Source organism: Cryptomeria japonica, chromosome 4 (genome assembly GCF_030272615.1).
Source record: "Cryptomeria japonica chromosome 4, Sugi_1.0, whole genome shotgun sequence".
Classification (NCBI taxonomy): domain Eukaryota; kingdom Viridiplantae; phylum Streptophyta; class Pinopsida; order Cupressales; family Cupressaceae; genus Cryptomeria; species Cryptomeria japonica.
The window spans coordinates 488,475,139-488,763,496 of record NC_081408.1 but is presented as its reverse complement, the minus strand read 5'-3'; the positions used below and the strand labels follow the sequence as shown (position 1 = coordinate 488,763,496).

Sequence of the window (288,358 nt, the reverse complement as noted above, 5' to 3'; positions counted from 1 at the left end):
TTTTTAGGCCTACTAAGGACACAATGTGTGTTTTGTGTTTTAGCCACCTTGTATGGATTGGTGGAGGCTCCTCCTTCACACCAATGGTGCTTCACACACTCCTCTACACCTCCTCCAAAGGTTTCACTCTCCTCTCACCAACCTTGCTCTCCAAAACCTCTGCAACTTGACCCTTCCTAGTCGGGCACTGTCCAGTCTCGCCTAGGAGTGGGTATTTGTTTGGCCTCCTTGCATTTTCAAGGGCCCTTATTGAATTTAACTATAGTACAAGTTCTACACTCTCATTCCCCATAGTTTCATGGTGGTTCCACAATGGGGAATGGAGTTATGTAGCCATTTACACAAACTAGTCCAAAACTGGACAGTAAGGAGCAAATTCACAAAATAATTACAAATACACCTCCCTTACAAATAAAAACCAAATATAAATGCTCAAAATTTTAGTAAGTACACCATACAAGACACTCCACATAGTTTTTCATGCAAATCAATCCATTAATGATCTTTCTTTACTCCTTTTGTGCCGACTGGCAACAAAATTGCAGTCACAGTCAAGTCAGTTTGCTTGGGTCGTACAATGTCTGACATCCAACCTATTAACTTAGGGTTTGGAAATACTTATACTAACCTCTCCTCAGTCTGTGCACCCATATTAGGGTTTTCCATGCTACATTAAGGATTTTGACCTCATGGTGGAAAAGTTGCTTGACAACTTTTAAAAGTTGCTTAACAACTTTTAAAAGTTTGCAACTTTTGCAACTTTTGAGCAACTTTCCTAATGTTGCTTTTCTTGACTCCTAGACCCACATTGGGAATACCTAAGGACACCACCATGCTATGAGGTACCCCTAAAAACCTCAAATGCACACATACCCCCTATTTCCAAGAAATCCTTAATTTTGACTCCCGACCCTAAGACCTCAACTACGACCCTAACTAGGACCAATGAGCACATGGCTCTTTATTTTATATACAATGGCCTCAAAAGAAGCATAACACCAACAAAACAAAGAAGGACGAAGAGCTTGGAAGGGTGCTCCTACACCACTCATCCACCTTTACATTTGCACTCTCAACCATCTTCTTCAGTCTCTTGTAGAATCGGTAGGCCTTACTCTTGGTAGAATATCCCAAGAATATTCTTTCATCACATCTTGCATCAAACTTTCCTATATCCTCATCTCTCTTGACATAAAATTTACTCCCAAATATTTTGAAATATCTAACTATAGGAACATGGAAAAAACATACCTCATAAGGAGTCTTACCAGAATCACCTTTAATGTGTATGCGGGAAAAGCGGGTTGATAGAACTTGAAATGTGAAAAATGGAGTTCTAGGGAGCCTTGCTCACACACCCACAGGACTTCTTGGTGCAAGCTATGGAGTCATGAAGTATGGATCAACTTTTGAAGGTTGGTTACATGGTTCTCTATCTCACAAGGTCCCTCAAACCAATGTCTTTGATCTCAGTTCACTGAGCAAAGTGGTTTAGGGATGACAAATGCAAGAACGACGGATGATTTGGTTGATTTTAAGATGAAATGCATCCTAAGTTATACATGATCCTATAAATGCAATAAACTAGTTATAAGATGACAAGATTAATAAACAAGACTATCGTAGCATGCTATATTAGTCTATGATTAAGCTAAATGATAAGGAATAGACTCTAAACATGCATATTTAGATTAATTCCTATTTAAAAGAGAGGCTAAATGATGAGCATAAATGATATATGAAAGTTTGAATGGATTTTAGTATAAGTGTGATGCTAAAGATTTGGATGATGAAAATGGAGGAATGGGAGCTCTATTTATAGCAAAAATAGGGCAATGGATGCTCAGGATTGAAAGAGGCAATCAAGGGTTGAGTTTGAAAGTTGGGAATCCATGTTTGCAATTGGCACCAATGAAATGGTGACAATTGTCAACATAAGGTTGGTTGAGAGGAGATGTAAGAAGCATTAAATGCTTGAGAAGACCTCACGGTTACCCTAGGGGTTAAGGGTTAAGGTTAAGTTAAGATTACCCATTGGATAAAGCTTTTATCCAAAGGATAAATTCTTGTGCAAAGGATTAAGGATAACCATGGTCAAAGTGATAAATGCTTGATGAGACCCTTGGGTTACATGGAGGTTGAGTTTAGGGAAATTATTTAACCATACTAGAGGGTTGAGTTAACCATTAATGGTTATGAAGACTTTGGGGACAAATTTGTAAGAGTCCTTCCAAATTTGAAGGTATTCAAAAAGTTAGCTTGTTGAATGGATAAAGGCTTTAATGATTTTTAGAAGACTTTACTCCAAATTTGAGAAGTGACCTCCTCAAATTTAGGGAAAAGGGATAATGGATGGGTTTGGGTTAATTGATTAGGATTAGATGGATTCTAGAAGAAATTAGGAAGAGGGTTAGGATGCAAGTGGGAGGTGTAGGATTTTGCAAGTGGATGAAGGGATAATGGGTTTTAATTGAATTTAATTCAATTTGGTTGCAATTAAATAAATTAGATTTATTTAATTTAGGATAACTATTTTAATTAATTTTGAATTTAATTAAAAAGTGGATAGGAGCTTTAATTGAATAAAATGAATTTATTCTATTAGAAGGTAAAAGAGGTATAGTGAATTTAATTGAGTAATTTACTTAATTAAATAGAGGAATACGGGTAATTTAATTAAATTGGATTTAATTAAATAGAGAAATGAACATAAAATATTCATTTAGGAATATGGTCATTTTTATACGTCTACATTTTGCCCCTCTTTGATGTGACGTATGTGCACATGTTATTTCAAAGAAAATGGCGTGTCGTTGCGATTTTATGATCAACGTTGTTTTTATGGATTTTCATGTCGTGCCCCAGATTTGATGTGTGATGCCCCAGATTTGATGATCCTAAGTTATACATGACCCTATAAATGAAATAAACTAGTTATAAGATGACAAGATTAGTAAACAAGACTATCCTAGCATGCTATATTAGTCTATGATTAAGCTAAATGATAAGGAACAAACTCTAAACATGCATATTTAGATTAATTCCTATTTAAAAGAGAGGCTAAATGATGAGCATAAATGATATATGAAAGTTTGAATGGATTTTAGTATAAGTGTGATGCTAAAGACTTGGCTGGTGAAAATGGAGGAATGGGAGCTCTATTTATAGCAAAAATAGGGCAATGGATGGTCAGGATTGAAAGAGGCAATCAAGGGTTGAGTTTGAAAGTTGGGAATCCATGTTTGCGATTGGCACCAATGAAATGGTGACAATTGTCAACATAAGGTTGGTTGAGAGGAGATGTAAGAAGCATTAAATGCTTGAGAAGACCTCATGGTTACCCTAGGGGTTAAGGGTTAAGGTTAAGTTAAGATTACCCATTGGATAAAGCTTTTATCCAAAGGATAAATTCTTGTGCAAAGGATTAAGGATAACCATGGTCAAAGCGATAAATGCTTGACGAGACCCTTGGGTTACATGGAGGTTGAGTTTAGGGAAATTCTTTAACCATGCTAGAGGGTTGAGTTAACCATTAATGGTTATGAAGACTTTGGGGACAAATTTGTAAGAGACCTTCCAAATTTGGGGGTATTCAACAAGTTAGCTTGTTGAATGGATAAAGGCTTTAATGATTTTTAGAAGACTTTACTCCAAATTTGAGAAGTGACCTCCTCAAATTTAGGGAAAAGGGATAATGGATGGGTTTGGGTTAATTGATTGGGATTAGATGGATTCTAGAAGAAATTAGGAAGAGGGTTAGGATGCAAGTGGGAGGTGTAGGATTTTGCAAGTGGATGAAGGGATAATGGGTTTTAATTGAATTTAATTCAATTTGGTTGCAATTAAATAAATTAGATTTATTTAATTTAGGATAACTATTTTAATTAAATTTGAATTTAATTAAAAATTGGATAGGGGCTTTAATTGAATAAAATGAATTTATTCTATTAAATGGTAAAAGAGGTATAGTGAATTTAATTGAGTAATTTACTTAATTAAATAAAGGAATACGGGTAATTTAATTAAATAGAGAAATGAACATAAAATATTCATTTAGGAATATGGGCATTTTTATACGTCTACTTTTTGCCCCTCTTTGAAGTGACGTGTGTGCACATGTTATTTCAAAGAAAATGATGTGTCGTTGTGATTTTATGATCAATGTTGTTTTTATAGATTTTCATGTCGTGCCCCAGATTTGATGTGTGATACCCCAGATTTGATGTGTGATGGTGATAATGCCCCCTCGGGAGATGAATCAAAATTTTAGAAAATTTGATTTGATTTGATAATTGTGTTTGCTGTGCAAAATTTTGGCTAGGTGGAATGTTTAAATTGATTCATCTCCCGATAATTGATGTGTGCGAGGGTATGAGGGAGACCGTGAGAAAATTACATGCTCATTTCTCTAACCCTAATTTTATTTTACCCTATAAAAGGGAAAAAGTGCACTGTTTTGTCTCATTTGTGCTTGTTGACTTTGGAGAAAGAAACTTTTGGAGAGAAGACAAAATATCTATTCCCTATTCTACACATCGATTCAAGCGCATTCAAAGGTATCGGAGGCCTGCCGCGTATGGACCACCGGTAAGTCAACCCTTTTGACCCCTTTTTTATTTTTAATTTGATCATTTTTTTGTCAGTTTTTTATTTTGGAAATGCGGTTTTTACATTTTGGCGCATATGAGTCTTAGTTTAGCACATACAAAAAATTCTGTAGTGCATAGGTTTGCAATTTAGGGTAGCGTCTGAAAATTTATAGGTTAGTGCATGAATTTTTTAGGTTAGCGCATGATGGACATAGGGTAGCACTTAAGGTCCAAAGGGTGGCGCATCGGGTAAACCTAGCGCATAGGGTCCACAGGGGGTCGCATGGGCAAGGGGATGTAGCGTGTAGGTTAGACCTAGCGCATAGGGTTAAATAGGTAGTGCAAGCATGGGATAGGTTAGTGCATGGGTCGGGTTTAGTGCATAAGGTAGATTGGTTGGCGCATGCAGAAAAAAGGGTAGTACGTAGAGTTAGTCTAGCGCATAGGGTAGATAGGATAGCACGTGGAGAAAACAGGGTAGCACATGGATTTAGTCTAGTGCATAGCCAAACCTAATTAGCGCATGTAGTAGGTTTTACAAAGATGGGATGATTTTTGAATGTAGAAAATTACATAGGATAAGGTCAGTTTTGCCTGGGGAGGTGGGTTTTTGCCATTTGTTGTGTTGGATGTCATGGTTTTGATTGTTCGTCCAATATGAGTACTGATATAACTTGGTTTTATTTGTGGGTATTCAAGTTATTGATGTAGATATTAATGTGTTTTGGTGATCTAAACTTGATTTGATTTGCATTGCTTCAAGTTAATAAATGTGGAGCGTGATTTGTGTTACAAGCTAATATGATTGTGGAACTTGAGTTGTGTTACAAGTTGATATGGGTTGGAAACTTGAGTTGTTTTACAAGCTGATATGGGTGGGAAACTTGAATTGTTTTACAAGTTTATGTGATGTGGATACTTGAGTTGTTTTACAAGTTTTGATATGGTTTTTGAAAACTTGAGTTGTGTTACAAGTTGATATGGAATGATATGATGTGGAACTTGATTAGATTTGCAAATTGTTTCATGTTTTTTTATGTGATTTTGATTTTGATATCTTTGTTTTGATGTGGAAATTGATATTGGACTTGTTTTTTTTTTTGATAGGAGCGATTGGGAGTGGTTCAGTCGCGTGAGCATTTTCCCAAACCATGGGCATTGATACCATGGTTGGCACAGGCTGACTTAGATGTTATTGAGAGATGTGGCTTGTCATATTTATTAGATATGCCTCGGTTCACTGTGAACCGGGGTTTACTTACAGTGCTTGCTGAGAGATGGCATAGTGATATGAACACCTTCCACTTTGCCACAGGTGAGATGACGGTTACTCCTAAGGACTGTTACAGGATATTGCAGATTTTCATAGCAGGTGCATTATTATTGTATGAGCAGACCGAGGAGGGTGGGACAGAGGCACTACAACGCATATTTCATGATGAGACAGTGTGTAGGTATGAGATCCCTTGGTAGGAGTTCTTGGATCTGGGCTATGCGCCTCTTCCGTCAATACTAGCAGGTTTTATAGGTGGATTCCCATGTCCCGACCGTAGGTTGAAGGGATTTTCTATAGGTTGGGGATTGGTTCTTGAGGAGATGGTGACACAGGGCCACAGGTTTGCATGGGGATCGGCCATGTTAGCTCATTTATACAAGGATTTACATGAGGTGGTATATCTAGGTTACGGCAATTTGTCAGTTGGCGTGACACTCCTATAGATATGGTGTTGGGAGCACATTCCAGCACTTAGGCCACTGGTGGATAGAGATAGACCTACTGGGCAGGCATATGCATATGGTTACAGGGGGCTAGTTGTCTAGCATAAGTTGGGCAAACTAGAGCATTGGAGGAGGGTGTTGGATGACAATGATACGATCGTCTGGTGACAGTGTACAAATTGCAAGGTTTGGGCCGAGGATGGGCTGGAGATGCCTTATGTTTTTATGAGTTAGTTTTTGATAGGGCAGACGCCCTTTGTGATTGAGAGATTTTAGGTTGGCAAAGTTTTGCGGCAATATGGTTGGTAGCAAGGGATACCACAGGGGACCTACTTGTATGCGCGCCAGAGGTAGGATATACCGGATTGGGGCCCTACTATTGATAGTGGAGCAGCTATAGAGGAGTTCTCCAGTTTAGCGAGCTAGATATGGGACTATGCTCGCGAGATACTAGATGCTAGGATGACACATGAGTTCACTAGGTTATTTGCAGCTCATGTTGTGGCCAGGATATCAGATCCTGAGGAGATGCAGCCTGCCTTTGATGATGACAAGGATGAGGTAGGGGAGATGGTGATGAGGGAGATGATGGAGGTGGAGGAGGATGACAAGGGAGAGGATATTGAGGGAGGAGAGGAGACAGAGGTAGAGATGGGGGAGTGCGGGTGGAGAGAGCAGTTCAACGAGCTGTGATGGACAGAGGGAGAGGAGGGTTGGTGATTGGAGTAGGGGAGGAGGGGAGAGTGGGAGAGGTGATAGCAGCGGTGGGAGGGATTGATGAGTGGAGATGGCCAGCGCAGAGGAGGAGGACTGATGAGTTACCTCCACCAGCACCGAGGACAGGCAGAGGGATAGGGGGTACCCCTTCACAGGTGCCCCTACGGGTTCGGATCTTGACACATGTGGAGGACGCCCAGATCAGGACCATATAGTTAATAGTACAGTAATTGTAGGCACAGCTATTGATGCAGCAACGTCAAATTACCCATCTAACCCTAGAGTGCGATACAGAGATAGAGTGGTGAGGTTGAGTGGAGGAGCTGGTAGGGAGTGTGCAGAGAGTAGTAGTAGGTGATCCAATGAGGGACATTATGAGAGAGTTTTCCTTGAGAGTGAGGAAGGTAGAGTACTATCGATGCCACTATGAGGATGTGGTGCCCAGGGAGCGCAAAGTGCAGAGTTTCATGCAGTCGAGATCGAGTCGATCTTGAGAGACTGGGTCAAAGTCAGAGAGCAGAGGCGTGACTGGGCCTTCGAGAAAAGATCCTCCTGGAGATCCAGGAGCTGGGACATCATTGGTGAGACCATCCCCCTTAGGAGATAGTCATACTTGAGAGATGATGTCTCTATTATATTTTTAGATCATTGTTTTGTACGGGGCACAGACAAGACAGATTTTGTATACTTTGATCATTTTTTGATATATATATGACACCATTTTCTTTGATCATGTGATGTTTTATGGATGCATGTTCTATATGTTTTTACTTTACTTTATGATGATGCAATGCTTAGATAGATGATATGATGCATGATGTAAATGTATGATGTGAGATGTATCTTGAAAATGAGATGTATGATTTGATATGTTGTGAGATGTATCTTGAAAATGAGATGTATGATTTGATATGCTGTGAGATGTATCTTGAAAATGAGATGTATGATTTGATATGCAACTAATTGTTTTTGAGCATCCTCATTCTGCATTTGTCATCCTGATATAACCATATGTTATTTTTCTTTCGATATAGGTGTTGTTCACCAAAAGTGATAACCCAGGAACACCTACAATCCTTCTATGAAATGGCCAATTTCAATCTACAAAACACATCAGGGCTTGGACAACATAACATAGGACCCTAATTGATCCTCCTGCACTTCAGGCTCTACTAGACCTAGGGGGACACCCTTTGATGCTTTGAATACAATGATTACAAACACACAACTACATCAACATTTAAGCAGATAGATCATTTCACAAGCTCAACAGGTTAGGGAACACTATAGATTGGCTAGATCTGTACAAACAATAAGATGGAATAGAGCTTTGAAAGAATGGAACACACCCCTAAACATAAAGGGAAATAGATTTATCTTTTAAATTGTTTGATCTGAAAACATCCCCAAACTTGCAAGACCAGTGCCTTATCCAAGGGCAACAGAGTCATATATCAAACTATAAATGAAAGCATGTACTGCAAATCCACCTTCATCGTTAAATATCCCTACATTAATGCCTTACAAAATTGCATTACTCAGCTCACTATATATCCCATTATCTATGATCTATTACAGAATTTAAATTCTTCCTTGAAGAATGCCTGCAAACAACCACAACAATTTCCTTGAAATTGACAAACTTTAGCCTCCTTGAGGCTTTAATTTATAACAAAGAGATATACATTCAGAGACAAATTTTGTGTGAATTTGTGCATGCCTTACATACACAAGAACCTACAGCAAGAATCAAACTCTATTTTCTGGAAAAGGACATTGCCCTGTACAATTTTGAAAAGAACTCAAAATTGGAAGCCATCAAATCTGGAGCATTTTTCCAAATTTCTAGAACCCCTACAAAATGAGAAGAATTGGGAATAAGAAGGAGAGGGAACCAAATCAAATCTGCAATAGAATTTGCCAAATATCTCCTCTATAATTGAAATTCATTCCCTTGGAAACTACTTCCAAAATATTCCACATTTGTCAGAATTAACTACCTAACTGGATTCCTCATTCCGAGAGCTTTCCGGCGATATATAACACTTCATATTTTGGCCAAAAATGAGACCCTGGGCGAATTAATCCTCAACATGTGCACATCATTTAAATTTTTTGAATTTTAATATAGTTTAAACTATATCATTTACTGATTTTAATTTTAATTTTTCACTCCTTTTGGGCCTGATGCCTTGCCACATGGCGGCCTTTGATTGGTCGATGGGGTCCACTGGATGCCACCTGGGATGACACCTCGTCACTCTGCCATGTGTCCACTTGCTTGTCATCCACGTCATCACCACCTCTGCACCACGTCATTGCCACCTCACCGGGACCCGCCTGCTAGACCACTGATTGGACCTGCCACTTGTGCGCCACCTGGCTTTTGCCATTTCGCAGGGCTTTATCCCGCGTGCATCTTCACTCCACGAAACCACACAGGCCGTCGATCTGCTCCAACCTTGCTCACACTTTAACATACTACATTTTCACCATTTTGCATTTCGTTGTTTTGCAAGGCTTAACTGGTGAGCAACTTTCCTTCACGAAACCACGCGGACCGTCCGATCTAACGAAACATGCACGATCTTTAACTCTTTCGCCATTTCGCAGGATGTAACTCATTTGCATCTTCGGCCCACAAAATCACGTGCCTCATCAGATCCTCTGCAACCTGCTCATCGATTAAGCTGACCTTTCTCTACAAAATTTGTCTGTTTGCCTCGGGAAGCATGCATGCATGGGGTCCACCTGGTCGCCGCTCAGTCACCTCCTCCGTCGCCTCAGGATATGCACCCGCGCATGGGGTCCACCTTGGGTGCCCATAGGCACCGTCCATCAAAAGCCCAGGGGCTTTGACATATTACATTAGTCTGTTCTTGCATATAAATATCAAAAAACACTAATGTCCAAGCAATGTGGGATAATTCATTTTGCCTGGGACTGTGCATTTTAAGCTTTCCTGAGAACTTTAATGGCATTTTTTGCAATTGCTTGGAAATCGATGGTATTTTTTTGAACACGCCATGCTGCAAGGGAAGATGCTGGTGGTTTCATGCTCAGGTAGAAGCCTAGGGTCTTTTGTGGCTCCTGTTTGTGCAAGCAAATAGCCCTCTTTTAGGGCTAAATACATATCACCACCAAGATTAAAATCTACAATGAAATCCATTAAAATATTCATTCACACTCCTAAAGCTAATACTCCACAAGGCTCTACAGAAGATCCATCTTTAATACAAACTAGTCAAAGGAATAATAGTTCCTTAGATTGACCAAATGCCAAAACCCCAAATAGCAAATCCACTATTACTGTGGAGAGCATCTCTAAACCACGCTGAGCTCCAAGAAGAAAATGCACCTGTTGGAACTGCTTCCCCCATTTGTAGCCCTGTAGTAGCAAGTTCTATCATACTGTAGTAGAATCCATTTTATTGTTCTAAAAGTTATTCCATCACTTTTGTCAGCTTCTTCTACTCTTAACTATTGAACCATTGACACTCTTCTTTCTTCTTGTCATTTCAATGATTTGGCTATCTTTTTACATAAAACCCAATGATTTGGCTACCATACACGGAAAGAAGGCTCGATCAGTGAGAGAAAATGCAACTACTGAGGATGCTTCAACAGTTGCGGGACCCTCTAATTGGTGGATTGGGAACGGGCTACTATGGTTGTTGAACAGGAAGGTGCGCCTATGGACCAGCATCTATACCACATATCGTTGACTATAAGATGTGGGATTTCCCGTGCGTGTCATACTGAGATCTGTGTAAGTTCTGATTCTCCAATGTTGAAAATAGAGACAAGTTGCCTTTAATCAAAGACGATTCCCACACTTGAGCTAAAATGAATTGTAGATTCACAATTTCCTTTGAAGACTGATGTAGTACAGGCTTCATCATGTGCAAGCAACTCACCACGAAGCGCATTAGACACAATAGAAACTGAATGCTGCGTGTTTTGATGCAAAGGAACCTGTTATAATTGTCATTGTTGTGCCAACCATGACAAGTAAATACTAAGGAAATGCCACTGGAATTTTCATAGATTGGTGGCTTCCACACACCACGCAAAGGGGGAAATTGGCCTTTATGCCTATTGTAATGCCACATCATTGGCCAATCGCAGAGGATGGACTGCCAGCCTGCTCATGTAGAATTTTAAACTTTATTCAAATGCTCTCAAAATATTTGGCACACTCAATTTGATCCATTATATAAGAGAGCATTTCATGCTTGGTGCAAAACTAGTAATTTCATTCACCCAATTTGAGAGAGAGATGGCTTTTCACTAACCACTTGCACTGCTCCATGTTTCAAAAAACTTTGGTTCCGAAATATTTCTCCATTTCCTTCTAACCTCTCCAAAAGAGATTTTGTATACTTATACATATCTATCCCTGGGAGATTTCATGCCATTGCAATAAGAACAGTTCGCCACAAGAATTAATGCATAAGCATGAGCCACGTCGGGCCCCAAAGTGGGTCCTACTAAAAAAAATTCCATTTTCAAGCATCTGGCCTTCAAAATGCTTCAGACACCTTAAACACACCTCTGGAAATGATCGGCATTGCTTTCGAATCATCAGACTAAATTTTGCAACCTTCAAGCAACTACGCCGCATTTTCTGATTTAATTGCATAGACGTAATTTTCAAACATGTTAAAACACCTTTCTAGATCTCGTCGTCTGACAGGTGTGTACTCTGATATGCAAGCATGAAATCTACCAAACGGTTTCTCAATATGAGTCCCGAGCGAAGAGATATTAATTGGCGAAAATGGCAAACTGGCTTTGTCGACACTGCGGCCTGACGAAGTCAATGTCCTGGCAACACATGATGCCCTTCTCAAAAATATCAAACGACCTCCATAGGCCCCCAAATTTGGAACACGGGTACCTTGAAGTACATATTAAAACTTAGAATTCTTAGTTCAATCACCAGACTGACAGGATGCAAATGGCGCGCTCATGAAAATGGCTACATTAACTGATACAACACTGAGAGTACGGATAACTGAAAACGATGGCTAAATGAACCCTTTTGAAAACCAATCAAATGGATTAATTGTGGCTTGAAATTTGAAACGTAACTCATCATTTATATCAGAATTAACTTGGAAGAAACATTTTGGCATGACACCCACTTAGGCAACTTTTACACTTGTGTGAAACAGGGCTCCGACTAGCTATCGAAATAGGGACTAGCCAAAACACACAAACTGCAAACGGATTTATCTTCAAAAACTGAGCAAATGGATTCATTAGGACTTAAAATTTTGCAGGATAACTCACATTTATGCATACAATTGAGTCTATTTTGAAATTCTCCATGACGATCAACAGGGCAAAAGATATAATCGCTCAAAGTAGGCTACTCAATAAAATTTGCATTTGTGCCTAAAATGCACTTTCAGCTCACCCCTCGAAATGGGTACCTAGTAAACTTATCCAAATTGAATTATGAAAGTTGCACATCATTAAATAGGCCAAATTAAAGGTGTAGGACATGAATCCTGAGCCTTATCCCTTGAAAATCAACTGGCTCCATTTAACCCTCTCTCTGACTAGGCCATTCAAACTGACTCATTTGGAAGTGCAAAGCAAAAATTCGAATTGGGCCTCTAAACTTGACTCAATTTTAATAAGTCCCAATAGTGGCTCTAATTGGGGATGGTTGATTGCAAGATCAACATAAGAACATAGAATCAATGGTTAAGCAAACCACCCAAAAACGGATCATTTCTTCTAAAAAATAGGGCTTCCTTATTCTACCCAAACAGCAGGGCACTTTATTGAAAACCACACAATTGAAGCAAATCAACTATACAATAGATACAAACATGCTTAAAACTGAATATAAGCTGCTCAAACAATCTTAACATTTACCTCTGTCAAAAATCTGATTTTCATCACTTGATACTATGATCCAAACAAAGGCACCTTTCAATAACAACTGAGCATAATTCTTATAATCAACCTCTGTTGTCTCATTACTGTAACAGCTGGTGTGCATACCTCTGGTCTGATTTTGAACTTTGTAATCACACGCTACTTCAACAAAACTAAAACCATGAGACAACTCACTATAGAGGCCTTCCCACAAGCTGCAATACACTTCACTATCCCAATCAATTTCATCCTTTGCAAGGGCATCATCATGCTGAACTTCAAAAATAAAGCATTCAATTTCAACACTGCAATTCCTATCAGCACTCCCCTTGTTATCATTTAAATCAATAGAATGAGAGACACTACTAACCAGCTGATGCAAACAAGAAGCATAAATGTTACAACCCGGATGTGATACTTCACTATGTTGATCACACTCTATACTCTCCTTGTTTATCAAACTCAAAACTTCCGTATTCTCAATATCCCATTCATGGAAAAGAATGCATACCTCTGGCTGAAGCAAATCCTCAGCTAAGTCTTTCTCTTTCAGGCTTACATCCACTTGAAACACTTCCATTTGTGGTCTAAAAAAGTCATCACATAACCCATGCATCTTGTCTTCATCATGAAGTAAATTTTTACAAACCATGTTAATGTTGTTTGGAAATTTATCAGCATTACAAATTTGTTCCGCACACAGGGAAACTTTATCATTCTCATCAATGAAATCAGCACCATCGATATTTGTATCAAAAGCAAAGAACTCCAAATCCGGTTCAAGCTTATTATCAACATTCACATCCTCATCATGGTACTTGAAATTCTGAAAGCATTTAAATGTGGGTTCATTTAAATCTGAAAATTGAACATTATCAGCATTGTTACATACATTCTTATCTTCCAAAATACTTTCATTTTTAGATTCATAACTAAGGTACATAACTTGGTCTTCTATTTTATCATCTTCACAAGATGAATAATAAGAATTCTCATAACCACTTTCAACTGCATAATTGGCATTCATTTGCTGATCAAAAGAAAGTGAAATACTTGTGCCAAGATCGTTCTCATTCTGAAAGTGATCTTCATTGTTCATTTGCATACCTTCAAGGTGCTGGGAATAGAACTCATTGTCCTCATAATCAGCAACACCACTCCATTCTGAAACACATTCATCACTGGGTATACTTGCACTGAACTCATTATCAACATCATTCACAATTTCACTTTCAGATTTATTAGACTTAACCAAAATCTGATTTTCATCATATTGCACAACTTCACTTACATAATCAACAACATTTGGTGATCCTTCAATATATGGTATTTGAACATCAAATACATCAGCAACATTTAAAGATCAATGGTCACCATTACCATAATTTTCATTATTGTTAACCTTAGGAGATGCATGATTAACTTGGTAATTTGTAGTCACATAGTCAGCATAACTGGCATACAAATCAAATGGTACATATCTCTTGTATATATCAATCTCCGTATCAGCATTATCACAACATTGCACACTAATCATTCCATCATTACTGTGAGAGGAGACCGGCATTAACAACAGAGGTTCTTGACTCTCATTCAAATCTAAAACACATGCATCAACAAAACCATTCAGAACTGCAAAGCTTGATGCACCTAGACACGGAATGATTTGCTCAACTTCACATGGTATTCCATCATTGAAGGTACTTTGACAAGAAACTACAGCAGACACAAACCTCTTAGCTATCCCAAATTTCAAATTATTTTCGATGTCCCTAGCTATGTTAAAAGCTTCACACAAAGTTTTGGGTTCTTTGTTTCTCAATAGGAAACCCATCTTCTTACCAAAAGCACTCATATAAATATCTAGACATACCGTATCATCAAACCTGTACTTTCTAGAAATTTTAGTCAATTCTTGTGAAAATCTAATGTTAAATGTTGGTACCAATTCATCTTCCCTGATTTGTATATAAGTGAATTCTTTCAACAAGTCATAATCACTCACCTTCTCATCGAATTGATCCATGAAATCTGAAATCAATTCTTCCCATGAGGTAATAGAATTCACTGGCAAAAAAGAAAACCAATCTCTTGCATCTTCTTTCAATGACTGAACAAACAATTTCATGCATATATCTTCCTGACAAATTTCAAATTCTCCTATCAAATTTAAAACTCTTTTCACGTGTTGACATGCTAATTCTGATTTCTTCCCATTGAATATGAGCAAATGCTTTCTGATTTTTGTGGGTATGGGATTTGGGTAACCCGGAATACCTTCAAAGTTTAGAGTAGCATAATACTTCATACTGAAACTCTTTCTATTATACAGTTGTTCTATTTCACTAGACATGGTCATATGTGGATAAGATTGAGGCTGAAAAATCTCACTACACATTTCTTCCTTACTTCCACAAATGATTATGCAACCGTGTGTTGAATGATAAAACACTTCAAGCACATATCATCATACTGAAATTATTCATAACATTGCTTAACACAAAGCTTTTCCAAATTTGCATACTATAACAGAAGAACATACACTCTGGACATTTCAGCAGAATAGATATGCAAATGGACTTTGGAATCCTCTTTTTCCCTCTTTACTAGTGTTGTTCACTAAATGGGAAAACTATTTTACTAATTCAAATTTTCAGAAAAATTTGTTTCACATTTGAAACCTCTGAATAATACCTGAAAATTTGCAGCTGTAAAACTTGTATATCTGAAGATTTACTTCACGTTTCTAGCACTGTCTTTTACCTCAGAGTCGCCACCTCTTGCACAGAGGATATTTTGAATAGCAGAATGACATTCAATCACAAATTTAATTCTCTTTACTCCTTCAATCTTGCTGCAATAAACACTCTTCCAGGTTGTTCAATACTGGTATGAACCACAGAGTCGCCAACCAATAAGGAATTGGGGAAAAATTCACACATAGCTGTAAGAACTTCTTACAACTCTCAACAATATAAATTCACTGTTACTCCTTCATAAAATATGACATGACACACATATCATTCTATAGATCCAGAACAAGGAGCATTTTCTAACTCATAAATTCACTTTCACACTCTGTGCATAGACAATGGATAGACTAACTGGATGAATTTTAGCAATTTCCATTCTCAGATCCCCAGCAGAGTCGCCATTTTTGTTGTTCACCAAAAGTGATAACCCAAGAACACCTGCAATCCTTCTATGAAATAGCCAATTTCAATGTACAAAACACATCAGGGTTTGGACAACATAACATAGGACCCTAATTGATCCTCCTGCACTTCAGGTTCTGCTAGACCTAGGGGGGACACCCTTTGATGCTTTGAATACAACAATTACAAACACACAACTACATCAACATTTAAGTAGATAGATCATTTCACAAGCTCAACAAGTTAGGAAACACTACAGATTGGCTAGATCTGTACAAACAATAAGATGGAATAGAGCTTTGAAAGAATGGAACACACCCCTAAACATAAAGGGAAATAGATTTATCTTTTAAATTGTTTGATCTGAAAACATCCCCAAACTTGCAAGACCAGTGCCTTATCCAAGGGCAACAGAGTCATATATCAAACTGTAAATGAAAGCATGTACTACAAATCCACCTTCATCATTAAATATCCCTACATTAATGCCTTACAAAATTGCATTACTCAGCTCACTCACAAAATCATCAGATCCGAAAATCTATATATCCCATTATCTATGATCTATTACAAAATTTAAATTCTTCCTTGAATACTGCCTGCAAACAACCACAACAATTTCCTTGAAATTGACAAACTTCAGCCTCCTTGAGGCTTCAATTTATAACAAAGAGATATACATTTAGAGACAAATTCTATGTGAATTTGTGCATGCCTTACATACACAAGAACCTACAGCAAGAATCAAACTCTATTTTTTGGAAAAGGACATTGCCCTGTACAATTTTGAAAAGAACTCAAAACTAGAAGCCATCAAATCTGGAGCATTTTTCCAAATTTCTGGAACCCCTACAAAATGAGAAGAATTGGGAATAAGAAGGAGAGGGAACCAAATCAAATCTGCAACAGAATTTGCCAAGTATCTCCTCTCTAACTGAAATTCATTCCCATGGAAACTACTTCCAAAATATCCCACATTTGTCAAAATTAACTGCTTGATTGGATTCCTCATTCCGAGAGCTTTCCGGCGATATATAACACTTCTTATTTTGGCCAAAAATGAGACCTTGGGTGAATTAATACTCAACATGTGCACATCATTTAAATTTTTTGAATTTTAATATAGTTTAAACTATGTCATTTACTGATTTTAATTTTAATTTTTTGCTCCTTCTAGGCCTGATGCTTTTCCATGTGGCAGCCTCTGATTGGTCAATGGGGTCCACTAGGCACCACTTGGGATGACACCTCGTCACTCTGCCACGTGTCCACTTGCTTGTCGTCCACGTCATCGCCGCCTCTACACCACGTCATCGCCACCTCACCGGGACTCGCCTACTAGACCACTGATTGGACCTGTGACTTGTGCACCACCTTGCTTTTGCCATTTCGCAGGGCTTTATCCGGCATGCATCTTCACTCCACGAAACCGCGCAGGCCGTCGATCTGCTCCAAACTTGCTCACTCTTTAACCTGCTTCATTTTCACCATTTCGCATTTCGTTGTTTCAGAGGGCTTAACTGGCGAGCAACTTTCCTTCGCGAAACCACATGGACCGTCTGATCTCCCAGAACATGCACGATCTTTACCTCTTTCACCATTTCACAGGGTGTAACTCACATGCATCTTCAGCCCACGAAATCACGCGCTTCGTCAGATCCTCTACAACCTGCTCACCAGTTAAGCCGACCTTTCTCTGCAAAATTTGCCTATTTGCCTCGATAAGCATGCTTGTGTGGGGTCCACCTGGTCACTGCTCAGTCACCTCCTCCATCGCCTCGAGATCTACACCTGTGCATGGGGTCCACCTTGGGCGCCCATAGGCACCATCCGTCAAAAGCCCAGAGGCTTTGACATATTACATTAGTGTGTTCTTGCATATAAATATCAAAAAACACTAATGTCCAGGCAATGTGGGATAATTCATTTTGCCTGGGACTGTGCATTTTAAGCTTTCTTGAGAACTTTAATGGCATTTTTTGCAATTGCTTGGAAATCGATGGTATTTTTTTGAACACGCCACGCTACAAGGGAAGATGTTGGAGGTTTCATGCTCATGTAGAAGCCTGGGGTCTTCTGCGGCTCCTATTTGTGCAAGCAAATAGCCATCTTTTGTGGCTAAATACATATCACCACCAAGATTAAAATCTGCAATGAAATCCATTAAAATATTCATTCACACTCCTAAAGCTAATACTCGACAAGGCTCTACAGAAGATGCATCTTTAATAGAAACTAGTGAAAGGAATAATAGTTCCTTAGATTGACCAAATACCAAAACCCCAAATAGCAAATCCATTATTACTGTGGAGAGCATCTCTGAACCACGCTGAGCTCCAAGAAGAAAATGTGCCTTTTGGAACTGCTTCCCCCATTAGTAGCCCTGTAGTAGCAATTTCTATCATACTATAGTAGAATCCATTTCAATGTTCTAAAAGTTATTCCATCACTTTTGTCAGCTTCTTCTACTCTTAACTATTGAGCCATTGACACTCTTCTTTCTTCTTGTCATTTCAATGATTTGGCTATCATTTTACATAAAACCCAATGATTTGGCTACCATACATGGAAAGAAGGCTCGATCAGTGAGAGAAAATGCAACTACTGAGGATGATTCAACAGTTGTGGGACCCTCTAACTGGTGGATTGGGAATGGGCTACTATGGCTGTTGAACAGGAAGGTGCGCCTATGGACCAGCATCTATACCACATATCGTTGACTATAAGATGTGGGATTTCCCGTGCGTGTCATACTGAGATTTGTGTAAGTTCTGATTCTCCATTGTTGAAAATAGAGACAAGTTGCCTTTAATCAAAGATGATTCCCACACTTGAGCTAAAATGAATTGTAGATTCACAATTTCCTTTGAAGACTGATGTAGTACAGGCTTCATCATGTGTAAGCAACTCACCACGAAGCGCATTAGACACAATAGAAACTGAATGCTGCGTGTTTTGATGCAAAGGAACCTGTTATAATTGTCATTGTTGTGCCAACCGTGACAAGTAAATACTAAGGAAATGCCACTGGAATTGTCATAGATTGGTGGCTTCCACACACCACGCAAAGGGGGAAATTGGCCTTTATGCCTATTGCAATGCCACATCATTGGCCAATCGCAGAGGACGGAGTGCTAGCCTGCTCATGTAGAATTTTAAACTTTATTCAAATGCTCTCAAAATATCTGGCACACTTGATTTGATCCATTATATAAGAGAGCATTTCATGCTTGGTGCAAAACTAGTAATTGCATTCACCCAATTTGAGAGAGAGATGGCTTTTCACTAACCACTTGCACTGCTCCATGTTTCAAAAAGCTTTGGTTCTGAAATATTTCTCCATTTCCTTCTAACCTCTCCAAAAGAGATTTTGTATACTTATACATATCTGTCCCTGGGAGATTTCATGCCATTGCAATAAGAACAGTTCGCCACAAGAATTAATGCATAAGCATGAGCCAGGTCGGGCCCCAAAGTGGGTCCGACCAAAAAAAAAATCTTTTTCAAGCGACTGGCCTTCGAAATGCTTCAAACACCTTAAACACACCTCTAGAAATGATCGGCATTGCTTTCGAATCATCAGACTGAATTTTGCAACCTTCAAGCAACTACGCCGCATTTTTGCATTTAATCGCGAAGACGTAATTTTCAAACCTGTTAAAACACCTTTCTGGATCTGGTCGTCTGACAGGCGTGTACTCTGATATGCAAGCATGAAATCTACTAAACAGTTTCTCAAGATGAGTCCCGAGCGAAGAGATATTAATCGGCAAACATGGCAAATTGGCTTTGTTGACACGGCGGGCCTGACGAAGTCAATGTCCTGGCAACACATGATGCCCTTCTCAAAAATATCAAACGACCTCTGTAGGCCCCCAAATTTGGAACACAAGTACGTTGAAGTACATATTAAAACTTAGAATTCTCATTTTGATCACCAGATTGACAGGATGCAAATGGCGTGCTCATGAAAATGGCTACATTAACTAATACAACACTGAGAGTACGAATAACTGAAAACAATGGCTAAATAAACCCTTTTGAAAACCGATCAAATGGATTGACTGAGGCTTGAAATTTGAAACGTAACTCATCATTTATATCAGAATTAACTTGGAAGAAATATTTTGGCATGACACCCACTGAGGCAACTTTTACACTTGTGCGAAACAGGGCTCCAACTAGCTGTCGAAATAGGGACTAGCCAAAACACACAAACTACAAACGGATTTATCTTCAAAAACTGAGCAAATGGATTCGTTAGGATTTGAATTTTTTTAGGATAACTCACATTTATGCATACAATTGAATCTATTTTGAAATTATCCATGATGATCAACAAGGCAAAAGATATAATCGCTCAAATTAGGCTACTCAATAAAATCTGCATTTGTGCCTAGAATGCACTTTCAGCTCACCCCTCGAAATGGGTACCTAGTAAACTTATCCAAATTGAATTATGAAAGTTGTACATCATTAAATAGTCCAAATGAAAGGTGTAGGACATGAATCCTGAGCCTTATCCCTTGAAAATCAACTGGCTCCATTTAACCCTCTCTCTGACTAGGCCATTCAAACTGACTCATTCTGAAATGCAAAGCAAAAATTCGAATTGGGCCTCTAAACTTGACTCAATTTTAATGAGTCCCAACAATAGGTATCATCATTGAGCATTGATTTGTTTGGGATATGTTGAAAATTTATACAAGCATAATGGTATAATTGAACCATAATGACCTGAGAAAAATTTTCATGATGTTTGATTTTGCAAGATAGCACAAGTGTCAAGGTATAATGGAACTAGGATGACCTGAGTGTGGATTGCGTATAAACAGACAAGATTAAACCATTTGTATGTGTAAAGTGGAATCATGTCTTCAGTGATATTCATTGTATCATGTCTTGAGTGATATTCATTGTATCATGTCTTGAGACAAGTATTTACACAGTACAAGTGATCGCCTCACAGACAGAAGACTAAGAAAATATTGGAGTTTCCCGATGATCTCTAGCTTGGAAGCATTTGTAGAGAATCCAATAATTCAAAAGGTTCAAATGCAAAAATAGTCAAGACTTTATGAAATAATGCAACATTTAGTACTTCAGAAAATCATCCATCGTAGTGTTTTTGTGATTCCTGTTTTAGGGATTCAATGTTTTGTTCTATGATGGAGTAAGTTTTTGGTTGTTGGATGTGGTGTTTCTAAGTTTTGCAAATAGTCTTGATGTTTTGAACATACTGCAAGTTTTGAGGATTATTGCTCCTAGCTAAGTGTGTCTCATGATGTGGATATGCACAGTGATTACCAAGCCATGGTGAGATGTGGCGAGAGGATACATGGATAAACCAGGATAGTGACTACGCTAAGTATGTCCTGAATGGATGTTTGCTGAGTGTCGGGCGATGGTCGATAGTGCTCTACTGTAGGGATATAGATATAGATAAAGGAGTTGTCCTCTCACAATGGCGCCTATTACCAAGTTTTCACCAATTGCTTTTATTGTACCTTTTTATTTGCTTTTTCTTCATTTTTTGATTTTTTTTGTTTTTGACTTTTTCCGTGCATTAGACTACTCAAGTGTAGTATTTCTTCAGATGAATGTTGTTAGTTGGTTCATCGAGCACATCTCCTTCTGAAGTTGTAAGCTAATAAGCACCTGATCCATAGACTAATATGATGACATAGGGACCTAACCAATTAGGTTCAAATTTCCCTTTCTTTTCTCGATCTTGTTGATTTCTTGGATTTTCTTTGAGGACTAGGTCACCAATTTTGAAGTTGCGAGGGATGACCTTGTGATTGTAGCTTCTGCACATGCATTACTAATATGCTTTGAGATGAGTGTAAGCATGCTGATGTCTTTCATCTAATAGTTCCAGTTCTTGCAGTCGGTTGACTCGATATTCTTCATCTAGAATTAAGCCTTTTAGAGAGACTCTGAGAGATGGAATTTCTACCTCTAGTGGTAAAATAGCTTTTGATCCACAGACTAATGAGAAAGGTGTTGCTCCTGTAGGTGTACAGATGCTAGTTCTATATGCCCAAAGTGTTGGATTGATTTATACATGCCAATTTTTGCCTGCATCATTTACTGTTTTCTTGAGGATTTTCAGTATTGTTTTGTTGGATGCTTCTACTTGACCATTCCCTTGGGGGTAGTATGGTGTAGAGAACCGATGTTATATTTTGAATTGTTCACATAGTTCTCAGACATCTTGGTTTTTGAACAATCATCCATTATCAGTGATGATGGAACTTGGAATACCATATCTGCAGATTAGATAGTTCAGGATAAAAGAAGCAATTTTTTTTCCGGTCACTGTGGTCATGGGGACTGCTTCTATCCACTTGGTAAAGTATTATGTTGCAGTTATAATGAACTTGTGTCCATTTGAAGATGAAGGATGAATTTTGCCGACCAAGTCTAGTCCCCACTGACAAAAGGGCTAGGAATCTCGTGTAAAGCGGAATCAGATTCATTACAATCAAGGCAATGAAGAAGAGTACCATCTAGACCCCGACGGTACAAAGTATCAGTGGTAAGGGTATATCGAGTGGCTTGTCGGATAAAATTACATTTTTGGTTACGAGATTGGTCAATGGGTAGGATGTTGTTCTTTAGATAATCATATATGGGTCCATATAAAGGGGAATCTGAACCAATTAAGGCATAGACAACATGGGATTCAAAGTGGTCATAGGCTGGGGAGAACAGCTGCTCTACAAGAAACTCGTAATGACTCTGTTGCTCTGGAATTTGTAGTAGTGAAGCGATAGTAGCCATGACATTGGTTGCTATGTTGTTCAACCTTGGTATTTGCTCGAAGGTGATGTGTACAAAATATTGTTTGAAGTCATCCACCATTCGCTTGTAGGGTAGTAGCTTGTCATCCTTTATCTGATAGTCATTGTTGATTTGATTGACGACTAGTTGTGAATCTCCATAGACCATTAACTCTGTGATTTTCCATTCTACGGCCATTTTGATGCCTATAACCAATGCCTCATATTCAGCCACATTATTTGTGCATGGGAACATAAGCCGATATGATCTTGGTATAGTGTTTCCTTCAGGAGTGATGAAGAGAATACCAACACCTGAACCATGTTGGGTGTAGGATCCATCAAATTATAGGGTCCATTGTGTGGTAGAAATAGCAAGAACGTCCCTGTCCGGAAATTCAATCTCCATAGTTTGTTTTCCTAGTAGTGGTGCTTCAGCTAGATGATCTGCAATTGCTTGTCCTTTGATAGCTCTTCGATTTGTGTAGTGGATGTCAAATTCACTAATAATCATGACCCATTTAGCCAACCGGCTGGTAAGAGTTTCCTTGCTGAGTAGATATTTGAGAGGATCAGTTTTTGCCACTAGCTTAATTGTGTGTGCTAGCATATAATGTTGGAACTTTTGAGATGCGAAGACTACCGTTAGGCAAGCCTTTTCAATGAATGTATAGTTGAGTTCATAGCCATTCAATATCCTATTGATGTAGTATATGGCTCGTTCCTTTCCTTGTTGATCTTCTTGTGTCAATAGTGCCCCCAGTGATATGTCTATTGTTGAAATGTATAGAATAAGGGGCTTTCCTGCTACTAGTGATACTAGAACTGGTGGGTTCATCAGATACTGTTTGATTTGATAAAAATATTCTGCACACTTGGCTTCCCATCTGAAAGGTACATTCTTATGGAGCAAATGATTGAATGGTAGACTTTTATTACCTAGTTGAGCAATGAATTGTCTGATTGATTGGAGTCGTCCTTGTAGAGATCTGAGCTGATTGATATTCTTTGGTGGTGGCATCTCCATAATGGCTTGTACCTTTGCTGGATCCACTTCAATACCTTTAGCTGAGATGATGTAGCCCAGTAACTTGCCTGATGTAACCCCGAAGACACACTTCTTAGGGTTGAGCCTGAGTTGGAATTTCTCCAATCGATCAAAGATCTTTGTTAGGATGTTGAGGTGTTCTATTTTGGTGAAGGATTTAGCTAGTAAATCATCCACATAGTCTTCCATGAAGGTATGCATCATGTCATCGAAGATTGTTGTCATTGCTCATTGATAAGTAGCCCCTACATTCTTTAAGCCAAATGGCATAACATTCCAACAGTACGTTCCCCAAGGACAAGTAAATGTTGTTTTATCTTGATCCTCTGGGGCTATTTTTATTTGATTATATCCTTAAAAACCATCCATTAGTGAGAGCATTGCATACCCCGCTATGAGGTCTACAATTATGTTGATACTGGGCAGAGGAAAGTCGTCCTTTGGACAGGCTTTGTTGACATCTCTAAAATCAGTGCAGATCCTGATACTGCCGTCTGGTTTTGATACTGGTACTATGTTGGAAATCCATTTTGCATAGTCTATGGGTCGAATGAATCCGACATCTAATAGTTTTTCTAGTTCAGCCTTGACCATGAGTGCCACATGTGAATTCATCTTTCGTAGTTTTTGCTTGACTGGCTTAACTCCTGGAGAGATGGACAAGTGATGCATGATCAAGTTTGGATCAATTCCGGGCATATCTGCATATGACCAAGCAAAGTTAATTTGCTTTTCTTTAAAAAGATGAGAAATGCTAATCTTTCCTCCCCTGTCAGAGATTCTACCAGGTGTATGTTTTTGGCTGCTTCTATGGTACCAATGTTGATTGATTGAGTGGGCTCAATAAATATGGGTGATCGCTCATGAAAATGTTTCGGAAGAGTGTCAAGTCTCCCATCCTTAGGTGCCTTAAAAAGGTTTTCACCCTCAGATGCATCCTTTATTTTTACTTTTTTGTGATCGAGAGCTGCCATTGATTGGTTTTCAGCATCAGATCTTTTATTTGGTTCATTTTTGTGACTGAGAGACTTGGCACTCCCTGGTTTGCAAACATCGTTACTTCGTTCACTGGTAGAGCCTGTTTCTGGGTTAACGGTACATAGGTAGTGGATAATAGATTCATCCTCTGGGAAAATTGGTATATCATGTATTTCGGGTTCGTCCCAGTCAATGAGGTCGGGAAAGACAAGCGGTAAGGAATCGTTTGGTGGATCAAGTTCTGCTACTGTAAGTGTTAAGGCAGAGTTTTCATCGTGATTGGTCTTGGTTTCAAAGAAGTCAAGGATTTTGTCGAGGTCTTCGATGGTATCATCTTCGGTATAGACTTGTTCATAATGTTTCTGTTCGCTTTCCTTGGCATCATAGATATTTTGCGGTCCAAATTTAGGTAGTCTATCTCCTGCATTATGCTCTTCTTGAGAAAGGGATATGGATCCAGTATTGTCAGTGATATCTCCAGTAGTGTTTGAGCAGCCACCCCATTCATATTCATTGGAATCAGTCTCTGAGTTATCATCCCAGATTTTATCAGTGTTGTAAATAGGTATGTTGTATGGTGAAAATAGATCTTTGATGATGGATACCAGTTTGATAGTTTTGTTGATTCTGTGTCAGATCCTGCTTCTACTTTTTGTATTTGTTCATAGACTGTGCCTCCTTGGGGAGGAATAACGGTATTAGGAGATGATTCTATTTGTTTTTGAGATATTGGTGTTTGAATATGAGCTACTGCTGCAAATATGGCCTTCGTATGAATGAGGAGCTTTTCCTGATGTTGCTTCTATTCTTGACATTCACATGCCTTGCAGATTGTTTCTGCTGACTCAAACAGTGCTTCCTGCCAGGATTCTTCTTTGTACTTCTTCTTTGCTTTCCATTGAGGTTTTGGAGTTATGCATGGTATCTTTCTTAATAGGAAAGTGAGTTTATAGGCCAATCCTGTTTTGTCCCTACTGAGCTATGAAGGAAGGTCTATGGGTTCAGTGACTCCTTCTTTGCGTTTTCCAATAGATCCTTTACCATCATATCCCATTTGTTGCATGATTAAGTAGCCCTTTCCATATAGGTGTGTTGGTAGAACTATGTCCAGAGTAGCTGCTCTATTATCTTCTTCCTCATCTTTGTATAACCAGCTAAGAATGTCCTTTTCTTTTGATTCATGTGCTAGAGTGCCTAGTTGGATGAAGGTACCATCAAATTTGGTGATGGGTTGAGTTATTTGATGTGTTGATGTTGTGGGTAATCCATGAGATCTGGGTGATGTTGGTAAGTTGGCGTTCTCTGATTTGCATTTTCTACTTGAAATCTCCATGTAACGATTCGGGCTTTGCCTTCTGTAGATCTGTTGTTGAGGATTTCTGTTTTTCCCTATTATGGGAAACCAAATTGTCCTGGGCTTCTCCCATTGCATTACAATGTTGAAATGGATTGTGATCAGCAGATATAGAGACCTCTTGTTCGTTATAGGGAAATTTGACACACTGGTGATATGTAGAAGGCACTACTTGCATTTCATGTATCCAAGGCTAACCTAATAAAATATTGTAGGTGAGGTCTATGTCTAAGACCTGACACATAGTATCCTTTTGCACTCGTCCAACTTGTATGGGTAACATCACGGTTCCTTTAGATGACCTTTCCTCATCATCATATGCCTTTATGGTAATCTTTTTACGTGGATCAATAGACTCCTCTGAGAAGCCTAATGCACGGATAAGTTTTAAGGTACATATATTAAGTCCACCTCCTCCATCTATCAATACTCTTTTTACTCGGTGTTTATAAATGATGACTTCAATATGGAGGGGAGTGTTATGCGGATGACTTAAGGAAGTATTATCATGCTCTGAGAAGGTGAGATTATGAGGCCCTATCATATGAGTGACCATGGCTTGAAATTTGTCTGCATCCAAATCTTGAGGTACATTGGTTTCCAATAGCACTTGTTCCAATATGTCTTTGTGTTTTGGCGACAGTTTCAACAATTTTAGTATAGATATTTGAGCAGGAGTTTTGCGTAGTTGGCTGACTAAATCATATTGGATTTTTGGTGTAGTGGTTATAGGCGATGTATGTCCCTTCAAGACATATTTCTAAGCTCTGGTTGTTATATTGACAGATTCATGATCATGCTGGTCTCGGATTGTGATGACATTCACATGATGGTCTTCAGCTGATATGTGATTGATGGTGTTATTGTAGATGTGGTTGATACGAGATCCACGTGTATCGTTTGAGGTTGAAGCTCCATCTTTGTTGTAGTTTGGAAGAGGATTTTTAAAGGCTCTGTGGTCACCATTTGTTTTGATACCATCCACCATTAAATCACCTCGATCAATCATGTCTTGAACAATGTTTTTCAATCTCGTGCAATCGTTCATTTGATGACCTTTGTTGCGATGAAAATCACAAAAGTGTGAGTCATTCCACCAAGGTGGTTTGATTTGGGGTTCATAGTTGTTGATTACAGGCAAAGAGATAATCTTGTTTGCCAGGAGTTCTCTGAATGCTGACTCTAGTGATTGTCCCAATGGTGTGAAGACACGTTTTTGGAAATTGTTGGTGCCATCGCGCGAATTGTTATTAGGTCCTTGATTTGTGGTTTTGTTTTGAGTATCGTTGGTGTTGTTTGTGTTGGGTTGACCTTGATTGGTATTTGGTGTGTATGTATTAGCATCTGGGTTAGCACCTTTAGGAATTTTCGTAGCTTGAGGATTTCTAGATAATGTGAGCACTAGTTGCTTAGATTTTGGATCATGTGATTCATTGCTGCCTTCGTTTTTGTTTCGAGTCCAGAATCTAGACTTGTCTAAATTGTTGTTGTTTTGGTTATTGTAGTTTGATGAATTTGTTCCTTTTTTGAAGAATTTGAGCGTTCCCTTTTTGACACATGCCTCTTCTACTTGAATGCCATTTTCAATCAATTTAGTGAAAGATGGTATGCATTGGAGTTTGAGCCTATAACTCATCTCACCATTCAAGTTGTCGATGAAAATTTCCATTTTCTCCTTTTCAGGAATGTCTCTAGGATATCGTGAAACCATACGTCGCCAACGTTGAAGAAATATCATAAATGTTTCATTGTTTTTCTGTTTGGTGTTGCAGATGTCTAGCATGGTTATAGCATGTTGAATGTTATAGGAATATTGTGTTATGAACTTGTTGACCAATTCATCAAATAATCCGACAGGAGGTGTAATTTTGGATAACCATTCCATTGTTTGTCCTCCCAAGCTTCTTGGGAATAACCTCATCAGATAGGTGTCATCATGAGAAAATTCAAGACTCATGGTACAGAATTCTCTGACATGATCACGGGGATCACTTTTTCCATCGTACTTGTCAAATTTAGGTACGTCTGAGTTTGGAGGAAAAGGGATCATGTGCAATCCTCTGTCAAAGGGATAAGGACAGATTTCGTTTAATGAGTACCGCACTGTCGTCCCTTGTTGCATGTCTTGCATTTGTCTTTGTAATATTTGCATTTGTTGAGTAAGGGCAGCCAAAGGCGTATTGTTTTGGCGAGGGAAGAGTTCTTCCCTTGCATTGATCCTGGGTTGAAACAGTGTATGGAACGGTATGTTTTGCTTGGGGATGTTTTGTCTTGGTGTATGTTGTTCTGGTATGTTTTGCTCGGGGATATCTTGTTTAGGGTCACGTGCTTCCCCTTCTCATTGTCGTTCTTGATATTCATAATGTTGAGGCCTTGTTCTAAACACATCTGCATCAAAGTCTTCAGGGAGTTTGATGCCTTTGCTTGTGAGCATGAGCAAGTATTTTTCCTTGTCATTTTCCATGAGTCTTTCTACAAGTTTTTGGAATGAAGCACTTTCTTGACATTCTTGAAGAAGTTCTTTAGAAATTTCAGTATCCTCTAGGTGTGGACCTTCAAAAGGATTTGATAACCTTCGATTCATACTGGATTCTTCTTGTGCTTCGCCTTGTTTGTTTTGTTGAGAGCGACTAACAGGCATTTTAGTAGAAACTTTATGTGATGAAGGGGACAAAATCCTCTTTGATATGTTGTTCGGGAGTTGGTGGTTCAAGCCAAGGTGTGTTGTAAGTGATGCACTCGTTGGGCAAGAATGCCAAATTGATCTTTCCTCCACGGTTTATGATTTGATTAAATGCGGATTTTTGACAATATGCCCTAGTCTTTAAAGGCTCTTTATCAAATTCGTTGGATTTGTTTTGGATATAAAGTTTGACATGATGAAGGAATGTTCGATGAGATTTGAAGAGTTGATGATTGATGTATAAAAATTTGTTTCTTTTGATAAATTTGGAAAAACTTGGTTGTTGTTTCTTCAACGTGGTGTTACGATAAATATTCTTTCTTCTCAGAATATGGGGATTAGTCATGCATAAGTGATCAATGGTTTCCTTTGAATTGTTTTGGATTCAGTTGATCTTGCTTTGAAAACTCAAGTTTTACTTTATCAAAGTGAAGGTTTAGATGCCCCTTCATGACAAAGTGTGTCAAATGATATGGATAAAGTCTCCTGATATGGAAACTTGATTTGACAACCTGAGGTTTTAAACAAGTGTTTTTGAGATAAAATCTGTGAGATGATAAAGGACCCTTTTGTCACTTGTGATGATGTTTCCTGATTTTGATAGGATAGATATGTTTTATCACGTAACCAATTTTGGATTTTTACAACTTTTGTTTGACACAAATTTCGCTCAAGAAATAGTTTTTAAAGCTCTGTTGTTGATACTCTGTTTTGACGAAAAATGATGCTAATGAAAAGAGGTTTCCAAAAATGTTTTCTAAGTTTTCAAAATTCTTCATTGTTTTGCCCCCTTATTTTCTGAGTTTGGTCACACGCTAAAACAAAGACAGGATGCGCTACCGAAATTCTTCACATGCTAAATAAAAGACCACACGCGCTAAGCTGCCCCTAGCCACGCGCTAAATGTTTGGACTGCTAAAATTTGTTTTCTGTCTAGCTTGAAAAGGTTATGCGCTAATATGGGTCTGTTATGTGCTAACTTTTAAACTTTATGCGCTATTGTTTGACTCCTACGCGCTAAGTTGATGCTCCAACGTGCTAGGCTATTTTCCGGACGTGCTGACTATTTTAATGTTGTTTTGAAATTTTGGTAGAATGCTATTGTTTCAACTGGAAGCACTAACTGGATGCTCTGATGCGCTAACAAATGTACCACATGCGCTAAAAAGTTGCTCTCACGCGCTAGACTGTCCTGATATTTTCCTTTGGTTGGTTTTTGCAATTTTTGGATTTTTGTTGTGAGTTTTTCAGTTGTGATGGATGATTTTCTGAAGTAGTAAATGCAAGCATAGCACCAAAGAGACAACCATTTTTCTTAATCTAACAAAAAGCGTATGTTCTACGAGGATGTGTTTGAATCCCCAATGTTTTAACAGGTTTGGATACAAATAATACACTTCAAGAAGACTCTTTATTCAAAGGTCATAACTAACATCATAGCCCACTAGTCTCGATACTCCGTCCGCTCAAACAGTCGTGTCACCCACTAGAGGGTGCCCATTTTTTTGTCTTTTGCCAAAAATTAACTTAAAGTGAATTGCTTCATAATTGAGTAGTTATCTTGGGAGATATATGGTGAGCGATCTTGGCGGCGGATTCTTCCCCACCCTTGCACTATGATATTACAAATGTCTAGTTACTGACTCGGTTCAAGGTTTCTATTTCTATGGTTCATAGTCAGGCTTCCTATTCGGCCGTCAGTGATAAACTCCCTCAGGAGGCTTCCCAACCTTTAGAACAAAGGCTTTACGTATCTCAAGGATACTGGGGGAAGGCTAATCGCTATGTGCAGCCATTGAAAAGGACTTTCATCACTTTCCACTTTTGATTATAGTGGGTTGGAACACTTGGCGTCAAAGTCATTTCCCACTTAGGTCGTTCCCTTCACACCAGGCATAAATGGCTTTAAGAGTTGATTTCAACTCCTCGGGAAGGCAGGCTTGCTAAAGGATTGTAAAATGCTTGAAATGATTGAAAGCGTAAGAGTAGTCTATATTTTTTATCACCCAGTTAAGGGGAGAGCATATACCTTCTACTTTGGAGACAAGGCAATCAGGTTGTTCTTTTTAATCTTTTAAAGTAATGATTTGTTAATCCTATAGGGAGATGTTGCTCCACGAAAACATGGTGTTCTTTTTAACTTTTCAAGGCAATGATTCCTTTGATTTATTGAAAATAAGTGGTCAACAAAGTAAATCTGATGTTTCATCAACAAAGTAAATCGCTTTGAAAGGGGAAGATTTTCCCTCTTTAAATTTGCAAATGACCTTTGGACTTTGTGTGATTCTTTACTTTGCCAAAATTAAAGATGGATCCTTTTATGCACCAAAGGATGGTGAAATTCCTTTTAAGCCTTTTGATTTGCAAATTTGTTCTCCTAGAAAAGCAAAAATGGTGGTTTTTGTTGTTCCTTTTAAAGCCCCAAAACAAAGTGAGTTCAATTTTATCTCTTAAACAAGAAATTAAAAGAATTCAAACTTTTAACTAACTTAGCTAAGTTAGTGAAAAAAAAAAATTCAAACTATTTTAAGTCCTAATTAAAAAAAAAATGATCTCCCAAACCTGCAAGAAACTGTCAGTAATCCTGCAAAAACGATAAGTAAAGTCGTTAGAGAAACACTGGCTTTATGGACTTCTACAAGTCTAAATTTGATTTATGTTACAAAGTAAATTTTGTTCTCTTTCTATGATGCGCTACAGGACAAACTGTACGCACTACAGAATGGGAGAAATGCGCTATCAAACAGACTCGATGTGCTAAGCTGTTTTCCAAAAGCACTAAACTAGTTTCCGGATGCGTCACGCTGTTTTTCTCCTGCACCGAGACCTACAAGAAAATGTTAGAAATATAATGCGCCAAGGAAAATAATTCACGTGCTATATGATGGACTCAACGTGCTGAACAATAAGCAAGATGCGCTAGGCTGTTAACCAGATGCGCTAGGGAATGTTTCCCACGCGCTGATTCTTGTTTCCCGCGGACCTGCAAAAGTGATTAAATTCAAAAACTGGTTTGATATATGGGGTGATGCCCCACGGTGGGTGCCAGAAATGTACATGGGAAAAGCGGGTCGATAGAACTTGAAATGTGAAAAATGGAGTTCTAGGGAGCCTTGCTCACACACCCACAAGACTTCTTGGTGCAAGCTATGGAGTCATGGAGTATGGCTCAGCTTCCGAAGGTTGGTTCCATGGTTCTCTATCTCACAAGGTCCTTCAAACCAATGTCTTTTCTCTCAGATCACTGAGCAAAGTGGTTTAGGGATGACAAATGCAAGAACGAGGGATGCTTTGGTTGATTTTAAGATGAAATGCATCCTAAGTTATACATGATCCTATAAATGCAATAAACTAGTTATAAGATGACAAGATTAGTAAACAAGACTATCTTAGCATGCTATATTAGTCTATGATTAAGCTAAATGATAAGGAACAGACTCTAAACATGCATATTTAGATTAATTCCTATTTAAAAGAGAGGCTAAATGATGAGCATAAATGACATATGAAAGTTTGAATGGATTTTAGTATAAGTGTGATGCTAAAGACTTGGATGATGAAAATGGGGGAATGGGAGCTCTATTTATAGCAAAAATAGGGCAATGGATGGTCAGGATTGAAAGAGGCAATCAAGGGTTGAGTTTGAAAGTTGGGAATCCATGTTTGCAATTGGCACCGATGAAATGGTGACAATTGTCAACATAAGGTTGGTTGATAGGAGATGTAAGAAGCATTAAATGCTTGAGAAGACCTCACGGTAACCCTAGGGGTTAAGGGTTAAGGTTAAGTTAAGATTACCCATTGGATAAAGATTTTATCCAAAGGATAAATTCTTGTGCAAAGGATTAAGGATAACCATGGTCAAAGTGATAAATGCTTGATGAGACCCTTGGGTTACATGGAGGTTGAGTTTAGGGAAATTCTTTAACCATGCTAGAGGGTTGAGTTAACCATTAATGGTTATGAAGACTTTGGGGACAAATTTGTAAGAGTCCTTCCAAATTTGGGGGTATTCAACAAGTTAGCTTGTTGAATGGATAAAGGCTTTGATGATTTTTAGAAGACTTTACTCCAAATTTGAGAAGTGACCTCCTCAAATTTAGGGAAAAGGGATAATGGATGGGTTTGGGTTAATTGATTAGGATTAGATGGATTCTAGAAGAAATTAGGAAGAGGGTTAGGATGCAAGTGGGAGGTGTAGGATTTTGCAAGTGGATGAAGGGATAATGGGTTAAATTAATTGAATTTAATTCAATTTGGTTGCAATTAATAAATTAGATTTATTTAATTTAGGATAACTATTTTAATTAAATTTGAATTTAATTAAAAAGTGGATAGGGGCTTTAATTGAATAAAATGATTTTATTCTATTAAATGGTAAAAGAGGTATAGTGAATTTAATTGAGTAATTTACTTGATTAAATAAAGGAATACGGGTAATTTAATTAAATTGGATTTAATTAAATAGAGAAATGAACATAAAATATTCATTTAGGAATATGGTCATTTTTATACGTCTACAATATGCACCCGGTTCAATGTGTAAACAATAGTACTAACAACTTCTCTCCAAAATATTTGTGCAACATTTCCTGCAATAAAACATCTAAGATAGTTATGTTCTTCCTTTCAACAACTCCATTCTGCTGAGGGGTTCTAGAAGTAGATAATTGTCTTCTAACTCCATTCCTCTGATAGAGTGTATCAAACTCTCCTGATGTAAATTATCCTCCTCTATCAGATCTCTGGCATTTCATCTTCAATCTTGTCTCAGTCTCCACTCTGGCTTTGAATATATTGAAATTCTCCAATGCTTCTGATTTCTCCCTTAAGAAGGTAACCCACATCATCCTTGAATAGTCATCAATTACCAACATAAAATATCTCTCTCTGCATGCTTCACACTCTACTAGGACCACATAAGTCAGTATCAACCAAATCTAGCAATCCATTAGATGAATACAGCTTACTCTTAAATGAATTTTTTGTTTGCTTTCTTATCTGACATTCCTTACATACCGGATTAGCAGGATTCACAATCTTAGGCAAATCTCTAACAGATTGAGTAGAGCTTCTCTTTACCATGTAGTCAAAATCAACATGACATGTTCTCCTAAGCCACAACCAAATTTCATCAATATGAGCAATCAAACAAATTTTCTCACCAGCATTCAAGTGAAAGATATTACCTTTAGTTTTAGTACCTGATGCAATCTCTATACCAAAGGCATTTAAGATCTTACATTTACCATTCTTGAATTGCAAATCATATCCCCTGTCAACCATCTATCCAACACTCAAAATATTATTCTTTATACCTTCAACATACAAGACATCATCAGTATTATGCTTACCATTGAAAGATATAGAACCTCTACCACGAATCACACAAGCTTTGTCATCTCCAAATCTCATTATTCCACCATCATACCTTTCCTTACTCACAAATTTTATTTTATCACCTGTCATATGATGAGAACAACCACTGTCAATCACCCACTCATCTTTATCTTCAATTCTAGCATCCAAATCTTTCTCCTCAACAATTCAACTTGTAGGATTCACTGATATAGGATCATCTTCCTTAATAGCAAGAAATACAAACTCATCTTCTAAATTCCAATATTTTGATCCCTCATTTGTTACACCTTCATCAGCAGCATAGTAGCATCTCTTCTGATTTTTGTACTTTCGATAGAGTTTATAGAGCTTATCATACTTATCATGCTTCTCATATCTATCATTCTTCTCAGATCTATCATGCCTTTCACACATATAATATCTAGACATTCTCTCAAGGCACGTAGAAGCAAAATTTCCTATCTTATTACAACAGAAACATTTCAAAGGTAAATTTCCATCATACTTATCGGCTCATTTAGGCAATCTTTGAGCAATAAGAGCATCAATTTCATCCAATTTTCTTTCTTGCTCTTCAATCTCTCTCTTCTCTCTTTCAAATCTAGATACCCAACAAGAACTTTCTCCTGCATCATACTTCTGCTTACTGGATATAGAGGCTCTGAATGCAGGCTTAGTTTTTCCATGTGATTCTCCAAATTTTCTCAACTCAAATGCAGTAAGCTTTCCAACCAACATGTCTCTAGTCATAGTAGTCACACTCTAGATCTGATCAATAGCAACTACCTTATGTTTGTAAGCAGGAAGCAAGCATCTCAACACCTTAGCAACAATCTCATCTTCTTCAAGGGTTCCACCGACACATCTAATATTAATGACAAGATCATTCACCTTAGCCATAAAGGTGGATATATTTTCATCTTCTACCATCCTCAATGCTTCATACTTCCCTTTCAATCTCTACAACTTAGCAAGCTTAAATTGCACATCTCCTTCATACAAAGTCTCTAGATTCTTCCAAATCTCATGTGCAGTCTGCAAACCCATCACATTAGTCATCTCTGAATCAGTCAAGGCACTTAGAAATGCTTCCTTAACTCTTATGTTATGTTCAGCATCCTTGATCTCAACATTAGTAACCGGTTCATTTTGAGAAACATTATAAACATTCTTTGTGATCTTCCAATACTCTTCTCCAAATAATTTCAAGTGAACATTCATCCGGACCTTCCAAACATTATAATTGCTTCCATCAAATCTATGACTCTCCTTCTTGAACACATAAGCTGACATATCAGATCTCCTCAAGTGGTCAAGCTTCTTTTTGAGGATCTAGTTCTGATACCAATTGTTAGCAGCAACCAAGAAGGAAAACTGAGAGGGGGGGTGAATCAATTTTCACCGGATTAGAAGAATTAAAGAACAATATCAGATCCAAGCAACAACAATAGGAATAAAGATAAGAACAATGAAACCACAATACATAGCACCAAGATTTTGACGTGGAAAACTCAATTAAGGGAAAAACCACGAAGGGAACCTACCCACAATAAAATGATACTCTAGAATAGTATGTGAAAATATTACAATGGGGAATGCACATGCATTTAGGCTAACCGCCTAGAGCTCACTGCTCAAAATAAGAAGACCCAAAAGGCTACAATCCTTAGAGAAGGCTCACTACCTTACAATAAGATTCAGACTACAATATGGATTACATGAACTGTAAATATAGCATCTCCTTATGCTTGATGACAGTTCCAGTTAAGCACATTTATCTGCTATGCAACAATCTTTGCTCAATACACCACACTGAAGGATAAATTTGCTTATGCACCACATACACCACTCTCTAATAATGCAGACACAACACCACGCCAATACCAATTTACATGACTAAACCACCTATATATACAGTTCATCACCCTTGACTACAAGGTCGACCAAATCCTCAAACCTCAATTATAAAATTACATCACACGATACATAAATAAATCACTAGACCAATATAATGATAGACATGACATAACATGGACCTAAACAAAATCTCCAAATATGCATCACCACCAGAAATCATGCCAAGATCAACCGCAACACGCTAAACCACCAAGAATACTGCATAACGCGAAGAATATCACCAGATTAGCAAAATCACCAAGAGCATGCACAAGAATTAATACAGACCACCAAGACAAATAGGACACGATTAGGAAATGCCAACAAGTACAATAGAACCATCTGCAATAGCTAAACCAACACCAACACCACTTATTCAAATCTTCATTGATCAACACGCTAACTCACAAGAATAGTCAACAATGACAATTTAGACTAGAAAGATAGCTTGTGAATCACCAAATCACGAACCATCAAAACTGAAGATACACATGAACATCCAAACATTCTCCCAAAATAGTAGCCAAAGATATGATCATATCGGATCTCACCGAAGCAAATACCAAACTCTGCCAACCATTGCACAGAAAGACTGAACTACAAACCGAACCAAATAATATGATCGAGCAAACTTTTGGATCACTGAAACAAATAAGGAATAAAGTATTCCAGCATCCCAAATAGATAAACCATCCATATCAGCTCAATGCAATCATGGGAACACCAAACAAATCTCAACAACACTGCAATATGTTGACATCAATGACAACAACATATCCTAGCAGCACCAATATCCAATAGGATGATCCTTTCTAATGTAGATATGGAGAAGTTTCCAACATTAATTATATCATTGTAAAAAAATTATGTGACATCTTCAAAAATATTTTATATAACATAGTTGCATGTAATGGATGCACCTACAATGAAAGAATTCTTATTTGTGCTTTGCATGGTGAAATGTAGTATAATATAGAAATCTTTAGGAAGCTCTCTAAGAAAACTAGATTGCAAATATGAAGGAAAATTCCTCTTAGTTGAGTTGTTCAAATTATTGTCTTGCATCCAATTGATTATTCCAGTACTAGATTCTCGATGCCATGAAGTAAATCCAAGCTATCATTTACATAGAAATGGAAGATGAGGTGGAGTCCATTCTCAATGTAGCTAATAATATTTCAGAAGAGTCTGAGATGAGGCTAATAAGATTTGAGAAGAATTTGATGAGGACAATAAAGACCCAAGAGTTCGATCCAACTTCCATCCATGGGATAACACCATTTTCTAATCTGATAAAGAAGATTTTTGAATCTTGTTACATAGGTTTGTTGAATGTTCCCCACAATTTTATGAATGGTTTTTTTGTGCCTAAGATTTTGCTTGTGGATTATTTTCTTGCTAATTTTGATTGGAGAGACCTTCTTTGATATGCCAAATGTTAAGTAAAACTATAGAAATTATGTGTATCTTATGAAATCTCTTCTTAATTTTTCTCTTTTAATGGGATTGTTAAGCTGATAATGCCAATTGGATAAGATTTTATTTCCATTGGCGACCTAATTTTCTTAGTGAGTGTTGCTAAGAAAATTTTGGATTTTTTATCAATGAGTTAGTATCATGATTTTTTTCTTTTCAACAATAGATACAAAGAAATTACAATAGAAATTGCCAATAAACATGTTTTCTTCAAAATTTACGGACTGTAATTCAAAAAATAAATGATTGTTTTCATTGGTCCCATAAGAAAAAATATATTCATAGTAAAATCCACCAAACAAATAAATGATCTTGTTTTAGGACACTTGCATCAAAAATATAAAAAATCTTATTCCTTGTAACTTCAATGCCATATTATTTTGTAGCTTACAAATTTGAAGGAAAACATTTTTTTCTAATAAATTCAATGGCATAATGCTTTGCTCTTGAATTTCCTTATTGTTATTAATAAAACCAAAATGTGACCTATATGCAATTATTATCTACAAACTTAATGGTCAAGCAATATATAGATTTGGTGTGCACCTTTCAAATATTGTTTGCTTATGCAAGATGTTCTATATTTTCATATTATCACTCAAAGGTTTTACTATCATGTATATGAATTTTTGCATTTGGTTTTGTTATACTTATACTGTGTGTTTTATGTCTGAAGATTTCCATTTGAACTCCATGCCTCACTAGTGCCATAGGATAGATGATATTAGTTTAGTGTTACAAAATGTGTGAGAATTACAAGTTCTAATTTTGTTCTTTTAACTATTTTAGCTTTGAGGCCAAAGGATTCAGAATGTACAAATTTTCTAGTTGCCTTTTTATTAGAGCAAAAACTTCAACTAGACATAAGAGAACAATCATATTATTTAATGTTTAATTTTATCACTAAGAATTTCCAATGCCCAAAAGTGGATTTATGCATTTTTCTATATGCCTAATCTCTATATTTAATTCTATAAGATTTGATTTTGATCCCGGATGATTAGAAACACAAAAAAATTACAACAACAAAGTCCATTACATTTTAAACATTGAATTGACCTTACAATATCTCTTACAAATCATTCTATAAAATGTGTTTGAAGGTTTGCTTTTTGTCTTGTGTTGGAAGTCTTCTTTAGAGATCTAATGACTAAGAAAGGAATAGTTTTGGTATGTTCTTTTCATTTAGGCTTAACAATACCTATCAATTGTACCTATGCTTCACATTTTGATTTTATGCTAGAAGTTTTGCATTTATATTTGTCCCTTGCTCACTTAAAAGAACTATAAAAATTCCAATACATGGTAGTCATCTGTTAAAATTTTATGTCAAGCTATCTAGATTCTAGCCCTAGGGTTCATATGCTCAACATAGAAACAAAAAAATTCATTGCATGTTAAGCATTAGAACTGAATGCTAAAGGCTGCCAATGTTAATCATCCATCTATAGTATCCAAGAGTTTATTATCCTATACAATAGGTCTAGAAACTTTTCAATTTGAAGTTTTGAGGTTAGACTATTTTTTTTGTTTTCTCCCCACTGGTGATAACGAATGCTATATTGGTTGTACTTCATTCTATTTGTTTCTATGAGTAATGTAAATGTCTATTGACTATGCATATTTAGGAAGAGCTTATGTTTTTCATCAGATAAATGAGACTTTGCAATGCTTATCTATGGACTTATGCACTTGGTTATGCTAAGCCAACTCTTGGCAAATTTATGCCAGAAGATTTGTAGTGCATTGACATGTTGCGTATGGGAGTCCAAATGTTTTCATTAAAATCTCTTAGATTTTCCAATGCCTGTGTGTGTGCATTTTTTATATCATACCCTTTTTTAATTGCACATTGATGTAAGAACTTTGTGCATTTGAGCCATGAGCCTCAACAACACAAAGTTAAAAAAGAAAAAAGCAAATACATTGCATGTTAGATGCTAGAAATGGCTCCACAATGCTAATATTAATCCTTTATCTATGGTATTCAAAATATATTATCCTATGTGATATTGGAAATTTTAAATGTTTCCACAAAATGGTTTACCATTATGCTTTGCTGGATATCCATATGCTCTTCCAACACTCCATTTTGGCACAAAATGGGTAGGACTCTAGAAATCTTGTGGCTTTCAGTTTTACATCTACAAACTGCATTTTCTTGAAAGCTTCTAAAGATTTTTGAATTTCTCAAAAAAAACACTCTCTGCAAACCTTGCTCATGGCATGCCTTGAAACCATGTTTCTTTGAGGCATTTTGTCAAACAATTCATTCACCTTGTGTATGTTTCTGGACCATTTTGTCAAACAATTCACGAGCCATGTCTATGTTCTTATTTTCCACTGTCTAATATTTCCAAGTTTTAAATTAGGAGAGAGGCTCAAGAAGTTGAGTACTCTAAATTCCCACTTTTCAAAATCTTACATAAAATTTTCAAATCAAATGAATTAAGTGTCAAAGGAAAAGAAGATTCTTAGTACCAAAAGAAAAGAAAAAATTCTTGTATGAAAAACCTCAAACTATTTCTCGATTCCCATAAAAAGTGGGAGGTTCTCATATGGGAAACCTCACTACTTGATTCCCATAAAAAGTGTTAGACAAAGTCATTTGAAAGATCATTTGAAAGTGTTGTCAAGATTTGGGGATTTAAGAACTATTAGGTAGGTAAAAAAAAATTAAAGATTTTAATACAATTTTTTAATTATATATAATATGTAATATTATAATGTTATATATTTATATCTTGTATTATTCTATATATAATATTAAATTATTATATATAATACAAATATATTATATTTTAATATATACTATAAATATATAATATTATTATTTTATATAATAATAATTTATAACAGAATATTATAATATAAAATTTTAATGTGAAAACAAAATCGAGTAAAGAAACAAATGTTAAGAGGGTGGCATCTCTATGAAAGTCATCCATGAGCATATTGAAGGGTTACAATTATCAAGTCATTTTTTGCCATTTTTTTAATTATCAAGTTTTCAAATCGACAACTATTAATTTATGTCCAAGTTTTATGGCATTGGCTAGTTTGTATAGTTTGTATGCAATGCCTAGGATAATTTTAATGCAATTCATAAGTCTTTAATGGTTCAAAATTTCTTAGTCAATCGGATTAGTAATAATTAAATTTTTAAACAGATCTTGTTGAAGACAAGTAAAAGGAGGTGAATCAGAACTAACGACTCTATGATGCTTCATTTTTTATCTGTATGTTATTAGTTTCTCCATTTTATTTAATAGGGCCCTTGTCGGTGTTGTTTTGGATTAAATGTTCTTTTGGGCCTCTCTTGGTTACGTATATGATGTTTTATTGCTTTGGATCAGATGTTATTTGGGGCCTCTTTTGGTTATGTATACAATGTTTTTTTGGCTCTCCCTTGACTTTGTGTATGATCTGGGGTTGAGCAACACTTTCATGGTGTAGTCATATAGTCTTCTAGCTCTTCTTTGTATATATTTTGGTGGAGAAAGTCTCTTTCATCTTTCATAAGTTGAGGTTTTTCTCTATTTTGCAGGTTGACCTCTCTTGCTTGTCTTAGGTTGAAGTTTTTTTGAGCCAACCAAAAGGTTGATCAAGGTTCCTATGTTGCAGTCATATAATTTGTTGTCTCTATTATGTACTCTTTGCGGTTGATCAAAGTTCCCATGTCTTTGATACTTTCTTAGTTGTGTCCATTGGTAATTTTTGCTCTATTTTACAGGGTGTGTTTTTGCTCCATATTTTAGGTCTAAGTTTTTTGCAACTCTCTTATATCTTTTATATATATGTAATCTCCTTTATTATTAATATAATTATATGCTCATGTGATTTACCAAAAAAAATATTAATTTTTAAAATATTTTTATTAAAAAATTATATGTTAACATTTAAAAACATAAGATTAATTTTTTTTAACAATCAAACTATTAAAAAACTCGCAATCAAACTCTTAAATAAAGAGATGAAAAAAATAAAAAATAAAAAATAAAAAGATGAGAATTATTCAACAATCCTAAACATTTGTTTGAATCTTTCGTAGAGAATCCTCTATATTTAGAATGAATTTTATTTATAATTCTTTCAACTTTAATCAATATTAAAAAAATATATATCTTAATTTTAAAAGGTCAAAACTCACACTTAACAATATTAAAATCTTTATTAAATTTTGATTTTAATTGAAAAATTAAATAAATAAATAAATATTTACATCCACGTAGTTCATTTAATGACTACTTAATAAGACCAAAATAAATGGATTGGTCGTGTAAATGAAGATACCATTGAAGGCCCACCAAGGCCCTTATTCCACGTTTTGTAGTAATTATAAATATATATATAATTTAATATTGAGAGAGTCAGTTAAAGAAAGCTTGGAAACAAATTAATACAATGAAATCTTTTTCCTTCTAATAAGGCACATTTTATTTTCTTGACCAAGCTTAAAGAATAATTTAGTTGACCAAGTTTGCATATGCCTTCCCTAAAACAACTCATTTCATATTTTATTGTAAAGCCTATCTTCACCTATAAATTAGTTGGTTTAAAGTTGAAACCTTCAAATATTAAGACAAAGACAATAAGTCTAAACATAGAGGGGGATGGTTACTTTGTATGTAAGTGTTGTTCTTAGATAGAAGATTTTCTTTTTCAATTCAAAGACAATAAGTCTAAACATAGAGGGGATGGTTACTTTGTATGTAAGTGTTGTTCTTAGATAGAAGATTTTCTTTTTCAATTCAAAGTCAATTTTATTTTAATATTATCATAAGGGTTATGGGTTATATATATTATTATATGTATGGATATTTTAAGTATATATTAATATGTTGTATTGTATTTTGTATAGATGTTCTAAGTATATTATTTTGGTACAAATCAATGTTCTCGCCAATCTCAAATTAAATTTGATATTTAGAAAGAAAATCAAACCTCTTTTCAAACAATCCCCACATTCCAAAATATCAATTCCTCTACTAGCTTCAACATTGTAGGTGCAACCTTGACCTAGTTCAAGGTCACTCATGCCATTTTGACCTATTTTTTCAAATCTCAAAATCAATTATGATATTTGTCAAACTTAGTACCAACTAGTTTTTATTTGTTGACTCTTATACCAAATGGTTCAAATTATGTATCTAAGGCAAGTATAAAAGGACATCACCCCTAGGTCATTATCTACCAACTAGGATCATCACAGCTAGACTAAAATCACTCAATACTTCGAATTACCTGTATCCCTATCATTGCATTGTTCTACATATACCATTTTAATCAAATTAGCATTTTTATCAATAAGTATCAAAATCTGTGTTCTTGCATCAGAGCACCATATCATTCATTATACTTATTTTTTAGTCTCAAAACCCTCATTCATGTTTAACCACATCCTTGTCAGTTGCATCTGTTATTTTGTATTTTTTCTCATCTTTATCAAAATAATTGCATCAATCAACAATATTTTTTTAGGTACATGGAGGGAACAAGTCAATTTCTCATTCCTAACATAAGAAGTCTAATCATGTTCTTCAACATCGCCAATTTTCTAATTGTACATGTAGGTATGTGTGAATATTTATTTAGGAATTGAAGATTCATGGGTTTTGAATTAAGGTTTACACAAGAAATTCAAAGATGACATCATTTGATCAAAATTCAAGTGGGGGACCTAGGCCATAGATGTAGAATTGATCTAGGTTCACATGCACTTCTAGATATGATAGAGTACAATCATCATAATTTTTTCATATCAAGTTCATTTTTTAAATTTCAATTTTTAATATTTTGCAATTGTCTTTGTAGAGTAGGAAAAGTGAACCACAAATGATGGGTAGTCAAACCCTTCAAGGAATCACTAACCTCTTCTCCACTAAGAGTAAACCTTTGAAGTCATCTAACCTCAAAGTCTACTTGCTAGGATAAAAATGAAAGCATGAAATTGATTAATACCAACAAATAAATGCATTTTGATCGTAGAATCTAAAAGCACTAACCATAGATACCATTTGATACTTTGCAAGCAATCTGTCCAGGATGCATGCATAGGTCAAGGATGACAACATGGCACGTAAGCATCTCATACAAATGAGACACAAAGATCATACCACAAAGTAAAAAAATGGCCAAACACAGCTTTTGAGTATTTAATGTGACAAAATACAAACAAAGGACTAAATCTAACTAAAGCTTAAAAATGGAAAGACGTTGATATGATAAATAACTTCATAAAGATTTCAGCAAATGAAGCCTTCAATTAATGCTTCATTTGCTGAAAGGTTGTTCTACGTTGGAAGTAGTGCTTTAGAATTGCTTATAACTATAGGGTGCACAACATCCAAGGAATTTGTATAACTCCACTGATTTTTCCCTTAAAAGGGTGGTCTATTATGTTGATAGTTATGATTTTGTGCTTGGTAAAGCCTGCTATTCTGAGAGTGTTGTCTCTTTATTGTAACTACCTCATTGCCAAAACCCTAGGTCATAGCTTTGAGCTCATCCATCTATGTTGGTGATGGGATAGGTGTGGGAGTGAGTTGTCGACTCATAGATGCTACTAAGAGAGGTGCCAAAATGGGTCGTTGTGTAGAAGCCTTTGGGAATAGGGGCATTTGGGGCCTAAGATCTATCTTTCCTGCCTGTATTAGAAATTTTTTTGCCCTTATGGCTATATCATATGCATCAGATAGGTTCCCTTCTCCCATTGATTGTATGAGAGCCCTTAGAAAATACAAGAAGGCATTCTTGGAAGATGGTGTGACCAAAGCAGGGATTCTATCCCAAGTCTTTTGGAATCTATAATTGAAATCTCCCTTAAATTCATGAGGTGCCCTCTTAATAGTGATCAAATGCTTTACCAGAGATAAATGATTACTCTTGTCTTCAAAGTGTTTGCATAATTTTTCTCCTAACTCATCCCAATTGTGAATGGAGTTAGAGGGTAACCCTCTATACCATTGTAGCGTTTTGCCCTTAAATGATGATGCAAGAAGTACGATTGCTACATTATCTTCAGTTACATCAAACACAACACAAATGCTAGCAAGATCTTGGATATATTAAACCGAGGCAATAGAGGTTTCACTAATAAATGAAGGTATGGCTTTTAGAGAAGCTACTGGTATATTATCTTTTTGGGCTAAAATTAGAGGACTACCTCCATTAAAGGTAACAAAAGCTTGATTTCTAAAACAATCCATATGAAATAATGGTCTATTGATATGGGGAGTGGGAGTTTTAGACTATAATGGTCTTATATTTGGAGGGGTAGAATGAGACCTAGGTCATGGAGTGCCTACCACATCAACACCCCTCATAGGAGACAATGAAGATCTACCTCTCTGTTTTCTAGTACTTGAAATTTAAATCTCTGAGAATTGGAAATTACCTCTAGAAGATGCTCTTGTGTGAATTATTGGCATTAAATCAGCAATAGTTCATGAAAAAGAGACTAGATCCTCCATTGGAGTTTCCAAGTGCTTGAATTATAAGTACCTCCAAAGGATAAGATACTACGAACAACATTGAATCCTTAGCATGTAATTTAAAAATCTTGTCTCACTGGGTGTGCAAAAAACTATTACATCACAAAAGTTTGCACCCGGGTTGAACACTAATGTCCAACAACTTTGTGAAACATGGAAACAACCTCCAAGTATGGGACCTTGAGCATGTGAGTTTGAATCTCTAGAGAAGGTTGACTTCCTTTTCAATCAAGAAGCGGCGTTGGACCAATCCAACACTTGCAAAACATATTCTATTGAATTGTAGAGAAAAAGGGAGAAAGAGATACAGAAAAGGAAATGAAAAGGTGATCCACCAAGATTGAAATATATTTATTTTCCCTACCTATGACTACACAAGATATCAACAAAGAAACCCTAAGCATACACAAGTTCCTATCCTTAATTAGTCCCTAAGACATATATGAGATCATAACTAAAAGGAGTACTTGGAGGAACTGAAATATCCACAGACAATTCTCATAAGCAAAGTTGATACAAAATATAGATCAAACAAAATAGATTAAGAACATATTCATAACAGAGGCAAGATAATTTGCACAAGGTAAATAAACTTAGAAAGAGGTAAAATAGCTAACTTTATTTATGCAAAGGCAAGGTATGATTACAAATGCACAAAAACAAGTTCTATATCAGAATGAAGGGAGAAGAACCCTGAAAAATATGTCACAAGATTGTATTTATAGGTTAGGCATAACTCGAATAGAACATTGGATTTGGAAATCCTAACTGACTAGGATTAGGCTACAGATGGAAAAAATTGAATTGGATCTGATTGTGGTGTGTCTAAAAGTGTCCCGCGGATCTAGAGAGAAGCCCTGAGACGTGACTGCGTCTGGGAAAGAAAGTTATCTTCAAAAAAAAATCAAGGGAGCCCTGCATTTGGATGGCATCGAATGTCCACAATGTTACGCAAAAATTCATCAATGTGCCATAGTGAGTATGGGTGGACCTAAGAAACATCTATAGAGTCTAGCAACAGTAATGTCGATCACCCTGCATTGGCTAGTAGTAGTTGGAGTGCAATTTGATTTAGATATGGATCACCGTCGAGGTCAAAAATAAATTTTCGACTGTCAAGTCAACAAATACCCCACCAACTGTCGAAATTTGAATTTATCTATCTGAAGTTTGAATTTGTGCAATTGATCTTGCCCATAAGATACGCCTAAAAAAAGTGCTCATAATGGCTAGTATAAACACTGTCGTCAATTTCCCCCTTAGTGAAATCGGATGGCCATCGTTGTCTAGACTTTTGTCAACTCCACCACTGGAGGTTGAACTCATCGAAGAGATATCGCTCTTCGAAGAGACAAGAAAAAAGTGCCTTTGATCCACCACCTGAAGTTTATCGAAGAGATATTGGTCTTCGAAGAGACAAAAATAAAGTCTCTTTGACCAATAAGGTTCTGCAAGCTAGTCCCACCACCCGAGCTCATCAAGAAGACATTGCACTTTGAGTCAAAAGAGCCCCTTGGTCATCGGTAGCGGGAAAGATGGGTCGATGAAAGAATGCATAAGTCCCACTCCAACTGGTTGAATTAAGTGGAATGACTGCCTGGGCAAATCAACAACATAGTAGAACAAGGAAAAAATGGCTAAGGCAAAAATCCTTTAGGGGTTTAAGGGTTTAAGGGCCTTGGAAGGTTTAAATCATTGGAGGTATCTCAGATCGACTATAACTGATGGCTTCAAGGGTGACATAAAAATATCAACAATTATTATTATGTGGTGAGCATAGCAAATAAAAATATGGTCCTTTGTATGTAATGGCTACATTAAATCGAGGAGTTTTAAACAAATATATTTCTACATTAAATCGAGGAGTTTTAAACAAATATATAGACCATGGAGATTAATTTTGAAGTGAGTGGTAAGAAGATTTTACTTAGAGGAATGTAAAATGGTGGGCGATGAGTAGTCTTATTTAAAATAATGGAGACTTATCATACATGATCAGGTGGAGTGGGTAGTGAAATGCATTATTATGTCTACAATTATAAAGTAATAGAAGAGGAATTATTATCCAGATGTGGAAGTTGTGTGGTCTAAGAACACAAACTTTTTCAATGGTATACCTCTTGGGAGGCCTCTGGATTGAGGCATTGAGCATGTAATAGAGTTTGAGGAGGGTCTAAAACTAGTTATCACCACCCTTTATAATCATCCAAAGAGGCACACATAAGATATTTAAAAGGCCATCAAGGATTTTCTTGACATGGGACACATCAGGCCAAGTAAGAGTCCCTTTCCATCTATGGTGGTGTTAGTGAAGAAAAAGCATGAGATAATGTGAATATGCATTGATTACAAGGACCTAAATAAGAATACCATTAAGAATAGATATCCGATTTCATAGATAGATGGGGTCATAGATGATTTGTGTAATGCCTCATCTAAAGCACCAATCGTATATATGGTATTGTAGTTTGTTGTTTCAAAAAAAATGTTTTGTCAAGTTTTTCCTTGGTCCTTCAGACGAGGCATTAGAAGTTGCATATTTCTTTTTACCTCTCCAAGATTCCTTTGAGATTTGGATATCACTGGATCATATCCCATGAGGAGGATGTGGAGAATACTATCTTTGTTTTTCACTTTGGACACTATGAGTTTCTAGCTATGCCCTTTTTCTTAACCAATGGACAAACTACTCTCAAGTCTTGAATGAATAGGGTGTTTAAAAATTAGCTCTGTAAGTTTGTTCTAATATTATTTTATGATACTCTAGTATTTTTCAAGTTGTAGGAATATCACATGAGGTACTTAGAATAAGTGTTAGGCATCCTTAAGTGAGTCCTTATTTGCCAAGGAATCAAAGTGTGAGTACATGTTAATAGAACTTCTATATCTTGGTCACACAATCAACATCAAGGGTGTTTATGTAAATCTAAATAAAATTAGAGAAATTGTTGATTGGTCTCTACCCACTAATATTTCACAACTTAAGGTTTTTTAAGCTTGTGCGGGTTCTATTGGAGAATCGTGAATGGAGTCTCACAGGTGTCTTTCCCGCTTGTCGATTTGACCAAAAAGGGGGTCTTTGTTTGGTCTAATGTATCACATTATTGCTTTGACTAGTTTAAGTAGATCATGACTTCATGCCTAGTTTTGGCTATTCCCAAATTTTCCAAGCCTTTTGAGCTTGAGTGTGATGCTTTGCGAGAGGGAATAGGTGTATATTTTGATGTAGGATAAGTTACATCCTATCAGATTTAAGAGGAGGAAGTTGAGGGGTGCTGAAAGGATTTATTTTGTATATGATAAAGAGATGTTATAAATTATACATGCATTGGAAAAGTTCAAACCATACCTTCTGGGATGTAAGTGAACTATCAAAACTAATCATACCAACCTCAAGTACTCCTTGAATTGGCAAGACTTGAATGATAAATAGCATAAACGAGTGAGAAAACTCCAAGCTAATGAATTTGAAATTGTTTATGTTAAAGGGAAGAAGAACATAGTAGTTGATGCTTTATCTAGGAGACCATATTTATGCTCTTTAGTGGAAGTTACAACATATTGGAATTGTGATGTGGGTAAAAGTGAATGATGGAGAGATCAAGAGGAAATCTTTTCTTCCCTTCGAGGAGAGATGAAATTTTCACTGCGGATTTCCCTTCAAACACTTTATCCACATTACATTAAAAGAGGGGGGGGGATTCACTAGATACAATATCTTAGGGAAGAGATTGAATACTAAATGAATTTATAATGGTGTTAAAATGACAAGCTAACCCTCTTTTAGAATGGAAGATGGTTGAATTGTGTGTTTTGAGACTAAGTGCAAAAGTAGCAAAGAACTGATTATAACTTGAAATAGAAGCATGAGATGAATTTGTGCACTTGGATCTAGCTATAATATGTCGAGATGAATTTGCCCTGCTAATTTGAGGAAAAGTTGTCGGGACTGTGCTGAAAGTGCACATGGTCCTCTGAAAAATCCAAGAAACGAAAAGGGTTTTTTTCGCCTCTGCAAATGGAGTCTGAATTTGAAAACACGGTTGCGCACCTGCAACCTACACACAGAAAAGAGAGGAAATGGGCTTGGGATTGGGGGTTTCCCTTCAAGTCCAACCCCAATTTTGGAATTAACCAAATGATGAAAGAAATTACTTGCAAGTAAATGTAAATGAAAGACTAAAATGTAATTCACCTCAAGGTAGGTTGTAGATAGAATTGCTTGTGTGAAATTGAATGTTGAAAAGGATCTCCTCTTCAATGGTTGAATCCTTGACTTGAATGCAACACCTAGCCTTGAAGGGAGATTTTGGATTGCTCAATGTTGGAAAGGAATGCTTGAATGCTTGAATGCTCTTGAATGCTTGATTGCTTGAACTCATGCCCACTCTTCGCTTATCCAACTTATGTAAATGAGAGGGCAAATGTAGCTTATATATTCATCAATTAGGGTTAATTGATTGATTTTTCATCATAGGCCCACACAGGGAAATGTTTCCCGCTTTATGCAAAGTCCAATGCAAATATAGCACAAAGGGGGCCCCAAAATAGGGTAGGGACAAGGGCACCATGCCCCTATCCAACCCTTGTCTTAGGACAAGAAGCAGGTTCAAGTAGTGTGGAGGGCAGAAAAAGTGTAGTTTCTGGCGATGAGCAACTCTCGGGTCTCCGATCAGGCTTGGGGATTCAAATCGCCAACATGAAGACCCTAATGTGGTCACAAATTGCAGGGGTCACAATTTTATGATACTACAAGAATGAGCTAAATTCAGTAGAGTATGCTAGCGACTCTTAGGCTTGTAGTATCATTGAGGGTACTACAAAGGACAACAAGTATGTTATAATTAATGAGCTTATTACTTACAAATGTAAAATTTATTTGGTACCCACTTCATATTATAAGATGACGATTATGAGATATTTTCATGATACTCCTATGGCTGGTCACCCAAGTTTTTCCAAAGCATATAGGTAGATCCGAGAGGGTGTTACATTAAAAGGACTTAAGGATGATGTCCTTAAGTATGTTCAAGGGTGTCTCATTTGTCAACAAAATAGGCATGAACATATTTATCATGTTGCTTCATTACAACTCTTGTCAATTCCCATTCAAAATGGGAAAGCATTTCAATGGACTTTATCATAGGGTTACCCAAGGTCCAAGGGAAGTATTGTATCTATGTTATGATGGATAGGTTAACCAACTTTTCCCATTTGTTCATTATTTTGGTAATGTATACAACAACACAGGTTGTAGATTTTTTTTTAGAGATATTTTCAAGCTACCCAAGAACACAATTAGTTATAGGGACAACAAGTTCTTGAGCTTGTTTTGGTAGGAACTTTCCATTTGAGAGGGAAAATATTCACTCATAATGCCAATTATCACCCATAGATAGATGGATATACTAATATTGTTAAGAAGTGGGTGGAAGGGTATCTCTGAAACACCTCTAAAATTACATTTTATGGTAGTGAAAGGCATGGGTAAAATGGATACATCTTGGTGAGTTCTACTACAATTTTGCATACTACATGTTGATTAAGATGTCATCATTCATCTCTCTTTATGATTATGAACCCCCTAGTTTCGTGAAATTGTAAATAAAGATAGTATGGTGTCGAATCCTAGGGATTTAGTACAACAGAGTTCAAGTGTAATGAAATACTTGAAAGAAAATTATAGCAAACCCAAAATTAGTAGAAATTATATGTAGATCAACATTGTATTAAGAGAAAATTTGAGGTTGGTGACATGGTTTATCTAAAACTATAAACCTACCAATAGTCCACTCTCAAGAATCTAGTGGATCAAAAAGGTTGAAGCCACTATTTTAAGGCCCATTCAGTATCTCCAAGAAGATTTAAGTTGCTTATGTTGGAGCTGCCCAATATTTTTCATGTATTTTGCCTTAATAAAGTGTTGGGACATAATGTAGTTCCCTCTTTCAAGTTGCCACCATTGGATGAGGAAGAGAAACTTATTCTTATTCCTAAGGCTATCCCTAATATTAAGGAGCATACTCTAAGGAGGACGACTATCAAAGAGTACTTAGTGAAGTGGAAGAACTTGTTGATTGAGTATACTACCTAGCAAAGTGAGTAGATATTACAATATCTAGAGTTGGAATTTCTTAAGAAAAAGTAATTCAAGGGAGAGAGGACTATAATGTCCCCTCTCTAAGTGTAGATAATTGGTGATCATTAACCTATACCTTGGGTTTTGGTAGGATAATGTGGTTGGTTAAGGAACTCCTTAGTTCTTGGAGTCACTGTAGTTTTGTTCTTTTGACATTTTTATGGTTGGCTTTGAGATCAAATTTTCAGTGTGTTCTATAGTGACACTTTCAGAAGTAAGTCACCATTTCAATCTTAGTCATTTCTCTTTATCTTTAGCGACATCCCAACACATTGAGTTTTGACATATGATGCTTTGTTGGTGATTTCAAATTTAAAGGGGATGATTTTAATTAAATGTTATAATATTGATTATTGAGTCCACTTTAGCATTTGATTATTTAATAAAGTACCCATTGTCTTGGAATGTGTGTCCATGCTTTAAAAATGATATAATATTTTAATTTAATCAACTTTTGGTGTCTGGACGTGGATTTTTGGGAGACATAAGGAAACTTAATAAATTAATATTTTATTCTCCATATTGGTGCAGGATTTTGTGCTCATTTCCTATATGCATGAAAATTTAAAGAAGGATATGCTACTAGTTTTATATCAAAACTTTATGAGGATGAAACCCTTCATGGAGAATATAATTTATGTAGGTGAAATTTCCTTCTTTGGTAGTTGTTGATAGTCTAACACAGAGGCTATGCTAGTGCTTAGAATGTGGTGATTCATTTTTGGTTTTAGAGTTAGTTTTCAAAGAAAAATGAAGATTTATATAGTATAATAAAGAAGGTTGGAGATTTTGGTAATAGATTTTGTGTGTCATTCACAATATTTTTTATTTGGTACTAGTTTATGGTTTGCATGGTTTTTCCTAACCTAGCCATCCTTACTTCTTGTGTTGGTGTCCCTCTTTTCTAGAGATGGAGACTAGGATTTGACTGCATTATTTTAATCCCTTCCTATGGTCTAAGCAATCCTTTTGCAAGTGTCTTGAAAAAAATTTATTCAGTATAGGATTTATGTAGAAAATCTCCCCTTATCAGCTAGTGCCCAATTCAAGAAATGCACAACTTGCATACAACTCAATTAAAGGTTGCTTTAGTGTTGGTTATTATTCCTAAAAGATTAGTCTAGACTTTTTATGGTTGTTTGAAGGTGTTTTGGACAATTGGGAGGATAAAAAGAGTTCTTGAATAAGTATTGGATCCTATCACCCAAATGCTTAATTGCATTGTTTTTTACAACATCATTTGGAGTGAGTTTATATGTCACTTGAATGTATTTGCGACCATTTCTTGACTTAAAATTTAGTTTGGATTGAAATATAGAAGTTTATTGTGCTCAAAAGACATTGGGAGTGTCTATCACTGCCTCTAGAAGGAGAATTTCATGGTTAAAGAGTCACCTTATCTGTTGCTAATTAACTGTCATTGTCGGAGACTTGCTATAGGTTTGTAATCTTTCAAAATCATTCCTCATTTGAGGTATTTAATGTCATTTAATTAGTTGATTGAATGTAGAGTCGTTTATGTTAATGTTTACAAGTTTGGAAAATGTTAATATTCCAAATGCATTGTCAAAAGTGTGTATGTAAAATTCATCATTATTCAATCATAATCAATGGGAAATCATCAATCCCTATCTAGCCAAAGAATTCTAAATAAACCAATGAAATAATGCAAAACAAAGTAATAGGAATATAAAATGTTCAATTAAAACTCCCTATTCCATGATCGAATATGGCTTCCATTGTTCTTCTCTTCTCTGTGGTATGATGGCTCTCAAATATTGTGCTGGTAACCTGCAAGTGACACAAAGATTCAAACTTCGTGATTGTTAAAAATGGAGATTGAATGCTCAATTTATAGATTATTGGAGAGGATTGAATGAGAGGTGGAATAGATTGATCAAGAGGAGGAACTCAGGTGAGCTCACATGATGATTGATAGTTGAACTGTTGATTTGGAGGTGGAACATAATAGATTGAATTGTTAATTGAGATAACTGATTGAGAAAAAAGTTGATTGAAAGATAGAAAAAGAATGATTGGAGGAGAATTGATTGATGACAAAGAAATATTTATTTAGAAAAAACTAACTAGAATATAAAAAAAGAATGATTGGAGAGAATTAAAGAAAATATGTAATTAATCAATTAGTTGAAATGATCAATTAAAATAGATCAAATAGTTAACCGAGATGACTGATTGAATGTTTTCCGGAAAAAAGCAAAGTGGAAGATGGAAATAGAGATTGAAAAGATAATGATTTAATTAATTAATTAATTGAATTAATTAATTTAGCATGTGCTTGCACTTTGACTTTGATTTTCAATTTAATCTTTGCATGAGATTTAATTCAAATATTAAATTTTTTTTTAATTCAATTTGTTATTTGAATATATTTAGAACTTGACTTTGATTTTTGAAATCATGCACATGTATTTAAAATTATAAGAAATTAATTAGCTAATTAAATAATTTAAAGGAACAAATTAATTAATTAAAAATTGAATATTTATACAAACAACAAGAGGTCCCTCCCTGAACAGCGATTGGAAGAATGTATGGCAATTTTTGGCGAAATTTTTGTAATAGCAGTGACTTGTATTTGAGCATAAAGGTACGAGTCATGTTCTTGCAGTTATATATGTATGTCTATAAGTGTTCCCAAAGATCTATTGAACTTCCCCAAGCAGTCTTCCGATCATAATTTTAGGGACAGATTTAAAGGCAGATCCTAATGGGGGTATCTTAGGGTTCAAACTCTACTGGGCAATGTCTAGGGCACGGTAAGACATAATGATCTCAATAATATTTTGCTCAATCTATCAGTACACGAGCGAGTGAACCAGAACCCTACACTGGAAATGGCTAGGGCATGATAAAGGACACCATTATTTGCTGACGGTAAAGGCTAGGGAACATTCATAATGCTTCATGGAGTAAAGATGTTGATCTATGGAGCAGCAATGAATTTTGGTTATCGATTAGGTGGAAACATTAGTTCATGAAGAGTTGCAGGTGGTGAGACTGAGGCCACAAAGACTCTGAGTAGGGAAAAGGTGAAAACTTCAAGCCTTAAATGGGCAGATATCCCTTTTGATGATCTAGATTTTGCAAACTCGGTGTATGAAAATCACATTCCGCAGTGGGTTCTCAAGCAAGGGTAGTGGAGGGATTTAGCATTTCACAAGAAACCCACTTCGGCTTACTTCCAAAAATTTTCCTTTCGTCAATAGCATGATAGAGGTCATTGGGCTCTAGGAAGGGCTCCTATCTATGAAGGTTTTCTAGGTCCTCCCCTAGTCAAGAAGAAACAAGGGTTTTCAGATATCAAGTAGCACTTTTTTCCACCCGTTCGAGGCCGTCGTCACTTAAATTGTGCCCCTCAACCCCCATTTGATATTTGTGAGGGGTCTTCTTCAATTCCATTGGTTGATGATCATGGTGGTGCCTCTGAGAATCTTGGGGTTCCCTTCATTCCAAATGGCTCTCAGGATGGCCATGGCTCAGATATACCAAAAACCCCCTTCATTCTAAAAGGGCTTCGACAGGTTCTTCCCCTTTGTAATCACACTTGCGGTCATGTCTCACAAGGGCTAGGTATGGCTAGGTTTGATAAAGTTATTTTCCTTGAGGATATGATTCAGCTTATGATTAATTTTTTGCGGATTAATGCCCTAATTGGTGAGCTTTTTTTACTTGTCTCTTTTTCATTTTTTTAGATTGGGCAAAACAGTCATGGTGTGGTTTAAAAGATGTATTTTTTGTTGAGAAAGACTCTCTCTTCTTTATTGCCATCTTTCAATCAGCAATTGAAAGGAATAATGTGCATAGACTCAAAGAATGGTTCTATAAAGGAATTGCAATTTCTACTTTGGCTTGGGTTCCTCACTTTGACTCAAGATCGACTCCTGTTTTGTTTATGCTGCAATAGACTTCCCTATCAGGGTTACCATTGGAATATAGGAACCTGGATATTATTGATATTTTAGCCAATAAATTGGGCATTTTTATTCGCCATGATCTTGTTCCACTCGAGCTTGTCCATTTACCTGTTAGGGTTTGTCTACTAGTAAACTTGTCAAAGCCTCTTCCCAGAAATATTTTAATTTGTTCTAAATATGGTAGTTGGGTTCAGCTTGTTCATATCCTCAATCCAAAGACAATTCATCTCCACTCTAATCTATTAGGGCATTCCAATTTTCAATGTAGAGGGTCTTCTATTGCATCAACTAAAGTATGTCTAAATCGATCTTCAGACTTTCGTAATTGCCTTTTTTTCTGTAAGTCTTCGATGGTTGTTCCTTCTCCTTCTTTTGCAGCGGCTAAAGTGCTGGCTCTAGTGGTATTTCTTCTGATTTGGGGTATGTTCGGAGCCCTAATATACAAGTATCTTCATCTTTAGTACCTTCACAATATAATTTTCAGTCTTACCATTCTCAGGGCAGTAAGGATCATTTTAAGAAGCCTAACATTTTTTCTTCCTTTTGGGATGGACTACTAAGGCTGGCTCGTTTCTCTTCGATCAATGTTAGTTTGTCTATGGATAATATCAAATTTTCTCTTATGCTGGATTGTTTGTCCTCCATACCTTGGCATTCTGCTATATGCTATTCTTCCCCTGTCTCACCATTCTCTGTGTCTGACCAACCTATTTTCCTTTCTCTTGTGCTTAAGTTTAGGAATTTCTTTTGTCCTCCTCCCGCTATTCCATGTGTTTCTTCTTCTCCTCCTAGTCATTTTAGTAAGGAATATATTCTCCTTAGCTTGATTTTTAATGATCAACCTTTTCAACCATTGCTTAAATTAGTTTCTTCCTCTCATGTATCTGAAGGTGTGACTTAATTGTTGGCTAATGATGTTTTATTTTCTGTTGCTTCAAATTTGGTGGATGAAATTGTGCTTGAAGAACTTTCTCTGTCTCAATTTTCTTCTCCACCTTTGCAAGAATCGGAGTCTCGGAAGGATATTTCTTCTCCTCATAAGGATCCTGTGGATTTTGACTTTTCTCAGAAATTGGCCTTGGGCCAGTATCCTTCCAATCCTAATTTTGCTTGTGTTGTAAAAACTCCTAAAAAAAGAGGGAGAAGGTCGTTGGTTGTTAAGATCAAGGAAGAAATCGATGCTGGTATTCAATCCACTATTATGGATAAGTTTACTTCTCAGGTTAAGACTAAGAGCACATCTCGATCTCCTAGACCTTCATAAAGATCATTTCTTGGAATGTCAGGGGCTTGAATGCCTCTTGACAAGAGAGGAAGAATCAAAAAATATTTGGATTCTTCTCAAGCTGATATTATTTTGCTTCAAGATGCTTATAATAAGTATTTTCAGAAATGGTCGCATTGGGAATCGGTTCATGTCCCATCCTCAGGGCTTCAAGTGGCCTTATAACATTGTGGAATCCTAAATCTATTAGGGGTCAACTTATACTTCATGGTTCTCATTGGCAATTTTTGAGTTTGGAATAGTTTGAATTCAAGTTTGTGCTTTTTAATGTATATGGACTTATTTCTCCCTATGATAAGCTTAATCTATGGGCTACTCTTTCTGATTTTATTCAATAGTGTGAGGATTGTACTATTATTTTGGGTGGGGACTTTAATGCCATAACTTCTCCTACTGAAAAGCAAGGAGGTAATCAAACTGCCCAAAGGGTTATTGATGAATTCTCTCTTTCATTTTAGACAATGCTCTATCTGAAGTTCTTCCTCCTAATGGCTCTTTTACTTGGACAAATAGGAGATCACAACTTTGGATTTCTTCTAGGCTTGATAGATTCCTTCTTTCTCAAGAACTTCGACTTCAAAATTTTATCATTACCTCAAAAATCCTTTTAGTTGCAGAATCTGATCATTTTCCCATTTCACTCTATTTAGAAAAAGATGTAAATGGGTTTTTTATAGTCCTTCGTTCAAATTTGAGAAGATGTGGTTTACTCATCCACATTTCCTTTCCCTTTTGTGTCAGTGGTGGGTTTCAGCTCCTTTTTGCAGAGGTAATCAGATGTTTCAGTTTTAAAAGAAGTTGCAATTTGTTAAATCTAAAATTATATTTTGGAATAGAGAGGTTTGTAAGAATGTCTTTCATGAGAAAGTCGAGGTCGAAAAATAACTTGGAACATTAATGACCATATTATTAAGTTTGGTCTAGACCCTTCTGTTTTTAAAAAACAAAAATTTCTTCAGTCATATTGGTGAATTTCTCTGCTCTAGAGAGGAAATTTATTGGAGATAGAAATCTCGCAAGCTATGGTTGAAGGATGGGAATAGAAATACAAAATATTTCCATTCTTAAGCCAAAATTAAAAGGGCTTTTTTAGTTTTAGTATTAAGGCATCCAAATCAGGTGCTTGTCTTACTAATGCTCAGCAAATTCGAAATGAGGGGGTGTCTTTATTTAAGGATCTTTTAGCTCCTGTGGGTCCTCCTATTATAGATGATAAGAGTATAGATTTTATATTGAATGTTGTTCTGAACCTTATTTCCCAAACAAATAATGATTATCTCATGTATCCTTTTACTATGGATGAATGACATACAGTGGTTTTCTGTATGGCCCTGGACAAATCTCCAGGTCCAGATGGTTTCACTCTTCTATTCTTTCAAAAGTGTTGGGATGTGGTTAGTTTTGATCTGCTTTTGGCCTTAGAAGAATCTAGAAGGAAGGGTTTTGTTTTGAATAATTTTAATGTCACTCATATTGCTCTTATTCCTAAGATAAATGGTCCTCAAACCTTTGCAGACTTTAGACCCATTTCTTTATGTAAATCCATTTACAAAATTTTCACCAAAGCTATTTACTTAAGACTAAATACATTGATCCCAAACATTATTTCCCCTCAGCGGGGCCGGTTTTGTTCCAGGGAGGGAAACCTCTTATGGGGCTCTGGTAACACATGAAGTGATGCACTCTACTGAGTCTTCTCACATTCCATCCTTCATTATAAAAATAGATATGATGAAGTCCTATGATAAGGTGAGTTGGTTGTTTTTGTTGAAAGTCCTTCATAGATTTGGTTTTCCGAGAAATGGTGCAAATGGATTAGGATTTGCATTTCAGGAGCATCCTTCTCAATTATTATAAATGGTGCTCCTTTGGGCTTCTTTTTTGCTTCCCAGGGAATTTGACAAGGTGATCCCCTTTCTCCTTTTATTTTTATTATTATGGTAGAAGCTCTTAGTAGGACAATACATGCTCAACACTCTTTAGGCTTTTGGAAAGGGGTACATATTCCCAATACTCATATTACTGTCACTCATAATCTCTTTGCAGATGATACTTTTCTTTTTGGTTTTTCAACAATTCAAGAGGCTAAACATATTAAAAATATTCTAGATGTTTACTCTGTTGGGTCAGGCCAAGTTATTAACTCAGAAAATTCCAAGATCTTTATTTTTAACACCCCTAAGATTATTGTAGAGAGAATTGTGTCTTCTTCAGGTTTCTCACTGGGATCTATCCCTTCTTCCTATTTGGGTATTCCATTCTTTATGGACCAGGATAAGTCCTCTTACTAGAACAATGTCAGCACTAGACTTAAGAGTAGAATCTTTGTTTGGAAGATCTGGTAGAATTTTACTTGTTAAGACTGTTTTGGCTGCTATTCCAAATTATTATATCATTGTCCTACAAGCTCCTAAATCTGTGATTTCTCAAAATTGAAAAAATTATTAGATCCTTTTTGTGGAAAGCTAATATGTCTGAAAGAAAAAAGATCCATTTGGTTTCTTTGGATAAATTAGCTCTTAATAAGGATGTGGGTCGTGTTGGGTTGCATAAAATTGCCATTAGGAATAAAGCCTTTCATGGGAAACTTGTTTGGAACATGTATACCAAACCTTCTACACTATGGTGTCAAATCATGCAGGCAAAGTATTTAGATTTTGATAATCCGACTAGGATTTTCACAATTTCCAACCCTTCGGGGTCAGTAATTTGGAATTTTATGATCTCATCTATGATGCAGAGCCCTCTTTGTATCCTTCCAAACACTCCAAGATGTATGACACTGACCCCTCAAGACTTCAATAGGATCCTATCAAGGCAAGGCTCTACAATATTAGTTCAACATCTAACAATCTTCAAGACTCATACTTACTCAAATTGGGTAATTTGCTCCTTCATGCACCATGAAGCTTCCAAGAGTTCCTGACCATTACCACACCTATTTTGGGTCAAACATGGCTCACATGGACTAGATCAAACTTTGGTTTTAAGGATTCAACACCATATCCTATAGCACCTTCACAGTTAAGCCTATTTGCTAGTAGCCCTTTAAAACGGTTAAAGGGACCTTAAGTCCAAACTTTCCCAAGCACCCTAGCAAAAAAATCATAGATTCAAATACCCTTTTATGTCTTACACAATTCTCCAAAAGGAAAGGTCAAGGTCTGACAAGAAAAGTGTTGAACCCGATGAAGGTCAACTATCCTAAAGGGTTAATTAGGCCTCCATTTGTGAAGCAACTATAGCCAAATTAACAAAACATACAAGCCTAACCCCATGAATATGTGGGGAACCATAAACCATCATGGATTACAGGGTTACATGCCTGGAATCATCGCCATTTTCCTTCTAGGGTAGCTTTGTTGTTTAAGGACTAGGTAGCCACATAGAGATGTCTACCTAGGGTCTGATCAAACACACACCTCCCTTGCTCCTCCTGAAAAATTCTTTTGGAATATTATAATACATAGGCCAAACTTTCATTTCACCCAATCCCATGAGTTTTAGATCGATAAATTGCAATTTATGGCCATGGAGAAGCTAAACCCTAGGTAAACCTTGGTTTTTCGGGTACCTACAGCAAAATTGGAATAACAGGAGCAAAACACATAGTCTGAACCTCAAACCAAATCCAAATAAAAGGTGATTCATTACTCTAATAAAATGATATCATTGGGGTTTGATCCCAATCTGTACAATTCCGTACCCTATGCCAAAACTCCAAAATTTCATTAGTTTGCAGTCATCCAAACTTTCCTCCGTACAATCTCTCCTTGGGAATTGGATCCTCAAGGTGTATATACCTCTCCACAACTGCTCTCAACCAAAAACAAGAGGTTAGAGCCATTGGGGGAATTCAAACAAACAAAAATTCAAAAATTGCATAAAAGTTGCTTATGACAACTTTTGACAAAGTTGTCAAAATGCCATTCCTCGCCTCTTAATGCCTTGGGTTAAAAATAACCCCTCCTAAAACACCCTAGAAACACTAAAACCACTAGGATAACTATGTCCTAATCCCAATCCATACAATGTCGTACATCATGCCAAAACTCCAAAATTGCAGAAAAAACTCAGAATTTCATTAGTTTGTAGTCATCCAAACTTTCCTCTGTACAGTCTCTCCTTGGGAATTGGATCATCAAGGTGTATATATCTCTACACAACTTATCTCAACCAAAAATAAGAGGTTAGAGCCATTGGGGGATTTTAAACAAACAAAAATTCAAAAATTGCATAAATGTTGCTTATGACAACTTTTGACAACTTTTGACAAAGTTGTCAAAATCTCATTCCTCGCCTCCTAATGCCTTGGGTTAAGAATAACCCCTCTTAAAACACCCTATAAAAACTAAAACCACTAGGAAAACTATGTCCTACACACACTAGATCCCCTTTTGTCAAATTCCTAATTGGCTTATCAAGATGCCAAAATAGGAGTTTGGCTCACAAGATGGGGTCTTTTATTACAAACACACAATGCATGATTGAAACACATGTAAAACATCCTAAGACATATTTGATGCCTTATCCTTCCTCCTCTGAGCCTGATTGATCAACTTGAAGGTTTGCTCCTACTCCAATCTAGGGGAGTGGTTTTAGATTATCTATCATGGCAAGTTCATTGTGGAGATGATGTTCTCTTTTGGAATGGTCTCCCCCCTCTTAAGTCTGTAGTGGCTCTTATGGATTTGATAGACATTTTTACTTCTCATTGGGATCCTAAATTGGTTGATTATATTGACCATGTGGATATTTTCTCTCATAAAGTTTATTGGAAAGATCCTTCCTCTTTGCCACTATCTCCTCTGCAAAAAGGTTTAAATGCAGTCCTTAGTACTATGATTTTTTATCTTTCCCGAGATAAAGATAAATTGCTTTGCTGCCCCTCTGATCAAGTGAATACTCGATGAAAGAAGGATATAAGGCTATTTAGCAGATAATTTATTAAAGTTTGTCTCATCAAGATTTTCTATTCTGTTGGAATAGTGCGGTTCTTCCCAAGGCAAGTATCCTTACATGGCTTGCTCTTCAGTATAAGATCCTTACTAGTGATAGGTTGTCTCATTTACAGATTGCTCCCCCCTTTTCCTGTGTCCTTTGTGGCAAGGTTGATGAAACTATAGATCATCTCTTCATTGATTGTGAATTTGCTTCTTAGTGCTGGTCATTTGTGATCGACAAGCTTTCCGTCTCTTTTCCTCTTTCTTCTTCATTATGGGACTTTTTCCAATCATGGCCTACTTTGTTCTCATCGTCTCTTTTTGTGTGTCTGTGGTTTATCATCCCCTCTTCTATTATTTGGTCAATTTGGTGGGAGTGTAATAAGCATATCTTTAGAAAGTCTTCTTCAGATATATTACTAGTTCTTTTGGTTGTGGAAGAACACATTTTGGAACAAGTAAATTCATATGTTCAATCTCACTTTAATCCTAATGCTCAATTCTCTAGGTGGGATAGTTTTTCTCTTTCTAAATGGAAATTGTTCTCTACTCCTTTATCTCCCATTTTTCCTAGAGTCAGAAAACCTACCTTGGATAGGAAATGTGTCAAATGGCATCCTCCTGATCTCATTTTTATCAAATTAAACTTTGATGGATCTTCTAGGGGAAATCCGGGTGATTCTGGGATAGGAATATGCTTGCGTAACCATCTTGGTTGAGAGATTTCTCTTAAAGCTTTATCCATGCCCCTAGGTACTAATAATATGGCTGAGGCCCAGGCTTTATTGGAAGGTATCATCATGGCAAAAAAGATGAAAATTGCTAATCTCCATGTTGAAGGTGATTTTGCTCTCATTATCAATGCTTGTAAGTCAAAATTGGTTGTGAATTGGAGTATTAAATATGTTCTTGAACGGATCTGGACTATTCTTTATTCTTTTGAGAAGTTAACTATTTTGCATAAATAGAGAAGGTAATGCTTTGGTTGATTGTCTGGCCAATCTGCGTTGTTCTAAGGTGGAAATTGATTCTATGTCGGTTGAATGTGATCTGGGGAATTATCCTAATCTCCTGCGTATTATTCAGGAGGAATTTTCTCAGTGATGCTTCTCTTTTCTTCCTTTATTCCTGCACATTGTTGAGTATCTATTTGGTTATATATCGCAGTGTTATGGGTTTTGTTTTGCTGCCATGGTTGCGTGCTCTTTCCTCTTGGTTAGTATGAAAGTATCAAAAGAGCTCTTGAACGACAATCCTTTAAGCTAGTTAAATTTGCTTTTCAGCATTATGAATTTGGATCTTAATGCTCGTTCAATCCCTTCTTCCTTTTCAGACCTCAGTTTGGGTCATGATCATTCAGATGTTGCCATGGAAGAATGAGTGGTTTTACTGTTTGGGCATTTTGATATTATCTCGTCATTTCTTTCTGGGCAGATTTCTCGAGTCTTTGGTTGCAAGTTTTTGCCATGGTCTTCTTCGCCGACAGCTCCTATTGAAGGTTTCATGCTTGGACTATATGGTTTGTGGTCTTTTGGCCTTAGTTCTATTGTATTTTGATGTAAATTCAGTATGTAATATGTAAATTTATGAGTTGTGTGCTCCTTTTCGGGTGGGCTCCTTTTTGCAACTAGCTCTAGCTAGATGGGGGGTTCTCTCAAACTCTTATTATGTTGAATAAGGGCTCTGATCGGAGTTTTTCTTCCTAGTTCTTTTCTCCGAGAGCTCTATTGAACCAGTAAAATGTATATATATATATATATATATATATATATATATATATATATATATATATATGTTAAGTGGCAATTGCCACCTTGCTCAAAAAAAAAAGATTATTTAAATTAAAGGAATTAAATTTAATTAAATAATAAATATTTAATTAATATTTAGAAGAGGGTTAATGATTAATTGATTAGATATAGAAATTGAGAATGAATTTATTTAAATAATAAAGATTATTTAAATTGAAGGATTAAAAACCATAATTAATTAAATAATAACTATTTAATTAACATTATAAAATGGTTTAAATGATTAAACGATGATAGAATTGAAATAGAATAACTAGTAAGATGATGATGAAATATGAAATTAGAAGAATAAGATTAATTATCTTAATTAAAGAATTAAAGAATTATTTAAATAATTGGACGAATAATTAGTACATGATCAATGAGACATTTTTAGGTGTCGACAAAAAGCATTATGAATGAATGTAAAACATTATCCAAACCTTTTCAATAAATAAACGTAGTTTGATTGTCAAAAATAATATTGGATTGGGAAAATATATTTCCAAAAAAAATCATGGGTCAACACTAAAAAGTAATTTTCTTAGAATATTCATAAGAGTGTCCAAGCCTTTCCTCTTGAGAAAGTTATTATGTAGCATGAGAATGGTAGTTGCAAAATCCTTAAAGGTAGTTCTACTCATGGAGACATTAAAGATTTTTTTTTCTTTAAGCCTTTGTATTCTCATTTTTGAGATCATTGATATCTAAGGACAAAATCCTATAGGTCTTAGTCCACTTCTTTTATAAGAATCTCACATTAACCTTTGATTTAGCAATGCCCGTATTCACTTGTCTGAAAGGGCATCTATCCTTAGTTTCATTATTATGATTTTTAGGCTCTTGCACTTCTTCACCGATACCAACAATATCTGGATTAACTGTCTCCACCGGATCAACCTGCTTCAAGATCTCAATCTGCACAAGATTAGGAACAACATCTTCATCATCAAGTTCATAACGGCATGGTCTGATCTGCTTTCCAAGATACTCATCCACCTTTACATTTGCACTCTCAACCATCTTCTTCAGTCTCTTGTAGAATCGGTAGGCCTTGCTCTTGGTAGAATATCCCAAGAAGATTCCTTCATCACATCTTGCATCAAACTTTCCTATATCCTCATCTCTCTTGTATAAAATTTACTTCCAAAGATTCTGAAATATATAGCTATAGGAACATGACAAAACCATAGCTCATAAGGAGTCTTACTGAAATCAACTTTAATATGCACCCGATTGAATGTGTAAACAACAGTGCTAACAGCTTCTCTCCAAAATATGTGTGCAACATTTCCTTCAATCATCATATTGCAGCATCTAAGATAGTTATGTTCTTTCTTTCAACAACTCCATTCTACTGAGGGGTTCTAGAAGCAGATAATTGTCTTCTAGTTTCATTCCTCTGACAGAATGTATTAAACTCTCTTGATGTAAATTATCCTCCTCTATCAGATCTTAGGCATTTCAGCTTCAATCTTGTCTTAGTCTCCACTCTGGCTTTGAATATCTTGAATTTCTCCAATGCTTTTGATTTCTCCCTTAAGAAGGTAGCCCACATCATCCTTGAATAGTCATCAATTAGCAACATAAAATATCTCTCTCCCTGCATGCTTCAAACTCTACTAGGACCACATAAGTCAGTATGAACCAGATCTAGCAATCCATTAGATGAATATAGCTTACTCTTAAATGAATTTTTTGTTTGCTTTCCTATCTGACATTCCTTACATAGCAAATTAGCAGGCTTCGCAATCTTAGGCAAATCTTTAACAAATTGAGTAGAGCTTCTCTTTACCATGTAGTCAAAATTAACATGACACATTCTCCTAAGCCACAACCAAATTTCATGAATCTGAGCAATCAAACAAATTTTCTCACCAGCATTCAAGTGAAAGATATTACCTTTAGTTTTAGTACCTGATGCAATCTCTATACCAGAGGCATTTAAGATCTTACATTTACCATTCTTGAATTGCAATTCATATCCCCTTTCAACCATCTATCCAACACTCAAAAGATTATGCTTTATACCTTCAACATACAAGACATCATCAGTATTATGCTTACCATTGAATGATATAGAACCTCTACCACGAATCACACAAGCTTTCTCATCTCCAAATCTCACTATTCCACCATCATACCTTTCCATACTCACAAATTTTCTTTTGTCACCTGTCATATGATGTGAACAACCACTGTCAATAACCCACTCATCTTTCTCTTCAATTTTAGCATCCAAATCTTTCTCCTCAACAATGCAGCTTGTAGGATTCACTGATACCAGATCATCTTCCTTAATAGAAAGAAATACAAACTCATCTTCTAAATTCCCATATTTTGATCCCTCATTGTTACACCTTCATTAGGAGCATAGAAGCATCTCTTCTAATTTATGTTCTTTCAGTGGGGTTTATAGGGCTTATCATACTTATCATGCTTCTCATATCTATCATTCTTCTCAAATTTATCATCCCTTTCATACATATCATATCTAGACATTCTCTCAAGACACCTAGAAGTAAAATTTCCTATCTTATTACAAGAGAAACATTTCAAAGGTAACTTTCCATCACACTTATCGGCTCCTTTAGGCAATCTCTAATCAATAAGACCTTCAAGTTCATCCAATTCTCTTTCTTGCTCTTCCATCTCTCTCTTCTCTCTTTCAAATCTAGATACCCACCAAGAACTTTCTCCTAGATCATACTTATTCTTACTAGATACAGAGGCTCTGAATGCAGTCTTAGATTTTCCATGTGATTCTCCAAATTTGCTCAACTCAAATGCAGTAATCATTCCAACCAACATGTCTCTAGTCACAGTAGTCACACTCTGGATCTCATCAATAGCAACTACCTTATGTTTGTAAGCAGGAGGCAAGCATCTTAGTACCTTAGCAATAATATCATCTTCTTCAAGGGTTCCACCAACACATCTCATATTTATGACAAGATCATTCACCTTAGCCATAAAGGTTGATATATTTTCATCTTCTGCCATCCTCAATGCTTCATACTTCCCTTTCAATCTCTCCAACTTACCAACCTTAACTTGTGCATCTCCTTCATACAAAGTCTCCAACTTCTTCCAAATCTCATGTGTAGTCTACAAACCCATCACATTAGTCATCTCTGAATCAGTCAAGGCACTTAGAAATGCTTCCTTAACTCTTATGTTATGTTTAGCATCATTGATCTCAACAGCAGTAACTGGTCCATTCTGAGAAAAATTATAAACATTCTTTGTGATCTTCTAATACTCTTCTCCAAATAATTTCAAGTGAACTTCCATCTGAAGCTTCCAAACATTATAATTGCTTCCATCAAATCTACGACTCTCCTTCTAGAACACATAATCCAACATCTCAGATCTCCTCAAGTGGTCAAGCTTCTTTTGGAGGATCTAGCTCTAATACCAATTGTTAGCAACAACCAAGAAGGAAAACTGAGAGGGGGGGTGAATCAATTTCCACCGGATTAGAACATTTAAAGCACAATCTTAGATCCAAGCAAAAACAATAGGAATAAATATAAGAACAATGAAACCACAACACATAACTCCAATATTTTGATGTGGAAAACTCAGTTAAGGGAAAAACCCTAGTGAGAACCTACCCACAATAAAATGATACTCTGCAATAGTATGTGAAAATATTGCAATGGGGAATGCACATGCATTCAGGCTCACTGCCTAGAGCTCACTGTTCAAAATAAGAAGACCCAGAAGGCTACAATCCTCAGAGAAGGCTCACTACCTTACAATAAGATTCAGACTACAATTTGGATTACATGAACTATAAATATAGCATCTCCTTATGCCTGATGACAGTTTCGGCTAAGCACATTTGTCTGCTATGCAACAATCTCTGCTCAATACACCACACTGAAGGATAAATTTGCTTATGCACCACATACACCACTCTCTAATAAGGCAGACAAAACACCACGTCAATACCAATTTACAAGACTAAACCACCTATATATACAGTTCATCAACCTTGACTACAAGGTCGACCAAACCCTCAAACCTCAATTATAAAATTACATCACACAATACATAAATAAACCATTGGACCAATATAATGATATACATGACATAAAATGGACCTAAATCAAATCTCCAAACATGCATCACCACCGGAAATCATGCCAAGATCAACCGCAACACGCTACACCACCAAGAATACTGCATAACGCGAAGAATATCACCAGATTAGCAAAATCACCAAGAGCATGCACAAGAATTAATACAGACCACCAAGACAAATAGGACATGATTAGGAAATGCCAACAAGTACAATAGAACCATCTGCAATAGCTGAACCAACACCAACACCACTTATTCAAATCTTCATTGATCAACACGCTAACTCACAAGAATAGTCAACAACGACAATTTAGACTAGAAAGATAGCTTGTGAATCACCAAATCACGAACCATCTAAATTGAAGATACATACGAACATCCAAACATTCTCCCAAAATTGAAGCCAAAGATATGATCATACCGGAGCTCACCGAAGCAAATACCAAACTCTGCCAACCACTGCACATAAAGACTGAACTACAAACTGAATCAAATAATATGATCAAGCAAACTTCTAGATCACTCAAACAAATAAGGAATAAAGTATTCCAGCATCCCAAACAGATAAACCATCCACATCAGCTCAATGCAATCATGGGAACACCAAACAAATCTCAACAACACTGCAATATGTTGACATCAATGACAACAACATATCCTAGCAGCACCAATATCCAATAGGATGGTCCTTTCTAATGTAGATATGGAGAAATTTCCAACATTAATTGTATCATTAAGTAAAAAAATTATGTGATCTTCAAAAATATTTTATATAACATAGTTGCATGTGATGGATGCACATGGAATGAAAGAATTAGTCTTTGTGGTTTGCATGGTGAAATGTAGTATACTATAGAAATATTTAGGAAGTTTTGTAAGCAAACTAGATTGCAAATATGAAGTAAAATTCCTCTTAGTTGAGTTGTTCAAATTATTGTCTTGCATCCAATTGATTATTCCAGTACTAGATTCTTGATGCCATGAAGTCAATCCAAGCTATCATTTACATAGAAATGGAAGATGAGGTGGAGTCCATTCTCAATGTAGCTAATAATATTTTAGAAGAGTCTGAGATGAGGCTAATAAGATTTTAGAAGAATTTGATGAAGACAATGAAGAACCAGGTGTTCGATCCAACTTCCATCCATGGGATAACACCATTTTTTGATCTGTCAAAGGAGATTTTTGAATCTTGTTACATAGGTTTGTTGAATGTTCCCCACAATTTTATGAATGGTTTCTTTGTGCCTAAGATTTTACTTGTGGATTATTTTCTTGCTAATTTTGATTGGAGAGACCTTCTTTTCTATGCCAAATGTTAAGTAAAACTATAGAAATTATGTGTTTCTTATGAAATCTCTTCTTAATTTTTCTCTTTTAATGGGATTGTTAAGCTGATAATACCAGTTGGATAAGATTTTATTTCCACTGGCGACCTAATTTTCTTAGTGAGTGTTGCTAAGAAAATTTTGGAGTTTTCATCAATGAGTTAGTATCATGATTTTTTTCTTTTCAACAATAGATACAAAGAAATTACAATAGAAATTGCCAATAGACATGTTTTCTTCAAAATTTACGGACTGTAATTCAAAAAATAAATGATTGTTTTCATTGGTCCCATAAGAAAAAATATATTCATAGTAAAATCCACCAAACAAATAAATGATCTTGTTTTAGGACACTTGCAACGAAAATATAAAAAATCTTATTCCTTGTAACTTCAATGCCATATTATTTTGTAGCTTACAAATTTGAAGGAAAATATTTTTTTCTAATAAATTCAATGACATAATGCTTTGCTCTTGAATTTCCCTTACTGTTATTAATAAAAGCAAAATGTGACCTATATGCAATTATTATCTACAAACTTAATGGTCAAGCAATATATAGATTTGGTGTGCACCTTTCAAATATTGTTTGCTTATGCAAGATGTTCTATATTTTCATATTATCACTCAAAGGTTTTACTATCATGTATATGAATTTTTGCATTTGGTTTTGTTATACTTATACTATGTGTTTTATGTCTGAAGATTTCCATTTGAATTGCATTGCTCACTAGTGCCACAGGATAGATGATATTAGTTTAGTGTTACAAAATGTGTGAGAATTACAAGTTCTAATTTTGTTCTTTTAACTATTTTAGCTTTGAGGCCAAATGATTCGGAATGTACAACTTTTCTAGTTGCCTTTTTATTAGAGCAAAAATTTCAACTAGACATAAGAGAACAATCATATTATTTATTGTTTAATTTTATCACTAAGAATTTCCAATGCCCAAAAGTGGATTTATGCATTTTTCTATATGCCTAATCTGTATATTTAATTCTATAAGATTTGATTTTGATCCCAAATGATTAGAAACACAAAAAAATTACAACAACAAAGTCCATTACATTTTAAACATTGAATTGACCTTACAATATCTCTTACAAATAATACTATAAAATGTGTTTGAAGGTTTGCTTTTTGTCTTGTGTTGGAAGTCTTCTTTAGAGATCTAATGAATAAGAAAGGAATAGTTTTGGTATGTTCTTTTCATTTAGGCTTAACAATACCTATCAATTGTACCTATGCTTCACATTTTGATTTTATGCTAGAAGTTTTGCATTTAAATTTGTCCCTTGCCCACTTAAAAGAACTATAAAAATTCCAATACGTGGTAGTCATCTGTTAAAATTTTATGTCGAGCTATCTAGATTCTAGCCCTAGGGTTCATATATAGAAACAAAAAAAATCATTTCATGTTAAGCATTAGAACTGAATGCTAATGTAATAACCCACTTACTTAATCCAAAAACTCAATTGATTTTTATTTTTTTTAATATATAAAAATATTGATTTCTTATTCTTACTTATTCTTATTTATTTATTTATTTATTTATTTATTTATTTATTTATTCAATCACATACTCAGGTACATCTATCCAAACGCGATAGGCATCCATCCAACTGGGATGGGCATCTAACCATACGAGTTAGGCATCTGTCCATACGAGAGAGGAGGGTTAATCTATCCAATCCGGGATAGGCAACTACCCTAACAGGGTAGGCATCTATCCATAAGAATAGGATATGCTCTGGCTAGAGACTTTAGACTCATTGGGACCATTCGGGCCCTGAGCCACTCTCTAAAATTATATGTTAAAATTTAAAAACATAAGATTAAATTTTTTTGACAGCCAAAATATTAAAAAACTCGCAATCAAACTCTTAAATAAAGAAGTGAAAAAAATAAAAAATAAAGAAATGAAATTATTCAATAGTCCTAAACATTTGTTTCAATCTTTCGTAAAGAGTCCTCTATATTTAAAATGAATTTTATTTATAATTCTTTCAACTTTAATCAATATTATAAAAAAATATCTTAATTTTAAAAAGTCAAAACTCACACTTAACAATATTAAAATCTTTATTAAATTTTGATTTTAATTGAAAAATTAAATAAATAAATAAATATTTACAACTACTTAATAACACACAAATAAATGGATTGGACGTCTAAATGAAGATACCATCGAAGGCCCACCAAGGCCCTTATTCCACGTTTTGTAGTAATTATAAAAATATATATAATTTAATATTGTGAGAGTCATTTAAAGGAAGCTTGGAAACAAATTAATACAATGAAATCTTTGACCATGTTTCCTTCTAATAAGGCACATTTTATTTTCTTGACCAAGCTTAAAGAATAATTTAGTTGACCAAGTTTGCATATGCCTTCCCTAAAACAACTCATTTCATATTTTATTGTAAAGCCTATCTTCACCTATAATTTAGTTGGTTTAAAGTTGAAACCTTCAAATATTAAGACAAAGACAATAAGTCTAAACATAGAGGGGGATGGTAACTTTGTATGTAAGTGTTGTTCTTAGGTAGAAGATTTTCTTTTTCAATTCAAAGTCAATTTTATTTTAATATTATCATAAGGGTTATGGGTTATATATATTATTATATGTATGGATATTTTAAGTATATATTAATATGTTGTATTGTATTTTGTATAGATGTTCTAAGTATATTATTTTGGTACAAATCAATAATCTCGTCAATTTTAAATTAAATTTGATATTTAGAAAGAAAATCAAACCCCTTTTCAAACAATCTCTACATTCCAAAATATCCATTCATCTACTAGCTTTAACATTGTAGGTGCAACCTTGACCTAGTTCAAGGTCACTCATGCTATTTTGACCTACTTTTTCAAATCTCAAAATCAATTATGATCTGTGGCAAGTTTAAAAGGACATCACCCCTAGGTCAATATCTACCAACTAGGATCATCATAGCTAGACTAAAATCACTCAATACTTTGAATTACCTATATCCCTATCATAGCATTGTTCTACATCTACTACCATATTAATCATATTAGCATTTTTATCAATTAGTATCAAAACCCTTGTTCTTGCATTAGGTCACCATATCATTCATTGTACTTCTTTTTTAATCTCAAAACCCTTATTCATGTTTAACCACATCCTTGTCAGTTGCATCTTTTATTTTGTGTTTTTCTCATCTTTATCAAAATAATTGCATCAATCAACAATGCTTTTTTAGGTACATGGAGGGAACAAGTCAATTTCTCATTCCTAACATAAGAAGTCTAATCATGTTCTTCAACATCACAAAATTTGTAATTGTACATGTAGGTATGTGTGAATATGGTTTTGAATTAAGGTTTACACAAGAAATTCAAAGATGACATCATTTGATCAAAATTCAAGTGGGGGACCTAGGCCATAGATGTATAATTGATCTAGGTTCACATGCACTTCTAGATTTGATAGAGTACAATCATCATAGTTTTTTCATATCAAGTTCATTTTTAAAATTTCAAGTTTTAATATTTTGCAATTGTCTTTGCAAATTAGGAAAAGTGAACAGCTATGATGGATGGTCAAACCCTTCAAGGAATCACTAACCTCTTCTCCACTAAGAGTAAACCTTCGAAGTCCTCTAACCTCAAAGTCTACTTGCTAGGATAAAAATGAAAGCATGAAATTGATTAATACCAACAAATAAATGCATTTAGATCGTAGAATCTAAAAGCACTAACCATAGATACCATTTGATACTTTGCAAGCAATCTATCTAGGATGCTTGCATAGGTCAAGGACGACAACATGGAACGTAAGCATCTCGTACAAACGAGACACAAAGATCATACCACAAAGTAAAAAAATGGCCAAACACAAATTATGAGTATTTAATGTGACAAAATACAAACAAATGACTAAATCTAACTAAAGTAAAAAAATGGAAAGACACAGATAGGAGAAATAACTTCATAAAGATTTCAGCAAATGAAGCCTTTAGTTAATGCTATTCCATTTTTCTCCAAACTTGGACATAAAACAAGTGAGGATGAAAATTTTGGGGCTGTGATTTAGAGGTTTGCCAAAGTTAGACCCCTATTTCAGTGTTTCCACCTCCACAGACAGCCAAGATTGATAGGTAGATAAATGATAAAAGAGAGATGATACAGAATGATATGCTAACAAAGATGAATAAATAGAAAATGTAATGAAAAGGAGAGAAGAAACTCCACTTCGACAGCAAGAAGCGAAAGCTTGCTAAAGTGAAGATAAGTAAGAATCCCTTGAATCCATCTACATGGATCAAGATCTAAACTTGTCATCATGTGACAAGTGTCCCTACCCTCACATTATAGCCACCTTACCCTTACACATGTCCTATGCATGTCCCTTTCAGAGCTTCCCCATGTGTACTCACACATGTGTGAGCACCTATAGCCCTTATACACCACTTCTCCTTGGGACACCTGTCACAAGGCCAAGCCTCCAAATCTAGGACCACACTCACATTCTATCCCAACCATCCATTTGATATTGAATCTTGGCCATTGATTATTCTCATTAAAAATCTATAAATTGAGGCCTCTTCACTCATTTTGATCATATACCTTCTTCATATCCTTATGTTGCTCATTTTTTTCTATTTAGTCTATCTTCATCCTAACATCATGTTGCCAGTTTGAGCAGCCACATTTCTCCCATCAACAACATCAAAGAGAAAATCAAGTGGAGAAGGGTCCCTTCACTTTAGCTCATCAAAAAGAAATGGAGGTATAAAGATTGTGTATTTACATTTGTCATTAGTGTTTACGCATTTCTTTAGCTTCGTATTTTCAATGTCTTAAAAGACATCAAAAGAGGTTTAAAAATGGGGAGATCATCCACACGTGATATTGACATGACATTTACAAGCACAACTAATAAATATGCCTCTTATCAATTCTATTTGTGCTTCTAGACATGTGCCAAACAATCATACTATCCATTATTTTTATGGATTCCATTTGACCCATGGACACACTATGGAGTAGTTGTATTTCAATCATGTATAAAATGTAATATCTTATTGATAAGAAATTGATACAAGTTGAGGATGTTGACGGTTATGGACATATTGTTTGGATCCAAGAACACTGATAGGGGGGGTGAATTAGTGTTCTGTCAGTTTGAATATTTTTAACCTTATTATCAAATCCACTTATTAACCAGTATGCATAAAAGAAAGTAACAACAAGTAATAGCAATGCAACCAAAGAAATCAACACCATAACACAGAGATTTATACGTGGAAAACCTCGAAGAGGAAAAACCATGATGGGATTGGTGACCCACAATATCTATCCATTGGCCAAATGAATAAATATCACAAGAGGGGCATGCACATGGAGGAAGGCACACTGCTCATCACAAAGGAGCCTCACTGACTACTGATATGAAATATTGAATTACAAACAAAATTTGAACTCTGAATGTGCATCTGATATAATAGATGAGTTCTGGTTTAAGCACTGTCAGTACTAGTTTATACTATAACCTCTCTTACCGGTAACTTAGATTGCTTTCCAATCCTCTAGACAAATAACCAAGACCAACTACAGATCTTTACATTCACATTCTGTCGACCAATATCTTGCTTGCATAACATCACATAACTTATTGCATCTCTGTATATCAAAAATGACCTAACCAAACTTACTTATATACCCATTTACATGTATAAACATAAATGCCTTATGACGGCTTATAATCATATTCCAAGAGATAAGAGACATGTCGGCCCAGATAAAATATAAACATAAAACTATATGACCGTTGCTGCTTCCACATTTATTGGATCAATCTCCTATGTCGGCCTTAGAATACCAGTTCCAAGTTTGTTGGTTACATGCCTGCCCCTAAATTTTGATGATACGAATGTTGGTTACCTTGATTGTCGGATCTTCCATGAAGTGTGTTGCCATCAATGACAACACCTAGAACTCGGATGAGTGTCAATTGCCAACAATCTCCCCCTTTGGCATTGATGGCAACACTCATGTGAAAAATGGATCGTTGAAGTGTTGTACAAGTTCCTGTCCAAAATCTGATCTCCCAAGGCTGGTCTCAAAAGGTTGCCCCCCCTGAGCTATACATTACTTCTTATGTCCCTTAATATTTTTCACATCCAACCTCTCCCCCTTTGACAAAAATGCCAAAGGCCAGGGCAAAAAATAACAAATAAATGAAATTTTGTACAAATCAAAATTGTGAATACCGGATCTAGATGTACTTGAAAATATCTGGATAAGCACCCTTCAAAAATGCCAAATAAGTATCCCAGTCTATCTGTAAAGTTCCCAAGATTGATACAAACTCGTTCAAAATGTAAGCATGCAATTCTTCTTCTATTAGGGTTGCCAGTGTGGGCATATTCATCTATCCCATACATTCTTGCTTATGAAGTAACAAAGTATTAAGTCGAGGACTTACCAAGCCTCTTAATTATCTAGCCCGACAAATTAACTTGTCCTTTTCCTTCTCCAAGGTTGAAATTTTTGACTCTAAAAGAAAAATTTGACCATCAATAGAGCTGGTCAATGACTCAGTGCCATCAAACCTGACTACAAGTTGTTCCAACTTGTCCTTATCCGCCTTAATTTTATTATCCAGGTTTAATGTTAGTTTGGTTGTATTAGTGCAAGACCGATATATACGACTACATTGTCGAAGTGCTTCATCAATCCTTGTTATTTCTTCTGTCAACTTAGCTTTGTCTGATGTGATCATATTATCATAGGTAACCTTCCTAGATGCATTATATCTTTCCACCAACTATCAGTTTGACACTTATTGAAGTTCTTTGTACTCTTTTGCAATGTGCTCAGTCAAACCTTTCAACTTACCGAAGGGACTTGCAACCTGATCTATCTTGCATTCCGGTGCAAGCTGCTGCAAAATTGGAATTGTCTGCTCAATAACCTGCTTATCCTTTGATCCTTCTTTCTTCAATTTTTGAGCTGCAACAAACATTAATTCAAAACTGCTCAACTGCTCAATCTTTTTTTTCTCAAAATGACCAAAATCTTCTTGACCGGATGAGTCAAGTGCCAACAATGAGGGACCAACAGTCGATGAAGGTGTTGGTACCCTAACTTCAATTTGTTCACCTGTTCTTTATCCTCTTCCTTTTGTTCTACTTTATCCTTTACCTTCTACTCAGGATCGGTGGCTTCGCCACTTAGTTTAGTTATTTTTGCTACCTCTACCTTATGAATTTCAATTGTATCAACATCAATTACCGGAGGAGGATTGTCTTCAATGTTATCTACCGGTTTATTGATCTCTACGTCATGTACATGTGTTACTGTCGAAGGAATGTCTTCAGTTATTCTTTGTTCTAGAACCTATGGATCTTCACCTAGTATACCTTTACCCTTAGCATCAACCGGGATGTCTAGAATGTCAGACTTAGGAGGTGTATCCAGTGATGTAAAGAAACATGGTTTATCAACAAAGAGTTTAACCTGTGCCTTGTGGGTTTCCTTGACTATTTCATTCACTCTACCCACCATAAGACTTATATGTCTGTGTCTACTATGGAAAATTGTTTTATTAAAAAAAATCTAGACACTGTTGCATCTCATCTCCAGTAATAGCACCACAAACAGTCAACAATTATTGAACCTTTATAAGATTATCTTCCTCAATAGCAAATAATCTCCTAGCATCTAACTTATTATATAAATCTATCGATATATTCTTCTCAATCTCAAGTAAAGCTTTCTTATGTATATCTAAGTATAACAAAATTGCTTCTTCTATCTCCTTTTGTTCTTTATCATCCATATCAACATAATAATGTTGTATATTACTCAAAATACCACCCTTTGTAATTTGATCAATTAATTCAGCAACAGAAAGAGGACCAATAACCTTAATACTTGTCGAATTCAAGAGTTGTATCTAGATCTGATTTCCTCTTCTTATTGGGGGTGGGAGAAGACTCCTTTACCAGCTTTCTTTTCTTAGTAGTCTTCCTCTCCTTCAAAATTTTCTTCTGAGCTTCCAGAGGAGTGACTTTGGTTTTCTGCAACTTCCCTTCCTCGGGCTTCTTCCTCTGAATTCTCATATAGATCTTAGGAATCTTCGGGGGTTCTTCGTCAGTCTCAGAACTGGATGCAACAAGGTTAATGAAGGTCTCTGGTTTCTTCCTCTTCATTATACCCTTTCTGGTTCCTGCTACCGGAGAAGCCTGCACAACTATCGAAGGAGATGTCTCTACTAAACCAATGATTTGTTTAATCTTAGAGGACATCTTCTGGACAATATGTCCAACCTTCTTTATTTGACCTTCCCTTTTCTTCTTGTTGAAACCTATCTACACTTCTAATTCCTTCTTCTTTGCAATTCCAATAGTTTTCTCATTCTCATCACCCGGGGCATTTATAAGCATCTTGGCATAAAGGTCCAAGATTTGTGCATCAACCTCATAGCCCATTTTAGTAACCCATATTGTTCTAGGTTGCACTACCTCCATTAAAATTTCATCCTTTTTTACCATGAAGCATATATCGGTAGAGTATTTATCAACTATAAGCTTAGGAATCCTTTCCCTCTTTTTCATTTCTTTCTGGAATGCTTTGAAATAACCCCACATAATGGAGTCTATGTCCGGTCCCAAATTCCTCAAGGCATCCTTAATCTGTTTTCCAATCCGTATATCAAAGGCCCATTGCCTCTTATCGGATGTCGGGATCTCATTTAGAAAGAAAAGCATTAAACAAACAATGAGATTTTTCGTATTGGAATGTAACTTTCTTTTCTCCTTTAATCTTTCCCAAATTCAAAATCAATTCATCGTACATCCATTGTCATAGATCATATTTATCATTTTCTTTTACCATATTGTGTGCACATTAGATACATGAACTAGAAATAGAGTTCAGTTGGTTGGATTGAGTTACCTTATATCTAATCACCATGCTTGCAAATTGAACATCTTTGGCCCTGATGGTGCTAATCTGCATCGACTGATTGTCAAAGGTGGCACTGGTTAGCTTTTTCACTTCATTGTTTGAAATCTTCCTCTTGCCCGATGTCCGTCCGACCTGGGGTAAACCGGTGATAGCAAGAATCACCTCCTTGGTGATTTTGTAGGGCCAGTCAAGCCACATGAACTCTCCATGGACTCGGCTCAGCACGTATCGAATCATCCCATCCTTGAACTCGGGCTTCTCCAAAATATTGGTGAAACCCTGATCCTTCATAATTTGAAATTCCAATTTGATCAACCCATCCTTGTTCAGCAAAGTGGACATGTACACTGACTTAATCTTCAATGATCCCAGATCCTCCAGAGTATAGTGAATATAGGCTCTCACATCTTCCACATAGAGAACTCCATCAAGAACCTTAGAAAATGAGTCGATTGAGTCATCGACCTTTGCAATTTGGGTGCATTGCTTGAATTCCGGATGTGGATGATCCTTAATGTCCACTACAACAAGGGTAGCCACATTTGCTGGAGCGGGAGCAGATCCATAAGCCATTTTGATTTTAGAAAAGTAGCTTGAAAACAGAGAAAATACCTCTCAATCTAGGGTGGTGAAAACCCTAGAAAATTTGCTCTAAAAATACTGGAAATTGCTAGAAAAATGCTCTTAATTGCCTTTGATCACCTTAAACTCACTCTGCTTCGCTCTGAGTGTTGTGTGATAAAAAATGAAGCAACTTTTCCTTTTCATTTTGCAAAACCCTAATTTCTTATTGACATTAATGCATGTCGACGTATCATACTGGATTCAAAATCCATTATCTTGGCGTCGATTATCCTTCAGACTAACTTCTCCAAGATCTGAAACAAGCTTTCAAACCACTACTGGGGGTAATGCAGGATCTATCTTTAATTTTCCTCCCCCTAAGGCTAATACCTTAGTTACCGGATGAGTTTCCTATCGGTGCAGGAACATTCTCCTCTACCAGTTGAGTAACTGACGAATTTACCTCTACCGATTGATCTTCAAACTTCCTAACCCACTGTTTAGCATAAGCTTGTTGGATTTCATCAAAATTTTACTTTCCCTTCTCATTGGATGTGTCATTCCTTTCCAGTGTATTCTTGGTTCTGCAATATTTGGAAATGTGTCCTATTTTGTTGCATGCATAGCAAGTAACATTGTTCTTCTGAATTGCCTTATTGTATCCTTGATCATTCCTTGACCTACATTGATTAGCCATATGTCCAAACTTTCCACATACATGACATCTCACATTCATTCTACAATCTTTTGTCCTATGACCATACTTTTTACAATTTGAACACTGACTGGGAACTGAATTATTATTTTGTTTTTCTCTATTTCTTCATTGACTTGCTCTATGACCAAATTTATTGCAAACAAAGCATCTACAATTAAATTTATGTGCATTGGGTTGTCTTACCGGTGATTTCTAATTTCAGTTGACCTTCAGATTGGATGTGTCATCCTGATTTGCAGTATCGGAGCTTTCTCCATGCTTGAATCCAAGTCCTCTAGTGTCTCGAGTGTCTCCTTGATCCTTTAGTAATTCATCAAGCTTTGCAGAACTGACCCTGAACTTTTCTTTGTATTCATTTGTAGCATCCAAATCACTTCTTAGGACTGTCACCATTCTTTCCAACTCTTGCTCATTGTTTTGTGATTGCACCAATTCAATTCTCAATGCATCATTCGCATGCGCCAATGTAATGCATTCCTCATATCTGTCTTTCAAAGATATAGCAAGATTTTCTTCATTCTTTTTTCAGTCTTCAATCTCCTTGGACATCCTCATGGTTATGGCTTGCATTTCATTCTTCATGACACCATTCTCCTGACTCAACTTTTGACATAATTCCTTAAGGGCATTCTTCTCTTCATCATCCAGACTTTGTAAGAGTTCCTTCCATTTAGCTTGATCAGATGATAATCTCTCCTACAAGGTAAGGATGAATTCCTTTGCAGAATTCAACTCATCTTGCAGCTTCAAGTTCTTCAACCTTTTCAGCATCATATTATTCAAGTGCTACTTCAAGTTCCTTCTCTATACTCATATCCATGGATTTTGGATTCAGGATCTTCCTCAAGATGTTAGACTTATTCTGAGGAACTAGGCTCTGATACCAATTGTTGGGATCCAAGATCACTGAGAGGGGGGGAGTGAATTAGTGTTATGTAAGTTTGAATATTTTTAACTTTATTATCAAATCCACTTATTAACTGGTATGCATAAAAGAAAGTAACAGCAAGTAATAGCAATGCAACCAAAGAAATCAACACCATAACATAGAGATTTATACGTGGAAAACCTCAAAGAGGAAAAACCATAGTGGGATTGGTGACCCACAATATCTATCCAATAGCCAAATGAATAAATATTACAAGAGGAGCCTGCACATGCAAGAAGGCACACTGCCTAGAGCATATTGCTCATAAAAAAGGAGCCTCATTGACTACAGATATGAAATACTGAATTACAAACAAAATCTGAACTCTAGATGTGCATCTGATATGCTAGATGAGTTCCGGTTTAAGCACTATCAATATCAGTTTATACTGTAACCTCCCTTACTGGTAACTTAGATCACTTTCCAATCCTCTAAACAAATAAGAAAAACTAGCTACAGATCTTTACATTCACATTTTGTCGATCAAGATCTCACTTGCATAACATCACATAACCTATTGCATCTCTGTAAATCCAAAATGACCTAACCAAACTGACTTATATACCCATTTACATGTACAAACATAAATGCCTTATGTCAGCTTACAATCATATTCCAAAAGATAAGAGACATGTCGGCCCAGATAAAATAAACATAAAACTATATGATTGTTGCCGCTTCCACGTTTGTCAGATCAATCTCCTATGTCAGCCTTAGAATACTGGTTCCAAGTTTGTTGGTTACATGCATGTCAGTGATATGAATGTTGGTTACTTGATTTCCGGATCTTCCATGAAGTGTGTTGCCATCAATGACAACACCTAGAACCCAGATGAGTGTCAATTGCCAACACATATATCCTTACCACCTCATAATGATAAGGAGAATTATTGAAAAGCATATACATCTTGCACAAGCATTGGAGAGAAAGAAAAGGTGTGTGTGTGTGTGTGTGTGTGTGTGTGTGTGTGTGTCAGTGGAGAAATTTGTGGCGATGTGCTTAGAAAGGTACACCATAAAAAAATTGAAGTGGGACAAAGGTTACAAAGGATACATCCTAAAAGTAAGAAAATATGAGCTCTCCAAATATCATATCAAAAGTGCCACCACTACATGACACTTATGTTCATAAAAAGACATTAGTAGATCAAATTCACTTATATATCATGATATAAAAGAGGTGAATTTGGTAATAATTTAAATGATAAAACTTGTCATTTTATTTAGTACACATTTCTTTATATTATTGATTCACATGAGTTGTTTCTTTTGGTCTTGCCACTTGGGGGCAAAGTTGTATTTTACCTTTTCTAATATATTTCATTGAATTTATATTAGATTTTATGCTGATTTTATCACGCTTATGCTTCATGCACATTTTATCATGCTTATGACCAACCTCTATATGCATATTATCATGTTATCTTACCCTCTCACTCTTCTTGATTTGTGACACATAAAATCAAGGGGGAATATCACTACTAATTATACTCTCAAGTTTATATGATATTCATAAGTGAACTTTGGATTATTTCAAAATGGTCATTTGCTTCTAGTTTTTCTTGTCTTTATTTTATTCTTTGTTTAGCATGTTTTATGTATATCCACATGCATTTAACAAAGTGGAGGAAAAATATAAAGGTGGCTAATGCATGCGTTGCACTATTACCCTTTGTTTTACATGACTTTATGTGAGTGTTAAGAACATTGCCCTAAAACATGACTTTGATTGATTTGGTACTCCTAGTAACCACAAATGGATATTTAAAAATAGAATCTAACCTAAGTTTAGATAATTCCTACATTCTAGAATATCATTTCCTCCATGAGGCTCAAAATTATAGGTGCAGTCTTAACCTAGTTTAAGGTCACATGTGTAGTTTTTGTTAGGATTCCCACAGATACTGAGAGGGGGGGGTGAATCAGTATTTGACCGGTTATGAGATTTTCTTGAAACTGAATATGCAGAATATGAAGTAACAGTATACCAGTATGCAATAATTAATGTAAATAACAAAATCAAAAGCATCCACATGAAAAGAACACCATAACACAAGATGTTTAACGAGGAAACTCGGTGTGGGAAAAACCTCGGTGGGATTTGTGACCCACAATATTCACTTACTGGCCAATAAGAGAATATTACTTACAATAGGGGCTTGCACATGCAGGAAGGCCAATTGCCTATAGCTCACTGCTCAACAAGAAGTCACACTGACTTACAAAGAGGATTTACACAAATCCAATATTCTGTACTGCTTTACAATAGCATCTTCAATGCCAGATTCAGTACTGGTTATTGCTCTGTTCTTTACATATACCCTTGACCTACAATTCGCACATTAGGTCTGCCTTATATTTTATTTATTACATACTCTCTATATCCCTCAAATGCCTACAATGATCTCTTTTATATACAAGAGTCAATTTAGAATTTTCCAAGTCGGCTTACAATGATAAACAAAATATTACATATCAAAAATCATGTCGGCCTCTGTGTCGGTATACATATTTCCTTCTGTGTTGGTGTACATCTTTTGTGCCGGTGCCGGTGTACATTGATTTTGTTCATGTCGGTGCATTGTTCTGTTTGAGTAATGCTTAGCCGGTATAATGTCTTTGCCAGTGTCATAGGATTGCAAGGTTGCTTGTGTAATGCTTTGCCAGTATAATGTCTTTTTCGGTGCCATAGGATTGCAAGGATGCCATCAATGACAAAACCTTCAATCACACACAATGTCTCATTGGAGTGTCCATATGCCAACAGTTTTGACCTAATTTTTTCAGAGATAACAATTAGTTATGGCCCCAAGGTAACTTAGTTCTAACTAGCCATTATTTACAGACTTTTAATCATTCATATCCATATCATAGCACTAGTTTTCATCAATTATTTTGATCATATATGTGCTTTTCTCAATAAATATCAAAAACATAGTTCTTGAACTAGATTAAGCTATCACTCATTACAAAATGTTCATTAGCATAATTGTATCATTACCAGTTATATTTTTTATTAAATGTGTTTTCGGAAAAAAAAAAATGAAAATCATTCAATGAATCAATAGAGATTGACTAAAGCATAAGGAGAGAACAAGTTGATTTCTCATCCTAGAATTGGAAGTTCCAATAGTGTTCTTCAATTCCAAACTTTTGATTAAATGTGTAGGTTCAAAAAATATTGTTTGTTGGTGCTTCAAATATCCATTGACTCTAAGTTTTGGGTCACACCAAAACCATGGAACATGTAGGATTAATCTAATTTCACATGCACTTCTACAGTTCATAAAACATAATAATCATATGTAATGACCTCATCCAAATTCTAAATAAGTAACAGAGTATTGTATGGACTTAGGCATGGCAGGCCAAGAACATTTTTGATCAGTTGGCAATGTAGGATCAAAGGATAAACTAGATCGATACAAGGCATAGTTCGTTTCCACCTTATCGTTGTCGATAAGGAGACAATACATGTAATGCCCCACTAGGAACCCTAAAGGAAAACAACACAACTAGGCAACTAAAGGGTGAAATAAATTTTTTTTTAAAAGACTAAGTGCATTAGCTACAACCATTGCACGTTTAATAAGAGAGCGGAAGTCTAACATATGATTTCCTAAGGGTTACCAACGAAGATTAATTCGTAGATTACATTAACACCACAGTTAATCCAATTGTCTATTTAATTAGATAAATTAAATGCTTAAGTTTAAAACTACACATACATCCAAATTTCATAATAAAGAAATAAAAGTATTCCAATGTATCCAATTTCCATAAACCATTTAAACATAAGATCAAAACAATAACATTCATTTCATTGACATAATAATATTACAATATCCATAAATACATGGCTTCCAATAATACCACTGGTTACAAAGATACAATATCAAGGTTACATAAAAGTCTAATACAATGACCACAAGGTCTCAACTGAACAATGATCTCGAACAAGAGTTGGTACATAAACCACGAACCAAGAAACACCAGCAAAGCCTTTCCTCGCCTGAAGAAACAATCTAGAACATCTGATGGGAAGTGGCACTACCACCTGACCATGTGATCCCGAAATGGAACCACCCCACCGTGCTAGGAGATAGTAGAAAACCCTCAAGCAAGCAAAGTAAGACAAGTACGAAAGGACTACAAGACTCTGCAAACATCCATGTGACTCAACTCACAAAACACTAGTGACTCTAAGAAGAGAGTGTCATCGCATAGCTTGATGGTTACCATGGTACAACCTCCATAGGTCCCGACCCCCATCCTTGGGTTTCTCCTGGTAACCTCTCTCGAGCCTCCAGTTCCAACTAAGTCTCAGGCGGACCCTACCAATCCTTTCGTGAAGACAAGGTGGTAAGTTTGCCATTCCAGACCTTCTCGTAACATTATGAGCCCTATACAAGCACTCACTTATGCACGAGGTACACTTATCTTAATTAATATTTATCTCACTCCCCCCCACAATATATATTATTATGTTATCACTTTTTAACTAACTTTCGACGGGTTATCTTGTCATCCACTTTAGGCATGGCCCTTGCTCGAAAGCCACTCTCTCTCATAAGACACTAACAAGAAAGATCTCTCTACGAGAACTCTATGGTGAAACAGACAACCATAAACAATCTTGACAAACACATGTGAAGGATACACAAATACCAACCCAAGATTGACCATTTGGACAAAAACACACAATGGCTCATATTAAATAGGTTATACAACAACACCTGGTCTAGGAGAAATAATAACATAGGACACAATGACAATTCAACTAGAATACCAATGAAATTTAAGCTTGACTGAAAATATCATTTACACAAGATCCTAATACAAGCAATCTTTTCTTAAAACAGCCAAAGCATAAATTAGTTGCAAATAAAGATTTTTCCAATAATAAGAAAATACAACTATTTAATACAAAAACATCCATCTTGTCATTTGTCCAAAAAGATTTAAAATAAAAATAATTTTCCTAATGTATTTTCAACATATTTAGAGAAATTATAAGCTCTATTTCTGAAACATTCCAAACTGTAATTAAATAATATTTAAAATAATATTTAAAATATTATAATAGCTACCATAAGAAAAACATATCTAATATATAAATATATATATAGAAACACATATATGAATATACATATATCTATTTATATACAAATATAATATAACACATAATAAATTTTATTTATCCAACCCCTGGGTACGAAACCTGAAACAGTCATACCGCAGTATGCACAGGGGTTAGAAATTAATTTAAAAATTAAAAACACGTTAAAACTTGTTTATAACCCTTGGCACAGTAGCCTACCGGTAGCTAGTACTACCGTCTGGTAGCACTGCTACCGTCAATAGCTAGTACTACCGTAGGTAGCAGCTGCTACTGCAGGTAGTGGATGCTACTGTAGGTAGCATGCCCTACCTTTATATATATATATATATTATATATTTTTTTAATATATTTTTTTTTTAATATTAATTTCCAAAATCCAAAAAAAATCATTTTACATAATTCCCATAGAATTTTAAAATTTCATATAAATTGAGAACTCCTTCACATAATTTTATTTCAAACACAATTTTTTAAAAATTTAGATAATCAAATAAATTTAATTCACAATTAAATTTATTTCTAAGAAACCACAAGATTTATTTAAAGAACTATTAATACAAATTAAACCAGAGAGAATAAATTAATTTTCTCAATGTTTTCAAAAATTCATCCTTCCCATAAACTAGAAAAACACATCAGGCATGGATTTTAAAACAAAACTTGAATTCACCAGACAGGGTTTATATTCGACAATAATTTTATACACACACATCAAACAGAGAAAAATAGAAATATCTACTAAAACCCACAACCAAGAATTCATCCAACCTGGTATAGCTTTCCTAGAAGAAATTTGTAGAAGCGCCCTAACTTTTTCAATAAGCTTCCAATCAATTCCTTCACCTAAATTCTAGACCTGTTCCTGTGTAACTAAAATAAAGACCTATTCCCCTATTTAAACTAAAATTCTAGGTTCAATAGCTTTTTCACAAAAAACCTAAATTTAGAATAATAGTAATTTTTATTTTATTTTCTAAATTTATCACAAAAGATAAACTAACATGCAATAATTAAAAATCATTATTCTTTCTTTTCTTTTCCCATGCACATTAATTAATTTTCTAAATAAAGAATTAAAATAATATTTTAATTCTTATTAATCCTTTTATTCATTTATTTAATTAAAATTTTAGGAAATAATAAGACAATTAATCTAATTTATTTTTTCATTTAAATAAAAATATATTTATAATATCATGCAGCTTGCAAGTTAATTTAATAATTTCTTTTAATTAACTAAATTTATAATCTCAATGCATAAACAATACAACTATGAGATAATTCCATAAACTTAATTAATTAATTAATTTAATCTACTAAAACACTCAAATTAAACAAAACTCAAGCAAATACTCATAAAAAGATCAAACGACAAAATACGAAGGCCGAACAAACTAACAAGACGACCAACTGACGATACTCATACTAGTGTAACTGAGTAAAATAGGGTCAACTACTATCTCCTCCACTTCCATCGAAAAATATAAGGCACACTCAGACCTGTGAAGCCAAGTGGAGACGATACCCCGTACCTACTCGGTACTTGTACCTGCAATATCCTGCATCACCGAACCACACATGCATATATATATATACAATATAGAAAACACGACATACACATCGATGAAGGAGAATTGCGATGTTCCCTGTCTCACCGAAATGAGTGAAGGAAAATCGTCCCCTTGCATCCAATACACTCGTAAACACACAACATATAATTACACATTGCATAGATAAAGTAAAATGTCAGTACATAGCAATAATCTATAAAATGCCATAAATCACAAGTACTGAAATACTGCAAATAAATTATACATCTCATCTCCAGTTAAAGCATAATGTTATAAAAATCTGAATAATATATCATGATAATGTATCCACTGAAAAACAACCAATAATAAAATATGAGTCTAATGAGTTCAAACTAGTAGGGGTACTACAATACAGATCACATCAACAAGTAATAGTCTTCTACAAAATCTGCATTAGTTAAGTAACTAATGTCTCATTAAATTGCATAAGTTAGAAAAAATCTTACAAGTGACATTACATCATAATAATATGCTAATCTCATATCTATTTTCAAATGTTGAATACTAGCTATTTGTCAAACTCTTATTAGTCTCCTCTTCTCCAACATCAATGTGCACATTTACATTTGTTATTTTATTTCTATTAAAGATCCAATCAAGCACACACTTCTAATCCATCTCTTATCTAGAATAATTTACTTATTATTGCTTATTTATAATTAATTTACCTTAGATATTCATGTACGGTGGTTTATTTCCAATAATATATTTTATTGATGTATTTTTAAATTTTTGTTTATAATATTATAGTTAATAAGATTTAGAAAATACAAAGTTAAATAAAATTAACATAGATAAATCTTGTAGATCTAGATTTAGAGTTAAAATGAAGAACTCTTATCTATGAGATTTGTCAATGTTAAGAATGGGGATTTCTTTAAATGAATCAAATTCCACTAAGTGACTTGTTAGTAAGAGATCGATTCTTCAAAACCTAGGCCTCTCTACTTGTCGTCCTCTAAGCAAACTAAGTTTACTAATGTAGAGAAAATTATAAGGACAATCCTTTAGGTTTGAACCATTGGCTAGAAGCACGAATATTAAAGGGTGTTATTGATTCTCTATTGCACTTAGAAAATTAAAAAATAGGAAACTTTTGTAAGAGTATAATGGTGGAATTTGCATACCTTGTAATTTCTTCCTTCATTTTGGATTCACTTTCATTAGGTTATCCTTTATGTAATTTCTACAAATGACAAAAATTTTACCAAGAGTTGACACATAATTCGAGTCTTACCTCTATCCATCTACACTCACTCATAGAGATTGGTCATGATCCTCAAATTCATTTGTTTCATGAGGTAGATTACATTTATGGTTGCATAAATGACCTAGGTTAGATGTGTAGTTGAAAAAATAACCTCCAAAATTTTAGTTTTTAAATTCAAAATTTGGGCTTGTTATTTTCCTCCAATTAGTTGTCATGTGCCAACTTGAAGTGTGAAACATTATTTTCACCCTTAGATCATATTTAAGAATGAATCCTAGTTTATTTAGAGAATCTAGTGAATATATAGAATGAACACCTCACACACACACACCAAGGAGCCTTAACAAGATTCATTTAGTGACATGAATATTACAAAATATTTTAGGGAAATATTTGCTAACGATCTTCAATCATACAATATTCTAGGGCATACGTTATTTAAAATTATTGTCTTAGCATCCTTATATATTCTGACACAAGGGAGATATTATTCTTGTCGCATGCAATTTCTTGACCACATAACTAAGTTTTATTTAGGCTTAGAAATAGAGGAACATAGAACTATCATAAACCATATTCACATTTGTAAAATCAATCCCACAATTACACAATGCAAATTTATATTTATAAAAGTGACTCAAATTGAGAAAACATAATATTTTTATGTTAAGAGGCATTCTACAATCACAATAAGGATGAAAGTGAGAACTTATGTACATAAAAAGTCAAAAAATTAAAAAAATCAACAACTATTCATAAGATTTTATTTTCAAATTAAAAATTGAGATTTTTGGAAACATATGTTTAAGATAAAAGATTTTTTAGAGAAAAAAATACACCATTTAAAAAATAAATAAACTTGGATTTTTTGAGGATTTATAATAGAACTATGTCCCTACTAAATGGATAACAACTAAGAAATATGTTTTTTCAATTTTTTGTTTGTTTTTATTTTGAGCTTCTTGGATAAATCTATATAAAAGAGGAATATTTATTTTTAAACAATTTAATATACACAAGTGAAATAAAATAAGTACTTCTATTATATCTTTTACATAGATTTATCTATGATAAATATGCTAGTTTATACATTCAACTTAAACATATTAATAATTTATTAAAGAAAAAATAACTTTAAAAACCTACTAATACAAAAAAATTTAAATATTTAATTTAATATCATTAACCCATATTTATTCTTAAAATATTTATTTGGTTGATTTGTTCTACAAACACATTGAATTCAATATGTTAGTATTTTTGCCTAAGGTCTCATGGAGGAGGGCTTCCTAAAAGATTTCAGTGAGTGATGTTGAGATTGAAATATTTAAAAGTTGGTAGTCCCATGAATTCAGTAGTGAATAAAAAATTAATAAATAAACATCATTTTATTTCTAATTCTTTTCTTGTAGGAATCTAAAACTTTAGCTAAATGATTGAAAAAATTCTCAAGCTGGTGGAGCAATTTTTAGCCCCACCTCAATTTTACCCTATGCAGTCTTAAAAGATAGGGGCTTTTATTTTTGAAAGAAAGATTCCAAATAACCTTATAATATTTTATTTTTTGTTTCCATGAAAATAGATCTGAAGCCGTACATAGAACATTATCATAAAACTACACTATCTAAGAGAAAATTGAAGAACTTGTGATTAGCATGACAAACTCTTATATAAACTATTTTAGTCTCTTAGATGTTAAAAGTAATTCTATGGGAAACCCAAATTCTAATCTAATTGTTTCATTATTTCTAATTTTTGATGAGAATGAATAAATGAATGAGTTTTAATGACATCCACGAGACCATTAGTTTATGAGACCAAGAGCATCCTTAATAATTTTCAAATTCTTTTCATTGTTGACTCTTCTGTTGTGGATCTTGATTAAGAAGGCCGATGTTCTATGTAATCTCATTTCCTCAAATAACTCATTCAGATTGCACCCTTGCAAATTGTCCTCACTTGTAAGCAACACACTCAAAGATGAAATGCCATTCAATTTCCACCACCCCTTTATTGCAGAAAAGACAAGTTTTGTCGTCCCACTCCTCCTTAGGGACAACCCATCTACTTGTCTCACATCTAAGATGGTGGGACCCTTTTGTTGTGGATCTTGATCAAGAAGTTCGATGTTTTTTGGAGTCTTGTTTCCTCAAATAACTTGTTTATTGTCTTCATATTGTTGACGGGTATCCTCCTAACCAATACACTCAAAGATGAAATGCGATTTAATTTCCACCACCCCTTTATTACAGAAAAGACAAATTCTTTCATCCCACTCCTCCTTAAAAAACAAACGCATCTACCTGACTCGCATCTCACATCTAAGATGATAGAACTTTATTCTAATTTGCACATCTAAAAACCTAACCTTTGTCCAAATTCAAATCTAATTGTTATGTTCTATTCAATTCTATTCTTCCCAATCTTTCTGGAAGGGAAACCCAAAATCAGATCTCTTATGCATAGCGTAAGGGAAGCACTACTTTCCTAGAGGAAAGCCATCCCCGTGTCTAGAGATAATACGCTCCTTTAAATGAAGGACGGCAATAACACCATGTATTACGGTAATTGTGAGTTCAGTCACATTCGCAGGCACAAACAGTAGGGTGTTTTGTGGAGGGATAATAATAGAAAGCAGCATCGCTATGATCCTTATCCATACAACACGATCTTTCCTTTCCTCCTGTTAGCATGTGCCAAATGGATTCTTACTTGTTCAAGGATCCTATATGAAAGTGATACAAGGTGAGGATGTTGATGGTTATGGACATATATCCTTGCCACCTCATAATGATAAGGACAATTATTGCAAAGCGTCTATATATAGCACAAACAGAGATAAAGACAAGGTGTGCGTACCAATGGAGAAATTTGTGGTGATATGCTTAGAAAGGTACACCATGAGAAAATTGGAGTGAGACAAAGGGTACAAAGGATACCTCCGAAAAGTAAGAGAATATGAGCTCTCCAAATATCATATCAAAAGTGCCACCACTACATGACATTTATGTTCATAAAAAGACATTAGTAGATTCATTTATATATCATGATATCAAAGAGGTGAATTTGGTAATAATTAGTCGATAGGTTATATATGGTGACAATAGCTATTGGATTTGTCTTTTGTCAGATGTTGGGCTTTTTTTTTCATTAGGTCAAAATTTTATGGAAACTTTTTTTTCACGCCTTACAAATCTATTACACGATGATTTGATGGTTGGTATACAGAATGCAATTTAGGGTTTATTTTCAAAAAAAAAAAATTACTTACGAATGTATTCGTATTGGCACGTATCTCCCAGTTCGTACGTACACAACATAATTTTCCTTCTATTTATTTTCTTGGAATTTAAAACATTATTTAATTGGCTGAAAAAATTCCTAAGCTAGTGGAGAAGTTTTTAGCCTCATCCCAATTTTACCCTCAAATATAAATCCTAAAAAGTAGGGGCTACTATTTTTGAGGAAAATATTCCAAATAATCTTATAACATACTTTTTTTTGTTTTCATGAATATAGATCCCCAAGCCCCCGATAGAATCTTAACATAAAATTGCACTATCTAAGAGAAAATTAAGAAAGTTGAAGAACTTATTATCTCTATGAAGTAGGAAAGAAATGAAAAGATGTGTTTAGGGGAGAGGGGCCATAAGTGGAGTGGGGTCAAATAGCGGGGATACATGTGGAGGGTTATGGGGCCCACAGTTGAGTAGACAAGTTGTGAACACATGTCATAAAAAAGATTAGAACTACAACGATTAAATGGATTAAACATTGTACGCATAAAAAGTGTTTTATAATATGCATATATTTGTCAAAATTAAGTATATACGAGTACAGTTTTTCAAGTCAGAGCATATTCAATTGACAACTATCAGAACCCATATTGCATCGACTGTGGTATGCAAATGGCCACAACATTGAAATAAACAACCCCACTTAAGTCAAAAAAGAGTACAACTATGCAGATGCATGAGCCTTAGTAGCTTAAATTTTTAACTTGTACAAAAAGCTAAGTGAATCCACGTCATCACTTTACAAGACATTCCATCCCATTACAGGTAGCAATTAGATCCAACGCCAATTAGTTAGATGCACATTCACGTCACTTATCAACCAAAACCAACACATTGTGTCACATCGAACATACGGAAGTGCACACGTGATGCACACTTCCGCCCACTTCCTCTTGCATCTAACGACAATAAGATGTAAGGCCACCATTGAACCTATTAAATCTATAGGGCATAATTTCAAACATTAGCACATATGACAAGCAATCAACCAAATAAGTCAAGTCATCCACTTATGGCTAATTTGAAATCATACTAATGAAATCAAAAAACACAATCCAAACAGTAAGACACATCATTAATTCAAGCAATTTAAATAGCCATGACATCCATTCGAATTCATTTCATTACATTCATTCAAAGAAGGTTGTGGTGGAGGAGTAGATGATTAAGAGAAGCAAAAGCCATTTTCATATAGGTATTCTCCCTCTTTCTATTGTTTGCCTCCAACTTTTTGTATATGTTCATTGTTGTTCCCTCCTTGGATACGTGGTGTTTGGTAACTGGCTATAACATTATGCCCAGTTTTTTTATACTATAAAATATTTGTTGTGCCAAGTTTAATATATAGGTTCTATGTTATGTTGTCAATGGGTTTTATGTGTTGTTTAACATTATTTATATTGTTATTGGGGTTTTAAGTTATAAAGGGAAAAAAAAGTATTACCCTCTATTCTTATGGTGGTTAAGTACACAAACTAGTTCTATAAAAAAGTCAACTCGTAGACAAGTATATGTAAATAGCTAAATAGCCCAATGTTTATATCAATGTTTTAGTATTGTACACTACATTCTCAGTGTAACATATGTGTTTTGTAAACATTATATCTTCGAAAATCATATACATTACAAATGTGTTTAATTGTTTTATAGCTTTAAACATCATAGGCATGGACTCATACAATCAAATGAAAGGGTAAAAATTTAAATGGCATAAACAATATAACCCAAAACATAATAGCAGCGCAGAGAGGCATAAATAGTAAAACTTAGAAATGGCATCGCATGTAGACAGAAACAGTATAATTGAGAACCATAAACACTATAACCTAGAACTGTATTGAAATGCATTGAGAATCTTGAACTATAAAAGTTACTAACAATAAACAACACATAGAGCACTTCAATGACAATTACAACAAACTTGATAGAACATTATAGGACACTTAGAGAGGCAATTATAATTCAAACAAGACCATAGTTCCAGTTTGCAAAAGACAGTAGCAGTACTTAGATGGACACATACAACACTCAAAAGATACAACAATGAGGCACCCTATGTTCAGGCTACCACGTGCACAACTGCATACACAGTACACATTGATATCCAACTACTTTGCCATGTAGTCAAACTAGTTGCAAACCTATAAAAGATATTTTTATCCACCTTAGACAAGTATTGTGCAATATTACTTAGAACCCCATTGAACAAAACAAATAGTTGCAAGCATAGGCATATGATGAAAATGATTATTTTAGGTATGCAACTAGTTCTTGAAGTGTACAATGTGGTCCATTTAATCACTTATTTTGATCTTTTTTATGTTATGTGTTGATAGCTTGACTACTCGCTTGTGTATCCCTTAACCCTCCACAACACATCCCTGCTCCACTTCTAGCCCCTATCCCCTACTTTGCCTACATGATACAGTAAGTGTATGTATCTATGAGGAAACACTAATTATAAACATGTAAGCATAGACAAAGGATTCAAAAAGGATTTTTTTAGATATGCACCTTGTTTGCATACATCATAGAGTAGCTCAATGTTGATAAGGTTGTTAATTTCAAATATTGCTTAGAGTTGTCATTGATGTCAAAGTGCATTGATGATTAAAGAAGGGTGAAGGCCTTTCCAAACAATGTTTTATCCCACATTCAACCCACAAGTTTTTTTGAATGTTTATATGATTCAATGTAAATAAGGGTAAACGTGAGCAAGCGCTCACATGTTTTTGTCACTTAAAGCCCAATGATGAAAGGAAAGTCTCCACCTCGTTCCCTCGTGGTGTGTTGTGTAGGCGGCATATTGGGTTGCAGGATGGCGAGGCTCGATGAGAATGTACCCCTTGCCCCCACAAGGGAAGAGTCAAAGTGAGAAAAAAAACTTGTGGGATGGTAGGGAGAAGAAGTAGGCACCTTGTGCCCCCACAAGAGTGATGAGTTGGCAGTGGATGACCTTAAAAACACACAAGGAAAAAACAATGTGGGCCTAACAAGAACAAAAGATAAATGAGACCCTATGCCACTACACCATGTATGAGGTCATCTAAGGATGACTCACAAGCTGAAAAGGAAGGTAATGTGCTAATAGTTAGTTGTTAAACGTTAAGGATCCCAAGGTCTTGTGATGGTAAAGGTGTTGACTTATGGGCTCAATGGCATAACAAGGTTAAGATGAGAAGGGATGATGTGACATGACAACTGCCACATATGATGGAGAATTTTGGTCAAAACTAGACCAATCAATGACTCAATTTCATAATGAAAAGAACAATTAATTGAGTATAAAATAATGAAATAGACGAGTATATGAATATTTCATTTTAGCATGAAGACAAAGCAGTATGGGAACTTTCATAGGCCATATAAACACAAGACTGTTGTATATGTTGATGACATAATTTTTGGAGGAAACAATGATGAGATGTCTAAACAGTTTTGTTGGTCTCAAAAAAGACACCCAAGCTCACCTGCAATCTATCTATGAAATAGCCAATCTGAATCAATGAAAAGCTTCAGGGATTGGACAACATAACATAGGATCCTAATGATCCTCCTACACTTCAGGTTCTGCAAGACCTAGGGGGGACACCCTTTGATGCACAAAGTACAACCAGTTACAAACATATGGCATCAATAAAAGCAGACAAATTTCACAGGGCTCAACAACAAGGAGGTTACTGCAGATGGGCTAGATCTACATTGACATCTCAACAAGATTGGAGCATGAGATAGATGGAACATCTAAACTACAAACATAAAAGCAAATGGATAATTGATATTTTAAAATCTCTGAGAATCCCTAGAATCTGCAAGACCAGTGCCTTATCCAAGGGCATGGAGTCATACATCAAACTGAAAATGAAAACTTCTACTGCAAATCCAATTTATTAAGAAAGATATCCTTGTATCAATGCCTAACATTAATACATTCTAAACTCAAATGGAGGATCATGCATATCCAGATGTTATCCTGAATCCAAAATGATTGCTCGTAGAATTTAAACTCTTCCTTGAAAAGTACCTAAGAACAACCATTACACTCCCACTTTGAGAGGACAAATCCAAACTCCCTTGAAGACTGGATTCATTGAAAATAAGAAAAGGCCTAGAGACAATCCAATAAATTGTATATATGCCTTAAATATATGTGACCTGCAATAGAAAACATTTATAGCAAGAAGATACTCTATTACTTGAAAAGTGACATTGTATTACAAATTTGGCAAAAAGCTTAGAATTGGAAACCGAGATTATGGAGCCTTGCTCACAAAAATCTAGAACCCCTACAAATGAGAAAACAAAGAGAATAAGAAGGCCCGGAGAAGAAAATTGGATCTCATTCTCTGACCATGGAAACTACCCTATCTTCTCATTAACTGCCCACACACATGGCCTGCAGAAAATCTAATCTTTCTAATTGAGAAATCAATTCTGAAATCCCGAGGTTACTGCCCCAAAAAAAACTTTGTGGGTTACACTTGACTATAGAAATGGATTCCTTGGATCAATAGCTTTCCAAGGATATACAATATGCCTATACTCAGGAAAAAATTCAACCTTCAGGTGCATTAATCTCAGGCCATTCCGACCAACCAGGCACAACAATCATTTAAATCTTCTGCATTTCTACCTATAGTCTGAACCGTATATTTAATTTTGATTTTCCTGCGCAGAACTCTGCCACATGTCACCTCTGGATTGGCCTTGGAGTCCTTTTGTGCGCCACGTGTCTGCCACCTGAGCAAGGCCGGACCTACCCTCTGACCTGGGCCCTCCTTGTCGATGATTTGCCTCAGACATGCATGCTCATTTATTCGCCTGAGGTGCTTCCTCCCAATGGGTCCCACCACCTAGTCGCCAAGTCGCGACAGATAAACACCACGCAACTCTACATTGTGGTATAGCGACTATCGTTGGATCTGAGGAAACCTACTTGATATTTATTTCACCTAGGTCACTCTCCTACCAGGTCCCACCACTTGGTCGCCAAGTCGTGCCAATTAGCCATCGAGCTACTTTTTGTTGCGACTTGGTGACAATCATTGATCAACTCACCCATCTATCGGATCGTCCTCAACCTGTTCAGCCTTTATCTCTTCTAAGCGGCTCCCTCCATCACTTTGTCCATCTGAGCCATGTGTCAACGTTTGGTTCGCCCACAGATCCACCTAACCGCCACATAGGCCTGCCACTGGACCCACTTGGACTGCCAAGAAATCTTTGGTTCTGTTGAAATATCATTCTTTCGGCCAAACTTCCTCTTTGGCTAGTCGTTTTCATGTCTCATCGAAACCTTAGTTTCATCAACACCTTTTATGTCGATGAAACTGATGCCTTCGATGAGCCCTTATAGTGATCCATCGAAGCCACGGTCTGTTCGATATTGATTTTGATGGCATGTCACCTCTGCTCTGCCACGTGGCACCTCCTCATTAGTTTTGGGGTCCCGATTGGCCACCATCTAACCTGAAACATCCTCATTTGCCACCTCATCGCCACCAGACCCACTGTTTCACTTTGGTTTATTTGGCATCAGTCTTTCAGCCACACATCCCCTTCAGCGGGCCATTCTCATGTCTTATCGAAACCGCAGTTTCATCAATGCCTTCACTTTATCGACGGGACCGGTTCAGGTTTCTTTGATGTGCCTTTGTCGATGGAAATGAGCTTTCAATGAAACCATTTAGAGGTTCATCGTGGCCAAGGTCTGCTCGACAATCATTTTGACAATATGTCACCTATTCTGCTACGTGTCACCATGTGTTTGGCAATGAATTAGATTCATTGCATAGAAAGAAGCAAGATTGTGTGTCACTTTCAACTACAAAGGCAAAGTATATAGTTGTTGCTTCATGTTGCACTCAAATTTTATGGATGAAACAGGCCTTGAAGGATATCAAAGTAGAGTATGACGAGACAATATCGATTCTTTGTGATAATACCAATGCCATAAACATATCAAAAAATCCAATGATGAGTTCCAAAATGAAGCATATAGACATTAAACATCACTTTTTAAGAGAAAATGTTGCAACATAAGAGGTTAGGCTTGAGTATGTGCTATGAAAGACCAACTTGCAGATATACTTATAAAGCAACCTCTCAAGGAGACATTTGAGTCTCTGAGACAGAAGTTGGGAGTCTTACCCCTTTCTTCCCTATGAATGACCATGAAGAGAGTACTGTTCAAGGGGAGAATGTGGCGTATTTTATCTTTTTACTAACCCTAGAAAGCATAAATGTTTATGCCCCTTTTTAAATGATGTCTAAGGGGGAGAAATTGGCATAGCAAGGGGGAGCAATTATAAGGGCAACAATGATGATTGTTGCAGTTGATACAAAGTAGTGTCAAAGGGGGAGAACTTGACAAATTGAAAGAGGAGAGGTGGTAGAGAGATGTAGTACAGTTATCAGTGATCAAAGGGGAAGTGTATAGTGAATAGTAGTGAGTTTTACCATCAATGACAAAGAGGGAGATTGTTAATTTCAGACATTGCTTAGTATTGTCATTGATGTCAAAGTGTGTTGATAATTGAAGAAGGGTGAAGGAATTTTCAAATAATGTTTTATCCCACATTCGGCCTACAAGAGTCATTTTGAATGTTTATATGATCCAACACAAATAAGGGTAAATGTGAGTAAGTGCTCAGATATTTTTGTCACTCAAATCCCAATGCCAAAAGGAAAGTCTCCACCCCATGCACCTATGAGTGTGTTGAGTTGGCAGCATGTAGGGCCATTAGATGGTGGGGCTTAGGGAGAATGTGCCCCATGCCCCTACAAGGGAAGAGTCAAAGTGATAAAAACTCTATGGGATGGCGGGGAGAAGAAGTAGGCACCCTATGCCCTCACGAGATGAGCTGGCGGTGGAAGACCTCATGAGCTTGCATGGAAGAACAATGTGGGTCTGGAAACTAATGAAAGGGAAATGAGACTCCATGCTCTTGCATCATGTATGACATCATCTACAGATGACTCATGGATTGACGGGGAAGGTGATGTGCTAACAATTAGTCATTAAACATTGAGGAGCCCAGGGCCTTGTGGTGGTAAAGGTGTTAACTTGTGTTGACTCGTGGAATCATGGGGAAAACAAGGTTAAGAAGAGAATGGATGTTGTGGTGTGTGTGAATGCCACATATGATGGAGAATTTTGGTCAAACCTAGATTAATAAACAACTCAGATTCAAAATGAAAAGAATCCATGAAAACACATGACTATTGAATATGATTGGGTTGATTGTGATGAACTATGGTAACAAAAAAAGATTACTTGCTCACATATTGGATGGACCAAATTGCAAGTAGATATAGAATTGAAAATATGAACAAATCATTGCATGATTCCAATGTAGCCAACTTTTGTTTGATTTGTGATGAGGTATGGAGGAATTAGGTTTTGTCTAACTTATTGGAGGTGAAAATAGAGCATATAAATGTTGGACATTGTTGCTGATAGGATATGTTGTCATTGATGTCAACATATTCCTATGATTTATTGCTCTGGTGCTTGCAGATTGGTTTATTGGGATTTTGGTTTGGTGTATGGAGTATTTATAGTATCATTATATCCTTCTGTATTGGTTTTGGTGATCCACGAAGCTTAATTGATCATAGCATATGATTTGGTTTTGCAGGTTTTTTTTATCAGTGCTTTACAGAGTTCAGTATTTCCTCTGGTATATGCTGGTGTGATCTGACCTTGAGCTGAGTTTTTGGGATATTGTTTGGGGTGGTCTTGTGTATCTTCATTTGAGATGGTTCATGATTTGGTGCTCTACAAGTTATCTTTCTTCGTGACAGTTGTTATTGTTTGAGTATTCTTGAGTTTCCGACGTTGACAGATGAAGATTTGATAAGTGGTGTTGGTGCAGTTGTTACTGATGATTCTAACATTCTTTTTGGTGTTTCCTAATTGTGTCATATTTTTTTTGATGATCTACATTGATCATTGTGCGAGCTCTTGGTGATTTTGTTGAACCGGTGAAGTTCTTCATGTTATATGATTTTCCTGGTGGTGTAGCGTGTTGCGATTGATCTTGGTGTGATTTCCGGTGGTGTTGTGTGTTTGGAGATTTGAATTAGGTCCATGTTATGTCATGTATATCATTATATTGGTCTAGTGGTCAATCTTTGTATCGTGTAATGTAATTTTGTAATTATGAGTTGAGGGTTTAGCCAACCTTGTTGTCAAGGTTGATGAATTGTATAAATAGGTGATATTGTCATGTAATTTAGGTATCAAGGTTGTGTCTGCCTTATCAAAGAGTGGTGTATGTGTGAACAAGGATTCCTCTTTCAGTGTGGTGTATTGAGGAGAGATTGGTGTTGCAGAGTAGACAGGTGTGCTTAATCAAAACTATCATCAGGCATTTGGAGATGATATTATTGTAGTTCATTCCTTTCGGATTGCAGTCTGAATCTTGTTGTAAGTCAGTGAGACTTCCCTGAGGGTTGTAGCCTTCTGGGTCATTATATTTTGAGAATTGAGCTCTAGGTAGTGTGCCTGAATGCATGTGCATTCCCCATTGTAATATTTACACATACTACTATAGAGTATCATCTTATTGTGGGTAGGTTTCCACCGTGGTTTTTCCTTAATTGGGTTTTCCACGTCAAAATCTTCTTGTTGTGTGTTGTGTTATCAATTTGCTTGTCTTTGTTATTGTTGTAGTTTATCATATTTGTGTTTGTGATTAAGTTTGTAGATTGGGTGAAAAGTGATTCGCCCCCCCCCCCCAGTTTTCTTTCATCGTTGTTGCCAATAATAAATATATGTAAATTGACATAGAAGTTTGTTGTTGATGCTGTAAAGATTAGAAGGTGCATAAAGTTTTAGATCAGAATAGAGGAGGGAATGTTCAGACATTAAACTATAAAACAAGATAGTAGAGAAGGAAGATTTACAGATTAGAAAAGGATTGGGATGTTGGATTTGTAAATGAAAAAGAAAAATTACAATGGTTCACTTAGGAACCTTCTATTTAATTCTCAATCGGAGGTATGTCATTTGTGATCAAGGATGTAGCCTTGTAATCTGAGTATTGAGCTGGTGCCCTATCTAATTGTAATAAGGGATTGGGGATTGGTGTCCTAAATATAATTATTTGTGTAAGGGGATTGGTGTTCTCTTTGGATTGATGTCCTAAATTTGATGTTATTGTATAGGGGATTGGTGTCTCCAAAATATTGGTGTCTTCAAATTGATTATAAACATTTGATTCTATGAGGTTGGATTTGGACAATATCTTCAAGCAATATTTTCTCACCATAGTTTTTCCCATTTTGGGTTTTCCAAGTATATTCTGGTGTTATGTGTTTTGTGTGATTGAATTTGTCTTAAATGAATGCATTTAGATTAAGTGTTGGTTATTGAACTATAAAAATAGATAGAGAAGTACTATAATACATTGATTAACACCCCCCCCCCCCTCAGTGTATTGGTGTGTTCAACAATGGCCACACGAATGTTACAACACTTGAGCGATATTTACATTATTAAAAGGTTAGGCATTAACAATATAACTTAGAACCCCATATTAATATCAGTTGGAGATAGGTTGCCACAATGACAGTAACTTAAAACCCCAATGATAGTATATCTTAATACTTAGTGAAAGTCTTATAACTTTATATGTCATTATTTGCATATGACAATTCTAGATGGAACTAGATCCTAGCTTGTGAAAAGAAGGGAAACTACAAGGTTTCTTTCTCATAGGAGAGGAGTTTGATTCCCACCAGATGAGGAAGCTCCACAAATTGTTGAGAGCACTTAAGAGGTTTCTACACCACTGACTCGAAGATGGTAAACTCACATAGAACATGGATGGTCACCATTAGAAATGGTAGGGGTGATTCATGATGTAGAATATAATGATATGTCAACAAGGCTGGCTGCAATAAAATGGAACATCCCACCAACCACACTCACCAAGTGGTTTGTAATATAGAACATCCTTAGAATTTTTAGTGTTGTTGTTTTAATAGATGAATTGGCAGAGACACTTTTGCCCACTCTTCTATATGGTAATTTGCAAGCTACAACTCAAAGTGATCTAGATGCATCACTCTTTGAAGTGGTGGAAGAGGGGGATCACATTGACATGGTAAAAAATCAACAAGTGGATTTGGAAGACAATATTAGTCTTCCCTCAAAACAAAGCCAATTATCATGGGTGGTGGAGGAAGTTGCGAACATTGGTATTTATTTAAATGGCTAAGAGCATCTCTCACAAGTGGTGGAAGAGGGGGATCGTCTTGATACAATACACAGTCAAGAAGAGGATTTGGTGGATAGTCTTAGTCTTCCCTTACAATGAAGCCAACTATCATGGTTGGTGGAGGGAGCTATGAACATTGGTATTGATTTAAATGGCCAACAAGAATAGGGAGCTTTCTTGTTTCCATCTCCACTAGTTCACTATCCATAATTATTGTGCCTCAAATTGTACATTACTATGTCGATAGTGGTGAAGGTGGAGGAGGTTTCAAGACAAAATAAGTTGTTGAAGTGGACAACATGGATGACTTACAGTTCAACGGGATAACATAATCCAAAATAGTGTGAAGCAATTAAAAACTCCTAAAGCTCAAAGAAAAGGAGAAAATGTAAAAAGAACTAGAGGAGCTCAAATCCTAAAAGAAATAGTAGAATGAGGAGGAAAAGGTAACACGTCTTGTGGCATGAGAATTGAAGGTGTGACAAAAAATACACAAGGAGATAGTGTGCAAAGAAAAATAGGTGAAGATGGCACAAAAAGCTATGCAGTGAGAAAAATGCTTATGCTCTGGAATGAAGCCCTTACCTAAAAATCATGCCTTGTTTTGAGAATTACTAAATGTAAATATTCTAGGGTTTTTTGCTACATTTGATTCCTCACTAATCACGAAATCACAAGTGCCTTACACTTAATTTTTAAATGTAATCCCATGTGCAATCCCAATTCCTACTAAAAAGGAGAATGTGTGTCCCATTTTTGTCGCATGCACCACTACAATATCATCTATGAGTTCAATGACACATTCCTTTCTAGTTTGGTTTGATTGACATTGGTTATCACCATTGCATACATTTTGTTGATGGTTACAAGTCTTATAGAATTAGTTGATAGCTAGAAAATGTAGACTCATTTTTTGTTTGGATGGTTCCATGAAAAATGAAGTTATGTAATGAGGTTTTTAAACTAATGTATGTTTGAGTGTGATTTATTTTCTTTTGAACATGACCATGTGCCAATTTTTATTTATTAGAATTGCCACTATATTCAATTGGTGACCATGTGGCAAGTCAAATGTTATATAGTAATCATGTAATGAAAAAAATCATTTCCATCACCCTTGAACTCATTCTGCCAATGGTCAAACTAGCTGCATGCCTAAAATAATCCTTTTCATCCACCTTATATGAGATATGCCATGTATCCTTTCCACTCCTTGATACATGGGGCATTGGATATTGGGTAGTAAATAGGTAAATGAAATGCTAAGGGACATGTAGTAAATGGCCCCGATCGAATGACATTTAGAGAACGACACAACATTAATGTAGCTCGTTCTTTGTGGAGGGTGGTGGACTGCTTGCATGCCGTGTAGACAATACAACTTGGATGCCTACCTTGCCACACCCCTTCTCTTGATTGAAATGCACCATGATCCATTGACTAAAAAATGGGCCCCTTTTTTGACACCTTGGACCAATCATGTGATTATCCATCTGTATCTGTGACTTGTTATCAATTATCATGTATATATAATTATGTACCACCTTGCATCTAAATTGTGTGGATCTATATTATGCACAATGTTGATTCAATTACTAATCAAAGAAATAAAATGCAGGAATACAAATTACTAATCAATGTAGAAATCGATTATTGGTTGACCAACAACAAAGACAAATGATTTTACAAAAGCATTTTTAGTGTTGAACTATATTGCATGCCTACAAGTCACCATGAATTGTAATTTGTAGAAATTACAAGTCACCTTTTTAGTGTTAAATTGGTCTCAATTCCATAATTTTTGACATATTTTCTGAGGGGGCATATTTACACCCTAAGTATCACCGAGACATACTGGGGAATCTATATTATGTTCAATGCAGTTTCTATTACTGATCAAAGAAACATATCATGTGTATACATGTATGTACATCTGACATCTATATCTTGTATATGCATCATTTATATAAATTATAAATGTTGAGCATCTATATTATGTACAAAGCAAATTTAATTAATATTCAAAAAAACATAATGCAAATTGATTTGTAAACAATCACGTGCACAAGGAGACAATTAATTATATAAATCAATACATAATTATCTCAAACATCGATTAATTATATAAATCAATGAATGATTATCGCATACATCAGTTAATTATATAAATCATCGAATGATTATCTCATACATCTTATATAATTACAATAAAAAATAAACAAATTTGTTGTATACATCACTTTGAAATTATTTATATAAGTGACATGCAAATGACAATAAACTGAACCAAACTATAGATTTTATAGCCAACCAAATTAAACATATAGTCTAGAACATACGTGAAAGAAAGGAAGGAAAGTGATCAGAATGTGTGATGAAATGAAACATTAAGTGGTTATTGTACTAATTAAATGTTAGCATGCAAAACACATTCATACCTAGACACACATGTGTGTATCCATATGTGTGTGTGTACACATACATACATATGTATGTATGTGTACACACACACACATATGGATGCATACATGCATATATACATACATACATATGTATATATATATATGCATTTACATACATGCATACATACATACATACATATATATATATATATATATATATATGTAGTATATATGTACACATATATACTCACATATATACTCACATATATACACACACATACACACACACACACACAAAAACACACACACACACACACACACATATACACACATACATACATAGATATATATATGCATGTATGTATGTATATATGCATGTATATATCTATGTATGTATGTGTGTATATGTGTGTGTGTGTATGTGTGTGTATATATGTGAGTATATAGATATATATGTGTGTGTGTATGTACACACACACATACATATACATATACATATACATACATACATACATACATAGATACATATATATGTATGTGTGTGCGTGTGGACACCTAAAAATGTCTCATCGATCATGTACTAATTATTCATCATATTACTTAAATAATTATTTAATTATTTAATTAATCTAATTAATCATATTCTTCTGAACTAATTTAATCATCATTATCCACATCACTAATTATTCAATTTCCACTTTGGACTAAGGGATGGCGGAGCGACATGAATGTCCTGGCTTCAAGAGGTATGATGGATTCCATTATAGAGGTGGAACAGGCTCCAGATGGACTCTAAACATAAAAGTGAAAATTAATTGATATAGCTTTGCTAGGAATCCAAGCAGTCAAAACAAATGGACATGGAAGGATTCGGTGAACCCTAATCATTAGAATCACAATGGAGAAATAGGTTTCAGAGATTCTAGGACTCAACGAGGTTCAAACTTTTATGGTTTTCGCTCATTGCATTCAGGCCAGAGAGTGGATTTCAAAACGGTGCAAGAGAAATTTTGGCGCCCAAAACCCTCTTATGAAGGAACAAAGGTTTTAGAGGTAAGCCCTAATATTGGGTATAGTCGGGTTGTCTCCATAGAAAGACAATGAGAAATGGTGTGAGTCTATCTGTATTCTTAAAGATAAAGCCCTTTTCTTGAAATGGGGGGGGGGGGGTGTGCATGGTCAACTTTTACTAAGATTCGCTCGTGTAATGAGTAGTGGGACGAAGGGGTAGAACTTAAAATGCTAGGAAATGGATTCTATTTGGTATTTTGTCCCTCGGACCATGATAGAGATTAGATCCTTGATAATGGTCCTTTCTTTATGGAAGACAAGGGTTTCATCATCAAAAACTGGGAAACTGATTTCAATCTGCATGAAGAGTCGACTAGCATAGTCCCAATATGGTTAAAGCTGCCCGACCTACCCTAGGAGTATAAGGATACAGAAACCCGAAGGCGGATTGGCAATAGACTAGGAGAGTTTGTTATGGTGGAAGAAGTTGTTGATGCTTCTGATTTTAGCATGTATTCAAGGCTTTGTATTAATTGGCAATTGATTCATAATCTTCCAGATGCAATTGAGATCAAATCAGGATCAGGTGTCTGGAAACAAAAGATTATTTTAGAGGAGGCAATGGTGTCATGCTCAAAATGCAAAGCCTTAGCTCACCCAATAGGTTCCTGCAAAAAAGTTGATAGAGGCAAATAGACACTGCAAAATCAACTAGCAGATGAGATAAAAAGGCTATCATAAGGTAACTAATGGGAAAAGCAATGGAATGAAGTGGATTGGGAAGTTCTACATTCTTACAAGCAAAGATTTGCTTCTATTTGAAATGACCTACATGTTTCTGGAAGTGGGGCACAAAAAGGATTCATTGATGAAATCTTTGATAGTGACACTAACCCTTCATGCTCAGAAAATGGGGATGAAACCACAAAAAAAAGAGAGTTAGATATGGTGAAGACAATGTCAGTCTATGAAGACCAACTTCAGGGATGGGAAAAGATTTCAGGCTCAGTGGTTTTCAAAGTAGGTAGGATTGAAGGAAAGGATAGTTATCTACATGAGGCTAAATAGGACCAGGAAGAAGAGAAGGTTCTTTTGAGAATGGATTCTAGGGTTGATGGGACAACAAGTATTTTTAAGGATGGTGTTGAGGGTTCTAATGCAAAGGAGCCACAAATCCCAATAATGGATATGGACATGAATCATATGGATATTCCTCTACCATTTAACCAGAGCATTAGAGATGCTAATGCAAATATTCACAATGAGTTCCTAGTCTCACACAGGAATTCATATTTAAAGACATTCAAATATCTCCAATAAGGAATCTTGATAGCTCTTTTGAGGGAGTTAAAGGCAGTGATGGAGATTACATAGTCTCATATTTGGATGATGACTCAAACTATTCCTTGGAGGGGGGGGATGAATTGGGGTTACATTCATGTGTCGAAGTTAAGGATAAGAGATCTTTGGAAATGACATCTTCCTTCCAAACTAAAGTTAAAGTGGGGGAGAAGAAGAAGAGGGGAACAAAATCAAATAGGCTTAAACTGGAAATGGCGGGCAATGTTGCTGGCCAAAGTAAATTGAGATTGGAAAAAGGCTATGCCTTTTCTCGGAAGCAATGAGGTCCCTTTCGTGGAACGTCAAGGGCTCCAATGCCCTTGACAAGATTCACTTGATCAAGAGATGTCTTGATCAAGCAAGGTCGAACATAGCCTTTTTTCAAGAAACCAAAAATTAAGGCAGAAGATTTTGAGTCTTTTTCAAGGATTTTCAAAGGTGGAAATGTAGTTTAGTGGAGGCTCAGGGAGCCTTGAGTGGTCTTGCAGTCTTATGGCAAGATTCAGTTGTTAAGGTGGATGTGACCAGGAAAGATAAATGGTGGTAGTAGTTGAAAGTCTACTCAAAACAGCTTCACATGATCTTCTTCCATTTTAATATCTATGGTCCTAACAATTTAAACCTGAAAAAGCAATTATGGTCAGATTTAGCAGAAGTTTTAAAATGGGATAAGGAGAGTTTGTTCATTCTTGGTGGGGATTTCAATGCTCTCCTACGTCCCTCAGATAAAATGGGGGGTGTTGGATGGAATAGTCAGAGTCATAGGGATTGCAGTGCCTTTGTAATGGATATTAGACTAATTGAAATCTCTTTCACATTGGAGGACTTCACTTGGAATAATAGGAGGAGTGGTTTTCTAAACATAGTTGAGAGACTTGATCGGTTTTTTATTGCCGGGGACTGGTCTGAAAGTAATTGAAATTGTGTTAATGAAATTCTACCAATTACTGACTCTAATCACTACCCGATCTGTCTTAGAATTGAGAATGACACAGCTCCAGATAGATTCCCTTTTAAATTTGAAGCAATGTGGTTAAGGGACAACAATATCAGAACTTTAGTGGAGAGCTGGTGGTGCTTCATTCCAGAGAAATCCGGTAATCAAGCCTTTAAATTTTTCAAGAAGTTGCAATTCATAAAAGAACAATTGAAAAAATGGAACAATGAGTCTTTTAAAAACATCTTTAGTGAGAAGTTAAGATTAGAGGATGAGCTAAAACCACTTCATGATCAGATTATTAACCAGGGAATGGATGAGGAGGCTTTTTGCAGAGAAAGGGAATTAAACAAACTTTACACTGAAGCCATAACTAGAGAGGAATATTTTTGGAGACAGAAGTCCTGGGAGACTTGGCTCAAAGAAGGTGATGGAAGCACAAAATAATTACACACTTTAGTTAAAGTAAGGAGAACACATAACAAAATCTTCTTGATATAGAATGGTAATGGTGTGCTTCTTATAGAGACAAATCAAATTAATATGGAGGTAGTGAGATATTTTTCCAATATTTTCAATGGAGAAGTAGATCTTGGTAATGACCTTCATCCCATTCTAGAGGTTATCCCCTCTTGTGTTAAGGAAGAACATAACAAAATTCTTATGGAACCTGTGTCTATGGAGGAGGTTATGAAAGTTGTATTTGGTTTAGGCTCAGATAAATCTCCTGGGCTGGATGGATTCCCTACCCAGTTTTACCAGAAGTTTTGGAACATTCTTGCAGCTGATATTTTGGATGTTGTGGAAGAGTCAAGGAAAGGTGGCTTTGTGTTAAAGGATTTCAATAGAACTTTCATTGCATTGATTCCAAAAAAAGTGGTTGTCACATATTTTGAAGATTTCTGATCGATCTCCCTATGCAATACTATATACAAGGCGATATCTAAGGTCATAGCTAATAGACTTAAATTGGTTTTGGATTATGTGATTTTGAGTGAGCAGAGTGGCTTCGCCCCAAGAAGATCCATTTATGAAGGTATCATTCTTGCACATGAGGCGGTTCATTCTATCTGTATTGCCAAAACAGAAAAAAAATAAAAAATGATGGTTAAGGTGGACATCAAGAAAGATTATGGCAAGGTAAATAGAAGTTTTCATTTATAGGTTCTAACAAAGTTTGGTTTCAATGCTGAGTGGATTTCCTGGGTCAATAGTTGCATCAGCTCAACTTATTTTTCAATTATTCTAAATGGCATCCCTCGAGTTTTTTTAAATCCAAGAAGGGGATTAGACAAGGGGACCCTCTACCTACCTTCCTTTTCATTATCATGGTAGAGGTGCTTGGTAGGTTGATTTCTTAAAAGTGCAGTGAGGGCCTTTGGAAGGGCATTAAAATTGTAGGAGTGGATCCACTCTCACACCTATAGTTTGTTGATGGCATTTTCCTTGTTGGAGATGCCTCTATAAGGGAAGATCAGGTTATTAAGAGGACTTTAGATAATTATGAACAAGCGTTGGGGCAATGCGTAAACTAGCATGTCTAAAATATATTTTTTGAATACTGAACCTACCAAATGAAGAGAGATTTGTAGAACTCTTGGCATGAGGGTGGGGAATTTACTAAGAAAATATTTAGGCATTTTGTTGTTTGGAGGAGAAAACAAAGCTAAATTATGGAAGAACTTGGTCAATAGTTGTTTAATAAAATTGGATGGTTGTAAAAGTAGGTGGCTCACTTCTATTTGGAGGATATTGATGTTAAGATCTACCATCTTTGCTATTCCCATATTTTTTAAGATGTGTTTAAAGATTCCTAGTAAGCTAATTAAGACTATTAATCAAAGAATGAGGAAATTTTTTTGGAATGGACCAAATGAACAAGTGACGTAGGAGCATTCCCGGTCTATGAGCAATCTTGCATCAACCAAAAATATTTCCTTCTAGTTTAGTTCTTGTTCACTTCAGTATGCAATTTTTTGTGTTCCTACCAATAGGTGTTGGTCATTGCTTTCTTTTCATTGAAGATCCTATTTTTAGTCTCCAGGTTGGTTCATGTGCTTAATTCCAGATTTTTGGTCCATTTGGATTCTTTTCCGGCTAGTTATCGCTCTCGGTTTGATTGTTTCTAGGTTCCGGGATAGTTCGTGTGCTTACCGGTTGGCTTTCCTTCATTTTCGGAGTGGTTTCTTGGCGTGTGGATCTATTTGGGGTCTTGTCCTTTGGTGTGTGGGAGACGTTATTGTTGATCCACACTTCTTGGTTGTTATTTTCTGGAGGAATTTCTTTCATTCTTAGGGCCGACCTAGTTACACATTTCATTTTCTCGCATCGGTAAATGTAATCTTTTGTGGCCGACCCAGATATGTTCCAGAGGGTATATATGGGGTATTATGTAGTAATTTGTAGGACAAAAGAAGTAGAAATGAGAATAAGGATTGAGATTCATGATTAGTGATCCGGTTGATTCTGAGAGTCCCAAATGGATTGTATCTGGCTTGTAGCCGGTATGTAACCGATTGACTACCAGATGTTTTATGATGATTGTATGATGATAACCAGTTGGTTACCAGAGGTTCTAAGACAATAATATGATCTGTTTTTGTAATCTTTCTATGTTTTATTATTGCTTTTGTTGTGTTACTCTTGTTGCATAAGCCAGTCAGTTCTCTTTTGAGGTTTTACCAGTTATGGCTGCATCAATTGGTATCAAAGCTAGTTATGAACCAGTTGGTGGAAGAGTTGTTTGTGAACCTTGAAGCATTCCTTTGGGTGGACAGATCTTCGATTGGAGGTAGGTTGCACGTGTGTTCAATAGATTGTCAAGGAGAGGCAATTGAAACCGATAGTCAGATTGCCGAGTTGAGGCAATTCACTAGAACAGAAGAGAAGATGTTGCCTAGAAGAACGAACCCCTGGAGGGTAGAGCAGATGATGGAGGATTTCAAGAATGAGGTAAGGAATGAGATCTGGTATGCATTAGCTAGTTTGAAAAGGAACCTAGAATTTGAGGATGAGTATGAAGAAGTCGGTGAAGAGATTGAGGCGGAAGATGTTGAAGGACCGAAAGATTAAAGAGAGGAAAGATTCCTAAGAGCAGTGGCGCAAGCAAGTAAAGTTCATAAAGTGGATATTTCAAACTTTTCTGGAATGCTAAACCTAGAGGATCTAATTTATTGGATCAGAGAGTTGAAGCATTACTTTGAGTTTGATGATGTCAAGGACCCGCAGTGAGTCTAGTTGGCATAGACTAAGTTGAAGGGGCATGCTGCCTTATGGTGGAAAAAGTTGCAGAAATACAAAGTGGAGAATGGTGAAATGAAGATCACACGGTGGAGACAGATGGTTGCAATATTGAAGGCAAAGTTCATACCAGGAGACTATGAGTTGGAATTATTCAAAAGTTGCAGAACCTGAAATAGAGAAACATGACTGTGAAAGAGTATACCAAGGAATTCTACAAGGTGATGATTAGATATGGACATAGAGAGATGGATAGAGAAAAGGTGGTGGGGTACATAAATAGACTTGTATTTAATATTCAAGATGAGATGAGTATGTTGAGGGTTTCCATAGTTGAAGAAGCTTACCAGTATGCTTTGAAGGCTAAGGAAAAGGTGAGAAGAAGTAGAAATGAGAATAAGGATTGAGATTCATGATTAGTGATTTGATTGATTTTGAGAGTCCCAAATGGATTGTATCTGGCTTGTAGCCTGCATGTAACCGGTTGACTACCGGATGTTCTATGATGATAACCGGTTGGTTGTCGTAGGTTCTAAGACAATAATATGATCTATTTCTGTAATATTTCTATGTTTTATTGTTGCTTTCATTGTGTTACTCTTGCTACATAAGTCGGTCAATTCTCTTTTGAGGGTTTACCGGTTATGGTTGTGTCAACAAGATAAAATCCCTTTATTGGCATGGGATAAAGTTTTCAAATCAAAAATCAAGGGGGGAGCGGGTTTGAGGGACTCACATAAGATGAATGAGGCTCTTGGAGCCAAGTTGGTTTGGAACCTCTACACAAATCTGAACCAGTTGTGGGTTAAAGTTATGAGAGAAAAATATTTGGATTCTTTGGAGGATCACAAAATTTTCACAATTAGAGACCCGCCCAAAGGCTCAACAATATGGAACTTTATTGTCATTTGTATAAGGATAGTTAATGATCATCTTGTGTGGCATATTGGAAATGGAGCAAAAGCTAAGTTTTGGAAGGATTCTTGGGTAGGGCTACCAGTGCTTAAATATATTGCAGATTTTTTGAATATTAAAGATCATCTTGTTCCCCTTTGGGGTGATCGAGTAAGAGATTATATGGTGGTTAAACAAGGAGTCTTTGGGTCAAATTGGGTTTGGAAAAACTTGTCTGAAACAAGTCTACCAGAGTTACTTCAAAATCAGTTTAGGGAGGTTTTAAACCAAAGGAAGCTTCTCATTATAGGGAAAGATGACAGAGTGATTTGGTGTGGTTCATGAGATGGAAATTATTCAGTTAAATTGGGTTACCAACTACTAGAGGATAGGGAGGATGATCCCTCAAGGCTTTATGATTTATTCTGGAACAAAAATTGCCTCCCAAAAGCTAGTGCTTTTGCATGGCTAGAAGTGAAAGGAAGGATCTTAACTAGTGAGAGAAGAAAACATCTTGGTTTTGTTGGCCCTTCTAAAAGTTTGATGTGCGGGAATGCAAAAGAGACCATGGATCGCCTACTTCTTCAATGTGAGGTGGCCTCTAGATATTGGTTAAACCTTAAAGAGAAGTTAAATTGGCATGGACCATTATAGCACACCCTAAAAGAGGTATTTGAAAGTTTGCCAAGACATCCAATGTATTCTACTCTTTCAAGAATTTGGGTTTCAATCTCATCTATAGTAATATGGGAAATTTGGAAAGAGAGGAAACCATAGAATATTTTTGGATAAATGGGAAGAGGAAAGAAGATTGCAAGGTAGAATCAATCATGCTATTGAAGAGGTTGTAGGGAGTGCAACTTCTCAATCCTTTTCAATTTCCATTCCCTTCATGATGGAGGATAGAAGAATTCAGAATTTGTGGCCAAGCATTAAAATTAGACATGGGCCATGGGCTGACAACTCTACTAGTAAGAAGGAGAACCTATGCATGTTTTGGAGCCCCCCTACAAAAGGTTGGTTTACGGTGAATTTTGATGGGGTTGCTCAATCCAACCTAGGTCTATTAGGGGAAGGGTTCTTAATAAGGAATGAGAATGCAGATTTAGTGAAATGTGGCACTCAGAGGTTAAAGAAGGGCACTAACAATGAGGCCGAAGCTCATGTAACACTCCTTGTAGTTAGATTGGCTCAGAGATTAGGCATTAAAAATTTACATTTGGAAGGGGATTCACTTTTATTTCTTGTCGACTTTGGGGGATATGAAGGCAGAGTGGTTGATTTTTTGGCTCTTCAACATATTAGTGGCGACTTTAATGTGATATGACTGAGGTAGTAGGAAAAATGATGGCTGAAAGGGGGTGGTTGATTTAGGATGGTAGACTCGGGTCACATCAACACCCCTACATTTAACAGATGAGACTTTTAGCGTGCGAGTAATGTCCTTCACTTGAGCATATTAGATGTGGAGACGGTGATGGTGAGTGTGTCAAATTTTGGTGATTTAAGCAGAGGTGGGAGGATTATTCAGATAATTTTGCTTCTTAGTGGTGGGAAGTGTGAAGTTGTTTGTATAGAAGAGAGTGTCGATAGTAATAGGGATGGAGGCCAATTTTACAATGAGCATGAAAAAACACCAAAAAGGATTTTCGAGGTTGGTAAGCAAGGAACGAATGTTGGGTTTACTTAATTTTAAAGAGGGGGAGGTGGTAAGTGTTGCTTTTGGAGTTCTAGGGAAGTTGTTTATGGAGAAAAAGTTGAGATGGAGAGTGAATTTAGATATGATTTCAATGATTATAGCTTGGGGATTAGAGCTTGGTGAAGACACAACTATAGTGAAGTGGGTTGTGACTTCTCTTTTCGAGGAAGATTTACTTCAAGGACTAGACTCAATCTTGGAATGGGCCATGTCAGGAGTGGGCATGAACATCTCTGAAGGGATTGAAGATGAGGATGAAGCTGATGAACATCGCATTGTCCCATTTGTCAGGTGGATGGGCAAAGTGGATGTAGAAGCTTACAAAGGTGTTATTGTAGAGGAGTGGGGTAAGCTTGAAGCTGCCATTCGGCATCACGAAGTTGATGAGAATGAGTTGACTTGAGCATGGCTGAGAAGGGTTTCGAGGGGAGGCATAACCAAAAATAGACGCAGAGCTTGAGGAATGTGATTTGGTGTCTTAGATGTTAATGGTGTGGTAGGGTGTTGCGAGTTCAAAGTTTTGTGGCTACTACAAGAGCAAACGATGTGGAATGGGTATCTATTTTCAGTCTATGCTTTTGTTTTTTATAAAGGGAAAACAAGTTTTGAAGGGACCTGAAACCCTATACAAAACAGGTTTTGGGGGGACCTAAAACCCGAACCTTAAGATAAGCTTGAAACTCCACTCAATGAAATGGAACACAAGAGAGACACGGCGAAACCAAACAAAATATGGGGGACAACACAATCTACACTTTTGTTATGTGAAGGTAGACATTTTCTTTTTAATGTCAAGTCTGTAGATGTGGAAGGTCTTCGAATAGGTAAAGGGGTTCGATTTTGTTATCTATTTCATATAACCCCTGCTTTGTAATGTAAGAAATAGGTAGTCTTTGGTGATTGTCTTGGATGAAAGGGTCTACTCTTTTTATATTGAATCATGGAGCTCCCCAAATGTATGGATGGCTAAGGAATGTGTTTTTTTTGTCATTAGCGTTTGAAGTAGGGTTTTGACAAGGCTTGCAAAGGCATGGGAGCTAAATCTAAAGATTTGGTTGACTTTTCTTATGTACTTATTATTTTAATATATAAAATATTATTACCAACCAAAAAAAAATTATTCAATTTCCACATCCTTAATCATTAATCATTAAACCCCTTTCTTAAATATTGATTAAATATTAATTATTTAATTAATTACAATTTTAATTTTTTAATTAAATAATCTTTATTATTTAATGAATCCCATTACTAATGATTGAATAATTTTATTTAAATTATTTAATTTACTAATTCATCCTCCAAATCCCCAAATTTGGATTTCAATTAATTTCATTTCTGCCAAATTCGCATTTCACCAAATTTCAATTTCACCACATTTCAAGTTAATGTGCATTTCAATTTCATCATTCAAAAATCAAAATTCAAACTCAAATAGAAATGAAATTGAATTTCAATTCAAAAGTCCTACAACACATATTGAAATCATGACTGATTGATCAAATCAGTTAACTCAGTTAACTCTTCAATCTCCACTTTTAACTCTCAATCACCTTTTTCTTTGTAACCAATATATTGAGTCAAGTATCAATCAATTCAGGCTTCTCCCCATTCTATTGAATTAACTAGCTAATCAATTTAGTTGACTATCCAATCAATTGACTTATCTTTCCAATCAATCCACTTAACAGATCAATCAAAATGAGTTGATTGATCAATCAAATCAGTTCAACTATCAATCAACACTTCGGTTCTATTTCTCACCCAATTTGTCCCAAAAATCTATAAAAGCAACATCTCTTTTTTCAACAATCACGATCTTTGAAATTATTGTGTCTAACTTATGCAAGAATCCTAGTGTGATATCTGAGAGCCACCCACAACACAATTTTGGAGAATAACAATGGAAGACATGATGCAGAATAGGGAGTTTTGTATTATTTAAATTATTCAATTATGCATCCATTTCATTGAATTATGTATAGAATTGGCTAGATTCGTTAAGAAATCCGTGATTTTCCTTTTAATCTAGTTAGCTCTATTTTCCATAATAGTTTTAAGCATGAAAACTATATACATATACATATACATATATATACATATATGTATACATATATATACATGCATACATATATATATGTATACATATATACATATATATACATATATGTATATATATATGTATGTATATATATATGTATGCATGTATATATATGTACACATACATACATACATACATATATATATATATATATATATATATATATATATATATATATATATATATATATCTATATATATATATATATATATATATATATATATATATATATATGTATGTATGTATGTATGTATGCATATATATATGTACATATGTATACAAACATATATGTACATATATATACATATATTTATATGTATACATATACATATATTTATATGTATACATACATACACACACATATATATGTATATGTATATATATATATATACATATACATATATATGTGTGTGTATGTATGTATACATATAAATATATGTATATGTATACATATAAATATATGTATATATATACATATATGTTTGTATACATATGTACATATATATCTATGTATATACATATACATATATACACAAACATATACATATATATACACACACACATATATATGCATATATGTACATATATATATACACACACACATGTATGTATGTATGTATGTATGTGTATGTACATATATATTTGTATATATATGTATATTTATATACATATGTATATATACAGGTACATATATATGTGTATACATATATGTATATATATATACATATGTATACACGTATATATATGTATATGTATATATATGTATATATGTATATATGTATATATATGTACATGTATATGTATATGTATATGTTTATGTATATATATATACATATACATATATGTGTTTGTGTGTGTGTACACAAACACATATATGTATATGTACACACACACACACACACACACACACAAATGTATATGCATATGTATATACACACATATACATATGTATGTGCATGTGTGTGTGTGTACATATATACATACAGACACACATATAACTGTGCACACACACACACACATTAGAGAATTTGAAATCCAAGGTTTCATCAATTTTCCCGTTCTCTCACTTGCATAGTTTTTAACCTTTTCTACTAAGGTTCTTCGACACTGGTTTCCTCTTATTTTAAAATATAAGTCACCAAATATAAAGATTATATTGAAATGGTCATAAACAAAACTATCCATCAAATATGCATTATAAAATAAAAGGATTCATTTAAGATATAGATAACTCAAGATGAGGTAGATATAGACCTTAGGGTTTTTTATATTATCACCTCAAAATAATACAATAGGCCTTAGGGTTTTATACAATAGATATTTATCTTTACATAGAATTATACTAATAATTTTAAAATAAAATAATACAAGAAAGAAATATTACTCAGAGCAATGTAGCTTTAAACAACATAGACATGTGTGAAGGCATAAACAATACAACTTAAAACCCCATTTTTGTATAACCTAGCTCCATAACCATATTAACTTAAAACCCCATAAAAGATAACAATAGAGATGCATGAAGGAATAAACAATATAAGTTAAAACCCCCAAAAATGTAAAAACTAGCACGATAACCATATAACTGAAAACCCCATAAAAGATAACAACCATGACAATGCAGACACAAACACAAACATACATATAATTGCACATTCCGCCCCACTTTCCCTCATTTCTTTCATATATACACATACACATACACATACATACATATGGGTGTGTGCACCAAGATGGTGTGCAAAAAAGTGGACACACCCCCAAAAAACATGAAAAAATACAAAACACAAAACACGCATGGGGTATTTCAAATTAAAAAAACCCCGTACACGTTTAGGCTCATTTTGCCGAGCCTAACCGAAACTAAACCACGTACGGGGTTTAAAGTACACTAACCGCATACACGGTTTAGAAACTGAAACCCCGTACATGGTTTTAGTTTGTAAACCACGTACACGTTTGTCTATCAATAATATTTAAATTAGTAATATAGACTTGTATGCAATTCATTTAGCATTCCATTAGGTTTTTTCGATAGGATGTATACATAAGTGGCATTTCTCTTTGTCTTTGAAATTTCTCTTTGTCTTTTATCTTTCTTATACTTTAAGTTATATTTTATGTATAAATTGTCGGGATGTTTGAGAGTGGTTCCATATCTCTAAGAGTTATAATGCAGATTCTATTTTTTTGAGTATTCTTATAAATTTAAGATAGTTGAATTTTAGTAATCAACATGCTCATATCAGTATTATCTATCTCATCTCTTCCCTAAATTCCCCCTCTCTCTTCTTTAACCCCTACCTTTTTTTCTCTTAGGCCTCTCCCTCTCTACTTTCTTCTCTCTCTCAGGTATCTCTCCCTCTCTTCCTCATCTCCCTCACCCTCTTTCTCTCTTTCATCTATCCCTGTCTTTCTCTCCCTCTCTCAAATATCTCTATCTCTCACTCTCTTGCCCTCTCTTTGATGTCTCTCTTTCCCATTCTCTCCCTCTCCCTCTCCCTACCCCTCCCTTTCTCTTCCTCTATCAAGTATTTCTTTCCCTCTAACTCTCTTTCTCTCTCCCTCTTTCACTCCATTTCTCTTTCTCTCAAGTCTCTCTCCTTCTCTCTATCAATTCTCTAGCTATCAACCTTTATCTCTCTCTCTCTCTCTCTCTCTCTCTATCTCTATCTCTAAATTCTCTCTCTCTCATCCTCTATCTCTCTATCTCACTCTCCCCTTCTCTCAAGTGTATCTTTCTCTCTCTCATTCTCTCTCTCTCTCTCCTCCCCCTCCCTCTCTCCCTTTCTCATTACCTCTCTTTCTCACTCTCCCTCTCTTCTCACCTCACTCTCTCTAGTCTCTTGTACTCTCCTTCCATCCCTTCCTCCCTCTCACTCAGACTCTCTATCCCTCACCCTCTCTTTCTCTCTCTCTCTCTCTCACCTTCCCTTCCTCTACCTCATAGGTCTCTCTTTCTCTCTCAATCCCTTCATCCACCTCTTAGATCTCTCTCTCTCTCTCTCTCTCTCTCTCTCTCTCTCTCTCTCTCTCTCTCTCTCTCTCTCTCTCTCTCTCTCTCTCTATTTGAGTCCCCTTCTCTGTTTCGCTCTCTATCTCTATCTCTCCCTCTATTTCCCTCAATTTCCCTCTCTCTCCCCTTCCCTTTCCCTTTCTATATCTATGTCTCCCCCTCTCTCTCTCTCATTTATCTCTTCTCTCTCCCTCTCAGTTTCCATCTCTCTATCTCACTCTCCTCCTCTCTTAGGTGTATCTCTCTCCCATTCCCTCCCTCTCTAGGCTCATGTAGTATTCTTAGGGGTCATATGGTATCCTATGGATCCATGCATGTGTCCTAAGGGGTCATATGACACCATATGACCCCTTAGGACACCATATGACCCATAACAACACATAAGGGGTCATATGGAGTCCTAAGGGGTCATAGGACACCATATGACCCCTTAGCACACCATACGACCCATAATGACACGAAATGGTGTCCTAGGGGGTCATAGAACACCATATGACCTCTTGGGATACCATACGACCCATAACGACACCATAAGGAGTCCTAAGGCATCATATGGTGTCCTAAGGGGTTGTAGGAGACCATATGACCCCTTAGGACACAATATGACCCTTAACAACACCATATGGTGTCCTGAGGGGTCATAAGACACCATACGAGACATAATGACATCATATGGTGTCCTAAAGGGTCATAGGACACAATATGACCCCTAACAACACCTAATGTGTCATATGGTGTCCTAAGGGGTCATAGGACACCATATGATCCCTTAGCACACCATAGAACCTATAACGAAACCAAATTATGTCATAAGGAGTCATAAAACACCATATGACCCTTAGGACACCGTATGGTGTTGTTATGGGTCATATAGTGTCCTAAGGGGTCATATGGAATCCTATGACCCCTTAAGACACCATATGGTGTCGTTATGGGTCGTATGGTGCCTTAAGGGGTCATATGGTGTCCTAAGGGGTCATAGGACACCATATGACCTCTTAGGAAATAATATGACCCCTAACGACACCTAAGGGTTCATAGGACACCATATGACCCATAACGACTCCATATGGAGTCCTAAGGGGTCATAGGACACCATATGACCCCTTAGCACACCATATGGCCCATAAAGACACCAAATGGTGTCCTAAGGGGTCATAGAACACCATATGACCTCTTAGGACACCATATGATAGGGAGCTTGGTAGGTAAGCACTCACAAGGCTAGTTGCTCAAAAAGATCAATTTATTGACTAAGGACTTGTAGTGTCTATTGTATATGACTATCCAGTCTATCCTATTGTTGTAATGCCAAGTCCTCCATGGTTTACTTGCCTAACAAACTCCCTTTTTGGTGATGACTCTTGCCTATGCACAAAACTACTCAAAATACTTAACCCTTCCAACTACACTTGCTCTTTATTGGCTCTTGGGGCCTTTAACCTTCAATTTAAATGTGTACTAGGGGTCTTCCACATGGAAATGTAGGGGCAGTAAGGTATTATTCACCTTTGAATGCTCATAATCTTGTTTTAGGTCTATAACCCTCAACTTGCTCAAATTCATTAATAAGGCTCAACTACCCCCAAATGAGGTTGCACACTGTCTATGGGTCCCAAGTACACTTGTTGGATTGTTTGAAATGTTTTCATTATGTTTCATAAGCCTCCAAAATCCATTTTCCCATCGGGTTCATGCATTCTACAAAAACTATCATTTTGTTGTGTGTTATGCAGCAGGGCTACTAGCCCGTGGAGGCCTAATTGGCCTTATTTTTCTCCCATCGGTCAAAAATGGTCCTTTCCACCACAAAGATTTTTTGGAATGATGTTTTAGGAGTGTATTCTCAAGTATTTTTGAGGTTTAGCCCACTGTTAGTGTAGATTTAAGACTATCCACTTTTTATGGCATAATTTGAGGGTTTTGTAGGGTTTGGAGCAAACAATGTTTGAAAGTCTCTCTCACTCCACTCTTCAAGCCTCCTCCATGGTAAAGGACCTCTACCAAATCTCAAGGAACCTTTCCCTACTTTTCCACTGCAAGGAAAATGTCAAACACTTGGCAGACAAGAAGGAAAATAGTGCAATGCCTCTGTCACTGTCTTTTCACTGCCTTTTGACAGTCAATTGTTGCCATCACTTTAAACCTGCACAAGGAAGTATTTTTATAGAGAGAATACCTCAAAGAGGTCTGAGAAGCATTAAAGGAACTCCTATTATATTTCCCTTTCCATTAAAAGGCATGGATGATACTTTTGGAAGCACCCCAATCAGCATTTTACAAATACCTTATACAAAATAGTGTACTCACTATTTGTTACAAAATAGGAATGTTTGATACAAAAAATTTAATCCAAAAAGCCAAGGTGATGCTCAACACTCTTTACCTCACTCCTAGACCTCTACCTCATTGATTTGTCTATTCCAAATTACTTTTGGATGACAATCTTGAGTTTTAATCATGAACTAGCCTAGTTGCTCCAACTTGCCTAGTTCACACTCAAATGCATCTTCAAACCATTCTTCTAGCACAAAAAGAGAGGAATGTACATTATATACACATGGATCAACTTGGAAGAATCCATTGGAGGGATCCCAGACCTAGATCAACCAAGTTGACACATTTTACAACTCCAAACCCTTGGCAGGGCAGCAGATACACAGTTTACAAATATTTTTGAATAGGCACCTTGCAAATGAAAAATAAATGAAAAAATATCATGAGAAGCCTTATTACATCAACATCTCAACTTCCAAGAAGGTACAATATGGATTTGTATAGCTACAGTACGAACTGCCCTTCAAAAGGAACCAAAAAAAGTCAAAAAAGCCAAAAAAACTTGTTTCCTATTAAGTTACTCTTGCAAATACAATCACCAACCCTTTCCAAGGTGAAGGGAGGCCTTATATATTTTCTCCAATTGGTTTCCACACCCTTGTATGGACAAGAGGATTCAATAACTACATTTTTCAAGAAAATGACAATTTTGACAACTTTCTTAAGCCAAATGAAACACTAAAAAAACATGTTTCAATGCTCTTGAAGCCATTAGGAGACCTTTTTGGCAATTTTTCACATTTTTGCCAAAAATTGTCAACTCAAGGCCTAAAAGGCAAAACTTGATCCCTAGAGCCCAAAATGAGATCAAAACCACTAAAAATTATCCAAAACAACCTAAAACAACAACAAAAAACCTAACACAAGACTTTACAAACATAAAAACATGAAATACCCAAAAATGGGAGTTTTTACCCAACTAGGTGCTCCTGCACCACCATATGGAGTCCTAAGGGGTCATATGGTGTCATAAGGGGTCGTAGGAGACCATATGGCCCTAATGGCACATAAAGGGTCATATGGTGTTTGAATGGGTCATAGGACACCATATGAACCCTTAAGACACCATATGAACCATAACAACACCATATGGTGTCCTAGGGGGTCATATGGTCTCCTAAAGGGTCATAGAACACCATATGACCCCTTAGGACACCATACGACCCATAAGGACACCATATAATGACACCAAATGGTGTCCTAAGGGGTCCTATGGTGTCTTAAGGGGTCATAGAACACCATATGACCCATAACGACACCATATGGAGTCCTAAGGGGTCATATGGTGTCCTAAGGGATCGTAGGACACTGTATGACCCTTTAGGACACCATACGACCCCTAATGACACCACATGGTGTCCTAAGGGGTCATATGGTGTCTTAAGGGATCATATGGTGTCCTTAGGGATCATAGGACCCCATATGGCCCCTTAGGACACCATACGACACATAAGGACACCATATGGTGTCCTAAGGGGTCATATGGTGTCTTAAGGGATCATATGGTGTCCTTAGGGATCATAGGACCCCATATGGCCCCTTAGGACACCATACGACACATAAGGACACCATATGGTGTCCTAAGGGGTCATAGGACACCATATGACCCCTTAGGACACAATATGACCCCTAAAGACACCTAAGGGGTCATATGGTGTCCTTAGGGATCATAGAACACCATATGACCCCTTAGGACATAATACGACCAATAACAACACCATATGGTTTTTTAAGGAGTCATATGGTGTCCTAAGGGGTCATAGGACACCATATGATCCCTTAGGATACAATATGACCCCTAATGACACCTAAGGGGTCATATGTTGTCCTAAGGGATCATAGAACACCATATGACCCCTTAGGACACAATATGACTAATAACAACATCGTATGGTGTCCTGAGGGGTCGTCGAACACCATATAACCCCTTAGGACACCATATGATTTCTATCTTGTTCCCTCTAACTCTTTTTACCTCTCCCTCCAAACCCCCTTCTCCTTCTCACCCTCTATCTCTATCTCTCTCTCACTCCCCCTCTTTTTAGGTATCTCTCTCTCTCTCTCTCTCTCTCAGGTGTCTCTCTCTTCCATTCTCTCCATTCCCTTCTCTCTTTGTTTTCTCAGCTATCTCTCTCTTTCCCTCTCTACCTCCCAATCACTTTCTCTTTCTCTATCAAGTCTCTCTCTCTCTGGTGTTTCTTTCTCCCTCTCTCTCTCTTTTTCTCTTTCCCTCTCTCCCTCCCCCATCCTCTATATTCCCTCTCCCTCTCTCCCTCCCATTCTTTCCCTCTCTACCCTTCTCTCCCTCTATCTCTCTCTCTCTCCCTCTACCAGGTCTCTCTCCCCCCTCTCTCTTAGGTGTCTCTCTTTCCTATTCTCTTTATATTTCCCTCTCTCTTCCCTCTCCCTCTCCCCTTCCCATGATTTCCCTCCCCTCTCTCAATTGTTTATCTCTCACATTCTTTCCCTCTCTCCCTCTCTCCATTTCTCTTTCTCTCACATGTCTCTCTCTCTTTCCCTATAACACTCTTTCTTTCTCTCCTATTCCCTTTCTCATTCTCTCTCAAGTATCTCTCCCTCTCACCCTCTCTTTCCATCTCTCCCTTCATCCTCTCTCTTCTCTCTCCCTCTCTCTCTCCCAAGCCTAACCTAAGAGAGAGAGATAGAGACTAAGTGAGAGGGAGGAAGGGATGGAAAATGAGTATGAGACTAGAGAAAGAGCCTAGGTGAGAGAGAGAGGGGTGGAGGAAGGGAAGGGTTGAGAGAGAGAGAGATAGAGGTTGATGGAAAGAGAAGAAGAGACTAGAGATAGAGAGAGTCCATGTGAGAGAAAGGGAGAGAGGAAGGGAGGGGTTGAAAGAGAGTTGAAGTGAGAGAGATGGAGGAAGGGAGGGGTTGAGGGAAGGAGAGGGGTAGAGAGAGATCTCAAGTGAGAGAGAGGGAAGGAGGAAGATAGGGCTCTCTAATTTTGTCTTTCTCACTTCGTCCCTCCTTCCTTCCCTATCTATTTATTTATCGCGCACTCTTAAAAATCCCTCTCCTTCTCTCTACCTACCACTCTTTTCATCCCTCACTACTTTTAACTCCCCTACCTCTCTACATCCTTCCTTTCATACTCTCTCTCTCTCTCTCTAAATATCACCTCCACTTCTATCTATCTAACCTATCTATATCTCTCTCTCTCTATATCTAGGTATTTAGATAAATATTTTAAGGGGGGAGTGCAAAAAGGTAGGTATATTATGTAGATAATAAGAGCTTAGTGATTACTGAAATTTGATTATGTTTGAGAAATTATAATATCTAAAGCTTGGAGGGAGAGGAGAGAGTGAGATGGAGAGAGGTGAAGAGAGGATGAGAGTGATGGGAAAATAGATAGGTCTAGAGCTTGGGGGAGATAAATAGCATGAGATAGAGAGATAGCAAGTGAATGATTATACAAGCCTACTGATTACTGAAATTTGACTAAGTCTAAAAAATTATAGGATCTCCTAAAATCTAGAATGTGTATTATGACTCCTAGAGATGTGAAACCACTCTCAAACATCTTGACAATATATACATAAAATATAACTTAAAGTATAAGTATAAGAAAGATAGATAAAAGACAAAGAGAAATGCCACTTATACTTAAATATTATATTTTATGTATATATCCTACAGAAAAACCTAATAGAATGCTAAATGAATTGCATACAAGTCCATATAACTAATCTAACTTTATTAATTTGAACCCCGTATGCGGTTTGTCTTCTTAAAATCTCGTACGTGGTTTTGTTTACTAAAACCCCGTACGTGATTTTGTTTATTAAAACCTCGTATGCGCTTCATATTCAAAATACCCCGTATGCGCTTTAGTTTATTTAGGCTTGTGAATAGGCTTGGATGACAAAGTTGTGGGTTGGAATTTTACTTTCCCTCCATTTCCCTCCTTTTGATGTGTTTTATTTTATCAACTTACTTTATCGACTTCGTCATCATCAAGTTTACACTTCATCAACTGGGTATTTCTAAAATTGCCACCATATTTTCACCCATCTTCTGAGCTTTCTAAGCATTTTTTTTTTATAAAATTTGAACAACAATAATATATTATTCTTGAATTTCTTTTACCAATGTCTCCATAGTTCTCAGAGACATATGTGTACCATTTTTTTGATAACTTTTGATCTACTTATCCAAATTAAAAAAAAACTTTATATATTATTGTAGTGCACTTGATTCTTTACAATTTTAATTTTTATTTTTTTTGCATTTTCAATTGTTTTGGTACAAGTTATGCTTCGCACACAAACAAGCACCTGATTTTTCAGGATGTGCTCGATTCAAAAAATCATAAAAAAAAAACAAAATACTCAACAAAAAATAACACAACTTCTTGTGGTCACTCTTAAATATATTTCTACGAAAGGATTTGTCAAAATACTAAATCTAACTATGACTTTTTAGATGCGCATGCCAGACACTGTTATGTTTTTTAGAAAAAATCAAGATTTTTTTTTCGTGCGCAAAGGATTTGACCCCCTTAATATTATCCAATTTTTAAAAAAACCAGTAGTTTGGAATCTAGATTAAGAGTACTACAATCTTTGTTCTTTGAGTATCTTCATATCTTGAGTGGATGACTCTCAACTTTCTTCTCCAAGTTCAGGTTTACCTAATTTTAGAAAAAAAGTGTCCACTTATACCCCTTTTTTGCACACCATCTTGGTGCACTTACCCATACATACATACATACATGTGTGTGTGTGTGTGCACGCGCAACTTAGGAATTATACAATAGACCCTTATCTTTATATAAAATTATACATATAATTTAAAAATAAAATGCTAGAAGAAACAAAGATTACTCATTACAATGTAGTTTTAAACAACATAGACATGCATGAAAGCATAAACAATACAACTTAAAACCCCATTTTTTGTATAACCTAGCTCCATAACCATATTAACTTAAAACCCCATAAAAGGTAACAATGATAGAGATGCATGAAGGCATACATAGTCTGTGTGTGAAAAAGTGAATAAGAATCTGATAGCTGCAGGAACAACACTTCAATTAAGTCATTACATGTATGGTTAGACAGATATATGCATGAATAATAAAACCATAACAAATCGACCAATTTCCTTCAAAAAGATGAGAGTATAAGATTGCTCTCAGATTTGTATAAGCAATACCAATTACTAGACTACACCAAGATGAAGGATTTAATCTATATGAGCATGAGATGAATGCAAGATGGATGAATAATTCAAGCAATAATGAATTCAAGCAATATGGATAAACTAAATATGCAATAATCTCAAAAGGCAAGCACAATATATCCAATGACTCCAGAGCGAACATCGGCATAATAATAAATCTCCAGGGTGTTTCTCAAATATCTCTGAGGTGATTTGAATGAGATCTGAAGGCTGAATTTTTAGAGAATTCACAAGAGAGATGAAGAAAAAGCTCAATTTAGGATTATTGAAATAATTGAGAAATCAGATTCAGTTAACCTTGAGATAGATTCCAATTATAATTTAATTGAAATGCATTTAAATTATAAGTTCAAGTTGCATTAGAAATAATATTTAATTAATTCCATGCATTTGTGATAAAAAAAGATAATTCTTTGATTTATTCAAGAAAAGAGTCTTTTCAATGCAACTGAGTTTATTTTCCTCAAAAGCTTTGAGTTCTAAATTTAGAGAATGATTAAATTCCTTTTATTTGCTTCTCTGATTTCAAGTTAATCTCAATTTAGAAAAAGAAATAATATCTCAAGTTTGATTTCTCTTAATTCAATTCTTTTATTTTATTTTCAATTTAACTCTCTCTTTGTGATTAATTCCTCTTTTGTAATAAATTAATTTCTTTTTTGCATGATTAAATGGGAAATGTATTAATTGATTAAATATGCTAAGATATTTAATAAATTAAAATAGGATAATTGATCAAAATGATTTTCTTAGAATGATTTAATTAATTAAATAAATATTTAATTAATATTGAGTAATTGATTTGCCATGTAATATTTGATGATTAAAGAATTAATTAATTGTGTGCTCAAGATTGATTAAATTGCCTTTGGTTAGGACCTTGGTGATGTTGTCGAGATTAAGGACCCATGGTTTAGGTGACCAATTTTAGGGTATTACATTTGCCCCTCTTTGAATTAATGTGCGAGCAGCGTTGGTTCAAAGAATATGTGATGTCTAGGAGATACCAGTTCTGAACTTGATTGATCACGAACTAGATGAAGAGCAAGGTGTTTAGCTTGATTTGAAGTGATGAAGCTGAATAGAGTTTGATTAAAGCGATACCGATCCTGAACTTGATTGAACTAGGAACGATAGAGAGCAAAGATACCGAACTTGAACTTGATTGATCAAGAAGTTGATCTTACTGATCTAGAACTTGATTGAACTAGACATAGTGAGTGAAGATAAAATCAATCTTGAACTTGGTCGATCAAGACACGATGAGCGAAGATAAACTGTCTAGTTTGATTTGATGCGATGAAATTGAACACCTGCTTAGATTGAGCGTGTGATCAAAGATACTCTTTAAACTTTTGATTGAGTTTAAATGACTAATTAGCTTGATGAAAAGCAATGAAACTGATTAATGTTAAGAGATTGATTCAGATGAAGGCAATATTAGCTTGATTTAAAGTGATAAAACTGATATGCCCCTAGAGATTGATTCGATTCAGATGATCGAGAGATCTCAACTTGATATGAAGTGACGAAGCTGAGATGCCCCTTAGCAATAAGATTTTGATTGATTTTCTTTAGTTGAAAAGATTTTTGCTTGACTTTTGATGAAGATTTGAAAAATTTCTTGACTTTGAAGATGTGAGGTCATAAGGTCATGAGTATGCCCCCTTAGGAGCGAATCGAAAGATAGTGAGGGTACATGATGATTAGACAATTTTTTATTTTGATAATGATAAGTTATTTGAGCACAAATGATTTAGAGGAATTTTTGAAAATTTGGTGTTGATGTTGATGAGAAATTGAGCACAAAGTTTATTTGTAGAATAAAATTAAGATTTCGCATTGTTTCATTTAGAAATTGAGCACAATTTGAAGAAATAATGAACTTTTGATGAAAAGCGCTAAGTGGTCCAAATTGACTAGCAAAATAATCTCGAATTTCGATTTCGATCCCGAAAATGGACTCAAGACAGTTGATTTACAAGCTCTTGATTTGATTTCATCATACTTGTGTTGATTGATTATGAGATGTTGTTCTATATGCTTTATTCTATATGTATGCATGTCTTTTTTTTCACTATGGATGTACGTAATGCAAATTAATATGGATGTTTATTTTTTGTTTCTTTTCATATGCAAATAAATGATGAAAATGAGTAATGAGTAATGCAAATTTTTATTTTTCTATGCAATAATATGAATGCAAATGAATGTATGAATCTGTATAAAATGATTATGTATGCAGCTAAATATCTCAAAACACAAGTACTCGATCAGAGATATGATGAAAAGAGACCACTTAGCTAAGAAATGTTGATGCTTCCAACTCTCATTCAAAAAATAAAGAGATCATTATTATCATACTGAAATCACTCTAAATTCACAAAATACAGAATGAAATGCAAAATGAGATGCAAAATGAAATGCAACCTAAACCGAGTCACTAGATTTGAAATGCTTAAGTTTCATCATTAAGCGTTAACAAACATAGCAAGCAGATTAGAGTTCCTTCCTTTTCATGTGCAATATTAATTATCTTGCCTACAATGACCCTTTTTTTGTTCATATCCTTGGACAGATTACGCAAGGACCCGAATTGCACAATAAAGAAATTCCCTCAAAACAAACAAAGAAATGATGAGAACCTCCCTGTAGTATACAAATAAGCGAAGTCGAGGTATGTGTGGCGATTTCACCTTGATGTGAAGGCTCTTATCATAGACACCCAACTGATTAAATTTTTCCAGATTGTTGAAATCATTCCTACAAGCAGAAAACAAAGAAAATATTATGCCCCCAATCCTTGCTCCTCTTAGTCAAGATAGACTTCCTTGAGTTACTCAGAGGGATAATAATCGAAAACTAATATAAAAGACAACACACAAAGAAATTTTCATGCATAGCTCAAAGTGTTTAGTGATTGTTTTTCGTTATGTTATTTTGCTTGTTTACTCAGTGATAAAACTCTTCAGTAGTCAAGAGACAGGTAACTAACTCGGAGTGGATGACTAGGTTTCATTGACAAAAAGATGACTTGGTTGATACTACTTAGGACATGTAATGTGCTCTATTGATTAACCTAAGACTAGGACATTGATTAGTTTCAAGTCATGAGGGTTCCAACGAACCAGGGTGTCACAAAAGTGACTAAGATGTATGTACAAGCAAAAGAGAAGATGCATGAAAGCGGGAATGCCAACATTGTGTTGATAGATGGAGAGCTTGAGTACAAGAGGCGCCTGTTTGTCAAGTTTTCACTTGCTTCACAAAGGATTTTTTTTCATGGCATTTTATGATTTTTTATGATTTTTTTTAGGACATTTTTCAGTTGTATAGTTTGTTGGAGCAGAGAATGCTAGGTGAAGAATTTCTTCAAGTGGATGGTGTTGATCGGTTCACAGAGTTGTTCTCCTTATGATGTTGAAAGTTGATAGGCACCAAATCCAAAGACTGCAGTAACGATGTAGGGACCCAGACAGTTGGGTTAAACTTTCCTTTATTGTCTCGAAACTGTTGATTTTTAGGATTTTCTCTCAGAACTAGGTCACCAACTCAAAATTCTCTTTGTTGAACCTTCTTGTTATATCCTCTGGACATTCTCTTTTGATATACTCTGAGATGATCAAATGCCACTTGTCGACACTCATCCAGCAATTCGAGTTCTTTCAATCTAGATATTCTATAGTCTTCAACAGTAACAAGACCTTACAAAGAAACTCTTAGAGATGGTATTTCCACTTCAATAGGTAATACTTCTTCGAACCCATACACCAAAGAAAAAGGTGTAGCCCCAGTAGGTGTTCTGATATTTGTTCTATAAGCTCATAATGTAGGATTGAGCTGCAGATGCCAATCCTTCCCAGACTTGTTCACTGTTTTGTGTAACATAGTCATTAGGTTTTTGTTGGATGCCTCAGCTTGTAGATTACCTTGAGGGTAATATATTGATGACCAGTGTTGTTTAATTTTGAATTTCTCACAGAGCTCATCTAGATCTTTATTTTTGAACTGTCCTCCATTGTTAGTCATGATGGACGAAGGTATCCCATACCTGCAGATGATATGATTTAGGATGAACCGAGCTACTTGTTTACTGGTTGCTTTGATGAGCGGAACCACTTCTACCCACTTAGTGAAATACTCTGTGGCAGTTATGATAAATTTGTGTCTGTTAGATGATGCAGGATATATCTGACCAGTGAGATCAAAGGCCCATTGCTGAAAAGGCCAATGTGTAATGAAAGGTATGAGATCCCTTGCTGGAGCATGTATGAGGTTCCCATGTAGCTGACACTTCTCACAAGTCTTAGCAAATTTAATAGCATCTTTCTCCATGTCTGGCCAGTAGTAGCCAGCCCGTAGTAGTTTCCGAGCTAAAGTTACACCATTCGAATGAGATCCACAAATACCTTCATGGACTTTCAATAATGCACGTTTAGACTCTTCCAATTCTAGACACCTATGCAATGTACCATCCAAACCTCATCTAAATAGATTGTTAGCAATGATAACATACTGCAAAGCATTTAGGGTTAGGTTCCTTTCGTCATTACGGGTAAGATTTTTAGGGATAATTTGGTCTCGTAGATAAGAGTAAATGTGGCTATATCAGGATGAGTCTTGTCCAATAATAGAACAAACTATTTGGGTCTCAGGAGAATCATAGGTGGGGTAATGTAACTCTTCCACCAGGAATTCAAAGCGAAAATTGGATTCTTGTAACTCAGGTATAGATGCCAAGGTGACCATAGCATTTATTGCTCTGTTTGCGGATTTGGAAATCTTTTGGAATGATACAAAAGCAAAATATTTCTTAAGATCATCCACCATCCTCTTATAAGGCATCAGTTTCTCATCTCGAGTCTGATATGTATCATTGATTTGATTGATGATCAGTTGAGAATCTCCATAGATGTGTAATTCTGCAACCTTCCATTCGATAGCTAGCTTTATCCCGTTTACCAAAGCTTCATATTCTGCTATGTTGTTTGTGCAAGGGAAAAGAATCTTGTAAGCCTTCAGGATTGAATATTTTTTAGGAGTAATAAATAGTATTCCAACACCAAAACCATGTTGAGTGAAAGACCCATCAAAGAACATCTTCCATGATTGTTGACTAAGATGCATGATAGATTCGTCTGAAAATTCTATATGCAGAGGTTGAGTGTCTTCAAGTGGAGCTTCAACAAGTTGATCTACATTTACCTATCCTTTGATGGATTTTCATTCCACATATTCAATATCAAACTCTCTAAGTACCATGACCAATTTTGCCAATCTTCTTGTAAGTGTTGCTTTGCTGGGAAGATATTTGAGCGGATCAATTTTAGCCACCAGCTTGACTGAATGTGCTAACATGTAGTGTCTCAATTTTTGTGATGCAAAGACTAATTCCAATCATGCTTTTTCTATTATAATGTAGTTTATTTCATAAGATACCAAAGTTCTGCTGATGTAATATATAGCTCGTTCCTTTTTATTCTCATCCTATTGTGCCAGAAGTGCCCCCAGTGATGAATCAGTTGTTGATATGTACAAGATCAATGGTTTACCTTAAATTGGTGGCATCAATATTGGTGGATTGGACAGGTACTCTTTGATTTGGTGAAGGAGTTGTTCACATTCCTGATCCGAGTTGTATATTACTCCTTTCCTTAATACCTTTGTGAAAGGTTGAGCTTTGTCTGCTAGCTGAGAAATAAAGTGTCTGATTGATTGGAGACGTCCCTGTAAACTTCTCATTTGACTGATGTTATTTGGAGGTGACATTTCCATTATAGCTTGGACCTTCTCAAGATCAACCTCGATTCCCTTCTTTGAAATGATATAGCCAAGTAATTTCCCAAATGTCACTCCGAATGCACACTTTTTTGGATTTAGCCAGAGTTTGAATTTTTTCATTCTATCTAGTATAGGGCCTAGCTCTTGAATATGTGTGGATCTCTTCATAGTCTTCACTAAATTTTCATCAACATAATCTTCCATATTCTTATGCATCATGTCATGAAAAATAGTAGTTACTGCTCTTTGGTAGGTTTCTCCTGCGTTCTTTAGCCCAAAAGGCATGACATTCCAACAAAAGGTTCCCCAAGCACAAGTGAAAGCTGTCTTTTCTTGATCTCTAGGGGCTATTTTGATCTGGTTATAGCCAAAGAATCAATCCATTAGTGAGTACATCTCATACCCAGCAGTCATGTCAACTATCAAATCAATGTTTGGTAATGGAAAGTCATCCTTCGGACAAGCTTTGTTGAGATCTCTAAAGTTTGTGCAAACCCTAATAGATTTGTTTGCCTTTGACATAGGTATTATGTTTGAAATCCATTCGGCATAGTCTATAGCTCTGATAAACCCAACTTTTGGTAGTTTTTCTAGCTTAGCCTTGACTAGCAGTGCCACATGAGGGTGCATCTTATGGAGTTTTTGCTTGACTGGTTTAACTCCTGGTGTGATAGAAAGATAGTGCATGATAAGATTAGGATCCAGACCTGGCATATCAGAGTACATCCATGCAAAATTGATCTTCTTTTCTGAAAATAGATGAGTGAAATCTTTCAATTCTTCAGTTGATAGTGATTGAGCTACATGAATGATGTGTGGTGTCTCTTGACTCCCAATGTTCACTGGCTGAGTTGGATCGATCAATATAGAAGACCTTGACATAGGCGCAGAATGCTTGACACAGGCGCAAAAGTTCTCAGAAAACCCTGCATTACCCTGTTTCTTGGGTTTTTCACCTGCAAATCAACTCAAAAGCACTCAAAAGCATGATTAGGGGGTTAGTTCACATCGGGTTCACCAATTAATGTAGATAGGAATCTGGAAATCATCAAAGCAAATCAATATTATGCTAGCTCAATCACAAAAAATCAAGTGCAATGATAACAATCCTAAAAACACTCAATAAAGACATGAAAACAAGACATTCAAGATTGAAAACTAAGCAAACCAAATGCAGACTTGAATGTCTCCTTCATGTGGCTCCATTGTCCTTCTTTCTCCTTAAAATAGCTTTGTTTGTGGATCTCACCTACTAGTGCATAAGCATGATGTGAAAGCAAGTAGACAAGATAGTAGCACAAGAAAACTCGAAGCGTGATTGATTCGGGGATCGATTCGAAAAAGTGATTTATTGGGATTGAAGAAATTCATCCAATTTATAGACAAATTGGAGAGATGACAAGATTAGCATGAATTTGATTCGAATGGCAATTTCAAATCAAAAATGACAAATATGACAAATTATGACAAATTTGCACTTTCTATGCAAGATTGATTGATTGATAATTTATGACAAAATTATGACAAATTTCTATGTCAAAATTGATTGATTGTCAATTATGACAAATTATGACAACTTGAAATGTCATTCCCATGAAATTAGGAGAAAAAAAGGAGAGAATTGAAAATTAGAAATTAGGAAATTAGAAAATGAGAAAATTAGGAAAATTAGAAAATGAGGAAATTAGGAATTAAGTGAATTAATTAACAATTTTTCATTTATTAATTAATTCACAAAGAGGGAGGAATTAGTTAGCCAATTAAATAAACATTTAATTGTGACAAGAAGACTTAGGATAAATAAATAAATTATTTAACCTAGAGGAAAAATGCCAAACAAGATTAAATGAATAAATCATGAAACCCTAGAAGATGAATTAGAAAATGCAAGAATGAAAATTAGGTCCTGACAAAAGATAATTGATATCGATTCAATTTGATCATGATTGACTGACAAAGGACCAATGCTAACAAATGATTTGATTGATAAATGTGCCAATTGACGAGGAACAATGACTAATTGATCCAAATTGACATGATTGAGAAAGACGACGATCGATGACAAATCAATCGCAAAATGACAAAATTGACAAGAGGACAAGGATCGATGACAAAATAGATTGCAAAATGACAAGATTGAAAATGTCAACGATCGATGACAAATCGATCGCATGATGACAAGATTGATGACAAATTGATCAAAGGACAAGGATCGATGACAAATCGATCGCAAGATAATAAGATTGAAAATGACAACGATCGATGACAAATCGATCGCATGATGACAAGATTGATAAGAGGACAAAACCCTAATTTGGATTGATGATGTCCAAAATGATGACAAATGAGCATGCACATTGATGTGACAGGATAAGATCGACCAAAATCATGACTGAAGATTATTGTCGACAAGACCAAATTCGAGAGCGAGATAAATGAAGAATGCAAAAGAAGGACTCGATGCTCGCAAATGATAAAGACCAAGTGCAAATCATAGGAGAAATGTTAATGCAACGCAAAAACCCTAAAATAAGGCAATGCGTCAATGTTAAAGTATGATTCCGCAAGCATTGACCATTTTTAGGTGTCTACAGTATCAATACCAACATCTTTAATGTTGCAAGTTCCTTCAAGATTTGGCTCATTTATCTTTTGTATCTGACACACCTGTTGACATAATCTTGATGTTTCTGTAACTCCTTGTCATCTACTCCATTCAACTTCCTCTGGACTAATGACTGGTTCTGATTCTATAGCTTCCAATTCTTCTCATGTAGTGCTATACCTGATTTGTTCCATCTTAGTAGAGGGGTACATAACAGATGAAAAACTTTTTGGTATTCTTCCTTCCTTTAGCCCTTGTTTATAGTTTACTTGTCTTTTTAGTCTAATTTCCTATATCTCCTTTTCTAGTTTTATGTGCATCAGCTCTTGAGTATCATCTGTGATACCAATAGACTCTTCTGGAGTTTCTGTAATGGATGTATCTGAGAGGTGATCTGATCCCCATTCATACTTGTTTGAGTCAATTTCTAAATCTTCTACTTGTTGCCTACCAGTGTATGTGATTGGAATTTTCAGTGGTGTAAACAATTCTCTGATTCTTTCTACTTCCTCTTTCGTATCTTCTGGGACTTCTATTTCTTGTAGCATTGTAGCTGATACCATCAAAACTTGAGTACTGACTATTTCTTCTCTCTTGATTGCTAGTTCCTCTTGTTCTTTGTCATAGCCTTCTTTAATTTGTTGAGTATTTACTTCCTATAATGTTGTAGGTAGTGTCTTTTTCTTCCACTTAGTCTTAGAAGCATGTTTTTGGTCTAATGTCTTTCCAAGAGTGTATCCCAGTCCTACTTTATCATTTGTGGACTTTGTTTGTAGCTGAATCAGTTCAATAATACCCTCTTGATATTTTCCTAGAGGACCAGTACCTGAATATCCCATGTGTTGAATCATTTTGTAGCCAGGACCATATTGGGTTTGGGAAATTTCACAATGTCGTACTTCCTCATTTTGACTATCTTCCTTGAAAAGCTAGTTAAGAACATCATCCTCTTCTATTTGATCTGTCAGGGAAGTAGAAGATTATACAAAAACACCATCATATATGATATTCAAAATTGAAGTTTGTGTTCTCATAGCCTCTGATGGTTTGCCCAACTATTTTGGTGATTGAGGGAGAGGGACTAATGAAAGTACTGGTTCTATCTTGTAGCCATCCATGCCAATATTTGTAATCTTCAATTTCTTTTCTAAGTCCTTCATCAAAGCTTTTGGACTTTCATTTGTAGAGGCTGCCCTATTATGAGGCACAAAAGTATCAACACCTTTTGTTAATGCATTATAGTGGAGATTTGCATCAACAGGAATATTGAACTTTGTTCCGTTATAAGGAAATTTTAAGCATTGATGGTATGTTGATGGAACTGCCTTCATTTCATGAATCCACAACCTGCCTAGTAAGATATTGTATGATAGAGGTAGATCAAGTACCTGGAAAATGACATCTCTTTCTACAGGTCCCACCTTGATTAGTAATGATACCAGACCTTTAGAGGTCCTTTCTTCTTCATCATAGGCTTTAATTGTTATTTTCTTGGCAGGATCAATGACATTTTAAAGAAATTCCTAGTTGTGTAAGCAGACTATAAGTACAAATATTCAACCCCATGCCTCCATCTATCAAAACACATTTAACTTTGTGTTTATGGATCATGGCTTCAATATACAATGGCTGGTTATGTGGATGATTTAGCGAGTTGTCATATTCTTTAGAGAAGGTCAAATAATGAGGTGAAGTTAGATGACCCACCATAAATTGAAACCGATCAATATCTAAATCCTTTGGAACATTAGTGGTGAGCAATGCTTTGTCCAGAATCTCTTTGTGAGCAGAAGAGACTTTTAGCAATTCAAAGATTGAGATTTGAGCATTTGTCCTTTTCAACTGTTCAACAACGCTATATCCAGAGGATTATGTTGAATTTAGCCTTTTAAATTTATCAAATGTTGATTCTTTTTGTTTGTTTGACAAGGTTGGTAGGTTTGATGTTGCTTGAGCCAGAGTTGAAGAACTAGCTCCTTGGAGAGTGACTTTCTTTTGAGATCGGGTGATAGCCTTTGCATATCATGATTCATTTTGTTTATCTTGGATTATAATCACATTGCAAAATTCAGATTGGGAAGGCTCAATCATGTTGATGACATTGTCATTGCTAGTATAAGTATAATTTACTTTGGCACCTCCTTTGGTCTTTGAGGATTCACCTTGTTCGTAAACAGGTAAAGGGTCCTTAAATGCTTTGTGATCAACATTGGTCGGGTGATTCCAAACAACAATTTTACCAGCGTCTATGAGATCTTGAATCTCATGCTTGAGCTTCATGCAGTTGTTTGTGTTATGACCTTTATTCCGATGGTAGTCGTTGTATTCATTTTCTCTCCACCATTTTGGTTTGACTTCCGGATCATATGGCCTAGAATTATCTGGTAACGTTATCAGGTTGTTTGTCAATAGAGTTTTGAAAGTGGATTCATATGATTCTCCGAGAGGAGTAAAGTCATGTTTAGGTTTGGAAAGCCAAGGTTTCTCTTTGAACCACTCTTTTGTTTTCTTTGGAGGATTTTCTGCTGCAGCTTTAGCTGCTTTGAGTGCTTGTGTGCCACTAGCCAAGTTGAATATCATGGGCTTTGAGCTGATTTTAACAATGTATACTACCTCGTCATTAACAACATTCTTGTTGTCTTTGCCATATTTCCAATACTTGTTCATTTCTTTAGAGGTAGATCTTGGTTGTGTTTCTTTCCAAGGTGAGATATCCCCCTTCTTTATGAGCACATCTTCCATTCGAATAACATTATCTACCATTTTGTTAAATGATGGGTGTACTTGCATTTGTATACTATATTTCAATTCAGGGATCAAGTTGTTGATGAATATATCCATTTTCTCAGAATCTGGGATAGGCCGTGAATACCTAGAGAACATCTTTCTCCAATGTTGGAGGAAAATAAGAAAAGACTCCTCTATTTTCTGTTTAGTATTGCAAAGCTCGATCATAGTCATGGGATGTCACATGTTATAGGAATACTGTTGTAAAAATAGTTGGATTAATTCTTGAAAAGTTTTAATCCCCATAGGTAGACTTGAGAACCATTCCATTGCTTGACCCCCTAAACTCCTCGGGAAAAGGTGCATGAGATATGTTTGTTTGTGCATGAACTCCATACATGAGGCACAAAATTCTCTAACACGATCTTGAGGATCTGAGGTACCATCATATTTGTTAAATTTTGGGATCTCTACTCGTGAAGGAAAGGGAGGCATGTTTAGGTTTTTGTCAAATGGAAATGGGCATATTGTATCCAGAGAATATTGTTTGGGGGATTTATCCTTGTTTTTTAGTTCTGTGATCTCAGTCTGTAAGGCTAGTAATTGTCTGTGTACCATTATTATAGGTGACTATTTCTTTTTAGTAACGAGAGTCTGAATGTCATATTCAGTAGGAAGTTTGGCGCCTTGTTTTGCTAGTTCTAAGAAATAGTCTTCTTTTTCTCTACCATAATAGCCTTCATCACTTTTCAGAAATCTCTACCCTTTTGATATTTAAGAATATCTTTTTCTGGAGGTTCAGAGTCTTTAGCTTCATTTGATGAGGAATCATTATCGGTTTCATGAATACTGAAGTTGTCTTCGTCATTTTGTTCTGTCTCATGTATAGTGGGAGATACAGGTTCATCATAAACTGGTATCTCTGATGATGAAGGTTTGTCAGTGAGCAGGTCCTTTACGTAGAATGGGTTATCTTGATATGTGAAGGGTTGTCCTTTGCCTTTGGCCTCTTTCTTACGAGAACTCCTAGTTTGAATAGGCATTTTTATGGATTGGTGTGACCTAAAGCTGTTTGTGATGCAAAGGTCAAGATCAAATTCAGAGCTAGTTGTTCGGTTAACGTATTGTTTGAGAGAAGCAACTAAGATTTAGTCTGGTTTTAGGAAAGATCTATCCTATATAAGACATTTATCTAAGTTGATTCGAGAGAAGTGACTAAGATTAAGTCTAGTTTCAGGAACGATCTATCCTGTATAAGACGTTATCTAAGTGACTTAAAGTTTTGATAAGTAGTTGATTGAACTAGCTGAAAGATGATCGACCAAATCGTGCAACACAAATGACAAGGGTACATTGTCTTGATCTGTTTATGCTCAGGATGATGATAACCAATATTATGCTCGTTGTAGATTGTTTTAGGCAAGTTTGATTGTTCTATACTGACAAAATCATAGATTCATACGACAGGTTTTAATGAGCCGAACGATAATTCAATAGCTTCAGGATGACAACAATAGTATTTCGTACGAGTTACTCCCTAGTACCGTACGATAGATGGGTGTGTCTAGAACGACAAACTAATCAGTGTAATGATTTCTCGTACGATACAAGATTTATCTTTAAACGTCAATTCTTAGATTCAGACAATAGACAATAAGGATTCGTACGACATAGGATGGAGGCTCAAACGATAGTTCCCTAAATAGGATGACAGTTTATCAGGTTTCGTACGACACACAACTAAGGCTCAAATGACAAACTGTTAGACCTGATGAAATTTCGTACGACAGAAGATATGTAGTAGGATGATAAATAATCAGACTCGTACGACATAGGATATGAAGTAGGATGATAAATAATCAGATTCGTACGACACATGATATGAAGCAGGACGACAAATAATCAGACTCGTACAACTATTCACTGGACAAAGACTAAATTTTGAGTTTTCAGTGGCTAAGTATGGCAACTGAGTATGACCAATTTTGAGATGGACTGAGTTTTTGACTAGGATAGACTAGTTTTGATAGAGTTTCAATTTAGGATGGACTAGTTTTGACACGGACAAAGTTTTTGATCACTGAGTTGTTTCTTGTTTTCTCCAGTTTTGGTATTCTAGTTTTAGTTTGAGGGATGAAAAAATAGAAAACACGTAATATGAATAATACTCCAATCACAACAAGCAAACCCTATGAAATTTGGTGAGAGAAGAAAACCTTTTCTTGTAGACTCAGGTACACACCCAATAGCTAATCAAAATACGGCCGCTGAGTCTCACACAATGGATTCTCAACACCGTATTATCCGACTCCAACGCTAATGGGGGCACGAGATGACAAGTATCTTGGGAGAGTTACTATCTCTCTTGCACAAAGATTATCCCCCTTTCGGAGGTGAACCGGGTAGCTTCTAATTTTAATTGGATCTAGTAAGGGGTCTATTCGGCGCGTCAAGGTATAAACTCAATTAAGAGGTCTCCCAGCCTTGAAAACCAAGGTTTAATATACCTGAAAGTATTGAGGAGAGCTATTCCCAAGCACTATCGTTGACTTGATTTTAATCAAATCATGTTCATTTTATAGTGGGTTGAAGTACTTGGCGTTTAGCCGTTCCCACTTGGGTCGTTCCCCTCTCATCGATCGTAGTGGCTAAAGAGTTATTAGCTCCTCGGGAGGGCAAGCCCACTAAAGATATACAAATCTCAAACTTAAAGAAAACACCTCAAGGGTCTGGATTTCTGATTGTCTAAAAAAAGACAAGAGCATACTCCCCTACCTCTCAGAATTTACTTAAAACATGAAATACAGATTTGTTCTTTAACCAGATAACAAGTTAGGTGCCTAAATATGAATTTAAAGAATACGCGATGTTTGCTCGATTCTCCTCAAGCAACTTGCAAAGACAACGAATCAATAGTCATATTGTCTTTGTGCGACAAGAATATTCTTCGACAAGCACTCGGCAAAAAACTGATTAGGATGTGAAAATTTCTTAGATAGATAGATAACAAGCCAGGGTCAACGTCAGTATAACCAAAATCGAATAAAGAGCCTGAAGAATGAAATCTGCTTCTTCTTTTTTAAACCATAAATATAGAACAATTCTCATCGACTCGTACGATAAATTGTACCAGATCGTACGACACATGTAGTTTGTCGTCCGACACTATGGGAAAACTCGTACGAAAATTAGCAAAAACTATACGGACGAAAAAAAATCCGAACAGTCAAAAAACTGAAAAAAAATAAAAATAAAAAAGTTAGTTTTGGAGGCCGAAAAGATGTAATTTTCTTCCCCAAGGTGGATGCCAGAAATCTATGTGTGAAAAAGTGAATAAGAATCTGATAGTTGTAGGAACAACACTTCAATTAAGTCATTACATGCATGGTTAGATAGATATATGCATGAATAATAAAACCATAACAAATTGACCAATTGCCTTCTAAAAGATGTGAGTATAAGATTGCTCTCAGATTTGTATAAGCAATACCAGTGACTAGACTAAACCAAGACGAAGGATTTAATCTATACGAGCATGAGATGAAAGCAAGATGAATGCAAGATGGATGAATAATTCAAGCAATAACAAATTCAAACAATATGGATAAAATAAATATGCAAAAAGCTAAGCTAATATGCAATAATCTCAAAAAGAAAGCACAATATATTCCATGACTCCAGAGCAAAAATCAACATAATAATAAATCTCCAAGGTGTTTCTCAAATATCTCTGGGGTGATTTGAATGAGAGATGAAGGCTGAATTTATAGAGAATTCACAAGAGAGATGAAGAAAAAGCTCAATTTAGGATTAATTGAAATAATTGAGAAATCAGATTCAGTTAACCTTGAGATAGATTCCAATTATAATTTAATTGAAATGCATTTAAATTATAAGTTCAAATTGCATTAGAAATAAGATTTAATTAATTCCATGCATTTGCGATAAAAATAGATAATTCTTTGATTTATTCAAGAAAAGTGTCTTTTCAATGCAACTGAACTTATTTTCCTCAAAAGCTTTGAGTTCTAATTTTAGAGAATGATTAAATTTCTTTTATTTGCTTTTCTGGTTTCAAGTTAATCTCAATTTAGAAAAAGAAATAATATCTCAAGTTTGATTTCTCTTAATTCAATTCTTTTATTTTATTTTCAATTTAACTCTCGCTTTGTGATTAATTCCTCTTTGGTAATAAATTAATTCCTTTTTTGCATGATTAAATGACAAATTTATTAATTAATTAAATATGCTAAGATATTTAATAAATTAAAATAGGATAATTGATCAAAATGTTTTTCTTGGAATGATTTAATTAATTAAATAATTAATATTGAGTAATTGATTTGTGATGTAATATTTGATGATTAAAGAATTAATTAATTGTATGCTCAAGATTGATTAAATTGCCTTTGGTTAGGACCTTGGTGATGTTGTCGAGATTAGGGGCCCATGGTTTAGGTGACCAATTTTAGGGTATTACAAATAGTATAACTTAAAACCCCCAAAACTTTAAAACCTAGCCTGATAACCATATAACTAAAAACCCCATAAAAGATAACAACCATGATAACGTGGACACGAACACAAACATAAGCATATATATAATTGCACATTCTGACCACTTTCCCTCATTCACACACACACACACACATTGTGATATAACAAAATGAGTAGAAATGAACCTAACAAAACTAGACACTTGCCTTGAAACACCATAAAAATTGAAATTCCATTTGATAGTATAGCAAGCATGACCACGTGGACCTTACAAACTGGATGCCTGCCTTTAAATGCCATGAAAATTGGAAACCCATTTGACAATACTACTTAAACCCCAATTATTACTTATTTCCCATAGTTTTGGTGTGTTTATGAATACATTCTTTATTGGTGTTTATAAACACCATGAACACAAGCAAGAGAACTGGCACATAAAGGAGACCAGAGCTGAAGAACCTTCCAGAAAAGGTTACAGAATACAAAAGGAAAAGAGAAAAATCCAAAAAAATATAGACCCAAGCTTCAATGATAGCCTTAATGAGGAGTAGTTCCTCACCGAGGTCAAATGACACCAAAAACTCCAAGCAACCCCTCCTAGTGGCTGCAAAAACCTGTAAGCAACCCCTCTTGTTGGCAAAACTTGTAAGCAATTGTAAAAAAGAGGTAACTCGTGTTGAAGATGAAATGATTTTTAGAGAAATGGTAAATAAAATAACATAGCAATGGTTACCTTAAGTGACAATGAGATGGTGAAGACACTAAGAATGTTGGCATGGCGAGCAAGTGTCACAAAATACGTTGAGGTCTCCATGTGCATGAGCATCTTGCTACACATGAAATAATGAGTTTTGGTCCTTAGGCAACCCACTTCTAGTTGCTAAAGCAATGAAAAATCCAAAACAATTGTGAAAAGAAAGGAGGGAAAGTTGGTGCATTTAGCGATGAAATGAACCATTAAGTAGTTCTTGCATTGGATATTGGGTGGTAAACAGGTTGGTGAAATCTAAGGGGACACGTAGTAAATGCCCTTGTTAGATGGCATACAGAGGATGACTTGGCATTAATGCAGCTTGTCCTCCATAGAGGGTGGTGGACTGCTTGCATGCCACGTAGAGAATACAACCTGGACGCTTGCCTTGACATGCACCATGACCCGTCAACTAGAAAATGGGCCCCTTTTTTGATACCTCAGGTTGATTGAGGCATTACACTTGGCAAATCATGTCCTAGGTGGCTAAAAAGGATTTTTTTAGGTTTGCAACTAATTTGACTATGTGGCAGAGTAGTTGGATGACAAAATGTGCATACGTGGTAGTCTACGTGGCAGCTCAAATATAAGGTGCCACACTTATGGCTCCTCTTTGGCTGCTCTCCTGTAACACAAGAAACTCTCATATAAACTATTTTAGTCTCTTACCTCATGTTTCTATGCAGTTGCTTGTGTTTTCTATTTAAATTTAAGCAGTGAAGTGTTCCCATGAAAAATTTAAATTGTGGAAAAAGGATAATAAAGAATCTTTCACTATTTTTGTGGAGTAGCTATTGTTTAGGAAATGAAAATAGGCCGTGAAGAAAAAGGGGGGGCTGAAAATAAGCAACAACCACTTATTGAAAAAAATGCCAAGTGTCTCCATAAATTTCTTTCCCTCTTTTATTTGCCACTAAATTTTCCCTTTTTCATTTACCACTAGAGTTTCCCTCCAAATTTTATGTGAAAAATTAAAAATAATACTACTAGCAGCAAAATTAAAATGATTGCTTGAAAATAAGAAGCAAAATTAGCAGTTGCATGGGGCCACTAACTCCTCAAATTACTCCTAAAAAAATCGAGCAATCACTGCTAGCCAAAATAAGCTAAGCAGCTGCATGGGACCCTGCCCTTATATGTTTTTTTAATTTTGGTCGGTAATAGAAATGGTTTTATTGATATATAAAGTATGTAATTACACGGTTGAGCCAAAATATTTGCAGGCATCACACCATTACTCCAACACCTAACACCAAAATGCTAGACATTAAACCAAACAACTAGTTGACATGATAAAAAAGGAGAGCCAACCCTTCCTCAACACCAAAATGCTAGACATTAAACCAAACAAGTAGTTGACATGATAAAAAAGGAGAGCCAACCCTTCCTCAACACCAAAATGCTAGACATTAAACCAAACAAGTAGTTGACATGATAAAAAAGGAGAGCCAACCCTTCCTCAAGTGGGAGGACAAAAAGACACCATTGCTTCACTTCATCAACCCCGAACCTACAAACACCACTACTACCTGAAAAATCAAAACCAAATTACAACCCTCTAAGCCAGATTTACAAGAATTCAACTAAATACATTCTAGCCACATTGTAAAAACTGGGCCATTACAACAAAAAATTGACAAAAAGGAAAACAATAGCTCCACCAAACCCAAGGTTAGGGCATGCTCTACATGAAGCTGCTTCAACCCTCGCCTATGATGCACACCTTGGCTCCCTCCACCGCAACTCCAGCTTGCCACTTCATACATTTCTTTTGTCGCTCTCTTCGCAAACCCAGACCCATCCTCTTGCCCATCACCTTCACTTCCTTCATTGCAAGCCCATAAACACCAATTCTACGAGATTCCACTTCCCTCTCTCGCAAGTAAAGCTTCAACAAATCCCACCCTATTGTGGCTTCTGTGCGACACTTGTCATGATTAACCCCAAATGGGCAGTGGATAAATGGCACTAGCTCCCACAATTCATGCACACCATCAATATCTAGACCTTCCCCAACATCAAAACTCGCTCCCAACATGGCCATTTCAAGCAATTCCATCAAACCACATAGCCACTCATCTTCAACATAGCTCCTCAACACTTGCACCATAACATCTTCCTTCTCATCCAACTCCAACCTCCATGCCAACACCATAGTGACTACATCAACATTCATGTGATATTTGTGCATGGTCTTCAGAAAGCACTCACCCAGAATGGTTTCAACAATTTGCACAAATGCCTTGTCTCCATACTTGAAAATGCACTTGATCCGTTTGGCAATTGCATCGCCTACAAACATTAGTTGTTGCTTGGATGTGTAGAGCGTAAAAGTTGCCTCCATTCTCACCGACACCTTGACATCAACAACACTAGGACAAAACAAAAATGGGCTCGATCACCTTTAAATAATACTCCCATCACCTTCTCTACATTCTCGGCCTTGTTCAATAATTATTATGATTACATGCCAAAGTGTACACCCCTGTCCACATCATCCTCGTGAGATCTTTGAAATCCTCCACATGAATTTCATTCACTTCATCAAATGATGCTGCCCACTTAGAAAGTACATTAACCACTTCATTTCCACCCCTCCGCACAAGTGAAATGCAGAAATTACTAAATTTTTTAAATCATTTGCAATAATGAAATAAATTTATTGAGATGCCAAGCTTGGGCTTCTCCTTTAATTATTGCATTGATATTTATTAGGGAATCACCTTCTATATGCAACTTTTGGATTCCCAATTTTATACCCCATCGAATGGCTAGCATATCCGCTTTAGCCTCAACCTCATTGTTTGTTCCCATCGACAATTTTTGTGCCCCATCGCTAAAATATTCCCCAACTAGTCTCTAATTACAAATCCTGCCCTTGAAACTCCTGGATTTTCTTTTGATGCTCCATCAAAATTTGTTTTATACCAACTTACCCTTAAATGTTAAACGTAATTCTATTCTTCCTAATTTTTGAAAAGGGAAACCCAAATTCAAATCTAATTGTTCTATTCTTTCTAATTTTTGACGAGAGAAACCCAAATTCAAATGTAATTGTTATGTTCTATTATATTCTTCCTAATCTTTTTGGAAGGGAAACCCAAAATCAGTTCTCTTATGCGTAGCTGAAGGAAAGCACTACTTTGTTGGAGTGAAGCCATCCCCGTGTCTAGAGATAATACGCTCTCGTGAATGGACGGCAACAACACCATGTACCATGGTAATGCGAGTTCAGTCACAGTCGCAGACACAAATAGTAGGCTGTTTTGTGGAGGGATACTAATAGAAACCAGCATCGCTATGATCCTCATCCATACTCGTAGACTCGGCCATGGAGTAATTCTTTGGATATGCCTACAAAAGGTCAAGCTTTTGCTTGTGTTTCGAATAACTTGAAACACTTTGCCTCTAAAACAACATGATCTTTCCTTTCCTCGTGTCTTTGGGTATGCTAGAGATCAAGTCAACAATGACTCTCCATTGGCTGCATTATTTTTATGAAACATCTGCATCGTTGACATGGAAGGATGAGATATCCTTTTAATTAATTCCTTTTATTTTTAAAATACACGGCCTTCTCTTTGTTTTTTCACTTAGCATGTGCCGAATGGATGCTTACTTGTCCGAGGATCCTATATGAAAGGACACTATTGGAATCTTAATTTTAAAAAACCAAAATAACCCATAGTTTTCTGTCCTGTATTGGGTAATGTCTTTTAAAAATCATTGCTGAACAATCTCGCAGATTCTTTTATGTTCTATACAGTTAAAAAGAATTAAAAAATGGGAGCTTCAGTTTGGTAGAAAGTTATTTTAAATAGGGAGTCCCAGGACCCACGGGTCAATAGTCTGGTAGAGAACTGATCTGGGCATCTGGGGATTTCAGCATTTTCTGCTCAGGATGATCACATAATCATGTCCACATTGATGGGAAAATAAAAACTGGGCATTTGATTATATACTGTCAACCCCATTTTCATGCAAATATGAAAAGTGGATTTTTTGTCTTGGCCTTAACAGAGATCTGAGGTTTGACCGGCCTATTAATCATGAAAACTAAATAATTGTCAGTTGGGTTACTTGAGTTTCTCAATTTACTGACACCAAGTGGATCCATTACTGCAGTTTTTAAGTTATTCATTTTCGGGCTCAGTGGCCTCTTTAGCGTTGGAATAAGTTGACAGCTCATCCTTCTTTCTGGCTTTGCAAGAATTTGGGGAATAAGGACAGGCTGATCTCTTGCAGTAGGAATGGTGACTTCCTTGCAGAATTTCAAGTGTTCATGGCAGCAGATTTTGGTTATTCTATCTCTGATTACCTTTATTTTCGTTGTGCATATTTTCTATATGCCCCTCATACCATTTTCTCTGGAATTTAATGGAGTCCAACAGAATATAACCAATGCGTACTCAGAAGAAAATAAAAGTATTGGAAAAATGCAATTTACAGAGGACTCTTATGTAGCAGTTGTGTATAGAAATGCTCCATGGAAATCTGACATTGGAAAGTGGTTGTCTAGATGCAATGATATTGCAGAATCAGTTCCCATTAATGAGGTTGCCCCCTGGATTCTATTTATATACTTCGCTTTAATTAGTTTTTTTTTTGGTCTTTTTAGAATTTGTTGACCAGTTTTGAATTTTCACGCGAACAGACTATTGGTGGGAAAATTTGCAAAGATGGTTGCAGCGGTCACGGTGTTTGCAACCCTGAACTCGGGGAGTGTCGTTGTTTTCATGGCTACGCTGGTGTGCAATTTACTTCTGTTCCGCTTAAATTTTCATTAGTTAATATTTTCATTTTTTTTTTCTTGGTAAATCTGGGACAAGGTTGTGGGTTACTATTAATGTAGTGTGGGATAAGCTTGAGTTGCATTCTTAGTATTTGGGTCACACTGGAATCTGGATCATTGCTAACTAACTGTGGCCAGTGGTATCAGAATCTGGCTGTTGCTCTAATGGGTGCTCTTATTACCATGATCCCTTGGACATTGTCATTTGTTTTTTCTCCTCTGTACCTTTATCTTTTTTGCTCTGTTTTTCCTTTTCCATTCTTAGTGCCCTCGAAGCCTGTGGGTTATATCACTTGGATATCAGGAAACAAAACGGAAATGCATTTCAATGGAGAAACAAAATCTAACTTTCCAGGAATAAAGAAACATTTATGTATTAATAATGCACAGATTATTAAATTTCAACTATAATCTTAAAATATTACTAATCATTCGACTCTCTACAAGTACGAAGACACACTTTTCAACTAAAAGATTCTAAGTACTATAGATGGTGAAAGCCTTTAAATCCTTAATGAGATATAACATATTCAGATTCATTTTTCAGAATAAAGACACATAATGTTCACACAGAAAGCTACCTAAATTGCTACATACCTTCAGTTTCACCAGATGACTGACTTCAATCAGATGTAAATGTTAAATATACAACACAAAGTCTTTGAAAAACCTCAACTGGAGACATATTGAACAGAAGTTCATTTGAACGGAGAGCTTGTCAGCTGTTAAATGGTTATTGAACAATGAACAGAATTAATTAATAATTATCTCAAAGCTTTTTAAGCTAATTTGTCCTTCTATTTGTGACAGATCAGAAAGAGTCTAAAAAACGGTGGCTCTCAAGAAACGGCTTCTGAACATGGCACCATCAAGCCTTCCATTTCTTGTAACGGACCCTGTGGGACTTAAGCCAAGTGCTTGCTTCTGAACCTTTTCTTATGAAAGCCATGGTTATGGCTGCTGTCAGCCATTATAGCAGAAAAGAAGTTTCATTCATTTTATCGGAATTGTGGGTCTGGAGGAACTGCAGAGAATTTTTGGTCTTTATTCACAAAGTGGATTCTCTTATCCAAAACATCTGAAGTCAAAACAATATTATTTCTTGAAGAAAGTAGCAATTATGAAGTTAATTTTACTAAAAACGAATGGATGACATTGGAAATAGGGCTGAGGATACGTTTTGTTTAATGGTTGACTTCACGAGCGATGAAACATTAATAGATGCAATTCAGAAGGTTTTACAAGTTGCAATTGCACATAAGATTATTTTTGTCTAGTTGCTGACTTCATGAACAAAGAATCATAGACAGATTCTTCTGTTTGTAATGAAAACAACTGATCGACATCATTTTCTGATAGTGTTGGCCCTTTTGCAAAAGACCATCCAGCATCACATTTGGACAAAGAAGCTGAGCTAAGAGCTTCAGCATGTAACATAAGTGGACATAAATGTTGATTTTAGCAATCAGATTTAAACAATAAACAGCAGAGATCAGAATGCAATGAAGAACAAATACAAAACACGCATATACCCTGGGAAAACCTCCCTCTTGGAGATGAAAAACCCAGCCACTAATCTCAGATCTTTATTATGTAACACCAATATAATTTTACAATGAGATTCACTGTTTGACAGCAACCTAATCACAGTGATTAACCTAGGGCAAGCTGAAGTGATGAACTTGTCTGAAATACAGCTGTTGCTGTCCCAGAAATGAGGTTCACTGATCTTGAAGTGATGATGGCAGCCTTCAAGAGTGATTCGCTGATCTTCAATGATGACTGCTATCACTAAGGAGTATTCGCTGCCTTCAAGGAAGATGTTCGCTGACCTTAAGAATCACATCGCCAACCTTGAGGACTCAAATTGCTAGATTGAAGATCAATTCGCTATACTTGGAAGAACTCTTCGCTGAAGACAATTTGCTGACTTTGAAGAGTAAAGTATGTCGCTGTGTTGCATAACCAGAATTCGCTATTTAAGAGATTTGCTTGAGTATGAATTATTGATTGAATTGAGATCGAAGATGAATCTTGTTGTATACAAGATTCATCTTTTACATTTCCTTCTAGTCGGCTAGGATACAATTTCATATTTTATTTTAGCGCCCAAATTTGGGGCATGATTTACAATGTATAATGACCACGTTGCATGAGTTTGGGCCAGCCCTAAGTTCCATTTATTGCCTACATGTTACATATGTTTGGGTCCAGCCCAAAGCAACAATTTAGTGTCACCACGTTACAAGTTACAATCAACTTTCTCCACGCTACATAATTGGGTCCAGCCCCAAATTCGATTTACATAATAGATAGTACATGTGTATTTTAATTGTCATTGACAACATTAAAATACAATAGATAAGTATCCGAGCTAGCTATTATTTCAACAATAAATACATCAGTTCTAGAGGATGAGAACAATCCAAATGCTACTATTAGGCTATCAGGAGGGTTAGATGGTTCAACTTCACATCTCAACGAAGCTAATGATCTTGAATTTGCAGATTCCTATTTATAAAAGGTCATTCTATTGTGGACGATAATCATACAGAAGTAGGCATCTTCCTTGACACATCTGGTTGATTCTCACAGTGTCAATCCTGTGTTGATCAATCAAATGCATCCAACGAAGTTTGATAGGGTCTAGATCAACCTATCTTTTTGAGAGTTTGAGTGCCCTTCCCAGAGTTCCTTCCAAAAAGGTCTAGGTTTGCTATTGGGCCCCTCTATATTTCTTAAAGCCATAGAATATGAGAAACTTTCAAACCAAGTTAAAGCATGCTTTGCCATTCTCAATCTAGCAAAGGAAATCTTTTGTTCCAAACTAAGAGAATGTATGCTTATTTATACCTCCATTTGTGCCAAATTAATAGTCAAGTTTTTTTTGCATCTATATCTCCTTCGAATGGCAGAATCTCAATCTTTGCTTCAGCTTTGAACAGAGCTGTCCTTGGTAGACTTGATTTACCATGGTATTGCTCCTCTTTTTCAATGGAGTGGGCTTTACCTTTCCTTCTTGGTGTCTTCCAATGAGCACAATTTCTCCATGAGAACTGAGGAACCGTTATCTGTCATCAAGGGTTTTTGCATCTCTTCCAAGTTTCCTAGTTCTTTCTTTCAACTATGGGATTCAAAGCCTCTTTGCAATCACTTGACTTTGTTGTGGGTATGAACTTGCAAAATCATGCACAACAAGTTCCAACAAAGGAAAGAACTTGCTCTGAGACCAATGTGATTTGTAAACAAGAGATGGCTCTGCTATACAACAGTTGTTAACATACTGATCTGATTGAAGAACTTAAGAAACGTTCTCTTTAGGGAAACACTTAACTTCAAACTTGAAGGAAAATGAGAGCAAACGACCATCAAAAAAGAAGACACAAGGATTTTACCATGGAGAACCCAAATTCTGGTAGAAAACTCCAACAAAAGAGAGGCAAATCACCTCCTCACTTACCATCTTCAATGGAAAATACAATCTTAGGCATTCAAAGGGCAGGAAATGTCTCTAAGATCACACTCAAATTTCTTTCTCACTCTGCAGTTCTGATTTTCGCTTTATGCAGTCTACTTGGAATCTATGAATCCTTTTGAAATTCACGTCAATCGCATCTATTTTTGCAATTGAATTCTCAAATTGCAATTACAATGACTTATTAGGCTTAAACATATCTGTCGAGAACCTCATAAGTCACCATAAGTCACATAGGAAGGAAATTTGAAGCCTTTTTAGGCATTGTGGACGGTCTATAGACTCTAGACACATGATGAAATTTTCACTTAATGTCTTGAGGAAACTGCTGCTCTAGTATGAAATTGCCACCTTAGCAAAATTGACGGTTTACTATTGTGGCCTGGAAAACTTCATTTTAATTCTTCTAGTGCTGACACCGTACAAAATGCTCCTTTAAACTGTGTTACACTTCATCTATGAAGTCACATCTATGAAGTCACCTGATCTCTTTAGGGATCAGTACCACATGAAAAATATGAGGGATATCAAAAAGACAATTAAGAAGTCTTCTGAGTGTTGAAATAAAGAAATTCAATACAAAAGTGCTAATCACGGGCAACGTCCATCCAACACCCAAAATTTATTATTGATCGTATTTAATAATTAGTTGGAAAAAAAAATTCAGTTATGTTTTAATTTTTAATTATTTAAAAAACACAATCAAATGATAAGTTTGGGTGCTGCATAGACAATGACCTAATCATGCCTATAATCTATGAAATACTAAAGATTCACAAAGAAGACACTTCTATCACATCTATTGTCAATTAAATTCCTCTCTAACTTATTGTAATGTCCCCTAATTAGTTATATTCTAAATTATCTTAAATTTTCCCAAATCTGAAATAGGTAATTGTAATGTCCTTTGGCTAATCTGACCCTGTTTCGCTTATTGAACCCCCAAGGAATATTGTCAAACACTTGGCATACAATGTTTGAAGCCGCTGTAGTGAATTCTTATTTGTCTTCTTTGGGTTTGTAGGCTGCAAATGAAGTTATGGAAAGCTTCTAACAATGCAAAGTTGTTATAGAAATGATATGCTAGCTGTTTTAGAGCTTACACACACATGAAATGATTGAAATTAACTAGTACAGCTAGTAGACATTAAGACAAACACTTGTCATGCATCCCAAACTACACCTACAGCCATTAGGCATTTAAGCAAACAGTTGGCATGAAAGCTAAGTGGCTGATCAATGTTGAATGTCAGACATAATGCACTTACAGCAGAGTAGACAGTTGTTAGACATTTCTACGAAGATTTGGAATGCATTCTTAGAGACCAAAATGCACTTACAGCAGATTGTCATCAACACAAACACTTGTCATACATACATGTAATTCCCACGTGCCAATGAGTGGTACTAACAGCAGTAAATGTAGCCTCCAACAATCTGAAAATCGCTCTTCAAACCCCTTTAAATTTTTGTAGATTAACTCTTCTAAAATGCATTAGTACTGTAGCGTTTACTATTCACGGGTACTGTAATGCATTGTTCATGCGCACTGTTCACGCGCATTGTTCACGACACTGTAGCAGCAAATAAACCCTTTGTATGATGTTCTCAGTCTGCCATATACATATGCCCTCAGCTACGCCAATAAATCTGAAAATAAATCTCCAATCAACACAATGTCAACTTCTGGATGAAGCCAACCCTGGGAGCAACTTTAGATGAATATCTCACACCCTCAGATTGCTGATGCAATGAAGTCTTCACGTTCTCCAATGCCGATACTCTGGACAAGCTGCAGAAACCCCAACTTCTTCTCCAAAGCCAAGAGACAAGTCTTCTCATCAAAAATAACAATGATCAATCTCCCCCTTCTCTTCTTTTCAAAAGCCTTATATATATTTCCCATGAGGGTTCGATTTTCTCCAATAAGACATTAAATCAATTAATGATATTAAATGACATTTAATGATATAATATTTTCACTTTGTCAATTAATATTTCACCTTGGTAAAAAAGCCACAATTAATTAATTAAATGGTCCCCTTTAATTATACTTGGACCCTTCCTTAAGTTATTATAACTTAATAATATAAGCTCAAAACATTAATGTTTATTTAAACTAAATAAACATTAATATCTCCATTAATATTCAACATTTTTGAACGCCGTCTGAACTGTTAGCTGACATGATGAAGCTGCAAATGACCATACCCCCTTTACTAAAAATAGCAGGGGTCCATCTCTAACATCCCAAGACTTACTAAAAATAGGAAGTAGAGCAAATGATGTCCGAATGATGCCAAACGAAGACCAAACTGAAGCACTTTGAACACTGGAGATGATACCAATCCTCAAGAGACCCTCTATCCAACACATTAGCCTACGAGGGTCAGGATAATAGGCTAATCTCACAAAATCCAAGTCTGCTAAAATGGGGACATTACAGTCCGCCCCTCCTGAAATTGCTTGTCCCCAAGCAATATCGACTACAAAGAAACTCCTCCACCTGGATCCCAAATGAAGACCTGTGTAATGTCCCTGGTACTACCAACCAACTCCTGTAATGCCCACACCAAGGGCACAACTAACAAGACCTGCCAAACTAAATCAACCTCAACAGCAAGTGTCACAAGAACATGAACATCAAGTGGAAGCAACTCTGAAAACTGACAATGTTTGCTTCCCAAAACAGGGAACATTAATCGGAACTCGGATGCACACAAAGGATCCCTCGACATACTCGCTAGTGTCCCACATAGTATACCTGGATTCCAAATCCAGGGTAGAAATCTGCCATGTAAACCTCCCTCAGATTTTCGCTGCTCAACACTGATCACCACTTCACCATGCGAGATGTGGTGTAGCCAACCCATGAGACCTATCCAAACTGCAACACTGACTTTGTCATCACCTAGATCCCAGTGCAATCTATACACACATCCATTTGTACTGTGAAGATAGGAGTACCTGGAAACATCTGCTACGCAACATCTCTCCACAACCTCTGCTAAACCCTCATGGATGTGATATCCAACTAAACCATCATGCCCATTGTCACCATAGTCTCTCTGAAGCCATGTATCCAAAGATAGCCTCTGTGTCATAGGAGTAACAATCTCCACCAGATACACATCAACATGATGGGAAACTGAACACTGCTCGAGCAAGTAGCCACCAACAATCAATTGAGTCGGGTACTTGCAACTGCTAGTACCATCTACTGAAAATGGTAACTCTCCATCCCACAATGGATGGTATAATCCTGAAGCCAATCCACATTGATGCATCATCAAGTCCTCCACTTGTGGATCAAAAGAAAAGTGATGAGCACTCCTCACTCTGTAGTTGCGATAAAACGCTCCAACCTCGGTCAAGGGCTCATCTCTAACAATACTGGAATCATGAGATGGCTCCAATCTCTGACCTCGAACAGTTGATTGGGTAGGGGCTCTGGTAACCCTCTCTGCAAACCCAATCACAAAATCTCTATTAGGAAGCATTGTAGTCAGAGTATCAATAATTACTCCCACACCACGCCTAATGGCGAGAGAACCTCGGATGAGAGTATCCTTGGTGGCTCCAAACGAACCTTTTCGAAACTCAGGGCTCTTAAGAAGGTACTCAATAAATGAATCTTCGCAGTAAAAACAATATAAGGCTGAGTCAACCTTATCCTCTAAGACCTGCAGCTGATCACTCTGACTCTGAGAAACAACAAGCTGGCGTCGAAAATCAGCTGCATGGGATGAAGTAACAGATTTGCTTCCAGGAGAGGGAAACAAATCTACATGAGAGCCATACTCCCAACCAGATGACACTATGCGAGTTCCATGTGAAGTGGATGGCGTAACGTCGCATACTAACACACAACTCTCTGGAGAGTCCACCACTGCCACACAAGAGCTATCAACAATCTAACCTGTATCATTTGTCATAGCACTAACCTCGGGAGAACTTGATGCAACAAGTGGTTCTCTGCTACTCTCAACCCAAATACTCATCGCAGCTAAGTCACCTGTACTTGCATTAGTGACGGATGTAACCACATCTTCAACACACCCATCACTACAACCCATGGGTGTAAACTCATCACCAAGTGCTGCTATAGGAAACTCAACTGTATCCACAGATGGTGAAGACTGTGCTAAACTCAACGCCATGGTAAGTTCCTCAACCTGTGACTATGACTCACGAAGGGCTGATTGAGCGCTCTCCAATGAGTCCATAGTCACCTCAAGCTCATGGGTGAGCTCATCAACCTCCTCCTCCTTTCCCTTTAGTGCATCGTAGCAAGTGCAATCCCACTCGAGAAGATAATCCCTATCAGCAAGTAACTGCAAGTAATTCTGTTTCATTATCCCAATAGCTGCTCGGAGTGCATGGAACTCTGCTAGGGAAAGGCTACTATCACCGTGCTCATATGTCTCAGGAGTACTCCAACCAAAGGTCGCCAACATTTGTCGAGCGACATCAAAATGCTCCAAAGCTGTAGCAATCATATCATCATTAACCTTCAACTGCCCAGCCAGATGATGATACCCCTGTGACTCATTCTTTCCACCCAAATCTGCACTATGGTATGAAACCGAATCAACATCACTCACCTCGTGATCAACAACATCATGTGTGCAATCAATTGTGCACACATCAATATCTAAGGTATTACTGCTATGTACCTCATAGGATGGCTCAACTGGCAAGGTAGAAGTTGTTGTTATGACAATATCTTCACACACTTCCACTTCCAATGTAACTACATGGCCATCCAACTCATGATTTTGGGATCCGATGCCAAGTCTTGAATCTTCAAACTTGTTTTCTAAGGTCTGATTTGAAAAATCAGACTCTAAATGACATGAATCCACATCACACATTACCCCATTAGTACCCAAATCTCGAGTATCTTCATGCGGCAACTTAATAGAAGCATCTTGCACATGTGTAGTCACTGCTCTCTCATGCTGATGAAAAATTTCATCATTGCTGTCATGTAGATCAGAACTCTTATGAGCCAAAATTCCCATGCAATCCTCATTCTTGACACTTGTATCATGAGTGCCAATACTCAAGGTCACTCCCACAACACTTTCTAAACTTTCCATGACTTTCAAATCATCATTACTCTCAAGTGCAAGGCTGCTGCCAATAATCACCACATTCTCTTCAAGTTTCACCTTTTTATCCTTAAAAATAGATGTCATATACCGAGCAATTCTATCAAGTTTTGCAGGGTGTGAAATCAATTCATCCAGCTTCTTCTGGTTTTGTTTTAACTTTTCCAATGAGGAATACACTTGCTTCCTATTCTGATCCAACTGATTCTGGGTTCTTGAAGTAACCATGATTAACTAGTTGAATCAATCTACCCAACAGGTTGGCAGGAAACCGCTCTGATACCAATGTAATATCCCTTGGCTAATCTGACCCTGTTTCGCTTATTGAACCCCCAAGGAATATTGTCAAACACTTGGCATACAATGTTTGAAGCTGCTGTAGTGAATTCTTATTTGTCTTCTTTGGGTTTGTAGGCTACAAATGAAGTTATGGAAAGCTTCTAACAATGCAAAGTTGTTATAGAAATGATATGCTAGCTGTTTTAGAGCTTACACACACATGAAATGACTGAAATTAACTAGTACAGCTAGTAGACATTAAGACAAACACTTGTCATGCATCCCAAAGTACACCTACAGCCATTAGGCATTTAAGCAAACAGTTGGCATGAAAGCTAAGTGGCTGATCAATGTTGAATGTCAGACATAATGCACTTACAACGGAGTAGACAGCTGTTAGACATTTCTACGAAGATTTGGAATGCATTCTTAGAGACCAAAATGCACTTACAGCAGATTGTCATCAACACAAACACTTGTCATACATACATGTAATTCCCATGTGCCAATGAGTGGTACTAACAGCAGTAAATGTAGCCTCCAACAATTTGAAAATCACTCTTCAAACCCCTTTAAATTTTTGTAGATTAACTCTTCTAAAATGCATTAGTACTGTAGCATTAACTATTCACGGGTACTGTAGCGCACTGTTCATGCGCACTGTTCATGACACTGTAGCAGCAAATAAACCCTTTGTATGATGTTCTCAGTCTGCCATATACATATGCCCTCAGCTACGCCAATAAATCTGAAAATAAATCTCCAATCAGCACAATGTCAACTTCTGGATGAAGCCAACCCTAGGAGCAACTTCAGATGAATATCTCACATCCTTAGATTGCTGATGCAATGAAGTCTTCACGTTCTCCAATGCTGATACTCTGGACAAGCTGCAGAAACCCCAGCTTCTTCTCCAAAGCCAAGAGACAAGTCTTCTCATCAAAAATAACAATGATCAATCTCCCCCTTCTCTTCTTTTCAAAAGCCTTATATATATTTCCCATGAGGGTTCGATTTTCTCCAATAAGGCATTAAATCAATTAATGATATTAAATGACATTTAATGATATAATATTTTCACTTTGTCAATTAATATTTCACCTTGGTAAAAAAGCCACAATTAATTAATTAAATGGTCCCCTTTAATGATACTTGGACCCTTCCTTAAGTTATTATAACTTAATAATATAAGCTCAAAACATTAATGTTTATTTAAACTAAATAAACATTAATATCTCCATTAATATTCAACATTTTTGAACGCCGTCTGAACTGGGAGCTGACATGATGAAGCTGCAAATGACCATACCCCCTTTACTAAAAATAGCAGGGGTCCATCTCTAACATCCCAAGACTTACTAAAAATAGGAAGTAGAGCAAATGATGTCCGAATGATGCCAAACGAAGACCAAACTGAAGCACTTTGAACACTGGAGATGATACCAATCCTCAAGAGACCCTCTATCCAACACATTAGCCTAACTAAATAAACATTAATATCTCCATTAATATTCAACATTTTTGAACGCCGTCTGAACTGGGAGCTGACATGATGAAGCTGCAAATGACCATACCCCCTTTACTAAAAATAGCAGGGGTCCATCTCTAACATCCCAAGACTTACTAAAAATAGGAAGTAGAGCAAATGATGTCCGAATGATGCCAAACGAAGACCAAACTGAAGCACTTTGAACATTGGAGATGATACCAATCCTCAAGAGACCCTCTATCCAACACATTAGCCTACGAGGGTCAGGATAATAGGCTAATCTCATAAAATCCAAGTCTGCTAAAATGGGGACATTACAGTAATTAAGTTTTAATGGAGTACCTTTGTATACTGTTTTTCCTGCAACACAAAATTAGAGAATATATACAAAGTAATACTTATAAATTGAAACGTATGCTAATGAATTAGATTGAATGATATAAATTTTTAATGTATTAATTACCATTAGCATTATATTTGTTAGATAAAATCAGATTGTAGGCTAGTTGCCATTCTTTTTTATCCAATTTCTTAGTGCGTAGGCTAGTTAGATAGGGTGTCCAAGAGACCATACACCCTAGGCCCAAGAGCAGATGCTACATCCCTCTTGGCTCCATGTGGCAGGTGTTAAGCATCCATCATGGAGTGGCGTACCTAGTGAGGTGTCCTATTGCCGTTCTCCCTCAACACAACCACCTTCCCTCTTAAGCCCAAGAGTAGGTGCTACACCCCTCTTGGCTCCATGTGGCAGGTGTTAGGCATCCACTATGGAGTGGCGTACTTAAGAGAGAGTCCCTCATATACAATGAACCATTTGTGATATTCTAATGAAGCTATATTTATTATTCGATTCAACCCATTATGATAATTAATTATACTTGACATAGTTATTACAATTCTATTACATTATGTTACATTAGTGTCTCATGCTTTCTGTCAGTACTACTTGTATCAGAATTATAATATTATTCATTATCTGTCATGGCTACTTCTTACCATATAAGCACTGTACGATTTTACAGAATTATAATTTACACAAACTGAATTTGACTTGCCTTATTCCTTCTGGATTTTATTAACAGATATATGTACATGTATTACGCTATTATGTCTAACAGTGATGTTGTGTATAGTTATTTCAATGCTGTTTGAATAATTATATATTATTTGCCTTTTCAAATTTTTATCATAGTAATGGTCATCAATTTGATTAAGATTATCCACACTGGTTTAGATTCATTAATGTACATATTGAATTTTAATATATATATAAAATGCTGACTGTTATATTTAATATTAACCCAGAAAACGTACCTATCACTGCTATTTACTTTGTCCTTCCTATCTTGCTGGCAGTCTGAATGGTCTTCCTCTATCTTTTATATATGAAATTAAGTATGACTGTAACTTAATAACAGTTCTGATCTGATCTAATCCATGGTGATGTTGCTGGATGCCCTTTGGTAAGAGACACACCCTTTCACCATTAGCACCTTTTGAAAGAGTGCAACTCTTCATTATTTCTGCCCTTTGAAAGGGACATAACCTTTCATAATCAGGTCTGCACTTCTTATTTAAATCAGATGTGCACTTCTCATTTCCAAATTATCCCCCCTCAAATAAGGTTCTCTTCTCCCTTTTATATCTTATTGTTGAGGGAGTCACAACTTTTCCTTCCATGTCTTTTGACCATTCATTAACTTAACTAAATTTTAATTAATTCGATTTAATTGTATTCTTTTATATATACTAATTTAATTTTTAATATTTAAATTTTATTATTATTATTTATTATTAAATTCTGTTTCAAAGTGGGGACATTACACTTATGAAGCTCACATAGATTTTTGGGAAGAAAAACTTAAGCCTTTGTAGGGATAGAGCTCTTCCCTCATAAAATATTCCTTCTCATTTGTGAACAACATCAATGAGATGAATTAAGGCTGAAATCTGAAAATTTTGGAAACAAGAACTGTCTGAAAAGCCTGAAAAGTAAATTTCTGAAAACAATCATTTGAAGAAGGTACTTTAGAGGAAATAATGGAATATAAATACTAGATTGACTTTAACAACAAGCGTAGTTAGGAAACTTGCAAAACGAAGAGACATTTGGGAGGGTGGAGTGTGCATTTTGCTCTTCAAAATTGATTTAGAGAGTTAGAGTTATGGGACTGGAGAACTATTCAGATTCTATTTGGGATATCAGTAATTCCATTGGTGCTCTATAGGTCTGAAATATGGGCAAGCAACACTTTACACATCAAATGGATGCAAATAGAGAGAATAAAAAAATGCATGATACAAACAAATTCAATTTTAAAACTTTGGTCTCCTATGAGATTCTTCTAGCTAAAACTGGTATAATTTCTATTGAAGACATTGCCATGGTGCATCTTTTTATATATCTGAAAAATTGAGCAATGTTATCTTTGAAGATTTCTTGAGTGAAAGAAATAAGTCATGGATGAAGCAAAACTGCAGGTGGATGAACAAATGGCACATTCACTTAAATGCTTGCCCTAATAATGGCAAAAAAATAAATAAATTTGTTGTTGTAAGTTTCTCAAGTCTATGTTGGAAAAAACATTAGGGAGAAAGAAGAAATATTACCTTGAGGAATTTAACATCACTTCCGATCACCAACAAAATTCCTATTTAGAAGCTAATATCCCTTTGAGAGCAAAGAGTTCCATTGTTTGGTTGAGGACTAACACACACCATCTTCATTGGAAAATAGGTAGATGGAAAAGGTCAAAAGTAGTATGGGAAGAGAGAATTTGTGTCTTTTGCACAACTGGGACAATGGAAACAGAAAAACACTTTATTCTGGAATGTGAAGCCTACAATGACATCATGTCAAGAGCACAAATATTTTAGCAGAAACTTCATTTTCGGATCTATTCAGCAAGGAGATTGTTGAGCGAATGAGGGAGTTCATTATCAAATTGAAAAGCCGATGATCAATACTTAAAAAAGCAAAAAATGGCAGGATTTTCTGTTGCATCTGCTATATTTGACCTTGTCGATTAAAAATATTCTATTTTATTATATTCTTTGAGTTACGGTGCCATTGAAATGAACCAAACTAAAATCTCAAAGTTCTAGCAGTTTTTTTAATGAAATGTAATTTTCTGCAAACAAAAACTTGATGGATAATGAACTTCTCATTACAAAAGACAATAAATCTCTATTCTCATGCCACCAATAGAAGCACAGCCAAAGTCTCTCCTAGTTGTGAAGACAAACCTATCTTCAATATATTAAATGCTGGTCCAGACAGATGACCCAGTTTGCAGAAAGGAAAACTGCTTATTAATATCAATGGGACTCAAAGGGCACACTTATTAGGGTTCAATATTCATGTTATCGATATGATATAACACAAGATTACTGTCAGTGGTACTCAAAGGGAACATTAAATCACAATAGAGGAATTCCTTGGTAGGAAGAACCAAGGTTATGAAGAGTGATACAAATAAGCACTAGTTGCCAAGGCATGTTAAGCATAAGGGTTAGCCTCAACGAGAACATATGTAACTAAGCTGGCTTCCTTGACTAATTTGACTCCACCAATTTCGAATTATTCTCCCAACTAGGGAATACCTTATTCAGTGTGTAATCAATAGTTATTTTTCTTTTCAAGTTTGTTGGCATAAGTCAAATGGTTTTACCCCAACCTATGGTATCTTTGCAGACACAAAGGGAAGTGCCCCTATTGTGTTATAATGCACCTTAGGTTAAGTAAGAGGTATGAGACTTCACACATAATATGCATAGAACATTAGCACTGATATTTTTCTACTCGACTCATCTTTGTTTATTCTATGTTGCTGGTTCGGGTTCGGGTTCAGGTTCAATGGTATGCCAATTTTCTGCCAGGTTTGGCCGTACACCACACACACACACACACACCAACACACCAACCCACACACCCATATGCAAGTTACTCACTATTAAGAGAGGAGACAAGCCTATCCTTAAAGCATGGCAGATACTTGTAAGTGATTTTATCAAGAGAGAAGAGAAGGCTGCCGACATGACAATTCAAGGACTTGTACGCTGACATTAACATGAAAATTGAATTTCTTTGTTTCTTGGAATGCTTCATACTGTTAGTGTTTGTAGCTTAGGGAGATATTTTCTCCTAAGTTAAAATAATAAATGATAATTAAGGCAAGTCGGCCTTATTACAAAATCATATTTTTATTTTATATTTATCAAAAGGGCCGACCTAGATGAAGGGTCACCTAGGCTGGTATATATACAAGGTGATGTTATTTCATTCTATGATCAATCACTTTTTTCTCATCTTCATTCGCACCTTCAAGAAGTAGTTCAATCTTTCAGCAGCAGATGGCCATCCTTGAGTAGCAGATCAGATTCTCCTCATTTATTATATCAAGTTCACCCTTGAGAAAGGTCTGATTGTAAAGCAGATTTCTGCTCTTATTCATCTGAGATATATATATATATATATATATACACGAGATATATTTTTGCTGGGTTTTTCTCATTGTTCATTATGTTGCTTTTCTGGTTGCTTACATTTCTGATCCTAAAAACTAACATGGTATCGGAGTGGGTTCATGAAAATCCAATCAGATTTGTTTGAGCATCATTGCAAGTCGACCACGCGAAGGATTTATTGAGAGTTTTTTAGTCCGTAGTTGAATCTTTATTGAAAGGCTTCGTACGTGTCAAATAAGAATTCATGAAGGACTAAACTTCTCATGACGCCGAGTTATTTTTTGTAATGGCATTGAAGATCAATATCGCTTGGAGATGAATTGGAGATGTGGCCTTCTTATCGAGCCTTGTTTTTAATATTATCATCAATCTCCTGGAGCTAGGTGCCATTTGTGATATTTTATGCACAGATCTTCAATCCCAGATTGTTTTGCTTTTAGTTGGACAGGAACACCTAGACCAGTATTGGGCTTAACACATAGCAGGAATATCTATTGCCAGCATCGCTTGTTGTTATGATATCAGGTAGAGTAGTTCTTGAAGTGAAGTTTCTCTATGAGCATCGACGGGCTATGAGGAGATGATACGGGGCCATTTTTGGAAATAGCTATATCACTTGAAACCTTCGGTTCAAAGATTCATTGGAGGTTTGGTGTGATTCTAAGTGATTGCCTGATTAATGTCCGAAATCATCTTGGGTCACAACCTTGAGACTTCTGGAATGAGGAGTTTATGAAGTCTATCCTTGATCTTTGAGCATCCTGAGCGATGGAGTGATGTATGTTGTATCTTTACATGTTGCCATCCTTGATATCTGATTTCTGAAGTCAACAGTAAAGAACAAATTTGGGCGTATCTGGAAGTCTTAATCTTCAAGTGCAAAGATCAGGAAAGAACAATTGGTAAATTGCGAGTAAGATTAATCAATAAAGAGATAAGATGGATTGAGGAGCAAAAGGATGATGAGAGATCACATTCAAGGGAGGAAGAGCTTGATGCATCCTATGAGGAAGTCACTCAAGCTGAAGAATGGAGACAACTTGTTGCCATGGGACTGAGTTGGTGGCACATAACTGGAGACATCTCTTGAAGAGGAAGAACCTATTTAGATTGTCATTGTGATCAGTTTCTTCGAAGAGGAATTAACATTCAGAGGGAGTGTGACAAACCATTAGAGGCAACCTTGGACGAGGAGGTTAGGAGGTTGATGCAAGAACTTGGAGCTTCAGAGGGAGTCACATCATCATGAAGATTTGTGTAGCGTATGTTTCTCTGAGATGGAGAAACATGAGGTGAAAGCCCTTGTAGCGTATGTTTCTTTGAGACGGAGAAACATGAGGGGAAAGCCCTTGTAGCATATGTTTCTCTGAGATGGAGAAATATGAAGTGAAAGCCCTTCTAGTGTATATTTCTCTAAGACAGAGAAATATGAGGTGCGAGCCCTTGTTCATCTCTAAGACTGAGATGAGACGTCATGTTGAGAGACTCCATGATGACATCACATTGAGAGACTCCGTGATGAACCCTTTGTACTTGTGTTTTTCCACACATGGGAGTAGCCATGGTGGATGTAATGTTGAGAGACTCCATGACGACATCACGTTGAGAGACTTCGTGATGGACACTTGTACGTGTGTTTCTTTCCACACATGGGAGTAACCATGGTGAACGCCATGTTGAGAGACTCCATGACGACATCACTTTGAGAGACTCCATGACGACATCACTTTGAGAGACTTCATGATGAACCTTTGAGCTTTCCACAAATGGGTGTAGCCATTGTGTGCATCATGTTGAGAGACTCCATGACGAGGATATCTGGAAAATACCTCCGAAGCTAAGAGGGAGTGTTAGTGTTTGTAGCTTAGGGAGATATTTTCTCCTAAGTTAAAATAATAAATGATAATTAAGGCAAGTCGGCCTTATTACAAAATCATATTTTTATTTGCTATTTATCAAAAGGGCCGACCTAGATGAAGGGTCACCTAGGCTGGTATATATACAAGGTGATGTTATTTCATTCTATGATCAATCTTTTTTTTCTCATCTTCATTCGCACCTTCAAGAAGTAGTTCAATCTTTCAGCAGCAGATGGCCATCCTTGAGTAGCAGATCAGATTCTCCTCATTTATTATATCAAATTCGCCCTTGAGAAGGGTCTGATTGTAAAGCAGATTTCTGCTCTTATTCATCTGATATATATATATATATATATATATCTATATATATGAGATATATTTTTGTTGGGTTTTTCTCCCTCGAGTAGAAGGGTTTTCCCAGGGTAAAATACTGTGTTCATTGTTCATTATGTTGCTTTTCTGATTGCTTACATTTCTGATCCTAAAAACTAACACATACAACTCCCTTAAATGTAATTGTTATCAATGTCAGCTGGACAGACACATAAGGGCAATGCAAGAGGATAGGAGAGTACGGAACAAAATCAACCATAGGGATTTGTTCCATGCAGATCAATATTATACCTTAGTTACTGTTCCCTTAGGCCAAGTTGGTCAATGATATATTTACAATGATGTAATATCTTTCTATTTGCTGGAAGTTTAGGTCTTTCATTCAACGAAGTGGTATTGATTGAAAAAGAAAGTACCATAGACATAATAAACACTAAAATGAGTAGACTTGAGGTAAATGATGGTTGAAACTGTTTTACAGAGTTGCTTGTGTTGCCATCTTCATACAATTGAGATGGATGGGGCATGGTGGTTCCATGATATACCACAAGCTTTAACAGGGGAAGCTGATCCATCATTCTCCCAAGTAATCTCACGATGACTTGACGAAATCGATTAAAATCCATGTATAAGGGAATATGGCAGATCAAAATTGGCCCACTTAAGATAAATGCTCACCCATTTATATTGGATTTGCTTTTCAAGGAATAATCATAAAATTTAAAACCATAGTTGGCACCAAGCATTGAATCGATGAGAAAGGCTTGAATTATCATAATCTATGTAGAAGTCATAGGATCATATTATAATCATCATTACGCATATTCGTAACAATGTGTTAGGATCATTGAGAATGGCAGATATACTGAAAAATAATAAGCAATATTGTACACCTTGATGGATGGGGCATGGTGTTTCTATGATAGACCATAAGTTTTTGATGGGTGAAGCTGATCCATTGTTCTCCCAAGTAATATAATAATGATTTGAGCTGCTCCATTAAAATCCACATAAGTGAATGTGTTAATCAAACTGCTCCACTTATGATAAATGCACATCTGTATTACATAGGATTTGCTTGTTAAGGAAGGAGAATAAAAGAAAAAATAGAAATAAAGATCGAAGCAATAAGAAATGCTTGAAAGTGTGATAGTTTAAATATAATTTGTAGGAGGAGCCTTTGATGATCATCATTGACATAGCCATAAGAACGAGTTAAGAAAATGAATGAGAGAAAGTCAAGAATCATTATGCTTTATTCTGATGCATGAGTTGTTAGAAATGCCTTGAAATTTTGGGTTGAGTGCTAGTAGTCAATGAGTCTGTCGAGCCAACTATTGAACCTCCTCTCTCGATGTTGGTATTTGTATGGTTGTGCACAATGGACCAGTGATTACACGATGTTCATCAATACATCATAATGTGATCAAACCTGATGTTGGAGACTGCAAATCATTTGCTTTATAATAAAGATACTCTTTTTTCCTTTTTGTGTATACCAAAAGGTCTGTTATACTTTTAGCTTGAACTATGATTGTAAAATGCTGATTCTCTCATTGACAACTACTAAAGGCATGTAATATGGGTGCAGTAGTCTATTTTGTTTCAGTCATCTTTTTACCTTTATCGTGCATAACATTGCCTGATTTGCTTCTTAAACATATCCCATCATGCTTGAGTTCTTACTGATTGCAGAAAAGCTTTAAATTTAGTGAATTTAACAAACTAAGGGAGTAGGACCGAAGAAACAAATCTAGAACCTAATGCCATGCTGCAACTTATGTATTTTTGTATATTTCAGGCACTTTGAAAATCTGTTCTTTCTGGCTATCTTGAAAGAGCAGACAGGCTACTTTGATAGCTAGAGCCATGCTTAAAAATTAATTGTATGTTTCTGCTTTGATGGTTACTATGATGAAACACTAATATGTAAAATATTTCAACTTTATTTCTTGAAGTTTCTAAAAGCATCAGAATTTTGTCAAAGAGAAATTGTCCTTTATTTCATGCCACTAGAGATTGGTAGATACCGTCATCAGAGTATTACAATTTTCACATGTTGCCATGGGACAATCTCTACTAAATATCTTGAAGAGCTTAGTTTATTACATAATATACTGCGTATCTTCTTCTCCAGTAGAATGTGTTCAATATCTATGACTTCATTTTTGTGTGTTACTGGGTTTGCCGCCTTCTATTGTTTTGTTTCAGATTTCATGTAGTGTCTATTAGTAAACAAGAGACCCTTGGTAATTTCTTGAGCATGTTGTCTCCTCTCTTGTTGTTTCCATTTTAGAAAGAAGAAATGAAGCTGATTAGTAGGTAATAGCACTTTGACTAACATCAACTGTATTGCTACAGGAGAGGGGTGCTCTGAAAGGTTAAATCTAGAGTGCAACTATCCTCCTTCACCTGAGAAACCATACGGACACTGGGTGGTTTCTATTTGTTCAGCTCAGTGTGATACTACACGAGCTATGTGCTTTTGTGGAGAAAACTCCAAGTACCCTGATCGCCCTGTTGGAGAGTCTTGTGGATTTCAGGTCATGTATGTAACTTACTTTAATGTTCTCCTGAAGAATTTAGACATATCTATCTCCTGGGCTCATATTAACATCATTATTTATTTCTGTTTTAACTTTCATCAAGATAAATACAGAAAAATCTAAAACTTAATTTTACTATTTGGCAGTGACCGAGTAGTGAATTGGTCAAAGGCAGACACTGAAAATCTGTTTACAAGTAACATCAGCAAGCCTGGCTGGTGTAATGTTGATCCACAAGAAGCTAGAATAGGAAAGGCTCTTTTCAAGCAGGAGTGTGATTGTAAATATGACTGTCAATGGGGGCGATTTTGTGAATTCCCCACAGAATGTAGTTGCATTAACCAGTGTTCCGGAAATGGATATTGTCATGGTGGATTCTGCCAGGTGATTCTACAAAATTCCATTATATGAATTATCTTAAAATGTTTAGGCTCACACTTTCAGAGTTCCTTTCTTGTCACGTTTTCCTCATTTTGCTTTGAAAAACAAAACCAATCCTAGTTCATAAATTAATACTTGACCGAGTGGCTTGCTTATTGACCTTTACCGTCTGATTTGGGACTGTTTTATTATCATTACAGAATATTATGCATCTTAATCTATCAGACTTAAAGTATTTAAATAGTTGATTAACACATTTTATATGCTTGAGATATATATTCTTATTAGTAAGAATGCAGCTTAAACATATTCTTTTATGTGTGCAACAGTGTAAGGCTGGTTGGTATGGGATTGATTGCAGCATTCCATCCATAGCATCGTCAATACAGGAATGGCCTCAATGGCTTCTACCAGCCACAGTCCAAATACCTAATGGAATGTTTGTAGGAGAAAAGCTCAATGGCATCCAAGCTGTAGTTACAAAGAAGAGACCACTTATATACATATATGACTTGCCACCAGAATTTAACAGCCACTTGCTTGAGGTTAGATTTTTTGGTTATTTTAGTTTTGTGTTTGAAATTGACACTGTTCTCCTAAAAGCATAAGGGCCTTCTCTCATTTGTTAAAATTTGTTGTTACTGATCTGTAGTTTTATGACCATTTTGTCTTTATTTTGTGTAGGGCCGCCATTTTAAGTTTGAGTGTGTAAATAGGATTTACGATGATCGGAATGCATCTGTTTGGACGGACCAGCTGTATGGCTCACAGGTCTCTCTTGCTTTCATATCTAAATATGGGTGTCACAAAATGAGTTTGAGCTGCTGGCTACTGTTGTGTTAAAATATGATAGAAAGGAATATACAAATTATTTGTCCACAAGAAATGTGTTCCCTTGCAAACCATTCAAAATTGTACAAGGTAGAGACTATGTCACTTATATATGCATATTGTTGAAATTTGTTTTAATCTCACCTATAACATAGATTGCAACAATAAAACAGTAATAGGTTTGGCAGGAATACATCTCTACTCAAGCACTATGGATATTCATTTGTGATGTTCCCATCCAGACAATCAAAACACGATAATGCGGCTCTAGAATAGAATTTAAAAATTAAATAATAATACAATTAAAAATATGAAATATTTATATATCACCACCAAACAAGACCCAGTTCAGTATTACTAATATTGATGACTAATCATGGAGTAGTTAGGATCAAGGTATTAATAAGCGAATAAGGATGACAGTGATTCCACCACAAGAGTTCGGGAGGAGCGGACTGTCATGGTCCTGATCTAATATGAGATCGTCTTACGAAGTAAGACTTCATGATTTCATAAACAAACCAAAATACTTTAATGGCCATCTCATGGATGTGCATCAGTCTGAGAATCGATCATCTTCCGCATGGGAATAAATAGTGATGAGATACGTATATGCAAAGAATAACATTATTTATACGTTTATAACAACGTCTTATATATGTGTATACTAATGAGTATTAATGTAATTACTCTTGGTAATGTCGACGCCTTCCTTTAATATAATACAAACAGCTAATGATTAAGAATGTTAAATGAAGAGTCGCCACTTGAAGGAGTCATTCGATGAACGGGACATTACAGTAAGGAGGATCGAATATGATCCTAGGGATATCAAATAAGGCATGGATAGATATCGTTTACGTGTTAATAGAAGTTAGTAGTAAGATAAGACTAAATAATATCAATGATGATTAGATTAATATCCAAACCAATGTAAACAAAATAATTAATGATGTCGATAAGCATGCCAAACCATCAATAATAAACTAATTGATATCGTTATGAAGAGGCACAATAATAATTAGGGTCAGCGATCATAACAAGCAGACGTCGATTATGTATGAAGGCAGTGATCAGTAAAATCAAATCGATAATAATAATTATCGTGAAAGGAGGCGATTAGCTTAAGGTAGTAAGGGATGCTGAATAGTCATATCCCTTGCCACATAACTTACCATTTGAATGCACAAGGTATAAGAAGGCATTTCCACTTCTGTCACAGGGGATATATATCGGTAACAAAAAATTCTATCTCCCTATTGGACCTAGCTACCATATCACATATCAGATAGTATGGGAGTTCTTAGAACATATTACTATAAGCAGAGAGATATTATATTTTGTTTATCACCCGGTCTGGATCGCTCAGAAGTGCAAAGGCCAAAGGCCCATTATCGGGTGCCTACGTCAGTTAGAAGGACAACCGAAGCCACCTTCATTCTGGGAATATTTGCTGTCAATATCAGACGTTGCAGACTGTATGAACATTGCAAGCAATTCCAGTCATAACAGGAGCGGCCACCGTTTGCCTCAAGCAATAATATAATCAGACATTGCCCTTAGTACTACCACAGACAATAAATATCATATATCTTTCTGTAGTAGAAACCATAAGGATATCAGTTCAATTCACGGAAGCATACTCTTTTTGCAGAATTCAGAAACAAATTTCAAGCTTAATAAGGGGACATTACATCATTATTAATTATCATGTGGTAAATGCCATAAAAGAGATATTGCAGCTAGAAAAATGGTATATGGTTCAACAATGCTTCCATTTATTCCCTTTATGATTTGTCAAGACTCAACACTATGGTCTTAGTATCATTGCCTACAACTCAGATTAAGGTGCATTACACATTGCTCCATCCTTTTGTAATGTCCCTTTTCTGGTCCATTCCAACAATCTTGGAAACTTGTATTATGCAGCCCTGGTTGTGCTTTGCTTTTGTTTTTGTTTTTGGAATTCGTTTTGAATGTTTTGCAATGTTTTCAAGTAAAAAATATAGTGCAGGTAAAGAGAAACTTTTGCAACAACTTTTCAATTCAGAAAATAGACAATACTCAGAAATTACTTAGAATCAATATTTTATTTTTGATTTGGAAGTGCATTTTTCTTCAAAAATAATAGTAACTCAGATCATAAATTTGCATTACGTATCTAATTCCAACATACTCAGAAAACACAGCAATGAGAAAGTCGGATCTGCTATACAAAACCAGCAACTGGCACTCACAAAATGGGATGCCACACTCAAGAAACTCTCCTATCTGCAATGAAATTGATATCTTCAAGGTTCCTCCTTAGGCGGTCACAATGAGCATTAAAATCGCATTAAAACTCTAACCAACAAGCTTCCTAGAATTCCATGCCCTCCATGAACATGTACGGCCTGCAGAGAAGGTGTACAACCAGTAAGAAAGGAATGAACATCAGCAAAAACTCCTCAAAACTCTTCAAATCTCATTCACAAAATCTGATATGCAATGATCCTGTGAATTTCGTTGATGCAAACTCTCCAGTCAGCCCAATCTATTATGATCTTGGAATGAAAACACCAAGATATTCTCTAGATTATGTCTTTTAATTATGTGGAGAATGTTGCCTGTAAGGGCTTCTGTCCTCACAAACCAAAGAGAAGCAATCTCCTCTAGAAGAAATAACAATATCAAATATTGAACTCAGCATAACAAATGAGCTTCACAAAACAACCTTTATAGCACTTTTAGGCAATTTGGCCCCTTTCACTTTTGCTTTTTATATAACAAAAATCACTTTATTTTTAATCTCCCAACATAGCATGAAATAATGAAGGCCCACAAATCAAATTTTACTTTATAACTGGCCTCTATAGTCCCTTCATTAAATAAATCAAAATAATGATAAAGTTAAATTTTTAATTTAACTTTATTAATTAAAACTTATTGTTACCAGATTTTCACCTACAGGCCCAATCAGGTAGAGCCACTAGGTTCTTTTTGAGCAAGTGGTATGTTTCATAGCCTCTCTATGTTGCATTCAAGTACAAATGAAATAACCTCAAAAGAATGCAGAAAGCAAAGATTGCAAAGTAAAAGCATTTCATTGATATAAATGTACGAAGCATAGAAAGATTAGGCAAGTCTTTCGGAAATAATGTAATCTTTATTAAAATGATAGAATGCATGTCTCACACAATAAGCCGTGAGACTGACCGTGTTCATTCAATATGCATGATGCACATGAAAGCTAAATTACACATGAATAAGTAAATGCTAAAATGCATGTCTAGAGGGTGACCAGTCATTGCCTGAATGACTGGCGCTTGTTGGCTGATCCATAAATCTGCTGGTGTTGTCTTGCTCCTCCTTGCTTCCCAGGTCCTCAGTGCTCCTTTTTCCTGCATGATTCAATATGCAATAAGTTAGAACTGTGTTCTAAGCAATGAAAGGTCATACACTATACATGAGCATTCACTTATACATGTATAAGTTAGTCTTGATGTGCAAAGAAAGGAAATGCATATTTTAGGTGTCCAAGAGAAATCAAGAAAATCATCATACATATGCATATTATTTCTAATATGCTTGCTTCATGTGTAGGAACAGGAAAAGGTAGCTTGCTGGTTGTAAACTTCATCAATGAGTGGGGGAAAATGAGGCTCCCACAAAGGTTGAGCCTAGCTCTTATGAAATCAACAACAATGTCTCATACAATCAAGTTATATCAGAGCTAATGACAGATGAAGAGCAACAAAAATACAAGGCCTTAGAGGACATTCAATATTGCAGATTCAAAAGACTAATAGTGGTTATGCAACCCTTGAGACAGCGAAAGGACATGTGCAGTCTATGATCTATCTTACCTTAAAGGGTAGTATGTTAATGAAATAGCAGCCATGGTGACGTGCTAGTCAGTCAAGACAGAGATTCAAGGGTCTGCAATAAAAGAAGCATTAATGTCACCATAGCAAAGTGGTACAGATAGTTCCAAAGGATTGTGAGATTCCAAGTCATTATTAGTTATAAGGTCTCATAGTTGCAGGTGTTAAAGGCAATGCTCAACTTTCAAAAAGACTATCATAGAACAGATCATAACAGTAAACATCTAAAAGCAGCTCCAAAATAATGATGACATTAATACCTTTGTTGCAGCATGAAATCATAATGCCATATATGAGAAGAGTAAAGAGCATTCACCAAACTTACACATATTAAGGGCAAATCTGAAGTATTAGGAAGCATACAAAAGAAATTTTGCAGATTCGTAGCAGTCATATGCAGATACAACAGACATGAAGACGGTTTAATATAGTCACAGAGGGTCTTTTAACAACGTGATTTTGTATGATGGATGGATGTTTCAGTTTAGTCTAAGTTTTAGCAGAAACATACAGTTTTGCCATCATACAAAATCCAATAGCAGCTTCAAGTAATTGACTGTCCTAGGACAGTGATCAGATATTTTCAAAAACTCAGAGCAGCCAATGGGAAAAGGTACAGTGAATTTATTCACTGTCAAAAGTCTCAAAAACAGTAAGCTATTGTGACAGCCAGATGACAATGAATGGTGAGCAGTTTTTAGTTGTCCTCAGTAAGGAAGGGGAGCAAGACTAACTTAGTAATAGTCTTTATAGCAGCTTATCATGAAGATAGTCCAATTTCTTTGGTCTGTTGCAAATTAAGGATGATCACAGCAGTTTCAAAGATAGTATGAGCAGCTACAGCAGACATGAATCATAATAGCTAATGTCTCACACATTCATATATGCCATTACGGAGACTTTTATGGTTTTCTCGAACTCATAAGTGTCGCACAACATGAAAAAGGGAAGAATTCAGGTATGCCGTGAGCTATGGTTGCCCAGTCAATGCATAAGGAGGCAAATCTAAAGTACAAAGCAGTATAGGAAAAGGAAAGACTTCTAGTTTGCAAATGACTATCAGACTCAAAAATATGGTGATCAAAGTCTTCAAAATCAACCAAATTATAGTCATAAGCCCAGATCTAGTACATAGCAGCGAGCCACAAGTAACTTCCCTCATGGAAGCCCTTCTTTTGTTAACAGAGAAATGAAGAGATAGCAGCAATATTATTCAGAATTTTCCAAGTGAATGCTTTTTTTTTAAATAAATAATCGAATTGCTATGTAAACAACTCAGAAAATGCACATCTGAAGCAACCTACATGTGGTAAAGGGTCATTATCATTTCCAGATTTCAAACCAAGGAAGAGAAGCCCTCATGGCAGCCAAAACAACACTTTAAAAAAGGAAAATTGTGCCCAGTTCGCGAGCAGAAAAGTCATGACCAGCACACATAACTGAAAAATATGAAAAGTAAACCCAAGCATGGCGGCTAAAGCGAACAGCAAAGTAAATTTTCAATTCTTTTTCTTCAAGGAAATGCTCAGAAATGAGTCGTTTTAGCTTACCTGTGGCAGCACATGGCGTGGCGGATTTCTGCATTTCGAACACCACAAAGGGTCTACTTGTATTTCCATATTTGCGAACCAAGGGGTAACTAATAGCGGTCTCCAATAAATCCCTGCGATTTTCCCCCATGAAGACACTCAGAATCCACGAAAATGCAAATCGATCATGGCGTTTTCAACTCGCTAAAACCCTCATGGTGGTCGTCTCGCGTTTCCAGCAGAGATGAGAAAATCAAATGCCAAAAGTATCGATGAAAAAGGAAATGATAGACTTCAGGGTTTTTCTTTCCTATATCTTTGTCGATACCTTAAGGCATTTCTTTTGCCTTGTTTGTTTTTCTTTTCTCCATATGTTTCATCCCCGTGAAATGCCTAAGGGGAAGGGGGTCGTTGAATATGTAATATTTATTGAGTTAATAATATCACTTAGTAATTTTAATAAATATTAATATTTATCAAGTGATATTATTAACTCACTTAATAAATATTGTTTATTTATTTATGTCTTTTAAATAAAAATAAATATACATTAATTAAAGTGACATTTAAAAAAAATAAAAAATTATTAATTTAGTTAAATATTTATTTTATTTCATCTTCATATTTAAAAGTCAAGAATAATAATAAATGAAATAATAAGATGTTTTGTTAAAGTGATATAGGTCACTTTATTAAAATTATTTTATTATTATCTACATTTATTACCATTTTTTGCCTTCAAACATGAACAGGAAATAAAACAAATATCCAATTAAATAATAAATTTTAAAAAAGTCACTTTATGAGATTTATTTTTATTTTTTAGAGTCAAAGGGAGATATTTTGGCATTTATGAAGGCTTGCAGGCATGTCAGTGATATTTTGGGGCAATTTATATGCATTTAGGGGCTTTTATGGTTGTAGCATGGGTTGGCTTGACTTTTGGCCTAGCTTTTCCCCTTTTAGACCTGTTTCAGGTCTTTTAAAGGTGGGTTTTTGTTTATGCTCGCCCAAGAGGAGGTGGAATTTATTATTCATTATCTGCTTTTTGGAAAGCATATATACTACCTTCCTTATTCATTGTAAGGGTTCTTCTTCATTCATCTTTTTGGCAGACTGTATTTTCTGAGTTCTTTCTGCAAAGGGAATGTTTTTGTAACACTTTTTAAGGAGTAACAGAGCATTGTAATAACTTTGAGCAGTAACAAGAAGTCCATGCCTTCCCATATTCTTTTGCCATGATGTGTACTTGGTGTTTATGCAGGTTTTTGTGATAGACTTGTCCTTTAAACTGTATTTTCATGAGGGTACCTTATGCAGAAGCATAATTATTTGCAGGTTCTAAGTTGTGACTGAAATAACAGTCTTGGGTTGTGAAAAAGAATGTTTTCTCCTCCTAGGACTGTGATTTTAGCCTTATTATAAATTATTTATGCAAGGGTTATGATCTACTGGGTTGTGTAGGTGAGTATTGTTACTATCGTATTGTTTATTATTTGCTGTTCTTTCTCAAGATATTCAGTTTGGTGCATCACCTGTTAGACAGTAGGTTCATTTTCATGTTTTCCTTCTCTTTTCTCAACAAAAATCATCAAGGTAGTCAGAATTAGGTGATAACCAGTTAAGAACCAGCTTTCTTTGGAGGTTCACTCCAAGTTTTATGCAACCCACAGGCCTAGGAGAGTTCCCATGTGTCACAAGCCTGTTGAGTTCATAGCTTAGCAAACAGGGGTGCAGGTTCAAGTGATAACACTTATCATTATTTTATTTAAAACGATTGGACTATATAAAATGTTGAGATGATAATTAAGATTGAATCCACTAACAATACTAAATGTAGTAACACTGCCAACTGGCTTAGTTGGTGCTCAAAACCGACTTACTAAAAATAGTATGTATTGAAGACTAACCCAAATTCACTCCATAAAAGGGCATTGTGCTCATAATAACGTTGGAAGCTCAACTAAACATCAAATATTGCCAACTTGTTGGACAAATTGCCTCCAAAGTTCCCTAACCCCATTAGTCTACGCGAAATCCACTGGATAGGCTAGCGGTCCACCAACTCAATTGGTTAGGAAGGGAACATTACAGTCCACCTATCCCAAAATTGTTTGTTCTCAAGCAATCTCAACTTAGGATGCTACATGGAGGATGTTGCAAAATTTGCTGATTCTCCCATGTAGCATCCTCCATTGGCAAGTTCTTCCATTTGACCAAAAATTCTTTGATGACCCGTTGATGTGTTTTTTATGACCTCATGCAACATTGAATAAAATACTAAGTATTCTATCCTCTCTTGAACAAAGACCTCTCAGATGCTAAACTATGTGATCAAACGAGGTGACTCCAAGGTTTCGATAGTCAGGTCTTGACTTTATATGTGGATGGACTTAGTGTGTTGATGTGATTTTGCTAGAATCACAAGGGGACTTGCATTTATACTTGAATTCTTGCTGGAACGTGGGATCTTACTAATTGACTTGAAAAAGGCAAAAGGAAAAAGGGTTGAGAAAGACTACATGTTGATGGCAAAAGTCTACACTTTCAATCAACGTAGAATAAAATACTGAATGTATCCTATCCTCTTTGAATAAGGAAATCTCTAATGCTATTCAGAATAATTATAGGAGATAACCTCAAGGTTCATATTGTTAGGTCTTGACTTGCCTAGGATAACTCAATGATTGATGTGATTTGCTTGGAATCACAAGGGGACTTATGTATCTGACAAGCTGGTCTGCATTCGGTATGGCAATCTGGCGATACTTTACTTCTCAAACTGGGTGAAATAAATAGCAAAGGGACAGGGTTGAGAGATCCTAGGGACAATGATATCAATGGTTGGTGTTGTTGGTAGACAAATTTCGAATAAAACTAGTTCTTCCTCAGCCAAAGATAAACTCACAACTCCACAGGAATGGTGCAAGCTCCAAGGGGAAGTAAAAGATTTTTAGACCACAAACATTCATTTGGATACCCAATTCTGCTGCAATCCAAAACAAATAGTCACAATTGAACTAAGAGCAATAATGGGTTCAGACTAACCATGCATAGAGACTTACAGTCAACAAGCCTCCAATGGTATGAACCTAAAATCAAATCAAATACGCTCACACTTCACCATTAAGATCACTGAACTTTAACTAACTTGATGAAAAGAAACCATGCAAACAGGTTAGGGCAAATAGCAAAACACCATGCTTCAATGCTTTATTCATTTGTTCTAACTGCTATTACAACAATTTGTCCAACAATTCCTACTCTATTCCACTTCTAACTACAACTACTTCTAACTTGCTAAAACTTTGACTGTCTAACCTTTCTAACTCCTTACAATGAGAGAGTCATTGGCCTTTTATAGATTTTACATTCTGAATCACTGGTTTGGATTCAATTCATTGAATGGCCCAGATCTGCCTTCTAGAAACCTTGACAGCTTTTGTTAATGACATCAACAACTTCCAACCACCTTTTCAGCTTCCTTCAACTGTTTTCAATTAATTTTACTAGAAGACAAAAATGCACAGGGCCCGAAGCTCAAAAAGATAACCTTGGTAGTTGGGGAAATAACTAACTTTTTGGCCCCCTCTTGAATTGCATTAAATAGGGCCAAAAGTAGTCATTTTACAATAAAATAATTGTTATTATAATAAATCCAAATTTTGTCATTCCCAGCTGTTCATTTTTTGTTTCTGTATACTCTTGTAGCATTATGTGTTTGCCATTGTTTTCTAGAATTCTAGAAATAACACCAATTGGCCCTGGCCCTACAACACACTGCTCTGTGATCCTTCCTTCAATATTATGCCCCGACTTTCATCTTGTTGCCTTGTTGGTGGTGGTAGTGGTCTTTGCTCATCCAACCCCTCTTACTTTGTCTCTGTGGCATGTTCTTCCTGGCTCTATCTTATGAATCCTCCGGCTTGACCCTATCCTCAATTGGTGCTCCTGATTTCCCCCGTTCTTTGGGCTTCATGGGTAGTCTTCTTTCATCCTGCATGAACACATAAGCCAAAGATCAATCATCATTTCGTTTAGTCATTCATTCACTATTCATTGAAGATTTGCCCCTCTGCAACATTTAGCCCTATTGATCGTCATCATGTCCCATGAACTAGGAGTTAGAAGGTCATTTTGACCTTGGCATTAGAAAGAACTAAGGAAAAGTTTATTGTCAATAAGGGCTTCATGACCTGATTTTTGGTCTGATTTTGATTGCAAAGCACACCATGTTTTAGCCATCTTATCAGACCGGGCTGAGAAAACCTTTTGGAAATAGGTCCAATCATTCTTGTAGCACCATCACCAAGCTTTGTGATGATTAGATGCACTTTAGACTTTGGAAGATAAATAAGATCAGGCGCTGCTCTGACTCAGTCACCAAACTTTGATGAAATGTGAAACTAGGAGGAAACTTCAGCATTAGGAAAAGGTCTGGGATTAAAGCACAATCTGACTTTGCACACCACTACCAAATTTGAGGGCCATAATCCAAATTCTAAGGAACTCATCCCTCGTTGCAACTTATTTTCCTTGGCCCTCAGCCCTTTGTCAATGTTTATGACTGCAAAGGCTGATCTCAAAAGAAAACTTGGCATAAGGAAGAGCATTAGGAATATACTAGATCAGTTTCACTGCAACATTACTGAACTTTGGCTTAAAATGAGAAAGTTCGGCCTTTTCAAGCACTTTGGGAAAAAGGACTTACTCCTTCATTGCTAACACTGAAGTTTGGAAGGTCGTGGGCGAATTTCAGGTTGAACTTTGGCATAAATCTCAGCCTTGAAATGCCAAAAGTTCTGCAAACACTGAACTTTGCTCAGGTTTTGGTGAATTTCGGCCTTAAGCTCGGCCTTTGAAGGTATATTGGAAATAAGGTTTGTTACCTTTTCACTGGCAAACATCGAAGTATGGGAGGATTAATGAACTTCGGCCTTTTCTTAGGCATTTGGGAGCACTTTAGGAATAAAGCGTATTCTTCCATGATAGGACTGTCACAAGATCCGATTCACTTCATTTTCAACATTCCTACCTAGGCCAAATCAGAATCCTTATCACATTCAAAGTCTTTCATTATTGGCTTGAACTTGAATTCTTGATTCCCTCTTCATGCCCTTATATTCCTTTGCATGCAGCCAATTTTGGGGATTGATTCTTACCCCTACTCTTGGATTTGGGAAAGTGTGCAATTGGGTTCCTCTACAAGAGTCATGGGAGATTGGGTTCTCTAGAGATAATTCAATAAAACCCCTCTATCTACCAAACAACCATAGCAAGCCATTCCTATCTACAAACCTGTTTCATTTTATGAACCCTATGAGATTTAACTCTCTCTCATACTAGCAAGGCAAAAAAAAGAGAAGGGGGTCCTGATGTGACCTTTTCACACATTGCCCCATTGCAAACAAGGACCCCCTCTTTCCTGCTTTCGCGTCTTGTTAGTTTAGGGTTTTGGCAGCATAGTGGGCAATTTTGAGTTCCCGTGCTCGAGTCTCAGAGTTTTGATCATGCCTATTTGTCTTTTAGGGTTTTTGAAGTTAAAGAATCAAGTGCGTAGAAGTTGACATTTTAAATGATCCTAATTTTGTCTAAGTGTAGACCTTTTGAGCGTAAACATGTTTTTGAACGTCCTCGTCGATGATATTTAAGTGCCTAGGTGTTTTAGGACCTTTATGAGTTGTTTTCTCGCTCCTAGGAAGTTATTCAAGTTGATTTTGCACTTTATCCTGATAAGTTTCTCTTTGTTTCGCTCAAATGTTGGTAAATTTGCCTAAGTCCCGATGGGTTTTTGTAATATCCCCCTTAATCTTTTTCAATTATTTCAATTTACAATCAACACAAACACCTGTTAGGGTTAGAAAATGAAATCCCAATATTGCTGAAAGTAACCCCTTCCATCTTTTGATCACCGAGAGCCCCAATCTGGGAGGGTGAGAGCATACAGTGTTAAGGGGATCGTTAGATGCAAGAAATTGAAATTGATTACAATACTATTCCACTTTTCAGCGGGATAATGAGAATACTAAAAGATCACTTGGCGGTAAACCAACCAAGGACAAGCCAAGAAACTGAAGAAGCAATCACTCAACTGCTTATCCAACAGGAGGACTAGAAATGAAATTACAATCAACTCTACCGCTTATGCAGCAGGAGGACAGTATTACAATATTCAAAATAGACGGCAAAGCCAGTGGGACTAAGAGCAATAATCCAATTAGATAGCTGTTAGTACTACTAACCAGCGTTACAATGCACAATATGGATTACAATTTAAGGGAAATCACTATTCCAAAGATAGGCGGCAAGGCCAGCCTCTTCCACTTATGCAGTGGGATAAGAAAGAACAATAGAAACTGCTGTTAGTACTACTATCAACATTACAATATGAATCATAGCATATAAGAGTGATGAACCAAGTGCAATAACATGACCAACAACTGCAAATGAAACCAAGTCCTTTCTCTTCACACCAATGAACTCACACACCCCAAAACCAACTCCAAACACCAAAAACTCTAATTCTGATATACACCTAGCATGCTGAAAGCACACAAACCAGCAACACCAAATCCCACTAAAACACTCACAACTCACCCAATTCTTAATCAAATAACATAAAATTGAAAGCAAATGATCACTAGGAGGTAGGCGATCATTCTTAGGACAACAAAACATGGCAAACCGACCTCAATAATTTATGCACACATTTCGAAGCGCCCAACCACATGGTACGACCAACTAAGGGACGATTTTGCAAAAATAAAATCCAAAACACCATTTTAAGCTCTATAAACTTGCAAAATGAATTGCCTAAACCATAAAGAAAGATAGATGAAATACCCAGAACGAGGAGAATGACACACTGAGACCTGCGACCAAAAATCCACTTCAGCACACTCCGCGACCGACAACAAGAACACTCAGAAATCCACACAAATCTTCACCACATTGAGCCCAATCTGCTCCTTCGGATGAGAAACAATCATACATTTAGCTAGGCGCTATCTTTCAAGCACGAAACTAAGGCACTAGAAGGTATGCATCCCTCGAAGTAAGAATCTGACAACATTTCGACAACACTTCGTTATCATAACAAGATTGGATATCCAAATGAAAGCCCAAGGCCTATATTTATAACTTTTCGCCAGTCAAATTCAAATTCAAATTCCACTCAAATGGCACCCAAATTCCATTACATTTCATTTCACCCCTTAGGCATTGCATTTCATATTTTCCCCTTAGCAAATGGCGTCCAAACATGACCCCTCTTAAGTCGAACTTTTGGAGATAACATAAAGTATATAGAATAATAATAATGAATTGTATTTTGGCGTCCAACAAGGGGGTGAAACAATTCGCCCAAGTAGACTTAGGATGGAATTATTATTTTCTCCTTTTCCTAAGTCCATCCATAAAATAATCAAATATTAAAACCTTATGCCTAAGGTATTAATATATTAAAAATACCTTCTTCCCAAATACTGATTATTGCCAAATTGAACTGGAGATTGAAGTGCTGGAGCTTGGAAATCACCAAAACTAAATTGAGTTGGAGCTCTGAACTGAACTGCTAAAAATAGTCATTTGAGTTTGAACACAAGATCCTGCCAAAAATAACACTGCCAGACATAGCCACTGAGCTGAGCTGCAGAACCACTGCCAAAAATAGTACTGCTAAGAATAGTACTTACTATAAATAGCATAATGCTAAAAATAGTAAGTGTGTCAAAAGTCATTTTCATCACATTCTGAGCAACAATCATGACTTACTAAAAATAGTAAGTTCGGAAATCATCTCCGAAGAATTTGCATGTCAAACCACATTGGAGCTCTCAAAAAGCCCAGAAAACCCTATAAAGCAAACAGTTGTCGGCCTGTCGCTAGAAATCTTCTTTGATTGGAATGCATGTCATACCATCCTAAAGCTCACGAAAAATCCAGAAATAATGTAGAGAGCAAACTGTAGAACTCGTGCAAACACCTCTTCGAAAACCTTCCTGAAGACAAAAACCCTAATTTAGTCTCTGATTAGCCTACAGGTTTCCAAATAGGCTAAGACTCCATCCATCAGTCTAGAATTGAGAAGGGGACATTATAGTTTTATTGAAAATTCTAAGTGTCTAGATGATTTTGAGTGGTTAAAATGTTAAATTCCTTTTGAAAATCCATGTTCTAAGGGTCAAAATGTCAAAATTCCTGATGGGAGGTGCTTTCCCCCCACATTTCCGATGACCCATGATTTTCCCCCACTCAAAATCCTGATGGGAGGTGAATTTCCACTGGATTACTGATGGACCTCTTTTTTCCTCCACTCAGAATCCAGACATGAGGTGATTTTCCACCAGGGAGGTAAAAATTGACTAAGTGTTGGGAAATCCTCTTGATGACCCACGAATTTCCCCTAGGAATGCGGATAACTTTGATGATGACTAGAATGATGATTCTTGATGCCAATCAATTTTCCACCAGAGCTTTTCATGGCGAGATTTCAAGGATTTTTATGTGGATAGTGATTCCAAACATGAGGCGAATTTCCACCCAGTGCAAGATTGATGATTTTGTGTCCGGATAATTGTCCAAACAGGGATCGATTTTCCCCCAGAGTGATTTTTCGAGCTTAAGTGGCGAAGTAAGTTGGATTTTTGACTCTAGACATGGATCAATTTTCCCCTGGAGGCTTTTTGTGCAAATGTGATGAAATTTTTGTTGGGATTTTTATCCCAATAGGGGTCGATTTTCCCCCTAATTGGCATTTTAATGACTTTAATGAATTTTTCATTGGGATTTTTATCCCAATATGGGGCGATTTTCCCCTAGAGGTCAATTTTGATCCAAATTTTAAAATCTTTTAAATAAATTGACCCAAATTTAATTGTTTTTACAAGTGTTGACGATATTTAAAAAATAAAAACAATAATTTAATGATTTGCAATAAATATTAAATGATTTTTACTTGCTAGAAGCAAATCGATTTTCCCAGGCAAGTATAAGTATCAAAGTTTTATCCCACATTGCTTGTGTGGTGAAAGCTCAAGGCAAAACATGTTTAAAGAGAGGAGGCCAACAACATTTTATTAATATATTTGTTGATGGTGATTGCTAAGTGGCGAATTGAAGACATTTTGGTGGCTGATTGTGACTTTTCTAGCTAGGCGATTTTTTGCTAAGTGTCCATTGGACACCATTTGAGGAGGTGAAGTTGCAAATTTATTTGTCCAAGCTTGGCACCCTATTCCCAGAAGAAACTACAGCGATTGTTGGTGGCTGGAAAAGCTACCATTGTTGGTGATTTTGAACTTTCTAGGTTTGGCGCCTCTATGGGAATTAGGCGATTTATGTTGAAGTGAATATTTTTTCACTTTTTTGAAGTTAAGTGCTTGTGATTGGGAGGTGCCATTGTTGAGAGTTAGCTGTGATTGTCTTTAGACATGCATGTTCACCATTGCTGGAAATTATTTCACCTCCATTGTTGGCTAGAAGTTCGATATTCAGACTCAGTTCTTTTCCCAGCTCATTTCTACCTTAGGCGATTTTGCTTAGGGGCTGTTTGGAGGAGTTTCAGGTGCATTTTTCAGAGGTTATTGTCGCTGTTGTAGGTCTAAGACACCATTATTGCAGGTTGTTCTCAGAAAATTTTCATTTCTAGCCACTTGCCAACTTTAGCGATTTCACTTGGGGGCATTTATATGTCATTTTGTGGTCATTTCCAGGGTTTATTATCACTTTGCAAGGTGCTGGTAAGTCTGAAACACACATTTTCAGACTTGTCTTCAAAAAACTTTCTTTTACCAGCCATACGTACATACCCAAAATTGATTGTTTTCACCATGGGAAGATTATTACCATCAAATTTGTGCATTCTAGTTGGTTGCAACATGTTTTTAGGGACTAATTCTTAGTGTTGCAGGTTGTCTTCAGACTTAATGGCAGCCATTGTTGACCTGGGAGAGCTGTCTTTAGACATCTTCAGACATTTTGAGTGAAAATCCTACTTTCCACACCTTTCCTAAGTCATTTCCTAATCTGGTAGACTCCTTTGCACTCTAATTTTGATGAAATTTCTAAGTATAAGGAGTTGTCTTCAGACTTTGTTAAGTCTGAAAATTGATGATTTTAATAAATTTCATGAGGGTTTCATACCCTAACCTTGTCATATTTACATTCTATTTTCGGAATTCATTGAGAATATGGATAAAATTCCCGATTTCCATCCCTAAAATTGTCTAATTCATTAAGAAATCAGAACTTATTCAATTCTGAAAATAGTTATCAGGAAGATTTTCCGAAGTTTCTAACTTCTAGCTTCGTACAAGTGCAATGTCAAAGTCGAGAATTAGCATTCGGAAGGAACAACAGAAGATAGTTGTTGTCGGGTAATTAAGCAATAAGACATTTAATGTAATTAGAGTTAATGACGGCAGTTAACCCGTCGGTTGTCGACAATTGACACCAGGTAATTGACCGGTCACCTTTATATATTAGCGAGTCCTTGGTCATGGAGACAGGTTTAGTATGGTCATTGTCATTGTACTGACATTATTATGAATCAATGAAGATCTAAGTTTCTTTATATTCTGTCATGTCTATTGTTTCTGCAATGCATTGAATTACACTTTATTGGCAAAACATTTGGCGCCGTTGCCTAGACAGACTCGAGAAAAGGAGCGGATGGTGTACGGACACGATGGGCCTACTTGCGAGCGAGATTAACCCTAAGGCAGACGACGCACGAACAGAGCTCTACGACGGAGAAGATACTACGACGAGGGAATTTTCAATCCTGCTTCAAGTGGCCATCGAAACCTACATCCGAAGAGAGGCCACGGAGGCGGAAGTTCCAACAAGCGCCGTGTGGACCGCACTGGAAGTTAGCCTTGCAGTGAATCAGTTGATGAACCACCTCCCCCGATTGCTCGCATAGGCTTCACTCGCACAGCGGGCTCGCCTGGAGGAAATTGCTTGCGAAGAACGACGCCAACAGACCCTCTTACAGTATGAAGAAAACAACTGTCGTTGGGAAGCGCAATAGGATGGCATGCGACGGGACACTTGAACCTTGAGCCGTATGGGGCGGAATAAAGAACACTCATTGTAATAATTATGTCATATTGTTGACATAGACTTGTATCCCACAGGATGAATGAATAAAAGTGTTCTACTTTTTTTATGTCGTTGTTATATATAAAGCCGTACGGGAATTAATGCCCAATACATTGAATAAAGACAAAAATAAGCAAGAGTATATAGATGAACGTGCAGTAGCACGGCGTGCCTTGATCCTTGAACAGCAAGCGGAAAGGCGATAGAGGTATAAGCGAAGGGAGGAGGAACACTCCGAAGGGGATGGTGAGGCTGACGGCCACCCACGGAGTCTAGAGGAGTTACTTGCAGAAACCCGCCGCAGGATAGAGTGTACTAAAACTCAGTTGAGGGACTTGAGGGACTTGTCACGCACGCTAGAGGCTAGGGAAACTCCACGGAGTGGGGAGGAGGCAAGGGAGGGAGAAGACACCGGGGCTGCCAAGAGTGTCAGAGGGACACCGGGGCACGACGGTCAAGCACCTCTTACAAGATCTAACCCATTCGGAGTAGGACAGCAGCCACCATTAGTAAAAAGACAAGGCATGGCGCAAAAACAAAAACTTCCAAAGTTCCATGGGGACGGGAAAGAAGACCTTGTCCGCTACTGTCGCACTTGTGAAACAATTTGGGGAGCGAATGGTGTTACCGATTAGGACGAGTGTGTAACACAGTTTCCCGCAACCCTAAGGGGCGTGGCCATCGATTGGTCCTCCGATACGGAGAAGGCTAAAATTAGCACATGGCCTAACTTGAAGAAGGAATTTCAAGCGGAGTTTTTTCTCCTAAGAGACGATAATGAGATCGTAGCCGAAATTTACGGCACGAAACAGAGGAAGAACGATATGGTTCAAACCTACAGCCGGCGGCTCAAAGAGCTGCTAGGAAAAATGGAGAACTAGCCCACAGACGGACTGAAAAAACAGTGGTTCGTGGAAGGTCTGAAGATGTCTCTTAGACAGAAAATGAAGATCGTACCTCCCTCTTCATATATCGACGCCTATAATAGGGCAATGGGTTTAGAAAGCGAGTAGAAGACGTCCAAGAAAAAGAAAAAGAAATCCTCGTTAGACGACGATTCCTCTTCTGACAAAAGCAGTAGCAGTGATGAGAAGTCTAATCGGAAGGTACGGGCTCTCCAGAAAGATATGGAGCGAATGATGAGAGAGATGAAGGCGACCAAAGGAAGCACAAGCAAAGCCGACAAAGGGGATTTATGGTGCATGGATTGTCGCAGCGACAGACACACCAAGGGGTCTTGTCCGAAGAAAGCATTTTGTGATATTTGTCAGATTGCCGGACACCTTACCAAGGAGTGTCCGTACAATATGAGGACCCGTAACCAACAGGTTCTCTTTACAGAACCGTCTGCGCCAGCCGGCACATCCCAGCCTGCGATCAACAACGCGTCGTCTTGCGGCTATCGGAACAACAGGCGAGGAGGAAGAGGCAATAATAATAATACTAATAATAGAAGCCGAATCCAATACGACGCTAAAGGGTGGCCGATGATACAATGTCGGGCTTGCAACCAATGGGGGCATTTTGCCAGGGACTGTACAGCGGAGGAAGTGCCACAAAAACTTTGCAAGTGGTGCAGTCCGGGGGACCATGACGATGGCAACTGTTTGAAATCTGGAGTGAATTTGTTGAATGTAGAAACAGAGGATGTGCTCACCATAACAAGATCCAAGACGAAAGCGGCCACTTAACCAGATCCTCGTACGGAAAAACGAAAGGCACTAGATGCACGAGCAGAACTGGAGAAGGAGATGTTGACGAACAAGGACGCACACGAGCTTGCAAGTACTTCTCGCTTTGAAGCAGAAACAAATATTATAAACCAACTGCTACAGGTCGAGATACCCGTCAAAATGAAGGATCTCCTGGAAAGTATGCCACACTTGCGGACGACACTTCTGCAATCCGTACTGATAACCCCAGTCGGTCGACCAACACATGGAAGGGACAACCTTGGTGAGACGGCGACAGACCCGTTAGCCCTGACGATCAACAATTGTAGACACCCAGCAGTGGTGGAAATGGGTATACTGGGCACCATCTTGACCGACACCATTGTCGACGGTGGGTCGGGAGTAAATGTCTTGCCAGAGGAAACATGGAAAAAATTGGGCAAACCTACTCTCTGGTCGTCCACCTTTAATTTATTGGGAGCAGACCAACACGGCATCAAGCCGCTTGGCACACTCATGGCGCAGCCAGTGATGATCGGAACACAGCCGTTCGTCTTGAACTGTGGTCATCCCATTGAATAAGAGGGATATGATGCCATCCTTGGCAGAGGCTGGCTGGTGGCAGCAAAAGCAAACCACAATTGGGAAAAGAACACCTTGTCCATGGAAAAGGCTGGCAAAAGATATATCATTGACCTCAAAACCCAACTGGTTAGTGAAGAGTTAGCATCAGAGTCAGAGTCCGAAGGGGATGACGGTACGAACGAAGGGAAGGATGGCAGGGAACCGGATGACGAAGGCATCTTAGGAATTCAAGCTTGTTCTGAGGATGAGACAGATTCTTTGAGAGGGCTCTTCCATTGGCAAATGGAAGACTATGAATTATTGTACGGGTGCAATGTGCTGGAGATCGAAGAAGAACCTGACGAGAACGAGTTCCCGCTAGAGTACGGACAATACAAGGAAGGGGATGCCCCTGTGGATGACGCACCAGCGCACCAGTTCGACAAGAGTAAGCCCATAAGGTACGAGGAATCCACACTTAAAATTACAAACCTTGGAGAAACTTCAGAACAGAAAAATATTCTGGTCGGCGACGACTAGAATCCGGTCTTGAAGACGGAGGCGTTCAAAATTTTCATAGAGTACAAGGATGTGTTCGCTTGGATGTATAAAGACCTCAAAGGGGTACCACAAGAACTTTGTGTACACCGGATCCCTCTGGTTCCCAGAGCCGTGCCTGTACAGAAGTGACCATATAGGATGAACAAAAATTATGCCGCTAGGGTAAATGACGAAATTGACCGCATGCTCGAAGCAGGAATCATCTTCAAGGTCCAGACCAGCGAATGGGTATCACCCATTGTGATATCCTTGAAAAAGGAGGCCGATCAGATAAGAATCTGTGTAGACTTCAAGTGTTTGAATGCTGTCACAATTAAAGATCCATTTCCCATACCATTCACAGACACCATCCTCAAGGAAGTAGCGGGCCATGAAATTTATTCATTTATGGATGGATTCTTCGGATATAATCAAATTTCCATTGCAGAGGAGGACAAATTGAAGACCACCTTTTTCGTAGAAGATGGTGTCTATGCATACAAACAGATGCCACTCGGGTTGTGCAACGCGCCAGCTACCTTCCAACGGATAGTCCTCCATATTTTCGACAAAATGTCCGTAGGAAACTTCAAAGCATTCTTGGACGACTGGTCCATTTACAGCACGGAAGAGGCACATCTCGCCGCACTTGGCGAATGCATGGAAAGATGTCGACGAGCCCACCTCGCCCTAAATCCCAAGAAATGCAGATTTATGGTGCCTCGAGGCAAGTTACTAGGGCACATCGTCTGCAAGGCCGGACTGAAGACTGACCCTGATAAGGTACGGGTCATTGTGGAGATGGAGGCGCCCGACGATGTCATTGGCGTCAAGTCATTTCTTGGACACATTGGGTATTATAGGCGGTTTATTAAGAACTTTGCCCAAGTATCATACCCACTTGATATGCTGACACGAAGGGGGGAGCCGTACATCTGGGGGACGGCCCAAGAAGAGGCTTTCCAGGAGTTAAAGTCACGATTGGTAGGTGCGCCAATCCTGACATATCTAGACTGGGACAAAGAGTTCCATGTACATGTCGACGCATCCAACTTTGCCATAGGGGCCACATTGGCGTAGGTTGGCAGCCACGGCCTGGACCACCCAATGTATTTTGCAAGCCGACTCTTATCAAAAGCAGAGAAGAATTACAGCACGACGGAGAGAGAAGCCCTCGGGATGGTATACTCTGTCCAGAAATTCCGACATTACCTATTGGCGACACCATTCACATTTTATGTGGATCACCAGGGGTTAATGTACCTGGTGAACAAGCCAATCATCTAGGGGTGGATTAGCCAATGGTTGTTGCTGTTACAAGAATTTACATTCAACATCATTGTCAGACCTGGCAAGAGCCATGTCATCGCCGACCAGCTATCACGGATCAAGTTTGGAGAGCCGGCCGAAGGTGTTAATGAGGATTTTTCGGACGCCCATCTCTTCCGCATTGCCGTCCTTCTTGCCTGGTACATGAGTGTGGGCGAATACCTGTCAACTTCAAAATTTCCTAAGGAAATGTTGTCAGGCGAAAGACGAAAACTTGTACTAAGAAGCAGAACGTTCCAACTTATAAATGACCTTCTCTACAAGATGGGACCTGACCAAATCCTATGATGATGTGTCTTGGAAGAGGAAATCCCAGGAGTCCTGAGAGAAGCACATGAAGGGGTCGCAGGAGGACACATGGGACCGGACATGACGGCAAGGAAAGTCTTACTAGCAGGCTTATGGTGGCCGACAGTGCATAATGACACCAGAGAATGGGCGACAAGTTGTGATACATGTCAACGCGCTGGACAACCGTTAAAGAGGGATTTTATGCCACTCAACCCGTCGAATGCTCAAGAGCTATTCAAAAGATGGGGGTTAGACTTCATTGGTCCGTTGAAACCAAGCCGGGCCCAATGATGTAGATACATTGTCGTGGCGACCAAATACTTGACCAAATGGGTCGAAGCGAGGGCCTTGGCAGACAACTCCGCCGTTAGTACGGCGAGATTCATTTATGAACAGATTATCACCCGGTACGAAATACCTATACAGTTGACAAGTGATAGAGGAGGGCACTTTGTAAACCACATTATCCGGCTGTTGACAACCGAATTCAAAATTTTCCATTCTCTATCAAGTCCGTACTATCCTCGGGCAAATAGCCAGGCTGAGGCGACCAACAAAATCATGGTGTCAGTAATTTATAAGTCCTACGGGGTTGAGAGGGAAGACTGGGAGGAGCGTCTACCATCGGTACTTTGGGCGTACCGAACAACTTACAAGGTAACCACTAGGCAGACACCATTCCAATTAATGTACGGCCAAGAGGTTGTGGTGCCAGTGGAATTCATGGTGCCAAGTCTCATAATTGCCATTGACAACAGGTTAGGCGACATGGAAAGCCTCCGGGAGAGACTATATGCCTTGAATAAGTTGGATGAAAGACGAACGATGCCATAGTGGGCGATGGAGACAGCTCAGCAACGACAGAAAGCTTGGCACGACAAACATTTAAGAAGGATGCAGTTCACCCCGGGGCAATTGGTATTGAAGTTTAATGGTCGAAATGAAATTCAGCCAGGCAAGTTCAGGGTAAAATGGCTAGGTCCCTTTAAGATTTGCGAAGTTGGCGCGAACGGAGCCATCAAGCTGTGGACGATGGACGGGATGGAGGTGCCTGATGCTGTAAATGGCTCCAAGTTGAAAATCTATCACCAACGGAGGCAAGAGACGAGGTTCGCCCAGGCGGACAGGTAAGTGCAGTCGTATGGAAATGACCGTATGGTAGGTCCGTACGACCCCGTACGGTGCCGTAGGAAAAAAAAACGGAAAATTAAAAAATATAAAAATGTTATCATACGGAAATAACAATACAGTAGGTTCGTACGATCGTACGGTACATAATTTTAAATTTTAAATTTTTTAGTCGTACGGAAAAGGCCGTATGGACGTACGGAATTGAGTTTTTTTCTTTTTTTTTTAAAAATAAAAATAAAAAATCCGTATGGTCGTACGGAAAAGGCCGTACGGACGTATGGAATTGAGTAAAAAAAAAAAGAAAAAGAAAAAAGGGACGTATAGAAAAAAGTTAAAGTTATTTTTTTGTCATTAAGTGTTTTATATGGCATGAATACTCAGGAAATTGCCAAGTTAGAAAATTGTCGGGTTATAAAGACGTCCGTACGGACAAATCAGCTACTTGCCAGTTAGAAAATTGTCGGGTGATAGCTGTACAATCAAATCAGCCGTACCACATTTGCAGGGCAAATCCGTACAAAATGAAAGACAGTTAAGGCTCGAAACAGTTACAAATCGAACCCCAGACAAGGAATTTTTATTTTATTTTGATTAATGGCGACTGAACCTAGGGGATTGAAAAAGATAGACTGGAGGAAGAAATTGCAAGAAAGAGAAGAGCAAACCAAGAAGGAAGCTAGAAAGAAACTTGTTGTAGCAATGGGCGACCAAGAAAAGGGTAAAGCAATTGCACAGGATGCAGGAAAGGGAAGAGTTACGCAGGTCACCGCAGATACAATTCTATTCGAGGGTTTGGCTAGAACGGTGTGCAGGCAATGGTGGGAAAATGCCACGAGCCCGTTAGATATTGAGGTAAAAATTGAATTAGCAAAAGCTAGGGTCCATGATGCTATTCAGATGCCCATTTTTAATATTAAGGAATTCGAACCCTGCCTACGACAAATGATTAAAACATATGATCCTGAACTTTGCACATCGTCATTCAATTTCCAGCACACTGACATCATTGTTTCATTTAACTTTGATGATTTTGAGAGAGTATTTGGCATTCCTGACAAGGGTAAAAAGATTGACAAAAAGGTAACAAAGTTGTCCGAGGAAAGAAGAACCCAACTATTAAAAGAAATGTGTAGGGACAACTTGACTACAGAAGAATGGAGTCGCATCCTCGATCCGAAGGGAAGAGGTCTGAAGAAGACATTTTTAAAATCTGGCATTTGGCAATGTTTACTTGACGTAGTACAAAGTAGGCTGACTGGCGCCAGCAGAGCGTCGGACGTGGCAGTACCTATGATCGCATTGATGGCAGGACTCAGAAAAGGCAGGGTGTATGATTGGGCCAGTCTACTGTCAGACAGAGCCCACGACTGTATGATGCTGAAACATAAAGTATTTTATATGTCACATCACGCTATCGGATTATTTTTAGATTCCGTGCGGGTACAGGTGCCACCACACCATAGAGGATGGCAGCCGCGGGATAGCATAGACTCCCTTAAGCCAGCTATATTTTATTGGTCATAGCTGGATATTTTGACTACCGCCGAGGGACAGACTAGAAGGAAGAGGAGACAGGCTCACGTAGTGGTGTCGGCCAGTGACACGGATTCAGGACGACGTGGCACTTGTGAGGAGGAAAGTGAGGGGTCGGATGATTCAGAGGAAGATAGCACCTTCAGGCTTTCACAGACCGAGCAGCCAGTACTGCCGTAGGAGACCCCCACCACTCAGACAGTATCGTTGGCAAGTGTACCGAGGGGGCATCGTGGAATGCCTGGAGGGGGAGCTGGCAGGACCGGCCAGGTGGTATTTACTCCAGCATTCTTGACCGTCGGAGGAGATGGAGGACCATTGGCATCATCTGGAGTCACAGTGGGTACCATCTCTACCATCCCCATACCTAGGTTTGGCTAGATGCATCCTCGACCTCCACCAGTTCAGCCATCGCCAGTCACAACCAAGATGACGACACCAACGAGTGCACCAATACGCATGCCCGTCATCCTGACGGAACCTAGGACAGAGGAGGCCCAGAGGATGGTCGAGGAGAGGCCGACAGGGGACGATGTCGATTCATGGCTAGACAGATATGCGGCTCTACCTTCATCCCCACGCAAGTAGGCACCACCCACACCTTCCTACCCTTGTATTCCTTCACCTCCAGGGGTTATCGACTTGGACAGTGGCACTAGAAAGCAGGGCGATAGAAAGACACTGCTAGTGGAGGAGGGGGCGGTATCATCGCAGCAGCAGCAGGCTGGACGAATTGGAGAGGGGAGACCTACTGCCATGGTGCAGTTCTTAGCCAGGATGGAGGAGGAGGTTCAGTTACTGGTTGCCTCGACAGTAGAGGAGTCTGTCGGACAGCTCACTTTGTGGAGACTCCTTGCGTTTGCTACATCTGGAGTAGCAGTGGCATTTCAGCAGTGTTTTGAGTAGCATGGATGGCCGACGCTTGATCTTCCAGAGATGCGAGCAGAGTGGCAGAGCCAGGAGGTGGCCGAAGGGAGTCAAACACAGTCTGTGGTCAAACGGATTGAGCAGGCTGTACGAGATAGGTATCTCGAGCTTCGAGAGACTCAACTCAGGGCGGATAGGGCTTAGGAGGAGTTGGCCACTCGCATCCCTGCATTGGAGGCAGAGTTAGAGCAGTAGCGCACCCATGCTAGGAGTACAGATGAGATCCTTGCCACTGTGAGAGGAGAATTGAGTGCCGTGAAGGCAGAATTGGCAGTGCAGTCAAATGAGAGAGCCTCAGCAGAGTCGAGAGTTGCTACCCTAGCAGCCGAGTTGGAGGCGAAGCATCAGGAATTGATGGAGGCAGTGTTTCAAGTGAGGAGTTCCTGGGAGTGGCAGTTGCAGGCTGAGCAGGACATCCGATACCGGACCGACCAGGTGGTATAGCTTTGGGAGCAGTTGGCAGTAGCAGCCCCAGCCCCTCCACCATCAGGGACGCCTCCCTTACCCCCTCAGTAGTCCGTGTGTAGTTGTTATTTTGTGGGGTTCGTAGTTGTTCTCTGTTGTAGGCATATCATTCCCCTTTTGTTGTCTGTCGTCTGGAGACGACATTTCTTTTTGGGGGGGATGATGTTGTCGGGTAATTAAGCAATAAGACATTTAATGTAATTAGAGTTAATGACGGCAGTTAACCCATCGGTTGTCGACAGTTGACACCGGGTAACTGACCGGTCACCTTTATATATTAGCGAGTCCTTGGTCATGGAGACAGGGTTAGTATGGTCATTGTCATTGTACTGACATTATTATGAATCAATGAAGATCTGAGTTTCTTTATATTCTGTCATGTTGTATTCTGTCATGTCTATTATTTCTGCAATGCATTGAATTACACTTTATTGGCAAAACAATAGTTGAGATGAAATTCTATCCAGAAACCAAGATATCATCCAGATGGAAGGAGATTACTGATACAAATATGCATTTCTTGAATATGGACCATATGTGGCAGCGAATGTTTGGAGTTGGAAACCAAATTCCTTCTCCTACTTATGCAAACATTATGAAGAGTGGTATTTATTAGGCTGTTGGATTTCCACAGTCCATACAGTGCAACGAGCTAATCCTAGAATGTGCACGATGTTATGATCGCCACTCCTAAATGATCAAGACTCCTAAGGGTGTCACCATTGCTTTCCTTGCTGAGGTGTTCGGAATTCCACGTGGTGCAGATATGAAAGATAGAACAAAGGATGAATATGAAGAAAAATACAAGAAGAAGATGGATGCGTGCAAGACCATAGTGAACAAGGAGTGGATGATTGAACCTAGGGCTCATCATTTCAAGGCTCCCAAGACACTCATGTGCACAAATTTCAAAGAGGAATATAGCGACTTGGTATTCTTGCTTAATTGAGTGATGGGGATGGCATAGGGTGCAATATTTGATGGATGGATGTTCTATTTTATCCAGGATTGTCTGAAGGGAACATTGATCAATTGGTCAAAAATCATGTGACAATCTGGATTTTCAGTTGAGGAATGTGGAGAGATCCAAGTTATTCGCCATGAATTCCTACCCGGTGTATCTACTCGCACGATTTGTTACTTATAAAGGATTGATATGCAGAGGTGAAGTCGGGAATGGACATGGACAGTACAAGAGTTATGAATGCTATCCACAGTTGAACATGTATCGAATTGAAGACAATAAGAGAGTGAATGATGCATTCACTATGCATATAACGAGGATGTTGCAAGGCGGAATTCACAAGAGGTTGTCCAAGGAGGCAGCAAAATTGATTGAACAATACGGATCGTGGTACATCCAGTTTCCCACTTTCACGTACCTTAGGATTCATGGATTTCAATCCGAACCTTACAGGCTTCCTAGGTATCCTACAGACAGAATGATCCTGTTGGAGGTGGTGAGACAACTTCTGGAATATGATTCCATCCAAAAAGACAAACATAGAACGGGGATGACATTCCCTATTTCCGTAGGAAAGACATTGGAGGTTTGTCATTCTGCTGCAGCAACTAGCACAGTAATTGAAGAACTAGCATTCTATGGACTTGCGACATACAAAAGAAGAGAGGTTTGATCCACATAAGAAAGTTGGAGGGATCAGAGGTGATAAGTTCATACACAAAGTGGATGTTGAAGATTATTGGGCCAACCTGATGGACAAGCATGCAATGCAAAGAAGAATGTGGTCCAGAATGTCCGTGGATTTCATGAGGAAGTGTGAACTTTTCCTCATTCCTGATCAGATATTGGATGACAAGGATCATACGCATCCACAATATGAGAATGAAATGAAGAAAGCAATCTTATTGCCTAATTGGTCAGAACAAGAAGTGACAGATTTGAGTGTATTGATGAGAGAAGTCTTGAGTTTCTCTAGACGATGGGTAGACAAACAAAGGAATAGATTAGTAGACATGGGTGTTATTTTCACTTATGATAAGATGAAATAGGAGGAATCCTCTTCCAAAGATGATCAAAGGACTATCAGTGACATAAGGATTCATGCGGATGAGGAGAATCAAGCTCCAAAACGAAGGAAGAATACACCAAGAGAAGTCAAGGTTAGAGGGAAGAAGATTGAGGAGGTTAAGAAGAAGAAGCAAAAGTTTGTCATGCCTTTGCCTATCATTCCTTCGCCTCCCTCATCAATCAAAGAAATTGAAGTGTCGAAACAAAACATGGAGTTTGAACAGTGTTCCAACACGGTGATATTACCAGAGAGTGTTCAAGACTTGTATGCTACAACTACATCTGCTCCACCTAATGAAGATGATGATCAGTCGACATCTCCCACTATCCTTTTGGAGGTTAGCTTGGGAAAGAACGTATATGACTTGAGTCCTGATGATGATGATGATGTTATCTCGGCACTGAACGAGCTTGATCGAGAGATGTGTCTCGATAATGGTATGGAGATGGCCGCTATTCCTGATTGGCTGATGAGAAGCATGGAAAAAAGCAAGAAGATGATAGAGGTTCAGCCTATTGATGACATAGATGACTACTTAGCCAGGAGTAACAAAGAAGAAGAGCCTAAGAAGGCTGAGATTTTGTCACGCATAAGTAGAGATGATTGAAGATACTAGGCACACAACAAAGTCAGTGTTGCATAAAAAATGGTTCCCTAGACTAATATTTGATTTCTAATGGGAAAAAATCTATGTAATAGAACATTATTGTCCTCAAATGTTCGATCAAAACCAATATCTTAATATGGTGTAATGCCCCCTTCTCAATGGTGAGAAGTTCAACTGGCCATTAGCCTATACAGGAGACCTATAGGCTAATTGGAAGCAGATTAGGGTTTCCAACTTTTCTGGAGGTTTGCGGGAGCTGTTTGATGATTGACTAATTGGAATTTTACAATTCAAACTATGGATTCCTTTTGGGTTTTCGGAGAGCTTCGTAGGGGTGTGACATGCATTTAGTTCAGAGAAGTTTTCCGAACTTACTATTTTGAGTAAGTTGGTGGCAGCCGTCAGACTTCCTGGGTTTTTCGGGGTTTTTAGAGTTCATCCACAGGGTTCGAAGAGCAATCTTTTTGGAGATGTTTTCAAGACTTACTATTTTTAGTAAGTACTATTTGGCAGTGCTATTTTTAGCAGTTCAGTTCAATGCTCTAACCCAGTTCAATTTTGGTGATTTCTAGTACTTCAGTTTCCGGCTCAAATTGGCATCAATCAGCAATTGAGAAGAAGGTATTTTAATATATTAATACCTTAGACATGAGATTTTAATATTTAATTATTTTATGGATGGACGACTTAGGAAGGGAGAAAATATTATTTTATCCTAAGTCACATTTTTCCCTAAGTCAGGTGGTGCCAAGAATCAGTATTATTTATGCTTTATAACGTCAATGTTTTATAAGTTTGTGACCATTAAAAAAGTACGCCTAGAGGACATGAAGTGGGGCGCCAAGTCTGGAAGGGGACATGAAATGAAATGGTTGAAGTTTGGGTGCCATTTGGATTTGAATTTGAGCTTCCAAGTCTATAAATATGAGTGTTGGGACTCATATTGTATCTTTTGAACAAATCACAATGAAAAGATGCCAAAATGTTAAGTGAAGCTTTGGGGAATGCTTACCTCCTAGCCATAGTTCGATTTCTTGCTTGCAATACAACTAGTCAAGCTAGAGACTGCTCTTTATTGAGAGGAGTGGATTGAAGATGATGTTGCAGATTTTTGTATCAGTTTTCAGTTGTGTCAAAGTATTTTTGGGGTGTCCAGGTTGCTAGTCATGTGGGTGTGCTGAAGGATGTTTATCTTCATTAGTCATCGTGTGTTCATCTGTGCGTTCTGGGTACTTACTCTAAATCTTTTTTGACCCTAGGCGATATTTTCCTCTAGTTTGCAGAGCTTAATTTAGTTTGCTGGATTTTATATTGCAAAATTGCCCCCCTTGCTTGGTCGTACCATGTTGAGGCTGCCTTGGGTTGCGTGCAGATATGTTTAGGTGATTTTTGTGGTGGTTTGGTGTTCCTAGTCTAGTTGCCTTTCCTCTAGCAATTGTCTGTTTCAGTTCTTGTGTCATTCCGAGTTGTTTCAGTGAAGTTGTGAGCATTTCTGTGGGTTTTGTTGTGGCTGTTTGGGTGTGTGTTATGCGGCTGGAAATTACATTTCAGAATTGTAGTTGGTGTTTGGGAATTATCTTTGGGTGTGCTTGAGTTTGCAGTGTGTGGGGAGCATAGAAATTCTTATCAGCAGTGGATAGTATCATTCCTTTTCTATATTTCATATTGTTGCATTGTAAAAGCTGGTTAGTAGTACTAACAACTTCTTTCTGGATTGTGCATCTTGACCGACTGAAAAGTGGAAGAGGCTGGCTTGCCGCCTATATCATTATTTGTATTACTGTCCTCCCGCTGCATAAGTGGTAAAGTTGATTGTTTATTTCATTTCCAGTCCTCCTGTTGCATAAGCGGTTGAATGATTGTTTCTTCAGTTTCTTGGTTGTTACTAGCTCGTTTACCACCAAGTTGTTATCTACATTTCTATCACCCACTAGATAAGTGAAAGGGGCTGGCTTGTCGCCCAAGCATTGTAATATTTCCAATTGTTTGAAGCTAACAATCCCCTGAACACTGTATGCTCTCACCTTCCCATATTGGGCTCTTGGTGACCAGAAAGTGGAAGGGTTACAATTTTAGTATTATTGTATTACCATTTCTAATCCTTAACGAGTTCTTGTTGTGTTGTAACTAGAAATAAATTGAAAAACAATTGTGGGGACATTACAGTGGTATCAAAGCTGGTTTTCTTACCAGCTTGTGTGTTCAGAGTGAACATAATTCTCCATGAGTGACAGAGACATCCAATACTACAACAAAGAGCAAAGAAGACAGCAGTATCAAATTCCATCTGTCCCAGTTGAAGAAACCTTTTCAGAGGTTTTGAGAAACAGAGAGATAACAGTTGATTTAGTGGATTTAGTTGATTCAATGGCCGAAAGAACATCAGGTCAGAATGATGCTGCAAAGAGAGCTGAGAAGAAATTTGATGCTATGATGGACATGATTTCCTTGGCAAAACTAAATCAAAACTTTGGTGGGATTCTTAATCAAACCACTAATGGACATGATGCCAGCACCTCTAATAACCCTAGAGGAAATGGAAATGGAAGCAACCAGGGGAGTAACAATGGAGGTACGCCTGTTGGGTCTGTTACAAAACCTTTGCAATCCGTTTTTCTTCCAAGAGAAGCATCACCACCTGAAGTGGAGGTCCCAATGGCCGAGGAGATAAGAGCTAGTTATTTGGTGTATGCTTTTCTTCCAGCGGAGATCCGAAACATTCTCACCCTAGACCAATTCATGAACCAGAAATAGAAGAGAGGTGGGAAATATGACAACCGTTCTTCTGCTTTGAGAGAGTATCAACAAGCTCTTGGGAAGGTGACTCTAGCTCATTTTGATGGGAGTGATAAGTGTTCAGCTAGAGCGTGGGTTCAGAAGGTAGACAATTATTTGTCCTTGAGAAGAAGATGCAATCAAGTTTACCACCTTGCACTTGGATGGGGCTGCTCACGATTGGTGGTACCATGGCTTGGTTACACTTGGCCATAGTCTTATTGTGACCTACAATGAGTTCACTAATAAGCTCATTGAGAGGTTTGACACAAAAGATCTAGAGGTGAAGTTCCGCAAGCTTTCTCAGCTGAAACAACAAGCTTCACTTGAAGTTTTCATTGAAGATTTTCAAAGACTTGCAGTGATGGTGCCCAACATCACCAAGAAGAGGCTTGTAGTCCTTTTCACAGAAGGACTGGAGGAACCATTGAAGGGTTGGGTAAAGGCGTTTGATCCATTAACTCTTGGTGAAGTAGTCAAGAAGGCTAGAAGTATGGAGTTGGCTGCACCAAAGCCTAAGTTTCAGCCCAAGCCCTTCTCTCCGAGGAGAGATAAGAAAAGGTTTTCCAATTCAGCCAAGAAATTCTCTCCTAGGATGGACAATGACCTTCAAGAGGAGCTTAGAAGAAAGAATTTGTGCTACACTTGCAAAGAACCATGGGCCTTGGATCATAGATGTTATGGCAAGGGTAAGGCACATCACATGGAGGCCTATTCTATTGATGGATCAGAATCTGAAATTTCAGAACATCAGATAGAGTTGGAAGAAAGTGAGTATGAGGATGTCTTGGAAGAGGCTGATGAAGACAAAGGGGGAGGGAAGGCAATGGCCCAACTTTCAAGCTTCCATAAGAATGAGTCATTCAGAGTTTGACGAACATTGGGAGAGCATCGACTCGTTGCTCTAATTGACACCAGAGAAACTCACAACTTCATTGATGCTAGAATAGTTGCAAAAGAGGCCTTGTCACAGATGAAGTTGAAGACTTCAAAGTCATGGTGGCTGATGGGTCGACCATTTGTTGCAAATAGATGGTTTCCAATGTGTCTCTAAGGCTGGGTAACTACGAAGTTAAGGATGACTTCTATGTTGTCAACATTGGAGGAACGGATGATGTGGTCCTTGGCATACAGTGGCTGCGATCTCTTGGAGAGATCACTCTTAATTTGCAAACCATGGAGTTAAAGTTCATGTTTGAAGGAAAGAAGGTAGTGTTGAGAGGGATGTCTAATGGAGGCCCTCGTATTGTGTCATTAATGAGGATGGAGAAGCTGATTCGGCATGGACAAGTTGAGTGGGCAGCGGAGTGTATGATTATGCCATTTGACCCTATTGAAGTGAAGAGACAATATCCTTCATATATTCAGGAACTAATCACAAAAAGAAACAAAGTTTTCGAGGATTTACCACCTGGGAGACCTCCAGATAGAGGGTTTGAACACATTATTGAGTTAGAAGGAGCCAAGCTGGTTATTACCACTCCTTATTGGTATCCTAAGAAGAAGGAGGATGAGATAGAGAAGGCCATCAAGAAACTCTTGGACATGGGCTTCATTTGTCCAAGTAAGAGCCCCTTTGCTTCAACGGTGGTTCTAGTTAGGAAGAAAGATGGGACCATGCGCATGCGTGTGGACTATCGAGCATTAAATCAGAAGACTATCAAGAATCGGTACCCCATTCCTAGGATTGATGAACTTATTGATGAGCTACATGGAGCTGTTTTCTTTTCAAAAATTGATCTTAGATCAGGGCACCATCAGATTCGCATGAGGGAGCCAATTATTGGAAAGATAGCATTCAGATGCCACTTTGGGCATTTTGAGTTTCTAGTCATGCCCTTTGGCTTGACTAATGCTTCACGACATTCCATTCATGCATGCACAAAATCTTCCAGAGGCAGCTGAGAAAGTTTGTGCTTATCTTTTTTGATGACATTCTCATCTTCAGCAAGTCTTGGGAAGAGCACTTGCAGCACTTGGATGAAGTGCTCAGTATATTGGAGTCAGAATCTTTGTTTGCTAAGGAGTCCAAATGTGAATTTGGAATGAGGGAGCTGCTCTACCTTGGTCACATCATCAGTGTAGAGGGAGTTATGGTAGATCCCGAAAAGATCAAGGCTATTGTTGATTGGCCTCCACCCGATAACTTGACACATCTGAAGGGCTTCTTGGGTCTATGCGGTTTTTATAGAAGATTCGTGAAGGGCTACTCACTGCTAGCTGCTCCCCTTACTGATCTCACTAAAAAGGGGGCTTTCAGTTGGCCAGAAGAGGCACAAGGAATGTTTGACAAGTTCAAGGAGATTATGAGCTCGTGCCCTATTTTGGCAATACCTGATTTCTCCAAGCCCTTTGAGTTGCAATGTGATGCATCAGAAGAAGGTATTGGTGTTGTTTTGATGCAAGAGAAGCATCCTATAGTGTTTGAGAGTAGAAAGTTACGTGGAGCTGAGAAGTCTTACTCAATCTATGACAAGGAAATGCTTGCAATCATGCATGCATTAGCCAACTTCAGATAATACTTGGTAGGAAGCAAATTTGTGGTTAAAACAGACCATAATAGTCTCAAGCACTTCATGCATCAAAAAGATTTGAATGAGAGATAGTAGAAATGGGTGAGTAAGCTACAGGCTTACGACTTTGACATTGAGTATGTCAAAGGAAAAAACAATATTGTGGCTATTGCTCTGTCTGGAAGACGTCACTTGAGCTCACTGTGTGAGCTTACTACTGATTGGAGGGAACTGTTGCTCATTGATTATGCTAAAAATCAATTTGCAACCAGCATCATAGAGGGTGCTTTTCATGATGAAAAGTACAAATTGGTGAATGGGCTGATTTTGTACAAGGGAAGATCTTTCTAGTGCCTGAATCCAAGCCGAAGGAGAAGTTTTTACAGACTTTTCATGACATTCCCCTTGCTGGTCAGCAAGATTTTCTCAAGACATGTAGACAGATCCGAGAGAGATTTTCTTGGAAGGGGTTGAAGAATGATGTCTTGAGATACATCAAGGAGTGTCATACCTGCCAGATGAACAAGGATGAGCATATGACACCAGCTGGTTTGTTGCAACCTTTGCCAATTCCAAATCAAAAATGGGAAAGTATATCAATGGACTTCATCACGGGGTTGCCACGAGCTTAGGGCAAAGATTGCATACATGTTGCGGTGGATAGATTAACTAAGTTTGCTCACTTTTTTGCCATCACTTGTTCATTTACAACAGCTCAAGTTGTTGAGGTATTTTTTCGAGAAGTGTTTGGGCTGCATGGGGTGTCCAAAAACATTGTAAGTGACAGGGACAACAAATTCTTGAGCACTTTTTGGCAAGAAGTTTTCAGAATGTGTGGTACAGTGCTCACTCTAAGCACTAGTTATCACCCGCAGGCAGATGGACAAACGAATATTGTTAACAAGGGGTTAGAGGGTTATCTCCATAATTATGTTTCTGAGCAGCAAAAGGCGTGGGTAAGATGGCTCCATTTAGGAGAATACTGCTACAACGTGTCCTACCACATGTCCATTAGAATGTCCCCCTTCATGGCTCTGAATGGTTATGAGGCTCCCAACTTTGTTGATTTGGTGTTTGGGGATAGCAGAACCCCTCAAGCAAAGGATATGGTGCGGCAGTGTCAGGATGTGTTGAAAGAATTGAAGGATAATCTCCAGATCGCTTAGAATCAACATAAGTTGTACGCTGATCAGCAGCGAGTTGAGAGTACTTTTGAGGTTGGGGACATGGTCTACCCCAGACTCCGACCCTTCAGACAGTCTTCCCTTAAGAAGAGTGGTGCAAAAAAACTTAAGCCCCGTTTCTATGAACCATTCAAGGTCATCATGGGAGTTGGACCAGTGGCTTATGAGTTAGAGCTACCAGCAAGTAGCAAGGTGCATAATGTATTTCACGTATCTCGCCTCAAGAAGGGGCTTGGGCACAATGATGTGATCTCTTCTGTTGGATGAGGAAGGGCAGTTGGTTTTGATTTCGGAGGAGATTATTGATTCCAAAGAACGTTCCTTGAGGAGGAGGGCAATCAAGGAATATTTAGTAAAGTGGAAGAACCTACCTATAGAGGATGCGACTTGGGAGAATGAGGAGATTCTGTAGCATCTAGACTTGCGATTGCTTGAGGGAAAGCAATCTTGGGGAGGGCAGATTGTAATGTCCCCTTCTCAGTGGTGAGAAGTTCAGTTGGCCATTAGCCTTTTCCGGAGACCCGTAGGTTAACTGGAAGCAGAATTAGGGTTTCCAACTTTTCTGGAGGTTTGCGGGAGCTGTTTGATGATTGACTAATTGGAATTCTACAATTCAGACTGTTGATTCCTTCTGGGTTTTCTGAGATCTTCGTAGGGGTGTGACATGCATTCAGTTCAGAAAAGTTTTCTGAACTTACTATTTTTAGTAAGTTGGTGGCAGCCATCAAAATTTCTGGGTTTTTTTTGGTTTTCAGAGTTCATCCACAGGGTTCGAAGAGCAATCTTTTTGGAGATGCTTTCGAGACTTACCATTTTTAGTAAGTATTATATTTGATAGTGCTATTTTAGTAGTTTAGTTCAATGCTCTAACCCAGTTCAGTTTTGGTGATTTCTAGTACTTCAGTTTCCGGCTCGAATTGGCATTAATTAGTAATTGAGAAGAAGGTATTTTAATATATTAATACCTTAGACATGAGATTTTAATATTTAATTATTTTATGGATGGACAACTTAGGAAGGGTGAAAATATTATTTTATCCTAAGTCACATTTTTCCCTAAGTCAGGTGGCGCCAAGAATCAGTATTATTTATGCTTTATAATGTCAATGTTTTATAAGTTTGTGACCATTAAAAAAGTACGCCTAGAGGACATGAAGTGGGGTGCCAAATCTGGAAGGGGACATGAAATGAAATGGTTGAAGTTTGGGCGCCATTTGGATTTGAATTTTAGCTTCCAAGTCTATAAAATATGAGTGTTGGGACTCACATTGTATCTTTTGAACAAATCATAACGAAATGCTGCCAAAATGTTAAGTGAAGCTTCGGGGAACGCTTACCTCCTAGCCATAGTTCGATTTCTTGCTTGCAATACAACAACTAGTCAAGCCAGAGACTGCTCTTCATTCAGAGGAGTGGATTGAAGATGATGTTGCAGATTTTTGTATCAGTTTTCAGTTGTGTCAAAGTGTTTTTGGGGTGTCTAGGTTGTTGGTCGTGTGGGTGTGCTGAAGGAGGTTTATCTTCATTAGTCATCGTGTGTTCACCTGTGTGTTCTGGGTACTTTATCTAAATCTTTCTTGACCCTAGGCGATATTTTCCTCTAGTTTGCAGAGCTTAATTTAGTTTGCTGGATTTTATATTGCAAAATTGCCCCCCTTGCTTGGTCGTACCATGTTGAGGCAATCTTGGGTTGCGTGCAGATTTGTTTAGGTGATTTTTGTGATGGTTTGGTGTTCCTAGTGTAGTCACCTTTCCTCTAGCAATTGTTTGTTTCAGTTCTTGTGTCATTCCGAGTTGTTTCAGTGAAGTTGTGAGAATTTCTGTGGGTTTTGTTGTGGCTGTTTGGGTGTGTGTTATGCTGTTGGAAATTACATTTCAGAATTGTGGTTGGTGTTTGGGAATTATCTTTGGGTGTTCTTGAGTTTGCAGTGTGTGGGGAGCATAGAAATTCTTATCAGCAGTGGACAGCATCATTGCTATTCTATATTTCATATTGCTGCAATGTAAAAGCTGGTTAGTAGTACTAACCATAGAAGCAACAAACGGCAAAAACTAGCGATTATACCCGATTAATCGGGAATTGCTGATGGCCTCAATTTTTTCAAAAAATCACGGATTCTCAGTCAACGATTTAATCGCGATTAATTCGTGTGATTAATCGTCTAAAAATCATGAAAAAAAACCCTAAAATCGCGCAAATACCCAAAAAAATACCGCGAACTGAGAAAAACAAAACCCGTGAACTATGAAGAAAAAACCTGCGAATGGCTATATAGTGGCTCACGCGATGTATTCATTCAACACTTGCTTCGGAAACAACCAAAATATCGCGTGAAGCTGCGAAGGAAGGCACACGAGGTGGTTCACCTATGAAGGAAGTCGAGTTCGGCAGAGTCGCAGACCTCCAGAATTTGGCGAGACCCTCTGAGAATACCGGGTATGTTTTGTCTAGTCGAGTTCGGTAGAGTCGCAGACCTCCAGAATTTGGCGAGACCCTCTGAGAATACTGGGTATGTTTTGTCTAACGTGTTACCCGTATGCGGTCTGTTATTTTGTATCAGATTTTAATTTCCTTGGAAGTCTTTGGCTTATTATTTTTTTTCTTCAAAAATTGTATGTCTGTAATACGTATTTATTATTACTTTTTTGCGATGTCTTTGGCTTATTATTGCATTCAGTAATACGTATGTAATAACAGACCACATGCTAATGGTAGTTTCTTAGCATATGGTCTGTTATTACATACAGTAATACATACGTATTACTGTATGTAATAACAGACCACATGCTAATGGTAGTTTGTTAACAGTAATACATACATAAAGCCAATGATTGAAAACTTCCACACTGTTGATGAAAAGGACAACATAATTGTGTTGACAATAATAATCATGTCAAATGTATCAGACTGTTAACTTCTTAGAGCACATGCCAAATGTCAAATGTCATATAAGAGCACATGTCAAATCCCTTGCTTGATAAGATTCTTTGTCACATCCACCTCATTCTCTTCTTGACTAACAGTATTTAGGTGCCTCTTGAAGGTGAGTTCACTTGACATCTCTACTGCTACAGTCGAGTCAGTCCTCCAGTTCATTGCTCTGCTGGGGCACCTGTCAACCTAACTTGTGCATGTCCAAAGCCCTAAGTTTTCAGGGGCACTTTTTTCGCTTCTTGGGTTAGTGGTTTTGCAATGTATTACTGTATGTGTTACCCGTATGAACATGTCAACAATATTATCTGTATGAAAGTATGAACAGTGACTTCTATGCCATTAATGACAGTGGCTAATTCAAAGACTAAAATTAAACTTCTTCCTTATGCAATTCATTTTAGGCAATGACTTCTACCTTATGCAATTAATTTTAGCCAGTGGCTTCTACCTTAGTAGAATAACCATCATATTAATGGCTTCTACCTTATGCAATTCATTTTAGCAGAATAACCATCATAAGAAACTGGATTAGCTTTGTATTGGACATCTAATTGTATTGTTTTCTGAAGCTAGTTAGGGATTTTTGGAGGTCTTGGATTATGAATTGTTTGCTGTGATAGTTTTGTCACTTTATATGGATACTTATAGGTCAGCAAGCTAGAAAAGAGTTACAGCTATATTGTTAACATTTTTTGCCCTCATATGGGTACATCTCTTTGAATTCTGTTTGGGATTTGATTACTCTCCATTGTTCAAATTTCTGATTTGTGTTTCTACTTTCTACCATCTCTTTTGTTGTTGTAAACTTGATAATCAATTACATTAACACTTCCAATTTCCCATGTCAATGAATTTCAAATGCAATTATTGTACACAACCCCAACCATAGATCCCTCAAAAGTTAAAGACTAAACTAAAATGTTTTTGCAAAACTAATTCTTGATCACAATGCCATGTCAAAAAGACTTTGCGTGGACACATTGCACAACAATTCCTAGTAGCACGAAGGTCAAGTGCAATTGGTGTCTAGAAGAGATCAGTGGTGGAATTTATTGTTTCAAATGGCATTTGTCCAAAGAACGAGGAAATAACACCATGATATGCAAAGCATGCCCTGCAGATGTCTCATATCAAGCAAAGCAATCTCTTGACAGGATTGCTGAGAGTAAGGCCAAAAAGGCAAGAATTGGGGTTGAACTAGGTTCTAGTTTTGTAGATCCTAGGACGAACCATTTGGGTGAGGAGGATGGCGAAGATGGGAGTTTCAAGGAATGTGGGTCAACACCTAATTCTATAGCACGTGGACCAAACACAGGTGGAGGAAACATTAATACTTTCTTCCAACCTCGTACTACACTAGGATCACAAACCACTTTGGAGAGTATAGGATGGAGGAAAACTGTCACTGAACAAGCAAAGAAGGCAATTGGTAATTTTTGGTACTCCTCTCACATGGCATTCCATGCTTCTAGAAATCCATATTGGCAACCCATGGTAGATGCTATTGCAGCTATAGGACCTGGGTTTCAAGCCCCATCTTATGAGTCATTGAGGGTTGGTATGCTGAAAGATGCAATGGAGGATGTTCAAGATGTTGTTAAACAACATCAGTTACAGTGGGCTAGAACTGGTTGCAGTGTCATGTCCGATGGTTGGATAGATAGAAGGAACCAAACTCTCATTAACTTCCTTGTCTCTTGTGAGATTGGCACTGTTTTTCTGAAATCTGTGGATGCATCTAATATGATGAAATCCACAAATGCATTGTTTAAGATGTATGACATGGTAGTTACAGATGTAGGGCCACAAAATGTGGTTCAATTTATCACAGACAATGCTGCTGCTTGTGTTGTTGCAGGGAGACTTCTAACAGATAAATAACCTTTCGTGTTTTTTACACCATGTGCAGCTCATTGCCTTGATCTAACCCTAGAGGACATTGGAAAAATTGAATGGGTTAAGGCAGCATTTCAGAAGGCTCACAAGGTTACCAAATTTGTTTATAATCACATGAGGGTTTTGGCTATAATGCGCTCTTTCACAAGAGGCAAGGAGCTAGTTCGACCAAGGGTGACAAGGTTTGCAACATATTTCCTTGCATTACAAACATTATGTGAACATAAAGGTAATTTGAGGCGAATGTTTGTTTCAGCTGAGTGGATGGAGTCTGGCTTCACAACTCAAGCAAATGGCATAGCAGTGGCAGAGTATATGTATTCTACCACCTTTTGGGATACAATTGAGCAGATTGTAGAATTTTCAGAGCCTTTAGTAAAAGTCTTGAGACTAGTGGATGGGGAAAAAACCCCCATGGGATATGTGTATGAGGCCATGGATAGGGCCAAGGAGGTGATAAGGAGTGAGATGGAAAATAACAGGGATAGGTATATGCCATTGTGGAACATAATTGATAGGAGATGGGATGGACAGATGCACACTCCTCTCCATGTTGCGAGATACTTTCTCAATCCTTTGTTATTCTATAAGACTGACTTCTTGGAAATTGATGGTAAGATCAAACAAGGCTTCTTCAAGTGCATGGAAAAAATGTTTCCTGACTTGGAAAAATTTGATGCGGCTACGATAGAGTTGGAAGTGTACAAGCATGTTAAGGGTTTTCTCTTTTGTAGGGCTGCTATACAAAGCAGAAAGACTATTCAACCAGGTAGACTCTATAAACTTTTGACAATCTCTTTATTTTGCCAACATGCTCATTAAGTTTGTTAAGATTATAAGATATTCTTAGTCTTACAATATCATCTCCATATAATGTATTTTTCAGCTGCATGGTGGGCTTCTTTTGGAGACGAAATACCAAATTTAAGGTGGATGGCAGTGCGCATTTTGAGCCAACCGTGCAGCTCATCAACTTGTGAGCGTAATTGGAGTGTTTTTGAACACATACATTCCAAGAAACGCAACCGCCCATCATAACAATGGCTGAATGACTTGGTATTTGTTCATCACAACCTTCGCTTGAAGATAAGGAAAGCTCAAGGTGAGAATATTAATATATAGTTGCAGTTTTTAAAATTGCATTCACTATTCATTGTGTTTTTCACTTGTAAGGGAAACACTAATTTCTACATGGGCAAATCAGGAACTATTGAGGAAGGTTTGCCAATTGACCTCGATGAGATATATCCAGAGTGTGAGTTGATTGCTGCTGATGATGCTGATGCTGATGATGATGCTGATGCTGATGATGATGTTGATGATGATTATGTTGTTGTTGATCGTCCGCTTGAGACTGAAAATTTTGATCTCATGGGGCAAGCCAACTTTGGTCCTGAATAGGTTGAACGAATTAGGACATGCTCTTACCCAGGAGCTTCATCATTAGGGCCTCCTGCCCTCTAGCATGTCATTGCCTACATTTGATATTTTGGAATTTTGTACTTAGTTTACAGGTTGACTTTGTTCAAAGTCACAAACTATATTGTAATTGACATTTTGACATCTATCACCATCTAGATATTATTTATGGTGTAGAATATTTTGTGCAACGTAATCAGTAATATGAATATAAACAATGAAAATCTATTTCCTGCAATTCATGTGTTCAACTGTCTATTTTATTTGCCTACAATATCTCTATGCTATGGAAATGCCCTAAAATATCAAAAAAGTAGTTTTTGATTGTTTTTCTGCAATTATTTACGTTTTTTCCCCATTTTTTGAAAAAATCTTATACTTTTGTTTTGCCGATTAATTCCCCAAATGATTATTGCTTCCTTGGTACTAACAACTTCTTTTTGGATTGTGCATGTTGACACATTGAAAAGTGGAAGAGGCTGGATTGCCGCCTATATCATTATTTGTATTACTGTCCTCCTGCTGCATAAGCAGTAGATTTGATTGTTTATTTCATTTCCAGTCCTCCCGCTACATAAGCGGTTGAGTGATTGTTGCTTCAGTTTCTTGGTTGTTACTCGCTGGTTTACTGCCAAGTTGTTATCTGCATTTCTATCACCCATTAGATAAGCGGAAGGGGCTGGCTTGCCGCCCAAGCGTTGTAATATTTCCAATTGTTTGAAGCTAACGATCCCCTCAACACCATATGCTCTCACCTTCCCATATTGGGCTCTTGGTGACCAGAAAGTGGAAGGGTTACAATTTCAGTATTATTGTATTACCATTTTTAATCCTTAACGGGTTCTTTTTGTGTTGTAACTGGAAATAAATTGAAAAACAATTGTGGGGACATTACATATGGTTAGCTAGAATTGAATCTCTCATTGGCTGATTATACGTTAAAAAAACAAATTCAAATATAGAGTTAACTATTCAACCAATTTATTTGTTGTCCTTTTTGCTCAAGAATAATTTAAGATAGTAATAGTTTTGGTCTTTCTACTTCTTATAAGCATTTAAAGGTGTTTGTGTAAATGGTGGTTATGTAAAGTTATATTCAATTGCAATAAAAGAACTATTATATATATGTGATAATATTGTCTAATATTTTATTGTTTCGTTTGCAGGCTGAAGGAGAGAGATTTGTTGTCCTCATTTTTGTTTTCAAAAATGAAGGACCACTACGGTAAAATTTTTATGAAAAAAATTGAAATTTTTACTCTATGGCATGCTTCCCGAGGCAGAATTTCGACTAATCCTTGGATTGACTTGATCCTCAGTCCATTCTCGAACTACGTTTCGAATTTCGTCCAATTCTGGGTTCGTTTGCTATGCCTTCAATTTCTGGTTTTAAAACCAAGACTGCAGGTGGAGAATTTTCTTCAAACTGCAAATTTTAATGATATTCATTGTTATGGTCTTTGTAGGGGAATTTTTGATCAATTACATGTGCACTTTTATTTTAAATATGTCACTTGTAATTTATTTTAAGTTTCCCCTTTGTTGTTTTTATCTTTTTAATTGTTTTTTGGTCATTTTTAGTTAAAATAGGGATTATTTGGCTCAATTGCAAGTAAACTTGCAGTTTGTTCAAAAAACCCCTACTTTAATGGTTTTCACATGTAATAGGGATTTTAAATCCCCATTACATATGTGCAAGTGTTTTTAACTTGTTGTAGGGATTTTATTTCCCTTTTACAAGTATTTTTAAACTTACAGTTTGCTCCAAAAAACCTGATTTTGACATGAAAGTGCATTTTTTACAATTTTAAACTTGTCATTTGTCCAAAAAAACCCGATTTTGGCTTGATGAGTGAAAAAGTGAAAAATTAAACTTGCTATTTGTCTTAAAAAACCTGATTTTGACATGAAAGAGGGAAAAGTGAAAATCGAACTTGTTGTTTTCTATCTAAAACCCGATTTGCTTCATTTTGGACAAATCGAACTTGTCATGTGTCTCCCAAAACCCGATTTTCATGCAAAATTGATTTGTTGAAGATTTCAAAGCAATTTTTTGTGGAGATTTTTTAGGGAAGGAAGGTGTTTTTGCTTCTACCCTATTTTCATGCAATCATCAACATCTTTCATGCCAAATGGAGGTTATATTGACTGGTTTTTGGAGCTAAATCAGAAAAAAGGTGGTTCTTTAAACCCACATTTTGGGCGTTTTTACTTCATAAATCTGCAGTCTCCTTAAGCGTTTTGTCTTCTTCTACCTAGGCGTGGAGGGAGAGAGGGTTTTCGCACCATTTAATGATGCTGTTGGAGTTTATTATGGTGGCCACATGATTTCCTTTGGCCACGTTTTCTCCCTTTGGCAGCGTTTTCAATCATTTGGATCATTGCTTCTTCCTCTACCTTAGGCGTTTTGCTTGGATGCACACTCTCATTGGCATTTTGGTACTCCAAGTTTAAGATTGCTGCTATATTTGGGGCATTTTTACAAAAAACGTGATAAGGGTTTGATATTCCGGTTGTGCTTCTTCATCTCAAGAATTGTTGCATTATTGGAGAAGCATTTTGCATTTTTAAGAAAGGTATGTTCTCCTTCCTTTCTTCTCTTCATTTTATTATTTTCTTGTTTTCTTTATTTTTCATTATTTAGTTACATTTTTTGGCATGTGATGTTCTTCCCCCAAAAAATTGGTTTTCGTGAAAGAAATCTTCCCCTTGAAATGCAATTGTTGAATTGCATTGTTGTTCTCAAAATTCCTTCTTAACTTGTATTCGGGATTTTTAATCTCGATTACAAGTTCGCTGGAAATTCTTGTTCTTCCCCTACGGTTAAGGAATTTAACCATTTTTGGTTAAAATTCCAAGCTTGAAAAGTGTGAAATACCCCTCCCTTGCAAATTCGGGTTTTAAAAACCGGATTACATGTTGAAGAGTTCTTCCCATTTTCATAAAAATGACTTTCCCAGATATTCCTGTTTCTATTCATTCACGTTTCCCATATCCATACTTTCCATTTCCATCATTTTCCGCAAGTCAGAATCTCATTTTACGCCCATTTCTCCATTTTCGAATTTACAAGTATACTTGTATTCGGGTTTTAAAACCCCGATTGCATGTATGTCCTTTCCAACTTGTATACTTGCGAAAATTCTCCCAAGATCCGAAATTGGTCAAAGTCAAGATTTTCCCATTTCTACATATCTCCCCTCTTCCTCTCACAAAACCGTGAAATTCAGAGATCAAAGTTTTACCCATTTGAAGAAGAAAAAATGATATTTGCAGCTGATTATGATGTTGCCTTAACTCTTTTAAGTCTTCATCACAGCATTCCAGGTTCACAATCAATGTCAGATTTGCCGGCATCGCCAACTCCAAAGAAAATGAAATACAAATATGACAAATACCAGAATGAGGTTGCACCTTCCTAGGTTTCTTCTCCTTTGGATCGCATCAGGGACACGAAAATAGGGCACGTTGATATGGCTAAACTCATCAATAGGGTAGAAGATCCACAGGATAACAACTTGCAGCGGCTGTTGGACAGCCATATCCATCATGCATCTTCTTTCCCAGTGGCTGCCCTAGAACCTGAGTTTGTTCTTGCATGCGCCCATCATTTTGACAAAGACTCAAGAGTCATAAAAAATGATGATGGTGAAGCTATAATTTGTCTTGATGTGGATACAATCGAGAAGGTCTTCAAAATACCTCCTGCACCTGTTTATATGGAAATCACCAAAGAAAGTGCAGCAGAGTATTATGTGAAAAGGGAAAAAGACTGCAAGCGACACATCAATAGGTGGATCCAAGAGCCACGTCCTTCCTTCTCAAGATGGGCAAAGTTGTACCGTTGTGATTTCAAGTGGGAGATAGGAGACACTATCACTCTTCTCAATAGGATGATGGGCCTTGAGCACTCTAATGTCTTTGAGCCATGGATGTATCAATTCATCATGTTCATACGGCAGTCGCATCACATTTCATGGGGTGAAATCATCAGCGATGCTTTGTGCGAACAACTTGCAGCAGTTCCTACCACTATGACCTTCTTCATGAATTCTTATCTGGTATATTTAGCAGCGTCACTTAGACACTTTTCAGGTCTTTCTACCAAGGGTGATCGCTCGCTTATACCAATTTGGGAATATTATGACCAGTTGCCATTGAAACCTAGCAGACTGCATTTCAGAAGAGTCCAAGATGCATTCTTTGGATATTTCATGTGTCAGTTTGACGTGGATCTCAGAAACAAAACAGTATCAGATGAGGCATGGGTCAAGGTGTCTGAGTATGTGTGTTTATTCCTGCAATTTCCCACCTTCACCTATATGAGGATTGGATGCTATGATGGACAGCCATACATGCTTCCAAGATACCCAACCGATAAGATAATTCTTATGGAGTTGGGAAGACAGATCATGGCTGTTCATACTTTTCAGTCTGCTAGACACAAGGTTGGAATGGGGATCTCTAGCACAAACCCATTGAAAATTGGTCGATACTCCCTTGTCACATCTGTGAAGGCTAAGGCCATGGAGGTTGAATTGCAGGAAATCAAGCTTAAGAGGTTCAAACCTAGAGCTGATTTTGATTATAGAGGTATGAAGGAGAAGATCAAGAAATCCTTTGTGCATGTTCATCGCATTGAAGACATCTGGGTAGATCTCCGCACGGAAGTCGAAGTTCTGAAGATGGATTACTGCAGGCTCACTGTTGAGCAAATTGTTGACTTGAACTTGGCAGATATCCCACAAGGGATGATCGATGACGGGCATATACTTGATCCTGAATACATTTCACGAAGGGTTGAGGAAGCTCCACTTCCTTTGATCCAATGGTCACACAAGGAGTGCATCTCCATCCTTGACAGATTTCAGCCTATCTTGGCCAACACTAACGCATGGCTGAAAAGTAATGCTGTTAGACTTATCAAAATTAAGGTTGGTAAAGAAGATGATTCTACAGGGCCTCTTGGATGGAAGTCTGAGATTCAGATTGATAACAAGGAGGGTGCTTCATCTTCAGGCACAAGGATCAAGTTACGAGTTAGTCGTGCAGTAGTGCTTCCTCCTGAGGAGACGACTACTCATGGGAAGGAGAAATCATGGTTCCACGTTCGGGTGATCGACCTGGATAATCCAGAAGAGGGGCAGCAATCTGACGATGCGCCCAGGTCTCCAGTTTCAGACTCGCCTCACGAGGTCATTCCTCCAGTTTCCATTAAGACATCTCTTTCTCCTCCTGATTTGCTCATAGATGAGTCTCCTCAGAATGCAGTTCCAATTTCAGCATACGAGCCTTCTCCTGATCAACAACGAGAAAGTGTGTTGAAAGTTCCTGAAGATAATCCCACTTGCATTCAGTTATCAGAAATCGATACTTCCACTTCTGGTTTTGAAGAATTCATGAGGCAATCTTCATGTCCATTGTTAACTGAGCAAACCGTGGTCGCTATTCAAACAGATATTCCTCCCAGGGTTACCACGGTAATTCAAACAGAAACTGCTTCTCCTTTGCCTACAGCTACTGCTGGAAGTGAGTTGATGACTTTGCCTCCATGGCTTAGTTCATTCACCCCGAAAAGAAAGAAGCAAGAGATCTCACCTGATGCCTTTGACTACCAGCAACTCAAATAGTCCAGATCCAAAGTTGCTAAGAAGGCGAAGACTATCTCTAGGGTAACTGTTGATAGCAACAAGATGAAAGTAGCTGAAATTGTGGAACCTATTGCAGATAAACCACTTGATGAAATGTCAGCTGTTGATTATAAGGTCACAAGGGTAGAATTGGGCAAGCAAACACATGAGGTCATTAAACATGATGCTCAGTTTTCTGTTGCTTCACTAGTGCAAAGGTGCGACGATCTTCTTGCAAAGAAAGACAAGCTAGAAGAAGAAAACCGACAGCTCATGGCAGCTATTCATAAAATCACAAAACCTGCTGCTGAAGGGAGTAACTCCATAGGTTCTTCTGGTTCCCAAGAATCGATTCGTGGAGTGGAAAGGGCTGCTCAGAAAGTACAAGCACTGGATTCCTGGGTTGATCAGCTTCATGATCAATGTGTACAAGTGGTAAAAGACATTTTTCAAATAATGTCTAAGTTGGAAACCATTGAGGAGAAACTGGATCAGACTTCTAACACTTTCAAAAAGAATCTGGAAAGTGTTGAGAAAAGTCTGGCAATCTGGCGTACCATGCCCCAACAATAGCTGAGTATTTTGCAGGAGCACGCCATCATCTCTTCCAGGGTCATGTACTTGGAATTTGAGGAACTCATGGAAAACAAGACCCTTGTTCTTAAATCCCTCATTGAGGAGATCAGTGATGCAAGAAGATTCCGGGATGAAGTCAATCGAGGTATTGTCTCACATTGTGAAAGGGCCTCTTGCAATATAGTAAGTTAGGATGGAGAGCCGATTCCAGAAGAAGAGGTTCTTGCTGATTTACAGATGAGGATTCATAATGAATGGAGGAGCGAACAATTCTCAGCAGCTTCAATTCAAGCATTGATGAAACACCAAACCTTTTTGCATGAGATCCAGTCTATCCTGGATAAAGGCAATTCCACGCTCCTCCGCTGTCACGACACTATTGTGAAGACTATGGTTGTTGCTAAGAACACCCATGAACCGAATCCCGAGGAACTACAAGCGAGCATCCGAAAATTTCAAAGATTCGTGTCTTCACAAAATGCAAATTAAGTGTTTTTCAACACTTAGTTGAATTTTCCCTCTTTTGTAATCTTTAGTTGTAATTTTGTTTAGACAAGTTACATGTAAAAGTAACTTTTGTAAAATGGAAGTTACACATTACTTGCACTTTTGTAATTACATGTAAGGCAACTACAAGTTGTGTCCGATTAGGACTGTAGTTGGAATAAGTCTTAGTTAGAGTAACTCTTAGTTAATTAATGAAGTCTCAGTTATTTATTAAATGAGTCTTGGTGGTTGAGAGAATCTCTCAAGTTAGTTAGGATCCTCCCACCTTTTTCTCAAGGCTCCTCTTCTATAAATACTTGAGAGGTCCATTGTAATTATCATCTTTTGGAAAGCAAGCAAAAACTCTGCCAAATTTATAGCAAGAAGTCTTTGAGCTTATGTATGTGAATTGAAGGTTTTGAAGAATAAGAAAGAAGGATTACTCAAGTTTTGAGTCTTTGAGCTACATGTTTGAGTTTGAATCTTTTTATTTCTTCTATGCAAAGTGTTTCTAAAGGAGCTTAGTCCAATCTGATTTGAAGTCTTTGAGCTGCAAGTAGAGAAGATTAATTAAAATAGGAAAATCTCTAGAAGGAGCAACAAGTCTTTGAGCTTGCGTCTATTCTTGAGGAAAATTACTGTTTGATAAGAAATAGCAGCAAGTCTTTGAGCTTGCATTAGTTCTTGCCTTTGTGTTAAAAGAATAGATTATTCCAGTCTTTGAGCTGTTATCTTTTATTCATTGTAAAAATTTAATATATCAAAGGGTAGATAGGACTTCCAATAGTCAAGTCTTTGAGCTTGATATTGCTTTCCCGTCCCGAAGGAAGTGACGGAAGTCTTTGTGCTTTCAGGAAACTTCATTTCCTTTCTCTCATTTCACTTGAAAGCAGTTACTGCTGTTCATTTTCAATCGCTATCCTTTTCTGTGAAGAGAAAAGGATATTGTCTTTCTTGAAGAAAGAAGGAAGACTGCTGTCCCATCCTGTTTTTATTTCAGTTTTAGTTAGATAGGGGGAGCATTCCCTTAATTAGGAGAGTTTTTACTCGTGTGCTGTGGTTGAAACCACAATTTTGTATATTTCCCCCAAGTGTACAAAATTTTCAACCAACAAGATCATTTATGAGAGCAACATAGCTAGTGAACTTATTAGGTCTTTTGCTTTCCCTGAAGGTTCCTGAAGGAGCAGCAAACTTCTGAGCTTCTACTACAGTCTTGGTGGCCCATAGAGGTCTTTTCTTGAGGTTTTCTCTAGGTGGGATTGGAATTTCACCTATAGTTTCCTCAAGATTCTCCCTCTGAAGCTCAGGAGTAGGGTCTTCTTCTATGTTAGGAGTGGTGATATAGATTTCAGACTCTATTGTACTTAAGGCTCTTTTGAAGGCTAACTCTTCTTCGAAGATTACATCCCTACTAAGTTCAATATTTTTCTGACCATGTATATATATTCTATAGGCCTTGGATGTTTCACTATATCCTACAAGTATTCCCCTTTTTTCCAGAAGGTTCTAGTTTTAGTCTTTCCTCTTTAGGTACATGTACATAGACATGACACCCAAATATCCTAAGGTGGCTGATATCTGGTTTTAGTTTGGTAAATACTTCCTCAGGAGTTTTATCTTCAAGATGAGAGTGAGGACATCTGTTTTGTATATACACAGCAGTGTTAGTTACTTCTGCCCAAAGATTGATATTTAGATTTTGATCAAGAATCATGGCTTTGGTAGCTTCTACAATTGTCCTATTTTTCCTCTTAGCTACCCCATTTTGTTGAGGATTATAAGGTATTCTTAACTCCCTCTTAATCCCTGAGTTTTTACAAAAATCTCTAAATAATTCTGATGTGTATTCCCCCCCATTATCAGTCCTTAGGGTTTTGATTTTGTTACCTGTGTAGTTCTCTGTCAGTGATTTAAACTCTTTAAACCTACTAAGGATCTCTTCTGATTCTTTACACTTCAGAAAGTAGATCCAAGTTTTCTTAGAGTAGTCATCAACAAAAATTATATAATACAAACATCCTCCTAGAGAGGGAGCGGACATGGGTCCACATACATCAGAATGAACTAACTCTAATACTTTGCTTGTTTTCCTAGTACTATTATGGAAGGCACCCTTGATATTTTTACCTAGGGCACATCCGTTGCATGCCTCTGAATGATATTGCTATAACTTAGGTAAACCTGTGACAAGGTTTCCCATAGATGACAAAGCTCTATAATTCAGGTGGCCTAGTCTTCTATGCCAGACCTCATTTGCATTTGTTGCTTCATGAATTAGGGCTAGGTTGGGCTCTGTGCATAGCTCATACAAATAGCCTCGTCTTTGACCAATGACTTTAACTTTCTTGATGGAAGAGCTTCTCAGCCAAGCCAACACTTTGTTCTCCATGAAGGTCACTCTGTATCCGTTATCTTCGAGGGCTGATATGGAGACTAGATTTCTCTTAATGTCGGGGACATACAGTACTCCTTCGAGTTGCAATGATATGCCTGTCTTCAGTTTGATGGTGCAGGAACCAATTCCTCTAACTGGATGTGAGGAATCATTTCCGATGGTTACTTCCTCTTCATTATCCTCTGTCATGGAGTCTAGCACTTCTCTAAACCCTGTAATGTGTCTGGATGAACCACTTTTGATCACCTAGGATTTAGATTTATTTGATGCATGGCTTGTAAGTGCTGAGTAGAGGACATAGTTCTGGGAGTCATCTTCTCTTTTAGATTTTCCTGCTTTGGCAAATGTGGCTTGTTTGGCTCTCTCTGGACATTTTGCAACAAAGTGTCCGAACTTATTGCACCTATAGTATTGAATATGTGATAGGTCTTTCTTTGAAGTGTTCTTGCCTTGATGACCCTTCCTCTTCCTAAATTGCTTCTTCTTGGTTGTCTTATTTGTGCTAGTATTTAGGACTTGAAGTTCTTCATCTATGTTCTTTTGTTTTATTCCCATCTTGTTCAATCTTGATTCTTCTTGAAGACAATCGTCCCTTAATCTTTCAAACTTAGGATACTTGGACCTCGCACTGATGCCTTGGACGAATGTACTCCATCCACTAGGCAACCCATCTAGAGCAATGAGTGTTAACTCTTTGCTTTGGATCTCGTAATCCAGAGTTGCTAGTTCATCTCTTAGAATTGATATCCGCATAAAGTAGGCGTTGATTGTCTCCCCCTTGTTCATGGTGATATGATTTATTTCTCGTTTTAATGCCAGAGTTCGACTTGCATTTGATATATCAAATGTGCTCTCAAATGCTTTCAACATTTTATAGGCTGTCTGATGTTTTCTTATGATGGGCATTATGTTGTTTCTCACCCCATCAACTATTATTTTGATTGCTTTTTCATTTCCTTCAATCCATGCGGTTTTGTCAGGTTCATTTTCAGGTTGATCATTTTTAGTTTGAACAAATGAATCCACTTTGTTCTCCTTTAAGATCATCTGGATTCTGAACTTCCAGGCTGAAAAATCATCGCCACCTCCGAGTCTGTCTTCGAATCTGATTGCGGTGGCCATTGGAGAAATGTGATGTAGTATATAACCTTGTTCTTAAATTATTCACAAAATTGAATAGCCTCAAGTTCGATCAACTTGGCTCTGATACCATGTAAAGTTATATTCAATTGCAATAAAAGAACTATTATATATATGTGATAATATTGTCTAATATTTTATTGTTTCGTTTGCAGGCTGAAGGAGAGAGATCATTTACGTTTTTCTCTGTCTTCTCCAAATGATTCATATCGGGCTTTATATGTTTAGAGGACTGGTCAATGGATGTCTTGACCGGTTATGTCATTTAGACATGACCGATCAAGGCACCCATTGATCGGTGCCTCTTCATAGTGCACATCCCGATCTATGTTATGTTTGGTAACTAACATTAATAATTAAACTCTTGTTCGAAGCGGTGTTTAGTTAAGATGCTTTGTTAATGACCCGAATAGGTTTATGAACTAAACTCGATAACAACAGCATTCTATATGCTATTGGGTTAATACCCCGATAGCATATTAATGCCGATCCATTTATGGATTGACATTAATGTGCTATCGGGTTACTAGCCCGATAGCATTAGATCGACGCTTAACTATGTTAAGCAAGTCGTCGATCTAATCCTTCTTTTATCAATGTCAATATCATAATCATGATCAATGTTGTAATCCGATAAACATATTCAGTTCGGAAAGCATAAATCAGATAGCATAATCAAAACAGAACAAAGGAGATTAATAGGTTAGAAGTCTTATCTTGCAGAAGCTACTAATGCATTAACAGGTTAGACTTACTTTTCTTGGTGAAATTGGTCAAAAAATGCCTTGATACAATCTGTGTAACTATTTTTCTGTTTTGTCTACTTTAGATTTCACTTTTCTGTTTTGGCATGTCCTTATTGCACGTTAATTCAAACCAAGACTTACTTTTCTTGGTGAAATTGGTTAAAAATGCCTTGATACAATCTATTTAACTATTTTTTTTTTCTGTCTACCTTAGATTGCACTTTATGAAAGCCTTTTGGCAAGTCCTTATCGCACATTAAATGGTGAGGAGGCAGACTACTTTTATGTGCCAGTTCTTGATGCTTGCTTGATTACTCGTGCAGACGATGCCCCTCACTTGAGCATGAAGGTATTTCTCTATTTCTCTTTTCTCTATTCATTGCTCTATTTGACATATTTCTGTTAATCTATAAAAAAGTGTTCCAGTGGAGACTGATAATCACCTACAAAATGTTTAGAAGAAATATCTCATGGCAAATGTTGCTAGGAGTAGATTAATGATAGAAATTATGCAAGGTACACATGTTTGTTAGGTGTTGGGGATTCATTGGGTAATTTAAATTTTGTATAAACCTACAATTGATTAGTTCATTGGAACATGAGATTGGAGAGAGCATTTAGAGTCATCTCCTGTGCAACCTTTGATGCTTTTGTAGTATATATCAACAGCTAATTTCTGAGTATTGCAATATTAAAATGGAAAGGAGCAATTCTTCTCATGTTTTCTTAATGGGAACGAAATGCTTTTATCCAATTTAATGCAATGCTTTAAAATATGTTGTGTTATTTTTAGCTTAAACTATTGATGATCCTTCTTGTTACTCATCTGAAAATGTACATTCAAAGTGATCAATGCTTCATCTAAATATGTCAAAACTCTGAAGTTGCTAGCTACTTTAATGTTTAATTATGCAAAATTTAAAAGGAGGTTAGATCTGGCATTATTTAAACAAGATTGGTCAAGGGTCTGAGTTACTTGCTTCTGGGAATATTTTACCAAGTATGAGTTTGGTAGCTTTCTTTTCTTTATGGCTGCATCTCTTCTTTATTTTGTGCTGTACTATAGATAATTTAGAGGACTATTAAGTTTATTCTTTTGTGATTAATCATCAGTAGGAAATTCTGTTTTTTTCATAGTTATGATCCTAATCCTTGTGCCAAACCTCATGTTCATAAAAAATACAAAACAATATCAGATTTTCTTGTGTTATTGAGTAGCTCATTTGAGAATTAATTTGGTAGATTTATAATTTCTTGTTCTTAGTTCCTTTTTGTTTGTACAATTATTGAAAATGATATAAAAGTGAATTCATCTTTTTAAAATGAATATTATCTATCATAGCATTTTATTCTATTTTGGTGCAAACTATTCATATACTTCATAAGTTTTGAAATATTATATATCATGTTACTTCTTGTCCCCTTGCCATCTTCGATTTTCAGGAAAAAATTGTTGTCCTCCATTTTGAGTTTGTATGGAACATTGTTATTTAGTCCATGGAGTAGTGAATTCACACCATTGAGATGGTGGGTATTATGGTCAGGTGCACAGAGTCTATCAAAGTGATCTTCAATGAAATCCATACATACGCCCAAGTGTGAGGAGTCCTTGGGGCTGTATAAACACCTTATTATGCACATGAACAATACTAGCAAAGATATGCATGCCTACTATTCTGCAGGCAATGTGGTGTTGGCATGCCCCAATGAACCAATGATTCCCTCTTTGGAAAACTCCAATCTTTCTTGTTGATGGGGAAATGTGACACTTACATCAACATAGAATAAAATGCATCAAGTACATCCTACTCTCTCTTGAGTTAGGAAATTTTGTATGCCCTCTGATTGTCCAAATAGGATAACCTCAAGTTTCCTAATGTCAAGTCATTATTGTGCCTAGGGTAAAACTCAGTGTCGATGTGATTCGTTGGTAATCACGAGGGGACTTATGCATCGGACAAAATGGTCTGCATTTGGTATGGCATTCTGGTGATGCTTGACTTCTCAAATTGGTTGAAATAAAGAACAAAGGGATAGGGTTTAGAGATCCTAGGGACAACGATATCAATGGTTGATGCTGCAGATAGATAGATTTCGAATAAAACTAGTTCCTTCTCAGCTAGAGATAAACTGACAACTCCATAGGAATAGTGCAAGCTCCAAAGGGGAATAGAAGATTTTCAGACCATGAACATTCATTTGGATATCCAATTCTAGCGCAATCAAAACAAACATTCACAATTGAACTAAGAGCAACAAAAGGCTTAGACTAACCATGCATAGAGATTTACAATCAACAAAACCCCAATGGTATGACCCTGAAATCTATCACATATCCTCACACTTTACCACCAAAACCACTAAACCTTAACTAATTTGATGAAAAGAAACCATGCAAACAAGTTAGGGCAAATGGCAAAACACCATGCTTCAATGCTTTATTCATCTGCTCTAACTGTCCTTACAACAATTTCTGCCTAACTATTCCTATTCTACTCCTAATTCATTTCTACTTTTAATATCTTTTGCCTTCTAAACCTAAAATTCTATCTCCTTACAAAGAGAGAGGCACCAACCTTTTATAGTTTTTACATTTTGAATCAATGGCTAGGATTCAATTCATCAATGGCCGAAATTTGCCTTCGAGAAAACCTGACAGCTTTTGGTTATTGATCTCAACAACCATCAACCACATTTTTAGCTACCTTTAATTGTTTTCAACTAACCCCAATACAAGACAAAAGTTCGCGAGGTTCGAGACAGACAGAGACAAATCTAGTAGTTGGGGAAATAAATGACTTTTAGCCCCCTCTTGAATTGTATTAAATTGGGCCAACAAGTAGTTATCTTACAATAGGTTATAAATTCATTTTTTGTCATCTCCAGCTGTTCATGTTCTATTTTAGCATGCTCCTGTAGCATTCTGTGTCCTGTCATTGTTTTCCAAAGATTTGGAATGGCATCACTTTGGTCATCTGCACGGTGGTTATATCTCCCATCTGGTTGGGTCACCCTTCATCACCGTCATGCTTTGCCTTCGGCCCTGCAACATGTTCTTCATCAACAAATTTTATAGATCCCGCTATCTGAGTCATTTTGCAAGCTAATCATTCACTCCTTTGTAGACGACCCCTTCCTCCTAGCCCTCCTCTTAGTGTTATTAATCTGCAGGAACAAGTATACTTGATTTAATCATCATGTTCCATTTAAATAATTAGAGCTAATATTATTAATCATATGAATCATCATAATCCAAGTCGTCAAAATCACAAATGAAACCTTCTATGTATAAAAATTCCATCATATTTGTGTACATAGATCATAAGATTTCATTAGCATACACGTGTTGGAGAATTTGGGTCACTATAACTGCATTTGTGACAGCTTGGTCTTTTCACTCATTAAAGAATTTTTACCCCCCCCCGCAAGCACTAAGTCATTGAACCGATTTCTCTTGTATATCGAACTTCTTAATTCTTACTAAACTTCCGGATGTCGAGTTTCTTTATTTTAAACCTGCCAGCGATAGAATCATTCTTTGCTTTGTATTTCTCAAAACTCCATCATCTTTATTGAACTCATTTATATATCGATGGCACCTCATCTTTTGTTTCATCGCCAGCCTTATTGATCTCCACTTTTCATCATTTCATTTGTTAAAAACTTAGTATCGTGGCTACTTAACGAACCCTGCCTTGGGAAAACTTTTTGCGATGGATCTCTATTTTAGATTTTGACATTTAGTCTCCTCCCAGGTTAATCATTATGCATATAGGTGAATTTGATATGACTCAATTTAGCCTCAAGTTCTCAATTATTGAATTATAATGGCTATTCAATGTACGAGTTCCAAACAACACAAAACATTGATTATTGCATTTGGTATCACAGGCCCACGAGTTGGCTTTTGATTTTAAGATTTTGGCCTTCGACCACTTTGAAAACTTAAGTGTTGTCTTCTTTTCCCAAAATGAGCCATAAATCGCCTTGCCTGCTTTGTTCTAGATATCAAAGTATTGGCTCACGTTAAACATTCCAAGCACTCGGAAATCATTACTTTATTTCTCATTGCCTTTATCTGTGTTCTTTCGCATTCCTATTGCTTCCGCAATCGTCCAGCTCCCGAATTTATCTCCTATCATTTTTTTACCTCAAACAAGCTTTATAATGATTCTTCTTTTAATCTAGCTTTATCGAGCTTGATCAAAAACTCAATATTTAAAAATATTATGGAACTCGGTGATGAGCATGGTCAGGAAATTTGGCATTAATTTCAGCACGTAATTAAATTTGGATTTTCGCCCTTTTCCAAAGCACTTCTCCGAATTATGTCATTGCATTCCATCTCCATCTTTATACTTGGCTGAATATATCGTTGCTATCAATTGGCTCTTTCAGGTTTGTGAGCATTCACCTTTCTTTTAAACGGATCCACTCCCCACATTGAGTATTTGTCCGTGTTAGTGCAATTTGACTTCATTTTGCTTTTGGATTTGGCTGAATTCCTCATGAGTTGATCTCGGCTCGTAGTCTTGGATCCTTCTTGCACTTGTCGGCACATGTTACACTCGCTTCACTTCTTACCAGACTTCCTGCATTGATCTTGATCGAACTCGATTCATCTTTATTCCCATTTATTTTGATAATTGACCTGGACTTGTGGATTGCCCCCACTGATCCATTCGTTACTTATTAGTATTGAAGAAAATTTCATGTCTATGGGCCTCCATCACATATGGCCGATACTTCGTCAAAGATGTTAAGATCACATAGTCTCATTGTGCTTAAAAAATTTCGTCGACACCTCAAACTTCGGCCTTTGAAATTTTTAGAGACTCCGTAGTAAGAAGCACTTATAACAACTCGGCCCTTGGCAGCCTCTTAAGACCAATTTGCAAACTTGGTCTCAACTTTGACATTAGGAAGGTGTTTAGGAATAACACCTGATCTGAATTTAATTGCTACCATTGACTCTGGTGAGTGAAGGGTGAAACTCGGCCCCAATTTCGGCATTGGGAAGAAGTTTGGGATTAAAAGCTTATTCCGATTTTGCATGTCGAAACCGAACTTTAGAGAGTGCCAAGGAAAACTTGGATTGAAACTCGGTGCGAGGAATAATTTTAGGTATAATGCCAAATCTCATTTTCGAAGTTAACACCGAACTTCAGGATGGTTAGCTAGAAGTTCGGTCTAAGGAAGGACTTCAAGATTAAGAGCCAATCCCAACTTGGGGTCAAAACACCACATTTGAAGGCTTGAAACTAGATACTTGGAAAGACCTTAGGATTTAAGTCTTTCCTCCCTTCTTCTTCTTATTGGCTTAATTCCTCTCATGCTAATAGGGTGAAAAAAAGGAGAGGGGGTCCTTGTCGGAGATGGGGAGTGTGTACAGCACAACACTTCCCTTCACGATCATTGTCATGTCCCCAATCATGTCATGCCCCCACCCGAGTCTTAGATATTAGGAAGCACTTCTTCCTTTCCACTAGCTAATTATTTCACAACTTCGATTGGCTTGTCTATTTTGGACCTGTTGGGTGAGTCAAGAATATTGATCGAGTCGGTAGAATAGAGTATCCAACACATTAATGTGTTAACAACACAAATGACAAGCAACAATGCCAATTTGGATTTTGTCAAAATTCAGTCAACAAAAATGTGCAGAGGCTAACACAAGGAATCCCGATCTTGCTACACACTTAGTTCCACCAATCTTCATAAAGAATCACTCATCAACAAATATAATTCGATTCCTCCAAAATAATAAGTCATTCATCGTGCTAAGGATTTTCTGAGTTTATTAAGGTGCCAATACAATGATATCCACGAATAAGCTTGGAATCACAATATTTGATAGAACTAGGAAAACTTCATAATCCCAATTCTTTCATGCCAACAATTGAAATCATCACCTCTTCAATATAGAACCATGCTCAAGGATATAATGAGAATATCAGTTGCCAATGACTCTAATATGAGGTGGCACTATAGACTAGCATCTACAATGAATATCTATTTGCCAATCCTCTATTATGACGTGGCTTATTTGTCAATTTTGGCAATAAAGAGTTAAGCCTCAATAATAGATGGTGCACTATAGACCGTCTAGAAACGGCAGAGTTATACACAATGAACTCCCTCGACTCGGAATACCTTTGCATGCTGAAATATTATATCTGCTCACATTGAAATGAGTATTAGAATATTGCTAGGTATGATTTGAATTAATGTTGAGAGGTGGTTCAATAAGTTAAGTGATCCAAGCCAGTAATTAGTTATGAACAACAACCGTCAAACAAGAAGGGGTTGTCCCTCTTACGAGCTGATGTAACCGCATGAGGAGTCAGGACTTCTCACCATCAATAGGAAGATATAAGTATCCATTCCAAGCACCCAAGAAGGGGATGGGATAAGAAAATATAAGCAATCGAAGAACTGGATATTTTTAGAGTACTGAGCATCAATCAAAAAGAGATTGGAAAGTACTTAGCATTCAAGCAGATTAAGATTACCATTTTAGACTGCAACATACTAAGTCAGCAACCCACGTGTGGGGTATGACATGTGTATATATGTATATGGCCTAATAATTATGCATTATTAAATGTTAGATATAATCTTCTTGCTGATTGTATGTAGATATTAACATCTTTGCCATATCTTTGCCTGTATATATGCAATACATATGACAATTCCCTTAAGGAATTCCTATCCATTGGGCTATCTCATTTTGGAGTGGAGACATGGTACACACGAAGGATTGCAAGAAGCTAGGAAGCCATGCCAGTAGAGACACCCCAAGTGCAGCTGGGAGGCAAGAATGGAGGTTGTCATTCCGTGCTCCTAGGCTGGGTGGAATGGATCGAGGCGCTTTGTATGGTCTCTCCCAACTGGTGCTCCCTAATGATGATGAGTTGGTTGGATAGAACTTTAAAGGGAATTCCATATGTACATCTTAGATGTTACAATAGTAAATCTGAATTCTATTTGTTCAATATTGGTTTATATGTTTATTTATCTCGTGGTACTAACCCGGTTGCAGGCTCTACATCAAGATACTGAGAAAAAAAATTCCATTTCCAAGCATTATTCAAACCCTAATTGAAGAGTTGTCATTGGGAAGTCTATAATAATGAAAAAATGATATATAGATATTTATTTTCATTAGTAAGTGATCCACTAGCAAGCTAGTTTTCAAATCATTTACTACCTAATAGAGCCCAAAGGTTTTCTTTGCTAGGAGTTTTTTATGTTTGATATTATGGTAACTTGTACCCATATGAAAATTTCATATTATGTCAACCTTATCAAACAAAAACTTCATTTATCTACCCTTGATGCGTTCCAAAGTTGTATCTTCTTTACATTATTATATTGGTTCTTCTTACTAACCCTACAGGATAATCAATTCAAACACTTGAATAATAACTAGGCACATTCCTTGTCCTACAAGGAGTGAGCTTCTCCTTTAGTATCATTTAAAATCTGAACCTAGTTTCCCTCTCATATTAATAGAATGAGATTTGTGGTAGTGGTGAAGATGACATGGGTATGATCAGAAAATGTATAAGATATAGCTGGTAGGTACAAAATTTAAGTGTTGAGAAAGAAAAAGAAAAAGAACCCAAACAACTAGTGTAATGTCCCCATTTTCAGGCTCTCTTGTAGTGCAGTTGGTGTTGGCTTTCTGGGTTGTTGTCAGCAGGATTAAAGTATTTTAATGTCACCAATGCGTTTAGACGAATTAATGGAAATGAATGACACTTTCTAGAGTGATTTAAGAATTAATGTGTTAAATTGACAAGGTTGTTGCAATTTATTTTCATATCTTGTCTTCAAGCTCATTGTCTTTCCTTATGCCATAAAGCATATTTTTTTATTATATATCAAATATTTTAACTTTGCATTAAAAATATGGAATGTCTAATGTCCTCTATACCTTGATGACTTCAATCTGGTGTTGTATGAACAAGGCATCCTTTGAAGTATTAAATGAGTGTCTTATGAAATCATTAACGACATTTGCTCTATGTTATAGTGTTTGTGGCATTAGGTGCAGGTACTTGAACCGAGTTCGCTTGGGTGCACCTAGGGTATGCCTGAAGGGCCCTAGGTGTGTCGTGGATGCACACCCAGGGCACTTGGGGCATACTTGAAATGATAATTGATAATCAATATATTATAAAGGAGATTCAATCTCCTTAAATAGAGAAATTACAAACAAAAAGTTTCTAAAAGAGAATCAAACTAAGAAAATAGAAACTACTCAAGTGACTAAAACTAAGATGACCATTATAGAAACATTACATTTTTGTTTTAATACCCTCCCTTAATGGTCATTCTCCTAACTACCCAACAAAAGACTTGATATAATTTGTAGGTCATTTGCCACGAATGCATAAAAGGCCGACTCTTCAAAATGCTCTGCAACATGAGCCTAATGAGACCCTCCCTAGTTGGACTTCTGATCAGCCAACTGCTTTCTGCAAAATATTTGGACATGACCAAGTTTACCACCATTGCCTTCCGACATGATGTTGGGTAATGAAGCCATCCCTCCCGTTGTCCAAAGACACGAAAATTAAGATCAACTTCTTAAAAAACTTCATAGTTCTGAAAGAACATGATTTTGTCCAAAGAACTATCAACAACTTTTGTAGAAGAACACCGTTTGCCCTAGAAACCATTGGTGTGACCCAAACAAGCTGCAAGAAACCATGATTATTGTAGAAAAAAATTGTCAAACCTTTGATACAATGCTGAGATCACACACGATTTTGTGAAAAAATGGTAAAAATCCATGACCATGATTTTTAGGAAGAAATCATGCAAAACCCTCTTGACTTAGCTTGATAGAATAATAGACATCGTGCTACAAAAAGAACCTTTAGCAAGCAGATGACACAAATTTCAAGGTAAACGGCCCAAAAATAAAAACTCCTGATTTTATTGCAAAATTCAATCAAAAATAAAACCCACCATTTTGTCAAAAAATAAAGAAAAAATTTCTGCAAAAAATACCTAGATCTGAAAAAGAAACCCTAGGTCATGAATATTACAGGAAACCCTTGAACAAAAACTCAGGATTCTTCTGGAAAAATCATGTAAGGACACCAATTAGAAACAAACATAGACCCGTCACAGAAGACTCAGAATCAATAGGGGAAAAACAACTAGAAAAATGTCTGAAATCTCACACAATTTGTGTCTGCAACAACTTCCATTGTGGAAAAAACAGAAACAAACTCTCGTTGAGTAAGAAACAAATCCCAAGGGAAAAACATGTCGAAAACCTTTGATGTCGCGGAAAAAAATGGCGATTTTGTAGACAAAAACCCATTTGTGCTTAGAAAAACCATGTGCAGCTTGTGGAAGAGAAAAAATGTTGCATGCACTTCAAAAAACAAGACATGAAAAAAATGTGGATAGCAGACAAGTTGCGGATACCAAGAAAACCCTTAGCAACCTAGAATAAATTGTCACATGATTTGCTAAGAGGAAAACACAATTTCCACACCAAAAAACTTTGACTGTTTGTTAGAAAATCGTTTGGAAAAAAAACTGCAGAGGTCATGCGATCTCAAATGTCCTTCACGGCCCAATGTGATCTCAAATGTCCTTCACGGCCCAATGTGATCTCAAATAAACCTGTGTTTTTTGAAAACCCAACACAAAAAATAGTTTGCAAATTCCAAAGGATAAAACCCTCGAAAAACTCAACGAAAAACACAATTCTTTAGACAAAATATCTTCAAACTAGTCACGTTCGTGATTTCAAAGATCACTTTGAATTTTTCTTTTTAAATCGAAAAAAACTTCTAAAATTATCTCCACAATTTTAGAAAAAAAACACGTTTTTTCGAAAAAAAAAAAAAAATTCAAAAAACTTCTAGAAAAAATTCTAGGTAATCACAATTTTTTTAAAGAATCTATCAAGAATTTTTTCCTCACTTTAATACCATGAAATGATAATTGACAATCAATATATTATAAAGGAGATTCGATCTCCTTAAATAGAGAAATTACAAATAAAGATAGAAACGAACTAAGAACATAGAAACTACCTAAATGAATAAAACTAAGATGACCATTATAGAAACATTACATTATTATTTTAATAGTACCCTGGGCACACTTGGGCAAACCCACAGTCCCAACACGTGGGTCACTTAAAAGTGACTTTTTTGATTTGGAAAACATTTTTATAAATTTTTTTTTTTTGCTTCTAAATCCTAATCTGACCCCTAAAGCAACATTTCACTCTCATTTGCTCATTTTGTGACTTCATTATCTCTTTTTCTCATTTTAGCATTTTGAAGGGCAACTGGTTATTTTTTAAGGAGATCGATGGTAGAGTGCTTGAGGAAGGACGAGAGCTTGCATAACCAAGATTCAATCATCTAAGGTAAGCATTAACTCTATTCTCTAGTCTTTTAACGAACTTTTTCAAGATTTTGAAAACTATTTTTAAGTTTTTATAGAATTTTTCCTTTTTTTTTTGTTTTAATTTTTTAGAAAAAGAGAAACAAGTTCTACTATTTGTAATAATATTTTTTTATACTTTCATTGGCTTGTACATAGTGTGTAATATCCCAGATATTTGTTTTTTGTTTTTTGGACCAATAATAAACATCAACCAATAGATAATCCGTTAAGGTTAGAAAACATAAACTCAATACTTGCTGGAAATTGCAACCCTTCCACTTTTTGACCACCAAGTGCCCAATATGGGAAGGTGAGAGCATACGGTGATTAGGGGATCCTTAGATCTCAAATCTGCTGAAAGATGAAGTGAAATACAATACCAGGCGACAAGCCAACCCCTTCCACTTATCCAACGGGAAAGCAAGAAACTTGGCAGTGAACCAGCCAAGAGAAACACACAAAGATGCAAATCACTCGACTACGATATTTCAGTGGGAGGACTGAAATTACAAACAAACTCAACTCAACCGCTTATGCAGCGGGAGGGCCATTACAATCAATCATCACTCGACCGCTTATGTAGTGGGAGGATTGAATTATAGCTCAATTGAAATAGGCGGCAAGTCAGTGTCTTCCACTTTTTAGCAGGATGAGAGTTTACAAGCCAGAATTGGTTAGTAGTACTACTACTTAACCTTATAATAATCAAGATAGTGAGAGAAGTAGAGTAATGCTGAACATCCAAATAATAAGCATGAAATTTCTGCTAACATCAAAATCTGTAGGCTGGAAATGCAAAACCAGCAGCCTATGGATTCACTAAAACACTCATAACTCTCTCATTACTCACCCAATTCACCCCAAATCAGTTCTAAACCAATGCTACACCAGCCACAATGAAAACAAACCCAAGGAAAGCTATCAAAACACTCATATTTATTTTGCATGCATCCCAATGCACTCACTAAACCCAACGCCTAACCAGGGAATTTCAATTTGCATTATAAAATTCCACACTCAACATAAGGTGCTAAAAACTTACAAGATGCATTGCCAGTGGTAGGAAAGATGGATGAGCCGGTACCCAGAATGATGGAATCACCTGGCCAAGAGGTATGAGCAAAATATAGTTTCAGCAGCTTCGCGACCATCAACCAGAAAACACTCCAATCCCACACAAAACACTTCACAATCTGCAACTCACTCACCAACAACACTGGAAATACAAGGACACAGCTAGGTACCATCTTGCAAGTACGAAACTGAGACTTAGCTAGGAAGCCACACTTCGAAGCTCAGATTTTTCAATCACCAATCTGGTAGCATAACGATGCAATTTCAAAAGATAACCAGAATGGGAGCCCAAGGCTCTTATTTATAACCTCAAACACCACCAAATCCAAATGCAAATGCTCACATATGCACCCAAATTCCACTTTCCCATTTGCATTTCATTTACCAAGTGGACCCAAGGATGGCGCCCAAACCATAAGTCAAGAATCACACCAAGTAAGCATAAGACCACGATTTTGACTTAGCAAATATTTTGGTGAATAAAATAATATCTCCCAATATAAAATTGGCGTCCCTTTCTAGACATAATAATTCACCTAGCACTTAGGAGACATTATGCACAATTTCCATAGTCATTAATCAGTAGTAAAAATAATCAAACTAATTAAATATTAAACCTTAGGATAAGGAAATAATATTTAATTATATCAATGATGTCTCCAATACTGATTGTTGCCAAAACCAGGATGAAGCTGAGCAAGGAAGACCACTGAATTGCTGTAGGATTAGGATGCTGTCCATTACCAAAAATATAAATATACCATACTGCCACTTACTAAAAATAGTAAGTCATGAACTACTGCTCTGAAAAGCATGATCTTCGCACCCAGTGACAGAGCATGGAGAGCTCAGTAGGACAGTATCACCAAAATGGCCAACCCCTGACTTGCTAAAAATAGTAAGTTCTCGCCTCATCAATGCTTGACCCTCATTCTTCATTCCACATAGCCTACAGGTCTTAGGAATAGGCTAATGGACCACTAAAAAGACATCAATGAGAAGGGGACATTACATAGTGTAAGCTTGCATTTTTTAAAAAATTTTCTAATTTAAAATTGTGTAATTTCTTATAAAAGCAAAGAATAGCAACTAGTTTGATTTCAGTTGATGGGGGTCCAAACCAAAAATTTAAAATTGATAAAGGATCTCCTTTATGGAATCATACTAGAATGCTTGAACAACTTCCAAGAGGTGGGGAATATTTTTGGAATTGTAATTATTGTAAAACCAATTATAGAAGCTCATGTTATCGATTGAAACTTCACTTTTGTGGCCCTCTTGGGAAAGATATTAAAATGTGTGAAGGGCCATGTTGATGTGTTTTTTAGTCATAATCAAACACAGAATAAAATACTGAAAAGTATCTTATCCTCTCTTGAGCAAAATATTCCCAAATGCTAAACTATGTGATCATTGGAAGACTCCAAGGTTCCTAATTTTAGGTCACAACTTGTGGATAAGCTCAATGGTTGATGTGATTGCTGGTAATCCAAGGGGACTTACGTTGAATAATTGAATGCTTGAATTGCTGGACCTTAGGTTCTAACTACTTGCTTGGAGAATTAAAAAGAGCAAAAGAGATAGAGTTCCAAGGAGTCTAAGAATGCAAGGACGATGGATGATGTTTGGTGAAACTCGACTAAGCCTTGCTTTGACATGCCAAGCAACAACTCCACAAAGCTTAGTGTGATCTTTTAGGGAAATTAGATGATTTTCAAATCATTATCAAGCATAGACACTATTAATTGAATGCATATCGATGATTGAATAACAATTGAAGCTAAGCTCGTTCAAGTATTCCAGTTGACCACACAAGTCGAATTTGCAATCAACAAATTGCTAGTGGTATGGATTAGAGTTTCACCATTAATCATGCACAAAGTTCTTTCATTCATCTAATTATTATTATCTAACATGAAGATCCAACAAGAAACCATGCAATTGTAGAAGAAACAACACATTCCACCATAATTTCAATGAAAAAGATGTTTATTTTGTTGTCCTCATTTTTGTTTTCAAAAATGAAGGACCACTACAGTGAAATTTTTATGAAAAAATTGAAATTTTTACTCTATGGCACGCTTCCCGAGGCAGAAATTCGACTAATCTTTGGACTGGCTTGATCCTCAGTCCATTCTCGAACTACGTTTCGAATTTCGTCCAATTCTGGGTTCGTTTGCTATGCCTTTCCTTCAATTTCGGGTTTTAAAACCCAGACTGCAGGTGGAGAATTTTCTTCAAACTGCAAGTTTTAATGATATTCATTGTTATGGTCTTTGTAGGGGAATTTTTGATCAATTACATGTGCACTTTTGTTCTAAATATGTCACTTGTAATTTATTTTAAGTTTCCCCTTTAATGTTTTTATCTTTTTATTGTTTTTTGGTCATTTTTAGTTAAAATAGGGGTTTTTTGGCTCAACTGCAAGTAAACTTGCAGTTTGTTCAAAAAACCCCTACTTTAATGGTTTTCGCATGTAATAGGGATTTTAAATCCCCATTACATATGTGCAAGTGTTTTTTACTTGTTGTAGGGATTTTATTTCCCCCTTACAAGTATTTTTAAACTTGCAGTTTGTCATCTAAAACCCGATTTTGACATAAAAGTGCATTTTTGACAATTTTAAACTTGTCATTTGTCCAAAAAAACCCGATTTTGGCTTAATGAGTGAAAAAGTGAGAAATTGAACTTGTCATTTGTCTTTTAAAACCCGATTTTAGCATGAAAAAGGAAAAAGTGAAAATCGAACTTGTTGTTTTCTATCCAAAACCCGATTTGCTTCTTTTTGAACAAATCGAACTTGCCTTTGGCTCCCAAAAACCCGAAATGCAAGAGAAAAACGATTTTTGACCTTTTCAAGGCGAAATTTGTGGAGAAATCGTTGGATGAAGGAGGCGTTTTGGGTTTGCGTCCTATCTTCATGCATTGTTGGACATCTCTCACGCCATTTGGAGGATACATTTGTTGTTTTTTTACCCTAAATCAGCAACCACGTTTTTCCTAACGTGAATCATTAATGCCACGTTTTGAAAGGTTGAATCTTTAACATCTTGCAATCTCCTAAGGCGTTTTGCCCTCTCTCACCTAGGCGTGGAGTATGGGATAGGTTTCGAGTCATTTAATGATGCCATATCCATTATGCAACAAGAGCCACGTTTTTTCCCTAACGTGAATCATCATGGCTGCGTTTTAGAAGTATAAAATGCCACGCATCTTCTAGAACATGGATCGTTTCAGCTTGAAGCATCAAGGCGTTGAGATTTAAGAAGCATTCAAACATTTCACATGACATTTTGCTCTTGCTTGGTATCACGTTTTGCCATATTTGGGGGCATTTTCACAAAAACGTGATAAGGGTTTGATAGTCCGGTTTTGCTTCTTCATCTCAAGAAGTATTGTATTGTTGGAGAAGCATTTTGCATTTCTAATAAAGGTATGTTCTTCCTTTCTTCTCTTCTTTTTATTATTTTCTTGTTTTCATCTTTCGTTATTTGTTGCATTTTTGGCATGTGTTGTTCTTCCCCTAAAAATTGGTTTTCATGAAAGAAATCTTCCCTTTGAAATGCAATTGTTAAATTGTATTATTCTTCTCAAAATTCCATCTTAGCTTGTATTCGGGATTTTTAATCTCGATTACAAGTTCGCTGGAAATTCTTGTTTTTCCCCTACGGTTAAGGAATTTAATCATTTTTGGTTAAAATTCCAAACTTGAAAAGTGTGAAATACCCCTCCCTTGCAAATTCGGGTTTTAAATACCGGATTACATGTTGAAAAGATCTTCCCATTTTCATGAAAATGACTTTCCCGGATATTCCTGTTTCTATTCATTCGCGTTCCCCATATCCGTACTTTCCATTTCCATCATTTCCCGCAAGTCAAAATCCCATTTTTCGTCCATTTCTCCATTTTCGAATTTACAAGTGTACTTGTATTCGGGTTTTAAAACCCCGATTGCATGTTTGTACTTTCCAACTTGTATACTTGCGAAAATTCTCCCAAGATCCGAAATTGGTCAAAGTCAAGATTTTCCCATTTCTATATATCTCCCCTCTTCCTCTCACAAAACCGTGAAATTCAGAGATCAAAGTTTTTCCCATTTGAAAAAGAAAGAATGATATTTGCAGCTGATTATGATGTGGCCTTAACTCTTTTAAGTCTTCATCACAGCATTCCAGGTTCACAATCAATGTCAGATTTGCCGGCATCGCCAACTCCAAAGAAAATGAAATACAAATATGATAAATACCAGAATCAGGTTACTTCCCAGGTATCCTCTCCATTGGATCGTATCAGGGACACAGAAATAGGGCACGTTGATATGGCAGAATTCATTCACAGGGTAGAAGATCCACAGGATAACAACTTGCAGCGGCTGTTGGACAGCCATATTCATCATGCGTCTTCTTTCCCAGTGGCTGCCCTAGAACCTGAGTTTGTTCTTGCATGCGCCCATCATTTTGACAAAGACTCAAGAGTCATAAAAAATGATGATGGTGAAGCCATAATTCGTCTTGATGCGGATACAATCGAGAAGGTCTTCAAGATACCTCCTGCACCTGTTTATATGGAAATCACCAAAGAAAGTGCAGCAGAGTATTATGTGAAAAGAGAAAAAGATTGCAAGCGTCACATCAATAGGTGGATTCAAGAGCCACGTCCTTCCTTCTCAAGATGGGCAAAGTTGTACCGTTGTGATTTCAAGTGGGAGATAGGAGACACCATCACTCTTCTCAGCAGAATGTTAGGCCTTGAGCACTCTAATGTCTTTGAGCCATGGATGTATCAATTCATCATGTTCATACGGCAGTCGCATCACATTTCATGGGGTGAAATCATCAGCGATGCTTTGTGCGAACAACTTGCAGCGGTTCCTACCACTATGACCTTCTTCATGAATTCTTATTTGGTATATTTAGCAGCATCACTTAGACACTTTCCAGGTCTTTCTACCAAGGGTGATCGCTCGCTTATACCAGTTTGGGAATATTATGACCAGTTGCCTTTGAAACCTAGCAGACTGCATTTCAGAAGAGTCCAAGATGCATTCTTTGGATATTTTATGTGTCAGTTTGACATGGATCTTAGAAATAAAAGAGTATCAGATGAGGCATGGGTCAAGGTGTCTGAGTATGGGTGTTTATTCCTGCAATTTCCCACCTTCACCTACATGAGGATTGGGTGCTATGATGGACAGCCATACATGCTTCCAAGATACCCAACCGATAAGATAATTCTTATGGAGTTGGGAAGACAGATTATGGCTGTTCATACTCTTCAGTCTGCTAGACACAAGGTTGGAATGGGGATCTCCAGTACAAATCCATTGAAAATTGGTCGATACTCCCTTGTCACATCTGTGAAGGCTAAGGCCATGGAGGTTGAATTGCAGGAAATCAAGCTTAAGAGGTTCAAACCTAGAGCTGATTTTGATTATAGAGGTATGAAGGAGAAGATCAAGAAATCCTTTGTGCATGTTCATCGCATTGAAGACATCTGGGTAGATCTCTGCACGGAAGTCGAAGTTCTGAAGATGGATTACTACAGGCTCACTGTTGAGCAAATTGTTGACTTGAACTTGGCAGATATCCCACAAGGGATGATCGATGACGGGCATATACTTGATCCTGAATACACTTCACGGAGGGTTGAGGAAGCTCCACTTCCTTTGATCTAATGGTCACACAAAGAGTGCGTCTCCATTCTTGACAGATTTCAGCCTATCTTGGCCAACACTAACGCATGGCTGAAAAGTAATGCTGTTAGACTTATCAAAATCAAGGTTGGTAAAGAAGATGATTCTACAGGGCCTCTTTGACAGAAGTCTGAGATTCAGATTGATAATAAGGAGGGTGCTTCATCTTCAAGCACAAGGATCAAGTTACGAGTTAGTCGTGCAGTAGTGCTTCCTCCTGAAGAGACAACTACTCGTGGGAAGGAGAAATCACGGTTCCATGTTCAGGTGATCGATCTGGATAATCCAGAAGAGGGGCAGCAATCTGATGATGCGCCTAAGTCTCCAGTTCTAGACACGCCTCACGAGGTCATTCCTCCAATTTCCATTGAGACGCCTCTTTCTTCTCCTAATTTGCTCATTGACGAGTCTCCTTAGAATGCAGTTCCCATTTCGGCATACGAGCCTTCTCCTGATCAACAACGAGAAAGTGTGTTGAAAGTTCCTGAAGATATTCCCACTTGCATTCAATTATCAGAAATTGATACTTCCACTTCTGGTTTTGAAGAATTCATGAGGCAATCTTCATGTCCGTTGGTAACTGAGCAAAACGTGGTCGCTATTCAAACAGAAATTGCTTCTCCTTTGCCTATAGGTGCTACAGGAAGTGAGTTGATGACTTTGCCTCCATGGCTTAGTTCTTTCACCCCAAAAAGAAAGAAGCAAGAGATCTCACCTGATGCCTTTGACTACCAGCAACTCAAACAGTCCAGATCCAAAGTTGCTAAGAAGGCAAAGACTATTTCTAGGGTAACTGTTGATAGCAACAAGATGAAAGTAGCTGAAATTGTGGAACCTATTGCAGATAAACCACTTGATGAAATGTCAGCTGCTGATTATAAGGTTACAAAGGTAGAATTGGGCAAGCAAACACATGAGGTCATTAAACATGATGCTCAGTTTTCTGTTGCTTCACTAGTGCAAAGATGTGACGACCTTCTTGCAAAGAAGAACAAGCTAGAAGAAGAAAACCGACAGCTCATGGCAGCCATCCATAAAATCACAAAACCTACTGCTGAAGGGAGTAACTCTATAGGTTCTTCTGGTTCCCAAGAATCGATTCGTGGAGTGGAAAGAGCTGCTCAGAAAGTACAAGCACTGGATTCCTGGGTTGATCAGCTTCATGATCAATGCGTGCAAGTGATAAAAGACATTTTTCAAATAATGTCTAAGCTGGAAACCATTGAGGAGAAATTGGATCAGACTTCTAACACTTTCAAAAAGAATCTGGAAAGTGTTGAGAAAAGTCTGGCAATCTGGCGTACCATGCCCCAACAACAGCTCAATATCCTGCAGGATCACGCCATCATTTCTTCCAGGGTCATGTACTTGGAATTTGAGGAACTTATGGAAAACAAAACCCTTGTTCTTAAATCCCTCATTGAGGAGATCAGTGATGCAAGGAGATTCCGGGATGAAGTCTATTAAGGTATTGTCTCACATTCTGAAAGGGCCTCTTGCAATATAGTAAGTCAGGATGGAGAGCTGATTCCAGAAGAAGAAGTTCTTGCTGATTTACAGATGAGGATTCATAATGAATGGAGGAGTGAACAATTCTCGGCATCTTCAATTCAAGCATTGATGAAACACCAAGCCTTTCTGCATGAGATCCAGTCTATCCTGGATAAAGACAATTCTGCCCTCGTCCGTTGTCACGACACTATTGTGAAGACTATGGTTGTTGCTAAGAACACCCATGAACCGAATCCCGAGGAACTACAAGTGAGCATTAGGAAATTTCAAGGATTCATGTCTTCACAAAAGGCAACTTAAGTGTTTTTCAACACTTAGTTGAATTTTCTCTCTTTTGTAATCTTTAGTTGTAATTTCGTTTTGACAAGTTACATGTAAAAGTAATTTTTGTAAAATACAAGTTACACATTACTTGTACTTTTGTAATTACATGTAAGGCAACTACAAGTTATGTCCGATTAGGACTGTAGTTGGAATAAGTCCTAGTTAGTTAGAGTAACTCTTAGTTAATTAATGAAGTCTCAGTTATTTATTGAAGGAGTCTTGGTGGTTGAGAGAATCTCTCAAGTTAGTTAGGATCCTCCCACCTTTTTCTCAAGGCTCCTCTTCTATAAATACTTGAGAGGTCCATTGTAAATATATCTTTTTGAAAAGTAAGCAAAAACTCTGCCAAATTTACAGCAAGAAGTCTTTGAGCTTATGTATGTGAATTGAAGGTTTTGAAGAATAATAAAGAAGGATTACTCAAGTTTTGAGTCTTTGAACTACATGTTTGAGTTTGAATCTTTTTATTTCTTCTATGCAAAGTGTTTCTAAAGGAGCTTAGTCCAATCTGATTTGAAGTCTTTGAGCTGCAAGTAGAGAAGATTAATTAAAATAGGAAACCCTCTTGAAAGAGCAGCAAGTCTTTGAGCTTGCGTCTATTCTTGAGGAAAAATTACTGTTTGATAAAAAATAGCAGCAAGTCTTTGAGCTTGCATTAGTTCTTGTCTTTGTGTTAAAAGAATAGATTATTTCAGTCGTTGAGCTGTTATCTTTTATTCGTTGTAAAATTTAATATAGCAAAGGGTAGATAGGACTTCCAATAGTCAAGTCTTTGAGCTTGATATTGTTGTCCCGTCCCGAAGGAAGTGACGGAAGTCTTTGCGCTTTTAGGAAACTTCATTTCCTTTCTTTTATTTCACTTGAAAGTGGTTACTGCTGTTATTCAATCGCTATCCTTTTCTGTGAAGAGAAAAGGATATTGTCTTTCTTGAAGAAAGAAGGAAGACTGCTGTCCCATCCTGTTTTTATTTCAGTTTTAGTTAGATAGGGGGAGCCTTCCCTTAATTAGGAGAGTTTTTACTCGTGTGCTGTGGTTGAAACCACAATTTTGTATATTTCCCCCAAGTGTACAAAATTTTCAACCAACAGTTTTTTGGCGACTCTGCTGGGGACACAGACGCATTCGGAAGCCTTACGCTTTTGTTTGAAGACTAGTGTCCTGCTGTTTTTGGAAGAAAAGCTTGGAAATTCTTTCATTTCTTTAAGCTGGAAAGTTCGCGTGTTTACGTTCGTCGGAAGAAAGGTGAACTTTCAGAAGAAATATCTGTTGCTGAAAGAGCTAGATCCTTTTTGCTCACTAGTACATCTTCCCTTTCACGAACCACAAGTTATCCTCCTTCAAGGAAGAAGAAATCCATCCCAAGTGAAAATTCTTCCTTCTTTTTCAAACCACTAATACCTTCACTACCTAATATGGCTAATCCACCTCCACTTCCTCCTCCCGGTCCATGGGGAGTAGCTTTTGGTCCTTTGGCATTAACCCTGCCTCTTCATCCGCTTCCACAAGGTTCACGCAAAAATCTTCCCAAATTTTATGGCGATGGAAAGCAACACCCAGATGAACTTGTCAAGTCTTTTTATATGGCATGTGGTGTTCTTGGGGTTGAACATCAAGATGTTGCTGTTCGTTTGTTTATAGAGACTCTTCAAGGTATTGCAGCAGACTGGTTTTTCAATCTTACTGCTGGTTCAATCGTCTCATGGAACTCGTTGAGAGACAAGTTCGAGGAACGTTTCAAGCCTGCAGAAGATGAACATGCCTTGTTGGCCCAGTTGACACAAATGAAGAAGGATACGCATAAAGGCATGCGTGAATTCATTGCTAAATTTAACAAATTAGCAAATAGAATTCCTGTTAATTCTAAGCCTACTCCTGAAAACCTCAAGTGTTTTTTCATCAACACTCAATTGCCCAAGGTCAGTTTCTTCTTAAGACGAGCATCTCCTGCTGATTTAGAAGTTGTTCAATCAATGGCTACTGAAATTGAGGACGATTTGATCTTAGCTGGTAAGATCAAGAAGGATTCTAATCGGTCCAAAGGAGGTTCGCATATGGATGGTTCATTTTTTGGTTCTACCGATCCAATGGTACAGAAATTGGCAAATGAACTTCTTGCTTTAAAGAAGCAAGTGTCTCAGAATTCCTACCCCGCACCGTACAAGGATATCCCAAGAAGGACATATCCTAATACTGCTGCCAGTTATGCTGCCAAAAATCAACCCAAGTTGCCTCCCCCTCCGGAGAGACTTGCACTTGAGCCACCTCCTTCAAAGGCAGCAGTTGGCTATTATGAGACTGATCAAAATGAGTCTTCTTATTTTGATTATCAGTTCGATGAAGTTGCTCTTCCTCAACAAGAAGAAGAAGAAGTGACTGGCGACTCTGCTATACGTTACATGCACTATGATGACTCTGTTGCTACCAATAGGGCTCATAGCCAAGCATTTGCTGTAACGAGAAGATCCCAGACCCGGTTGGCCCAGCAAGAAGAAGCTGCAAAGATCGCAAGTGATTTACAACCACCTGTTGTTATTACTCAAAGAGGAACACCGCTGCCTTATATTCCAAAGGATGCAGCGAAAAACCAAGTAAGTAACAGAAGTCCTCCTCTTGCTTCATCTGTTGATCCCAAGCCTAGTATGCCCAACTCCAAAACATTCCCGGACAATGTTAATCCTTTTCCAGTTGGTTCATTTCAAGCCTTTGATATTATTGACCATGCTAGGAAGACTAAGATTCAAATGTCCGAAGTTGAGTATTTGCAAGCTAATCCTGATCAATTTGATAGATTAGCTGATTTTGTTAAAAGCAAGGAGACTCGTCCTATACTTGAAAACACTATCCCACAAGAACCCAAGAAGTTGCCCAATCATTTGGTAACCATTCCATCTACCACCCAGGGAAAGATAGAACCTTTTTACATTTCCTTGTTGATCAATGGTTTTCAATTAAGCAATTGTGTCTTGGATTCTGGTGCTTCTGATAATGTCATGCCTGCGAAAGTTGCTCAAGCTTTGGGGCTGACCTTGACCAAAACTTTTGGTCATTGTTATTCCATGGAGAACAAGCAAGTGCCCCTTATTGGGCAAATCAAGGATGCGCAATTTGCATTTGTTGCTTTCCCGGATAATAAAATAAAGATGACTGTCTTGGTGGCTGACGTTCCTGCATCATACGGAATGTTACTTGGCCGTAATTTTTGTAAAGATGTTGGAGGTGAACTCAACATGGATATGACAGAAGCAAGAATACCTGTCAAAGGTGTTGTGCAGAAGTTAATTCCTGAAAGAGAAACCAAGTACACGGTTGTCAAGTCCAATGACCCTCATGCTCAGATTCTTTTTGAATCTTCGGGTTTTGGGAATTATTACCTCCATGTTGATGAAATTTCAGAATTTGCTGAAGATTATCCTTCTAGCAGCTTTGATATTTCACTGCTTTCAGCAAATGAAGAGTTTGTTGATACTAACCAGGACCAAGCATCAGAAGATGGGTCATCCAGTTCATATGTTATGGTTGAAGAAGCCACATCTTCATTTGTTGATGAAAGTATATCATCACCTCAACAAGAAGAGCTCCATTCTTCGTCTATTCAAGAGGAAAGTTCATCCTCTCCTATGGAAGAAGATGACAACTTTTCTTTTCACAATGCGCTCATCTCAGATGAAGGCGGCTCTAATCGTTCCAATGAAAACAACAGTTCAAATGATGTATGGACTCTTGAATTTGATGGCAGCTGTGCTACGAATGGATCCGGAGCTGGTGTAGTTCTTATATCTCCCAAGGGAGAGATCTTCCCTTACTCTTTCAAGTTGCAATTTGCTAATACTAACAATACGGCTGAATATGAGTCGCTTTTGTTAGGGATGAGTGTTGCATTGAAAAGAGGAATCAGAAACCTTCATGCCCAAGGTGATGCAGAATTAATTGTTTGTCAAGTGAGAAACATATATCAAACTAAGAATGACAGACTCAAGCACTACCGCAATTTGGTGTGGGAGAATATTGAAGACTTCGATTCTTTCAATATCTCAGTTGTTCCTCGTGAATACAATGATAGAGCAGATTCTCTTGCTGTTTCAGCTACTTCCTTAATCCCTCATCTTGACTTTGGTCAAGATAAATATATTATTGAGATAATCTGCAGACCGAGTGTGCCAGATAATTGGGATCATTGGCAGATCTTCAATGATGATAAGCAGATCAATAATTTCTTGCAAACTGAGGATGGTTTCAATAACCTGTATTTTGAAGGAAGTAATTCTCCTTCTTCTTTGTCATCAGATTCGGTACCTGATTCATCATCTGAATCTGATGAAAATATCCTTCAGCTGAAAGGAAATAAAATTCCCAAGGGGTTGGTTTCTCTTGAAAAACTTTTCGATCAACATGATCGTTATATCAAGAGACGTCAACAAGAGAGTACTGATTCTCCTATGGGATATGAGAAATATAATATTGGATCTGACAGAGATCCAAAGTTTTTCAATATTGGCAATAACTGCACTTCAGATGAGAGAGATCAGTTTATTCAGCTTTTGCGCCAATACCATGATGTCTTGGCGTACTCATATGATGATCTAAAGTCCTTCCAACCCAAAGAAGTGCAACATGACATTCCTCTCAAGCTTGGCGCAGAACCTTTCAGACATAAGCAACGCCAATATAATCCGAAGATTTCAGGTACCATTCTTTCTGAAGTTCAAAAGATGCTTGATGCTCGGATTATCTTTCCCATCCATCATTCAACATGGTTGGCGAATATAGTACCGGTGCATAAGAAGAATGGAGAAATACGTATCTGTGTGGATTTTAGAAATCTTAATCAGCTATCACTCAAAGACAATTATCCATTGCCAATCATGGATCAAGTCTTGCAAACGGTGACAGGTTCCGAGATGCTATCTATGCTAGATGGATTTTCGGGATACAATCAGATTGAGGTTAGTGAACCTGATCAACACAAGACCGCATTCACCACTCCATGGGGTACATTTGCATACCGAAGAATGCCTTTTGGGTTGATCAATGCAGGAGCTACTTTCCAGCGAGCTATGGACTTGGCTTTCCGTGGTATTGTTGGAAGGTATATTGTAGTATATCTTGATGATCTTACTGTTTTTTCTAAAGATCGTGAGAATCATCTTTTTCATCTACAAGATGTACTTGAAAGATGTCGCAAGCATGGCATCTCTCTTAATCCCAAGAAGTCAGTTTTTGGGGTGACAGAGGGAAAACTTCTTGGTCACATTGTTTCCAAGGAGGGTATAAAAGTTGATCCTGAGAGTGCAAAACTAAGAGCTCATCCATCTACAAAGAAGAAAACAATGACTTTACCCATAGATCATCAACCAGTGATGGCCTCCCAACATCCTTTCTTGGAGATACCTATTAGCATAATATCTTAATTATTTGTTTATTTAATTGTCAATTATGTAATTTATTGTAAATCTTAGATAGTTTCTATTTTACAATTGTTTCATATTAGAAACATTCGTTTTGTAACTCTTTAAATGATCTTTCCATCATTCATTTAATTCATTCAATATTTTACCAATTACTTGCATAATATGCTATCAAAGCCGGATAATAAAAAAATCGTTTTTTTTAATTCGCAATAATTTTTTTTTGAAAAGCGAATTTCTTTGGGCAATTTTTCAGATCGTGGATTTTCTGAAAATATTTTCAAAATCGCGTCGAGTTTTTGTAGAGTCGCTTTTTTTTAATTCAACCCGCGATATTCTTTCGAGCAACCTATGTGCAGTTTTTCTGCGTGATTTTTAAAATCATGCGCGTTATTCTGACGACATTTTTTTCCTGTTCGACATGACTTTTCTTTGCCTTTTTTGCACGTGTTTTTACCAATGAGGGTTTGATTTCTCTGCGACGACTTCTATGTTTTCTGCCAGCGCGACTCCCACGTTCATTTTCGCGTTTTTTAATAAACGCACGCCGTGATTTTTTGTGGCCAAGGGCTTCTGCAACAAATGAAAATTGCGATTTTTTGCAGCCAAAGGCTTCTGCAATAAACAAAAATTGCAATTTTTTGTGGCCAAGGGCTTTTGCAACAAACAAAATCGCGATTTTTCTTCTTCGCACAAACTCCTGCTTCACCCGACAGCTCTATGTGCTCGTTTTTTTGCAGCCTCTACGACTTCCGCGACCTGTCTTTTCTCTAAGTTTTTTCACGGCTTTTTGTTTCGAAATTTTTTGTGCATTTATTTTCACCTAGGGCTTTTCAGATATTTGATGCAAATTATTATTTTCGTAAAGTTTTTGACAAAATTGCCTCTACATTTTGACCTAGGGTTCTAATCTTTTGCCGATTAGGATTTTTCAAAAATCCTTTGATTTTTTAGTCAGAATAATTTTTAACCTATAGATTCTTTGTGGGTTTTTTTAACGAAGGATTTTGGGTCTTCGTCGAATTTTTTTTGGGTTTGCCGAAAATTGTACCTCGAGATTCATGCCAATCGTACTTCGTATTTTTCAAAGTCTGTACTTGATTTGCCTATGTTTTTGCATTGGGATTCATGCCTCGGATAACATATCAGTTTTTCACCTTTTCTAAATTCTCATTTTCTGTGCCTCAAAAAGTGTGCAAAATGGCGTCATTGACCAACATCATGTTGGAGGGCAATCAACGATTCAACGACAAAAATTATAACACATGGAAGCAACGAATGATGACCATCTTCCAATATCGCAATCGAGAAGCGGTCATGCTTATCAAGCTTTTAGTTACTGATGATCAGTGGCTGCAAGTGCCATCTAGTAAGACAGTTGTAGAGATCTGGACTATTTTGAAGAATCTCCATGAGACATCAGATAAGAGTTGTGTGTTCTTCTTGAAGAACCAACTATTTTCTATCATGATGGATGAGTGTATGTCCTTACAGGAGCATCTGACAAAGATTAAGTACATTGAGATCAATTGGAAGCAATTGGTCGAAAAATAGAGGAAGAGGATATGGTAGTTATAACCTTGAAGAGTCTACCTAAATCCTATGAGCAGTTCATAGAAACTCTCAACATTACTTCAACGAATGTTGATCTGAAATTTCCAGAGTTGTGCACCAAACTTCTATAGTAGGACCGTTGGAAATAACAGTTTGGTAGCAGTGCCACTTTGTCTTCCATCAAGCAAGCTTTTGCAACCAAATCCTTTCACAGGGATAAAGGCAAATCTTAGTCATCTCAGCAGAAAGGCCCCAGTCAGTCTTAGGATAGCTCAAAGAAGAAGAAAGTGCAGTGTAACTATTGTCACAAATATGGCCACTTGATAAAGTACTGTCGGAATTGGATAGCTTCCGAGCAACGGAAGCAGGGAGGATCTCAACCTAAAGCCAATGTCGCAGAGCACTCAGAGCAAAAAGAATCTGCATTTTATACTTTCATGGTGAAGCATCCTGCAAATCATGTGAAATCTTCTACTTGGTACATAGACTCTGGTGCCTCCCGACACTTCACTCATCGACGCGATTGGCTTATAGACTTCTCTCCTTTCACTGATTCAGTTATTTTTGGAGGAGGTGAAAAGCATACTGTTGTTGGCAAGGGCAATGTTCGGATACAGTTTGGTGGGAGGAATCTCATATTCGTTCCTGGAATGGAATTGAATGTTCTCTCAGTGAGCCAGATTATGCAACACTCTCCTCAGCTTGATGTGATATTCAATTCACACAAGTGTTCGATTGTTGATCGTGCGACTCACACTACTGTGGCTATTGGCATCGACGATCATGATCTATATAGACTTGTAAATACGGGTGATTCTCTCAAACATGCTTTTGCAGCTAAATCATCTTCTATCAACAGTCTAGCATTAGCGGTTTGGTTGCCTAAACATTCATTACCTTGCTCAGCTTGTTCAGGAGGATCTTGTTCTTGGCTTACCTGAGATCCAAACTTAGAATCACTGAGTGTTTGGAGCTTGTCAGGCTGGGAAGCAGCATAGGACACCATTCAAGGATGGTGACTCATGGCAAGCCTCAAAGATATTGCAGTTGGTTCATGCTGATGTATGTGGTCCAATGAATAAACCTTTTGTTATTGGTTCCTAGTATTTCTTGCTTTTGGTTAATGATTTTAGTCGTAAAATGTGGGTGTACTTTCTTAGACAGATTTCAGATGTGTTTACTATATTTCAGAAGTTTAAGCCCTTAGTAGAGAAAGAGTTTGGCTGTTCCATAGTCACTCTTAGGTCAGATAATGGGGGGGAGTTTTGTTCTACCGCTTTCTCCAACTTTTGTGATACTCATGGCATCAAACGCCAGTTAACCACACCTTACACTCCTCAGCAAAACAGCATTGTAGAATGTGCAACCCACTATCACTGAAATGGCTAGGTCAATGTTGGAACATAGGAATGTTCCTAAGAAATATTGGGCAAAAGCAGTATACATTGCAGTCTATCTCCTTAATTGGTCTCCCACTCAGGCTGCTAAGGGGAAGACTCCTAAGGAAGCTTGGACTGGTCACAAACCCAGGATCAGGAACCTTCAAACATGCTGTAGCACCATTCTCCAAATAGGAAGGTCGTTTACTTTTTTTCAGCAGAGCTTCCGTTGTAGGAAAGGGGCTTTTCTTATCACATCTGGTGTTATAAGTCTAAAGGTTTAGTCAAAGTGTAGCATAGAAGTTGGCCCCGGCCAAGTAAAATAAATAATGGTAAAGGTCATCTTCTACTTCACTATTTAATCATATATGTCCTTTACTTATTGTCATAAATTTTCAGTGTTATATGAGATCCATTTATCTGCATACATTTTCTCCTTCACATAGCAGGGGAATCTTGTCAAATGACATTGCTTTTATACGAAATATTTTTTACATAGACTTAGAAGTACAATTTTGTTGCTAATGAGTGTATTATTTTTCAGAATCATATGGGATTGAGAAGCTACTTTACATTGGATTTCTACAAAAAGGCCTATGATCATATTAGAGAGCATTACCCGTTTTGGAATCGTTCATCTGGACATGATCATATCTGGGTAAGAAACACAGAAACTGTTGACAGTCTAGCATTTTCTGCTTTGGTATTCATTGATAGGGGAAAATGAATGGCAGTAAAAACAGAAATTCATACTTTCCAAGTTGTAATAAAGACTGCATTGCAGGGGATAAGATGTTTCAATATCTTTTTACATATTTTTATGCATGGCTTCCAGAATTTTGCTTGGGATGAGGGTGCTTGCTATGCCCCTAAGGAGATATGGAATAGCACGATGTTGGTCCATTGGGGAAACACAAATTCAAAGTATAATCATTCAACAACTGCTTATTGGGGGGACAACTGGGATGGAATTCCTGTTGAGAGAAGAGGCACTCACCCATGTTTTGACCCAGATAAAGACTTGGTAATTCCAGCGTGGAAAAAGCCAGATCCAAATGCTATCAAGTCAAGGATATGGGCAAGGTAATTACTAATTTTATTTTTGGTAGGATTGTGTCAGGAACTTGATAATTTTCTTGCATTTGTGAATATCATTGTAACATCTTGAGAAAGATCTTTTGCTTCTATTATCACCTAGGAAACTAAATTAGCATGAGCCCTCTCTTTGCTGTTCCTTGTAGACCACGTGGAGAACGCCCAACACTCTTTTACTTTAACGGAAACCTGGGTGCTGCTTTTGAAAATAATAGACCAGAGCCAACGTATGTAAATTTTTGTTGCAATGTTGTCCACTAGACCTATTTTATTGTATCCTTATGGGACTAAGCATGTATTTTAAATTGTTCTATATTGTGTAGTTATAGTTTAGGTATTAGACAAAAACTTGCTGCCGAATTTGCTTCAGAACCAAACAAGGAAGGAAAGCTTGGAAGACAGAGTACAAAAGATGTCATTGTTGTTTCACACAGAAGCCCAAATTACTATGAAGAGTTGGGTAGTTCACTTTTCTGTGGTGTGTTTCCTGGCGATGGCTGGAGTGGACGTATGGAGGACAGTATTCTACATGGATGCATCCCAGTAATTATCCAGGTTTGCTCAATAATCTTTGTTCTCATCTCAACCTGGATCTTTTTCTAATTAATAACTTTGGTTATTAATATGCAGAATGGTTCTGATTTGGAATGCTACAACCTGTGACATAATAAGTTCCAAACATCAATTTTTTCTTCATCTTTTGCTCAGATCTCTTTGCAATAATTACTTCAGCAACAATCATAGCTTGAAATGATTCATTTTTCTAAAATTACAAAGTATATATCTTTATATGCAGAATTGTTTAAATATTTTAACCCCATCAATCTTCCTTCTTGCATTTCATTTCAATAATTCTAATCCCAGTAAATTCTCAGGAATAAGATAGTTAAGGGTAAAACAGTAGTGTTTAGTTGAAATTAGAAGGTGAATTTCAATGGAGGGTGGCCAAGACAGTGAAAGAGTACATTCCCTAAGTTTGTTTGGTCTTTTGCAGGACGGCATACAACTACCATATGAGAATATGCTGAACTATGATAGTTTTGCTGTTCGTATTGCAGAGGATGATATTGCGAGTTTAATTCAAATTCTTAGAGTATGCATTTTCTTAACCTGAATCTTGATCCATGTGAAATGTTATATAACTTTGCAAGATTAACACCAAAAATACTGCTCAAGGTTGAAGTCAAAACGAGCAATTTAGTGCCATCATGTTAGCTGATATGGTTCTCTGTACCTACAGGGAATTAATGAAACAGATTTGGAATTCAAATTGGCCAATGTGCATAATCTTTGGCAAAGATTTCTATATCGGGATTCTTTTATGCTGGAAGCTAGACGACAAAATGCATCCTATGGTCATTTGGATGATTGGGCTGTACAATTTTCACTGCTTACAGAGGATGATGTGTTTTCTACATTAATACAGGTCTATAAACTGCTTTACCTTCTTTTTCAATTACTAATCTAGCAATATGACTAGATTCGTTCCTGGTTTCAGAGATTGTGAAAAATGTTATGAACTTATAATGTTTTATCTATTTCAAAACTATCATGAGCAGGTTTTACACTATAAGCTGCATAATGATCCATGGAGATCAAAACACAGCTTTCGGAACAAGGAATTTGGGCTTCCACAATATTGTCAAGAAAACAAGAGCAAATACAATAAGAAGTAAAGGCCACATTTAAAAATGTACATGGTTTTTGTTCATTAAAAAAATCTTGTACTTCTTGTGTAATTGTAACATTTCCTCTTCATTGAGCATTGCTTGGCACTGTCATGTGCAAAGAACCCTGGCAATTTTGTAGGCAATAAAAAGTGCATTCTTTTAGTCAAGAGAATAGCAACCCTGCAATTCTAGGGTAATTCTATCATTCCTTGGCCTATCATAATGAATAAATCAATGTAAGTTCGAAACTCCATTTAGATCAAGTTGGTCAAGATGTTGAGTTAGGTGTCTTTGATAAGCCTAATAATTTGCTTTTCAATATTCATTTTAGTTAAATGATTGAAGGCTCATAATGGTAATTTTTTAATTCTACAAATATTGTGTATTTCAAGGTTATTTAATTTCTTTTGTATCTAAGATAATAATCTTCCATTTCGTTGGGATTAAGGTATCTCAACCTTAGAGTCCAAACATGCTAATTTAATTATTTATTTTATTTTTCACCCACTTTGAAAGTCCTAAAGTTTAGGGAACTAGTGTCATAAGTTGCTATGTTGAGACTATGACAAATTTCTATTATGACTATGACAGTGTCTAATTCAGTGGAAGAGTCATGGAAAGTTATTTTTTGGCAGTCTGCATTTCTGGTTTGAATTCACTTGCGACAAGTTGTGTGAGGTAAGGAAGACACCTATTTGGTCATAGTAACTTCTATGTTGTATTTGTTAGCAGCGGCCAAGAAAGAAGACCGAGAGGGTGGGGGGGGTGAATCAGTCTTCGCCGGAATACCAAACTTAAACACAAAACACATATCTGATAAACTGCAGTAATAAGATAGATAAGCAAATTGAAAGCACAACACACAACACCAGGATTTTGATCTCGAAAACTCGATTAAGAGAAAAATCACAGTGGGAATCTACCCACAGTAAGATGATACTCTGCAGTAGTATGTGGAAATATTACAATAGGGAATGCACATGCATTCAGGCACATTGCCTAGAGCCCACTGCTCAAATGATAATGGCCCGAAAGGCTACAACCCTCAGGGAAGTCTCACTGACTTACAATATGATTTGGACTACAATCCAAAAGAAATGAACTGAAAGAATAGCATCTCCAAATGCCTGATTACAGTTCCGATTAAACATAGATGTCTGCTCTACAACATCAATCTCCCCTCAAACTCAACACTGAAGGATAAATCATTTGTTCGCACATAAACCTCTTTCTGATAATGCGGATTTAACATCGACACCTAAATTACACGAATATATCACTTGTATATACAAATCATCAACCTTGATAACAAGGTCGACTAAACCATCAACCCTCAATTACAAAATTACATCACACGATACAAAGATAGACCACCGGATCAATATAATGGTTTATATAGCATAAATGGTCCTAAAAAAAATTCCCAAATGCACAATGCCACCGAAAATCATGCCAAGATCAACTGCAACACGCTACACCACTAGGAAAACAACATAACACGAAAATCATCACAGGTTCATAGAAACCATCAAAAGCTCGCACAACGATCAATGTGGATCATTAAAACAAATAGAACATGATTAGGAAACACCAGCAAACACGTTAGAATCATTAGGAACAACTGCACCAACACCACTTATCAAATCTTCATTGGTCAACGCTTGAAAGCTCAAGAACACAACCAATCGACAACTGTCACGAAGAAAGATAACTTGTGGAGCACCAAATCACGATCCATCTGCAATGAAGATACACAAGACCATCCCAAGCAATATCCCAAAAACTCAGCACAAGATCTCACACCGAAATATACCGGAGGATATACCGAGCTCTGCAAAACAGTAATCAACAAAACAAAACAACAAACCGGATCATAAGATCTTCCCAATCTACAATCACCGAAGCAATACACAGGAATATGTTGACATCAATGACAACAACATATCCTAGTAGCAATAATGACCAACAATATCCAACAATCTCCCCCTTTGACATTGATGGCAACATATGAATGTGAAAAACAATCAATGCAAAGAAAGAAGATATCTCCAACAAACTCCAGCACACTCCCCCTAAGATCAAGACACATAAAGCAGTTTTTCACATGATCTCTCTCCTTTGATAGCAGTGCCAAAGAACAAAAAACCAAAATCACTCCCTCAAAATATGAAACATGAATCTCTCTCCCCAAAATACAGACTACCCCAGTAAAAGAGCAACACCAACTCACCAATCTAGATAAAAGGATAAGACTTGTGAAGTCCACCGGATTGATGCAACTCAATGCATCTAGTTCTCATCAAGAGGGGTGGATACCCCTAACTTGTCTCTCAAATAGACAAATGTATATGTAGGCAAAGGTTTAGTGAAAATATCAGCTATTTGTTCCTTTGTAGATGCATACTTCAGCTTCACCTTCTCTTCACTGACTTGCTCTCTCAAGTAGTGATATTTGATTGACACATGCTTAGTCTTTGAATGTTGCACCAGATTTTTTGACATGTTAATAGCACTGGAATTATCACAGTATATAACAATAGCCTCATCATGGATAACTTTGATATTTTTCAACATTTGCTTCATCCAGACTACCTGAGTGCAACTACTAGCAACAACAATGTGTTAGTCCTAACCGGTGCTGAGAGGGGAGGGGTATATCAACACTTAATCAAATTTTCACAATTTAACTTTTAACTTAAATCTGCATTCATCTAAGATCCAACAATATACTTAATCACTGAAGTAAAATATGCAAGCATGAAAAGTTGACAGTGACACCAAGGAGTTATCTCGTGGAAATCCAATAGGGAGAAAACCACAGTGTGAGTAGGAACTCACAAAATTTGTAGTCTTCTGGAGTATGCCCGGTTAAGAGCCATTCCTGTTAGGAGATTACAAAGACACTGTTAGGGGCCACTTGATTAAGGGATTTTGAACAAGACCGGTTAGTGCCTTTACCCTGTTAAAGGTAGCCTGGTTAGAGGACTTAGAACATCAGTTAAGGTGTCATCCGGTTAAGGGATTTTACAATAGGGACTTGTTAAAGTCCACCCGGTTAAGGGATTTATGTTGCGGTTGTTAGAAAACAACAGATGGATGATCTGCTGAATTAGCTACTGATAGCTTGATCAGATCTCAATATGCATCACACTCAATACACATCGGTTCCGTCTTCTCTGCACAACACCGGTTTCCTTCTTACACCTTCGGCTCTTCACTCATCCAATCACCTATCCCTCAACTCTGCACTCTACCGATCCTCAGACCTTCGACTCTGCACTCTACTGACCCTTGACCTTCGACTCTGCACTTTATCAGTCCTCTGATCTTCGACTCTACACTCTGTCGGTTCACTATCTCTCAACTCTACACTTAGTCAATCTACCTCAAACACACTCTACTGTGCTAATACCTTTTAGCACTTCCTCTCTCTCTGCTCCTCACTTTGGATCACCTTCAACAAATTCTCCTTGTTGCAAGTTTCATGATCAAAACTTTTTGAATGAACTTCAAGAACACTTTATACAATTTCTGCCAACACCTTCAAGAATTCCCTCAATCAAACCAATCATGGATTTCAGAAGATTTCAAATTCAAAATCTCCCACTCTTTCTCTGTGCGCCTTACAACAATTTCACCGAGTGTTCACCCAATTCTACCATCGCATCTCCCAAAGATAGAAACTTCTGAGTCGTGTTCAGCCAAATAAGTGCGAACTAGAAAATCTGCATGTAATCATGCTTGACTGCATGATAACTGAAAGTTGACCTTACCAACATATGATTTGGCGTAGAGACAAGCTCACCAACTCATCCTTTACCACCGCAATTGAATAACTGATCACCGCTCCGATATTTATGGTGATCACCTGTCTTCCTTCTGTCATACCGGTGTACCGGTATGCCACTGCACTTCTATATTGCCGGTTCGTCCTTTGATTGTCGATTTGTTGTGCTAGCACCAAGTATCTTCCCCTGTTTACCAATGAATTACCGTTTTATTAGAACAAACAAGTTTTCTTGCTCGAGTCACCTTTTGTGACTTCATCATCACCAAAGTGACCGATGTTCCAGAATGATAGACTGGTTGACTTAATTTATCTTTCCTTGAGATGAATGAACCTTTGATCATTCAATACCAATGTTGTTTCCATGTATTGTAAGTCATCATTTTTGCTTATTGAAAAGCAACACCACTCTACCTATACCACTTCACCGGTAAGTGTTGGACATCAATGACAAACCTTAGCACATATACTAGTTCTCTAGATTGACCAGTTTTGTCAATGCCAACAATCCAACAATCTCCCCCTTTGGCATTGATGGCAAACACTTCAAACTCTGGCTAATTAGATGCATGTTTCTTCATCTTTGTACCAGTCCAATCATTTTTCCTTGTGTGATAAATATCTCCCCCTGTCACTGATATCTACCAAAATATATCTCGCCCTTTGACAACAATGCCAAAGAGTCCTTTCTGAACACTTATAAGACTGCTCCCCCTAACTAGAGTAGTCCACACTCATCAATCTAGTTGTTTTAAAATAAAAAAAAACTTGAAATCATACCAAATTGATGTACAACCTTGTTTGCTTACTTTATTGAATGGAGGGGCATAACCCCCAACTTACCTCTGAGATAGTCAAAGGTGTCCTTCTGTAGTGGCTTGGTGAAGATATCAGCTACCTTCTCTTTTGTTGGTATGTACTCCAACATCACTTCCTTTTCTTGAACCCGTTCCCTTAGATAGTGATATTTGATGGCTATATGCTTCGTTTTGGAGTGCATCACCAGGTTCTTGGATATGTCAATGGCACTAGTGTTGTCACAATGAATCACTACCGGTCCAACCACTTTTTCTTGTATTCCTTCTAGTAGTTGCTTGATCCACACTATCTGTGTGCAGTTGATTACAACAACTACATACTCAACTTCAGCTGTGGATTGAGAAATGCAGTTTTGTTTCTTACTTGTCCAAGATATAATCATGTCTCCGAGAAAGAATGTACCTCCACTAGTGCTCTTCCTGTCATCAATGTTTCCAGCCCAATCTGAATCAGTGAAGACACTTAAACTGAAATCTCCCTTGTGTGGATACCAGAGACCATACTCATCAGTCCCCTTTAGGTATCTGAATATTCTTTTGACTGCCATCATGTGAGTCTCTTTCGGGTTTGCAGAAAATCTAGCGACCAAGCCAACAACTTGTGCTATGTTCGGTCTGTTATGGACCACATACTGTAACTTACCGATCATGGACCGGTAAAGTGTCTCAATTACTTCTTCAGCCTCGTCATGTTTAGATAACTTGCAACCTGTAACCATTGGAGTTCCAATAGGTTTGCAATCTTCCATTCCAAAAGTTTTTAGAATTTCTCTTATGTACTTAGTCTGACTGATGAAGATGCCATTTTTTAATTGGGAGACTTGCAGGCCAATAAAGAACTTTATCTCGCCAATCATTGACATCTCAAATTTTTGTTGCATTTGTTCTGCAAAGATTCTGCTCATCTCATCTCCCCCAAAGATGATGTCATCCACAAAGATCTCAACAATTAGGTGTTTTCCTTCAGCTCCATTCTTCAGATACAGGTTACTGTTATCATTGGTTCTTTTGAACTCTATGCTTAGCAGATATGAGTGTAACCTCTCATACCAAGCTCTTGGTGCTTGTTTCAGCCCATATAGAGCCTTCTGCAACTTGCATACCATATTCCTCCCATCTTTAGATGCAAACCCTTCCGTTTGTTCTATGTATACTTCTTCTTCTAATACCTCATTTAAGAATGTCGATTTGACATTCATTTGGTAAATTTTAAACTTTTTATAAGAAGCATAGGCCAACAAAATTCTGACCCCTTCCAGCCTGGCTACCGATGCGAAGGTTTCTCCATAGTCCAAACCTTCTTCTTGAGCATAGCTCTTACAGACCAATCTTGCTTTGTTTCTTATCACCTTACCAGTTCCATCCATCTTATTTTTGAACACCCACTTGGTGCCTATTACATTTTTATTTTCCGGTTTGGCACTAGAGTCCATGCATCATTTTTCTCTATTTGCTCTAGTTCTTCTTCCATGGCTTTGACCCAATCATCATCTTTTAGAGCCTCCTTTGTTGTTTTGGGCTCAAATTGAGAGCATACACCCATTCTCTCTTGCTCTTCTTTTGGTTAGAGCTCCTGCATCCTTGTCACCGATGATATTTTTTGCAAAGTGATTATTTCTGACATATTTAGCCAATACCGGTTCACTCCTCGGAGCTTCTTCTACCGGTTGTGTTGGTTCTACTTCACAGGCTTCTTCATTAGCCACTTCAACAAGATCTTCTTCAGTAGGTTCCACCGGTACATTGTACTCAAACCCTTTATAGTCCTCCAGTTCACTCTTACTGTCTTGTTCATTTTTCTCAGAGTACTCATCTACTATGACATTTGCACTTTCTACAATCTTACCGGTTCTTTTGTTTAAACACTAGTATGCCTTGCTCTTTGTTGAGTAACCTAATAAGGTTCCTTCATCACTCTTGTGGTCAAATTTTCCAATGTATATAGCACCAGCTTCCAAATACTTTGAAATAACAAACATTAGGTGAGTATCCACTCCATAATTCATAGGGGGTTTCGTTTGTCCCCTTCTTTACTTGTATCCGGTTCAAAGTGTATACAACAATGCTTATTGCTTCTCTCCAGAAGATATGTGGGATGTCCTTCTGTATCATTAGAGTTCTTGCACAATCAATAAGAGTTCGGTTTCTTCTTTCAGCAACTCCATTCTGCTGAGGTGTTCTGTATGCAGATATTTGTCTCATGATTCCCTGTTCCTCGCAGTAGTTCATGAACCCTTGAGAGGTGAACTCTCCTCCTCTGTCTGATCTCAGGCACTTCAGATTCTTACTGGTTCCTTTTTCTACTCGAGCCTTAAACACCTTAAACATGTGAAAGGCTTCAGATTTTTCCTTCAAGAATACAACCCACATCATTCTTGAGAAGTCATCCACAAATAACATAAAATACCGGTCTCCGTAGAAACTCTTGGTTCTCATGGGACCACATAGGTCTGTGTGAACTAAGTCCAGCACACTTTCAGATGAGAAAGTTTTACTGCTGAAACTGGACCCGACCAACTTTCCTAGTTAACACTCCTTGCACATAGCATTTTCAAGTTTTACTATGTCAGGCATACCTCTGACAAATTTTGCCTTACTGACTTTAGCTATGCTATCAAAATTAACATGACACAATCTTTTGTGCCACAACCAGTTGTCTTCTACCTTAGCCACTAGACAATTACCTATGGTGGTGTCTAGATGAAACAAATTGCCTCTTGACTGTTTACCGGTTGCAATCAAACTTCCAGATTTGTCATTTATTTTACATATCCCTTCATTGAACTCTAACTGGTATCCCTTATTGTTAAGTTGTGCAAAACTTAACAAACTATACTTTAATCCTTCTACCCAATAGACATCATCACAATTTGTCTTATCATTCAAGACTATAGACCCCTTACCTCTTACTGCACCTGGGGCATCATTTCCGGACCTCACTGTTCCTCCATTGCAATCCTCCATGCTAAAGAATTTGTTTCTGTCACTAGTCATGTGGTGAGTGCAGCCACTGTTGATCACCCATTCTCCACACCAGTTTGTGCTAGAAATCAATGCCATATCTCCTTCCTCTGTGTTGTCCTCTTTGACTACCACAAAAGCAGTGCCATCTCCATCAAATCCCTTTGATTCTTCATCTCCTCCTTCTACAAGATAACATTCCTTCTTGCTCGTCCCTGTAACTTCTGAAATTATCTTTCCTATCTCTATCATTGTTAGGGCATCTTGGAGTAATATGACCTATCTTATTACAAGAGAAGCACTTTAAGGGTAGTTTACCTTTGTATTTACCTTTACCTCTTGGCAATCTTCTTGCCAGTAGAGCTTCAATTTCATCTTGCTCCTGTTCCTCAAAGCGTAGATTGTCACTCTCATGGGAATGGCCGGTTCTGGTAGTAGAGCTACTACTAGTTTCTTTCCTCCTCCTTGTTGGTGCATGCATCATGGATGCTTTGAAAGAAGCATCAATCTTTGGTACGTTGTTGTCATAATTGCTCAATTCAAAAGCAGTCAACTTCCCGGTCAGTGAGTCAAGAGTTACATTGACTGTTCCCAAGGATCTAAGTTCCTGGATAGCAGAGACCCTTATGACATATTGTGGTAGTAGAGTTCTCAGGATTTTGCTAACCACATCATCCTCCTCGAGCTTTCCTCCTGCACTTTTAATGGAGTTTACTACATCCTTTATCCTCTTACTATGTTGCTCTATGTTTTCACTTTCCTACATTCTCATCTCATATATTTTCCTCTTAGGCTTTCTACTTTGGCCTTTTGAACATGGGGACCTCCCCCATAGACTATCTTCAGCTTATTCCATATCTGAAAAGTTGATTTCAAATTTTGTACCTCAACAAATTCATTATCTGAAAGAGTGCTAACAATCAGATCCATAGCAGCATTATTATCTTGCCTTTCCTTGATCCGGTCCGAAGTAAGAGTCCCTGAAGGTTCATTGTACTCAGTGATCACATGATTCCAATAGTGTTCACCTAGGGATTTTAGATAAAGTTTCATTCTTCCACACCATAAGGTGTAGTTCTCCTTAGAGAACTGAGGAACCTCCTTACGCATCATCTTTGATCTTTCCCTAAGCTGGTTAAGCTTCTTCTGATTCTAGGGACCTGATGCTCTAATACCAATTGTTAGTCCTAACCGGTGCTGAGAGGGGAGGGGTGAATCAACACTTAATCAAATTTTCACAATTTAACTTTTAACTTAAATCTACATTCATCTAAGATCCAACAATATACTTAATCACTGAAGTAAAATATGCAAGCATGAAAAGTTGACAGTGACACCAAGGAGTTATCTCGTGTAAACCCAATAGGGAGAAAACCACGGTGTAAGTAGGAACTCACAAAATTTGTACACTTCTGGAGTACGCTTAGTTAAGAGCCATCCCTGTTAGGAGATTACAAAGACACTGTTAGGTGCCAGTTAAGGGATTTTGAACAAGGCTGGTTAGTGCCTTTACCCTGTTAAAGTTAGCCTGGTTAGAGGACTTAGAACATTAGTTAAGATGTCACCTGGTTAAAGGATTTTACAATAGGGACCTGTTAAAGTCCACCTGGTTAAGGGATTTATGTTGCAGTTGTTAGAAAGCAACAAATGGATGATCTGCTGAATTAGCTACTGATAGCTTGATCAAATCTCAATATGCATCACACTCAATACACACCGGTTGTGTCTTCTTTGTAGAACATCGGTTTCCTTCTTAAACCTTCGGCTCTTCACTTAGCCGATCACCTATCCCTCGGCCCTGCACTCTACCGATCTTCAGACCTTCGGCTCTGCACTCTGCCGATCCCCTAACCTTCGGCTCTGCACTCTGCTGATTCACTATCTCTCGTCTCTACACTTAGTCAATCTACCTCAAACACACTCTACTGTGCTAATACCTTTTAGTACTTCCTCTCTCTCTGCTTTTCACTTTGGATCACCTTCAACAACTTCTCCTTGTTGCAAGTTTCACGATCAAAACTTTCTGAATGAACTCTAAGAACACTTTATACAATTTCTGCTGACACCTTCAGGCATTCCCTCAATCAAACCAATCATGGATTTCAGAAGATTTCAAATTCAAAATCTCCCACTCTTTCTCTGCGCACCTTACAACAATTTCGCCAAGTGTTCACCCAATCCTGCCACCGCATCTCCCAAAGATAGAAACTTCTGAGTCGTGTTCAGCCAAATAAGTGTGAACTAGAAAATCCACATGTAATCATGTTTGACTGCATGATAACTGAAAGTTGACCTTACCAACATATGATTTGGTGTAGACACAAGCTCACCAACTCATCCTTTACCACCGCAACTGAATAACCGATCACCGCTCCGAGATTTATGGTGATCACCTGTCTTCCTTCTGTCATACCGGTGTACCGGTATGCCACTGCACTTCTATATTACCAGTTTGTCCTTTGATTGCCGGTTCGTTGTGCTAGAACCAAGTCTCTTCCCCTGTTTACCAATGAGTTACCGGTTTGTTAGAACAAACAAGTTTTCTTGCCCGAGTCACCTTTTGTGACTTCACCATCACCAAAGTGACCGATCTTCTTGAATGATAGACCGATTGACTTAATTTATCTTTCCTTGAGTTGAATGAACCTTTGATCATTCAATACCAATGTTGTTTCCATGTATTGTAAGTCATCACTTTTTCTTATTGAAAATCAACACCACTCTACCTATACCATTTCACCAGTTAGTGACTTCACTGGTAAGCGTTGGACATCAATGACAAACCTTAGCACATATACTGGTTCTCTAGATTGACCGGTTTTGTCAATGCCAACAATCCTAAAAGGAAATAAAAGAGCAAGGAAAGGAAAATTAATCCAAGAAAGTTTATGATGAAGTAATTGTTACCAAGAGAAAAGCAATAGCCTTGGAGCATCACCCAAATATGAAGAAGGAGGCACAAGAACTTTTGAAAGGGGAAAAGCAAAGAAAAACCCCTTGTGATATTATGAATGAGGCAATGCCTAAAAATGAGAGAGAGAGAGAGAGAGAGAGAGAGAGAGAGAGAGAGAGAGAGAGAGCAAGAAGCTCTTTACAATATTGTCATTAAGAAGAAATGAGAGAGGAGGCATCTCTTAAATAGAGATGAGGAGAGGAGTTACAAAGTAACTCCCAAATCTATGAATGCCACCATTCATAAAATGTGTGTGCCATGTGTCCACATCCTCTTATGGAGGAAATCTAATATTCCTTAATAAAGGAAAATAAAAGAAATGACTTGTCCTCACACATGTACTAGAGGACAAATTACATGTAGGAATTCCAAAGGAATATCCTAAACTAAATAATAAAAAATAAACCTAAGCTAAGTAAAGATTAAATATTCTAACACCCCCCCTTAAGCTTTACTTGGGGAGCTTACATCAAACCCTTCAATGGGTTGTAATCCAAGATTTTTACAATGAAATTGGAATTTTTCTTTACAAAGTGGCTTGGTCAAAATATCTGCAACTTGGTCTTCCCCCTTGCAATAGAGGAGTGAAACTTGCTTGTCTTCAATTTGTTCTCTAATAAAGTGGTGTTGGAGAGCAATGTGTTTTGTCCTTGCATGGAAAACTGGATTTTTAGCCAAGGCAATAGCACTTTGGTTGTCACAATACAATGGAGTTGGTTCGTGTTGAGGTAGACCCAAATCTTCTAGTAGTCTTCTAAGCCACAAGACTTCTTTGGAAGCATTAGTGCATCCTTTGTACTCAGCTTCAGTGGATCCAAGAGAGGTAGATTGTTGCTTTTTACTATTCCAAGAAATTGCTCCTGAGCCAACAAAAAAACAATAACCACAAGTAGATTTCCCATCATTGGGATGTCCACCTAGATCGGAATCAGTAAAACCTTTTAAAGTAAAATCAGAATTTGCATCATAAAACAAACCTACATTAGTTGTTCCTTTAATATATCTTAAAATTCTTTTAGCAACTTTAAAGTGTGTTTGTTGAGGTTTAGACATGAATCTAGAAACCAAACCAACACTATAAGCAATATCTGGCCTAGTAAGAGTTAAATAGTTCAAACTTCCAACTAATTGTCTATACAAGGTAGGATCAACAAGAGGAGTTTGCATATCAAGCATTAACTTAGTGCCTAATTCAATAGGAATTGAAACATGATGAGCATCATTCATTTTAAACTTATCTATGAGATCTTGAGCATATTTACTTTAAGATAAGAAAATTCCTTTAGAGGTTTGCCAAATTTGCATTCCTAAGAAATAATGTAAAGGACCTAAATCAGTCATTTGAAATTTTTGATTAAGTTGAAACTTAATATCAGAAATCAAAGTATTGGAACTTGAAGTAAGAATCAAATCATCTACATACAAGATAATAATTATAATATCAGCTTCACTATGTTTAATATACAAGTTAGGATCATTTTTACTTCTAATAAAGCCTTGAGAAAGAAAGAATTCATTAATCTTTGAATACCACTCCCTAGGAGATTGCTTTAATCCATAAATTGATTTCTTTAATTTACAAACTAAGTGTGCATTACCTTCTTTAATAAAACCAGGAGGTTGAGACATATAAATTTCTTCATGTAAATCACCATTAAGAAAAGCACTTTTAACATCCATTTGGTGAATAGGCCAATTCATTCTAGAAGCTAAAGCAAGCACAAGTTTAATTGTAGGCATTTTAGCAACAGGAGCAAAAGTTTCATTATAATCTAAGCCTTCAATTTGAGAAAAACCTCTAGCAACTAATCTAGCTTTAAATTTACTAACTTGATTATTAGCATTCAATTTAGTTTTATAAAGCCACTTGCAAGAAACAAGATTTTTACCATGAGGCAAGGGAACTAAATCCCAAGTTTGGTTAGAAATTAGAGTATCATATTCTTCCTTCATTGCTTTTTGCCAATGTGGATGATTTTTAGCTTGATCAAATGTTTTAGGATCATTAGAATTCATAATAGTAGTCATTAAAGCATAATTACAATAATTAACTCTTCTAGCTTGAAGTTTATCCATTCTAGCTAAGTATTCATCACTATCTTGAATTAAAGATTTAAACCATTTAGGTCTTCTTTTAGAAGTAATGGATTCATCACTAGAAGAAGAGTCATGAGGAGCAGAGTTATTATTATCATCATCACTATCACTAGAAGGAATAGAAAGAGATGCATTAGGAGTAGGGTTAAGAGAAGGAGGTTGGTCCTCCACAAGGACAACTTTGGTTTGACCAAGTTCATCATCCTTCATTTTAGAACAATCATGAATGCCCTTTTTTGCAATACAAACATCTCTTGCAACTTTTACCTTGTTAGTAATAGGATTGTAAACTCTATAACCTTTAGTATTTTCATCATTACCAACAAAAATAAAAGGAGAAGATTTAGCATCTAATTTTTTCCTTTTCTCCTTAGGTTTGTGAACATAAGCTATGGAACCAAAAATTCTTAAATTCTGCAAATTAGGCTTTCTACCAGACCAAGTTTCTTCAGGAGTTTTATCCTTTAAGGCTTTGGTAGGTGTTCTATTAATTAAATATGTTGCACAAGCCATAGCTTCAGCCCAAAACTTGTAATCCATATTTTTAGCATGCAATAAACATCTAGCCATTTCAACAATTGTCCTATGCTTCCGTTCTGCCACACCATTTTGTTGTGGTGTATAAGGAACAGTAAGCTCATGTTTAATTCCAAAAGATTTCAAATAAGCATTAAATGCATTATTGACATATTCTCTTCCATTGTCAGTACGAAGAATCTTAATTTTAGAACCAGATTGCCTTTCTACAAACATATGAAATTCAATAAACACATCAAGCACTTGATCCTTACTATGAAGGAAATATATCCATGTTCTCCTTGAAAAATCATCAACAAAGGTAAGTGCATACCTTGAACCTTGGATGGAGGGATTCTCCATGGGACCCAAGAGATCACTATGAACGAGGTGCAATTTAGTGTATGCCCTCCAAGATTGACCATGAGGAAAGGGTTCCCTATGCATCTTACCACTCATGCAACCATTGCAAACAATTTGAGAAGGAACAATACTAGGCAATCCATCAACCATATTTTCTTTTTGCATCAATGAAATATAATCAGAATTGAGATGGCCAAGTCTTTCATGCCATATAGTAAAATCAACAGTAGTAAGCAAAGAATACTTTGGAGGAGCAAATTCATAGAACTTGAATAAGTTATCACTATCCATTTTAGCAGTAGCAATAACATGATTAGTGTTTGGATCAATGATATAACATATGCCCCTATAAAAGTTAATCTTATAATCTTGACAAAGTTTAGGAACTGAAATCAAATTTGATTTTAATTCAGGAACATAAAGAACATCATGTAATTTCCCATTAGGAACATTCACATCACCAATAGCTTCAACTTTACAACTATGATTATTAGCTAATTGAACAGGAATATTAGAAGTATCGGGATGCAAAGATTCAAAACATTCTTTACGAGAAGTAACATGTTGAGATGCACCAGAATCAATAATCCACTCAAGTGGTTGAGAAACATTATAAGTACATGTAAATGCATGACGAGATGAATTACCATTATTATTACCTTTCTTATAATGAGGTTTATGTTGATTATTTTGATTATTTTGATTCATGGGCTTTTTACCATTTTGTTTCTTAAAACAATTATTAGTAATATGTCCATCTTTCCCACAATATGTGCAATGGGGTCTTGTTTGAGAATTATTCCTTTGATTATTGTACGTACTATTATGATGAGAATTATTATGATAGGATTTAGAATGAGATTGATAATTAGAAGATTTGTGATTATTATTATGATTATTATTATGATTATGACAATGATTATGTTTATTATTATTAGATCTAAAATTATTATTATGATTTTGATTTTTAGACATAAAAGCATGTTCACTACTTTTAAGAGTACCAAATTGAATTAATTTAGCTTCCTCTTGACGCAATAAATTACGAAAAATATCATATGTTAATTGAGTAGCTAAGCTAGGAATAGCAAGTTGAGCATGAATATTCGTAATAAATTGTTGAAATTGACGAGGAAGACATTTTTTAAGAATAAGATGAATTAAACGTAAATCAGCTAGAGTAACTCCTAAACCAGTTAATTGACTATTAACAGAATCAAACTTTAATAAGAATTCATCCATAGTTTTAAAATCCGTATACCTTAGATCTTCAAGTTGATCTTGAAGTTGAATTTTTCGGGATTCATTTGAGCTATCATAAGTTGTTTTTAAAATTTCCCAAGCTTCATGCGCTTTTGTACAATTTTCAATTAAAACATACAAATCAGGAACCATTGAAATACCAATTAAACCAAGTGCTTCCTCATTTTGAGCCTTCCATCTATCTAGGTCGGCTTGAGGAGCAGTTGTAGCGGGTTCAAAGGTTTTATCAGTCGCAACATCCAAAAGGTGTTTGAAACGAAAAATAAACGAGATATGTGTTTTCCAAGAATGATAATTGGAACTATTTAATTTAATTTCTGGAATTAAGGTAGACATGATAGTAAAATAATGATTAGAAATAAAAATTACCCCCTTTTAAAAAAAACTTGATTAAAAAATAAAAATTAACCTCTTTTATTAAAAATAACCGAATTTCAATAGTAACAACAACAAAAATAACAAATTTTTAAACAAAAAAAATATTTAGCAAAGAAAAAATATATTCTAACTTTAATAACAAATTTAAATTGATTTTTTTTTAAAATTTTATTTAAACAAATTGTAAATCTTAATAACAAAATAAAACTAGTTTATATTAAAAGCTTTATTAGAAAAACTTTATTAAAAAAACTTTAATTTATTTTAAAAAAACTTTATAACTGATTTTTTTTAACGTTATTAATCTTTTAATATAAACTATTTAAACTTTTTTTAAAAAAAAAAAATAACACAAGTTTAATAAAATTTAATATTAAACTAAACTTTATTTAAATAAAATAAGTTTTAAAAAAAACTTTTAAACTTGTCATATGACTGCAGAGACGTTACAGCAGAAATCTTGATGCAGATTATAATGATTTGCAGGGAATCTACAGTGCAGAGACCACAGGGAAGTTACAGGGAAGTTTACAAATTACAAAAGGGAGGAGTTAGTAATTTTTACATTTGATTAGAAGTTTTAAATGGAAACATGAACTAAATTTTTTGAAGTCTGCAGCACAAAGGAGAGTGTTGTTTATTGTTTACACAAACAAAAATCTTTCTTTTTACACGGGAATAAACTGTCAATGTTCCTGTGCTGTGCTGCCGCCCAATTTTGCTTCCAATGATATCCAATTAACCACTTTTCTCCAAAATAACGCACAGATAAAATGCAGGCCAATCAAAAGATTAACCCAAAGATACGTTTCGAAACAATCATGCATAAGTTTTGTTAGGGCTTTCAAGAATCTTCCTGGAGTTGAGGTTGCTTGCGTGGACAGATTGAATTTGCTGAAGCTTGCACCAGGAGGACACTTGGGACGGTTTATCATATGGACTAAGTTTGCATTTGAGAAGCTTGATGCCGTTTTTGGGACTTTTGAGAAAGAATCCCTGCAGAAGAAGGGTTATGAATTGCCCCGATCAAAGATGGTCAACTCTGATCTGGCAAGGATTGTGAATTCGGATGAAGTTCAATCTGTTGTGAGGCCTATTCAGAGAGATGTTAAGAGGAAACCCCTCAAGAAGAATCCACTCAAAAATCTGGGTGCACTTTTGAAGCTCAATCCATATGCAAAGACTGCTAGGCGGATGGCACTTCTGGCGGAGGCTGAACGTGTTAAGGCCAGACATGAAAAGTTGGATAAAAAGCGAAAGGAACTAAAAGACTTGGAATAAATTGTATTTACAGTTTAGTGCAGCATATAAGTTACAAGTTGATATAAACTTTTGTCTCCTATTTTTTTTTCTTGAATGCTCGTTTCTTTTCTATAATACCCTACTATTCTCTGTTTTGATGCAATCGAAAGAGCGTGTGAAGTTGTTTTTTTTTTTTTTTTTGGGTCTCAGTAAATTTTGCTGATTATTTGCAGTTTATGTCTGAGGACTTGTCCAATGTTAACTATTTAAGAAAAAAAAATGTTTTGCTGTAAGAGCGAATAACAGTGAAAGATACAAAGTGGATGGAGATTTTAGTATTCAGATTTTCTACACTCCTGCAAAGATAAATGTGCAAAGATAACAATGCAAAGAAAATGTAAGATTTATTATGTAAAGTAAACCAGCTGAAATAAGCTCAAACAAAGATTGAAATAGATCAATAGATATTAGAAAAAAAGAGTTAGTATTCTGTGAATGAGGTTAGAAAATGAGAAAATTTCATAACAAAATCCTGCAAGGAAGCTTAAATTTCTTTTTTTTTTTAATCAAAAAAGCTTGCAAGTAAACAAAATGTGAGAACCTGCAATATGAATCAGAGAAACAACTTTATGATGAAACTGTTTTGGCGGCAAGCCTTCCAAAACAAATGAATATGAAATCTAAAGTATGCAGGAAAAGAAGTTAGCACCGGAGTTTTGGCGGCAAGCCTTCCAAAACTTTAAAAATAATTAAATGTAAACTAGAAAGAAGGAACTTTGGCGGCAAGCCTTCCAAAGCCCTTTTTTTAAAATAAAAACTAACTAGAATAGGAGATTAAACCTGTAGGCAAACTTGTTAACAAGTTTGAAAAAAAAATTAAAATCTGAAACCAAAACCTGCACAATAGAAAATATTAGTAAAAGAACTTCTTCTCCTCTCAAGAATGCCTCCAACAAAGATGAACTCCACAGAATGGTAACCTTCATCAATGTCAACTTAAAACAAGGATTAGAAACCTGCTCTGATACCATGAAAGGAAATAAAAGAGCAAGGAAAGGAAAATTAATCCAAGAAAGTTTATGATGAAATAATTGTTACCAAGAGAAAAGCAATAACCTTAGAGCATCACCCAAATATGAAGAAGGAGGCACAAGAACTTTTGAAAGGGGAAAAGCAAAGAAAAACCCCTTGTGATATTATGAATGAGGCAATGCCTAAAAATGAGAGAGAGAGAGAGAGAGAGAGAGCAAGAAGCTCTTTACAATATTGTCATTAAGAAGAAATGAGAGAGGAGGCATCTCTTAAATAGAGATGAGGAGAGGAGTTACAAAGTAACTCCCAAATCTATGAATGCCACCATTCATAAAATGTGTGTGCCATGTGTCCACATCCTCTTATGGAGGAAATCTAATATTCCTTAATAAAGGAAAATAAAAGAAATGACTTGTCCTCACACATGTACTAGAGGACAAATTACATGTAGGAATTCCAAAGGAATATCCTAAACTAAATAATAAAAAATAAACCTAAGCTACGTAAAGATTAAATATTCTAACAAATCCAACTCAATGTACTCAACTTCAACAGTAGATAAGGACACCAAATCTTGTTTCTTGCTAGCCCATGAAACCAACTTCTTACCCAAAAAGAATGCTACACCAGTAGTACTCTTCCGGTCATCAACATCACCAACTCAATCAGCATCAGTGTAAGCATATAGCATGAAATCATCATTTCTTGGATACCATAAACCATAGTCCACAGTTCCCTTCAAGTATCTAAATATTCTCTTCACAATAGTGACATGACTCTCTTTCAGATCAACTTGATATCTAGCAGCCATGCATACAACATGCATAATGTCCGACCTAGTCTGAGTAAGATATAGCAGTCCTCCAACCATAGATCTTTACAAACTCTGATTAGCTTTTGGAGATTCATCATTCTTAGATAATTTAGAACCAGTCATCATAGGAGTCACAACAGGTTTGGAGTCATCTAACCCAAACTTCTTCAACAATTCCTTCACATACTTAGTTTGAGATATGAATATACCTTTTCTAGTTTGTGAAATTTGCAAACCTCAGAAAAATTTCATCTCACCAATCATAGACAACTCAAATTAAGATACACAAGCTTAGATAGGTGGTATTGTTTCAAAAATTGCTATATGCAACATGTCATTGGATTTGCAAGGTGTTGCTTGTGACACAACTTACCTCTTGGGCATTGAAGACGGTTTTGGAAACCATGGGCACATACTTCTTTGTGATGAGCTCTATTTATATGTTGATGCCTTAGTTGTTTTGTGAAAGACAAGTTGATTATTTCTAAGACATCGTTATGCTGTGGGAATTGTTCTTGATTTCTCTATTGTAGCTACTCTTGAAGAGAATTGGCTCTATGAATTGTATTTTAACGCTTTGTGCATTGTATTTTAACTATTATTGTTGCTGATGATACAATTGAGTCTGGCTTTTGGAGTGTGGATTTTTTTTCGAAAGGGGTTTTCCACGTATATTTGGTGTTGTGGTTTTATTTGTTAAATCTGATTTTATATGTGTTTATCTAATTTGCAATAGTTTAAAAGTTTGTAATAAATTTTGCTTCACCTTTCCTATCAGATTTAACATTTAGAAGCGTTATTGTGCACTTTGACTTCCTTTCACATTTAGGAAACTCTTAATATGCTTATTCAATACCATGACAACATTTCTAATGAGCACATGTCAAAATATTTTTGCCATTCCCTGCTTAAAGGAAGCAAAAAGTGAATAATGGTGCCCAAAATAGAATGGGACATGAAGCAAAGTTAATCGTAGATGTTAAACCCCTAAAATTGAACACCAAGTTACCATGTTCTGTTCTTTTGAGCGTCGTCACCGCAGTGGATGGTACAGTACAGATCCATGCTCTGATTCCCGAAAAATATGCCTCGGATTTGAAAGGAAAAAAGCCTCTCAAAAAAATGTGTTTTTAACCCTATCTTTCAAGGCGTACAAGACTCTGCACTGGTAAACCAAGTCCTCCTACCATGAGATTGCACCTTGGTGCCTCCTCTTTCTCAATTAAATGGGTGCAGACAGCAACAAAGCCAAGGAAAAAAGAGTACAAGTTAATGTGCTTGATATCTTTGAAGCTAGGTTGTGAAACGATGAACATGTTAGGTCAGGAATATCACATCCTAGTTAACCATTATTCACTTCAGTAGGAAAAAGCCGTCGATATAAGGAAAATTTCCAATTCCAGAGCGAAGATTTGGTTGGGCTCTTACGATGCTACACAATAGGCAATTCATGTTGTTTATGTTGCCGTTTAATGTCTACGTCGTCAAATTGTCTCTAGCGAAGTCAGCTCCGTAAGCAAATATTATTATTCATATATTGATTACTCTACATCATGTGTTGATTATATCATTATACTATTTATACTATGATAATGTAATAATATAATATTCATATATTACTAAGTTTGAATTGTTTACATATATGGTTGTGGACTGTTTAGTTTTTAAACGCTTTCCTTCATCTGAACTCTGCAGTTATGGTTTTTATGTTGGTTATGTGTTAGTTGGAGTTTTTCGGGTTATGTTTTTAGGTGGATGGATATGTTGGTTGTTGTAGATGTCTTGTGTTGGTTTCGGGATTGGTTTAGGTAGAAGCCGTACATGCATTTTTGATCTGGAGATATGGAGGTTTTTGTTCTTTATTCTTATGTATTTATGTTTTTATCAACAATAAAATCATAACTATTACTGAGCAAAAAAAAATTATGTAAAATATGTAGATAGGCTTTTTTTCAAAAAAATAAAATAAGTTGAAGATAATGAGCACACAAAATTTCATAAAAACAAAAAAAAAAAATCTCTCTTCCAAAATAATGCTTTTTTGCATTGCAATTTTTGCTTTAAATGCTTTCAAATTTTAGAAAAAGTAGAATGTGTTTGCATTAGACTTGCTGTTTGTTTTTCTTACATGGATAAGAAAGCATGTTGTCATTGTTGCTACTGTTGCTATTGTAGAATTATGCCTATAGACATAACTATACTATGAAGGAACTTGAACCTTGAAATGTATTGTACTTCATACCTGTTGTGACCTTTTTCCACACATCACCCCATTGCTACTGGGGACCCTCTGATTTTCCTGCTTTCTAGGGTTTTGTTAGCGTCCTATGACCTTTTGCTACAGTTTCACCAAGCCTTGTCCAATTCAGAACATTTCAGGACCTGACGATTGAAAGTTAGTTTTTGCAAGTTGTGTGATTCCGAAGTATGAACACCACCAGAGTGCTTAGAAAGGCCAAAGGACGAAGATCACAATCGATTTAGATGAATTTGGACAACTTTCTATTTTTAGAAAGTTTTCTTTTTTGCTTTTTCCTTTTTTAGGAAGTTTCGTTTTTGGCATTTTTAGCCCAATCCCTGGTATGGCTATTTTTAGAAAGTTTTCCCTATTTTTTAGGGATGTCTGTTTTTTGCTTTTTCGGGATGCAAACCTAGGGTTTACACTTGCACCATTGACCAGCTTCGACCGGAACTCGAAAATTCCAAGTTTTGACCTAAAAAAGCTAAATCCCTAGATTTTAGGCTTTTTGCTTTTTCGGGATGCAAACCTAGGGTTTACACTTGTACCACTGACCAGCTTCAACCAGAACTCGAAAATTCCAAGTTTTGACCTAAAAAAGCTAAATCCCTAGATTTTAAGCTTTTTGCTTTTTCGGGATGCAAACCTAGGGTTTACACTTGTACCACTGACTAGCTTCGACTGGAACTCGAAAATTCCAAGTTTCAACCTAAAAAGCTAAATCCCTGGATTTTAGGCTTTTTGCTGCTTCAGATGATCCACCTAGGCATGGATTTCAAATTTCAAGTTAATCCGATTAAATTAGACTAAACTGTGAAATTTTGAAATTTCTCTGAAAATTATTCTAAGTCTAGCTAACAAGGGTTTTGAAGTATTTTTGCAGGTTCAAACCCCACCACAATGCAAGAGAGACCATGAAGGAGCCTTGCCTAAAGTCCGCCATGCCTTAGGAGGCTGTGTGGGTGCTCAGCCTGAAGTCCGCCATATTTGGGGAGGTCACATGAGAGCACACTCTAAAGTCCGCCAAGGGTAAAAAGGCCATGAAGGTCCTCACTCCAAAGTCCGCCAAGGTTTAAGAGGTCAATGTGGAGAGCCTTCTAAAGTCCGCCCAAGTGATGGAGGAGCTATCCTTAAAGTCCGCCACACCTCAGGGGGCCATGAAGGAGCTCTCATCAAAGTCCGCCATGAGTTTGAAGGAGGCCACGTTGGAGCAAAGGCCAAAGTCTGCCCCAATGCCTTAGCCAAATAACATCAACAATGGAGGTCATGATGGAGCCCTCTCCCAAGTCCGCCAAAGTAAGAGAGAAAGGTAGGAGGTGCCAAGTTTAAAGTCCAACAAGGTTGGAGGCTAAGGAGGAGGAGTGACCAAAGTCTGCCCAAGCATGTGGGAGCACTCTCCAAAGTCCGCCCAATGAGGAGAAGTGCTACAAGTCCGCCCAAGATGGAGAAGACACCAAATTCCACCATAGTCATGTGGGAGCTAACAACAAAGTTCGCCCAAGCTTGCCAAGTGTTGGGAGCAACCTCCAAAGTCCGCCATAGGCTAGGAGGGTCTTGAGGAGAGGTAACCAAAGTCCGCCCAAGGTGGGAGAGAAGTCTAAAGTCCGCCATAGGCTAGAGAAGTCATGTGGGATAAATGTCTAAACTCCGCCCTAGGCCATACTGGAGATGTGTTCAAAGTCTGCCCAAGATCTTCACAAGGGGAGAGGCCACCAAAGTCCGCCCAAAGTAAGAAAGCCATAGAAGAGCCAAGTCTGAAGTCTGCCATACCTTGGAGAGGTATCCAAAGTCCGCCAAAATTTGAAGAAGATGGAGATAAAATTCAAAAAAATCCACCTACACATGGAATGCCAAACAAAGTCAACATGATGTCACAAAATCCACAGAGATTTCAAAATTAAATCCAAAATGAAGAAAATATCTAGGGAGTATTGAATATCTTCAAAATAGATCCAAAGTGGAAAGTTTTTTTGAGGAAAATAATATTGAAGGAATATTGGAAAATTATTGAGATATTAATTCAAAATGGAAAGTTTTTGAAAGGGAATATTGGAGAATTGATAAATATCTTCAAACTTAATTCAAAATGGAAAGTTTTTTTTTGAAAGGGAATATTGGAGGATTGATGAATATCTTCAAACTTAAATCAAAATGGAAAGTTTTTTTAAAGAATTAGAAGTATGAGTTGGATGATTTTAGGGGTTTTGCTTGAAGATTTAACTTTGTCTACAAATACTTCATTATCAACTTCATTATTACAAGAAGAAGTTCAAAATTACTAAGGAGAGCTTAGTAAAGTATGTCAGTTTGAAGATCATCTGCAGAAAATTCTAGATATTGCTGGAAGTGGGATAATATTTTTTGGTAGAAAGTTTAAAGATTTCTGGAGAAGGGCAACTAGTACGAGGAAGAATCCTCCAAACTTTTCTGAATTTTCTGAATATTTTGGAAAAAGTTCTAGCCTTACTCCTATCCAAGTCAGAGGTGAAATTAAAATTGTGAATTTTCTGAATATTTTCCAGAATTTAATAAATGATTTTTTCGAAAATTTTGGAGGAAGAAAATCATTTTTTTGGCTAAGTGTGAATTTTTTTTGAAAGTTTTGACACTTGGTGGTAACCACAACCAACCTTAAGACTGAGGGTTTTAAGGTGAAAATTCGATTTTTATGGCTAAGTATGAGAATAAAAAATGGAAAATTTTCCAACACTTAGCCATTTCACAGCCCCGTTATTTTCAAAACTCTGCAAATCCTTTCCTAACTTTAAAATTTCCATTGTTTGCTTGCAGGCCTTATACATTATGAAATTTCAGGTAGACAAAGATGCTCCTCCAGAGTCGAGGATGACTTCAAAGTGGAAAAACATCAGCGACACCAACCTCGAACACATCAATCTGAGGGAGTTTAAGAAGCGAATGTTTGGTCTGGACAACCTTGTGCCTGCCACCATTGCACGAGAAATGATGAAGAGTGGTATCGTGCACGCTGCTGGCTTCCTCCCCACCATGCAGTGCAATGAACTAGTAGTTGAATGTGCCAAACACTACAACCCCATCAGTAAGGATATTGTCGCACCTGATGGAAGAGTGTTGGTGAATGTCAGCGATGAGGCCATCAGAGAGGTCGTCAGGATCCCCAAGTACCACAACGCAGTATGTATGACAAAGGACGAAGCTGACATTCTATACCACGACCACCTGGAGGAGTATGATGCCATAGTTAACCATTCCTAGCTAGACAAGCTGAGGAAGGGCACCTCCAAACTCCAGAGAAAGAGCCTAGTGCGAGCATACTTCAAGGAGGACATTGGGGACATGATTGTCCTGCTCAATAGAATAATAGGAAATCCTCAGGGAGCTCCATTTGAACCCTGGATGTATTATTTCATTAATGAAATAATCAATGGAGTAAAAATGATAGTCTGGGCTCGGATGATCAGCGACAACCTAGACAACTAGATAAGGAATCTGGAGGTGAATAGGACTTTCTTCATGAGTTCTTACTTGTTCTATTCTTTGGCCAGGACCTACAGGTACAAAGGTCTCACTTGTAGAGAAGAAGTTGGGAACAAGGAGAACCAATTTCCAGTAGATGATTGCTATCCCCAACTCCACATGGAGAAGAAGTTCCATTTCAAAAGGGTGAATGATACCTTCCTAATGCACATTACCCGGACCCTTCAAGGTGGCCTACAGCAGAGGCTCTCTCAAGAGTCTATGGACTTCATCGGTTGGTTCGGGTGTTGGTACATCAAATATCCAAAGTTCACTTACCTCCGAATTCAGGGATTCTCTGGGCCTCCATACAAGCTTCCAGCTTACCCTACCAACTGAGTGGTGTTGCTTGAGGTTGTGAGACAATTGGAGGAGTATATAGTGATTCAAAGGGATAAGTAGAAGAAGGTAGGGACATCCTCATTTACAATTGGTAATGGGCTAGAAACATGTCCATCATCATAGCCTGCAGCCACCGCTGAGAAAGAACTAGCTTGGTATCCCTTCTATCAATACAAGGAAAGAAAAGATTTCGATCCATTCCATAGGATAAAGAAGATCGAAGGGACAACGTTTGAGCACAGACTGGATCTAGAAGACTACTGGGCTAATGCAACCGATAGTTTCGAGATCCGGAAGAGGTTCCAGTCAAGAACTCCTTTGAGTGTGGTGAGAGCAACGGAGGTATTCAGAGTTGCTGATCAGGAAGAAGAAAGCCTAGAACTTCAACAGCCAGGTTTTGAAAAGATGAAGAATGAACCCTTAGTCTTGATAGATTGGACAGAGGGAGAGAAATCAGATCTAGTAGACCTCATGAGGTCGGTGGTTGAGTACTCAAGGTGGTGGGCGTTTGAAAAGACAAAACAGTTGAAGGCCAAAGGTGTGACTTTAACTTATGAATTAATGGGAGTAGATGATACTCTGTCTGTCAATCCTTGTACCTCCCCCAATGATGCTCGGAATCTAGAAAGTGTTGGGTCTCAAAAGAGGAAGGAGTTGGGTGGAAGCTCCACAAAGGTCACAGGGAAAAGGGTTGTAAGTGAGAGAAGAGAATTCAACTAAAGTCACTCCATCCTAAGTGCTGCTTCCATTGCACCTGATCAGAGTACAATTGGGGAGCAAGAGATGAACATCTGTGTGATTGATGATGAAGTAAAAATGCTTTCCCAGCCAGTTGAGGAAGTGGTGGAGAAGGTCTTCCAAACTCTAGATAGGGGGAAGATTGAAGCCCCTACAATCTTCTTGGATGGCATACCAGCGAACCCAGGAGAGGCAGATGACAAGTTTGATTGGAACACTGTAGAACAATCAACCATTCCAGATTGGCTGAGAGCAAGGATAAAGGCCAAGGTTCCCAAGGAGGCCCACTCAACCGAGGAGGTCACCGCAGCATTCCTGGAGAAGGTGAATGAACCCGCTATAGCTAAACTGCCCAAACCAACCAGGAAGTTTTCCCCGATTCAGAGAGACAATGTCAGATTCAGGACAGTCCAGATAGCGGTGCCCAAAGAAGGGAAGACTAGGGACAATGTCACCGTAGATGATTACAAGGTTACCACCATAGAGATGGTTAAGCCTACCGAGGACTAAGAGATCCAATATTTTGATGATTCCTGCAACATTCTAAAGATGAGGCTGGCTCATGAAAAGGAAAAGAGGAAGAAAGTGGAAGAAGAGAACCAACAGTGGAAGAAGTATGTTCTCCATCTTACTAGCCCACTCAACCATGAAGTCCCGGCTACTCCACCATAGCCTCTTCAGCAGGGATCAATGAAGAACTATGATGATATGAAGGGATCGTACACTCAAGAAAAGGAGTGGATTTCAGACGCTTCGGTACGTGCTGACACCCTAGTAGAAAACTTAGTATCTGCACATGAGGCAACTTCCTTGTTGATTGATCATATCCAAGATCTAGCATCCAATTGGGAAGAAGTGGATGAAATTCAGAATGAAATACTCCCTCACCCAAAGGTTATTTGAGGCTTGTCAAAGAGGAGCTTAGTGGATGCAGGCATCATACAGATAGAAGACAGGTATGACTTCGGCACGTGGTACTATGCTCTAGTCACTCGGATTGAGGTTCTGAAGAAATCCGAGACCAAGTGTTTTGAGATAGAGGCATGTGTTAGAGAGATCCTGGGCAAGGTTTTTCGTGTGGTGTTAGAGATCTGGAAGAAGGAAAGCCTAAGGGAGAAGCATTTACAAGCAGAGAACCTAAGAGCCAGGATTCAGGTGAGCTTCTTCCAAGATTCAGGGATGATTGACAAAGGCGATCTTTCGAAGATTGCAAACTTCCTCTCCATCAATGACAACTTCCTCACCCAAGCAGTGGAGTGGGAAGGCATCTTTGCCACATGCGCCGACGATGTACACCTCATCGACTTCCAGATTGGCAGTTTGCCAAGTCTCACCATGGAGGAGGTCAAGCTCATTGTGTCCAGATACATTGAATCTCTGAAAGAGGAAAGTCGCCACTCACCTCAGTAAAATTAGCAGCTGCGCCACTTGTCACTCTTTCATTTGCTTGAACTGATAGTATTTCGGGAAACCCTAATTAGGGTTTAGGACTTTCAATCTTGGCCCTTGATCACTGTTTGATCTCGGCCATTCATTTTTTAGAAACTATATAAGTTTGCCTCCTCTCATTTGAAAAGGGTGAGGTTTTTGATGTATTGTTGCTTAAGGTCATTTCCAGATAATATATTGCATGTGTGCTACTTTGTAATCTCTATTATTTGAATGATTTGCATGGTTTCAATTGCCTCAACACTTAGTTAAAATTAACTTAGATTTGCTTTCATTGTTGTTAGTTCAAATGAAGGATTTGATAAGTGTCAATTGTTGGTGTATCTCCGCTCATACTTTTGGTGTATGGATGATTTCCATCTCACCGTGCAAAGTTAGTCTGAGCCCATCCCCTGTGCATCCCAACATCTCGATCATAAGCACAACCCATTGAAGATTGCACCGGCCTTGTGTAGTTGTCCCTAGTGTGGCGAAGCAAGGTTTGGTTTCTCGAGAGCACCCAGTTGATACTGTCTCCAGAATTCGTAGGATTAGATTATCCTTCCTGAACTCTATCCCTTTTTCCCTTTCTTTTGAAAGTCTAAATCCCAGAAAATTCCCCCAAAAAAAGAAGAGCCTAAAATTGCTAAATCCATCTAAGTCCAGCAGTTCAAGATACTTGTCAAACGTAAGTCCCCCTTGAAATTTCAGCATACACTACCCAAGAAGCTATTCCACTAAAGTCGCTTGTTCGCACATATAGACCTTGGAATCAGTAATGATTTTTCAGGAGAGGATAGAATACCTTCGAGTATCCTATCCTAATGTCTGGTAGATAATAAAATAGACACCAACATAAAATGGCGCTAGAAGGAGGGTTGAACAATTGACATCTAGATTCTATCAATTTATGCTTGAGGGAGTAATTTTAAGGACTTTTTAACCCTCCTCTCAAGCGCAACATAAAATGGCGCTAGATGGAGGGCTTGATCATCGTCAAGTTTGGACTAGCTAAAGTAACCTATTCTAGATAGTAGATATGAGGCATCATGGTATTATCGCATGAATTCCCATTCAATCTGCGTCTTGAACAACCTGAACAAGGACTAAATCAGTCCTACATTACAGATCAATTGCAAGCACTTGCTTGGAAATCAAAAGTAAATTACTCTCAGTTCAGACAATTAAGTCACGTTATCGCCACGAAATAAGAAAAAGGAAGACAAACAGAGACTGTGATCAAAGAAATTCCAGAGAGAAAAAGGATTTCTACCCTTCACAAGCAAGTTCTAAAAGAAATCCTACGATTTTCTTCCCAGTCAACTAACATGGTAAGAAATGGGTCTGCCCATCAATCCTCCTGAACCAGGAAGAGACCCCGAACCATTAATACAACCAGATTTGAGCTTCAACGACGAACAAGAAGACATCATCATTGATTTATATAGCTTAGCCTGGTCTGTGAAAAGAAATTATCCTAACTTGTGTCGAATGTGCTTCATCCTAGAAGAAGAAGAAGAGATCACCAATCACATCAACACATGAAATCAGAGAGAACAAGAGGAGGTTAATCTAGTCCCTGAACCTGCTCCTACACTGCCTTAGCAAGAATAAACGCTACGTTGGATCGCATAAGTTCTTTCTCCCCGGATAAATTTTAGAGGATCCTCAGATCAGCACAAAGTTTATCCAAGGAATTCGTAGAGTTGGAACAACCCACCAGATCTAGACAAAAAAGAGAAATTTCACCAAAGAGAGGAGAGAATCAAGCAAAAGAAGATAGACAAGAGGTGGAAGACATTTCCAATTTATGCCAAACCCCCTCCCCTCTAGTCCCGAGCACTTCGCCTTCAGTCTCCTTTACACCAATTATCCAACAAGTACAGCCAGTGATTTCCCCAACAAACATCCCAATGGCTTGGCATCCGGCCAATGCATCCCCTATGGTCTTCACAGCCTATAATGCAATGCCAAAGAGCCCTAAGCACTTCTGTTCTAGGTTTCATAGTTGTGACCTAAGTCGCTCAACTGATGAACATATCAAGATTTTTCGAAGATCTCCTACATAATAGAGATATCTAGCATGAAGACATGGCTTGTAGGTTGTTTCCTTACACCTTTGATGAAGAGCCTCTCACTGGTATATCCACCTGCCAGCTGACTCCATTCATAATTGGCAAGAGATGAAAGATATCTTCTTAGAAAAATTCAGATCGCCAATCTCTCCATCTAAATTATATCAACAGTTTGTGGAAATAACAAGACAAGAACATGAACCTATTAGCACTTTCAATAATAGGTTTCACAAAGCATATACAAGACTAAGAGATCCCTACAACCTAAATAATGCTGCTGCACTGCCTGTTTACTATGCAGGATTGGACTGCCTCACTTCCATGTTTGTAAAAACAAAAGGGACCCCCCCAACTGATTTGAAAGAAGCTTATGCTTCAGCTATTTCAGTCAGCAATGATCTGGAAGTAGGTGCCGCTATAGGACCCTTGAACTATCTAGGAAATCCCACTGCATAAGGACAAGTCCAAAATATCAATAGAGCATTGTCTCAGAATACTTCGGTGATGAATCCAATTCCTATAGCCAGTAATCAGTTGGTTCTTCACCCTGGAAATCCTGTCTCACAAGTACCGCCGCCGCAGCCAGTATATCTCCAAAACGTGACAACTTCTAGGCGGACCTCAGAGGAGAAAGAAGAAATGAGGGAATTAATCAATCAAGTAAAGAAACTGTCGGCAGAGGTAACCTATTTGAAAGGACAGAACAACCAAATGCAGAGAAATTATCAAGGAAATCATCTAGGACAAGGTTCTTCCGGATATACAAGAGACGGTCAAAATTTCCAAAGAGACAATCAGAACTACCAAGGGAATAATTAGAATTTCCAAAACAATAATCAGGTTCCTCAGAAGAGAACATGGAATACTGGGCCCAACAATGGTATTGTACCATCCCCTTTGGATAGCCAACCTACTGTAGATAGTCGTCCCGCAGACAAAGTATTCCTAGCAGAAGCTGCACTATCAGGATGGTGTAGGTTGCACAATACTGATCAGCATTCCGAGTTACAATGCCATGAATTCCAGGTAGCAGCAGACATTTTCCAAAGTGATAGAAGGAATTCAAGAGTAGAAGAAGCCCCGCCGACTGGGTATGAGATTGTTCTGGTAACAAGATATGATCAAGCTTTGGTCATAGAAAATGTCAGGTCCCCATTCCAGAATGGTTCATCATACCAACCTAGCCAAAGATTCCCACCCGCGTCTGCTAATAGCCCTGTGGAATTGCCACAAGGTCAAGTTAATCTTGAAGTCCAATTAGTATCGAACCAGCCAACCACCATCAATGGCTATAACTTCCCCCCATTATATGATAGTGTTTTAGTTGAAGGCACTAGGGAAGTACAAGCATTCCAACAAATGTCTGGAAATCAATGTCGTGTATACCAAAGGAATGTTCGATACAATGAGCCTTTAACCACATCTATTCCCCCCAACAACTTTCAGACCCCACCAAATCCCAATGCTACCAATGCACCAACACCTCCTAGGGATTCTCCTGAATATCACCAGCAGAATGTCCAACCTAGTAGTTCAAAGCCTATCAGTTCCCATCAAGTTGACCAAAGGCGACTAACGGATCCCCAGCTAGGTCCCATCCACACCTAGACAAAAGACAACCCTAAGGAGGAATTAAAGAGGCTAAGCTCGTTTGTGATAAAATTCAGTCTGCCTTTGATTGAATTGATGAGAATCCACGAAATCAGAGAAACAATCTTTGGTAGTATTACTGAAGTTGTGGCACCAAGAATCCCTCAACCAAATGCAGTACACAGAGGGACGGTCAATGTTCCCACCAATACCAATATTGTATCATCCGATGTCCCACAACAATCTCCGAATTTTGTAGGCATGATGCAGACTTCAGTTGAAAACCAAGAAAGCATCACACCAGAAGAAGTCCTCATGGACACAAACATATTCTAGGAAGAAATTCTAGTAAAAGAATTATCACAGAGCTCACATAGTGAGGATTCTCCATTCAAAGAGCAAGAAGAGAAACCAGGAAAGAACCAAGTAGTTTTCTACCAAGGAAAAGACGAACCTGCTCCATTCCTGTTGTCGGTAAGGATATTTGGTAAAATGTTGCATAATTGCCTAGTAGTGGCCTCCAACAATGTAATGCCACTAGCTATTTGTCAAAAATTAGGACTTGTTCCGGCAAGGACTAATAAGAAAGTCACACAACTAGATAAGACTGAGGTACCGCTGATGGGAGAGCTCAATAATATTCACATGCAATTGGCAGCAGACCCAAGAGTACAAAGTTGCATTGATATCTCTGTTGTAGACATTCCAGATGGATATGGCATGTTGCTGCGTAGGGATTGGTCCAGAAGACTGAATGGATATATTTCCACTGACTTCTCTCACTTGTGGTTGCCACGGAAAGGGGTTCCCAATCAAATCAAAATTGATAGTACCCCAAGACTCAGACTAATGATTACAGAATATGGAGAAAACAATGAAATATTGTTCCTTGAAATAGACCTAGGGTCTTATACACCTAGGGCGAATGAAATTCTGACACTACAAGCCTCCTCCATAGGGGAAACCAATGGAAACGGGGCCAACTTTACAGTGATTGACGATCAAGATAAAGAGAAAAGATTGTTCGAGAGTTTCAAAGAATTCATATGGACGAACGTGTGTCAAAGAGCTGAGATGAGGAGTAATATTCATGAGCTATTGCTGACCAATTGGTGTCAGGTTCACAACACATCTCATTCAGAATTCACTTGTAAAGAATGTCACAAAGCAATCATAGAGGTTTGTCGGATGCTACAACAATTTGCAGATCCTGAAAGCGATACCGAGAGTAGACAAGTCAATCAAAGGCATGAGCCTCAATAGAATATAGAGATAAATATGGAAGAGGATCAACTGCAAGATCGTCAGAAGCGCACCTTTGAAATACAAGCTTCATCGTCCCATCGTACAATCGAACAAGAGGTTGAAGGTGAGATTAGCCAAATATTAGAAGAATTTAATGGAAATACCATGGAAACCCAAAATCTACCACCCCCACAGGAGGAAATGGAAGAGCAAGCTTCAGTATGGTCCCAATATGAAGAGGTAGCATGGATCTTGAGGTTTGACGGATCCTATTCCAAGAAAGGGGTAGGAATTGGTTTTAAGTTAACCAGTCCTGACGGGGAGATGTTTCTCATAGCTCGTCGACTCTAATTCCCCTGCACCAACAATGTAGCTGAGTATGAGTCGCTAGTTCATGGATTATTGTTCGCCATAAGTAAGGGAGCTAAAATGGTACAAGCCTATGGTGATTCAGAGATAGTGGTCAAGCAAGTGAGAAAGCAATATGTTTGCCATGATAAGAGGCTGTCCCATTACCGTAATAGAGTCTGGGATCTTCTAGAAAGCTTTGATGCCTTCAACATCCGGTCAGTAGGGCGAGCAGATAACCAAATTGCGAACACGTTAGCTCAAGCAACCATTTCACTGGAACCTCTTACCATAGGAAACATGGATCGTCTATCCATAGAGTTGTCACTGAATCCCTCAATCCTAGATAACATCACAAATTTTCAAGTATTCAAAGACGATGGTCAAATCCAAGAATTTTTAACAAGCTCAGACACATTTACAACCCAAATGATTGATGAGGAGGAAACAAAAGAAGAAGTAGAATTGGATGATGACGGAGTTTTGAACTTGAAAACAAATTTCATCTCTAAAGGAATGATACAATTGGAAAGAATGTATGACCAAGACCAAATTAATGAGATGAAAGGTCAAAAGACTAATGGTGACCAATTAGAAAAGGTCAATATGGGGACTGAGGACAATGCCAAAAATGTGTACGTAGGCAAAATTTGTACACCAGAAGAAAGGGTTGGAATAATTCAAGCCTTAAAAGAATACTCCGATATCATAGCATGGACTTACGAGGACCTAAGGACCTATGATACTTCTATCATTACCCACACGATTCCTCTCAAACAAGACAGTAAACCTTTCCAGCAACACCAGAGACCAGTCAACCCATTACTGGAACCTCTTATACACCAAGAAGTTAAAAAGTTGCTAACAGCAGGGATCATATTTCTAGTACGCCATTCGACGTGGATCGCCAACTTGGTCCTAGTCAAGAAGAAGAGTGGAGAAATTAGATTGTGCGTTGATTTCCAAAATTTGAACAAAGCCTCTGAAAAAGACAATTACCCCCTGTCATCCCTCGATGAAGTATTACAAATTGTGAATGGTTCACAGATGATGTCCTTTCTAGATGGATACTCAGGTTATAATCAAGTACTTGTGGAATATGAAGATAGATTGAAAACCGTGTTCACTACAAAATGGGGAACATTTGCTTACAAAAGAATGCCCTTTGGGCTGATCAACGCTGGAGCTACGTTCCAGAGAGCTATGGATATCGCCTTCAGAGAGCTGATTGGGAGGAGTATAATCATCTACATGGACGATCTTACTGTATTCTCAAAGGAAAGAGAGAGTCACATCAAAGACCTAAGGAGGATATTCCAAAGATGCTGAAGGTATGGGATTTCCTTAAACCCAAAGAAATGCATATTTGGGGTCACCGAAGGCAAACTGTTAGGACACCTGATCACAGAGAAAGGCATATTGATTGATCCTGAGCATATTAATGCTATTTCAAGGATCAATTTGCCATCCAGCCAAAAGGAGCTGAGGTCTTTCTTCGGAAAGATTAATTTTGTTAGAAAATTTATCACCGGTTTCGTCGAGATAGTAAAACCTTTAAATGAGATGTTGAAAAAGGGTGCAAAGATGGAATGGACACTGTCATCGAAGAAAGCATTTGAAGAAATCAAGTTGGCTATAGTCGACGCGCCAGTTTTGGTCAGTCCAGACTACACTAAGCCATTCTACTTGTACTCCTTTGCATCTGAACATTCGTGTGCCGCAATACTCATGCAGCGAACAGAGGAAAAGGAAGAGCATCCTATAGCCTTTATGAGCTCGCCTCTCAAGGATGCAGAGTTGAGATACCCAAGTGTTGAAAAGAAGGCTTATGCCTTGGTGAAGGTTGTCAAGAAATTTAGGCACTATATATTAAGGAGTAAGATCTTCGCCATTGTACCTGATGCTATAGTTAAAACACTCCTGATGCAGAACGAACTAGGGGAAAGGCGAGGAAAGTGGGTCACCACCATCCAAGAATATGAGGTAGAGTTACAACCAATGAAATTAGTCTAAGGGCAGGCTCTAATGGAGACTATGGCAGTTGAAGGACCTAGACTAATACAACAGACATATGTCTTGACTGACGTCTCTCAGAAAGAATGGTACTATGATATCGTGTCATATTTAACAGACTACAAATGCCCTGCTCCCATGAATTCTGCACAGAAACGAGCCTTTAGACTCAAGTGCCAGCGATATATGCTCCAGGGATCAGTGCTCTACAGAAAGAATCATGAAGGTATATACCTTCAATGTGTTGGGTACGATGAAGCCAAGAGAATAATAGAAAATTTCCATTCCAAGTTTGGAACAGGCCACAGAGGGAGTCAAGCCACTACCTTTCAAATCTTAAGGGTAGGATATTATTGGCCTACTATTTATAAGGATTCCTATGAACACGTAAAGACATGCCACATTTGTCAGGTTGCTGCTATTAGAGAAAAGAACCCCACAATGCCATTGCAACCAATCACAGAGGTAAGACCATTCGCCATGTGGGGGTTAGATTTTATTGGAGCAATAAACCCACCGTCATCCGCGCAGCACAAGTACATCCTGACAGCAACCGATTACTGCACCCGGTGGTCTGAAGCCCAGGCATTGAAGAACTGTACGACAAACATAGTAATCAAGTTCCTTGAAGAGAACATTATCACCAGATTTGGATGCCCTCATGCTCTAGTGTGTGATAATGGCTCCGCCTTCACTTCTCTAAAGTTTTCCAACTAGGCATTCGATTATGGCATTAGTTTGAAATTCTCATCGAATTATTACCCCCAAGGTAATGGACTGGCAGAGTCAACCAACAAAAAATTGGTCAATGTGATCAAGAAGTTGCTTGATAAGAACCCAAGAGATTGGCATACACAATTGAGGTTATCTCTATGGGTAGACAGAACGAGAGCTAAGAAATCTCTATGCACTTCCCCATACCACTTGGTCTACGGACATGACCCAATTTTCCCTATTCAACTAAGGATCCCGACTCTAAAGTTCATGCAAGAATTTTTGGATCCAGAAGAGCGAGTCCAAATTCGTCTCTCCCAACTGCTTTTTCTAGAAGAACAAAGAAATCAAGCCCTAGAGAAGTTTTCCAAGTACCAAGGGACAGTCAAAAGATGGTTTGCTAGATGAGCCACTACGAAAGCATTCAGGATCTCGGATCTGGTCCTGTATTGGGATAAACCCCATGAACGAAAAGGAGATCACGACAAGTTCGATTGCTTATGGAAGGGAACATACCAAATTGCCAAGATACTAGGAGAGAACGCTTTCAGGTTAAAGACTTTGACAGGTGATGACATTCCTTTGCTCGTTAATGGGCAATTCTTGAAACATTATTTCATGCCTTGAGTTCCGTGGTGGAATTCGTTTGTACATAGCTAGGGTAGTTTTGCTTTGGTTGTGTGTTTAGTTTGGTTTTTTTTTTTTTTTTTTTTTTCCTTAGTTTAGATTGCTTTGTTAGCTTAGTTGTTTTGCTTTCACTTGCTTATGCGTGCGTTAGTTTAGTAATAAAGGAGGATTCCCTTTGGTGAGAAGGCGATGTTGCTTAACATGCACACATTGGTTTGACCCCACTAAGCTATGTTCGGGGTATTCCTTTGATGAATATTTATGAAGAGCTTTTAAAATTTTAGATTAATTGTTTCTAAAGTATCTCGAAGTTAGGACGAGCATTTGACTAGAAAGAGAATCATTAGTTGTATCTCGACACTGAGTCTTTTAGTTATTATATCTTGTACACTTTAAGAATCCTCTGAGTCATTTTTGACCTCCCACAATGAAGTTATGGAAAGAAAACATAAGGAAATTCGTCAAAAGTCTTACTTCTACGCCACTATAATACTCAAGCTCGTAGTAAGCTTCATTGCTTACATGCCGAAGTGTGGAAATATGTGAAAAGAAAAGAAAAGAAAAAGAATATCAAGAAAGAATAAAAGAAAAGAAAAGAAAAGAAAATCAAAACACTTAGCGTTTGAGGTGTGCAAAAATATCTATAGGTATATCCTTCAAATCAAAGTATAAATCGTTGGAAGTAGAGCAATCTCCGTCAGATTATAGAGATAACCTCGCCGGGGCTATGGACGCTCGCTGGCAGCGAGGCTCTATCCAAGGATGCTTTTGGAGTAAGGCAAAGCACTTAAAATTATGCAACTTGCCATGATGGAACCAAAGAGTCATAATGATCTTAAGAGACGAGAATTAATGCATTTTGTACAAACTTATAATTGAAGGATGAAAGATCTTGATACAACTAAGCATTCCTCTTTCCTTTTTGAATGCCCTTCCAAGCCGGCAGGTAAGTTAGTTATAATTAATTTTTGATTCTAAATGTTCAGAATGGGTTTTATCCTAGGAATATTCAAGAACATTCCTCTCGTGGAGTCGCTAGATGTTGTGACCTTTTCCCACACATCGCCCCATTGCTAGTGGGGACCCTCTGATTTTCCTACTTTCTAGGGTTTTGTTAGCGTCCTGTGACCTTTTGCTGTAGTTTCACCAAGCCTTGTCTAGTTCAGAACATTTCAGGCCCTGACGATTGAAAGTTAGTTTTTGCAAGTTATGTGATTCCGTAGTGTGAACACCACCAAGTGCTTAGAAAGGCCAAAGGATGAAGATCGCAATCGATTTGGACGAATTTGGACAACTTTCTATTTTTAGAAAGTTTGCTTTTTGCTTTTTCCTTTTTTAGGAAGTTTCGTTTTTGGCATTTTCAGCCCAATCCCCGGTATGGCTATTTTTAGAAAGTTTTCCCTCTTTTTTAGGGATGTTTGCTTTTTTCTTTTTCGGGATGCAAACCTCAAGTTTACACTTGCACCACTGACCAGCTTCGACCGGAACTTGAAAATTCCAAGTTTTGACCTAAAAAAGCTAAATCCCTAGATTTTAGGCTTTTTCCTTTTTTGGGATGCAAACCTAGGGTTTACACTTGTACCACTGACCAGCTTCGACCGGAACTCGAAAATTCCAAGTTTTGACCTAAAAAAGCTAAATCCCTAGATTTTAGGCTTTTTGCTTTTTCGGGATGCAAACCTAGGGTTTACACTTGTACCACTAACCAGCTTCGATCGGAACTCGAAAATTCCAAGTTTCGACCTAAAAAGCTAAATCCCTAGATTTTAGGCTTTTTGCTGCTTCAGATGATCCACCTAGGCATGGATTTCAAATTTCAAGTTAATCTGATTAAATTAGACTAAACTGTGAAATTTTGAAATTTCTCTGAAAATTATTCTAAGTCTGGCTAACAAGGGTTTTGAAGTATTTTTGCAAGTTCAAACCCCACCACGATGCAAGAGAGGCCATGAAGGAGCCTTGCTTGAAGTCCACCATGCCTTAGGAGGCTGTGTGGGTGCTCACCCTGAAGTCCGCCATGTTTGGGGAGGTCACATGGGAGCACACTCTAAAGTTCGCCAAGGGTAAAAAGGCCATGATGGTCCTCACACCAAAGTCCGCCAAGGTCTAAGAGGTCAATGTGGAGAGCCTTCTAAAGTCCGCCCAAGTGATGGAGGAGCTATCCTTAAAGTCCGCCACACCTCAGGGGGCCATGAAAGAGCTCTCATCAAAGTCCGCCATGAGTTTGAAGGAGGCCACGTTGGAGCAAAGGCCAAAGTCCGCCCCAATGCCTTAGCCAAATAACATCAACAATGGAGGTCATGATGGAGCCCTCTCCCAAGTCCGCCAAAGTAAGAGAGCAAGGTAGGAGGTGCCAAGTTTAAAGTCTGCCAAGGTTGGAGGCTAAGGAGGAGGAGTGACCAAAGTCCACCCAATGAGGAGAAGCACTAGAAGTCCGCCCAAGATGGAGAAGACACCAAAGTCCACCATAGTCACGTGGGAGCTAATAGCAAAGTCCGCCCAAGCTTGCCAAGTGTTGGGAACAACCTCCAAAGTCCGCCATAGGCTAGGAGGGTCCTGAGGAGAGGTCACCAAAGTCCGCCCAAGGTGGGAGAGAAGTCTAAAGTCCACCATAGGCTAGAGAAGTGATGTGGGATAAATGTCTAAACTCCGCCCTAGGCCATACTAGAGATGTGCTTGAAGTCTGCCCAAGATCTTCACAAGGGGAGAGGCCACCAAAGTCCACCCAGAGTAAGAAAGCCATAAAAGAGCCAAGTCTGAAGTCCGCCATACCTTGGAGAGGTATCCAAAGTTTGCCAAAATTTGAAGAAGATGGAGATAAAATTCGAAAAAATCCACCTACACATGGAAGGTCAAACAAAGTCAATATGATGTCACAAAATCCACAGAGATTTCAAAATTAAATCCAAAATGAAGAAAATATCTAGGGAGTATTGAATATCTTCAAAATAAATCCAAAGTGGAAAGTTTTTTTTAGGAAAAGAATATTGAAGGAATATTGGAAAATTATTGAGATATTAATTCAAAATGGAAAGTTTTTGAAAGGGAATATTGGAGAATTGATGAATATCTTCAAACTTAATTCAAAATGGAAAGTTTTTTTTTGAAAGGGAATATTGGAGGATTGATGAATATCTTCAAGCTTAAATCAAAATGGAAAGTTTTTTTTAAGAATTAGAAGTATGAGTTGGATGGTTTTAGGGGTTTTGCTTGAAGATTTAACCTTGTCAACAAATACTTCATTATCAACTTCATTATTACACCAAGAAGTTCAAAATTACTAAGGAGAGCATAGTAAAGTATGTCAGTTTGAAGATCATCTAGAGAAAATTCTAGATATTGCTGGAAGTGGGATATAATTTTTTGGCAGAAGGTTTACAGATTTCTAGAGAAGGGCAACTAGTACGAGGAAGAATCCTCCAAACTTTTTTGAATTTTCTGAATATTTTGGAAAAAATTCTAGCCTTACTCCTATCCAAGTTAGAGGTGAAATTAAAATTGTGAATGTTCTAAATATTTTCCATAATTTAATAAATGATTTTTTTGAAAATTTTGGAGGAAGAAAATCATTTTTTTTGGCCAAGTGTGAATTTTTTTTGAAAGTTTTGACACTTGGTGGTAAGCACAACCAACCTTAAGACTGAGGGTTTTAAGGTGAAAATTCGATTTTTATGGCTAAGTATGAGAATAAAAAATGGAAAATTTTCCAACACTTAGCCATTTCGCAGCCCCGTTATTTTCAAAACTCTGCAAATCCTTTCCTAACTTTAAAATTTCCATTGTTTGCTTGCAGGCCTTATACATTATGAAATTTCAGGTAGACAAAGATGCTCCTCCAGAGTCGAGGATGACTTCAAAGTGGAAAAACATCAGCGACACCAACCTCGAACACATCAATCTGAGGGAGTTTAAGAAGCGAATGTTTGGTCTGGACAACCTTGTGCCTGCCACCATTGCACGAGAAATGATGAAGAGTGGTATCGTGCACGCTGCTGGCTTCCTCCCCACCATGCAGTGCAATGAACTAGTAGTTGAATGTGCCAAACACTACAACCCCATCAGTAAGGATATTGTCGCACCTGATGGAAGAGTGTTGGTGAATGTCAGCGATGAGGCCATCAGAGAGGTCGTCAGGATCCCCAAGTACCACAACGCAGTATGTATGACAAAGGACGAAGCTGACATTCTATACCACGACCACCTGGAGGAGTATGATGCCATAGTTAACCATTCCTAGCTAGACAAGCTGAGGAAGGGCACCTCCAAACTCCAGAGAAAGAGCCTAGTGCGAGCATACTTCAAGGAGGACATTGGGGACATGATTGTCCTGCTCAATAGAATAATAGGAAATCCTCAGGGAGCTCCATTTGAACCCTGGATGTATTATTTCATTAATGAAATAATCAATGGAGTAAAAATGATAGTCTGGGCTCGGATGATCAGCGACAACCTAGACAACTAGATAAGGAATCTGGAGGTGAATAGGACTTT

The 288,358-nt window shown here is 37.2% G+C and overlaps 2 protein-coding genes across 3 annotated transcripts; both read left to right on the top strand.

Moving 5' to 3' along the window:
* Positions 1 to 145,003: 145,003 nt before the first annotated feature.
* On the top strand, positions 145,004 to 249,114 carry LOC131060391 (uncharacterized). Of its 2 annotated transcripts, XM_057993607.2 has the most exons (14): positions 145,015 to 146,362; positions 146,461 to 146,554; positions 165,976 to 166,162; positions 166,307 to 166,544; positions 166,871 to 167,086; positions 167,226 to 167,312; positions 218,873 to 219,007; positions 246,569 to 246,682; positions 246,860 to 247,107; positions 247,266 to 247,346; positions 247,443 to 247,674; positions 248,114 to 248,212; positions 248,360 to 248,545; positions 248,679 to 249,114. In XM_057993607.2, the coding sequence occupies exons 1-14, from the start codon at positions 146,057 to 146,059 to the stop codon at positions 248,793 to 248,795; spliced, it is 2,340 nt and encodes a 779-aa protein (XP_057849590.2). In that variant the 5' UTR covers positions 145,015 to 146,056; the 3' UTR covers positions 248,796 to 249,114. The 2 variants fall into 2 exon arrangements, with proteins under 2 accessions (XP_057849591.2, XP_057849590.2); XM_057993608.2 differs by lacking the exon at positions 247,266 to 247,346 and having other exon boundaries at positions 145,004 to 146,362.
* Positions 249,115 to 249,373: 259 nt separating this feature from the next.
* On the top strand, positions 249,374 to 265,206 carry LOC131060432 (large ribosomal subunit protein uL4z-like). Its single transcript, XM_057993668.2, has 3 exons — positions 249,374 to 249,436; positions 264,367 to 264,451; positions 264,545 to 265,206. Exons 1-3 carry the CDS (start codon positions 249,374 to 249,376, stop codon positions 265,204 to 265,206), a joined length of 810 nt encoding a protein of 269 aa, XP_057849651.2.
* Positions 265,207 to 288,358: the final 23,152 nt, after the last annotated feature.

Excerpts from the sequence above, each read along its gene's own strand:
- LOC131060432 (XM_057993668.2), top strand. The coding sequence starts at position 249,374 with ATGACAGTGTCTAATTCAGTGGAAGAGTCATGGAAAGTTATTTTTTGG. Across the intron at positions 249,437-264,366 it reads TTTGGCAGTCTGCATTTCTG|AGACGTTACAGCAGAAATCT; the intron begins GTTTGAATTCAC and ends ATATGACTGCAG. Across the intron at positions 264,452-264,544 it reads CACAGGGAAGTTACAGGGAA|CACAAAGGAGAGTGTTGTTT; the intron begins GTTTACAAATTA and ends TGAAGTCTGCAG.
- LOC131060391 (XM_057993607.2), top strand. The coding sequence starts at position 146,057 with ATGGTGACTTCCTTGCAGAATTTCAAGTGTTCATGGCAGCAGATTTTG. Across the intron at positions 247,347-247,442 it reads AATAATAGACCAGAGCCAAC|TTATAGTTTAGGTATTAGAC; the intron begins GTATGTAAATTT and ends TATATTGTGTAG. Across the intron at positions 248,213-248,359 it reads GTTTAATTCAAATTCTTAGA|GGAATTAATGAAACAGATTT; the intron begins GTATGCATTTTC and ends CTGTACCTACAG.